This window comes from Tachypleus tridentatus, chromosome 13, assembly GCF_004210375.1.
Source record: "Tachypleus tridentatus isolate NWPU-2018 chromosome 13, ASM421037v1, whole genome shotgun sequence".
Classification (NCBI taxonomy): Eukaryota; Metazoa; Arthropoda; class Merostomata; order Xiphosura; family Limulidae; genus Tachypleus; species Tachypleus tridentatus.
Genome location: NC_134837.1, coordinates 239,865,013 through 240,153,370, shown reverse-complemented (window position 1 = coordinate 240,153,370; position 288,358 = coordinate 239,865,013). Strand labels below are relative to the sequence as shown.

General features: G+C 31.8%; 1 protein-coding gene across 1 annotated transcript; it reads right to left on the bottom strand.

The window, feature by feature from the left end:
- Positions 1 to 67,110: 67,110 nt before the first annotated feature.
- On the bottom strand, positions 67,111 to 226,594 carry LOC143239090 (nephrin-like). Its single transcript, XM_076479904.1, has 21 exons — positions 226,111 to 226,594; positions 159,473 to 159,610; positions 135,138 to 135,259; positions 134,271 to 134,328; positions 133,034 to 133,186; positions 131,709 to 131,876; positions 126,943 to 127,233; positions 111,607 to 111,818; positions 106,792 to 106,876; positions 94,283 to 94,419; positions 92,635 to 92,788; positions 92,138 to 92,196; positions 90,518 to 90,761; positions 88,216 to 88,515; positions 87,110 to 87,388; positions 84,020 to 84,328; positions 81,109 to 81,288; positions 80,442 to 80,581; positions 77,568 to 77,652; positions 76,336 to 76,430; positions 67,111 to 68,452 (listed from the first exon to the last, which is right to left on the bottom strand). The coding sequence occupies exons 1-21, from the start codon at positions 226,154 to 226,156 to the stop codon at positions 68,237 to 68,239; spliced, it is 3,471 nt and encodes a 1,156-aa protein (XP_076336019.1). The 5' UTR covers positions 226,157 to 226,594; the 3' UTR covers positions 67,111 to 68,236.
- Positions 226,595 to 288,358: the final 61,764 nt, after the last annotated feature.

Here is a 288,358-nt window from a genome sequence, read left to right as displayed (position 1 = left end):
TGATTTTGCGTGGATTCAAAACAAACATACAATTTAGCTTTTTAACACAATCTTATGATGAAGGACAACATATATTATTTTGATAAGCCCTTAAAAATAATGTCTTTGTTAAATTAATGTGTTAGTTTATTCTTGTTATATAACCAAAAACTCAAAATCGTGATGACCATTTAGCCTTCCTTATCGCAGGAAATGATAGTAGAAACTTTTGTGATAACTCCAAAATTCAAATATATAATTATCCGAAGTACGACCATTTTTTTGTATAAGTTTATATCATTCCACCAATATATATTTTAATTTAATCTTTCAGTAACGTTAGAGTGAGAATATGGAATTGTAAAGATGTGTCTAATTTCCCATAGCTTTATGAGTTTCAAATCGTGGGCCATTATCAGATACAATGATCTTAGGAATACCTTATCTATACAACTAATCATTTGTAAACAGTCACCATCACAGTTATTTGTTCAAGAGGATCTAATTCAACACATTTACTGAAATATTTTGTCACAACCAATAAAACTATTTCAAGTCCTAGTCTTAGGATAAGGTCCCATCCTATCTACTCTTATTATCTCACGAGTTTCCATTAATTTAGTATTTCGCAAAAATCCAGCTGGCCACTTCTAACTACATTTATGGATTTAGACAAACATGGCATGACAACTTTTAATGTCTTTTCTTGTACCAGACCAATAACCAAGCTTGGATACTTCCCTGTTGTTTTTCAGACACCCAAGTGTGCAGACGTAAGAGGACTGTGCAAGTTGAATAAAATTGCCAGTCTCACTGTTTTGGGAATAAATTGTCCTAAATTCGCCATTTCTAGCATCTTTTTTGAGTAATAAAAACATTTCTATTCATGACACTTGAAATATCACAAAATAAATATCCACCTTTTTGTGGAAGTTGCAAGACGAGGGATTTACACGAGATCTGCTTTATTAAGATGTCAACTGTAGTAATGTTTGGAATGAGATTATGATACTAGACACATATACCCAAAAATGTGCTTAAAATATTCACAGTTTCTTTGGAGGTGAGAAGTCTGTAATAGCTTTTATTATCATCATTTACGTGTATTCCCTCAAAATAGAGTTTAAATCTTAACTATGACACTTCTGATTGGCAATGTGTGGTTTTAGAAACTTTTACAGTGATATAACCTGCACGCACCTCGTAGGAAACTCATTACAAGTCTTTCAAGTGAGGGTGTAAGCACAATAATATTATCAATGTAATCATTGGAACATTCTCTTGCTTATTATAAAACCTTAACCATAAGTTTGTGAAAGCTGATAGGTCCACTTTCAAGACTAAAAAAGTATTATTTTAAATTAATAAAGTCGTTTATCCATTACGAAAGCAATTTTATGTAGATACTTCATCTTAACAGGTGTTTGTCAATAACCACTGGATATGTAGTGTATTTATACAGGTTGTCTTTAACTTTCACCTTCAATAACAATCTTGCGATTCTCTTTCTGTTTTCGGAAAATCATGATATTTATTCACAGCGTAAGTCACGAGAGTATAACGTCTTGTCATTATCAATTTATTTACTATTCTGCTACATTAATAGTATCCGTACGCCACAGCTAGCGAAACTGGTTTCAGTTTCATTATACACACACGTATTATCTCAAATTACAAATAATTATACGTGCAATGCAAAGTTCATAGACAAACTAAAAGACAGAAGGAAACCATTGAATGATAAACATAATCATAATAATAAAACAAAACAGAATTTGCTATCTCACAAATTAGCTCAAGAATTGTCGGCTTGTATTGTTGATTGTCAGTTCAAGGTTACAGACGGCTATAGCTGATAACACAAGTGTAGCTTTGCACGAATATCTGAAACAAACAACTTTGCGTCTATTTATTAACTTATTCAAACATTTTGAAAAGTATTGCTAGAAATATTCATTCAGAACAATATAACTGGAATGTATTGGATGCTAGCTTTATTTGCCCATGGAGTGTATCACTCTTGGAAAACTGAAGCGTTTAGCTCCTTTTCTGTAGCAGTCTTCAGACAACAGTCCTTCTTAAAGGACTCTATAACACACACGCATGTTTGCCTGTGAATAATTTCTCTCCTTGAGTGACTTAAACAGTAACTTATATGAAATCCAAAGAATAGAAACAGTATTTTGAGTACTTTATATTTTTATTCTTAAGTAGAGTTTATAGAACTATTGTTTGGTTGAGCTAGCGTATGTCTATCCTACACATTTTCATATTTCGAAAGAAACTCAAAAGAATAGCTAAACTCGACTTGAAATAAGTTTTTAAATTAAAACTGTTTCTTTTAATTAGTTGATTCCTTGGAAGTAAAGGTTCTTATTCTTAAACATGAAAACACAAGATTTTTAAAATTTAAGTTTTCCATATGTTTGATGTCCAAAATGTTCTGGTTGAAATTAGCAGGTTTATCAAAAGTAGAAAGATGGAATTAGCAGAAAATAAATAAGGTTATAATTTTAAACAAACCAATTCGCACAAAAAAAGACCTTTTTTGAATTTTCAGGATAAATTGAATTTCAACATTAAATACTTTCCTAATAAAACGTTGTTGATATTTTAAGTTTTATACAGTATTTATTTGTTTGTCTGTAGTTAAACACAAAGCTACACAACGGGTATCGAAACCCAGATTTTACCTTGATAAGCTTTCGGACTGTGTCATTGGGGACTCCAACAATGTTTGTAACTTATTTTAACGATTCTTAATTAATCAGCTTATAAATCATTTCATTTGAATTATGTAAAGTTTGCCTAGAACTTGCTTTAAAACAGTTTTATTATTTCTTAATTTATTGATTGTTAATCGTATATTACGACATTAATATATTTCTTTTATTATTTGTAGTTTCAAGATTAATGACCATGGTTGTAAATATTTGCAAGACATTGCAGTTTCTGTGTACCAGACTTTGCAGAGGATGGCAAGTCAGTCGTAGACGACAAACTTACTAATGGAGTTGTTACTTAGAAACTTATTTCAAGGCAACTTTTGCTCAGAACAAAAACATACAATTCTAACTGAAATATTTCGGGAGACTCGACAGTTTTGTTCATTTTTTTCATATTAGATGGCTGTGAGTTTTGTTCCTTCAGTCATATTTCTAATAAAAGAGTAATTAGTTAATTAATAAAAATGTGCAACTTGAAGTTTTTAAATTTTTCAATTACAAAAAAAAATGTTATTTTCATATTAATATTTTATTACAGCGCCAGTAGATATGACCTGTTTTACTGCATGTGCTTTTTAACTTAGAGGTTCCTTTTTCTTAACCACAATTTTAATTTTAAACACGCAGACTTTGCTCCAGGTGAGTTATTGGGTTGTTTTGGAATTTCTTACTATCCTAAATGTCCTGATGTTAGAGTGTTTAAGCTTTAATGTTAAACTCTGATAGCAGCTTTCGTCTAAATGTTTTGCAATTTATCTCTACGCCGATAAAATCTTTTTTAACGAACAAATATCTGTGGAAGGACATTTCTAAACCTCATCACTATAAAAATATCCGTTAAAGCCTTATAATTTAGAATGGTTGGGAATTATCTTTCAGTTAAATGTACATGTATAGGTATTTATCGTGCTGTTTTGTCATTACGGTTTATGTGTACTTCAACATGTCAGTACACGACACACAAGAATTGTTTTAACAAAGATATACTAACCTCATTTCTGTACTATTTCTCTTAGTATACATTTCTTGATAAACTAAATTATCGACCGATTCTTGGTATGACAATGGTATCTGATAATTAGCTAGATGCTCTTAAACAATCACAGTATGTTAAATAAGATTATTTACTATTTGTAATTAATAAAATAAGACCTAAATAACTGCTTCATTTCTATCGTTTTCAATACGTTTGTTAATCAAAATATATTAAACGTCGAAAGCCACATTTTGTTTCGTATTCCATTAACAATTAATTATTAATTAAGTGCTCAATCCATGTATGTACGTTCAAAATCATTATTCTATTTAAAAGTAAAAATAAGAGCAGCGAGTGACTATTTTTTGTAGTAACCAGGGAAATATATAATTCTGATATACGGTAATACGGTATGTAATTACTGAGAAAGTAATTGATAGCAGTAATGCTATTAATTTTCTATATAGAAAGAAATTTTGCAATCTGTGTTTGACAAACAAGTTTCTTTATAAATAAAAAACTTTAATACGAAAAGTATATTCTCTAATAAAATGAAGAAAGTGGATAAATTGAATTTTCTGTGAATAAATTCCTTATATACATATAGTGAAAATAATTACATTTTAATGAAGTTAAATAGTAAAATAAGTAAAACCATAGAGAAGGACTGCATTAAAAACAGCAAATCCAAACCTCTAACTAATTATATGATTTGTTATTTTAACTCAAAAATAAGCCGAAACAAAATAAAAGCTGCATCAACTGAAAAGATAGATCCCAGGGTAGAAGCTACAATATGTACGGCATGGCCAAGTGGTTAAGGACTCGTCTCCTAATATGAGGGTCCAGAGTTTGAACTCCCGTCTCACCAAACGTGCTAGTCATTTTAACCGAGGGGGGCGTTATTAGGTGACGGTCAATCCCACCATTCGTTAGTAAAAGAGTAGCACAAGAGTTGGCGGTGGGCAGAGATGAGTAGCTCCCCTCCTCCTAGTCTTACACTGCAAAATTAGGGATGGCTAGCACGAATAGCTCTCGTGTAGCTTTTCACAAAATTTAAAACAAACAAGCTACAATGTGGAAGTATAAAATAACCCTAGAATTTTGAGGTGACTTCGGTACTTAGCGGTAGGGATACACCACCTATCAGTCTTAACATCCCATTTGTCAGCGTCACTCTCCGAATTCTGTATCTATTGCTGCTCTTGATCTCCTTGTTAAAAGATATAGTAATAAGCATACACGTGTTACAACATTTAGATGTCCCTTAGAAAATATTTTATACTTTTGTAATGGATGAAAAGGTATTGGAACAGCACGTTCTAAGACCAAATAAATTTCATGAAATCAGACAAATAGAAATAAGGGGATTAATATGATCATAATTAGGAAACAATTTACTAAAACAATCCCAATTTACAAATTAAGGTAATAACAAGAAAATAACTTTTATTGTAAGATAAAATAAGTAGATAGTCCACGCTTTAGGGTCTTTAGAATCCAGACTTTTCTGTGTTACAAATTATTACTTCGATATCTACATATGTGCTTTCAGTCACAGATAAATTAAAGTTTTATAGATTATTAGCAATTGTTTGAGAAAACAGTGATAAGAAATAGGTTAACGTATATAACTAGTAATAAAGTATACTAACATGTAAAGAAAATTTAGATGAAATAAGACTATTCAGTTGTAAATTAACGTGTACTCAAAAAGATAAACTCACATTAATAATTTATCATTTCAGTTCAGTTTATTATTGTCAAAATTCTGAATAAGATATGTTTTATTTGGTAAATAATTTTAAGAGTCAGATTTTAGTAACATTATCATATAGTGTTAGCTTCAACACTAAACCAGCTATATTATCTTATGATTATGAGGAATTTCTGACACATTTTAGCACGAGAGCGTTTTCTCATTATTGCACACGTCCAAGTATCTTATCTATTTCTTCGTTTAAACTTATATTTGTTAAAACATGTCTACATTCTATATAAATGCTGAACATATGCAGTAAAACTATTCAAGCATGTGTTTTAAGCATTTTAGAGTTCCATTAGACAACTGATCTAGAATAAACAAAGAAACAGATTCGATACATAAACAGTGGACAGAAACAGCTTTTGTGGAATGTTTGCTACAGCAATCTCTTCAATATTATGGTTACACAATCTTTGAAATTCATCATATGCACGTTTATTTTAGTGGTATTAAACATAATAAAAAACGCTAATCCATTAATTCTGACTTTTATTATTTGTTCGATCATGCTTTAGAATCATGTTAGATCATGTTTCCCGTTATGAAAGTGACAGTCACTCTCATAATTTTATTAATTCGTTGACTGCCAAGTATTCCACTGCTACGGCAACTTCGAACCAAGTTCAAAATAAACTCTAATGCTTCTCCATTTTGTAACTTTTTTCGTGACGCCATTTTGGATCGAAAGTGAAACAATGTGTAAGTAGGTCAAATGCATGTATGGTGTTCACATCTAGCGTTGAAGTTAGGTATTATTGACAACGAATTAACGCGTTCGTGGCACTGTGTTACCGATCGGCTTGGACGAGTTATCTCGTCTACGACACTGAACAGGTTAAAAGAGCCATTCTAGCAGCAAGTGCTCCTGGTCAGGTGATCGAGGTTAGGGATGCTTGCACTGAAATACTAGAGGATTTTCAACTGGTCGTTCAGTTCACGTATTCATAACTTGCAAAGAAAGCACCTGTGCAAACTGAATAAAAATGTTAATGGTACACTACTAACTAATACGCTTTAACATTTACAATACTGAAAACTGTATTAATGGAGATTGAAAAGTTGGGAACAATGCAACATTACCATATGTTAATGTGAGATAACATGGATATCAGGTATAATACAATTCATAAAATGTTTTGTGTTCTAAAAGGTCAAGTAATATTTACATAGTACGTTAACTTACGGTTTTTTATGTAACAAATATTATCACATTGTAAAACAAGAAAGAATCCTCAATAACCGCAGCACTTGAAATTATTTTGGGTAGGATTACAGTGAATTAATTTGCGACACTTTCTTTTTTTCTGCTTTTTATTAGCTATACCAGGAGTGAAGCGCAGATACCTAATTTGAATTTATTGTTTGATTGTTTGTTTTTGAATTTCACACAAAGTTACTCGAGGGCTATCTGTGCTAGCCGTCCCTAATTTAGTAGTGTAAGACTAGAGGGAAAGCAGCTAGTCATCACCACCCACCGCCAACTCTTGGGCTACTCTTTTACCAACGAATAGTGGGGGCGTTATAATGTGACGGTCAAGGGCGAGCATGTTTGGCGTGACGGGGTGCGAACCCGCGACCTTCAGATCACGAGTCGCACGCCTTAACACGCTTGACCATACCGGGCCCAATTTGAATTTATTAGTCACAAGGTTCCTTTTCTACCAAGCTGCTCTCAAACTGAAACTATTTTTGGCGAGGTTAGGGTAAAATAATACATAAGACTTTGTGAGTGACCATCCACATCAATCGGAAAGGTTTAACCTACTGAGTCTAAAACAGTAATTAAGTATCAAATCTGTGAAAATATGACGGAGCTATGAGTTTAAAGTTTGTAGTTTTGTGAACCGCTTGCTGTAGTTAAAAATGTGAAATCTAGCAGAGTGAATGTAAAAGGCACATGTCATAACATGATGTGTGCACGTTAGAGTGTACCTTTACATATCAGCTTTGTATAAAATCACGTAGCTTGTATGTATCATCTTTCACAAAATTTGGTCGTAGTGTTAAATCAGTGTTGTGTAAAGATACCATCAATAGTTTTAACTATGGACAGCCAATATTTTCAAGAATGTTGATTTATAGAAATGTGTTCTCATCTTGGTAGAAAAGAAAGCAAAAATTTAGTGTGAAATATGTTATTTCGAAAGTACAGTACTAGTTTTATGTTTGTAGCTCAATAGACACACATTAATAAATAATAAATACAGTAATGTATTGAAGGCACATTGAATATTTGAGCAGTAGGTTGAATCTGAAGTAGCAATTTGAATAGCTACAAGTAACGGAACTTGTACAATTTCTAGATATTTAAAATAACTTGTATATATATATGTAGATTCGGGAAAAAACTGTGTATGTTTAAATATGAATTAGTACTTTTGCAAGCATTTAAATGAACATGGATTTCATAAGCATTGCAGCACATTCATTGTCTATTTATTATAAATAACTACAAAAGTTGTATAATATTTCTTTAAAGAAATCTCAAGTTAATCATTTTATTAATAAAGATAATTTCTGATGTTATTCTTTCAAATTACATGCGACCAAGTCCCAGTTATTCAATACACGTTTATCAGTTTTTAGCATACTAACAGAGTATGTAGCATCAGCTGAATCACAGACTTCAGTATTATATGTCGGATGCAATAGATGTCTTTGTCATGCAATAAACATATTAGATTAACTTTTCGTGTTGAATTTTTCGTTTGAAACTTTATTACATTTCCTTGACATAATTTTCGACTTTACTGTGCAAACCTAAGTTCCATATCAGCTAAAATAAGGCAATTTAAATATAGACTTCTCAGAAGCTTTTTACTGAGCTCAACAAATAAGGCAATGAGGATGAAACCACTACACAAGTAGTATGATATAATTATTTACAACCATACGGAGTTAAACCTGTAACTTAAAATAAATCAAAGTTACAAAGTTTAAGAGAAACATTATGTTTTATTCTGAAATATTACTTGTTTGCTTATTAAAACCAATGTATCAATAAAATAAGAATCGTTCGTTTACAATTTTTACTTCGCTCTAAGCAAAATGTTTTCCACACAAATCTTAGCCAGAGGAATGTGAAACTAAAATCCAAATTTTATCTAGGATATCAGAATACACGTCCTCGAGCTAATTGTATATTAAATGAGAAGTTTACTAACTGGTGATTGCATCCTCTTTAAATATTAAATGATAAATCCACAGTATTTACCCATGGTTCACCAGCACATGTCTCGTGTTCAAGGTACGCGAAGGGCAATACTAATTGCTATGCAGTAAACTTAATTACTGATTGTTTGATGCAACTAACACATGGTACAGAACTACAATGAAATGTGGCTAACAACTGAGACTACGCAAATTGTAACTCTTGTCCCTCCAAATTCTTATGGACTGGATTCACGTAACTGTGTTATGAAAACATTCCAAAGTTAATTCGAAAATTACTTTTCGATATATGTTAACGGATTTTTGTATCCAAATAGAGTTCAAAAAGAAAATAAGTCTATACATTTTTATCATAAACACCGGAAGAAATTAAACTTTAAGATTTCCAAAATGTTAGCTAGTATAAAAATTACATGTACTTTAAGCAGATCTGATATTCCAATTGGTAATTATGCTAACTAAAAATTATCAGTGCTGTATTGAAAACAGTAGAGTGTAAGGTACAGTGGAAGTTATGCAGTATTCAGACCACAATATAATGAACAGTTTTTCATTATGTGAAGAACAATTTTTTAAATTATCCCAAAAGTTGGTTTGCAGTTATGCTAAATATTTCGAAAGGAATGAAACTTCACATACTGATACACAGTTACCTGACACAAAATTTATATTATATGTCATCGATTTGTTGAACTGGTAAAATTTCTATATTCATTACGTAGTACTGACATTACACTACGAGCTACATCAATTTTTCTAACGACCATAAGCATGTTATGTATTACAAAATCTTTGTTCAATAACCTTGGTTTTAATACTGTTTACAAATAGAACCTAGATACAGATTTTTTTCTGAGGCATACTTTGCATTTAGTTTACAAACCTATGCTGTATTAAGCAATTCTAGTGAACAATAAATCAAAAAAATCTAACATTAGTGTTAATTATAAAAATCTTAGACATTAAAAGTACAAAATACAAACTGTATACGTCCTTGATGACGAGAAACCCACTTCTAATAAAAATGTATCTCAGAACGGCTAGTATGGGTATTAACACTTTTATTAGTAAGTGAGAAATAAATATAAACAAACGCAAAATCAGAGAAGCTCCACTTATACAACTAAATAAAATTAAACCAATATAAAGGAACAGTTTTATATCTATACTATTTAATAATCTAATATTCAACTGCAGCGCCTCCTACAATCCTGTACTTGTTTATATTCTCGTCCCTAAGATATGTGCCCGTCAACGGTCAGTTGCAAACTCTCTCTTTGTTAACCTGAAGGTGACCTATGAAGGAGGAAATGTTTTTCCCTGCTTATCAATAAAAGTAATAATACCCATACCAGACGTTCTAAGATGCAAACTATATACGTCATATCATCAACAGCCGTACTTTTTACATCGCTTGACTTATCTCGAGGATCTAACTGGTTGAGTTGTATTCTTGAAATTGACTAAATGTTTTCAAAAAAAAGGTAAAACAAACAATAGCGGTCCCATTCAGGGTATTTTTTTAATGGTTAAACATGATATCTCAAGCTGAAAGTTTGAAAAGCTGGAAAAGCTACTCGTATCTCACAAAACAAACTTCATAACTAAACTATCAATAGATGAACAGTTATTCATTTTATAATGTCTTGTTAAATGTTATTTTTATCTTTAATCCCTCTATCAAGCTGCACAAATCATATTTGGCGGTGGCTGGTGATGACTAGCTGCCTTCCCTCTGATCTAAATTAGCGACGGCTAACGCAGATAGCTCTCATGTAGCTTAGGGAGAAATTCCACAACAACCAAACAAACGCAGATCCTAAAGACAATACAAATGGTATAATATGCTTATACATACTTAAAACTGAGTTATATAATATTCAAGAATGCAGGCTGTTTTCATCTTCAGCTTACACAAGGCAAAAAATAATAATTTTCTGCTACGAGAAGAAATGTAACTGTCTCCGACCAAACAAATGATGCTGTTTTTAAAACTTATGTTGAAAATTACTGATCATCTATACTTTTCAAGTTATATAGTCTCGTATATCATGAAAATAACTTTTCTTTAATAACCAACAGTAATCTCTCTTCATCGCAGTATTCTCTCGACCTTAAAATCACTGTTTCATTGTTAGAATATCATAAGTAGAGACACTTACCATGCTCAATGTTCAGCCACGATCATTTGGAAATAAGTCTAACTGGGAGTGTAAGAAGTGTTTCTTTAGTGATATCGTAGACATATTTTCTGTAATTCCAGATAATATCATGAATCATCGCATAATAGTTTTCATCCCTGTGATTTCCTAATAATATTTTCACAACCACTTTGATTTTGAATGATTTCCAAACACCAAGTTCTATTTTATTGAGGACTGTTTCAAATTCACCATTCATCACCATTTCCTGGATCTGTGGCTCAAGAAAGATACTTCCTTTATTTTTACTTCGATATTTTGTCTGAAACATGCTACACACGTGTATGACATCATTATCATCTTTGCTTCTTCTTTTACAAAATGTTTTAGCAATCTTAGTTTAATATGAAGTGGGTTAAAATACATTTTGAAGATTGACTAAAGGATGTTACTCGATATTTCATTTCTCTGATATATAATTCACTGTCACTGGCCATTCCTTCTGTGAGGCCCGTCATATCCGGGTGGGTAAAACACTTGACTCGTAATCCGAGGGTCGAGAGTTGAAATCCCTGTCACACCAATGATACTCGCCCTTTCAGCCGTTGGGGCATTATAATGTGACGGTCAATCCTATTATTTTTTGAGAAAAGAATAGCCTAAGAGTTGGCAGTGAGTGGTGATGACTAACTGCCTTCCCTCTAGTCTGACACTGCTAAATTAGGGACGGCTAGCGCAGATAGCCCTCTCGTAACTTTGTGCGAAATTCAAAACAAATCAAACCAAACAGTTTTGAAATTATTTTTATTCGGTTGTCCCAAAGACACAAAAAACAACGATGTTCAGTAAAATCACTTTGCAAGCCTAGAAAGAGTGCAATAACTTTTAGTTTATTACACATTACATCTTTGGTAACCGCATTTAATGGCCTCAAGTATAATACGCATGGTTTGATCAGTTGTTTTTTTTCATGTTAATAGAATAGCATAGTATTCTCATTGTAAAATACTACAGTTTTTACGTTAGCTTTAGATAAGTCGATAAAAAGCCTGAATTCTTATAGATAGTGTTCAATACATAATTCTTCGATTAAGTAAATTGAAAATCTTGTTTGTGAAGCTAACAAATTCCATTGCTGTAAACCAGAACCAAGAAATTCCTATGCTACTTTGATACAGACAAGTAACGAATCAGATCATTTAGTTTTTCTTTTGTGATAAGGTGAGGCAGTTTATGTTGAGGTGTCACAAGAATAGAATTACTTGTTTAAGAGGATGAAATTTATTCTTTATCGACTTCGCAGGACTAATCGTCTGTTTTCCAGTTTGTTGGTAGATTTGGCACTAAAAGATCATCTACATGAGAAACTCGTTTTATTGCAGATGGAATATCTGAATATTTAATGTTTTGGTTAATTTTGCCTGAATATTCAGAAACATCAATCATACATAAACAACAGTCAGCTTGATTATCTTTGAGCTCACGATATGTCACTAAAACTGCAAATAGCATATTTGATCTTTTTTTATTCAACCACTGTGTCAACTCAGATGCGCAAACTGTACAACACACATGTAGAACTCAGTGTTATTTTTGACACCAACTTTAGATCTAAACCACTGGTAGTAAGTTATTTCTACCTTGTTTGTGATGCTTGTCCTTCATAAAACTGTACTACATTATGCACAAATGTTGCAAAAAACGTTTGATTTATTTTTTGCATTTTTAGGCTTGTTTGGTTTGTTCTTAACTTTGCGCAAATTTACACGAGAGCTACCTGTGCTAGCCGTCCCTAATTTAGCACTTAAAGACTACAATAAAAGCAGTTATTCATCATTACCCACTGACAACTTTTGGGATATGCTTTAATTAAAGAATAGCAGAGTTGATCATCACATGGTAATATCCTCATGGCAAAAAAGGGGCAAGCATGTTTGGAGGGTGATGATTTGAACCCACGACTCAAGGACCGCCAAGTTGAGTACTCAACCAACCTGGCCATGCTGAGCCATTTCGGTCATTGCGAACTAGAGGGAGCTAGCAATTTAAATTATTTTCTAAAATATAGAAGAATTTATTTTTACAGTTTTTACAGAACTATAATTCAAACGGTCTTAAAAGCAATGTTTGGCAGAATTTGATGAGAGAAATGAAATCGCACATTGTCTTGACTATAGCAGTGTGACCAATTGAATAAATGAAAGGCAACTGAGAGAGAGAGGTATCTGACTCAGCCCTTTTATGCTCAATTAAGGGGCATTTCGAACGTTCTCTTAAACTGAGTACATGAGAGTTTCGTTATTCTAGGATAGAGCAGGTGAGCGTGAGAATGAAACAAATGTGGTGCAATTTCCTGCAGTTACATCGAGGACAAATGACATATGCGAACAATATATTTGGAACTTTGCACTTATACAATACAGTCAATGTTTGAAGTTATCTAAAATGTGTGCTTTTTACCCATTAACTTGTCCATGTAAACTTAGGTTTACTGCATAAATATGTTGCACTGAGTTGATTACATGGTACTTTACATAGTGGTGATCAAAAATTAATACACCACGATAACACAAAATCTAGAGAAAAATGACAGATTCTAGCTGGTTGTTTTAAAAAAAAAAACAACACTATCAGACTTCTCCGAATTACTAGCAAAGTTTTGTTGAAAATGGTTATTCAAAAGTTACAATTAGACAATAAAAAGAGTTCCAGGTTACTTCCATCAGTCAAAATGCGACTTAAAAAAAAGATAAAGAAAAACTTTGATAAAATGTTATTAAATAGTCATTTATATTTGTATTCTAATACCTAATTTTTCTTACCTTTTTACAAAATTAGCTGAACTTTGTAGTAGTTTTTCGATGGATTGAGAGATGCATTTTGAAGGAATATCCAACAGTGAGCTGTTTTGAATTGTTAATTACTGTAAAACACAAAATTACTTTACCTTAAATTGTAATAATACAAATCTGGTAAGCTACATTAAAACGTATTTTATATATTTTCTTCTATAAGTACAGTAATTTATGATTAGGCATTAATCAATTTGTTTATTTCTTAAAATATTAAATGAAAACTGCGGGATAACAAATGATGGAAAATTCTCATAAAGGTAAATCTTTAATAAGCTATAAAACACTCCGCTTTGGATTTAGAATTAACTTTTTTGGAATAACAGCTTAGTACAAATTTTAACATACAATAGCAGTCTCAAGTATAAAACTTAATATTTGTATAATAATATTCTACTGAAATATCTGCGAGCTTTATTTCTACATTTGTTAAAGATGTGACATTGTGATTGGAGCATTGTGCACGTAATTATGAATAAAGGAAATGATCTTGAACTGCAGGTTTCTTGTTGAGTTTGGTAATTTATAATTATTTTAAAGTTTTATCTTTCACATAAATTTGTTAATTTATTTGTGAAATTTAATGTTGCCTTACATATTTCATCACTGTTCAATAATAACAAAATTATCTTATATTTTATATATTTCAATATGTTATCATCTATTTCTCATCTATCTTCCATTACTGCAATCCTAAAATTTAGTGCTTCATTAGCTGAAAAAGAAATGTTATCAGGTTTTCGTTATCTTATCTCTGTAATGTTTTTTTGGAAGAGAAAAACAAGAACACAAACTTGACTTAATACTGTAATACCCATTGCATTACCATTAGGATACACACAGCTTCCGTGTTCTTATTACATCTCTCGTAATGTTTGCTACATACTGGATTTTTTGAGCTTTTATATTGGACAAGACAACCTCGAGAAGCTGAAAGATCTTTTAGTATCCTTTAAATGCTAGTTTGTTTGCTTTGCATATTCTAAGCCTAATTTACGTCTCCAGTCATGTTAGATTATTAATAAATTAAACAAACATTTAGCTTTAGCTTTTGCGAATGATTCTTTTTTTCTGAAGTAAAGATTAATTTAGAGGATACACTTTTTATGTTATTTAATGTGGTAATCTTCTGTAGGAAGGTTTTTAGATACTTTTTGAAATATAAACATAAACAGTAACACAACATTTTTATCATAATGTCCGTTGTTTTCGTCGTTTGTTATGCTAAAAGTTGTATGGATTAAACTCTGATTGCAATAAAAACTCAGCAATATGAGAATTTATTGATGTTGCAGAATATAAACTTTGTGAGATCCAGCTTAAAAATTCATATATAGTAGAGAGTATAAGTAAACCTATCACAGTCTACAGTAAACAGACATTACAAGTTTTAACAACAGTTTTCCATGGTCAAAATGAATAATAGAAAACATGACACTCATCTGTAAATTGTACTCTATCTAAAACCAACATTTTCTCTCACTTATTGAATAGATTAATGTCTACTGACTCAACGTTTGGAATTTATATTCCTATTATGTGCGCAGAGAGCATGCTGTGTTTTTTGTTCTAAGAACAATTCTGCAGAATGGAATATCTGCGCTCTGCTCAGAACGAGTATCAAAACCCGGTTCTAGTGTTGTACTTCCGCAGGTATGCCGCTCTGCCACTGGAAGTGCACGATATCAAACTGAAAGTTCATGATCTTGACGGTGGCATTACTTTAGAGAAAAGCCACATTGGGCTATTTTCTGTATCCACATAGGGGAATTGAACCCCGTAGATTAGGCTTTTTAAGTTCTTAAGGTTTAAGCACTGTCTGGTTTTTTATTCCAATATGCATGTTAAAATAAAATGAAAGCCGAACACGCATTTAAACTATTATCTAAATCATGAAGTATAAATATTATGTTCATTTGAATAATCTAAGAAGACATATTGAAAAGCATTTTCATATTGCTCACATTAGTGCGTAACCATCGATGGCGTAATATAAATTACGTGAAAAACAGTTCATACAAGGGGTCACATGAAATGTTATCTTCAACACTGCAGAAATACAAATATGAAACAATTAAGATTTCTGCTACTGATAGTATTAGTAATAAGATAGTTTGTTTAAAAGTAAGTACAAAACTACACAATGGGCTATTTGTGCTCTGCCCACCACGGGTATTGAAACCCGAATTTTAGCGGTGTGTCCGCAGACGTGCTGCTGTGCCGCTTGGAGGCGGCAATAAGATTGATCAAGAAGAAATCTCATTTAGTTTAAAGAGCACTGGATAATGACGTCACTAAAAATTCCATAAATATTTCAATTGTTAGAAAGATTTGTTTCTTTGCTATTTAACTTCACGTAAAGCTACAGGAGAGCTATCTGCGCTAGCTGTCACTAATTTAGCAGTGTAAGATTATAAGAAAGGCAGCTAGTCATCACTACCCACTCTCCGCTCTTGGGCTACTCTTTTACTAACGCATAGTGGGATTGACCGAAACTTTATACGCCCCCACAGTTGAAAAGACGAGCACGTTTGGTGTAACCGGGATTTGAACCCGCGTTCCTAATATTACGAGTCGAGCATTTTAATTACCGGGCCATGTTGGGCTCATGTTAGTACGTACATTCCAAGGTTGTTGTTGTTTTCTCGGTATTTTCAAACTTTACATCACCTTTTAAAAGAAAAAAATTCAAACATTTAATGGAAAAAAAAACTTCGTCATGTACTGAGTTTTATCATTAGAATCCTTTAAACAGATGCATTTGGCGATGGAGTGAACATGTTAAACACAGTTTACTATAGACAAAAGTACAGTGCAGAAACATTAGCGATGGTAAAACTTTTACTCGTTTTTCATGATTAAAATAATAGCGAAAACTAATTTTCTGTTCATAGTGTTATAACATTAATTAAATTGTTAATCATGAGTATTTCTCAACTGTGTTAAGCATTTTGAGATAAGAACATGAAATAAAAATACTTATCTTTAGCAGATTGTTTAAGAAATGTCAATTTATAATATTAGAAACACTTTGGTTTTCGAGGAAAATGTTTTATGATAATTTTTAATTTTACAATCCTTTTGGTTAAGAAAAAAAATGAAAAATAAGTTTAAAAGTTTTATTTTTTATTGTTTAATACGTCTCAATTCGCTCTGTGAAATCATTGCACAACCTAAAGAAACTAGAATGAAGCATTAGTTTATATTTTAATGGTCAGGTGTATGACTCTCAATGGAATGTTGGTTTTATTGTTGTAAACATTCTTGGAAGTCATACTTTTTATGAGTTTTTTGCCCTTTACACTTCACTATTTGTAGCCGTGGTATGACAGCTGATAGAATGGCTTTGACTTTATTGTTTGTTTTTTTTTTAGTTCAACTACAAACGTTTAGCTTATTACAGTTGTGAAATCAGAAGGTCAAACCCGTTTACTTTAAGTACTGATCAAGCCAAAGATTTTATAAATTAGTTTACTCTAATCTTGTCAAAAATAATTTCAATTTGGGGTGGGCTGGTAAAAATTATGATGAGTAATCAAATCGAATCAGGTATCTGCTTAGTATTGCTCACAAAAATACAGCAAATAGAAAGGTGGGAAAAGGTCTCATAAATTAAATTACTTTAGTTCTTCGTAAAGGAGTTGGCCCGAGGGTCGCGGGTTCCAATCCCCCTCACATCTAAACAAGTTTGCCCTTTCAGCCGTGGGGGCTTTATAATGTGACGGCTGATATCCATATTTGTGGTTAAAAGAGTAGCCTAAGAGTTAGCGGTGGGTAGTAATGACTAGCTGCCCTCCCTCTAGTCTTACACTGCAAAATTAGGGACGGCTAGCGCAGATAACCCTCGAGTAGCTTTGCGCAAGATTCAAACAAACAAATAACTAAACATAATATACAACTCTTAGACCTTGCACAAAATTTAAAACAGAGAAACCTAAAAGAATTTCAAGTGCCGAGGCTATTGAAAATTTCTTCTTGCTTACGTATTACGTGGCAAAATCGTTAAATCTATTAATAGTTTTAATTATCTTCTACTTAGAACAGGAGAAGAACAAAATAAACAAAAACAGTTGGAAAGTCCAAAATAAACTTGAGAAAACAGACACGTCTTCAACTTAAATACTTAAAGGTATTTGTACACAACATCAGGGTTACCTTTTAATATACAGGATGATTTTTGGAAAGTATATCACGTTAGTAGTGGCCATTGTGTTAAAAAGTTTATATGCTGAGAATTTCACCTCGCTGTATATTAGCATCCAAATAATATTGCCTTTAATTTAAAGGGAATGAAAACAACTGACGCATTGCGATTTATCCAATCATGCACTTTTACAGAAATTAAGATGTGAGCCAGTACAATGTGGTGTTTAATCAATTTCTTTACGATTTTAGGAGATGTAATTTCTGAAGACAATATCTGCTGGAGTTACTTCTTCAGTTGCGTGAAATAATTGATTTAATTTTCTTTGCATATGTAGTTGACAATGTTGATATTTTATATCTCTAAGATTTTATTCAATATCACTTACAACATTTTAAGGACCTGTTTCCAGATACAACTATTTGAATCTACTACATTTATCTGAGTTCATACTTAGATTTGGCACTCTTATCAGGGCTTAATATAAGAAATTAAAGTAAAATATAACTTTTTAAAGAACATAAAATTCAATAAGAATAAAAAGCTATAAACATGTTAAACATTAAACACTTAATTTTTTTTTTTTTTTACCAAATGACATTCTTTGTACCAAACAAACACGTTCCAATAAAACTGATATGGCTATTTGTGAAAGGTATCTTTTGCGTTACAGCATTATATTATTTTTTTTTTACTTTTTATTAATGTAAAACTAGTCACATGATAAAAGAAACATTCTTGAGATAATCATTTTATTTAATATTGTTACTTTCTTTCGAGGGAGAATAATATGGAAGCTACTGTTGATCTTCTATTTATTTCTTTGTTTTTTTAATATAAAAGTAGATACGTGCTGAAAAAAATTTTCTTAGATAATCATTGTCCTTTTAATATTGTAGCTTTATTACAACGATGAGAACGATGGATAGGCAACTGTGGATCTTTGGAGAGTGGTATGACTCCTGACATTAAGTAGGTTGTGTTTTTTTTTCTCTTTCTGAGTGTATAGCATTACTTGTGAAATAGCTTTTGCCAAATTGTAACATTCTTGGAAAGAATAGTAAATCCAGTTTTATCAATGAGATAGAATACCAATCAAGATCTGTTGTTGTGAAAGACGCCTTATCGTTTCTATGTATCTGTGCTTGGTGTTATAATTAATATACATTGATCATTGTGCATTATTGATCTGAATTCGAAGTATCTAAAGAAATCTAACAAGTAATAAGTTTATTATTTAAGGAACTTTTGCACTCCTATCCTCTTACAATGTACAGTCAAAACAATAAACTGTTTGTTGTAGAGAAATATAAAATTAATTGCAGAAGTTTTCAGTTACTTTAATAAAATGTACCAAGTATTATATATACATTGTTCATGTGTGATATTTTACACAATACATTTTGTTAGCTTACACACTGTAATATGCAGTATTCGAAATTAAGTAGGTATTATGCTGATTTATTACCTATAAAGGCTCTTAAAACATTTCTGAATGGGCTCAGTATGAATGTATTAAACATTTAAGTTAATTTTTTTCAATTACTAAATATATTTGTGGAATATTATTGGGGTTAGATACTTCAAGTTAATATTTATTATACCGGTGTTATGTATACAGTAGAAATGATAATCAACAAGTAATTACATTATTTTTCAACTGTCCCAGCTTATCATGGAATGAAGGAGAAATCCTTTACTATATCTTAACTTTCCAAAACGTATTTTAACTATATATAAGTAATACGATTGTTCACGTATATTAACTCGGAACTTCTCAAAATAATGAATAAACTATCCACTCTTACTTTTTTGTAAAATTAAGACAGTTGTTTCACAATAGATGATAATAAAATATTTCAGTTGTATATTATGTTTAGTTTTTGTTTGTTTGTTTGAATTTTGCGCAAAGCTACTCGAGGGTTATCTGCGCTAGCCGTCCTTATATTTGCAGTGTAAGACTAGAGGGTAGGCAGCTAGTCATCACCACTACCGCAAACTCTTGGGCTACTCTTTTACTAACGAATGTGATTTACCGTCACATTATAATGCCACCACAGCTGAAAGGGCGAGCTTGTTCGATGCGACCGGGTTCAAACTCGCGACCCTTGAATTACGAATCAAACGCCTTAACCCACCTGACCATGCCAGGCCGTTTAGTTATTAAAATACCGCGTGATCTATAACCAACAAGTTATTTTACACTGTATTTTTGTGTAACATTGCACTTTAATTTATGCAGTTTTACAATCCACGCTCACACTACCCAACTTTCTGAAACAAAAATGTATAACTTCATTAATTTGCATACAATGTTTAGTAAGTTTACACAGCAAGGGAAGTCACGTATTATTTACACGTCTTTTAGTTACGTAAAACTACGCACCTTGTACGATGTAATAGCGGTGGTCTTGTTTTATTGGAGAACAGAATATTTAGAAAGATATTGTCATATAAAATCTAAGACATGCTACAAATGATATTTAAATTGAAATATCGTGAAATTAATGAAAACTAACGCAATATCTACAAGTTCTCCATCCAAATAACATGACTCAAGTAATTTCTATTAAAGTATAAATCAACACTGAAATTGTTAGGGCTTCTGATTATTTCATAATAAAATGTACTGGCTTTAGTCTCTCGTGTAAGTGCCCTCTAGTGGTACAGCGGTACATCTGCGGACTTGTAACGCTGGAAAACGAGTTTCGATACACATGGTGAGCAGAGCACAAATAGGCTTTTGTGTAGTTTTATGCTCAATTTTAAAACAAACAAACTTATCTAGGTATTAATTTATTCTTTGCAGTTTTATGTAAAGTCCAAGTATCACACTATTCTAAAAACATGTGTATGAAATACACAATAGATGAAATAAATAAGATATTTCTAAACACGAACCTGTTTCCACATGCATATTGTTTAGAGAAAACACAATAAAATCTTTCTTTGTCAAATACCATATAACAAGACGACATTATTATTAACATTAAAAGCTTAATATTCTAAGTAAACCATGTGATCCCGCTTACCATGAAATAAGTACGACTTTCACTATGAACTGTAAATCTTGTGGAATAATATATTTAATATGCTTAAGTATCATTTTTATAAATCATAACCATACAGACATTCAGAAATATTTCACATTCTTGACATGACGAGTAAATGCGAAATGATGAAAAAAACAGCAACTAACATTCTATTATTATCAGTATGGAGCCCGTCATGGCCACGTGGGCTAAAGTGTTCGACTCATAATCAGAGGGTAGCGGTTTCACATCCCCGTTGCACCAAACATGCTCGCCTTTCCAGCCGTGGGAGCGTTATAATGGCGCGGTCAATCCCACTATTCGTTGATAAAGGAGTAGCCCAAGAATTGGCGATGGTTGATAGCTGCTTTTCCTCTAGTCTTATACTGCTAAATTGAGAACGGCTAGCGCAGATAGTCCTTGGGTAGCTTTGCGCGAAATTAAAAAACAAACAAACATTATTATTATGGAAGCAAATGGAATGTTAAAGTTAATATGTAGAACAATGCATATGTTTTCATATGAATGTGTTCATCAACGATTTATTTTACAATCATTTCACATCAGTTTAGTTAAACGGTTGTTGTTTATTCTGTTTTATTTTATCAGAAATTACAGAATGGATTGATTGTGTTCTGACCACCGCAGAGAACCAAACCTTGTATTTTAACACTTTACGTCCGTATGTTTACTGCTGACCTACTTTTGTTTGCAATTATAAACAGACTTTATAACTTCTGAATCCTATTTTTGGAAACATGGATATTTAATACATTTCTCCCAGTTGCTCAAGGGTGATTAGATTCTGAAGGTAGAAGACCTAAAGTTATAAAATAACATTCTCTAGAGTTTGTTTAAACACTGCAGAGATAAAATAACATTCATATTTTAATACATTGAGCAAAATTAAATGGATTTTTTGAAGGTTATACTATTTAAAGTTTGATTGTTTGGTTTCGAGCAAATCCACTTTGAACTGTTTGCTGTGACCATCGTCGGGAAATCGAGCCCCATATTTTTGCATTGAAAGTCCGTAAACTCACTGCTGTCCCATCGGAGTAGAAATATTCTGTTTGTTTGTTTTTGAATTTCGCACAAAGCTACTCGAGGGCTATCTGTGCTAGCCGTCCCTAATTTAGCAGTGTAAGACTAGAGGGAAGGCAGCCAGTCATCACCACTTACCGCTAACTCTTGGGCTACTCTTTTACCAACAAATAGTGGGATTGACCGTAACATTATAACGCCCCTACGCCTGAAAGAGCGAGCATGTTTGGTGCGACCAGGATGCGAACCCGCGACCCTCAGATTACGAGTCGCACGCCTTAACACGCTTGGCCATGCCGGGCCCAGAAATATCTCATTGTAAGTATGTAGTAAAGACTAGAGTGAGTGTTTGTAAGATCAGAGATGGTAAAAGTGTGCGAAGTTTACCTTAAAATTGGCATCTGCAGCTATGCTTTTAATTTGTTTGTAAATGGTGTTTCTTGAAGGGGTATTAATATTAGAAATTCAATTCTTAACAATGTTTTTTTAAGGTATATCGTCGCAAAAAATACTAGTTTATAAATAGTTTATTTTTAAGCTGTATAAGTCTAAGAATTTATATTTCTAGGTTTTCGAGAATGACTATATTTTATGTTGTCTGTATTAAATAGCCACAAAATATTTTAGTTGTCTGTCTAGGTTTTAGTTTCAACCATTTTATCAAGACATCCAAAACTTTACTAAGTAAACTAGATGATGTATCTTGATTAAAGTGATTTATAAAGATATATCAAACCTAAATTTCAAACAAGATTTATTAAATTTCACATACCATATATAACGAAATATTAAATTATTGTTGAAGTTTTTAAGCATTGTCTTTGTTATAAAACACACACAAACAGTTTAACAACATATATTGCATTTACTTAAGCAGTTTTAAAGATATCACTACCAGCGATTTCCTGCGTTAAGTTTGAGGCAGATAATGTTTTTTTTTTTATTTTGGTAGTTAAGCACAAAGCTAGACAATGAGCTACTTGTGGTACGCCTAATACAAGTATCGAAACAATGTAGAGGCATCTAAAACGGTTACTTTATTCATAATGTCTGTAAACTGAATCATCATATGGTCAATTAAGATTTACCGTTTGAAAATTTACTAGTTCGTTTGTTTAGAATTAAGCACAAAGCTACACAATGGACTATCTGCGCTCTGCCCACCACCGGTATCGAAACCCGGTTTTTAGTGTGTAAGTCCGCAGACCTACCACTGTGCCACTAGGGGGCGAAAATTTGCTCCAGTACACGCAATAGCTAGAACAAAATTCTTAATGGCTGTATATTTTGATATATTAGTCAATAATAACCATTATTAATTTACAATTTATTTTGCATTTGTGATTTAAAGAGTAAGTTTTTTTATTTGATTTAGAGTTATTAATAACATCCTAAATGTAATTGTAAATGCCTGCTTGATATGTAATTTAATAGTTCATGTATTGAACGTAAGTTCTGTTCTAAATTTAAATTCGAATTTTGAAATATTTCCCAATTATAAATATTTTAATTTTAAGACATTGAGTTTTTCTGTTATAACACGCCGCTTATCAAGAATATTTTTATTTGGGTTTATGTTGATTACAAAAGTTTTATAAATACGGTGAATATTTTTAAACAGTGTTTAATTTATAAGAACACAGGTTATTTTGTGTACAGTTAAAACATTTCATTTCCAAAGTCTAAACATTTTATACTGCTCGATACTTTAATATTTAAACATTTGCCTTTTAAGCATTTTACTTACCTTGCTTAATATTTTAGTGTTTTTGTACAGAAATTGTTTCAATATCTTTATGTGATTGTTATTTTTACGGTTCATAGTGTAAAATGTTTCATCGTTATAGATGTTTCAGCGAGGAATGCACGACAATGAATACAAACAACAATGTTAAAGTGTGAGATATTTAGCCTATTAATTTTCAGAGAAGGAGTGATGCATCCAATCATAGAATATATTTTACATCGTTAAATTTTGTATATTAAAGTCATTTTGTTTGCACAAAATGAATAAGAAAGTTATTGGGGAAAACATACTAATCAACAAGTTGAAAAACACATAATAATATCAACACTTTACAAAGTAATAAGGCTAAAAACGGTTGAATCAGTTAAACTTGATTATAAAGTTATTTGGAAAAATATAAAATCCAAAGCACAAAAATGTTAATAGGTCTTATTAATTTAGGTAATATGAACGTTAGAACACATTCGTAAGTTGTGCGAACAATTATAGTTGAATAGAATTTGTATGAAAAAACAAAGAAGTTAAAAATACCATTTCAGAGCTTTTATTACTACAGAGTAATGTGAATAAATTATTGATAAGAGAGAAAACTAAAATCTAGAAGGCGAGGAGATAGATATATATAACTTTAAAGAAAACAAAGAAAAAATGAGATAATTGTATAACTTCCATTACTCGTAAAAATAGCTACCCAGTTTTTTTCATTTAAAAAGAACACGAAAAACCAGTCATTCATAAAATATTTAGGAAGAGTCAAGATGGACAAATGTATCAATAAAAGATCTTAAAAGAGATAGAAACGAGTGACTGTTTACACTGTCCTTTCATACATATAACTACAAGCTATTTAGTATTGATAATTTTAAGATGTTGTTTAGGATTTTTCCAATAAAATAGTTCACCTACTAAACGTTAATTAATTTTACAATAACGTTATCTAACGAACGCGTAATTTTATTCTCTGTTTGTCTCAACAATAAAAGAGTTCTAAATATTATTGAAAACTACGAAACAGATGCTATAATGAGCAATTAATTTCAAATAATTTCTAAACCTGAAAAGAAGAATGAAATAAATGGTAGTAAGAGATATAATATCCACAAAAGTAAATTTTGACTTATCAACTTATTATATATATATATATATATACGTACGTATTATAATTTAATACATTTATTATTCTTTCAAAAATTTTACGATAGTACTGATGCTACTTTGTAACTATTGGGCAGTTGCTGTGTAGTATTGTCGACTTTGGACAATAATGTTCGATTCTTAATTAAAACAAAGTAATACCCTTGATCCTGATATCATATAATATTCTCGATTCGTAGCATTTTATCATATACATTGGATTAATTTCCTTTTCAGTCTAACGCAACTCACAAGACAGGTCCATGAATAATATCAGATCTCGTTTGTACAGACATATTGCACTATTTTTAATGACTATACTTTAAATGACTGAGTACAGTATCTTAATGGGATCAAGAGGGTGACTTTATCTCTTTAGAAACATCCCAGTTAATAATAGACTGTGAATGAAATGACGATTTAATACTCTGAGATAATACAATTAACTTAACGCTCCCTAGTAGCACAGCTACATGTTTGGGGATTTACAACTCTAGAAACCGGATTTCTATAACCGTGGTGGGCAGAGCACATATAGCCCATTACAAAACTTTGTGCTTAATTCAAACAAACAAATCAATTATTTACTTTTTGTTTCTTATATCTTGTCAGGATGTTTAACCAACGTAGAGCATCATTTTGTAGGGTTGTATAGCACTATCGCACTGGTTAACAAAAAGGATGTTTTTGTATGTTCCAAAAATAGAAAGTACCACTTCTAATAAGGACCTATCTTCACTTACTAGAGTTAATTATGGTTCAGTTGTAGAGCATTTGTTTCTAACTACATTAAACTAATCTTTAGTAGGATTATTCTGGTTTTTATTGACCTTAATGCCAAAGAAGATTGGGGTAAAATGATGGTTGACGTTTTTATTTTACTATTTATAAGTTTGAATATTATAAACCAATAGAAAATCAGCCACAATAGGTTTATGCTACAGAATGCTAAATGGATGTTCTGTAACATTTCGAAATCTATTAAACACTTATTATTCTGTTTATTCCCATAATGTACATATATATAAATCTTACGGAACATACAAATCTCTTAAGTAGACGAATAACATTAAATCTTCCTAAGGATTTACATGTGACTGTAAAAAAAATCAGGTCTTAGGCATAAGAAGTGTGATATTTAAAAAAAAAATGTTGATTAACAAATTCTTAGTGTGAATAAAATAATTAATACGTAACAATAATTTTTGATATTTTTATATCGCAGATCGTTTTCAGTGATTCGCGAATTGAGACGTGGATTAGATGATCCAAGGTTATTGTCTCTGAATATGCTACGCTTGTTCAGAGGTGAACACGTTCAGTCTAACTATTCAGTTATGAGCAGCCTTGTAGCTGGCTACTGCTGGTGACATATTGCACTTCTTCTGGTCAGTATCACAAAATTAGTGACAAATATTTCTGAAATTTAGAATTTATGATCTGTTTGTCTAGTCCTTTTGTTATTATACATAACATAAGTTCAGGATGAAGATATCAAAGATGCATAGTAAGAAAAGAGTTTTAATACTTTTATTATTTTATTTCAGAACTGTTATTCACAGGAATAATTACTTTATCGTATAACTATTCTTTTGGCGCATTGTGTTATTCAGTTATATAAAAGTAGTAGTGTCCTTGATTTAAGATGATAAACATCTGTTATTTTTTATTGTAGTTTCAATTTCAAATGTCTTAAAATAAATAATAACCAAACTCTGAGAAGGCAGCGATATTTAAAAACCTTAAGAATAATAACGTTTAAAACCACATATAATTACTAATCAAATTATACAAACACACTGTGTAAGTTTAAAAATGTCAAAATTGTATCTGAAATAAAATGTATAGCTTTTATTTGTACTACTTTTACGTATGCATTGAATAGCAAACCACCTTTTAACTATTTTTTACATCTTCCATAATATAAGAAAACAAGTTATTGTTTAAACAAAATATGACTTTGTCTGTTTATAATTGTTCTGATATATTTATATCAGGTGATTGAAAGTATCCACAGTCAACTCTGAGAGTATTATTATATAAGTAAATAGTAGGTTTATGTGTTATTGTTAGCACACAACTACGTCTCCAGAGTGCGGAGTGCATGTCTGAATCCAAGGGTTACGAACCGTGAATCCTTGTTCAATTGTCCGGGTACGCTAACCACTAAGTTATATTTGCATCACAAATATTTTGATCAATACAAATTTCTAATTGCGCTTTTTATTGTATTTTACACGCTGTTCATAGTATTGTTCTAATTAAATTTCTAATGGGTTATATGCATATAAACCATAAAAAGGAAAGAAAAAATGATTAAGCACGTGGTTAAGCCTTTCTGTTAAAATTCACAGAAACTACATATACTTGTTTCAAAGTTCCTCTTCATTTGTCCATAGAATATTTCAAATAAGATATTTTATTAAAACAACATTTCAGATCTATCTTTTGTCTCCTACAAGTCAATGTCCAAAATGCTTTACTTGAAGTAAGAAAACTCCTCAGTTCAGTTGAATGATGAAAGTCAAAAGATTCTCCAAAACGGCATTTATATATTCAATATATTATTTTAAGCTAAGAAGTAAATAATGTATGTGTTGATTATGCTTAAAAGCATGTGCAATTTATAGGACAATAGAATTTTATTGTATCTTTAACATGATTGTAGAGAAGTACGTATGTATATTAGTTGTAATAAATAAAACTTGTGTTCACATATTAAATCCATTCAAGATATCCAATTGGTAGTATAAATTAAATAAATTGAATGAAATTATCCAATATTTTAAAGGGATCAAGTTCCGTCATGCTTCTACTGCATCATGATGGATTGCCCAGAAAATCTGTGAACATAGAACGCATATGGAGTAAGTAACCTAAGATACTACGGAAACGCTTACGCTGCTTGCTATTCTCTAGGTTGCGTTATGCAAATGTAGTGTAGAATTCGGCAGAATTGTGCATTTCTGATAACAACACGTATGCTATTTGAAATATGACTATTTTGAATGGAGTCCTATTATTTAAGAGGAGGATACTTCTCAGCCCAATGTAACACTGTAGAAACTCGGTGTTTATAGAGCCACATTGTAAAAAAAATAGTGTGAGGTAAGAATAGTGTTCATGATTCTATATGACTTACACTTTGTCATATTTATCCCAAACAAATATCTATCTTATTTTAGCCATTTCCATGGTAACAGTGGTCCATCAAAACACATCATAACAATGATGTAAGATATCATCATTCATGGACTGGAAACAGATACTAGTTTGAACTAGAGAACTTTCTTTCTGTAAAATGAAGACTGAATGTTAGAAAGTAATCTATGTTCTACCTCCTCTCAATATGTTTAGTCTGCAGGCTAGTAGGCTACCGCTTCTTATCACAGTAAGGTACATAATTAAATAAAATAATAAGGTGTAAATATTGAATATGCAAAAATAAAATAAATTTGCATCACTGAATTATAAATTACATTAAAATTAATTCAAATATTACAATAAAGATAAGAGCCCAGTATGTATTTGCAAAATACTTTCATAGTAAGCTTTAGCGAAATTTTTGTAACTGTGCCAATGTTGCATAGTGGAACATTTGAAATTTGTTGTACAGTAATATAGTACTACATATTACAAAGTACTCTTATAAGAAAATGTGTAAATTTATGGAGTAATTCTAATTATCATCCTTTGTTTGATAATACGAGGTACTAAAACAGACTGGATTCATTTTTAAGTATTATCTTATCACGTGTACTATCATTGCAGTGAAAATGTTAAACAAGGAATACGAATTGTATGATAGACCTAAATTTAATCCAAGTATGGTAAATCTCGTAAATTGATTTGTTCGTTTTGAATTTAATATAACGCTCACTCGGGCTATTTGCGTTGGCCGTCCCTAATTTAGCAGCGTAAATTAGAGGGAAGGCTACTAGTCATCACCACTCATTATCAATTCTTAAATTGGTCTTTCACCAATAAATAGTGGGATTGACCGTTACTTTATAACGTCTCCACAGATAAAAAAGCGAGCATGTTTGGTAGGACAGAAATCCGATCACTCAACCTTGAGATTCCGAGTCAGCTGCTCTAACCACCTGGCCATACGGAGCCCTGAAGATCGGCCTATAACAATATTTATGTCCATTCTTATTATTATTAAAAAACGAAAATGTTGTTTTAAATAGGTTTAAAGCAAACTCATTGATCTATTATAAATTGCTACTAATCAGTTACGTTATCATCCAAACTATCCAGATAATATTTAGTTGTTGTTGTACACATAATTTATTTCGGGATATTTCATATTATTATTATTATTTAAAATAAAACTACCCACAATGCATATTATGCATAAAGAATGTGACACCATTGTGATCATACATAATGCACAGGGGCGCAACTGTGTTTTTCAGAAACAGATGATCAGACAGGGCTTCAGCTTAAAAAAATAAACCAATGCAGTTGAAACGAACATCCGCTTAGCCCTACAAACAAGCATTCAGGTGCTTTATATTATATTTCCAACGGATGTTGACAGAAAATTTCGACACATTACAATTCATGAAGTTACAGGCAATTTGGGTCCTTTGAAATTCAAAGTTCTACTTTTTTGACATAATTTCATAACAGGTTGTTACACGATGTTTTGATATGGTGGTAAAGGTAAAAAAAAAAAAAAAAGGGTTAGAGTCATGGCAGACCTCTTTAGTAGTCGTGTAATCGTTTACAGAGCTCCCAAACAGACCAACAAATAAAACCTTTGCTGAAATACAAATATTAGGAATGTTCGTCATTGTGATGTATAAGCGAGGGTGTGAGAAAGCAACATCATATAATGAAGCAAGACAAGAACTCCTCAGAATTAACAATATCTACGCGCACTACAGTAAGCAAGCAGCATGGCAAAAAGCCATTGGCGCAGTCATTCACACCCCTCCATGACATATTTTATACAATGGTACGGAGATGGAAGTATCAGGAATAATGTGTTTGGCATCTTCTATAGCTAACCCTATCTCTGGTTGCAAAGTCATGCAGAGTACTGAAACGTTACACCTGTAAGGAAGAAAAACACACAAAAGATACTACTAGTTGCAAATACGCCAATTAAGCTTAAAATGCAGAAATTTATAGTTGAGCAAAGCCAGCTTTATTAAACCATAGAAATATTAATTCTTGATTGTGTATTCATGTAAATCTTATTTTAGTATTTTTTATTGTGATGTTGTATTAAAAAATTCCAAGATTAAAATTCTAACGGAGAACAGAACATATTTGTTAAAAGATAACATATCCGGTTTACGTTCAAAATATTTACGTATGACAAGATATTATTTTTAATTACCATAATAAATTATTTAGCATAATGGGTCCAGGGGTCATACATTGAAAATAAAGGCGTTAAAAATATATTTTTTTCGCTTATGCCTATTGATTTCTTTCCATAAGGTTGTTAGTAATTAAAATCTTATTTTTAGTTTATGTTATATTCGCATTAATACTAAAATAATGCCACGCAGTCTTTTCATCAACCATTGCGTTTCCACGGCAACACTTAACCAAGCCATCTAACACTATTTTACTTGATAACTTTCAATTGGACATGCCTGAAAACCATATATGTCAAATTAAAACTTTATCACATCACGCAAGTATTATTTTCTGATAATAGTATTTTTCATAATAGTTAGTATAATGTTCCAATAGCTAGCAAACGAATATAGTTTGTTTGTTTGTTTTGTTTGTTTTTTTAATTTCGCACAAAGCTACTCGAGGGCTATCTGTGCTAACCGTCCCTAATTTAACAGTGTAAGACCAGAAGGAAGGCAGCTAGTCATCACCACCCACCGCCAACTCTTGGGCTACTCTTTTACCAACGAATAGTGGGATTGACAGTCACATTGTAACGCCCCCACGGCTGAAAGGGCGAGCATGTTTGGCGCGACGGGGATGCGAACCCGCGACTCTCAGATTACGAGTCGTCCGCCTTAACACGCTTGGCCATGCCGAGCCCGCGAATATGGTCCTTCTAAATAAAAGAACAGCCTTCAAAATATTTACGCACTGAAGGGCATACTTAAAACATCAGGTTGTTATGTAACATTATTCAACGTACACTTATCACTAAAGAATATATATTATAACATTATTAAAGTTATGTGCATAATAAAACTGAATATTAAGTTAGATAATTAGGTCTAATAAAAGTCAATCATTGTAAATGTAATTATTTTTTCCGTACTCAGTGGAATTAAGTAAATGAGAGGCAAAGAATCTGAGTTATATGAACTTAATAAAGTTGTTTTTATTCCCTATATATTAGCTTAGGAAGTAAAACATTTCATCTAGACTATTTAGGTCTTTATTTAATAAAAAATAATTTGATGCATTTAATGCTTGAAACCCGAATATGTACGGTATATTGATGTGGTGATGAAGAAAATATAAAATTCGTATAAGCAAACATATTTTATTCTTGCATAACACTAAGTACAATAGTGAGCTATACTCACTAACAAATAAATATAACATCTGAAATACAAAATTGAAAAACACAACTTTGTGTAAGTTTTGTAAACTATACTCTTCAAAAAAAGAAACTCAAAAGGCAAAATATGAGACAAATTTTCAACAAGTTTATTCCGGGTAGTTCTGTATGACATGTGTGAAACCTTGCACATTCACTGCTGAACATCCAAAGTCTGCAAAGGCGAAGTCCACGCTCACTTGGTGAAGTTTAACGTCACTCAACGTCAATAACGAGTATGCCTCCCGTGAGCATCAATAACTGCTTGACATCTCCTGCCCATGGAAGCGATGACAAATCACATCCTGTGGAATGGCTGTCCACTCAGCCTGCAAAGCTGCTGCAAGCTGAGGTAGAGTCTGCGGTTGAGGTTGTCGCCGTCGCAGACGTCGGTCCAACTCGTCCCAAAGAAGTTCGTTGGGGTTTAAATCTGGTGATCTGGAGAGCCAGGGAAGAACGTTGATGTTGTGGTGTCTCAAGAGGACAGCGGTGAGTCGGGCTGTGTGAGGACGGGCGTTGTCATGTTAAAAAACGTCGTTGACGTTCACCATGATGGGTTGCACATGGGGCCTAAGAATCTCGTAGACGGTTGCGTACGGTCTGATCGGAAATCCTACGCAGCCCTGGTATGGTTGAGGCAGTAGATGTTGCAATGGTGGTCCTATCCCGAAGGTGACGTAACCGGATGTTGCGATCTTGTGCGGGCGTGGTCACACGAGGTCTGCCAGATCGTGGACGGTCACGAGTTGATCCATGTTGTTGGTGACGATTCCATAGCCTTGTGATGGTGCTTGGGTGAACATTCACAGCTCTGGCAACATCTGATCGAGATTTGCCTGCTTCCAAGCGACCAATGGCGTTGTTGCGTTGTGCTTCAGTCAGTCTTGGCGTAACTGTATTGCGTGTCGGTGGCTTAACACTGAGCTATGGAAACCGAGAACCCGTCACTTTTATAGGGATTTTGCACATGTTGCACTTGCATAACATACAGATCTCTCAAACAAATTTATTGGACACGCATGTGTTTTGGCGAAAAATCCGATGTTTTCCTCCGTTTTCAAAGTGCACAACTTTTATTGTCATTTTGGTCTGACAATCAGTGCCTTAACACGTGTAACATTACATACTCTAAGCTTGTAACGTTACTACATATATTTATCTTTAAAATAACAAAAATATCCCTTTTGCGTTTCTTGTTTTGAAGAGTATATAAATATAGCCTTTGAAACACTACTATCCTATATATTACCGACTAGCACTGACTAGTATGTTCTAGTAGAGTTAATATATATATAATACTATTTAATAAGGCCCGGCTATTAAGGCATTCATCTTGCAATCTGCTGGTAATGGGTTCGAAACCTATCATCGATCAGCCGTGGGAGCGTTATAATATAACAGTCATATTTACTATTCGATTAAAGAAACCCAAGAGTTGATGGTGAAAGTTATACTTAACTGTCTTTCTTCTGACTTATCACTTCCAAATAAGACGGTATCACATATATCTCTCGAGCAACTTTATTTGAAATTCAACAAACATATAAACTGGTTAACAAATTCCAACGATGTCTTACATCAACAACTCAGAACAAGTTTGCAAGCAAATATATCAAAACTAGACATTAAGGTGGAATTAAACAGTTTACACATAAACGATGTATAATTTACATCCAAACTATTTACATAAAACAACTAATGTTAACTTTTATTCGTGACGTATGACACTAATATGACACAAATGAAAAAAAAATTAAAATAGTTATTTTGAAATTGAGACTTCAATTGAACATTACGCTAAGAGCAAAGCCTGAAATATTCTTTATTAATCACTTACTCCTAAAGATGGTAACTGATCTGACTGAATTATTTTACAAACGTCTAACCGACAAAGTATCATGCTTGCTCATTGAATACCATACATTATTCCGTTCTTACGCAGAACACATTTTTCACGTTATTTTAGTATGCATTGTGGGTATTCTCGGATTCGCTTAAGATATGTTTGGTATACTCAGACAACCCACTGACGAATTATATTATGCTGGTTTTAATTATAACGCATAGTTAGGGATACAATCACTTGCGCATCTCAGGATATTATTAAAAATCGATCTAATTGTAAAACTATCAGAAATCCAATTATTCCTAAAGATTAATAATCCCTCATGGTATAAGTACTGAAATGATAATATGTGAGTTTCCTTTTGTTTTTTTGCAGGTAACGTAATCTAGAAGTTTTATATTTAAACATACATCTTACAAAAAAAAAAGATGTTGACATGACAACAGTTTCAGTCATTGCAATAAATAACAAACAGAGCGATCACTTGAGAAAAATTCAAGAATTTACGTTGTTTATGGAATTCGCTACATAAGGATGAATAAATCTTTCTCTGTGGAGGGAAGGCGTAAAATTTGTCATTTCGTACCTTGGTTGTGATACAAACGTACTGAATTAACCTGACAATTAGATATGTAATTTCCATTGAGATGAGAATAATTTTGTTATTTCTTGAATGTATCACACCAAACAACCTGCACAAATGTAAGAACGATTGACGTTAACAAATTTTGGTGCGAAATAAACTTGTAAATATGTGTTTGAGGTATTACAAGATTCAATGATAAATTCAATTATTTGTATATGGTTGGTTAACTTGAAAACTCCATTAACGAGTTTTGCTAATTGTGTGTGTGTGTTATATCAGCGAAGACACATTCTTATCTTACTAAATGTACAAAAAATCACAGTGAACTTTCCTGAATATACAATAAACAATCTGGTTATTTATTTCTGGTTTCAACAAAATTAAATTTTATAAGTACGCGTGAAAATTTTCAATTTGAGTTAAATAATTTATAACGACAATTATTTTTTAGGAGTTCTATTACGCTGTTCCATACATGATAAGGAATGATTTTTACTTCGGTTTGTCGGTTTTTTTGCATTAATTTCATTCACATCCAACGTTTCAGTAAATGTGTTTTTCAGAATTTCAAAGCCTATGAAAAAGACGATTGCTTAAAAGGTAAATTTAAGTAAAATATTAGTTACCTTTGTCATGAACTGCAGGATTTGTAAACGATAAACAAACCTGAAAATCCTAAATTTCTGTTTTGTTTTAGTGCAAAACTTCACAACGTGGCTACCCCATGTTGTGTTCGTCACGTGAATCAAACCACGAAAACCAGAGTTATGAGTCTTAACGATGAAACTCCTATGAAACAGAAGACCTCCGCCATATCCTTTGTGTGTCACAGCTTACAATATTCAACTATGAACTCAGAAAGGTTATTATTATTATATCAACCCAATAATACTCAACAAGTTAAATAAAACTATTGTTTATGGAATGTATACATTGAAATTGATAATAAATCAATATTACTCATAGTTTACCATAATCACTTATATTTGTTACTGCAGAATTTACACACAGTACATTTGTTTATACTTAAGATTATACATTTTAGCTATAGTTCAGTCTGGTTACGGTGACAATACACGTCTTAATATACAAAATCTAGAAATGTCGCACTATTGACTTCAGCGTTAGTGGTTTCCTTGTTAACGTCTCGTTTCCTAAATAACTGCACCCCATAGTGGCACGGTGGTATGTCTGTAGACTAACGACGCTAGAAACTAGGTTTCGATACCAGTGGTTGGCAGAGCACAGCTAGATCATTGTGTAGCTTTGTGTTTAACTTCAAACAAACCTAGATAACTATAGCTCTGCCAAGGAACCTTTACATGTAAGTGACAGTTATTTAAGTTTTCTTGCTCACTAATTTACAAATTAAGCTTTCTATCATTGTAGTGAACGTTGTTAGGAAATGAGATAGGTAAGTATAAGTTTTACAGTCATTTACATTGTCATATCTACGAAGTTTTTATTTAATATTATATATTCAATATTGCCGGGAAATTAACTGACGAGTTTCCAAAATAACGTAGTTCATGTCAAATCTCAGCTTTTATTCTTGTGGCTCTCTTAGGTAATCCATCATAGTGCAAACATGCATGAGAGCAACTCGAAACCATAAATTCATGCAATAACTGCATTTACTAGGTTTAATTTACACAAGCATTTGATCCCAAGTGTTGACGTCAACTGGTTTCACCTACCTAAATTAATTATAATTATAAAATAGACATTAATATCGCTTTGCAGTTACAAAAATGTAAATTTTGGAACCATGAACATTTATATATTATTTGGTAAGTATTAAGATGGATAATTTAACTCTAATGAAGCCACTAAACAAAAGCACGAATGTATTTGAAAGGAATCACACACAAAATACGGTACTGGATATAATTAAGAAAGAAATGAACAAACTAGCACGAAATTGCAAATATTGTGGAATTGCTCTTCATCTATTTGTGAAACAAATTACACCAGAATACAGTTGTGTTTTGATAGTTTACACAGTGGTTAGCTATTATCCAATTCACTAGATTTTAAAATTACGGCGTTTATACTATTACTTGTAGCAAAGTTATAATGTAGTTAATGCTCTAAGGAATGGAATAACAGACAAAAAACACATTAAAACTGTAACTAGTGAAAGAAATTCTATGTAACACATTGTAACGAAATTTTATGATCTGGTAGGAACTGTATAAAAATTCTGGAAAACGTGCGTGGAAGTAATATTTTTGATAATATAATTGGTCGAAATAGTAATTCCAAGCTGGTTAAAAGTGATGTTAAACTTCTCTAGACATGCGTTTCACGTGATACAGGGCACTCAAATAATGAACTTTCCAATGATTTCGCTGTAAATACGTGTATGAATCTTATAACTATAAGATACACATCAACAGTATGTGATCTCAGTGGATGTGTAATTGATCAAATACACTTTTTAAGAAATATATTGAAACAAAAATACTGGAGTAAATATTATAAATAGGAAGAGTAAAGTTAAGGGAAGATGATAATTACAAACAAGTTCAAACTGGCGTTTCTTAACAAAACTTAACGATAAATTGTTCGATTACAGAAACAAAAATGGTGTCACAGCCAACGTACACCTACAGCGTGGGCTGTGTTTCACTCAATGATTTGGGTATCACCCTCACTGTTTACAAGAACAAATGTCTCCTTGCTCATCAAGTTATTCCTTCAGTAACAAGACACACGTAGCAGAGCCCAACAAACCAGCAAGATTATTATCTTAAAAATGCATCACATGTTATGAAACGATACCCGCGAGTGAAATGAGGCCAATACATTACTATCAACTACAACTTTGGCTATTAAATAAACTGTAGACGTTAAACGGCAACTTAATAGTTTGGCTTAATTTTGGGAAGGGGACAATACAAGGCGTTTAGAGAAATATTTTTAAATTATATACTGGTTAAAGTATACTGGCACAAAAAATATATGTTCTTTTCGGTCCAGTATTTGGTTTCAATCCAAACAAACATTGGACTAAATAGGACGTGAAATGTCGAAACTCCGGTTGCACCAAACATACTCGCCCTTTCAGTCGTGGGGGCGTTATAATGTGACGGTGAATTCCACTATTCGTTGGTAAAAGAGTAGCTCAAGAGTTGGCGGTGGGTGGTGATGCTTAGCTGCCTTCTCTCTAGTCTTACACTGCTAAATTAGGGACGGCTAGCGCAGATAGCCCTCGAATAGCGTTGCGCGAAATTAAAAAACAAACAAACATTAAAAAGTACCAACTAGCTACACATGCACACAAAAGGCAGGTAATTCCTGCAGCCTCTTCTGGTTCTGTCTGACAGTCCTACAACTTTATATGCGTATTTGACGTTCAGTAATGTTCACTCTCTACGAAAAAAATAATTTTATTGAAATTTCAGTTTAAAAATGGACTCTCATTACTGTATTGCATCACAGAGTGGATTTTACACATATATTTCTTTGTATACGCAGGTCATATTCCTACACTCAGTTACACAACCCCCTTCAAACATGTGGTCAGCTATCGGTCAGTTACCTCTTTCTTTCTTTGTGAACCTGAAGATGACCGAAGTAGGACGAAACGTTGTTCGCTCCTCTGCATAAAAAATTTTCTCAACCCAAACGAGCCGTTTTTACATATATAATACTTTTTTTCTTCTTTTTTATTATCTATATTTTTCTGTTTTGGCAATACCAAGTGTGGGGCGCCGTATATACCCGATTCAACTTTATTACTGATCAAGATCTCTTGAAACTATTTTAAGCACAATTAGAGAAAATTAATCTTTGGGACTTGGGCAAAGTCAAGTATATCAATTGAAATTGTTTGATCTTCTGAGTCCAAAATTGCAAATGGATCTCAAGTCAATGAAGAGATGACGAAGCTGTGAGCTAAATATATGCATAGAACCATTCCTTGAGTTGCTTATACTGCGAATAAAAATCCTACAATTCACACAAAACGAAAAACTAATTTGTAATCGTACAAAAAATACGGTTTTAACGAGCAACATAGAGGCAAAACGTTCAGTGTTTTTTGCCAAAGTACAGAAACACTTTTGAGGATATATACAAAACATATTCCCAACCAAAACTACCTGAAGAAAACAAGTATATTATGTTTTTGTTCAATCTGACTAAAGAAGTAATTTTACTGTTTTTATCTTACAATGACTGATTCAGACAATCTATAAGCATTTCAGTTATCATAACTGAAATAATTGAAATATATAATTTAAAAAGACCAGTGAAAAATAATAAGTACAACATATTTATTCAATAAGGTGTAGCTTTTATAACAGCTCTGTGGTTTGCATTCAGTGAGAAATCACATGATTATGATTATACCAATATACATTCAGTGTACTTTCTTAACGATGTATTAAATGTGCCATGTCTTATAATTCATCGTGTTTATTAAGCTGACCTCTGTATTTTAACACCAAATACATCTTATCTAAATACTTCAAGCCACAGTCTTTTCTTACTCTAAAGAGCTACATTCTTATTCTTTTATTGGGTTGAGGAATAATTCGTGAGCGTTTTTTCAAGTTAAAAAAATATATTCATAAATGAAACGCTTTCACAAAATATTTCATATCATTTGGTAGATAAATTTTTGCTCTAATAGATGGTGTGTTTGATTTTTATATGTCTTTAATTTTTGCTTTCATTTTCAGCTCATTATATGGAATGTCAAGTGGACAAAATCGAGCATTTTCGACACCATCTGCTTTTCGCATTTAATTTCTTGCAATTTCGTTTACAACAATGCATACTATATACCTAGGTATTACATGAAATAAAGTATCATAATAAATGTTTTGGGTGTAATGTGTTCATGCATTGAAGTATTGTATAGTCTTGCATGTAATGCTTGAATGAAATTATTTAAAATCCTCACGAATTATTCCTCAACCTAATACAAATCACATTTCTGCACATAATTAGACGAAGACAAAGTTATTAAATATGAAAAAGACACAGTCATATCTATAATCTTTATAAATTCATTGTCGAATATTCAATGAATACTTACAGTACATAAGATAGCTCTTCACTATCGAATATGGTTCTATCGCTGCCAGTTAATACTTACACTAAATTAGATAGCTTTTCAGCATCTAATATAGTTTCCATGGCAACCAGTATTACAACCGTGTACTCTTTCTACATTACCAAAGCATGCAAGAATAATACTAAGTGCTACCTTAAGTAATTAGAATTACTCCAGCTTAAATCATGCTACGAAAATAAAAGTAATCATGGATAAGAAATAAGAAGAAATGGTCTATTCTGCTGTAAACATCCACCCAGGTTATATTTTCAGTGATACAGTACAAAATAAACACTTTTACGCAAAGCTCAGTATAGTAGGCTCACAAGGAATGTCGTAGAGCTCACATTTATTCATCATAATATAGAAATCAGAACTATATTCTACGTTTCACAGGGTGGTTAACTCCTCTAGGAACTATAAAATATTTACTATATGAGAAAAATAAAATTAATTTCGATAAAACTCAAGCAAAATAGTATACGCGAGCCTTATTTATACAAACACCTTAGTTTCTCGTGTGTGTTAAAATACGTATTTCTGACAGTATGTTAGGAAACTCATTTATACCAACTAGACTGCTCGTGTAGGAAGAGAACACAAAGTTTAAATAACTTACGCTCAGCATCACGAAATTGCTCAGCAAGTATAAACATCCACAAACAATCACCCAAAATGTAATTTCAGAGCTTAGAAAGCAAGGATTGCGAAACCTTATCAGTTCTCGATTTTTAAAACGAAAATTATTCTTGCTTTACAAAAATCAAAATTATCACATAATGTATTGCCTTACATCTCAGCGAAATGCGATCTAAGAGGTTGCCAAATAAGAATCATCTATCATTTATTTCTTAGTCAAATTATTGGATTCTGCTGGTAAAGCAGTTAGCCCAAGCTAAAATATTTAGAAGGTTGGAAATAGTATTTTGGCCAACTGTTAGCGTAATTACATTTTCCCTCTAATAGTTCTTCCCCATATGACTCCTTAACATCTTCCAATGTGTTCTCTCTTCCTGCTGAGGTGAGATCGTATAAAACAATACTGTTATAATAGCTAGATGTAGAGAGTTTTATCAGTGATGTAAAATTGTAACCTGATGCTCTGTTTCATGTGCAGACGCGGTGCACAATTACTCTAATTCATAACTTATATCATTGAGCTGTAAAATGGACAATATAGATCAATTCATTCATAAATGAGTTGTTTTTGTGCTGCATTCACCATAAAAATACCTTGACACGTGGATCACACATCGATTTCGACATATTGCTGCTTTATTTAAATGGTATCATGCAAATCCAAAACCATCAGCTATTCCAAAGCATAACCATCCAATATATTCCTGTTAACGTTGTATTACATTTGCTCTTAATGGGAAGCCATACGTTTGATCCACTGAAAGTTGTATGTATCCACTTGAAGCATTATGACATTTGAAGAATCACTAGTTGACTTGTTGCTTAGCTGTTGGTATGACATTAAGAAATATTGTTTAGCTATGGTTAAGAAACTAATAACATATAGCTCTCAATATCACTGGCAAAAACCTGTGTCTCTAGGATGGTTCCACTTGTAATCCTTTTTGCAATTTTTATTCTCGTCTGCACATATTTTGGGGGTATATTTCAATGCAGAACTCTCTACTTGATCCGAGAAAGAAACTTTCCATAACAATAAATTGCAAAACTCAATGCATCAGAGATTCAAATAGAAAAAGCAGTGTGTTCAGAATAAAATCCTCAATAACACGCCCATGGTCACAGAACCAAAACTTTTACCTCTAAGTAGTCCGTTATTCCCAGGTTCACTGACGTCATACAGGAATGTTTCAAAGTATCTGTGAAAGATTCATTCTGATTGGTTAAACAAAGAATAAATCAAACTCGGACAGCAAAGAATTGAAACACAAGTGAACAAATAAACAAACTTCTTTATCACAGATAATAATGCATCGTTCAATATGTCCCAATTACTTGCCACTCTCTGAGTCACTAATAAGTGGCTGCTGTAATTGAAAAGGAGTATTTCTTTAAAACGTCTGGAGCCAGACAAAGCGGAGGTGCTTTTACCACCAAAGTTGAACCAAGATATAAAAGTGTGGTGTATCAAACGCAAACGTTGTATACGCACCAACTAAACAGCATTTATAACGAAAAAAATGGTAATTCATACGAGTTTTTGCAAGTATCTGAAACTAGTCTTGAGATGGGCACATACCTTCCTCTCAGGGGTCACGAAGACAGGACCAAAGTGAACTTTACCTACCTATGAAGATTAGTAAATGCTTAGAATATTTCTATATCAGTTGGTTAACAAGTTTTTGATTAATTACATAAGTGAAATTACATAGAAATGTAAATAAATCTTAGTTGAATATATTCGAATAAACATGTATTCTACATTAATTACGGGAGAGTGAAATTCGTTCTTAATTCAACTATCATAACTATAATGGAGCATTGCTTCTACCAAAATATGCTAATTAATAAACTTTTTAATTAGGCAAAAATATTTCTCAGTCATGCTTTCGTAAATCTTGATTTATCACTTGCTTCTCTTAATTAAAGATGTTAGTTGTTATTTGCTTACTTCGAAACCAAAACAGATTTACATTTTAAAGTAATTATTTATCGAGTTTTTGACCTGTATTTCTGAGTTGAAAGTTGAGATATCTCTCAAGAGATTAAAATTTGAATAATAACGACATTTATTTAGCTAAACATCAGAAAAGGGAGATACTGGACTCTCAGATTATGCTAAAGACAGCAGTTACCTGCTTAGATGGCAGTAATTTTTAATAAATTTACAACTCAACAATCCTGGGTTCGATTCCCTGCTGTGGTTACAGTGGATAGCGCAGCATAGCTTCGCTGAGAAAAAGAGCAACAAATGATGAAAGACAGCAGAATACTTCAGTGCTTAAAAATGCTCTGTATATTTCCATTTTTACATTTACAATTTTCTCCTTTTATAATATATTCAAGGTAAAGAATGTTCATTATTTTAAATACTTTAATTTTACAATTGAATACTGTACATGGTTTTTATGTATCGTTATTTCATATACATATATATATATATTAGATGTAGTTATATGTATTAGATGTCCCAAAAATGCTTTCTTTCAAGAGAAAATAACCCAAATTAAGAGTAACAAGTCCTTTAATTTCTTGCCTTTGAAGGACATGTGGACATGTGTCATGCTGTATTATAGCCTACAGAGTGCATAATTTTAGTTCATAGTATTCGCACGTTTTATTGACGTCAAGACATTACCAATTACAACGTTAAGCGTACCTTATGCCAAATCATTTTAGCATTTACTAACTGGCAATTAACACACGATATTATAATATTTAGTATATTTGCTACAGTTTTATCATTTCTGTAATTAGCTATCATCGTACGTAGTTTTTCACCCACTCTATTAGAAAACCATTCGTGTAATGCCTTCAATACATTACAACTTGTAATGTTAAGCATCTTTTATGTGAAATAATTTTAGTGTTTACTGACTGTGACAGACAACACACTATCGTGTTGCATGTGGTTAAAAAAAGTTGACCCCTCCATGCGACTTTCGACCTCCCTTTCGGAGAAATGATGTATATCACAAATATAGCAAAAGAGGCATAATATATTTCAGTAAAATATTTTTACAGTTTTATATTATTTTAATTAATTTATTACCAGAAAAAATTATTTTGCACATTTTAATAAGTTGAACAATTTTAAACAAATTTGGCAATATCATGAGGTTTTCATGGTTGAGTTAATATAAAGAAAAAGACGTTAAATTTGTAGTCTTTTCTACATCATTCTTTTAAATTGTTAATACTGTGATACTGAGACATCACATAATTGATTCTCCTGTAATATATATTTCATATCGTACACTTCTTAGACTCAGCAGATAGCCCGATGTGGTTTTGCTATAAGAAAACACACACACACATATTATACACAATATTTTTAGGCAGAACATGGTACATTTGTTTGAAGTTATTCGCCAGTTTAACCCTAGTACGTGTTTTACTAATATTTGAAGGCCCGGCATGGCCAAGCGTGTTAAGGCGTGCGACTCGTAATCTGAGGGTCGCATGTTTGCATCTCTCTCGCACCAAACATGCTCGCCTTTTCAGCCGTGGGGGCGTTATAATGTGACGGTCAATCCCACTATTCGTTGGTAAAAGAGTAGCCCAAGAGTTTGCGGTGGGTGGTGATGACTAGCTGCCTTCCCTCTGGTCTTACACTGCTAAATTATGGACGGCTAGCACAGATAGCCCTCGAGTAGCTTTGTGCGAATTTCAAAAAAATAAAACAAACAAACTAATATTTGGATGCGCAAGCTATCTAGTGTTCATAGACAACCACTGTTGTATTCTACATTTCCGTGTGCATGTCGCACTACTTCACGACTATTACATGAAAAACCAGTGCTTTCGGATATGTGTGATCCAAATGTTTAGTCAGCAACAGAGAGGAAGTAAACCGTTTGGTTATAATCATCAACTATCAGTACAAAGAATAGCCTCCGTGTATTATATAATAAAGCTTACTCATTTTTTAATGTATTATCTTAATTTATTGCTCTTAAAATACAGATTACGTCTACATTTCATTTCAACCAGAACTAGGTTTGGTTTACACGTTGAAGCGTTTCACAGTAAATCAATACAATATTCTGAGAGTGGTGCTGCTGAATGCATTGCGCACTTTCAGCTATGGATGATTTTTAAACTGACAGTAATTCTCATTATTCGGTTGAGAAAACACGACGATACCTTTGTGGTAGTTTGTGATGGTGGTCGACTGTCCTCTCTCTCTCGTCAGTAAAGCAAAGTTAGGAAAATTATACATGAACCCTAGGGGTTTCAAAGCTGGCTGTTTAAATGACGTAAAAGTAAAATAAAATAAAATATTAAGTCCTAATTATTCTACCGCATCGATTGTAATTCCCACTAGACAGTCAACCACCATTGTAGCTGTTCTTCAGTTTCCTTTTCTAAACTTTGTTTCGTATTCATACCATGTATTGTTTCTTTGTTTTCACCTACAATTAACTTTATTCTTTCATAAGCCAGATCCTAAACTTCTCGTTCTTAGGAAGATCAGTGATTTGGGGATTTTGGAAACCTTAAATACCACAATGTCGTTTACGGAGTACCATCATAAAGAAACCTAAATTTATTTTTGGAAGAAAAGTTTGAAGAGTTAAAATGAACAATGGCTCTATATGAGCTTTAATGTTATTGATTTCACATAGTCCTGGAAATGTTATCCATAATTACACTAGGTTTGGCTCGAATTTCCACACAGCTACAAGAGGACTATTTACGTTAGCTGTCCCTACTTTAGCAGTTATTCATCACCTCTCACCGCCAACACGTGGCAGTATTGACCGAAACATCTTAACACTTCCCCGGTTGAAAGGAGAAGGATACTTGGTGAGACGTGGATTCGAACCTGCGCTCTTTAAATTACGATTCAAGTGTTATAACTATCTAACTCTGCCACTTCCACAGGATAACGACTTTTGAGTATATGCTTAATATATGTATTCTTATGAATAATATTTTTGATTGTTTTAGCATTAATATTACCGAAACTAATCATCACATTCCGTGAAGAAACAGATGTGCAGTTGAACAACTTTTGAATATAATCATTCGAATATTCCCTCTCGAAATATTGAACATACAACATCATTCTCTTTGACTGGTAAATGTAACGTTGCTGTAAAAAAAAGAAATATTTTATAAAAAAAATAATAATAATCAATCACACGTTCTCTTCTTTATCCAGCATTTAACTAAATGAATTACTCGGTATTAGGAAGCCCTTTGAGGTAGAAAAAAACACACAAGTTTTTGTTGTTGTTTTAAATAGATAATATCGTACCTTTTCGAAAGGATTAATAAATACTATGCTTTATTTTTATAATTGATAAACTTCATTGTGAATATTCAAAAACCAAGCACTGGTTAAAAAATGTAGATTCTCTAAAGTAAAAACCTATACAAAATTTCTCGAAACCCATAAACAGCTTTAAATAAATGTTTGTTTGTTTTTTTGTATTTTAATTAGTTATGGTAGAAAACAAAAAGAAGATAGTCATTTTACTATAGGAAAATTATTTTTAGTTTAACTACTATTATAATCGAAACAGTGCATTCATCATTAGTTCCATTATACTTTGATGGCTGTTTTTCAGATAATTAGTTTCATATTAATTATCTTCTACTATATTGACCAAATCTATTCAATGGAAGTAAGTTTATAACACTGAATACAAAGTGCATTTCAGATACGTTCATGACTGCTGTGAGTACAGTCAAGCTAATGAGTTATGGTATTGTATGAAAGACTTCAGTATCCTTTACCAAACGAATCATTACTCTGAGACACTATGTGAACACACCTATATTCTGAAGTCTGTAACGGGACGGCTGAGAAAATGGTGAGAAAATATGTATTTTTCTAACTCAGTATTTAATACTTTTTTCTAGTTTAATGACTGCAAATTAGTTATTGTTTTTGAATTTGCAAAATGTGATAAAACATACATCTACATTGACCTATTGTAGTGGTGGATTTCAGAAAATAAAATATATTAGAAACATTAAATATAAAAATTATTGGTACATTAAGGTTAAGTCCTTACTTACCTTTCATCAGTTGAATACTTTAAATGTGCGGAAAAGGTTTTAACATCCAAAGCATATACCCTGCTGGCCAAAATCTCAAGGCCAACGAGCATAAAGAAAAATATACATTTTGCGTTCTTAGACTCAACCACTTATTTGAGTAGAGCTTCGAAAGATGAAAATAAGGAAAGGTAAAATAAAAAACAAACTTTTTTTAGCATTTAATAGGAAAAATGTGAACACTATAAAATTAGCTGGTCAAAAGTTTAAAACCATACTGAAACGATGCGTTAATCGGTAAATACGTAACGAAATTTAGTCATTTGTGCTCAAGCACTAGCGTTGTCAACATCTTCCACTGCATCTCCTGTGTTACATTGGATAGAAACGTAGCAAAGGCTAAAAAGTTGACAGAGTTTGAACGTGGCAGAATTGTCGAGTTGCGAAAGTATGGTCTCCCTCAACGTGCCATCGTTAGTGAGATTGGGCGTAGTAAAACTGCTGTTGCAAATTTCTTAAAAGACCCTGAGGGATACGAAACGAGAATTTCAAGTAGTCAGCCCAAGAAAATGTCGCCAGCGTTAAGCAGGAGGATTCGACGGGTTGTCCGGCAAGACGCCAGCCCATCGTCGAACCAGATTAAAGCCCTTACGTATAATGTAGCTCAAGAGCAATCAGACGGAATCTACGAGAGAAAGGCTTTAAAAATACCAAAGCACCAAACATGGGACGTAGAAAGATGGAAGACGATTTTGTTTTCTGATGAGAAAAAATTTAAACTGGATGGTCCAGATGGCTTCCAACGTTACTGGCACGATAAGGATATCCCACCGAAGACATATTCAACATGACAAAGTGGAGGTGGTTCCATCATAATCTGGGGTGCTTTCTCCTTCCATGGAACAATGAAGCTTCAGGTTATACAGGAGTGTCAAACAGCAGCTGGCTACATTGGCTTGTTGGAGAGAGCATCCTTATTAATTGAAGACCCTCGCTTGTGTGGAAATGACTGGATCTTTTAGCAGGACAACGCTGCAATCCACAATGCTCGCAGGACAGTGGACTTTTTCATGGCGAATAACGTGATTCTTTTGGACCATCAATTCCAAACAGTGCATGATCTTCGCGAAGCCATCTTCACCACTTGGAATAAAATTCCAGCCAGCCTTCTGCAAACGCTTATATCGACCATGCCAAAGCTAATGTTTGCAGTTCTTCGCAATGACAGCCGTGCAACTCACTACTGAGACTTTTCGTTGGGGATTTCCTACCCTGGTTTAGGACTTCTTTTTGTATGGTCTTAAACTTTTGACCAGCTAGTATTTAGGCTAATTTCATAGTGTTCACATTTTCTCTATTAACTGCTAAAAAATATTTTTATTTTTACCTTTTCTTATTTTCATCTTTCGAAGCTCTACTCAAATAAGTGGTTGAGTCTATCATCACAAAATGCATATATTTTATTTATGCTTATTGGCCTTAAGATTTTGGCCAGCAGTGTATGATTATGTGAACTGAATTTGCTAAGAGTTTGGTTATTTAAAAAGTAATGGAAAAAACTACAAAAAAATACCAGCAAATTTACAACACAAGGGAATAGGCGTTAAAATATTATCGTTTATTATGTGATAAGGTATATTCAACTATACAGAATGAAATTTGAATTATCAAATTAAATGTACAAAATTAATGCATGCTTGCAATTACGAGAAAAATATGCAGATGGTGCATTTTAAGACTAGAAGTTAGTTAAAAGACATAGAATTAAATGTTCACAAAAATATCTATTGAATTATAAATCTGAATGCACGGGTAGTTGTGAATGTATGTCAGGCCTGTAAGGAAAATCACATCGTATAGACAATAAAGAAACATTCAACAGATTTGTATCACAGAAAATAAATGCATTCTGTTATACACTCATTTAACAGATAGTCTTCTGTATGATATTGAATAGTGAATTATGGGTGATGCCATAATATTTATTATTCACAGACTTAACTTAATTTAGGTTATTATATGGTGAGTTAAAAAGGATTCAAAAACGACATGAATATTGAACGTATTTGTTTAAGTTGCTGCTCAACAACCTTTTGGCTGAAATTCGCTAACAATTTAGTGTGTTTACACGTAAAAAGGAACAATAGAAATTAAGTTTTTCGAATGCATACTTTTTCATTATTGTTACTGGTATTAATTGTGAATATATATATATGTATTCATCCAGCGTATCTTAAGCGGAGTCTTGTATAAGCCTTATATGTATGTATATTACAAGTATAACGAAAGTGTACAAATCTTCTAGTCTAATTTAGGAATGAGCCGTGGTATTAAACGAATGATTTCATACTAAGTGACCGTTAACAAACGTAACTAAAACGCTATATCAACACACCTGTGCTCTGTAAAGGTTGAATAGCGCAAAGGTAAGAAAATGTATCTGTTTTCTAACTTAATATTTTATAAATTTATCTGAGATTAATTATTACAATTCTTATTAATCAGAATCATACTACTATAATAGAAAACAATATAATAAAATATATACATATATATTTGTGTTAGACGAAACCAATAGAAATTCTCAAGCAGAAGATTGTAGGTTATTTACAACAGCAGCCAAGAATATTAGAACGTATTGAAATAAAATAATATGATTATTTCATAGTGGCATATTATTATAACAAAAAGCATTGATCTAAGAAATAAGATGACTGGTAACCACCAAAATGCTCAACGATGTTACGAAAGTTTGTGGTAGATGCTAAAAAATTGCTCTGCACACCACGGGTATTGAAACCCGCTTTTGAGCGGGTGTAAGTCCGCAGACATACCGCTGTGCTACTGGGAGGCTAAATGCATCTACTCAAGTACAGCAAGCTGTAGATATTATCAACCAGGCTATGAGGACAAATCATCATATTCAGTAGTATTGCAAATAGTCGTGTTTTAATCTCTGTCTTTTCTTACAGTGTTTACTAATGACATAATAGCGCAGCAGCAGATTGAATCCTATAATTAACGAATATTAAAAACACTTTTTAATCTCGATTTCTAAATAGATTGTGTCAATAACAATTTGTATATTCGGTCATATAAAAATGTGTTGCAAAATTTCTATTTATACTTAAGAATTACTGGTAAAATCATAGAACTGAATTGCATAAGTTGTATTAGCAAAATCATTCAATAAATTCTATAATAATGTAGCTCGGTTCACGACATTATACATATGAAACATCACCTTGCCTTACAGAACGATAATTGTACATTTTTTTTATGCCAAAACTAGCTTACATTATACACTGTTGAGGTTTCTAGCATTCACTAATTTTTCTGTCATAATAAGACAGGAACTACAGAATAACAGAAGGTTCGTCAATAAAATATTTTGCTGGAGTAAAATCTAAGTCTTATTTACCTTGACTAGGTTTGAAGTAATGTTAAAGACTAAATAGAAGCCTTGTAAAAGAGCCATTATTTACCAACAAACAAATATAACGAAAGTTTAAAGACAGGTATATTTGGTGCCATCTTCATTGAAAGTTAATTATCTTGAGCCTTAAACAATTTTGAGTTTTTATGTTTTTTTAAGATCAATGTCATCATTTTCTCCGACTGAGAAAACCTGCCTATTTTATCAAATTCAATTGCGTCATTCTTCTCAGGTCTCAGGCGCTATTCACTTAAAGGTCAATCTCACATCAGAATGAGGGTTTTGTATATCTCGGGCGTCAACTGAATTGCCAGCGGAAAGGATCATATTTTTGTTTTGTTTTTCTATACAACAGACTATTCTTTTACAGACGATATAAGCACAGTGTTCGTGATAAAGAAACAGAGTTGAAACCTGTACCGACTGCCTACTTTAGAGTGACACGTGTAGAGGACGTCTTGGAAGACAAATACATTTTTCTGCTTGAGCTACTTTCGTATAGTAGTATTAGAAGACTAATTCGAGAGAACAGCAAAAAAACAACAACAAAATACTCTAAAAACACGTAACATATTTAAAGCGAAATAAATAAATAAACCTACGTTTCCAGAGTTATTTAGGCATTCAATGATTTTTTTACCCTTTAAATTATAGTATAAATTTGTTAATTTATTATTGTTTATTAAGCAAGTATTATTAATATATAAACTCGATATAGGAGCTGTAGTTCTGTAACTAGATAAGTCAGATAGGGTGTCTTACTTACTTACTGACATAATTCATAGTGATGAGGATCGCATCCACGTTTTAATTTCAGAAAAAAAAAACTTTAAACATGACATGTGGGGATTAATAAAGTCATTTTCATGTTGTACGTCGAGATTTCTGTTTCCAGATACTATGTATAAATTAATCTATGTAACCTTGGATAAGTGAAATATATAGCTGTTATATCAGCCACTATGCCGCGGCTAAAATTGCTACACGCTTACACTATGAAGGTTCCTGTTTAAGGACAAAGTCATATTTTCTGTCATATCTTATATTGTGAGAACTTCACTAAATGTATATTTTAGGTTGATATCTTATTACATATTAGTATCAGGTCAATTTATACCTAATTTAGACTTGAATGGATGTTTTTTTTTATCAATATCCAGTAGTATTAAAATTATAATGTGGAAAATAGTCTCAATAATTCATTATTTACCTGATATTGCTTTAAAAAAAAAAAAAAGCTCTTATACGAAAGTTTCACATCAAAGTTTGTCTTCTTCTCTTAAAATATTCCTGTTTGAATTGTGGTCAATAAAATCGTTTCTTAAAAAAATACGGTGGACTCAGAAAATAGCCCAATTTGGCTTTGCTATAAGAAAATACACAAATACACATTAAAATATTTAAACGTATGCATGAGGAAAATATTGAAAATACTTAAATATAAGAATTGTGTAGGATTTTTTGAAACAATAAAATAAGCTAAAATACGCCATTCTGTATTAGATAAATGGGGAGAAAAAGAGAACAGGCACAGACGTAACTTGAAAACATTATTTTTACGTAAAACATGTAAAATCATAATATCCTGAGATACTGTTATTTTTTATTAATATTCTACGACTCTGATTAGATGAGTCGTTCTTTTACATAAAAATACAGCGGCTATATAAACATTTCCTTCATAAGTGGCAGTTGAAATCACAAATCATCCACTCCATTTTTCCTAGACTATTTTTATAATATTTGCGGCCACAGAAAACAGCCTGGAAACCTCTTTAATAAAGTAATAAGTATATAAGGACGGTGTCGTGATACTGAAGCCTGCTAGACGCAAATCTTATACTTGCTGTGTATGTTGTTATAACGTTACAAGAAAACAGAAGGTCGTTTCCAGCAGTTACCACGAAAGTCTTACCATTTCAGAAGGCTGTCAACTGATGTTAGCGAAGTGATCGATCCGCATAGCAAGAATGTACTGTAAGACGTAGAGATTGTGTCCAGGATCCGTTCTATATACAAGCAGACATAAAAACTTTTCATCCATTATCCAAAAGAATTTACAGAAGTTATCATATCTTCTAGCTGTTCTTTTCTAGGCTTATTCCAACAATTCTAAATGTAATACATGCTAGTTTACTATCAAATGGAAACCTCAGTATACTTTCTATTTGATTTTTTCCTTCTATATAAAGAATATTTCTTGTTGGTTTTCCTTTTCTGAATATATATATATATTTTTTTAAATATCAAGCCACTGCTACATAATATTAGAATTGCATATTTTCTATTTATCTTTTCAAAGGACTGGGTAAATGCTATCAAATGTTATTTTTCTTTCTTGATTTAGTTTTCTGATTTTTTTAAAGATTTACTTACCTTTCTTACTTTTATACATATATTATTTGACCTTCTGTGCGTTTTTATTAAAATATAATGGCTTAATCTTAGTTTTTAAAACTAGTTTGAATACTATCTACTAACAACAAGTTAGTATAAATGTCCAAGCTTTCTTACCACATTCGTTTTTATTTTTATTTTCTTGGTATTTTAAGCCTAACTATATTGAAACCTAAGACACGTTTTCTGCTTATGCGGTTGCTAAGCAGATTGAGAAAAGTTTTATATTTTGTTAAAGTCTTGGCATTAGCCATAACAATTTACCCGAGTTAGCTTTTTGATAACGCCCTTGATCTCAGAGTTGCTAAACCAGGTTTGAATATACAAACTATTCCTTACACCTTAAGTTGTTTGTGCGTTTTAAGTATAAGAGTTATGGACTCGACAGATAGACCTGATAACTTTGGCATGAATACAAAATACAAAAATAACCTATAATAGCGCTATACATGCTTATATTTGACCACTTCCTTCCTCACATGACAAATGAAATCTTATTGTAAACAGTTATAAAATTGTTTGAGCAAATAATTGATGAGTAATTTTCATTTTAGTTGGCAGTAAAAGTGAACCAATCCAAAACTGAAATCAAAGCACTGAAATATTATCATTACTGTGGTATTACAGTCAAAAGTTATTATACAATAATTAAATTAATAGCAATACATAAACGAAAAGTGATTATCGTATGTAAAGGTATAAGAATAATGTGAATCACGTATTGTAAATTAATCTTAAGATTAATTTACAGAGCTTTTTTTTTTTCTCATGAAATGATTTGACGAAATGTGTTTTCATTTCAAAATAATATAATGATGCAACATCACAAAATCGGGGAAAAGTAGAATTGAAATTTATAATAATTTATCTACATTACAAATTCTCCAGCACTGAGCGGTAAGACTAAAGATTTATAGTACTAGAAATAGAATTTGATACTCGGTGTAAGCACATGAAAGATAGTTCCATTTGTAGTTTTGTGCTTTGAGAAAATTAAATGAATAAAATAGTGCCAGAGGCAGGATAAAAGTAACTGATAACAACTATAAATGTACAATATATTCCAGAGCACAATACTTAAATCTCTGTTTACTGAATATGTAGTTTTTACATGTGTTTAATAGTTCTTAAGCGGAATGAAAATGCTTTTTTCGGTTTGAAAAATATATATATGATACTTTTTTGTGATTTATTCTGTGCCATCACACCTCTGTACCGAAGATGTATGAAAAAATTATTTGTAATATGTTAAAAAGTTAAAACGTAATTCATTTCGCTAGAGCGTGCAAAGTAGTTTATTTTCGTATTCGTTAGTTGTTTAATAAGGTGTAGAAGTAATGGAATTATCATTATTTAAATTCTTCTTATTGTATAACTTTCAAATCTGATACATATGACAGTGGAAAGTAAATTAATTGTTTCTTTGGCTTACGCTGTAAAACTATTAACACACTGAAAATTACTGTCAGTATTTTACTTAGCCGAGAGTACACCTATATAAAAACAGTACTCAAAACACACTTTCTACAGGCATTATATTCATGGAGTTATGTATTGGTTTTCCTTCGTAAGGGGCCCGGCATGGCCAGGTGGGTTAAGGCGTTCGATTTGCAATCCGAGGGTAGCGGGTTTGAATCCTTGTCAAACCAAACATGTTCGACTTTTAAGCCGTGGGGGCGTTGTAATGTGATTGTCAATCACACTATTCACTGGTAAAAGAGTAGCCCAAGAGTTGGCGGTGGGTGGTGATGACTAGCTGCCTTCCCTCTAGTCTTACACTGCTAAATTAGGGACGGCTAGCGCAGATAGCCCTCGAGTAGCTTTGTGCGAAATTCCAAAACAAAACAAAACAAACAAATAAGTAGTTTATCAAAGGAGAACTACCTCTTCTAAAAGTTCTCATTCCAAAACGTCTTCCATAAATATGTGAAAAATACACTAAATTGAACTAAATTTATCCAAGAGACGTCATAAAATTAAACTTGTGTAACTTGGAAAGAACTACATTTCTATTTTTTCTTGATATATCTTTGTGAAATTGTCGTATTTTACATAAAATATACACATTTAAAAAGTATTCTTCAAAACGTAATATAATTTCAAGATTAAAGGTTAATAACGAGTTATTCAAAGAGCTTGAAAGTTTGTGATTAGGTAAGAAATCTAATTACAACACGACAAACCCTGATAAATTTGTGTATCTTTTTGAGATAATACGCGTACATCAGTGGACGTGAATCAAAATCTAGTGTGTTTAATCAGAATATTTTAGTAATTTAATCCGAGTGTTTTAGAAACACGAATTAACAGAGATTACCTCAAGAAAGTTATTCAAAGGCAGGAACATCAAAACTCTGTTGAAATTATTACTGTGATTCTATTGGACCGACAGAAGTAAGATGTATTATATATGTACTATTTTTTTAGCCCGACATGGATCCGGCAGGAGTGTTAACACCTTTAGCGTAAATGAATATCTTAATGAAATTTTCGGTTGTCTTGTGTGAACCAAATTTTTCTCTGGCCTCATAATTAATTTCAGTAAACATGTTTCATATATTTCCTGTATCTTTCCTACTTCAACGACATTTTTCAAAATTAATTACATCCGTACTGAATATCTAACTTAGTATTCATTTTATAAACTTGATTAAAATATAGAACAAATTCTGATATTAGAGAAATCTAGAAAATACAATATCTATGTATTTGTTTAGGAGAAATAAAATTGAAGCCTTCAAAATTAAATAAACCAATCTATATAACAATTAAATAACGTTGACACAAAAGAAATTTATTACTTTGATAAAGAACGTCTGGAATGTGTTAAGAACGGTACTTAACTGCAGTTTCTGTTGTGAGTATATGTGTCCTCATATAGAGATTGAATTCAGTAAAATATACCGTAAAGACAATTTATGGTGCACTCAATATTGTGAAGTTTCATAAAGTAAGTTCTGCCGAAAAATAAAACAACTATATAACTAAATACTAAATACTGCTCTCTTAGGACTAATGATATTGGGTTTCAAGCTGCAGATTATGTCTTCTGGGCTTATATAATCGTGTGACTATGATATTAAACGTTCTGCTATAGTAATACAATTTTTTTAAGAACACTTGAGAAGAAATGACTACATTTAGCTCAAAAGACATTTCTTCTTTTCCTAAGCAAGGCAATAAGAATAACGTACGATGCATAACATTGTAAACAGTGTTCAGTCTTATTCTACAAAATGAAAATCTTACGAGTACATTGAAATGTTGCTTTTAAAAAATAACAAATACAAACACGCACACACACACACACACATATATACCTCTATGATTTATTAAGAAATGGTAAACACTTTCTATAATCCTTAAAACAAATTACAACAATTAAGGACATATTGTCAAAGATATTGACAAGTTATCTAGATTGCAATATAGCTGAAAACATATCCTACATGCACTACCTTTGTGTTATTTTACGTTGCTTTGTAACTTGTTTCAGGACTTCCACTAGATCTAAACTTTTTGTCTCTTTTTATTTCTCAGCTAGTTAGTTACCAGTGTTTTGACTGTCAACTTAAGTAATTTTAAGACTTATTTTACAATTTAAGCTCCTTTCTAAAATGAAAATTTGCAAAGCAAATCTAACACTCTGTTATGAGAATAAGTTTATTAAATAGGTTCACAAACACACCACCAAACACTTTTCTTTAGCATAAGGAAGTTTTATGAAACAACAGTTCAGAATTTTTTATCTTTATTTTAATATTTTTAACAGATAATTTATTTAACAGATACAATAATATGCAAGTAATCTGAAAATAATCACTGATAGGAAAATTGGTATTTTCCCAGTTATATAACTTCTAGATTATGAATAAAGTATTTAGAGGTGTCTTTCTAGGTCCATTAGTTGGGTCGCTTTCGACCTAATAACAACGTTAGATACTCTAAATGATAACATATATTGAACTTCTAATTCGACTGATTTCTTTTTACTACTTGAGTTTCTGAGCCTGATAAAAGTTTGCTAGCACATATTGCTAATTTAATTTTTAAAATAAACTTTCCAGGCTTAGATATTTTTATTAGAAGGTAGTGAAATTTAACTATTAGAAATATAAGCTTAGCTTAGCTAAGAACTCGATAGTATTTTAGTGTAAAACCAGAGACAAAAACCTGTTACATACATATTTTATTCATTTTCTTCGTAAAAGAAGTTGAGAACAGACGTGTTAAAAATTAATAATTTTGAAAAGCAAAATTATGAATAGTTTCATTGAAAGTAAGTACAAAGCTTCACAATGATCTATCTGTGCTCTACCCACCACAGGTTTCGTAATCTGGTTTTAGCAACATACTCCAAAACAACAAAATAAAGAGCATACACGAAACGCCCACAAAGAATATTGCTTTCATAAACAATACAATTTCAAACGAGATTTGTAAAGCAACTAACCAATCTCAACTGGCAATCAACACAACGCAAAAACCATTTAAAACACTGATATAACTGTTAGATTAGTCTTCATTCTCTCAAACAAAATATATCAAAAACAATGTTACACCATAGAAAACAGAGCAGAACAAATGTGCTACTAAAAAACGTGGTCTACTAAATCATTTGTAATATATGTGGAGACGCATATATAGGAGAAACCGGAAGATCTTTTCACACGCACATCTCAGGACACATCAGTTCGTTATATACGAACGAGTAACACAAAACCGCTCCAGCGGAATACTTCCTATGGAAACAAAATACATATATTTAAAGTTTCTGTCTTACATACAAGTTTAAAAAAAAATACATAGAATCTATACTCGCTAATGAAAAAAATTCAAAAATTAGCAGAGGAAATGGGTGGTACGTGTAACTAAACCCTTTTCTTATAAAGAAAACAAAAACATACACACACACACACATTGTACCAATACACTTAATACTATTATTTTTAGTTCAACATTTGAATGCTCTGGAGTATCACATAGTCTTACAGTTTGTTTTTAAAACTGCAAATAAGTTGTATATTCTTTCCACTTATCGTTTCTCAGCGACTTCTATTTTCTGTTTGCGTGTTTTCAGTAAATCGTAAAACGTATTATGGTTCTCTTTGTTTTACAATTTCCATTTAAGTAATATATGTCATATGTTTTTATAGCTACGAAGTTAGTACTATAAATATACTAAAATATTAGAATAATATTGTGTAACACAAATTTTATTCCTGGATAGTATTGGTTATTTCTTAATTACTTATGTTGTAAAAGTACAGAAAATGGCCATTATACCTTCAAACTTTGCTTTCGTGACCTGGATAATGAAATTTAGAAATTAACCTATTTTCTATGTAAAAACGGTCAAATTTACACATTTTCTTTTACATAAGATCTGAATGAAACAACATGTGAATCAAGATTTACATGTATTTATATTAAAGTTATACAAAAATGTTCAGAAGTGAGTAGTTTTTCGAGACTTGCGACTGTAATGTAAATCACTTTCACGTAGCAGCCCCAAATTTAGTCTCCCATCATGCTTTCGTTATACGCTCCCACGTCACAAAAGCAAAGTTTGAAGAAAAAATATGTCTTTTCCATTTACTTTAGGCACAAGCAATTGGAAAATAACATTTTCTGCCTAGGAATAAGAAAAAGTAAAAATTTTGTTACATAGTGTAATAATGAAAGGATAATAACATTTTATACATTGTTAGAGGCACGTTACAGCAGATTAGAGAAATAGAACATAACATAGTGTTTATAACTCAGCATGTGTGTAAAATTTTAATGAGAAACAACGTCACCATTAAACAGAAGAAATATTGTTATATTAAAGCTATTTCGCACTCTTCATTCTAAATGTTGATACACCTATTTATCCGTACAATTTTTGAACTATGTCATACTTTCTGTCCTGAAATGCTTTATTCTTAACTGGATTTAGTGTTCTATATTATCTCTTGAGCCACAAAAACATATCCCCATGAGTGTTTATAGGAGATAATGAAGTGTTAAAAAGGAAAATATAAAAATATAAAAGTGATATTGTAAATACCTTTTATACGCATATAGAGGTATACACATACACTGCTGGCCAAAATTTTAAAGCCAGTGAACATTAAGAAAAAATATGCATTTTGTGTTGTTAGACTCAATCACTGATTTGAGTAGAGGTTCAAAAGATGAAAATAAGAAAATAGAAAATAAAAAATACCATTTAATAGAGAAAATGTGAACACTATGAAATTAGCCTAAATACTAGCTGGTCAAAAATTTAAGACCATACCAAAAAGAAGTCCTAAACAGGATAGGAAATGCCCAACAAAAAGTGTCAGTAGTGAGTTGCACGACCGTCATTGTGAATAACTGAAAACATTCGATTTGGCATAGTCGATATAAGCGTTTGAAGAAGGCTGGCTGGAATGTTATCCCAAGTAGTAAAGATGGCTTCACGAAGATCATGCACTGCTCGGAAATGACGTCCATTTCTAAAGACATCCCTTGCCATCCACCCCAAACATTTTCAATGGGGTTCAATTAGAGCGAACACGCTGGATGGTCCAAAAAATCACGTTATTTGCCAAGAAGTCGACCTTGTTTTAAGGGCATTGTGTATTGCAGCGATGTCCTGCTGAAAGATCGAGTTATTTCCACACAAGTGAAGACCTTCAGTCAAAAAGAATGCATTCTCCAACATGCCAATGTATCCAGCTGCTGTTTGACGCCCCTATATAACTTGAAGCTCCATTGTTCCATGGAAGGAGAAAGTACCCCAGATCATGATGAAATCTCCTCCACTGTGTCGTGTAGAAAATGTCTCCGGTGGGATATCCTTATCGTGCCAGTAACGTTGGAAGCCATCTGGACCATCCAGGTTAAATTTTTTTCTCGTCAGGGAATAAAACCTTCTTCCACTTTTCCACGTCCCATGTTTGGTGCTTCTCAGCAAAGTTTAACCGAGCTGTTTCGTGATGTGGAAGAAGGCGTGGCCTTTGAAGACGTTTATGGTTTTTAAAGCCTTTCTCAGGTAGATGCCGTCTGATTGTTCTTGAGCTGCATTCTGTGTCCATAAGGGCCTTAATCTGATTCGACGATCGGCTGATGTCTTGCCAGACAACCCGTCGAATCCTCCTGCTCAACGTCGGCGAAATGTTCTTGAACCGATCACTTGAAATTCTCGTTTCGTATCCCTCAGGGTGTTTTAAGAAATTTGTAACAGCAGTTTTACTACGCCCAATCTCACTAACGATGTCACGTTGAGAGAGACCATGCTTTTGCAGCTCGACAATTCTGCCACGTTCAAACTCTGTGAACTTTTTAGCCTTTGCCACGTTTTTATCCAATGTAACACAAGAGATGTCAGTGGGAGATGTTGATAACGCTAATGCTTGAACACAAATGACTTAATTTTGTTACGTGTTTACCGATTAACGCTTCGTTTCAGTATGGTCTTAAACTTTTGACCAGCTAGTATTTAGGCTATTTTCATAGTGTTCACGTTTTCCCTATTATATGCTTAAAAACTTTTTTATTTTTATTTTCCCTTTTCTTATTTTAATTTTTTGAAGCTCTACTCAAATAAATGGTTAAGTCTAACAACGCAAAATGCATATTTTTTCATGTTTATTGGCCTAAGATTTTCGCCAGCCGTGCATATATACGTTAGTGTAAATGGAGTCAAAATTATAAGAAAAAATACCTTATTTCGTATATAAACAGCAAGATGACTTAAAAACTTAAGAAGGTTCATAATATAATTTGCCCCTCATTGGCACAGTGGTATGACTGCGGGACTTACACTGCTATAAACCGGGTTTCAATACCCGTGGTGGGCAAAGCACAGATATCCCTTTGTGTACCTTTGTGCTTAACTATAAATGAACAACGTAATTTAGAAAAAAAAAAGCTAGATCGTAACTCGTTTTGTGATTACAAAACCAAAATTTTATTATTGCTGGAAGGGTAGCATTTCATTAATCGAGTAATAGAGAGAAATGTTGCTCAAGAAATGTTCAGTTTCAGCAGAAATACTTAGCTACTTAATAAAATAGAACTTTTTTTAAAAAAAAGAGTAATTCTACACTTTTCATTCAAATTCACGTAAAATAGTGATTATCTTGAAAATAGATTTTCATCGGTGATATGTTATAAAACCACCATCTTTGTTAGCAAGTTAGGTTTTCTTAAAGCAATGCTAAAATTAATTACTAAACGTTACAATAATCGCGTGATCTAAAAGTAACAAGAAGAAATGAATCTCTCTATTTAATAATTACTCAGTGCTTTACTAAGATTGCGTCTATAGACCAAAATTCGTTAAGAAATACCAAAACGTATTCAAAAACACTTATCAATAATAAAAAGAGGCAGCATACGTGAGATATACGTGCCTAATGTTCAGTTGAATATTTTAGAGATAAAGTTAAATATCTCTGTATATAGTCTTAATTTGCGTTTTTCAGATATTAGTGTACTATTTCCATTATCTATCTACTTCAACCAATAAACGAATAACAAATACAACTATATCAACTTAGAAAGTATTTGATAATTTTTATGAATTACGTAACCATAAAACTTGAATTACATAAAAATTCAAATACTATAATTCATTTATGACTATACATAGCTGAACCAATATGTACGAAAAGGTATAGTAGTTTGTTTGGAATTAAGCACAAAGTTACACAATGGGCTATCTGTGCTTTGCCAACCACAGGTATCGAAACCCGTTTTTTAGCGGTTTCAATCTGCAAACATACCGCTGTGCCACTGAAGGCAGCATGCATAGTAGAGATGACTGATAGCTTTTTATTAATCACAAAGCTACACCACGGTTATCGAAACCCGGTTTCTAGCACAGACATATCGTTGTGCCACTAGGTGACGTTATAAAAGAATAAGACAAGTGTTGGCACATGCTCTTCATTTGGAACCACCCCACTTCTTATACGCTGTTACACCGAAAACTGTTATTTTGTAGCTATACCATATTCCTTTAGTTAGTAGAAAATATTGTAATCAATAATGATTTTTCAAAGTCCAAACCATAACTAGAAATGAAGGCTTGGCATGGCCTAGCGCGTTAAGGCGTGCGCTTCGTAATCTGAGAGTCGCGCCAAACATGCTCGCCCTCCCAGCCGTGAGGGCGTTATAATGTGACGGTCAATCCCACTTTTAGTTGGTAAATGAGTAGCCCAAAAGTTGGCGGTGGGTGGTGATGACTAGCTGCCTTCCCTCTAGTCTTACACTGCTAAATTAGGGACGGCTAGCACAGATAGCCCTCGAGTAGCTTTGTGCGAAATTCCAAAACAAACAAACAAACTAGAAATGATGATGAAAAACATGGTCACAGCTTTTACTTATAATATTTCAGGGTAAAAGAAATCTGATCACCAGTAGAGTTGGACTTAATGTAGCATTAACGGTATTCAGTGAAACCTGACTTACAATATTTCAGTGTCTTAGAGTTATTGCCCGTCTGCTAAGGTTGGGTGTTTAAATTCAGTTTGTTCCGAAAGGCTAGAGCAGACCTCGTCTGTAAAACAAATTACCTCGTTTACTTGCAAACCTTTCTTCAGGATTTGAAGTGAAATGTGAAACAAAACCCACAACTTGAAGTCGGGTTGGCTGGGTAAACGTTCAATACATCATTCAAGTATTAGAAAGACATATACACGTTATTTGAAAGTGTAGTGCTTCGTTTTTGTTGTTTTGTTTGACAGAAAATTTATATCCTTCGTGTTTCTCCCTCTGATGTATATATTTTGTTGCCTGCACTAGCACAAAATTAAAGAAAAACAGGATGTGTTTATGCAGGATTACATTAGTTTACTAATCATGATAATTTATTTCTAGTAACATGGGCAACTAAACCAAAATTACAAATTATGTGTCCTTCTTCTGCAAAAGTTTAAAAGAATTACGTAATATTTATTTTGAGCTTATATACAACATCAAAGCTCCGACATTTATAATTAACTCATTAATAATGTCGTATCCCTGTCACACCAAACAGGCTCGTCTTTACAACTGTGAGAGCGTATAACGTGACAGTTAATCCCACTATTCGTTGGTAAAAGCGTAGCCCAAGAGTTGGCGGTGGGTGGTGATGAGTAGCTTCCTTCCCTTAAGTCTTACGGCAATAGACATTAGAATTTACTATTCATGTTACATGTACGTTTGTAGAATAAATAAATCTGGTGAAGATAAATAAACTTTTACAGTTGATTTATGGTCCACGTGACTGTTTTACTGATATGCTGAAAAGTTATATATATATATGCCTGTTACAGACATACGAAAAATAATTTTCAGACAATATATTTTGTTATGAATATAAATCACATAACAGCTCGATACCTCCAGCATTGTTAGAACGGGAGTTGTTCATCATTTGATGTCTACCAATGAATTTTGTGAGCCTCATATTCCTTGAGCTATCTGTTCGCTTTACAGATCTGCAACTTTCTGGTGAATTCTAGGCTTATCATTTTGTTTATTCCTTATCTTGATCACCACATGTTTTAAATAATAATATGTAGTCTTAAAGCTCATCAACTGTCATGCGCATTTTTATGTTTATATTTTTTTCAAAATTCTATGATCAATTTACTTTCAGTTTAATTTAATTATCAAATATTTAATTTTCATTGTAATAGTTGAAAATTTTAACTTTGTGTTTCATATGTAAAAAACTTATGTTTTTGTAGCATATCTGGATTATGTTTCTATTTTGTCTCAAAAGTCTTCCAGTTCTCTTTATTGATTAATTCCATGATCTTCATTTAACTTGTGGATTCTAACTATCTGTTGACTAATCTGTTTCTACTTAAAAAATTCAGGTTTCTATGCTTGAAAAAGTTTTCCCCAAATCGAGAAACAGAATCTAGTATATGAAGCTCAGTTTCTGTCTATTTATTCGCATTTATCATCCATCAGTTTCTTATACATTTCCATATTTCTTGATCAGTCAGCATCAGACTTGATACAGTGATATAAGGTGACATGAGGAATAATATCATGTGAGGGGTCGGACCTGCTATTTATTTCCATATCTAATTTCGCTAAAAACTATCAAATGTTAATGGAGTTCATAAGTGATAAAAAGTGCGTCTTTCATTTCAGTATTCATATATTTACGCATTTTTATTGCACTTTTAATGTTTATTATGCTAAAAAACAGAAGCACACCTTCATATACTTTGTTATAAACGAGGTTTCATTTCACCTATTTTATTACAGCTAATTTAGATTTGTTTGTTTGGAATTAAGCACAAAGCTACACAATGGGATATCTGTGCTCTGCTCACCACGGGTATCGAAACCCGGTTTCTAACGCTATGCGTCCGCAGAACACTGCTATGCCACTGAGGGGTTGCTAGTTTAGATATAAACACCTTTCTTTCCAATGGGTTGTTAATTGCGCATAGGATAATATGGATAAAAAATACCCTCTTACATTTTTGACATTTTTAGTATTTAATATGAAACTAATCATTTTCGTCCAATGAAAAATTTAATAAATAATGCATACCGCATAACAGACCAACTAATTAAAAAATGTAATAACGTAATACACAGTACCCTGCTAAAAGTAGACCAGTTCATCAAAATGTGAAAATAAACGATGTAAGGTGTTTTATGTGTAACAAAGCAGCTAATTGCTAAATATAATGATAATATTACGTATTGTTTCATGTACTATTAACTACAGAAGTAAAAATGTAATGATTTGTTGTACATTGCCTCAAGCAAAACTATCAAAATTATCGTTAACACTGAATCTAGTAGCCTAAAAAGAGAACAAAGAACAGCTTTTATAATAACTTTATCATAACTTGGATGTCATTAATACTTCACTCAAAATAAATATCCATTAACAATTTGGAGGTATCAATCATTACATGCCTTACAGCAATCAAGCAAACAAGACGAATTCCAGGATTTGAATTGTATGTTATGAAATACTCATAAACTGTGTAATAAAATAGGGATAAGAACAGTAAACACGTTTTCACATTATAGTACATTATAACACCGCCTTTTCCAAAAAGAAAAACATACCCTATTGCACACATAGCTGCTTCCTTACAGTTTTTATCAACAACTTTATCTTCCAAAAAGTAATCTTTGAAATAGGTTAGCAAACAGTATAATGAATAAATGCATATAGCTGATAACGTGTTGTACAGAGTATAAAAACAGTTTTAAACTTTCTATAAAAAACAAAGAAGATATAAGAAAAATGTATGCTATTAGAATAGCTAATAAATTAGATTTCACTTGAATGAGAATACTGATTTTGTGTCTCAAAAATTCACTATATATATTCACCATTTTAAGATCATAATTGCATTTTTAAATTAACAGCATTTGAGTTTTTTTTTCCTTTAAACTGGTATATAATACATCAGAATAGTTTACATTTTAATTTAAAGCCTTACTGTTGAAATTCATATGCATAGGAATCTAGAATACATTATAGTTGTTCTAATTAAAACAAAACAAATTGTTTTACAAAATTAATGTTTTATTGGTATGTTGGGTTATTTAGTGAAACCCAATGAATACTTGACGGTTACAGTTGAAGAGATATGATTATTTGAGTTATACAAGGATACCATAGTGTGCTCAATCTTAGATTTAGTTATTTATTAACGGAGTAATTGTATCTCAGAACGGCTGGTATGGGTGTTAACACTATTATTGATAAAGAGAGAACAATGTTTCAACTTTTCTGGGTCATCTTCAGGTTTCTTAACCTAGGAAGGTCGAAACGTTGTTCTCTCCTTATCAATGAAAGTGTTAATATCCATAACAGCCGTTCTGATATACATTTTTATTTCAAGTGGGTTTCTCGTCATCACGAATAACGGTGTAATCGCGAAGAGTTACAGAAAATATCAAGAAACTATGGATGGAAACTTAGCTGTTTGTTAAACAGTGTAATTATTGAGTTTACAAGAAATTACTGGGACTACTACAATATGGTTACATGAGAATTTATAAATTACTAATTGTATTAGAATGAATATGGGAATAATTTAAAAATATATTGCATGCCAATCTTTTTAGTGTAACCTGAAAGAAAACTATATATCGTAACGCCCTCGCTTGTAACACATAAATATTCGAAACCCCTATGTATAACGTTTGCCCTGCATAAGTGTTTTAGAAATAAACATAAGTAGGTAAATTAATATACATTATAATCTTCTTGTTTCAGTTTTGGTGGTTGACCAGGCTGTATACTCTATTGAGTACGAGTATTTCATAACATATAATTTATTCACGCCCTGTTTTCTGTTTGAAGTCCGTTTCAATCTGGCGTGGTGTAGTATCTGATCAATAATTTCCTTCAAAGCACATTCCCAGCCCACTCATCAGACAGAAACCTCATAATCAATCTTTCACTGTTCTTCGATTTACACCATATGAACTGATATTTCATGGCGCATGGCTCCATAAATTATTGTTCAGGTCTGAATCACTCTTTATGAGTAAGTGCAAAACAGTATTTTCAGTTGTGTATTTCTCCAAATTCTCGTTTACTTTTCAAATAACATGAAGGAAGATAATACAGTTATCATATCTACCATCAAACATTAACACTGATGAATATTTTTGATCAATAAATTATGAAATGCTTTTTGAAGGTAGTTTGTAATATTGATAATTATGTACTCTTTTTGCCTATTCTGTGTTTCACGAAACCCATGATATATATTATGTTTGTATATCAACTATTTTTGAAATGTTTAAGAAATGTCTTGATAATTTTATTGAAAATTCAAATTTAAAGAGTGTCAAAGCACTGGATCTTCATTTTTAAAGAAATATTTGCACAATCATTGTGTTATATTAAGTAATATGGTTCACATATATTTGTGTTTTGTATTTGAAAATAAATAAAAAGGAACATATAACTGTTTAATAGAATGTTGACAAATCGTATTTAGTGAGAAAAAAGTTTGGCATATCTTAATTTGTAACGTAATTACCAAAGTATATTTCAAATAGTTCTTTAGTAAATTGCAAAATGTTCCATTTACTCTAGTAGTCAGTATAAATCCTAGTAAAATATTAAAATGAAAATGAACGGAAGGTATAAATTGTGTAATGTTTTACAGCCTGGTCTAGTAGAAGTGTATGTGTATATATGTGTGTTTTCTTATAGCAAGGCCACAGCGGGCTATCTGCTGAGTCCACCGAGGCGAATCGAGTCCCTAATTTTAGGGTTGTAAATCCGTAGACTTACCGCTGTACCAGCGGGAGACTCTAGCAAAAAAAAATGGAGAAATATAATTACATATAGATTCATCAAAAACTTATGGATAAAACATTAATTAACCTGACAGACAGTAAAGTCTAGCTAAGAATAGTGAGGAATTAAATGGGAATGGCACAGTTTCTTGTATATTAAGGTTTTCTGTTGTAAGAAAAAAAGACATTATATACACCATTAAAAAGAGCAAAGCTCAATTTAAAGGTGAAACACGCGTGCTAAATATATTCTGTCCACTATTGTTTCTACTGTGTAATACTTTGTCAATGAGTTGTTACCAGACGAGAATATTAAGACCTGTTTTGTAATAAGAACACGATACACGAATACGAATTTTTAAACATCATCGTCTTATATATTTGATCAGTAATCTTTAGAATCAATTAAGATTGCACCTTCTTCAAAACATCTATTTTATCTTTTAAAGTCCTATCTAAATATTTAAATATTTTTGTATTATCCTTTTTTGAAACTTGAAAGGAAACTGAAAATAAAAGTTAAGTTTCAATGCTGCTTGTTTTCCTTCTTGTATGTTTTCTCGTTGGTTTAAAAGTTGTCAATACTTTAATGTCATGTTACTGTCAAACTGACATAGAACAATCAACGTACCTACGCTATCATTAGATAATACAAAATCGTGACACTAACATGTGTATATCTTTATGTTCTTACACTTGATTACAACGCTCGAACATTTAAGTATATTCAGTGCATTATTACATTATTTATTGTGTGTGTGTGTTTTCTTTTAGCAAAGCCACAAAGGCTATCTGATCAGCCCACCGAGGGGAATCGAACCGCTGATTTTAGCGTTGTAAATCCGGAGACATACCGCTGTACTAGCGGGGGGCCGTTATTTATTACGCGTAGACTTGTTAAACTGTTACAATAAAATAATTCAAGTAACTTTCTACAAATAAGCACTACTGGCTTGTTACTGTTTCGTATACGGGTTCATTTACAATTAATTCAACGGAGTAATATAGGTGTTCGGTAAAGAGAAGCAGGGTGTATTTAGTTTCCAAATTTAATATATTATGATGTCAACTTGAATTAGGTCGAAATAATATAATGCATTTTTGGATGAAAATATTTGAAAGAGTTATTATTTTGAAACTAGACGGATTTTGAATATGACGACATTTCCTGTTAGAAATGTGTGTCAATGCATACATCACAACGCAACCTCCTCCGAAATTTCCATACGCACCATTGAGAAAGTTATGAATTAGATATTAAAGCTTTGAACTTAGTGAAGATTAACTAACTATAAAATAACCTGATTGTATAAAGAACTGACCACTCAACATTTTCTGCCAAAGTTGTGTCTGTACATCATTAAAATTTATAAATAAAAGAGCAATCTTTTTTTTTTTTTCACTGAGTTGCTCATGCGTAATATAAAAGACATTTTTTTCTCCTTTTATCACTAGATATTCCTTGCGGAAGAGTAGAATCACCTATTTATAAGAAGGAAAATGTGAAAATGAATCCTAGAAAGTTGTTCTCAGATGTCGTATTTTTATACTTTTAGTTGTAACCTTCTAGACATTACAGTGCTGTGCATTTACAGGGTGAAAAGTGAAAACAATAGACATTACATAAAGTATATATATATATATATATCTTTATTCCTATAAATATATTGGTGACAAACAGTAAGCAAGAAAACACTCAACTTTTTCATGTGTTTTATTTGCGATGAAACAAACCGTTAACATGAATATACGTTAACCAAGCCTAGATAGTGAACTATAATAACTGGTTTCAAAGCTACTGTCGACGTTCCTGTGAAATAAATTTTTAAAAAGCGTTAAATGTTATGATCTTGGTTACATTAATGGAAGACTTTCTGTTAACTTAGTCGACAGAATCTACTAAAGTGAATACATTTTTATTTCAAATTACAAAAAAAAATCATTAAACGCTCTAATAAACAGAAAAAAAATCGAACAAAACAAAAGCTGTTGTCATAGAAACGACTGTTTTATTTTATCAATAGGACTGTCAGTATCGTATGAAAATAGACAATTCTTATATAACATATATCGAAATAATTCTAAACTGTATTTCTTAATAATCTGCAAAACAATATTTCTTTAAATATTTCTGTGTTTAAATTTGACAGGCATTCAAATAGTTTTGGTTTAGGATACATATTTAAATGTAGTGCCTATTTTTATTCAAATTAAACCACTTAGTATCACACCTTACACACATTGAACCACTTCAAGACTGTTATAAGCAATTGGTACATAATGAATTTTGATTATGTACTTTCTGTTATAATCCAAATATTACATGAATTAATTTTCTGAAATAATATAATTTACATTAATGCTGAGAATTAAAACATGAAACACTACCTGAAAGCTCACGAAACACAAGTGACTTTTATGAGAAGACTCTGTGACACGTTTATGAGACAGCTGGCATAAGAGAACACTGGCTGATATTATACTACAGTGAAGAATTATGACTTCAGGGAAACACACGTGCTTTGGTGAGTTTTTCTCAGATAATCAGCCATAATATCTTTATTATTTTACGAATTATTTGATCTTTAAATCAGCCATCACATCTTTATTATTTTACAAATTATTTGATCTTTAAATCAGCCATCAAATCTTTATTATTTTACGATTTATTTGATCTTTAATACAGGAAAACGCTATGCTATTTGATATTCCACCACTATTACGATACTCCTTTGGCGGTATTTTATCTCTCAGCTTGTGTTTATAACTTGTATTTCATTGATTTGGGTATGTAGAAGAGGTTCTTGGCCCTCTTCTGTGTACTTGGATAAACTATTGGCACCCTTTTTGTTAACTCGAGCATGAAATTCGTAAAGTAAACTTTTGGAAACTTCTTCTGAGCTATTAGTAAAACACGTTTCTTTTTCCGGTTTTTCGTCTGCGTGAAACACTCTTTCCATTGGATCCTGAAATTTCCAGTAAGCTGTTACAATTACATTTTATCATAAAAAAACACGACTATTTATTCATAGTATCAATTAGTATAAAGTTACAATCAAACAAATTAAAGGAAGAAGATCCTATTTAAAGCACAAAAATGTGATAAAAAATGTGATAAATAAAACGTTATTGATTATATGAGAAAGTTAGAATTTGGCAATTGTTTATTTTCAAATGTATTTGTATTACCGAAAAAAATTCTTGAAAAAGTTTAATGAAAATAGTTTTGTTTTTTTTAAAAGTCCTGATTGGCTGTATGACGTCAAGAATGCTACAGAATCCTTTTGCGGCAAACACATTTACTCCTTGTTTACTTTGTCATGAATGCATGGATTTTTACCTTTCTCAGAACGTTGGTAAAACATTCGTGTTTTTCTTATTGCAAGTATATTACCTAAAAACAAACACGCCTTTGTACGTTATGCTGTTTCATGTTTCTACTTCCCGCAAAACTAAAACTGATATTTTTTAAATTAACTTCGAAGTTAATATGAAAAAAAGTGGTTTTTATGCTACAAAATTGATATATGAATGAATTGGTAATTATAATTTTACAACACCCTTTTTTGAAAAACGTATAACTGTGCTCATATATGAATTGAAGCCATGCGTTACCCTGTGGTAACGAATTGTGGATTTGGGGCATATGGCTCACGTATCGTTATTGCAAAACATATCACGCTCAGCACTTTTGGGACTTCGATGATTTATCCTAATATACTGTTAAAGAAATCAAATAAATGATGGTAAATAGTAAAATTAATTCATTATAGTCTATCAGCTCAAAATTAGAAATGACTTGTGAAGATAGCTTTTATGCAGCTACGCTCACATTTATCCGAAATAAATCAAATTTACAAATTATCCACGAGTTTCAATGTGTTGTAAGTTTGATGAAAATATGTAATATTACCTTCAAACACGTTTAAAATGAGTAACTGATATTTACTAGAATTCCAAAGAATTACTACGTCATTTAGATTTTCTCAGTAAAATTCGAGTTAATAATTAAGGAATATGATAAACATTTATATAGAAAGAAGAAAAATATCGATTAACGCATAGACGCTACTGATTGTGACAAAACTGGATTTTCGATAAATCCCACAATCATGTGATAATATTATCTAACACCAATTAAACAAACAAAATTCCATAGAACAGGACAAATGAATTTCAGAGAACAGATAGGAAAGAACTTCGTTTTCTATATGCATGTATAAAACACAAAAATTTGTGTGTCCGTTATCTAACTAGTTCTGGGTAGGTAGGCCAGTCTCAACCAAACTTTATGAGGTCATAACTTGGAACAATAGGCATGTTAATGGGGGTTCAAAACTTCTACACTTCCATCATTGCTGTTATTGAATATTTGTTATCTTTGACATAAGTTAACTACATTTATAGATGGCGCTACGTCTTTACCCTAAAAACAAAACTTAATTTTTTTTTACACAACAACACAAGATATTATATGCTAGATTTAATTTGTCGGGCACCTTCTCGAAGTATTTTACCCCGGAAACAGTTTGCCCGCAGAAAGGAGTAGTTAGCCCTATTCTATTCATCGTGTATGTTCGTGTCTGAGCCGAATTTCTGGTTTTGTCCAGTGTCCGGATTATGTGACTGTCTGGAAGAGCTTCTACACTCCAACTATAATAGCGATAAATCCACAACTACGTTCAATTGAAATAAAAACTACTCCAATAAATAGAAAATCAAGATAAATGTCCCTAAAACACAAATTATATTATTCGCAATATGAAAAAATAAAAGCAAACAGCTTCCTAAATTATACCTTTACGGTACTCTTCACCAGCTAGCCACACCAGCCAAATTCATAGGTCTGACAATCTAATGTTCTAAATGAAATTTGACTAAACACATAAATGAAATTTGAGAATAAAATCTTTTAAAAAAGTGATTTATATACGACTTCAGACTGGCAACAATTGTTTGTAATTAAGCACAACGCTACGCAATGGACTATCCGTGTTCCGCACTCTACGAGCATCGAAACTTGGTTTCTAGCAAAGTATGTCTACAGACATATCGCTGTATCACTAGCCGACTGGGGGCTACGATAGAAAAACTACTCAAAAAAATATAAAATCTAAATACGCTTAATGATAGAGTGTGCCTGCCCACATTGTTAAATGTAAGCACACCAACCTACAAAAAAATCTACAAACAGTACAAAACTCATGAGTCGCCAAAGCATACAGAGTTCTTAGAAACACAAAAATAAATTCTTACATAATTGCTCAAACACCTCTATGTTGTTACACAAATTTCAAAACAGACCAACAGATTACTTCCGTAAAAATCTTTAAAAAATGAATTATTACGAACGCGGAAAAAGTTTATTATACATCATGACAACAGACCTAAGTACCCCTAACCATTAAAATCTAGTAAACAACGTATGTTATCTGTAGCCACCTATAACTCGGCAAAGCAATGATTAGAAATGTAGTGTTAATTTTACTTCAAAAGGGTCTATTTATGAGAAAATATAATGCGTGCTATATTTTCCCATTTGATGTTTATGAAACTATTTATTTGAACCAAACTATTTGTTGACAATGAACAAGAAAGATAAATTTATATCGCAAAGCTCAAAATATCGACGTTATACATTCATAAACATGGTCTGTAAATGGTCACTCCCGTTTGTAAATGAGCTATTACTACACGTATGCTCCATATTATACTGAAGAATTAATGTGGGCTTCACTTGAGAATCAAATCGATTGTCAATAGAGGCTCAGGGGTACCTAATCCTCTGGGGTCACATGACCAAACAGAAGACGGCACACAAACGTCTTACATACCACGGAGAGTGCACTCGCACTCTCGACGGAGGAATGCAAGGAAAAAACATGGCCGCCACTATTGTAATACTATATAAATTCAACTGGAGTTTCTACTCCAAAAGTCACCAAAAGGCTGATATAAAGAACCATTCCTTGAGTTATATTTACTTCCTACTTTGATCCGTGAATTTTCAGATTTGCCCAATAAGACACTTCTTTGGTCAATTACTGTCAGTTATTTAATCACGTGAAACAGAAACACTGTTGAGAGACATTAAGAGCTGGATATTAAAATCGGGGAACATAAAGCACCCCAACCGTCATTATCCTGGCCACTAACTTTTCCTACAAAGTCACCCTGACCATTGCTTATTGTATACCACGTTTTACGTATATATATATATATATATATATATACTGAGTTCTTTAGTCTCATACAAAACTTTTGGTGAGGTCATAATAAATACTATAATAATACGTTATGTTGTAAATAAATTATTTGGAAGTTAGGATTCTTGTCTTATTTATCATAGCATCTACCCAAACATTCTTTAAAAGTCATAACATGGAAAAGGACAGGTACCTCGACGTGTCATTCATAAGGCCTGCTTCAAAAATCAAGTTTATGAAGCTATCGTTTTAGAATGATAAAGTTGCAGGTAAAATTTTAAAGTAAAGTGAGTGTAAACTGAATAATGTACATTACAATGATTTTTTTATAAGGAATAATGTTTCTAACTTGTACATTAGTCCAGCAGGTCCAGGAGGTTAAAACACTCGACTCGTAATCTGATGTTTGCGGGTTCGAATCACCATCGCATCAAATATGTTCGCTTTTTCAGCCATGGGGGCGTTATAATATGACGGTCACTCCCACTATTCATTCTTAGAAAGTAGCACAAGATTTGGCGGGAGGTGGTGATGGCTAGTTGCTCCCATCTAGTTTTATTCTCCTAAATCAGGGACAACTAGCGCAGATAGCCTTCGAGTAACTTTGCTCGATATTAAAACCAAAACTTGTACATTAAAAAGGATCAAAATTAATAAAAAGCTGATAGAATACTGGGAAATTAGTCTTTAATAAAAACAGAGAAAGGACGATAACCGCCTGCTAAAGGAAAAAAATGTTCTTATTATATTCGGTAGAATAAACAAAACCTTATAATTACTGAAGATCAAGAAGGAAAATATCATGTTGAGAAAATAAACATGTTAAATAGAAGATTGTTTTTTTAAAATAAACGACAGGAGATTGAAGAAGAAAACATAAGGAAGATGGAGGTAACGTTACGATTATACAGAAAACAGTAAAGGCAAAAAATACAACTTGAGATATAAAAATATGAAGTGAAACAACTATATTAGAATACGGTTACATGCATTGTTAAACGGCAATAGCAGATAATTGATAAATGAGGCGATGAATCTATAAAAAAACATTATTAATGTCTTTATGTGATAATTAACTAAATTATGTAAAAAAATGTTAATATTTTAATCAGTATATTGAACTATAATAGATAAGTCGATAAAATATATAGATGGATAGTTCTAACATAAATATACATTGAACACGTCAAAAACTGTCCATAAACAATGTTATAATTATACACACAGAATTCATTACAGATGCATTATAATAAGCACTAATATTTGTACAACACGCCAATACATAATAATTACTTGCACAAAATACTCTTTGAGTGGTTGTTTTCTTATTTGAAGATCAGAAATGAATTTGAAAACATTTTATAGTTTATTTATAGTTGTTATTTACAAATATTTCAATCTATACATTCAATTACTTTCTGTTAGGAATTAAAAACTTGTATTTGTTTCGTAGTAGTCTTAGTGTATAATAATGCAGAAGTTTGAAATGATGTCCATTCAATACGTATTAATATCTAGAAGTAACGTAAGCAAGGCCAAGTTTTAAAGCAGTTAAAGACATTACAACTTCTTTAATATTTATAACATAACATTCAATTTAGAGACTACAAGAGATCTATCGATTTGTCTAGGCTGTCCATCCTCTTAAATAAAGTAAGATTTTTTAAATAAAAGGTAAAAAAACCTAAAAGCCAACCCTAATCATTAATGTAGTTATCAGGCTTTCTTTTAAGCCTACTTGAATTTACTGCCTCGCAACATCCGAAGCCAACCACTTCTAAGGACTAATTACCTTGTTAGAAAAATAAGATGACTCCTACCTCTTGAAAAAGCTATATTTGCGTCATATAGTCCAACATTAAGTATGAAATAATATGATGCATGAACGTTATCAGTTCTCTTTACAATCTTAAATACTTCAGCCACATAACTTCTAATTTGTTTTGTTTTTCAAGAGACAACTCGTATGATAAATCAATTCCCTCCTTAGTGTAAAGTTCAAGACTGAATACAGTACCTCAGATGTGGCCTAGTGATTGACCTATACAGTACAATTTTTATCTCTTTAGACTTGTATTAATTTTTTCTGTAGATACAACCTAAATCCTATTTAAACTACCACTAACAATAGCACACAGCTTGGATGGCTTAAGAGATTGATCAGCCACACATCCATATCTTTTATAGCACTGTTAAGGTTATTTCCACCTAATTATACTTATCATTGAAATTATGATAACTCACGTGCATTGCCTTGCATTTATTATAATCAAAACCCACCTGCCACTTATTCACTCAACTCTCTACGTGATCTAAATCCTTTAGTAAAGTAGCAGTAGCATCCACAACCAACAACACCAAACACCTTGATATAATGAGCAAATTTTACAAAACTGTATCAAATGTATTTATGATATTTTTATGCAAATAAAAATACAAGATATATAAAGAAACAATTACCAAGTTGATAACTCATATATTCAAAATTTATTTTTCACCTCGCCTATACTTTGTGGTAGCAAACATCCTAAATCTCTGGTTTTAATATCCTTTTTTATCGTTTAAATTGTTTATTAGCGAATCTGAACTGGTAGTTTAAGAACCAAGAATTCTATGAAAGAAATATGCAGCTATTGTGTTTTCTAGAGGTCCACAGAACTGTAGAAAATGACTCTAAATCAGGAGATAATGGAGAGAAATATGATTTTTACAGCAGCTTTCCAAGACATAAGAATGATTTTTGAGACTCATGAAACAACAACTTCAAAGAGTTAAAGATTTGCAGGAACAGAGTAATAAAAAAAGTAAGTTAAATTGACACCATAATCAATTCTGTTTCGAAATTTTTCATTTATTTATTGAATGTGAAGTTTCTTGAGAAACTTATGATAATTAGAAACAGAAAACATCATGAAAGCTGTTTTACAAGAAATTTTATCATGGCTGTAATTCTTTTATGTAACCATATCTCATTGTTAGAGGCGAAATGACACATTACACACACTTTCTTGCAGGAAAGATTGTTTTAAGGTCAGTAGTACTAAATAGGAATCAAAAGAAATTTTTTTCTTTGGTAAGTAAAGATATGTTCCACAGACACAACGCTCCTTATTTTGTACTGAGAATGGCCATTAGTCATGTGTGTACTGCCTTGAGCCTGAAAAGAAGGAAATTATCTTGCATATGTAATGCTATTTTTTCAATTATGTAAAATAATTATTTTAAAGAGAGAAAGAAGGAATTCAATACAACGTAAGATGAAAATTCTGATTGTAACTGTGTGTAATAAATAAAGATTGTTTAACGGTGCTCAACTTAGAAAATGCATACAACTCAGTCGTAATTAATTAAGATAATTCAGATTTTTTTTCTGCGCAATACGTTTCATTTTGAGAGTCTTTACATTCTACAGTTCCTATGCAATTACTTGATGAGAAAGCAGTGAATCTGAGAATACCTCAACATGGATCTATATATCGGTTGTAGATCAAAGTGTGATTAGAACACACAAGAGGAAGAAAGAAAATTATAAATACTTTGTTTGTCTTATATCAGCCCAAAGCTACTCAAGGTTTATCCTCAGTTATCAACTGAACGACTAGAAGGAAGGACACTATCCACAACGCTTGACGACAACTCTCACTGAAAAACAACTTTTCATGGTAGATTTACGACTGCTTTTCTTACCTTGTTCAATAATGCACGATATAGTTCTTAAGAGTGTTAGTAAACTATGTGTATAGTAATACGAAAAGGAAAAAAAATATTATATGTAAGACGTTTAAAAGGAATATACTGAAACATGGAATAATTTTGTTACAAAAAGGTAAACAAGTTTTTACTGCGTGTGATGTATCTCTATTGATTAATTGAGCAGCTAACATTAAAACATAAATTAATGCTTGCATTCACTTGAACAAATACCCAATTTTACGCATTTGTGAATTTCTAAATAGTTTACAATACAGAAAAATTTATTTTTAAATGTGCGGTTTGCCTTATCAAACTTTTAAATGTCATTTTAAGAACATATATAGAATTTTGTTTGCATAAAAAGTGAGGCATAATCAAATTTAATCTAAAATACTAATAGCCAGCAATTTTAGGTATTCAGAACAGATTTACAATAAAATACTCAAACAAATATTTAAATTCGTTAACTGATCAAACCTTCAGATGTAGAATGAATATGATCTTCAGGTCGAAAGTTGCCAAACATGTATTAATGAATCGGCTAGTAGGACAGGCTGCTATACATTAATGAAAAATTTATGATATGGTTAAAACGCTGAATGCCGGGGAAGTATCGAAATGAATATATTAGGAAGAAAGTACGAAATAACATCTGCGCTTTACGTGACTTTTATTATAAATTTGAGGCCCATTAGTTTTTGAAAGGTTATGGTACCTTATGAAAACAGAATTATAAACTCTGGCCAATTTGGATTCTTATTACGTGCAATGTGAAAGGTCAAAATGTTTTGTTTTTTGTTGTTATCCTGTTATCGGTATTTTTAATTTAAAAGATAACTACCAACTTTTCTCACTTAAGTAAATGTTTTAATTCAATACTACTAAGTTGCTTCTTTCCATCTGAAAAGACAGGTTTCAAAGTCTCAAATTTTACCATGATCAATACTTACTTTACAAGCGTATGTATATTGTTTCAATATGTCGGGACATCGATTGTTCTCATGCAAACTTTCGCAACTGCTCAGTTTCCTTATTTGATCGACACCTTTTAGAAAAAAAAATCATGTTTTTTGTATATTTGTTATATTAGAAACAACATCGGTACTACAAAATTAACAAGTTTACTGCCTGTTTGTCACATTAAAGCCATCATTACTACTGAAACTTTAATAATTCAACTTACGATTTAAAATCTAGGAAATATAAGACGTGTTTCTTTTTTTTTCCACTTTAATATTTGAAGCATATAAACTGCACGTTGACAAGCAGACTCACATGTAACATTTACTGTTACATATTTTAGTTTGTAACTTTCTTAACTTTCATAGGATTACTCAATGATGTTCACTTTGTTCAAGAAATAACAGGTTATTTAAATTCAGGTTAGAAATTTCACCTTTGACTAGTCTTACACAATGTATTTTTTGCACGATTTCTTAGAACTATAACACCTTCTTCAATTTGTGTTATGAAAAATATCTGCATGCTAATTCACTTAAGCCTCAAAATATATCACGTTATAGACAGTACTCAAATTATTCATTGAATATTGACATACTAAAACTTTCGGATTCTGTAAATTTCTTAAACAAAGTATTTTCCTCTATAATTTAGTTTAAGATTTTCTGTGATATATTATAGCTGTATTGCTGTTTACACTTCCAGATAAGTCATAGTTATAATATCTAAATACAAAGAGCTGTCACCAATTATATATCATTTAACGGAACACACAACATTCAGCAATGAACAACTTACAAAACATTGTGACTACAATGTATGTTCATAACAATATGCTTGATACTTTTCACTGTGATATAGATCCAGCTTATCTCTCTTTGGTTAACTTGTGTTCAGGGTTACTGATAAGGAATAGAATTACCCGAAACTAGTATAACCCAATAACACTCGTTGATCAAACTGTAGATTAAACTGGATCTCTCTTGAATTTAGACTTCGAGATTAAATATTTTTTGAGATAGTAAGTTTGTTTATAACTTATTAATAATGATAAATATTCTGCGTAGAAATAGTTAATGTTTTATAAAAAAAATCCTTCATAAAAATACAACACATAAAGAAATATTCACTTTTCTTGGGTTTTCTTTTTTTAAATAAAGAAGCTCGAAGATGATCTGTAATGCAACATAATGTGACCTTAAGTGATCCATTGATAACTCACCCCAATCTTCAAGGTGAGCAATGCGATGTACTTGAGGTTCTTCACTCTTGGAACAATTCCTCCACGAACCTTCATGGTCTAAAAACTATCAAATCATAGTACATGTTAGACAGTTCAAGTACCCACACTGTTTCATTAATTGTATTTAATAAGAGTGTGAAGAAAAGTTTGAACAATGTACGATGTAATCTTCAAAATTGTTCTGTTAAACGATTCATAGACGAGAGCAAACAAGTTAGAAGTACTGAGGCTAAATGGTAATATCCACACCAGATGAAAATAACATTGCTTTGACAAAGTTTCTCGTCGCTAAAATTGAAACTATATTGCTGGGCGACTAGAAAGAAATTGACCAATGAAAATTATCAGGACTATAATAATAATAACAAGGAAGGTTGATCACCTAGCAACAACGACATAATAACAATGATAAAAATGGTGAGTTACGTGGAGCTTAGAATTTTGTTTTGAATTTCGCGTAAAGCTACACTAGGGCTATCAGCACTAGCCGTCTCTAATTTTGCAGTGCAAGACAAGAGGGAAGGCAGCTAGTTATTACTACCCACCGCTAATTCTTGGGCTACTCTTTTACCAACGAATAGTGGGATTGACAGTCACATTATAAGGCTCCCATGGCTGAAAGGGCGAGCATGTTTGGTGCGACGGGGATTCGAACCTGCGACCCTCAGATTACGAGTCGAGTGCCTTAAGCCCCTGGCCATGCCGAGCTGAACGGTTAGTAATAGAACAATAATAATAATATTTATAATATTGCATTTCGGAAACGTTAATAAACGAAATGGAACAAGGAACGATACAGAAACATAGCTGAGAGTACAGTAACATATTTAAACGTATAGCAATTAAAATACTTAGTTTGTTATAAATACGAGTTAATTAAATTATAGGCTACTACGTGCGAACATTAGAGCTCTTGTTTTAAAAACACAACCTCTTTTGTATGGCAAAGTCCATCTCTAGTGCGTCAAATAAGAAGTCACGAGCAGGGTTATGTGTTTATTTACAGTATTTTACTGCGTTTCCAATTCGCATCTCGTGTGCACATTGATTTGACGCATTGCTCGCGTCCATTGTGTTTGAGGTTTAAAACACAGACGCGCGTTTTGAAAAATTTCTAAGGACAAAAACATCTAAAATATTCCACAACCATAGACGCGCGTTTTATAAACCTTTTGTCACCAAATTTAATTCATCAAATATATATAAAGAAATGTTTTAGCTGTTGTGTTTTAAACAAATATTAGCTGTGTTACGCTATATGTGTGGGTATCGAAAATCGTACTGAAATCATTGAGAAAGTTAAAAAGCGTAAATTTAAGTATTTTAACAAGTTTTATGTGAAATACTGATTACTTTCTTAATTTTTATGTGTTTCTTTTTGGAGTAATGAATGTTAAAATTTCGGAACGTAACAACAAATGTTTATCTGTTTAAATATTTCTGAAGATAGTACAATTTTCAGCACCTTTATTTATTTTACGTTTTATTTTTTTTTTCATAAACACTATTAATTAATGTAAATTTTAATAATGGATAAATGTTAATCCATCAATATATAAAAGTAGATAATTATTTTTACCATTAAAATGCAATTTACATTTACCTTAGCATATGTTTAGATTTTACGTCATTTGACCCTGATCTCGAAGACAGCCCAGAGCAAAATATAATCGAGTATGTTCAGAAACTTATGTTTCTCTTCACTCTGCTACAGGACCCGGCATAGCTTTTCACTCGTAAGCTGACTGTCACAGGTTCGAATCACCGTCACATCAAACATGCTTGCTTTTTCAGCCACTGGACCGTTACAATATGACGGTCAATCCCACTATTCGTTGGTAAAAGAGTAATCCAAGAATTGGTGGTGGGTGATGATGAGCAGTTTCTTTCCCTTTAGCCTCACACTTTTAAATTAAGGACGGCTAGCGAAGATTGCCCTCGTGAAGCTTAGCGCAAAATTGAAAACAAACAAACAATATCTAGAGGTATATTGATTAGCTATTTGTACTTAGAATACTTAATAAAGCAAATGTTACTTAATGATTGTATATTAACTCAGACCTCGATAAAGAAGAGAAAAGGTGACATAGAAAAGGCGAATCAAATCCGCGAGACAGCGAGATGAAGCCTTGAGGCAAAACATGATTTGTGATTTGTGGGAACTAACAGAAGTATGAGTGGAACCAACTGGTCCAAATACTCTCAATTTTGTTGTGGGAGGGAAAGAGGAGTACTCGGGAAAAAAAAAACTCACTTTCTCTATCCGGACTCCAAGTTATAAACTTATGAATATAAATAACCACAAGTCTTCTCCACACTTGGATCTGAAATGGAAATACCGCGTGGAAAAAATAACTTTATTTTGGAAGGGGAACGTAATCTTAAAACATTTTTCTAAACGTTTATTGCAGAAAAGCAAAATAAAGCAGAGTGTAAATCTACGTTTAAAATGAATGTAATTGCTCGTTTCTTGTCTTGAACTTGTATACGTATGAGCTTTATTTATTTTACATTAATTAAAAAGATGTGTTTCTGTTAATGTGTATATTAATCAGAGTATCCTCCAAAATAATTTGAATGGAATTGGGTGGTTTAACTTGTTACAAATTCGAGAGGAAATGTCTCGAAATAATGAAGTGACAGTATTATCTCCTGTAGTGGACTTGAGAACAGTTTTTTACCAACATGAGTTACAGGTAAAAGCAACCTCAATATTTTTTAGTTTCTCACGCAATACATTAAAAAAATGGCAGTTTAGTAGAATACGTAATGCAATTTACCCTCCTCGTTTTTTATGAAAAAGAATACAAACGCTGTTTGTTTTTGTTTAATTACTTAGAAGAAATAACATACTTGAATGTGATCCGTTGTTCTGTGTTCCTCTGCAATTCTCTCGCATGCTCTTCCTGATAAAAAGAAAGGCTGACCGTCTGTGTTGTTCACTGACTTGAAGCTTTCTTCGTTCTGGCTTATGCGTTGAAGCTGAAGAGCAACTAGAGCAGAAAGACGAAACGTACCTGATTCTAATAACAACGTTTTCGGTAATGTATTTCTGAAGAAAACCCGTCTTTTATTATCACTTAAAAGAAAGTATCCAGCGATCAGTAAAATGTTTCATTGAAAACAAACAAGCAACTGTAGGTTCATATGATATCTCATTTTGTTTCGAGTGTAGATAATAACGTTAATAACGTACTCTCACACTACAATTTGCAAATAGTAAATAAATCGAAAAATGCTTTTAAACTCTTTTTCATGGATACTAATTGACAAGCATAGAGTAAGCTTCCTAAAATATTATTTAAAATAATGAATCCTTTCAATTTTCCAAAATTTTCAATTTTTCTTAATAACATGGTTAGATATTGTAAAGTTATATCATTGTAATAAACTCTAATCTTAAAAAAACTTATGTTTTGAAGCTTCAAGTGGAAATTTGGGTGGGAAAATTATTTCCTTTTTTTTTCAAATTGCTAGATAGGTTTTAGAATCAAACATTTTTATAATGTTTATTACTTACCCACTGCTCGTCTCCGCGAGCGCTGTCTTCGTCGAATACAGCAGGCTATAATTAATATTATCAATACAAGCACCAAAGCTCCACAAACAGCACAACCCATCCACAACAGTCTTGAAGTGTTTGTATCTTTGTCTTGTCCGCCGTTAGTCACAGCCTTTGTGGAGTCCATTGAAGGAGTTGCTGCAAAGTGTAGAGCAGTCGATGTTACGGTACGATTTTCGTTTTACGCTTGTTTATGAAACTCATTATAAAACTAGATAATTAAATCGTATGATGGAAATTTGAAGTGCACCTAGATTATCCACTATATCATAAAAACTATAGATGCAACTGAGCCAGAATAACATTGGAGCTTAGCAGATTAGTTTCTCAATTTAATAGCTCTACGGATGTTTCATTTCTGTTTAACTGAGAAAAATACATTCAATAACATTTAAACATATTTCATTACATAAAAATTACTGTTGTTTTCCTACTTAATTGTTTCATGTTCACATGTCTTTCTAGTGAGATCATCTGCCTTTTATGTATTTTGCTCAAAATAACATATTTATTAGAATATCTATCTATCTATCCATAATACACAATATTATGCATAGTTTACTATTTACAAAGAGCTATTTAACCGTTATTTTAAAACAATTTCAGTCATTAGTTGTTTTTACAAAAATTATAGATAAAAAACAAAACAAAAGAGAATCAATAATTTCGCGCAGCTAGCCCTCGTGTAGCTTTGCGCGAAATTCAAAAACAAGCAAAACGAATAAACAACCATTTCACATGTCTTTATCTTTGCTGAAAAGAAACACACCTTTGCCTTCACGAAGGTATTTAATAGAATTATACAGAACTGGCATACTTTATTTGTACGTTATGGGTGACAATTTGTTCATAAAAATCAATTTTCAGCATAACATCTATTAATCCAGTAATGACTGATTTTCATAGTTATACTTGCTTGAAACAGAGATTTATATAAGCACACTATATTTCAAAGTATTTTAAGATAGATTTATCATACGAAATACTGGTAGGAGTTAGTAGCTTTTCTGTTATTTTAAACGCTTAAAAACTAGAAACTGTTTTCTAAAACCTAATATATATTATACACAACGTAAAAAATTAATGTAAACACGTTTCTAATCTAAAATAGTTTTTAATAATTTGGTATTATGTTATTGCAAGTACTTGTTGTTCATTTTAAAATACCCTTACGATTGCTTTATATGTTAAGTTGTTTTCTTTCTTTGAATGTATCATGTAACATATTATACCACCTAATGCCCTATTCCATAATATTTATAAGTATATATTTTTATTATGGGTCTATGAATCTAACAGAAAAAATAAACACATGTAGTAGCAATTACGTTAAATGAATCACCCATTTCATCTGACAGTAAATGACTTATTCTGTTGTGTTCAGGATCTTAAGGACACAATTGTTGGAAAGTGAAAAGTAATTTTCTGTGTAATAATGTATTTAAAGACTTTGAAACCGTGTAAGTAAAGTCATGGTCTAGTATTTCCAAATATCTTATAAAAGTTACCAAAAATGTTCTAACCACTGTATTTATTTGAAAATATGGGCATATTTTAACAAGATCATTTCACTGTAAATACAGAAGAATACGTTTACAATATAATATATATTAACAACTCGTTTTCTAATAAATTTCTTGTTTATGATAGAGTTATGCAAAGCATTGTAGTTCATTTGGAAAGTTTTTCTTGACACGATCTATCGTTGTTTGTTTCTTTTTAAGTTTCTCGTTTGACGACGGCAAAATGAAAACTTTAACCTTCCTAAAAGATTAAAATCATCGTTAACACATAAAGAAGTAATTTTCAAATTTGAGAAAATGTGAATAAATTCGACTAAAATACTTTGGAAGAATTTTAGTAAGTTTCGTTACACAAGGTAAACAACTGAAGGCTGTTTTTGAAATAGATAACTATAATTGCTATTAATGTTTAGTAATAATATAAAATTAATAATTTAATTTTTCAATATTTCTTTATCTGAACGAAGTTTTCTATATTGAATGTCTTCTATATATTTTGTAAATTACACATTATGCGATTTCCATATAGTAATTTTCCAAAGAAATAAACTGTACGAAATGAAGCTGTTGTTTCAATATGCTTTACATTATGTTACGTATAAATTGTTTTTCTTCCTCAAGATCATTGTTACGTTGCTTGTTTTAAACTTTTAGGTTCTAGATTACTTTTTTACTTATTTTGTGTTTATTAAAACCTGAACATAATAAGTTAATAATCCAATTCTAGAACTCATTCTTGAACACAATATCTAGTTTCTCCAGAGAACAGTGAATCTCTGTGTAAGGCCTGACTTCTAAGATATCACAGTTGAGCTTTGAGTGACATTGAAAACCTAAATATTCCTAAACATACTTTAAAGAAACACTAAAAGAAAAAAAAAAGACAACTATTTAAATAGCAAAGTATAAAATTTACTATTCTTGAAATGCTGAGATTACGGTGTAAAATAACTAAAAAATAGTTATTCACTTATACATTAGTAACATTAATTCTCCCTTTTATTATTTTTCAAGTTCAATCAGTAAAAACCTCTATAATCTAATAAGAGTAATATAAGTCTATTTTTTCATATTTTACACATTCTACCAAGTGTATCAATTTTTGGAAGGTATATAGAAAAATGTTACCTTTCTTACTGAATTTTCTACCAGAAAACAAAATTTTGCTTTTAAGTGAAGGATTTTCTAACGGAATATCCTGCTGGTTTTGTTATACAGCATTCATTTTGATAATTTATTTGCACTACTGAAAGCAATATTTTTATATATAATAGTGATCCATAAAATAAATTTTAATAAAATACAAAATATAAACGAATTACAGTTGAAAACTAAAGACCACTCACTGGACATTACAAGTTCCACAGTGGTTGAAGAATATCCTAAGTAATTCTCTGCCCGGCAAGTATAATTTTCAAAAGTCAAAGCTTGGAGATTTTTGATGTGAAGAACGCTTTTCCATAAGTTATGTCCATTCTTTCGAAAATCAATTTTGTAGTTTGAATTTGCTGGCATCCAGTTAATTATCTGAGCTCCCAGATACCATGAAATTGTAACGTTTGGTCTTGCGTCTACTATACAGTTAATAGTAACTTCTTCATCATTTATAAAGACAAATTTCTTCTGTTTCAGAGGTTGAAGAATTACTGGTCTGTCTATGGCAGTAACAAAAACAAAATAAAAGAACTTTTTATCACCAACCTTTAATATGTGGATTTTGTAACTGTTCATCTATACAATATTTTTAATTGGTCGATTAGATTAAACTTGATTTAGACGAGCGTAAATTTAAGTTAAAATTGACAGGTAAATGATTCATTTTAGTTTATTTAATATGAAGGTTTTGTAACTGTTCTTCTTTAAAATATTTTTAATTGGTCAACTGGATTAAACTTGAGTTATACATAGACAATTTTAAGCTAAAATTGACAGGCAAATGTTCACCTTAGAATATTTAACGACTTTTCATGTGTTTTTACTTAATATGCTCAATGGGTTATAACCTATTCGGACACCCGATTATTCTGTTTACGTTAACATGAAGAGCCAAACTTGGCATTACTTAATCGATGTAAGCTAAATATACTGCTCAAAAAATTAAAGTAACAAGTACATATTTCATTATATATTAGTCATAATTAAATTTATGTATGAAAAACATATCCATTCGTCTACAAATGTATTTTTAAGCTTGCGAGTGAAGTTTGATGCAACTCAAACGAAACTCACCTCACTCAAGGAGAATACAACTCAAGGTGCCCTATATAAGGCTGTTACGTGAAACTATGCACTCCTTATTAATTCCTGAAACAAGCACCAACATGGATATTTTGCGGTTTATTTTGTTAGTGTGTACCTTCATCTTGAGTACCCAAGCAGTCAGGCGCCACCTAACAAAAAAACAACTACCCAGACCCAAAGGAGGGTGGCACGGCGCGTCGGTGTGTCCCAAACCGTCATCAATCGACTTTGGCGACGCTACCAGGAGACCAGGTAAAGGCCGTCATTGTTTCACAAACAGCCAGAGAAGAATGCTACATCGTGACTATCGCTCTGCGGGACAGGTTAGCTACGCCTCGGTCATTGCGAAATGACCTTCAGTATTCCACTTGAGCCCGTGTATCAACCAAAACAGTTCGCAATCGTTTGCACGAATGACGCCTTAGGGTCAGACGGCCTGCAATAGCGTTATTCTGACAGCGCGACACCGTGCAGCCAGGTTGGAGTTTGCTCGTCAGCACCTGGACTGGGAATTTTGTTAATGGGCTACCGTGCTGAGGACAGACGACAGAAGGTTCACTGTGTTTGGTGACGACAAACGTGCGAGAGTGTGGAGATGCCAAGGAGAGCGGTTTTCCCCCTGTAACATTGTGCAAGTTGACGCTTATGAAGGAGGTTCTGTTTGGTCTGGGCAAACATATGCTTGGGTGGCCGCACGGATTTACTCATACTCGACAGGGGTGCTCTAAGCGCACGACAATATAGAGACGAAATACTGAAACCCATTGTGAAGCCTTTTACTAGTGCTGTCGGCGATGGGTTCAATCTCCTGCAGGTTAACGGGCGATCCCACGTCGCCAGACTGTGTTTGGACTTCCTTGAAGAGGAAGAAATAGAGACTTTTGAGTGGCCCGCCAGATATCTAGGTTTAAATCCAATTGAACATTGTTGGGATATGTTGTCGAGACGTGTTAGTGAATGCCACCACCCTCTTCAGAATGTACAGGAACTCCGACAAGCCCTAGTACACGAGCGGACTGCCATACCCCAGGATAACATTGATAAACTGATTCAAAGTGTCCCAAATCGGTGTCAGGAGTGTGTCACAGCCCATGGAGGTCACACTAGATATTGAATGTTTGAAACATTTCTTGAATAAACACATGTAAACTGTTTAAACTATTGTTTCATATGAGATATCAGTTTGGTTATATTGGTCATTTTTAAAAATTTTATTTCTCTATGTTTCACCATTCATCACACTTTAAAAAATGGATAAAGATGGAACTGAAATGAGGCAAGTTACCTAGAAAAATAAAAATATTATCACATTTGGAACACTGAGATAAATTATTATGTAAGGAAACGTACTTGTTCTTTTATTTATTTTTGAGCGGTATAATTTACTGAAATCGAGTATTTCATACGTTTTCGCAATAGCAGTACTTTTATTGAAAACAACGTTAGATAAACCGACTTTATAATTTTTAGCACTTTAGTAGGACCATAATAAGTATTCTTATTTATATATTATGATAGTAATAAATAAAATGTAATAATTGATTATTAAATTATAATTAACTAAAATTAATGTCCATGTTTTAGAGTTTTGAAATGCGAACAACATTGCAAGTGAAATTTCTCAAAATCTTTCAGAACCAAATAGTTTTCATAAAACACTGAATTCTAATAGCATATCTCTGAATTGGTTTATTTTGAATTTTACGCATAGCTACTTGATAAACACTCACTGCCAACTCTTGGGCTTCTTTTTTTACTGGCAAATTTGACCTTGCTTTATAACGCACCCACAGCTAAAAGCGCGAACATGTTCAATAACAAGGATTTGAAGTTGCGACCCTTTTTCGAGTACTCTAACTACCTGGCCGTAAACATCCAGCATGTGAATGTCAGTTGTCCTCATGTGGTTACGAAATTCATTTAATTCGATTTTCAAATTGAATTATCTTATTAACACTCATTTTTACCACAGTTATCACATTTTATCTGTAGTCGAATTAGGAGAGCAAAACAAAATGTTCCAATCTAATTGTAACTACGAAATGTTATGGATCAAAATAAATGTCCCTCGTACGGTTTGGAATAACGTACAGCATTTAATAGAAAATAATACAATAACTAATTGACTATCACACAAAAAGATGTGTATGACGATTATATAATTATTGTATATAACAACTGAACTTGCTACTCACACATCACAGCAACTTCCACAGTCATAACATCTCTTTGGCCGATTCCATTATAAGCATTACATTCATATACTCCCGCCATTTCTTTAGTAACTTTGAAAAGTTGCAGATGTGATCTACCCAACACAAAAGATTTGCTAAGGAGTTTGGTTTTTGTCCCTTGTTTTGTCCATTCAACCGTTTTAGAGGTTATGGGATTAGCTTCTATCCAACATTCCAGGGTCGTGTTTTCTCCTTCGTCAATCTTTCGATTATCAGTTAGGTTGAGAATAATAGCTGGGTCTGAAATATATGTTGATGTAAAACCTCTCCGAGATTGCACAAATATTCCAAATACTAATTTAATAACATTACTAAATACTCCTGTAGCACAAAAACAAGACATCGCTACAGGTTTCTTAATTGTCTCGTATTTTTGGCTATCGTGTATAATTTAATTTATTAAATTCACTTGGCTGTTATAGTTTGGTTGTCCCTTAGAATCAGTGAACCACTATGATATTTATTGTATGCCAATACGTGAAGGTTTTTTTAATAAACTTATAAGTAGGAATATGGAACGATGACACATGGTGTTCGCGAGATTTTTATCACAAAAGTTAGACCTATTGGTTTCCAATAATTCACCAGCCTTCGGCGTTTCAACTGTAAATATTAAAGTAAAAAAGCACACACATATAAAAATAACTTTTCATTGAATCATTCAAATCTCACCATCTAGTTCAACTGTCGAGTTTTGCTATTTGACGAAAGTTCTCTTTGTCAATGATGTATGGGAGACAAAAACACAGAACTAAAACGCTATTTTTACATGCTTCTGATTTGATATCCGGAATAGACAAATCAAGATAAATGTGAAAAAATGTGTAATTTGCATGAATTCTTATCATTTGATGCTTAAACCGTAATGATATAACGTATTTCTTCTTTTGGAAAGTCTCTATATGGAATCTTAATATCCAAGATCCAGTCAATGGCCTGAGAATACGTGAATGTGTATAAAAAAGCTATTTACCAACACAAAATACTTATTTAATAAAAACACATGTTACACTTCCACTAGTATTTTTTTAACTTAGGACTAATAATTGAACCATATTCATTCCTACACAAAACATTGAACTCTACTGTTGCATTCGCTGATCCTTGCGAGTTCTCTGCTATGCAATGATAGCTTCCCGAATGTTTCCGTGTTGCAGCTTCTAAGTAAAGCGCAGGTCCTTTCGCTTTCATCATGATATGATCATTTTCTGTAGTTATCATTTTCTCCTGGTCAGGAATTCGAACACCACCACGAATCCAGTAGTATTTTACTACGCTCGGATTACCTGTAGCTGACATGTTGACAGTTACTGACTCCCCTTCTAAGACAGTCACGTGCTTCAACGGCTCTGGAAATTCCGGTTTGTCTAAATGAAAAACAAGGGAATCCGTTAGACTACAAAACTTATTTTCCATATCTCACTCTCTCGAGCGTCAGTTTATACGTATATTAATATATTTCTTCTAAGTACTATACTTGTGGAACAGGAAAAGCCAGTTGACGTCTTAAATTATCGGATTTTACCATTTTTTCTAGATTAGCTACAAATGACTTTTAACTATTTTACTATTAACACGTAGACAAGTGTAATGAAAACACCTCAAAAAAGATAAAGTAAACATGGTGTATAACGTTAGTTACAATATAATATCCTATCTTGTTATTAGGGATAGCATAATGGTGCGTTTAGATATGTTGTACGTTGTTCCTTAATCAGCCATTATCCAATAGTATGTGTTACACTTACTTTACTCTTTCATTAATACGATACCTCGCGGTAAACATAAATTATGTGGTTTATAGTCTACTACACATAACACACAGCTATTGAGTGTACAACAAAGTACTTGGCGGTATGTGTGAATATTATAATTTATCACCTATTTTACGTACAACTACTGAGTAAGTTACATAACTCTTAGCATTATTCCAGAATGACGTAATTGGTCATGTGTTGCTGAAAACATCCAAAGTATGCTACAGTTAAAAATATTCCAACGAACAGCATTCAAAGAACTTGTCTAATGTTTTTCTAAATAAAAAAAAACTACACTATAAGGTATCTGTACTCTACCGATAGGGCAGGACCGAATTTCTATCACTGGTCACTGTGTTCGTGCTAATTGTTTCTATTATATTATATTATACTTGAAAAAAGTTACTAATAAGCATATTCAAAGACTCCAGTTTCATGCATTCTATGTAATAACGACCAACTTGAACATTGTAGCTGTAGATTTAACATTGTTTCTATGGATTTATGACTCGAGAACTTCGTGTCAAGGAATACAGTATTCTTCAAAAATGGTATACATTAATTTAATGCTACTTATCGTAGGACCTATTGATTTATTATTCTTTATTATCTTATCCATGGACTTAAAATTTTGGTTTACAATTATGTTTGGTGTATGATATGTAGTGATAGGCAATTTTTTCGCCTTGAAGTGAAAACATGTAAGAGAGGTCCACATTTATATCCTGTACAATAAACTCTGGAATTTTCTTGTTTATTTAACTATTGTGACACGTATTAAACTTTTGAGTTCGTTTATTCTCAGGTTTTACTTTTAAGCTTTATTTTGAATATATATATAATAAATACACATAACTTACACTCCCTGCTTGGTAGTCTACACAATCATAAGCCATATTAATCATTTTACGTACGTAAACTTAAGATGAATGTTTGAGAGGAAACGACATTTTGATTTTCAAACTACGGTTATGATTAAAGTGCAGCTCACTAATCATCTTATTAGCTCAGTATCTGTGCCACCAGAGAAGGTGGCGTTCAATACAATTGTAATGATGGTAACTGCAAGCGACAATTGGTAGAACGACGTACTTTAATCAACGATGGAGATGCATGCACTACACAATAACAACGAGAAATTTGTATACCTTTCAGCCTCTAATCATGGAAACATCAAAATGGAAGATTAACATGATAATACGAGAGATTGACATAAATACTTTCCTCATCACTCATATAGTTGTGCCCTAGAGGACTGTAATTGTAATCTTTATTAGTTATTCAAGGGTATTTCGTGCTAACAACACATTCACACATGATGACTGTGTTAAACCTGTTGTACATAATTTAATTTACAAGGCTTCTCCAGCATTTTACCGAAGTGTATTGTTAGAGACTACGGAACGATAGAGATCCATAATATGCAGTACTCAGCAATGAAGTACCTTAAGAAATGAATTGTGTTTGCAACAATTTCAACACTAGTAACGTACGTTTATCGGTTTTAAGATGATATGAAAGGGGGAAAACAAGAAATAAAATTATATTTCATTTTGAGCACCCATCGAAAATGGTATCAACTATTTGGCAAGGAAACAAGAGTTATACCAACACAAAACTGAAAGCCTATAGTCGTCTCGAGCAGCGCTGTCAGTGATACCATTGGACGCTATACATGTGAAAATTGCTCCATCATCAAGTGACGTAGACTGCTGTTTGATTGAACTGGTTGTAGAATAACCTCCAAAGTTAGCATCCACAATCTCGACGTGATTGCTTAGTACTTTGTGTCCCTTCTTCCACCAAATGATCTGTGCTGCTGGATTGCTGCTATCAGTGGAACATTTTAATGTCATCTGAAGAGAAAGAGAAACACTAGATTACTTTGTTTATATGTATATAATAAAATGTTTTGTTTGCTTTCAAACGTTAAACTTCTCTATTATAAACAATTAAACCAGAACGTGGGTAAAACAATAAGTTAAAATGTTGTTAAAATCAGTCGCTGTTCAATAAATAATGTACATATATACCAATATAATTACGATTGTAAAATATACATATGTTACATAACTTAAACATTTTAACTGTTACTTACAAATTATAATTCCTTTGATACGCATCGTATCAACAACAAACTATTAGTTACAAGAATCATTAATTACAAGTTATATTATTCTTATTTTTTATTTACTTGTCTTCTAGATTGTAATTGTAATTCTGGAGCTGTTAATCAGAATATTCATACTTCAAGCCTTGCGGTCATAAATGTATTGTAAGAGTGAGAGTTAATTCTACTTTACGAATAGAGTAGGTTAAAAGTTGGCTGTGATTAAGTGTGATAGCACAGATAACATTTAAGTAATTTTGCGGGAATATACGAAACACAGTTAAACCGAAGTTACCTGCTTTATAAAATTTACAATTCGATAAGGATTTTCAGTAACCAAAGGCCTATCAGTTCTCAATTCATAATCTGTGGATTGCGAGATCGAAAATTTTTGCAAAACACGTTTGACCTTTCAGCTTTGTAGGCTTTAATATGACAATCAGTTCTATTATTTTATTAAAGTAAATGATGTTACTTCTTGAAAACAAATCTAGTTTTACTGTTGTATTACTATTTAATATTTTATTTTCGCTCTCAAAAAAAACGTTTCCTTTTTTAATTTCTCCGTTATTTTACACTTTATATATACAAAGCAAAACCAAAATTTAGACAGAAATATTAGTTGAATTTTATAACATAGCTAATGTGAAATAATTTTATTATAAGAAATTAAAATCAATTTTTAGAGTTAAGAAAAAAGAAGATATTTCCTAAGCATAAGTAACCTCTATTTTCCAAGTGTGTATACAATTCAGTTTGGTAAATACTTTTTTCTAAAACTTTTTATGTATAAATATTTATCTTAATTATGGAATTATTTCATAAAAAACAGAATAGTTAGCTTTTATAACTTACAAAGATAGAACTTTAAACGACTTAAGTTTAGGATTATTTATCCTTATTTAAACGTTACACGGTGTAAATTGATTAGGCAATTACCAATAGCTAACGTCATGTATGAATATTGACGAAGATCTATTATGTCGCATATTGTTCATTTCATCAACATCAATTATTAATGAGTGAGGATGGTATTACAAATTATTGACGGGTTTAGTGATTTAAGTTTTATGAAGATATAAAGAGATTTTTCACGACAACGTGACAAGTTTACAAAATTACCTCTTCTCCAGCCCTTGGTTGTGTTGGTTGTACAGTGATGGTAGCATTTCCAGGAGGAACTACACACAAGTGAATCAGTTTTTTTAATCATGTAATATAATTATATATCATTGTAGTAAACACTTTAAATAACAATAAAACCAAAGTTACTAATTTTCATTTAGGAATGAAAACTAAATAATGCATAGTAAATAAATTATCTTTTAAAGTACTGTCGGAAGAATTGTGAAATGAATTATTTTTACATTATTCTGTTTAGACAATTATTAAGTATGTCTAGTGTCTAAATTACACATCAGGTTATTTATTTACACGAATGTCAGATTCGTTTAAAAGAAATCCAACAAAGTAAGAAAAAAATGAGGTTGTAGTACGATAAACAAGATAAATATCTTTAGTTTTCGTCATTTCTGAGATTTTATTAATTCGATTCAAATTAGAACAAAATTGGTAAATATTTGAAAATTTTCTCATTCTAAGAAATTTCGTGTACTTACACGTTACTGTGATGTTCATGGAGGCTTTAGTCGGTTCAGTAGTAGCGAGGTTGCTCGCTTCACAGCGATAGGTGGCGCCGTTATCTTCCCGTCTTGCTTTTATTACGAGTTCACTCGAAACACCACTTCCAGTAACACTGGAAACTGTGCTTATCTAATAATGTTTTAAAATCCTACGTATATCTACCCAATCCTCTTTATCGTTTCATAAAATGAAATCTGGTTTGTAAACAATTATACATCATAAAAACAAACAAACCAGAGGGATAGTGAGAAGAAATATTAAAATTAACAAATAAGTATACCTTGCATTCAAGTTACTTTGAGTCTTTTCTGCAAACTTGACATTCGACTCAGATATTTTAATAGCTAGTGATAATTAGTATTTTTGTATTACTAGTTTAATGCTGTCAAATTATTTTAGTCTGAGTCACTAATAAAAACAAATAAAACGAAACTAATTCAGAATTAAAAGTCTATTATAGTGTCCTATTCCATATCTGTGAATCAAATGTAAATATATATATTAAGAACAAACCAAATAAGCCAAAGTACTACTGAGATAAGAAATGTTATACAGGAATACTGTTAGAAAGGTCGGACGTACTCGCAAGCTCCCAAACCAAATACGCTAAAATTATAAATTAATGTGTCTTATTCATATTTTTTAAAAGCTTACCTCTTGGGTCACGCAGCGGTAAGCCCCATAGCTAACAACATTAAAAACTCGGTTTCGATTCTCGTTGTGGGTTTAGTAAATAGCAACTATAGCCCATTGTGTTTATCAACAAACAAACAAAACGAAAATTACTCATTTTGTAAACACGTATGTTAAATTATCCATATTTTTAGCAATTATTTCAATAGAGTTCAAGTTATAGTTCATAAGCATACATACCCACACAAGACCAAGAAAATAATACCTAGGAATTTTACTGAAAAGTTTTAAATTTAAATTTACAGTTTCAGCTGAGGTTCTTGTTGGTGTATTAACATGACAGTCAGTAACATAGAACAAAATTTTTGTAAACCAGATAATTAATTATTTAATTTCCTTTTCTGCATTTCAACTATTATATTTCAATCTATAAGTAAAATGCTGTAATAGTTATAAAAGTTTTCATACTGCATAGCTACATAATAGGCTATCTACTCTGTCTATTGCGAGAAATAGAATCTCGAATTTTAACATTCTATGTCGATAAATTTAATGCTGACTCACGAGAGTGTATGTGATAGCAAAAAAAGAAAAAAGATACGGATATACATATTTCCGCGCTGTTGATTTTTTCTCATTAGTCTCGTTACAACGTTTTACTGTTAAACGATTACAATTGAAACACGCTGTGGCACAGCGCAGACAGCCCATTGTGGAACTTTGCGCTTAAAAAGCAACAAAAAAGAAAAGAAACTCTTTGACAAAAGCAGCGGTATAAACGTTTTTTTTAATAATACATTTAAGAACATTCTTCAAATATCTGTTTTATATATATATCCACACGTAGAATCTTCTAGTTTTCGAATATGCGCTTAAGGATTTGAATAATGTATAAATCACATCCTGTACACTGAGTGACTCAAGCATTTGTCCGTTTAAACCGTCGTTACATTCTAATAATGTCTCATACAAGTTTAAAAACATTCACACCTGTTTTGTGCCTCGATACCACTGAAGTGAAGCGAGGGGATTGCCTCCGAGCGAAACACAGTCAAATCTCCTTATGCTGCCTGCTTGTATGGTTAATCCCTTTGAATAGCCAACTATTGTTGGTGTTCCAGGAGGATCTATAACACCAGATATATTGCTACTAAACAACAGTAACAAATTTAAAGTAATATGAACACTTCGCCAATATCAGAAAATATGTAAATGCACCCGACATTAGCCTAAAGTTAATTGGTTGTTTGAACCTGTATTAATCTAGAAATAGCACAAAATTGTTTTACAGAAGCAAAAAAGTAATTCTCATTTCTATCTTTCGATATTAGAATAGTTTCTAGAAATTAAATAGCTTCGTCTAAGTCTAAAACTGAAACAATTTTAATGTTATACATCACAATGATAAAACTTTTACTTCAAAGGTAGAAAAACGAATAAGAATTATTCCTACAACGGGCAGACATTGCTGATAGTTTTAATTATCTCTTGTGATTTAAGCGTTCTTAAAACTGCATCATTTAGTCTTAATGCGTGAAAATAACTTTTTTCTTTCCATATTTTTTTCTTATTTTTATAATCGTAGTGCAATAGCAGAGAAACATGTTTAGATTGTATTAAAACGACTTTGAATATTCAGATAACGTAACAACCAGAAATGATATAAAATCGATATGGAACGTGATATACTTAATAAACAGGTTAAGATTTCTTTGCATTTCAAAATCGGTAGTTGTTGGAGCGGGCATGTAATAGTCCTTTAAAACTAAGACATTTATATAACTCAGAGAGTAAAGACTTATTGAAATTGGGAGATATGGATGAACTTGGGACACCAAGACTATCTAGAATGAGACCTACAACTTGTCATACTACAGGCAATTTACTAAATAATTTTAAGATATGAAAATATACGAACACATTGATCAATGGAAGAATTATTTATTATATTCCAGACTAAAGAACTTGCTATAATATACGTAGGTCAACAATTTCATTCTTCTCAGGATATAAGTGCTACCCACGTGAATAATAGTCACTTTCATTGCAAATTTTAAGATTTTGTATCTTTGAGGAAGCACCTTACAGGCCAGAGTAAAATATCAGTGTCTTTGCAAAAATCTTTCTCATGAGAATGTACTTGTGATACCTTAGTTGAACGATCCTGTTCAATAGGTGGTGAAGACGAGAGACATTTAATCACTTCCTTTAGTAACATTATGTAGTAAGACTACAAGTACAGAAAGTTAGAAAATAATATTATTAGAAAATCAATATAAGAAGAAATAGTATGCCTGTGTAGCAGAGTTGTACATAGATTGCTGCTCGGACATATCCGTTCAAACATCACATACCTCAAACAACTGGAGAATGGAGCTAATAGTCGTGGTATTCCACTAAGTGCATACCAGTCAAGCCGCGAGTCACAGTGAGCATGGTTCTCTATGAGACTGAACTGTTGAACTGCGCACTGAAGAACCGTCTTTCTGTGGGACTCCTTAAGGAGGGTGATGGTGTACTTTGAGCATTATAGACCAAAGACGAAGCCTATAGCAAGGAAAATTTAATTGCAGGGATATTGTGAAGATGCATGTTCGTCAAGTGGAGCATGACTGGACGCTACTAGACGAACTCTCGTCCCATCGTGCTGGTTTAATATGACATACTCTACCAGAGTTATACATAAGTATAATAATTAAAAGGCAAATGAAGCATAAGACTAACTGTGGCATAAAATCAGCTACGTTAATATAAAACAACTTTGCTTGTTTGTATAAGATAGTCTAATTGTTTATTTAGGCACATTTTGCACTCGTCTAAAATTAAAGGCTTAACTAGTGCTCTGTATATTTTGAAGGATCATATAAGAATTTGTTTTTGATTTCGTGCTTCAGGTTGTAATGCTTATACATGTATTACAAGTATTTTACAGCGGTATGTCTCCGGATTTACAACGCCAAAATCAGGGGTTCGATTCCCCTCGGCGGGCTGAGCAGATAGCCTTTGTGGCTTTGCTAAAAGAAAAACACAAAAAGCAAATACAAGTATTTAAACTATCTATATATTTTAATTATTGTTTTTAACCATTCAGTTTATCCAAGCATATCAGCATTGCCAGATGCTTGCAATGTTACCAAGAAATGGCATTCAGTGTGTGTTGAAGCTATAGGCTAGGGCCCGGCATGGCCAAGCGCGTTAAGGCGTGCGACTCGTAATCTGAGGGTCGCGGGTTCGCATCCCCGTCGCGCCAAACATGCTTGCCCTTCCAGCGGTGGGGGCGTTATAATGTTACGGTCAATTCCACTATTCGTTGGTAAAAGAGTAGCCCAAGAGTTGGCGGTGGGTGGTGATGACTAGCTGCCTTCCCTCTAGTCTTACACTGCTAAATTAGAGACGGCTAGCACAGATAGCCCTCGAGTAGCTTTGTGTGAAATTCCAAAACAAACAAACAAACAAACAAGCTATAGGCTAATCGTTATAGTATCAAATAGCTGTATCTGTCTTTACGTTCTAAATAAGAATCAAGCTTACTGAAAATAATTTCATAAATAGAAGGGAGGTTTACCAGCACAGTTTGAATGAAATCTAAGTGTACTAGATAGGTCTAAAATGTGTAATGGAATTATGTTTGGCTCTCACACATAACAAGATTATTTTTTTAATTTTAGGCTTACTTATTTCTAAAGCTTCGACAGGTTTTGGCGTAACTGTAAGTTAGTTTCTCACAAAACAAACATAATATGATATAAATACTTTACCTTACACTTTAGAGAAATAAAAATCGTAATTATTATTACGGTGCTTTTGTGGCTAAAATATTACTGTAGGGCAAAGTATAAAGTCCTATTATTAAAGCCCTCTAGTGGCACAGGAGTATGTCTGCGAACTTACAACTTTACAAATCAGGTTCATATACCCGTGGTGGGCACCGTACAAATACATAAACCATTGTGTAGCTTTGTGCTTAATTTCGAAAAAAAAAACAACAAATCTATTAATAAGCCATGCTACGTGCTTTCACTCATAACTATAATGTAAACAACGAAGCCAAACGGTTGCTGCTTTTGCGTTTCGTTCCTTTTATCCAGCAACAAGAATTCTTCTCTTTCGTAAATATGTGACTTTGAAAGCAGTTTGGTATCTCAGTCCCCCGCTGGTACAGCGGTAAGTCTACGGATATACAACGGTAAAATCAGGGGGCTCGATTTTCCTCGCTGAACACAGCAGATAGCCCAATGTGGTTTTGCTCCAAGAAAATACACACAAGATAGCTAAAATAATGTTACAAAAATTTAACCATAGTTAGATAACGAAAACTAGTGTTAAGTAGCTAAGAAGTTCGAAACAAAACTAATACTAGTTTCAGACACTAAAGCAAAAACTAGTGTTGGATTTCACTGAAAGTTTTAAGCATTATTATATTGTTATATATTTCCCATATATTTTTAAATTTATAATATTTTGTTTTCAAGAGTACTAAACTGTTAACTACATCTCTTTTGTTAAGGGTATTTTAATTTTTTTATATTTTGTTGCATATTTGAAAAAACTTTTCTCTTTAAGTTTTTTTTTTTTTTAATATTTCGTTGTTCCATGACGTATCGTTCTCCGTTCAGTTTTTGAATTTTTAAGAACCGTAACGGACTTGCTGTATGGCAAAAGTGTTAGCGTAGAAGTGAAACATGTTTTTGTACATGTTTTTTGGATTTGAGGTTTTGTCATCATTTTATGTTTCGATTAATGTTCTTTGTACGTTTCTATCATAATATTATATGAATTAAGATCCATTGGATAGGTCTTACGTTTAACTAAAACTTTTATGATATTTTTTCTGTTTTACAACACAGTTATTAGACTTTTTTGATGACGAGAAATTCACTTGAAATAAAAATTTTTCTCAGAACGGTTGGTATGGGTATTAACACTTTTGAGCCCGGCATGGCCAAGCGTGTTAAGGCGCGCGACTCGTAATTTGAGGGTCGCGGGTTCGCATCCCCGTCGCGCCAAACATGCTCACCCTCCCAGCGGTGGGGGGCGTTATTATGTGATGGTCAATCCCACTATTCGTTGGTAAAAAAAGTAGTCCAAGAGTTGGCGGTGGGTGGTGATGATTAGCTGCTTTCTCTCTAGTCTTACACTGCTAAATGAGGGACGGCTAGCACAGATAACCCTCGAGTAGCTTTGTGCGAAATTCAAAAAACAAACAAAAAATTAACACTTTTATTGATAAGCAGAGAACAACGTTTCGACCTTCCTTGATTATCTTCAGGTTATTTATCAGGACGTAGAGATTAAGCAAATAAAGTTAAGAGTTTTCAGATGAAGAAGTGTATTTTTAATTTTAATAGGAAAATTATATTTCACTCGGAACAAATGTTACACGAATAAATTTTTAGTAAAATATTTAGTTAAAAAATCGGATTTTTCTTCATACTAAAGTCTTATAATATTTAATAAAAGTTTGTTACATATATGAAGATAAAAGTTATAGTATGGAAGCTTTGATACTTACTTTGCGGTTATAAACTCGGTCGAACTGACCAAGGATATAGAGAAAGGGTGAATTAATACAGTGAATTTTCCATGTTTACTTATTTTTAACTATTTTTAACTCCTTAGTTCATAAATATGTTCATATTCAGTCAAGACTTGTTGTATTAGTTACTTGGAAATATTGACCAATAAGAGGATAATAGTCGTAAAGTATTTCATTACTTTGAAACTACTGATACGTGATGTTACTTTGTTTTCCCTTATAGGTATAAAACTACAGTTTGAAAATTTACCTTTGATGAAGGAAAGCCTACATTGAAAACCGCTCAAGTTATTTGATTTCTTTCCTAAGGTTATACACTGAAAGAAATGTTGCTAATCATATGATCGATTATAAATTATAGTTTCCACTCAATTAAAATTTGTTTCACAATTATTATGATAACTTTTTACTTTTCTTTCTCGACTACTTAGTCACTTGAATACTTCCATGTATTATATGTCTTAAAATATACTTATATGCCCTTAATTTTGCACTACCAACCGTAACAAAGGCAACTGATCAACAGTACCATCACCATCTCTTGGTTACTCATTAAAAATGAAGAGTGAGATTGACTGATACATTGTAACACACCAACAGCTGAAAGACTGTGAGTGCAGAGTTTCGATCCTGGAACTTGTAGGTCACGAGTTGAGGGCCTTTACCACCAGCCCATACAATGCCAAACAATAAAATAGTAAAATTTAATTTATACAAATTATAAGAGAATGTAATGATAGATATTAATTTATGATAAAATCAAAGTTTTATAATTAATAAAATAATAAATTCATTGAAGCGATAAACATTTAAATATACATTAAATATCATAAGTCAGACAAATAAAAAGTTAATGTGACGTCTTAAATTAAAAAATCAATTAATATATAATATTAATTATTATAACTGTTGTCACAACACGAAACTAAACAAATAATTTTTTATTTCTAGTTTTAAGTCTTTCAAGAGTAATTAATTTATTTTTGTATTTTTATTAAATAACATTTTAGCTATGGAAACCATTTTAATGCTTATCATTGCAGGTAAAAACATTTTGAATACTGGTTGGGTTGGAATAAAGTAGTTTAGTTTTCTCAAACCATTTTCGAAATACAGTGGTACCTCGATTCTCGAAAGACTTCCTTCTCGAACAATTCGGTTTTCGAACATATTGTTTGAGAAAAAAATGTCTCGGTTGTCGAACATAAACTCGGTTCCCGAACCACGTTGTCGTAACCCGAAACACCGAAATAACCTGACTGATAACCCAAACGACACTTCGACCATTTTCGGCCCACGCCAAGCTTGCCCAAAACATTTTACCCACACCTGTGACTCAGTCCACACCCCCGCTAAAATCTGCTGTGAACGTTTTCGTTTTTCTTTTTGTTTTTTTTCTAAATATTCTGATTAAATAAGCCACCATGGGGTCAAAGAATGATAATGAAAGCAGCAAACCAAAAAGAAAAAGTTGATAGAGTCACAATAGAGGTGAGAAAAGATCTCATAGCGAAGTATGAGAGTGGTGTTCGCGTGTCTGACTTTGCTACACAGTTTGGTATGGCAACGTCTACAGTCTGTACCACACTGAAAAATAAAGAAATCATCAAAGCAGCCGATGTTGAAAAAGGAGTGACAGTGCTTACGAAACAAAGATCACAAACAATGGAAGAGATATATAAACTGTTGTTGATTTGGGTAAACGAAAAACAGTTAGCTGGTGATAGCATTTCTGAGACCATCATTTGTGAGAAAGCAAAGCAGTTGCATGCTGACCTCCTGAAAAACATCCCTAGAACGAGTGCTGATACAAGTGATGCCTTTAAGGCTAGTAGAGAGTGGTTTGAAAAATTTAGGAAGAGAAGTGACATACATAGTGTGGTGAGACATGGGGAGGGTGCCAGTTCTAACAAAGACGCTGCTGATAAATTTGTTAGGGAATTTAAGGACTATGTAGAAGCTGAGGGTTTTATTCCCCAACAAGTGTTCAACTGTAATGAGACAGGCCCCTTTTGGAAGAAAATGCCAAAGAGGACCTACATCACCAAGGATGAGAAGTCACTGCTAGGAAACAAGCCAATGAAAGACAGGCTAACTTTATTGTTATGCAGTAATGCAAGTGGGGACTTAAAACTTAAGCCTTTGCTTGTGTACCATTCTGAGAACCCGAGGGTTTTTAAGAAAATTAATGCCCTGAAAAGTAAACTAAATGTCATGTGGAGGGCTAATAGTAAAGCATGGGTAACCAGGCAATTTTTTATGAAGTGGGTCCATGAAGTGTTTGCCCCAAGTGTAAAGAATTACCTCACGGAAAAAAGTTGCCACTCAAGTCCCTTCTTGTGATGGACAATGCACCTGCTCACCCACCAGGCTTGGAGGACGGGTTGGTGGAGGAGTACACTTTCATTACGGTGAAGCTCTTCTTCCTAACACGACTCCTCTCATCCAGCTCATGGACCAGCAGGTCATATTGAACATTAAGAAATTCTACACCAAAGCATTGCTTCAAAGGTGCTTTGAAGTGACCTTTGAATTAATACAGAGTTAACCCTTAGAGAGTTCTGGAAAAATCACTTTAATATCCTCCATTGCTTGAGAATCATAGACAAAGCCTGGAGAGAAGTGTCTTTGAGGATCATGAACTCAGCCAGGAAGAAATTGTGGCCAGACTCAGTAGCAGATAGAGACTTTGAAGGCTTGGAGGCTGAGCCTGTTGCCGAGGATATTGTCTCACAAGGCAAGTGTATGGGCTTGAATGTGAGTGGTGATGATGTGGAGGAGTTGGTAAAAGACAACAACGCTGAGCTCACCATGGAATAACTACAAGACCTTCAGAAGAAGCAGCAACAGAAAGCAACTAAGGAAGTATCTTCAGATGAGGAGGAGGGAAGGGAGGATGTTTCTAGTTCACTAATCAAGAAGATGTGTGGAAAATGGGGAGAGTTACAAAGTTTTGTGGAAAAAGTTCACCTTGACAAAGCTGTAGCAAACGGTAGCAAAACCTTTTCAATGACAATGCCATGTCGTACTTCAGAAACATTTTAAAATGCAGGCAGGAACAAACCTCATTAGACAAGTTTTTAGTGAAAAATAGGTCCAGTGAGTCTCAAGAAGGTTGTAGTGGTGCAAAGAGACAGAAAAGAGAAAGAATCCCAGAAGGAGAGTTACTTGACGTTTTTATGGAAGGTGACTCCCCTTCCAAACAATAATAACCTTCCTACTCTCCACTTCCTCACCACCTTTCACTAACGCCATCGGCTCTCCTCAGCACAGGTAAAAGGCAGTGAAATTTTTATTTATTATTTTTATTGTGTTTATAGTTTTTGTGATTGACTTCATGCATGTATTATTATACAGGTATAAATAAGCAATATTTTTACTTAAAATGCTTTATAATGCGTACTTTTTGGAGGTCTGTAACGGATTAATTTTATTTATAGTATTTCTTATGGGAAGAACTGATTCGGTTTTCGAACAGCCTTCTGGAACGGATTAAGTTCGAGAACCGAGGTACCACTCTACTTAAACGTGCTCTCTCACTGGCTCAGCTGAAAGGTTGAGGATGTTTAGTGCTCAAAATCAGGTTTCGATACTGTTATGGTTGACGCATTGTAGAGCTTTGTGCTTATCGATAAAACAAACAATACCTAAAGAAGATTTAAAATATAATCTGAAATATTGGATAAAGGACAATATATACAGATATTCAGAAATATATATATATTATATATTTAGAAAATTGTTATATTGTTACAACTTCCTATATTAACATGCAATTTTTATGCATCTCTGTTTGTTTGTGTTTTTATTATGCACAAAGCTACATATATTTTATAAGTCCGCATACATACCACTGTGCCACTGATGGGCAAACATCTCTTATCCAGCCTTTTCTAACTAAATTACTTGCATGTCTTGCTAGTTTCATTTCCTCATGCGTATTGTATCAAGGTATTTATCTGTATGAACTGGTTTTATAATGTCGTTAAGATTTAACTGTAGCATAACTTAATTTACGAAAGATTTCTGATTTACATGCTTCATGAATATGACAATCTAAGTTTTCTATAATTAATGATAAAACTCCATATATTATACCATAATTTTCAATGAAACTACTCTTTGGGATACAGAAGATGAAATTAACATTATTAACATAAAATAACAATATATTTAAAATATTAAAATATATAGATAATTAAATTTATGAGCTTATAAGTTGAAAGGTAAGTTTCGCTGTTATTTGTTTTTGATATCATGGTGATGATGTGTAACTCCATATATATATGGAAAATAAATGGATTTAAAATATGCATTGAAATAATTTTCTGCCTGTGGTATATAACTTGAGAATACCATTGTGACAAAGTGCATGGTGTTTTACTGTAAACAGGTATTTTAAACATTTTAGACTAAATTTTAATTCAAAAATTAAAGTTGAAATAGTTATAATTAGTGTTAATATAATAAATGTTAATATCATTCATATTCACAATATTAAAACAATGATCTCTTAATATTTTCACTTCATTTACTAATATAATGCAACTATCTGTTGTTACGTTTTCCGCTGTCTTTATCATTACATAAAGTATACCGTGAAAATGGTAAAGAAATTAGTTTGTAGTATAAAGTATTATTTTTGTAGTATAGAGTATTATTAGAGCCCTATCACATTTTACAGGGTAGTATATATATATTTTTTTTTTAGAGTTGTAAAGGTTTTTTAAGTTTATAATTTTTCAACGATTCTTTGAACCTTTTTAATATCTCTAGATAGTTACAAGACATCAAACATTTAAGTCTAGATTATTAACTATATCTTAACATTTCTGTTTTTTAGTTGCTTTAAGTAGACTATGTCTTAATTTTAAAAATTCTAAGTATTATTTTATCCATAAGAGCATCAGTATTTCTTCAATAAAAATTAAATTGGTATTTGAAGACGTATTTGGAAATGGAAATTTCAGTAGTTCGTATTATCTAAATGAGAACGTTATGAATGTCTTTTGATCTTGATGTTCAGTTATAGCAAAATCATAATATACAAATTTTCTACAATTTCTCCAAAATATTCTAGTTTGGTAATTCAGTTTCAGTTGTTTATTAATTCTAATATTCCCATTAATATATTTATTAAAATAAATCAAGTCCCCCAATGGCACAACAGCATGTCTGTGTACTCACAATGCTAAACATCGGGTTTTGATATCCGTGATAGGCAGAGCACAAATAGCCCATTGGAGGGGGGAATAAAACAGAATAGTGACTACTACATATTGAGTACCAACATCATCACCTACTAAATTCACATAAAACTATGGTATATAATAACAATAGCAGTAAATATGTCTGAGTCTTTAGTAAAATTACACCTATGAGATGGTTTCTCGCCATTTAATAACATTTATATTATTTTACCATATTATAAATATGACCACTATTATGAATAGGCTTAACCCACACTGTTAAATTAATCAAGGATTATTAGGTTTGGATTGTAGTAAGTGAACATTCTTAATAACAAATAATAAAAATATTTTATGTCTTAAATACAAATATAGATAAAGCAAATTTAGTTGGTTTATCATAATAAAGACCAGTAACTAATATTTCACTTATTTTGAAACGTACATAAACACAAATGTCAGATTTTTATCATCTTTACTTAGAATTATGAAGTCCATAATCTGCGAGTTCTCGATAAATTTCTTCATCGTATATACCATAACTTTCAGTATTAATCATTTTACTTTTAGTCGACCTACTTTCAGAGATCGTATTACATTAGTATTTACACTATGAGCATACTCTGGTCATTTTTATATCACACTAACTTATATCTTAAGTTCAACATTGTACAGTATATTTTTTGGTATGGTGAGTTAAGTCTCCTTATCTGGATATGGTCCTTTAATATATGAGTTCAATTTCTAAAGGCACATCAAACTGAATTACAGTTGAGAAGCACGAATAGCTTCAGCAATATCATTATGTTTAATCCTGAACCTATTAACTGGAATATTGACCAAGTTACTGCAAGCCATTTAACATTGTGTGTATGATATTGCCTAATTTCAAATGTGTACAAAGTAATTTTTTTATTTTTGGACAATTTTTGCAAATATAGCATTTAATGTGGTACTTGTGAGTGTACTTTAATTTTTTGTTCGTCTTTATAACTGTATAGATTAAGAACTTGCTAACGAGTTAGGCTGAAGTTTTAAGACATGCACTTTGAGTACCTGCTAATTGGCAGTTTTTGTATAACATGAAATCAAACACATCTTACACGTTTGAAACAATTCTCACATTGATCAACTACATGAACGAATGCGTCACCTTAATAATTCTGTATAATCGTAGATGGTCTTAGATGCTATTCAGTTTCAAAATTGTAAAATTCAATGTTTAAGAAATTTTTATTAATATTGACGCAGTGATTGGCTTCAATAATCAGATGAACTTTAGTAAGTATTGTTGATTTTTGTATTCTACTTATCATATTTTCAAGTTAATTAATTTTAATTCATTGTTGATCTAATTATTCTACGACATCTTATTCACATTTTTTATATAGCTTCATTTTTATGTTATATGGTGCATGATATTTCGCTTTAAGTCTTTGATTATTAAATATTTATGGAGGCAATATTGATATAAAACTTGACAGGATCAGTGATATATATATATATATATTTAATGATTCCTTACACTCTTTTAATTTGTTGTCATTGATGTTAACAAAGTCAAAGACACATTTCATTAATTATTTCTGCATTTCCATGTAATTGAATTCAACTCGAAGACGTGTTAACGGTGTTTTCTGCCTTATTTTTCTTTTTAGATTTGCTTTACTTCAGTTTTTGTACATTGCTCTGTTGATTTAATGGCTTATAAGTGTCTTGTTTTTAGTGTTTGTAAAATCTATGTTTTATCGCTTTTTAAATGTGTATCATAATTTGTCTTGACCATTTTTTATAATCCTATTTTTTTGTTTTACTATTGATTATTTTAGTAATTTTTGTTTATTTTGAACTCCATGTTGATTGGAGTGTTTACTCGTATTAGATTAATTGTTTGTTTACTTGTATTACAAGTACCTTAAAGGTACTTGCTTCGAACGATTGAAGGCTTGTTGACCTTAGTTAATGCTGAATTACAGGCTCACTTTACATTGGCTATACCAAAGTTAAGGATGAGATATGGAGTTTAAAACACTTGATAAAATTAAACAAAAATTGTGATAGAAACTAATATTTCATGAACAAAATGGATTGTTATTGTGTAACTCAAGCTTTCACATTTTCCCACCTGAAAGACTAACATATGCTTGTCTGATATTAGAGAGGTAAGAAAACATACGATAATTTAAGCATTACCAAGTAAGGTAACGCTTTATCTCAATTTGTGGAGGAGTTGCTTAGCTTGCGAGAGGAACTATACTCTTACCTGATCCGGCATGGCCAGGAGGTTAAGGCACTCGACTCGTAATCTGAGAGTCGTGGGTTCGAATCTCTGTTACACCAAATATGCTCGCCCTTTCAATCTCATTATTCGTTGGTAAAAGAGTATTCCAAGAGTTGACGGTGAGTGGTGATGACTAGTTGAGTTCCCTCTAGTCTTACACTGCTAAATTAGGGACGCAGATAGCCCTTGTGTAGCTTTGCGCGAAATTTAAAACAAACCAAACCATTCTTTCACCTAATAAGTACTCGATGAAGATATTGAGATTATCACTGGATATAACATCTTACCTTTTACAGTGGTAAATATTTAGAAATAAGCCAATATTATTTTTGATAAATCTCTGTTGAAAGTTATTAACAACTCTCCCATTAAAATTATATTTTTCTTTTAAGCACTATGGTTCCAACTCAGTGTAAACACTGGAATTCCTCATTGTTGATTCATAACATTAAGACATTTCACGATAACATAATTCAATATAAACTTTACATACATGTCACTTTAATTTCCTTTTCGCCTTCTGTGAATCCAATCTGTGAATTTACAGCTCTGCATACAAAACGTTTCGTGTCAGGATCCTGAAAGAAGAAAAGGCTATTAGTAATAGTAACTGTATTTTTTATGGAACAATTACTTTCACATTCAGACAATCTCGATAGTTACATTAGTTTAATTACATGACAACTTTATGTGCCCGTTTTTGGGCATATAACATTCCACATTTCTGTGATATTTATTTTGAGATTTGTTTGTTTGTTATTCACGTTTCAGAAAGTAAACACCCTCGAGTCTTGCTGAAGCTGTTATACGAAAGTGAAGCCTTACCTGAAGCTGTTCAGGTGCAGTTAAAAGTGGGAGACAAACTGTGGGAAGTTTTATACCTAAAAATATTGAAGACGTAGAGTGTTTCGTATCTGAAAATATTGAGTATGTGGGAAGTTTTATATCAGCAAATATTGAATAAATTATTACAAAATGCTTGGAGAAACTTAGCAGAAGTGTAAGCACATTTTCTGCTACATTTAAGCCTTCAATCTCTTTTTTAGTGTTGTTTAATAGAGTATAAGAAGAGAAATAATGTTTTTACTTACATTCTTCATTTTTAATCTTTATTTGCGTATCTTTATTGAAATATGTCTTACTGTTTGGCTGTTTGCTTAGAAAAACAAATCGTGTTAAGTCAACCTAACATTTTATTTGATTCAAAGAGTGATTTGGTTTAACATTATACAACTAGTAGATACAAACTGATTTCTACTAAATATGAAAAAAATATTTTCGCTCCTGTATGTGTGTTTTATTTGTATGTTTGTCAGCAAGATTTCTTAGAAACGGCTGAAAGGAATTTGATTAAAATTAGTATAGATTTCAAGTATGATCCAGCTAACAAGTGTTTAGTATTTAAATAGTCAAGGTCACACAAAGAGGTGGTAAAACATCCCTATATATTAATATGCGGCTGTCTTTTATACTATTTTTGCTCTCTATATAAAACTGATATTGATAAAACTTGGTGGAATTATATAGAACAGTATTGCTGGTTGTCCTGTTAATGATTATCCGTATCCGTTAATAACAACGCACATATGGAAGAATTTTTTGTATTTTTTAGAACGACTATGATCAATGCTGCGTTCTACAAAGTTCCCCTCCAATTTATCTCTATTTTCAACCTTTTTTTTTTCCTAACTTATAAAGCACTTACTTGCTGCTGTTGATTTATTTATCAGTTACTTTAGTTATTCAGTTATTTTAGTAACAACAAAACTGATTTACTACTTTTCTTGGGGTTAGTTTCATTGTCCTAGTTAAAACATAGTCATGTAAATTACTAAGGCAATTTTTCTATTAATTGTGTCTATAACATAGCACAATTCTGAATTTCGCATAAATAAAAAGTTATTTAACGCTAGAGCAAAATAGGAGAAGTATACAGGAGGTGAATACGTGTAATACAGAGGTTTCGACTAGTATATAATTTGTATTAAAAAACAACTTTTAAGATCACTAAGCAGCTAAGAATACTGTTTTGTGTTTTCATTTGCGTTATTGAGTGTTTAACGGGCAATAATAACAAATCAATGTGATTGAATACACCATTCATAAGCCGTGTACATTTGTGGCCATTAGTCACCATGTTGTGGACAAAACTAAACAACTAGAGTCTCGGTTAACCAACCAATGATTTCTAGACCTTGTATGACACCAAGAAATTAACAATAACCTATTACTGAATGTTGTGAAATAAATCATATGGTAGTCTGAATAAACTGTTATGTTACTAGACTGACAAACTATTAGCCCAAATTATACACATCAATCTATAGTTATATGTTACCACATCTTATTAACAAAAAACATAGGCATAAACATTTCACGAAGTGGCAATACCTAATTCTAAAGTTCTATCAAATTAGTGAGTAGTACACACGATTATTTACATTGAACTTCTTGCCGTAGAAATAATAAAATGTGATATATATTTTAAACTTTTATATTATTATTTCGGAAAGTTTATGGAAGTATTTGGTTGAAATTAATTCTAAAATTATGCACTTAAAACACCATCTCTAATGAGTTCTGTATTACATTTTAGTATTTCTTAATGCAACAATTAATCACAGACGAATTACAGATCAGTTACATGAACACTGTACTTTTTATAATAAGAAGATGAGACGGTTATAATGCTTGCATGTTGCTTATATTTTTATTTAATATTCTGATAATTTTTTTACAAACCTTTTCATTCGCTGATCATCCTACCATGCAGTATGCTAAACCTAATTCTAAAATAACAAGGAACTGTCCTTACTCAACAAGCAACAGTCGTGTTCGAGAAAGATCTAACACGTGTTCCGTTACCTTAATTTTGTTATCATTAAATGTTGTACCTCGTGGGAGATGATCAATTTTGATAAATCAACAACAACAACAAAAGTAAAAGTAACATCCGTTCTTATTTTTACATCGCTGTTAACATTTTTTGATGCCGTTATTTCTCCAAGTGACAATGTATTAAAACAACAACGTAATATACTTTTTTGGAAATTAATTTTCACGTTTCTTCGAGTGAGATTTCTTTCGTGATTATCAGATGTATTGTAATAATTGTATCTTTGAAAGTGATTTTTTCTTTTGAAACACGTGGACCTTGTTTTCACTATTTCCGTTTAATAACACCATCTAATGTAAAGCGAATGGCTAAGGAATACTATCTCTTATAATTTTTTTTTATATTTCCATTGTGCTATAATAAGTAAAGTAAAAAATATAAAACGATATTTTTTTGGCAAATGAAACAAAGTTTTATAAATTGTTAAAAGCCAATTGGTTTCGACAACACTGTTATTTTCAAATGCGTTACATAAACTAGCCAGCTTAAGGAAACTAATAAAGTTTTATGTTTCATTGTGTGTTGTTCTCTTTATCGTTTATTTAACTACATATTTTTTCTACTTAAAAAACAACCTAAAATAACAAATAGCAGTTCGTAAATATAACAAGAAGAAAATATTGCCATTGATATCTGTAACGGATTTACTGTTATATATTTATTGTAAAATCGAAATTTGTTTTCGATAAATATATTTTAAAATACATGTTACTTAGTGTAAAATATGTGTTGCAAAATTACCGCCTATCTCTAAATTTGTAGAAGATTCTCGTGTGTAAGAATCAGCAATATATCTTTTATATTGTTGCCAAATAAAGTTTCTAAAACCGTGCCTTAACAATTATAAACCGACACGCGAAGAGATAGTAATTTATTGTTAGTTTACTACACTTAGTATACTATAAATCTTTGTAACTATAACTGTGATATACGTTTATTAACCTGGAAACTATGGATATTTGACGAGGTACGCTTATAGATTTCGCGACATTACAAACCCTTTGATTTCAGTGAATTAACTTTGGACTTTTCTAAGAGAATATTAAATATCTTCGTCGGAGAAAAGTCAGCTTGCAATCAGCGTGAGCCCAGTAGAAAAACAGAGTGTTAGCAGTTAGCCATTAAACAAGGGTAACAGTATTAACTCAGGATTAATTCGTCGATAAAATTTCAGTTCAAAACCAGATAGAAGACTTGGTATTGTCTGTAAAATTGTAAAACTTTTGTATATAAACCAGTATTTGTAATAATCGTTATTATAAACCGTACTGTTGATTTCATGTTAATATATGTTTGTGTTAAGAAGGTAAATTGTATGTATCAATCTCGTTGGAAAAATATCAAAAATTTGATACATATCGACAATTAATCAAATTTTTAAATTAAGCTTTCTGGCCTTTGAAATCGTAATAATTATAAATCAAATATAGTTAATAATATTTGTCAACAAACAGCATGAAGTACCTTACAATTTTTCTTGCATTATTTAAACGTAAACGAGACACGACGATAAATGTAAAGAACATACGTGTTTATACAAGAATGATAACGAGAAGTTACTTACTATAATTTATTACACATACGTGACCGAAGTAAGTTCTAGTACATATCAAAATTACCAAACCTATGGTGCACCGCAAAAAGGTAAAGCTTGACAATGAACTTTGTATCATTGAAAAAAAGAAAAACATTTAACTTCTACTAAGTCAGAAACGTTGGTCGTTTTGTCAAAATGGACTTATTATCCTTGGACATTTATACTTCTATGTTTCTTTCTGCTTTTATTTTTGGGATGGGGCTAGTATGGCCATGTGATTATGACACTCGATTTCCAATCTGCGGGTCCTGCGCTCGAATCTCTAATCCATTAAGCATGCTCGCCCTTTCAACTGTATATGCATTATAATGTAATAGTCAATGTCACCATACAGTGGTAAAAAGAGTAACATACGGACTGATGATGGGTAGTGATGATTAACTGCTTTCCTCTTATTGCTGTTCCCCGCTGGTACAACGGTAAGTCCAGGAATTTACTTTGCTAAAATCAGGCGTTCGTTTCCCCTCGGTGGACAGAGCAGATAGTCCGATGAGGCTTTGCTATATGAAAAACACTCATACACACCTTTTTATTACTAAAGTAGAGAAGGCTTGTGTAAGATAGCTCGCGTTTAGCTTTGCGCAAAATTCAAAACGTTTCTGTTTTTAATAATGAAGGTAAAGTGTCTTTCGGTTCTTTTCTTTCTAAACTTATTTATATAAAAATATTTAACCTGGTGCTTACTTTAAATTAAAACTATCATAGAGTATTTTATAAAATCTAAATGTATGCTAATAAACAAAGAGTAGGACCTCAAGAAAAGAATATTTTTTTTTTGCTTAGAGATATGCCTCTCATAAGACTGCAGAATTTACCTGCCTGGTGAGAGTGACGGTTAGGTTGGACGTGATTATCCATCCGTTGCTATCATTTTCGGTAACATAATCGCCACTGGTGACAGGTTTTCCATCCACTGTCCAAATCACTTCTACAGGTGGGTTACTAGGAGATGTTGTACATGCAACAGTAATAGTATCTCCTCTCCTGGCGTTTGAAGGCCCTTCTAAATAAATCTTTTCGGGAAGATCTAGTTCAGAATAAGATGAAACCTTCTGAGAATTTTTTGTTATAGAAAATTGAGCAATGTTTCTCCACAATAAGTTGAACTGCTTGAACCATACTCATCTTTTAGTTCTATAATTTATTATTATTTCAGTAATGATCATGTTTGTTCAAAAATTGAAACTTCACAAGGAAGTGAATGGAATCTTACGTAAATTTATATAATTTGATATCAAAAAGCAGTCATGGTCTCGAGATATCACTCCAATTATAAAGAACGTTTTGATTGTCTGATTAAAAGGCAGTTTTAATCTAATCATTTGCGAAAAGATACGTTAACACATCGTCACACATAGTGTGACCAGAGATTAAAAAAATTGTCGAGATTGAATATGTAGAATATTATAATATATACAAAATAAATATTTCAACTTCAGTAGCATTTAACAAGGGAAATAATTTTATCTGTAGTTTTGCAAAAATTTGCTGTCTAGTTCATATAACACTACGTAACAAAATTTTAACTTTTTCTTGATCCTGTGCAAGAAGTGTTATTTCTCAATTGCTTATGCTTAAATTAAATGGTAAAAAAAACTATTTTTGTCTTCAAACTTTGCTTTTGTGACATAGATAATGAAATTTTCAAATTTACCGATTTTCCAGAACATTCCAGGTAGATTCAGTGCTCAGTAGGTGATATAGAATTTTTCAAACTTACAAAAATTTTCAAGAACTTTCTAGAATGCTGTAAAGCTTACAATAATTTCTAGAATGTTGTAGAACTTCCGATAATTTTCAAGAACCTTTTAAATTTTTTTAGAACTTTCCATAGCAATATATATACAGTTGCTCACCACTCATCACTTCGGTTTTGTTTTAACTGTCTAAGTGAACACATAGATCTATCTGATTTCATCAGAGATGGCATCAAGTAGCTACATGCATTCTCCAGACGCATTCTGCTATGTATGTGGCCAATTTATAAGGACAAAAACGAAAAGTACTTTGTGACAGCATCTGCTAAAATGTGTGAAACCTACAAGGCATATTTCGGCATGCTATCGGGGATCAAGACAAACCCTGGGCACCTCATTTTACCTGTGAGCACTGCAAAAACCTTTAGAAGGTAAGACGGACAATTTTTGCTTGCTTTAATAGTAAGATTTTATATGATATCAATTTTGGACCTTTTAAAATTTAAATATATTTTAATATATTTTTTAATTTCCAATAGTATAGAAAAATATCACATTTAAAATATTTTCCATGAACGTCTTACTCATTACTTTTTGATGTAATAAATTTATTTTTCATAATAAAAATTTTATTTTACTCTTTTGCAGAATGGTAAAGAGGGGAAAAGAGAGCCACAAAGTTCGCTATTCCAAGAAGTTGATGTGAACCCACTGACCACTCAAGAAATTGCTACTTCTGCATGGTGGACCCTTCCAAACGTCGGGCTGGCAAGATTGCATCCGCTATCATGTATCCGGACCTTCCATCATCCATCGCTTGAATGCCACAATACCCTGAGCTCCTTGTTTTCACTCCGCCAGAGAGAAAGCAGCCAGCTTTCCTCAGAAGAGGGCAGCAGGTCAGAAGAGGAGGTAGACGTTGAAAATCCAGATTACAATTTCAGAGGTGCAGCTGATGAGATAAACCCGTACTACCCCAACCAAAAAAAGACACCTCAATGACTTGTTCAGAGATCTTGGTCTGACAGAGTCGAATGCCAAGCTTTTAACATCTAGGCTCAAGGAATTGGATTTTTTAGATGAAGGTGCGCAAGTCGCAAGTCAGAGGAAGCGTCACCGACATTTTTCAGGCTTCTTTACTCTTTAAGGCAGCCTCTGCTTCTGCCACAATGTATCCGGTCTGAGCCAGGCAATTGGAATTGCCTGTAACCCGAACGAGTCGCGCCTCTTCATTGACAGTTCATCCAGAAACCTCAAAGCTGTTCTGCTCCATAACGGGAAAAAGTATCCGTCTCTTTTCCTAGCTCATTCGGTGCATCTCAAAGAGGAATACAACAGCGTTAAGACCTTGCTAGAAGCCTTGAAGTATGATGCGTATGGCTGGAAGATTATTGGAGACTTCAAAATGGTGGAATTCCTGATGGGTCTCCAAGAAGGCTTTTCCAAGTTTCCTTGTTATCTTTACCTTTGAAACAGCAGGGACACCGCAGCGCACAACAGAAAGCACTGGCCCACAACATTGGGGAGGCACAATGTCAAGTGTGAGCCACTAGTGAACCTCTAGAAGGTGTTATTCCAACCATTGCACATAAAATTGGGTCTTATGAAACAGTTTGTCACAGCTCTTGATAAGGAGTTTGCAGCCTTCAAGTACCTTCGAGACTTCTTCCCTAAGCTGTCTGAGGCAAACGTCAAAGCTGGTATTTTTGTTGGACCACAAATAAAGAAGACCCTGGAGTGCACAGAATTCCCCAAGAAGCTCAATATGAAGAGAGAAAAAGCTTGGAGCCGCTTTGTCGCAGTGGTTCGGAGCTTCTTGGGCAATCACAAGGCCGAAAAGTATGTGGAACTGGCTGAGGCTCTTGTGAAAAACTACGGCAAAATGAACTGCAGGATGTCCCTGAAAATTCATATCCTTGACACTCATTTTGATAAATTCAAGGAGAACATGGGAGTATACTCAGAGGAGCAAGGCGAGCTCTTCCACCAAGATATACTGGACTTTGAACGGCGCTATAAAAGAGCGTATAAGGAAATCATGATGGGAGACTATATTTGGGACTTATACATGAAAGTGATTTACATTACAGTCGCAAATCTCCAAAAACTACTCACTTCTAAACATTTTGGTGTAACATTACTATAAATACATGTAAGTCTTGTTTCATACGTTGTTTTATTCAGACCTTATGTAAACGAAAACGTTCAAATTTGCCCGTTTTTACATATAAAATAGGTTAATTTCGAAATATCACTATTATGCAGGTTACAAAAGCAAAGTTTTAAGAGAATAATGGCCATTTCCTGTACTTTTACAACAGATAAGCAATTAATGAATAACACATACTAGACATGAACAAAATTTGTCTTGTATAGTTTAATTGTCGTTTTCACAAGAAAAACTCCAAATTCTTTGAATAAATTGTCACTTCAAGGAAAATATATCAACACAAAAATCCACATGTTTACACAATAATTTGTCCACTATTTTGCTTGAAAGTAGACTAAAAAGTGTAAGGTTGAAGTCCATGATAAACTTTTGGTGTTTGAACTGTACAAGTAACTTTCAGCTTTAGTTTTACTAAATCCATGTCAGGATTTTACGCAACTCCTATCACTGTTTAAAACACAAGTTCTGTATTCCCTGAAGATTCCTTATAAAGCGAACTAACTAAAATTTAATAAAACTATTAGAAAAAAATGTTTTTATTAAATTATTATTCTACTGGTTACATACCATAAATATCTTAGCATAAAATCGATACTAAGTTTCAGCTTCAAAAGAGGACACTAATCGATTGAATTTCACCAACGTCAACAAAGGCTTTTACGTTATTTAATACAGGGATAATCAGCTTTTCTTCAGAGCCTAGCCCTATTAGTGCTGCTTTCAGAGATGGCAGAAGTCATAGAACCTGAGAGATAAGCTGGGAATTGTTATATATTCTAATGTTACAAATATATTCGTAAATAATAATTCTTTTTTGAAGGTTTTGTGAACAGTAAGCAAAATTACTGAGACATCGGATTTTTTTTTGTTATTCGCGGTTTGCTTATCTTTTAATCGATTAACAGCCTATGTACAAGGTTTCACGTAAGCTCACTTCGAACGTCAATATGAGCGTTTATGTTAATATGAAACCTAATCAATGTTTGTCCATCACCATGAAAGAAAGGAATGTATTTTTTTCAAAATGAAAACACGTTCGTTATTACGATTCCTCCATTACGTAAACAATAATGTCTGGTTTCGTTGTTTATACATCTTACAGTACTTTGAAATTTTAGAAAGACATCAACAGCTATTTAAACTAAAATGGTATATACCTCTTTATGTTATAGTATATGAAGTGTGTTTAGTATGACAACTACTTTTATATGTGATTATTGTTACCAACTATGTATGACGTATAATAGCCAAAATGATAGGCTACCTAGTACAAGATCCAATGTTATTATGCTAAGAATATGGAAAAAAATTAAGAAGTACTTCTATTAACAAAATACGGTAGTGATTAAAATTTAACAATTCATATTTTATAGTACCGAATAAAGCTTAGATATTTTTTATTTAATATTCATTGAAGATTTAATTATTATATCATATATTATTGATTTTGGATCGAGCATTTTTACTGTCTAACACTAATTGAAACTTAAATATTTGTACCATGTGGTACTGACTTATAAAAATATATCAACATGTTTCAAAACCAAATAAGTTACGATACATATTCAGTTTAATTCCTATTAGAGTGAACATGCGTTTTTTTCTGATCACATTAAAATAATACAACATATTTTAGTATGCAGTAACCTTAAATATTTACTACTTAAATTATTTGATTTAAATCTTATACCATTAGATTGAGATCTGTCTCATACAAAATAATTTTTGAAGTAAATCTTAATCACAATGATTGTCAGCACAATACCAATTAAACGTGTTATTTTTCACTTTGATAAAACTTACTGGAACGAATAAATTAAATTCGAATACCAGTTCTTGCACAGTCGGCCTGTGTTCTTTATTTGACAGAAAACGTGACGCCTAACTAATACAGTTTTCATGTTCAACTTAACAATTTGTAAAATAAAAACATACATTATATTGTTGTTGTTAAAATTCATTAATTTGCACAAAATGAGAAAGAATAATTCATCACCGTATACAAAGCTGTGATTTAAAGCAGTTAAAGCATTAGTCTTCAGTTAATGTTTAGACGTATAACAGTACATAAGGCCCGGCATGGCCAGGTGGTTAGGATACTCGACTCATAATCCGAGAGACACGGGTTCGAATCTCTATTTCACTAAGCACGTTCTCCCTTTCAGCCGTGGGAACGTTATAAACTTACGGTCAATCCCACTATTCATTGGAAAAGAGTAGCCCACGAGTTGGCTGTAGATGGTAATGACTAGCTGATTTCCCTCTAATCTTACACTGCTCAATTATGGACGGCTAGAGGAGAGCCCTCGTGTAGCTTTGCGCGAAATTTAAACGAAACCAAAATGATTTCTCAATGGATTGATTTGATAGAACTATACCATGGTTTAATACGTCCACATGTCGTTTTAATTTTTTAAATCACATTTTAAGGGATCAAAGATAAAACAACCCCAAAATGTATATTTTGGATTCTTGTTAGGTCATATTTACGGTAATAAATTTTGTAATTATAGGAAGTGCTCAATATGCCACAAATAGCAAAATTTTAGTTTTAAAATAATTGTTCCGTTGTATTTCAGCCAGTTTACGATGGGTTTGTTATATGTTTCCACAGGTCAAATGCATATACATACAAAAGTGGGAGATACAATCATTTTTGGGCATTTCAAGTTAGGATCCTAAGGCTAAATAAACATAAATAATTCTCAGAGTTGGTCAGTGACTTTGCCTTGTTTCGACCAAACTGCGCGAAATTTGGTACAAAGGTATTTTTGTATAGACAATAAGCTATGACAAACAAAAATTGTTTATCTTACCAATTTTTAATAATTAAATGTGGATCAAGATGCCACAAAAGGTATACTTTTAGGGTTTTAACAGTTACTCCGCTGTATTTTGGTGAATTTACGTGGAATTTGGTAAAAATATACTATTCTTACAATTCCCAGCAGAAATGTAGACAATTTTGGAAAGTTTGTCTTTTGCTCAACTTTTAGCCAAGAAAGCACAATTTGGGTTTGGTGAAATATTCATATATATGTCAAATAATGTTCATGGCATTTGATACAAAGATACCTTCTTGCGGGTGTCAAGCAAGAATAAATAGACAATTTTTATTTTTATTTTTTTGATTACTTTTCTAGTGTTCAAATAGGCCATATTGGAATGGCGTAGCGGAGACATGCCGTATTCACTAATAAATATTGGCCTTTTTAGTTATACTATATCATTCCAAGAATTTTAATTTTTTAGATTTAATCTAGATCTTATATATACATATATATTAGCATATGTATTTACCTTAGAATAAGGAGTTTTATGGGGATTCATAAAAGATTAAATGTAGTGTTAATGATTAATTTTGGACAGCACACCATCTTTTATAGCATTTCATTAGAATCAAAATATAAGAAATGTTCTATGTTTCTGTTAATGGTTTATTTACTTCGTGAACCACTTTTCCAACCAAATAACTGAATTTTACAACAGTTTTCCCCACATCAAATCTACTTATTGATATGTGTGTTGTCTAATTGGGAGGATTTTCTTGTCATCGCAAAGTAAGAAAATGACATATCCAGACGCTGCTGAGTAGATGAATGTGTCTAATGAAAGAGCTGAATGTGAAATAAAATTAACGCTTTCTTTACTGAATAAATTCGAGCGACAACTTTGTAGCAACTAACGAGCATTATTCTCTTAATATTTTGTTTGAACAGAGTTTAGTTTTAATATTCATTTATGTTTGTAGGATTAAAGGCTTTACCAAAGAGACTTCTTCACGAATATAAAATAAAACTAAAATTCAATAAAGAACCAGAACGTTGTGAAGGAGGAAAACTAGTTCAGTTGGATTATTACGGAAGTGGCTATGTGATGTCGCTAAACCAGTCTTAAAGAGACTAATATGCAGTGACATAGAAATACCATTCATGTGTTAAGTGAGTTATTATTGTGTATTTCGTAACCCTTGATGAAATGTTTTTATCTGCTGTAATATTAAGAAAATGCCAACAAATCGTCCAATGTTGTAAAACCTAAGCAGTTCTAACATAAAACAAAACTACAGTGTATTAGGCTGTTTTACAGAAATTAGTATATCAACTCGATTGTTAAAAACAATATGTTTTCTTTATTACTTGTTTCAATTTTTCCATTTTAAATTCATTTCTCACAGATTTTATTACTTTGCATTTCAATAGTATTTTAATCTCGTTCCCTTCAATCATTTCCCAAGTTAGTTCGTTTTTCTTTGCATTTCAAAATTTTCATAAAAAACACTGAAATTAAGAAGTTAAACACCGAAAGAACTCTTCTTCCGTAAACAAAACCTCACGATTACAGCAACATATTTTATTTTTCATTGCTCCCCGCTAATGCAGCGGTAAGTATATGGATTTACAACGCTAAAATCAGGGGTTCAATTCCCCTCGGTGGGCTCAGCAGATAGCCCAATATGGCTTTGCTATAAGAAAACACTCATACAAACATACATTTTTGATTAATCTTGAAAATATTTTATTGTTACGGATTTCCAGTTTCTCCTTGTATCGTCGATAATGCAATTTGTCTGTGTTTTCATTTACTTTTAAAAATAATTTAACACAGTTAAGGTTCACTGAAGGAAGGTAAGCTATTAAACACATTTTTTCTTGTACTTGATCTAAGCACATTAGTGTTAATATCATACCAATAACGTAATAGCGATATCATATCACGTTCCAAATCTAATGTTGTCACGCGTTGAATATCCAAGCTTGACGAAGTCTAATATCACAATAAATTTGCTTTCAACATTGTCTGCGAAACACAAATTTAAGAAATGTAATCGAAAGGTAAAAGAAAGAACAAACAAATAAACAAAATATTTATTCACAATGATTGCAAAAGTCCAACCTGTTGGATGGCCTACAGTTTTCTATTGACTTTTACTGGCTGCTAAAATGAAAGATTTTTCTACACACGCCAACATCACGAAAACACAAATATATATATACATATATACAATCATGTGAAAAAGTTAGGACACCCTATGAAAGCCTGTGTATTTTTCTAACATTTTTCATTATATAGATATTTAATCTCAATTATAACAATACTGAGAAATTATAGAAATATAACTAAACAATTAAAACTGAAAACATACTTTTCAAGATCTTCTGTAAATGTAATTCTACAAAAATGCATATTCTAACTAAGGAAAAAGTTAGGACACCCTACCCCCTAATAGCTAGTGTTACCCCCGTTGGCTGAAATAACTTCAGTGAGACGCTTCTTGTAGCCATCTACTAGTCTCTGACATCGGTCTGAAGAAAGTTTGCCCCACTCCTCAATGCAGAATTCTTTCAGCTGTGAGATGTTTGAGAGGTTTATTGCATGTACATCCCGTTTCAAGTCATCCCACAGCATCTCAATGGGATTAAGATCTGGGCTTTGACTCGGCCATTCCAGGACTCTTCATTTCTTAGTTTTCAGCCAGTCCTTGGTGGATTTACTGGTATGTTTTGGGTCATTGTCGTGTTGCAGGGTCCAGTTTCGCTTCACCTTTAGATTTCGTACAGATGGCCTCAGATGATCCTCAAGCACCCTCTGATACACATTAGAATTCATGGCGGATTATATGATTGTGAGCTGTCCAAGTCCTACTGCAGCAAAGCAGCCCCAAACCATGACACTTCCACCTCCATGCTTTACAGTGGTATGAGGTCCTTTTCCTGGAATGCTGTATTTGGTTTATGCCAAACATGTCCTCTGTTCTGGTGTCCAAATAATTCAATGTTGGACTCATCTGTCCAAAGAACATTATTCCAGAAGTCCTGGTCTTTGTCTACATTCTCTCTGGCAAACTTCATTCTGGCCTTGATGTTTCTCTTAGAGAGCAAAGGTTTCCTCCTTGCACACCTCCCACGCAAGTTAAATTTGTGCAGTGTCTTTCTGATTGTAGAGGTATGCACTTTCACATCAACAATAGCCAAAGCCTGCTGTAGGTCCCGTGATGACATGTTAGGGTGTTTAGAGACCTCTTTGAGCATCTTGTGGTCTGCTCTCGGGGTGAACTTGCTTGAACGATCAGACCTGGGCATGTTGGCAGTTGTTTTGAAAGCCATTCATTTGTTGAATATTTCCGAACAGTGAAATGGCTGATTTAAAGATCTTTTGAGATCTTTTTAAATCCCTTACCAGACTCATAAGCTGTTACAATTTTCTTTCTGAAGGCTTCAGACTGCTCTTTTGTTATCACCATGGTGCTCACTCTCACTTCAACAGTCAGGAGTACACCAAACTAAATGTCTGTGGTTTTCATAAGGCAAGCCTCAATCAAAATGCTGAGTAACGCTCTTCTAAAATGTGCACCTGGTGTGATACACTTGTGTGTGAGTTGAGCCATTTTAAGTATAAATAAATGTGGGGGTGTGTTAAGTTTTCCTCAATTAGAATATGCATTTTTGTAGAATTACATTTGCAGAAGATCTTGAAAAGTCTTTTTTTAGTTTTAATTGTGTAGTTATATTTCTATAATTTCTCAGTATTGTTATAATTGAGATTAAATATCTATATATACAAATATCTTACAAAAATACACAGGCTTTCATAGGGTGTCCTAAATTTTTCACATGACTGTAGATGTGTTTACATTTGCATAGGATAAAGACAAATAGAATTTTGATTTATTGCGCAAATTCATATACATATTAATAGTGCGGTATATCAGAATCTAACTCTTCTTATGTCACTTACTGTTCTGTAAAACTTTTACAGGTTGGAAAGACCCCTGACTAAAAAAAGTGATGAGTTATATTCCTCTGATGACCTTAGACTTATAACCATCATTATATGAGTTTTAAGCTACTGAAGTTTGCAAGATATCCCTCAGTAAAATGATTAGTATTTGAATGTCATTCTACATGGAGCACCTGCATAAAAACTTAGAAAATAATTTACCTGGATAACGATATATACTAAACTAGTACTGAAAGAAAGAAAGTCATGATTATTTCAGTTATTAAAGAAAGTTCTATCATACTATATATAATAACATCCTTCTTTCTATTTCCATAAAAGACAATAAAACTTTTAAAGAAATGTTTATGTTCTCTAACAGTTCAATGGATTTTGGCCAGAGCTCTGTGCATCTCCAAATTTCTACTAACTGATGTAAGTATTATCACTTTACATGTTTTTTATTCAATTTTTGAAACAAAAAATAAGAACAAAAGGATTATTTGTTTATTTTTGATTTTTGCGCAAAGTTACACGAGGGCTATCTACGCGAGCCATCTCTAATTTAGCAGTGTAAGACTAGATGGAAGGCAACTAGTCATCACCACCCACCACCAACTCTTGGGCTACTCTTTTACCAGCGAATAGTGGGGTTGATTATTAAGCCACATTATAACGCCCCCAAGGCTGAAAAGGCAAGCATGTTTGGTCTGACGGGGATTCGAACCCGCGACCCTCAGATTACGAGTCTATCGCCTTAACCACCTGGCCATGCCGGGCCGTGACAAAAAGATATTCAAGTATTGTGGGCACTATAATATGTTCTAAAAAAAAAAGTCAACAAATTCATTTTACAGCTTTTAACATCCATAAAATAAGGAAAACAGTTGAACGACTTAAGAAGCAGTTGTTTTTATGGATAATGTTTGGTCAAAAATATTTTGATAGGATTACAATATTAGTTAACTAGAAGAACACAATCTAGTTAAAATGTATTTCTGAAATGTTTTTGCTGATAGGATTGTAGTCAAATAATCATTCTTATTGGTTTTTGGTGACCTTGTAATCCATAAATTAGAAATTTGGTTACGTTGTAATTCTTAAATGTTGTTCTTCACGAGATAATGCAAAAAGCTCTTTGTGAGAAATAACAACAAGTATTTAATAATAAAGAAGTTTATTATCACTTTTTTTAGTGCAGCATAAGATATAACTATTGCATAAAAGCACTTTGCTGTTATTCTTATCAAAATTATTATACACTATTCAATTACTTTATCCTAAGTATAATTTTGAAACAAGCTAATATTTTCTACAGTAAACATGTTTTATGCGGCTTATGTTTTAAATTAATTATAGGAAATTTATTACAATATTACATGTCATTATTTTATACGAATCTTTTGTTTCACTTCTTTCATTAGCATTTTCCTATGGCCCGGCATGGCCAAGCGCGTTAAGGCGTGCGACTCGTAATCTGAGGATCGCGGGTTCGCATCTCGGTCGCGCCAAACATGCTCGCCCTCCCAGCCATGGGGGCGTTATAATGTTACGGTCAATCCCACTATTCGTTGGTAAAAGACTAGCCCAAGAGTTGGCGGTGGGTGGTGATGACTAGCTGCCTTCCCTCTAGTCTTACACTGCTAAATTAGGGACGTCTAGCACAGATAGCCTTCGAGTAGCTTTGTGCGAAATTCAAAAACAAACAAACAAGCATTTTTCTATCATGAATGTATTACGTATAAGCGAGCCTCTTCGTAGCTATACACAAATGTACGTTAACTCATTGTGTGGCTCTGTGATAAACTTGAAAGAAACAAGCAAACAATTCTAAAATACTTACAAGTAGAATTAAATTGGACATTTTTAAAATTTTTAATTTCACATAATTTTCAAATTTTACATACAGTTTTTCACTGGACAACTAAAAATTGCTCACCGTCCCAGTAAAGATTAATCTGTATGGTACTTAAAGTAACTGTGGTTTTAAGTACTTAAATATTTGATTCACAAATGAAATGCTTAAGATACAGAAAAAAAAAACAAAACAATTTCCAGTTATATAGAACACGGCCAGAGAAAATGTATTTAAATTTCTAATTATGTTTTATGAAATTTAGCTTAAAAATCGATTGGGGCTGAAAGACGTGAGAAAATTATTGGAGTGATTGGCTGCCTTTCTTCTTGAGCAGTTATTGAATTCCTGAAACTCCCTATGACTATGTATGTTATAGGACTAATTATGTGGTTTTGAACAAAAAGTAATATAAAAGTCAGACGGTTAACAGCAGTAGACAGGGAGATGTTATAATATACGAACAAACAGAGAGGAAAGGAAGAATGATATATTTGCCATAAAGTAACAAAACTTAATCCAAATCTATATAACAATAAACATAGATCTTTGATGGTTAAATGTATATGATATTTTTGTGGTAGAAATATGCACATTTTTTTAAACAACTGAAGTGCAGCACTATCCACAACAACGTGATATTACAACAGTCTTAATAAATAGTGATAAGAAATAGATACACAACATTGGAAGCTTGGCAACTCGATCATAACTACCAAAAACAGTGTACAATATTCCAATAGTGCGACATTATGGTAGCTTACTGCAATGATAAACTGATCAGTAAAAACAACTACTGTCTGGAGAAGCTCCTTAAGTTTCATAATATTGTGGAACTCAATCTCACTGGTTTCAACTTCTAACCATATGTTGATCCAAAAGGATGGTTTTACACAATTTTCAGTGAAACCATCACCATTACAAGACATAAATTACCCAGATACTACGTCAACACTGTATACATGGAAGGTAACATATCCTGCTGAAATTAGAAGGTTTCTCCTAATACATCTTACAACACTCTTGCACATCTTTTGGTATAAAACATCAGTGTCAGGACTTTTATCCAGAATGTAGCTGGAAACAGTAATAAGTGATAAGATTTATATTCTGCTTTCCATACTATATCATCCAATTATATGCTGCGACATACGAGTGAGACAACAAGAACTACTGAGCACCAATGCAACAAAAGACTCTGCATAATTATTGATTTTCCTAATCTTACCTTGAGTCTCATAACAATTTGACGTAGGGTACATAATACTTACAGTTGTTATACAATATGCAAAATATTCTTAAACCCTTAAGCCAAGCCCACAGTGGTCTTAATAAAACCTAGAAGCTAATGATTTCCAGCTCTCTGGCAGTGAGCATAACCTTAAACGTCTTTTCATCACTGAATAAAATAAAAATAATATCTTATGACAAAGGAATATCCCAATACTGATGGTACAATGGTGCTGATAAGGCATTCAATCGAGCTCAGGCTAAGTCCATATGGATTATACATGATCCATTTCAGATAGAGAAAGAAATGAATATATTTTACACTACTTACAGGTAATCAGCATCAAAGGTATAAGGCATGAAACCCATTAAAATGTGAAGCAAGATCAATATTACAAGATCTTCATTCTAGCATTACAACAAACTTATAGTTGGTCCAAGAACCAAATTAGTACTACTATAATTTGTTTTATGAGTATGGTACCTTTATGTACACATATATTTATCACGATAAGAAGCAAGAAAAAAGACAGGCTCAATCTAAAATACTTTTGTTTGATCTACAGCTACATGTATAAGGAAGGCATTTCCACCGTGAGCTGATATGAACTGATGTTGTTGAGAAGACCTTGAAGTTTTAATATTGTATCAAATATCATTGAGTCATCATTATATAATATAAAATATAATTGTCAATATCCCAGAAAAGGCTGTATTTAAAAGGCTTGACTATCAAATTGAACGTACCTTACCCTCATCATTATGTGATTTTCATGTGGAACAGAAGTATTGGCCACTGCTGCTGAAATAATGAATGATAGATTGTAAAGTTTTGAAGATATTAAGAACCTCTCCTCAGTAGTTTCAGATCTAGAAGATGTGTACAATGGCGTTCTAGCACCCATTATTTCTGTCCCAATGGTCAGAAAAAGCATCAGTGTATCATGTGTTAGGTGTGTAACAGCTGCTCAAACTATCAAGATATTAACAATTAAGTATGTAAACTGGCAATCAAAATGTATCACGTCTAATGCTGATATTCTTTTAGAATCATCCTCCTCAACAGTCCTTTTCAGCATCTATTACATGGGTCTAACCAAAAGTGACAGTCTAACCAGTTGCTATGTGTTTACCTCTTCTAATGACATTATGGTACAATAGAGGCTGAACTAAAGCTGCCGTAAAAAGGAGAATGTAAACATTTCTTAGCAGGACAAACAAATTATTATGCAATTACACAGGAAATTCCATCAATCCTGCCAAAGTCAAAGCCATGCTGGACACACTCAGCAATAGGTACGATGATGAGGAAAGCCATTCCCTGAAAGAAACACTGAAGTAGTTAAGGGTAATCTTTGACAATCAACTCAATTATACCAGTAACATTAAAATTAAGACAACCAAATGTATCAATATACTTAAAGTAGGACCAGGACATAGAGCTGATGATCACCTGTTTATTCTCTTCTAAATTCTTACCCACGTCATTTTAAAATATGTATTACTATATGAGTGCTACCGAACTATAGAATATTTAAAATATACAACACATCTATTTAAGACTTTTTATTTTGAAATGCATCTCATATTCTTCCACTAAGGCCTTATTATGCCTCAAAAACCTTAGCAGTATTGCTGAACACCAGCAGTACCTGCAAGGAAGACTCTTTATTGAGGTATTACATTCAATTACTGTGACTCTGCTCTTTTCAGTTTGGACATTCCAGCTCCACATCTTCCACTTACAGAACAGCCAAGCGGGTACTGCCTAAAAGGTACATCACAAAACAACTATGGATGAATAGGTCCTAACTAGCAAGAGTTCAGATAATTCGTTACCGCCAGAACAAAGGTATCCCGAATAGCACCACCAGAATCTGTGAAAATTTAGTCTAAACAGAAAGTGGAAAGGGTGAAGCAACCCTGAGAAGAATTGGTTGGACATTCATCACCAGAGCTAACGACATTTTACTTACGGCTATCCAATCATTCCATCTTTCTGCAGGCAGCACACGAATGGAATTGAAAGTCTCAAAAGGCTCTCCCTCGAATTTCTTAGAGCAACGATCCGCAAATAAGTAGCTTCACCAAAATAACATTTGATACGTACTTGCAAATCATACTCCATAAATTTCAGGTTAGGTTCCCGTTTGAGTGATAGAAAGAAAAGTAATTGCATAGTAAAACCATGCCTGTGTAAATTTAAGCGTGAAAATTGATAATCTTTTTAAGAGAATCCTCTATATAAAATCTGACATAATTCAAATGGAAGAATACTGGTAAGGTAAAAATGCAAAAACTGAATATCTTCGTCGACATTTATAGACAATACGACTAATACGACTTTAGAGAGATTTTAAGCAGGTAGCCGACATATTGCTTTACTCGAATATCCGAAACGTCAGAGTATCAGAGACTGTTTATAGTGTGTGTGTAAACCTTAGTGTGAGGAAGATGATTAAGAATTATTAGAACTTACAATGGACGGAAAGCGTAAGAAGTGCTGACATGGGTTGATTGATAAGGCTGGTAGTTGCTTCACAGCGGTATACAGCTCTGTTGTCGGAAGCAGCGACTGTAAACCTTAGATTGTTGACAGTCTTACTTGAACGAGTGGTGTAGGTGGTGTCCAGCACACGATCAAATCTATACCAGATCAACTGAGGTGGAGGATTTCCACCCTTAGAAGTACAAGACAGGGAAAGAGTATCTCCTTTCATCAAAATATCACCTTCTCTGTATCCTCTTATGACTGGGTTCCCAGGAAGATCTAAGAGGAAGAATTACCAAAATAGATATTTATTGTGTCAAATTTTAATAAATTAAATGTATACCTGATGATTGTAATTCAGTTTAATTTCATCTGCTATTTTTTTCAAATAATACAAAATCACCAAAATGATGATACAGTTGGATTACCCATAAACAAACTAAATATTTATTATTTCAAATTTTAATATGTAAGTAGATATGAAATGTATAGCTGGTGAATATAAAACAGTTTTATTTTATCTTTAAATTTCTCAACTAACACAAAATCACCAAAGTGAGTTTAAATTATTTTTTTTATAATTACATTACCAGGGAGACCTTAGAGTAAGAATAACAAAAAAAATTATTAAGTTAAATTTTATAACTGAGTACATATGAATTGTACATCTAACAAATAGAATAAAGTTTTATTTTACTTGAAAATATCTCAAATAAGTAAAAAAGTCACAAAAATGAAACTAAATTAAGCTCTGTTCCAATATAAAATAACTATGGACAACAACGCGTATTTTTAGCATTTTTTTGGTTTTCATTATCTTGTCTTACATTTCTTAACTCTTTTTAGAATTGTTAAGTAAATATTTAAAATTTAATCTGTTGAGATTTATATAAAACTCTTTTATAAAAACATTTTTTTCTAATATTTCGAATTTTAAATAACAACATAATGCCGTTGTTTTATGATGTATTCAGTAAAACAAAATCTAATTTATATAATATGGTTTACGACTGAGAAAATTGTAACATAAATGAATGATGCGGTTGAACAACTTCATATTTATGTTATTTCCACTGGTTATGAACACTGGCTGGCTACTTTATTAGGAACTGCGTATCCATTTGAACCTGAGCTTGACCTTAGCTGCGTATGAAAATAGGTTGATCTATGAATGACTATGACAAGAACATTTCCACTCAGTCAAAATATATGAGGAAACACAAAGATATTACAGGTTTCAAAAAGCCATCATAGTATATGCATGTCTAACGGGTGCCAAAAAAGAATACCGTAAAACATTGGCCATTTTATCAGAAACTTGAATAAAATGCCTATTGCGAAACGTCTTGAGAGGATACGTTGGACTAAAACGGATTGGAAAAGAACGATGCAGTCCGATGAATCACGCTTTATTCTCTTCTTTTCCACAGTTGAAATAATACAGATTTGGAAAAATCCACAAAAATAACTCACTTTCTTGTTTGATTCCAACTGTCCAACGCTCTGATGGTGAAATCATGGTTTGGAGAATAATATTCTGGCATTCCTTAAGCCTATTGGTCCCTTTAGAAGACAGAATGAATGCCACAGCTTACATCACTATCAACATGTGTCATACGAACTCTGAAGGAGTACACTTCTAGAACAGCAATGTTTCCATCCTTCGTGCCGAAATTCAGCGTATTTAGCTCGACGGACATGACTAAGATTTTGACATATTTTATGGCTACCACATTGTCCTGATCTCAATCCAATTGAGAACCTGGGGAATGAGCTTGAAACGCACATTACCACTCTTCTTCTAGAAATTGCGTAAAATATTAATGACTAAATAAATAAAACCCCTTAGGATATCGTTTGATACATTGAGAATTGTATTCCCTGTCTTATAATGGCTGTTATATGACCAAAAGGTGGCTAAGCCCATTATTAACTATACTTCCTAATGAAATGGCCAGCACGTGTAAGTATCACAAATGATTCAACATATCGCACAACGTGATTAGTCAGTCTTGTTTGTTTGTTTTGGAATTTCGCACAAAGCTACTCGAGGGCTATCTGTGCTAGCCGTCCCTAATTTTGCAGTGTAAGACTAGAGGGAAGACAGTAGTCCTCACCACCCACCGCCAACTCTTGGGCTACTCTTTTACCAACGAATAGTGGGATTGACCGTCACATTATACGCCCCCACGGCTGGGAGGGCGATCATGTTTAGCGCGACGCGGGCGCGAACCCGCGACCCTCGGATTACGAGTCGCACGCCTTACGCGCTTGGCCATGCCGGGCCCGATTAGTCAGTCATTTAAGTATGAAGAAATTATATAACAAAAATATCTTACAATATTGATGCAAGTTAAACAAACCCTTAGGTATCAAGTCCAGCTATGAATACCCAACAGGTTTTATTTATACCCAAAGAATATTTATATACATAATGTATGAGAAGGTTTTGCCACATGGTAAAATTATTATCAAGTATTTTGATTAGCAGATTCTACAATTGTAAAACGTAAATAAATAATTTTTCTAGTAAATACAAAATTAATAGGCTCTACTGACATATATTGTCAGACAGAAGTGGCATGCAACTACAGAGATAAGTGTCAGAAAAGTGTTCAATCCTTTGATTATCAACATTATTCATAACTTAATTAAACCACTGCTGTTTTTCTTTAATGCATAACTAACTTTTACTATGAAGTCAGTAATATATTTATGTTAACTTTTTAAAGTGATATTTTATCTGATATGTACAAAAATTGTATAATGAATATTTCAATTAGTAATTAGTAGCCGATTACACGTGGGGTTAGTGCTTACTTGGGGTAAAAGCAATTGGTAGGAATAACAGTGCAAATCTCTGTTGAATTCTTTTTTGCCTTGTCCAAAGAGAAAAGACATTTATTTATTTAATTATTGGTGAGCAGTGTGCAAAGGTAACATGCTGCTTAATAGTAATGACGCTATTCAAGCTTTGTAACTCTTGAATTTGTGAAAAACAATTAGGTCAGCATATGACGTATTATGACGTCATATCTTCACCCTTCCTGTTTGTAAACAAAATAACACTGCTTTAAGAACATTTTCCCCAGTTTTTCTAAATTTCTGGCCGCAAATGACAGTTTTTAGCTTAAATACTCGGTAGATACTTGAAAAACTGATATACAAAACTGTTTCTGATGGTATTAATCGTTTTATAACTAAATACAGGTCGAATCTAAGTGTGACTTCTTCACCTTCGTTTTGCTCCACTACGCGCAGAAAATTCAGCTGCCTGAATGGAGAAAAATAAAGTTATCCGTGACGGGAAACGGAAGTAAAACGGGAAAAACGTCACCCCTATTACAAATACACATGCACACAGGATAAAATTTCGCTAAGTTGGGGGTTGCACATCGCGTGATGAAAAGTTTTTTTTTTTTGTATCATATGAGGAAGAATCCTGTTATAGTATGATAAGAATAAAGATCCAAGTTATTGCATTTTTTAAACATCTAAATAAATTGACTAAAAGCAAAATTCTATTTCTTCATGAAACAAATGATAATTAGTACCCTAAATAAGCTGCTCCATAACAATGTGTCGCTTGTCCTCCTGGTGGTATATCCAGAAATGTACCAGATGGGTTCGTAAAATAGCACGTAATACAGATAACTCACAATGAAAAATTGGTTGGACGCTTTGATTGGTTTATCTTTTGTATGATTCTATACTTGATATTTTACTGAGAAGAGGTCCACAAATATTAGTTAGTTTAATGCAGTTGGTCAGTATATTTTATATGTTTTTTATCTCAGTGTTTCAGTAAACTTGTTACTTGAAAAGGTATAAAGTAGAGTCGGTTTCATCACAATGTGTCCCTAATGTAGTCCCTAAAGTAGCAAGATAACAGTACATTGCTATATCTTATGTTAAAATGTAAACAGTTCTAGTTATTCAATGAGAAAGGTTACATGAAGATGTAAAAGACAAATGACTATCTACAATTACAATGGAAACGAGAACAATTATGTTATATGATAATACACCCATTAATTCAGTTTCTTTGAAAGTAATGAAACAATTGCGTAACCCATTTTAAGCAATGGTGTCATACTTACAGTTCACTTGGACTTCAAAATTAAAGCTGAACATATTGTAACTCGAAAAATAAACAAAAACACAAATTATAGTATTTAAAGTAAAAGAATATGGCTCAACATGTTCTTCAATAATAAATGTTCGAAACTAATATAAAATATATATTTTTTCATTCGTTTTCACAATATTATTTATTACAAATATAGTTATTATTCCTTTGAATTGTTTATCTATTGTTACATTACTTATGATATTATGATAAACATTGAAGATATTTAAAGGTTGGCCATGGACATTAGCTAATTTCTCTTCTTAAGTTTATAAGATATAATATCGCACTATGATTATATATATATATATATATATATATATAATGTTTGAACTTTGGGTCACTGTTTTAAAGCTAATATGCAGTAGTTCACTTATGTCTGCATTACATAAATTGTGCTTTCTAAAAGGAAAATATATGAAAACTTTGAACTCTTAAAAATATTTGTTCATTATTTCATCCGTTAAAAGTCAATATTATTTCACTGAATTATTTCAAAATTAAACTAAGCATATATAATGTTAAAGTACTTCACGGTACTCTCATCTAGAAATCAATTTATCAAATACTTAATTTCGCATTTTCTGTAGTTTTAAATGAGTACTGAGCAAGTAGAGAAACTTACAAAGGACACTTATGGTAACAGATGACGTCAAAGGACTAGGCAGTGCTGGGTGGTCAGCTTCACATATATAAGTTGCTTCATCATCGTCCATTTTGGGATACAATACCAAAGTGCTCAGCACCGTTTGTAGTTTTTCTGTTCTTTCACGTGTAAACGTTTTAGCAGCTTCTATGCAATGTAGAAGATACAGTATTTAGATTTAAGTTAAGTAACTTTGCATGTTGTGAAAATAAATTCATTGAATAAGTTATATTATTTGTCCATAACACTTTCAAAACTGACATTTTAACCGATGTTTCGCCTTTGCGGCTTTTTCAGAGTAAGGGCGAAACGTCGATTAAAATAAGGTTTTTTGGTGCTTTATGGTTCATCGATTATCTGCGCCCGACAAAAATCAGTTCTATTATAATTATCTGGAGCAAAAGGGTTAGTTTTTTCTAAATTTTTTGTCGAAATGCGTAGACCTCTCCAATATGTACTACAAATTCTTAAAGACAACAAAGTTTCTTTATTTCGTATTAATCATATGTTAGACATACACAATACCTTGAACCAAATTACTATTTATTCTTTTTTCTAAATCATATTTATAACAAATCTGAAATATAAACATAAAAAAATAAATATTCTTATTAAAATAGTCTGTCGTTACAACTCTGTGAAAGGTTATGGAAGAAACAGTTTCAATAGAAACTACACTTTATAGTTTACTGCATATTATTTTTAATGTTCTGAAAAAAATTTTACGTTATAGCTTCACAAGTTTATTTTTATATTTTTTCCGCTGCGACAAGAAAGTTTCAGTTATGTGTCACCCAAACTTACACAACATTTTATGTTATCACGCACTAACTGTACAAAGAGGGCTAAAACTTTCAGGTTTGCGGAATTTATCAATTTGTATACTTAGATAATTGATCTAATTAATCAAACAGACAAACAAGCTAACAGTGAAGTTCGTTATCTTTCTTATCTTACATGTTAATAAATATAAGTGCATAATCTTATATAACGTCTCTTATGGCAATTTTCTATAATGATACTGTCAAAAAAAAAGTCTACAGAGAATTGTGAACAATGCTTACCTTTAATGTTTTATGGACCAGATAAAGCCATATCAAGATACAGTACATGCTCCCATCAATAACATCTGAGTTAACTCAAACTCATTACCTTAATTGAACCTGGGAATGAAGACTGTAGACGTGTTATATCAGTCTTTCCAATCGCAATTCAAACAAGATAAAGTTCACACCCAAACAAGATAAGGTTCACACCCAATGTAGGAGAGAGCACGTAGATGGAAAAGATAACAAGATACTCACCAGGAATCAGTTCTACCCTGTTACGATACCACTTTAGCCGCGATGATGGCTTGCTACGCCGGGCACTGCAAGTTAAATTGGCACGTTCCCCTTCCTTTATTCGAAGGACTGCATGACCTGGTCTACCGTTAACAGTTAACTCATTCGGAGGAACTACAACGTAAAGAACGAGAAATGGGAAATAAATCTTCTTAAAAATTGAGGCAAGCGGAACGGTACAATTTTAATGCATCAATCAGTTTGATCCCGGCCATTGTAAATATTAAACTATCAATTATAATCTTTATGTATATATATATAAATAATTTAAACTTTCTTTTTACATTAATTACTAATGCCTCACCCGAAATTTGCAAAACAATTTAAAATATAGCTAGTGTTCATCAATAACAATAAATCTGGAGTAGATGAGTTGTTTTAGAAATTTCACGCAAAGCTGTAATAAATATATGTATACAGTTTTCTCCAGTTTTAAACTGAAGGACCAGATAATTTTGCTTAGTTTAGAATTTGCGCACAAGATCTATCTATTGGCATATAGTCGCTCCTAATGTTAGTTGTAGACAAGAGAAAAGGTAACTAGTCCATAGCACCCTCCGCTATCTCTTGGGCTACTTTTGTGTGACTGAATTTTGAGACATCATTGTTACTCTTATATTGTAGCAATAAAAAAAACGTGCGAAAAACAACAGATATGAACCGTGATACTTCAAATACACATTCGTTAACCACTTGGATTACAACAGATGGACATTTACTTTTCTTAAGCTTTTTTTTTTTATCTAACAAGTTTACTATATTATCTTTGTTGTAGTTAAACATAAACTTACACAAAGGGCTACATGCTTTTTATACATTGTTTATTTTATATTGTTTTTTTTATTGTCACAACTACACAATCTTAAGCCTGAACCCCATAGGGCTATCATTACTAAACTGTTAGATAATTACTATACTATTTTCAATAAGTTAAATAACTGTTATTGTATAATAAAAGCCTAGCCCCTAAGCATCATTATTCATTAAGTATATTTAAAAATATCAAAGTGATGTAGAAACGCCTTTCTTTTATTATTATTGTTAATTAAATGTGACAGTTATAGGTCGAACACTATACAACAAATACTACCCAATTTTGGAAGACATTTCAATTTCAGATCAATGCTAGATGCAGCCGTTGTTTCACTCTTGTAGCTGAAAACTTTTAACGACACAAACCAGAAAACATTGGTCATACCTAGTACAGTAAGTTGTGCTCCAGCTCTTATCGGCCCTTCGTCAGGAGCTGGTCCGACCTGAAATATAAATGTATAAATACAGACATATATATATATATCCGTGTGTGTGTGTCACTTGAAAAATATTTCGATTTAGAAGTTTACCTAATATATTTAGTATTTCGACAATATCACATATTTTTAAAATATGATTATTTTATACACGTATTGCTTGGAATTAATCATTATTTTAAACATCATTTACTTGTTATTGTACAACACGTCTGTAGTCGTAATGGTACGTTTTCACAAACATCACTTTCATAAAAGTAAATATATTTTTGTGATTAAGTGCAAAGATTTACAAAGGGTTCTCTATGATGTGCCCATGGCAGGTATCGAAACCCATTTTTAGCTTTATAAGCTCCTAAACTTAAAATTAAGCCAACAGATAAACAAACATAATGAAAAATTAAGAATTGTAATATTCGTTTATATTTTAGAATAAAATGTAACAAAAATATAATATCTCCATCACTAATATGTTAATGTTATTGTCGTATTTGCTAACTGGTGAATGAATACATTAAACACAGTTAATTTTATTAACAAGATATGTTGTGAACTAGATGATCTGTATAATTATCAAAACGTTTTTTCAAATTAACTATTTATATATTACTTCGAAATACATATCCTAGTGAAAGCGCGACTTCAAACGTATTTCATAGATACGTGTAAACCTTTGTACTTGATATTTCATGAAGATATAAATAAATAAATATAAATAAATACTGCAGCTACGCTTACACAATTTTTTAGTTTCTTATCGTCTGTCATAGAAGTTACCTGTGTCTAAGTTTTTTTTCCTTTTCAACAGTTATTACCTGGCACTGATATTTCCCTTCGTCTTCTATCATTGTGTTTGATATTCTAAGGTTATAAATTCCTTCTTTTTTGTCTATCATCATCGAATACCGTCTAAATCCTGGAATAGCTGGATCAAAACCTATAAAAATAGAATTACTTCAAGTACATATTACATATTGCTTGAGAAATCATATATTCAAAATTTGACGTATCCTATCCGTTTTTAAGCTTATAAACCCTTTTTCATTTATACCTGATCAATTTTTTTTCACTGATGCATTTTAATAATACTTGAGACGAAAAAGTAAAAGACATAAATCCCTCAAAAGAAGTATTAACCGAGCAGGTGTCTCCATATCGTGATATCAGAATCGATGCTGGTACCCGCTGATGCAAGGAGAGTTAACGTGCAGTGTTTAGTGAAACAAACCTTCTTCTGTTTCTACTGATTTTGAGCTTTTTGTGAGGTCTCGAGTGCAAAGTTGCCCTTAAATGTCGAACGTTATGACTTCCGTGTCATAAGCCTAATCTATCTGTTTCTTTTTTTTTTTTTAATTTGTGTTTAACTATCATGTTTTGAAAATATAAGTTGTCACTTATCCTATTCCAGGGTTATACGATATTGTAAGTGTATTTTGGAAACAACCAAATTATTATTTTTGTGGTTTATTTTAGCTGGATGTGATTAACTCTAACACAATAAAGAGAAATTTTCAATATTTATGAATATATTAGTTTGTTTGTTTGGAAATTTCGCACAAAGCTACTCGAGGGCTATCTGTGCTAGCCGTCCCTAATTTAGCAGTGTAAGACTAGAGGGAAGGCACCTAGTCATCACCACCCACCGCCAACTCTTGGGCTACTCTTTACCAACGAATAGTGGGATTGACCGTCACATTATACACCCCCATGGCTGGGAGGGCGAGCATGTTTAGCGCGACGCGGGCGCGAACCCGCGACCCTCGGATTACGAGTCGCACGCCTTACGCGCTAGGCCATGCCGGGCCAAATATATTAGTAAAATTAGAATGAAATAATAATCTTAGAATACAAATTAAGTAAAACATTAAGGTTTTATTTTGTTTTCATGTTAAAATATTTTCCTAAACACATAACGTATCAGTGTACAAAAAGTTACTAATCTTTAATAGTTAAGGGCCCGGCATGGCCAAGCGTGTTAAGGCTTGCGACTCGTAATCAGAGGGTCACGGGTTCGCATCTCCATCGCGCCAAACATGCTCTCCCTTTCAGCCGTAGTAGCGTTGTAAAGTTACGATCAATCCCACTGTTTGCTGGTGAGAGTAGCCTCAGAGTTGGCTGTGGGTGGTGATGACTAACTGCCTTCTCTCTAGTCTTACACTGCTAAATTAGGGACGGCTAGCACAGATATCCCTCGAGTAGCTTTGTGCGAAATAAAACAAAAACAAAAACTCTAATAGTTAATCGATTTCTTCAATGGGTTAGGCCTAATGTATAAATGTGCGGTATATTGGCGTGATTTCAAAACTACAATAATTTGCGTTTCACTCCAAATAACATACATTAAAAAATCCAGTTGGTTTTATAATTTTATTTTTGAGAAAAATTTCAAAGTTTATCAAGAATATTTTTTTAAAGAAAAGCTATAAAACTTCAAATACTTAAGTATTTTGTAACACACATATGTATGTGCGTGGTCGTTTTCAATATTTTTGCAAAGTTCGTATAAAAATAAAATTCTTTATTATCCGCTAACAATTTTGTTATATTCTTAACAAATAATAATTCATTTGATGTAAGTTATCGCTTAACGTATAAAACATCTTCACTTAATAAAACAGCTTCAATATCGTTTTTTAGGAATAAAAATACATTTGTTTATTCGAAACTAAAATTATTGTAAAATGTACGTTGACTTTTAAGCGCATATTTACTTATTTAGATGGTTTACTTAAATACTTTGGGTTTACACTATCAATAATATTATACAAATGACTAGAACAAACTATAATAAAAATGTTAATTAATAAAATACTTAAATACTTACCTACCATTTGAAGTAAATAAAACAGAAATGTTAATGAACCTTTTTTCACGCAAAACTCAAACGAATTAGATAGTACTATTTATTTAGTTTACATTTATCTCGTGATATCATGTTATAGTATATTAATCAGAGTTTTTAATGACGGATTAACTGTTCCTTTATGTTTATAGGTAACAACTTAATTTCACAATACATCGATACTTATGTGTGTGTGTTTTTTTATAGCAAAGTAAGTTCACAATATATCGATACTTGTGTGTGTGTGTTTTCTTATAGCAAAGTAATTTCACAATATATCGATACTTGTGTGTGTGTGTTTTCTTATAGCAAAGCCACATCTGGCTATCTGCTGAGCCCACCGAGAGGAATCGAACCCCTGGTTTGAGCGTTGTAAATCCATAGACATACCGCTATACTAGCTGGGGGGTATATTGGTACTTGCGTCTTTGGAAAACCATTTATAAGTGCATAATGGAACTATCTATTAAGTAACTTTTTTACGTTCTCCTAGATGAAATTTTCATAAGAATATGTTATACTAAAACTACTTACAAAATAATCTCTACTAAACGTTTTTCTGATTGAAAACCATATTTCTTGTGATAACATTTCCTGAATACACACTCCCCTATAGTGGTATTATTTCTTTCAGACTTTTGAGACATTAAGCTTTCAAAATATTAAATTACTTCAATTCACTTATGAAAAAGTCTTTGTCTGAGTAGATTCTGCAGGAAATGAAACCACCATTTTATTGAGTGTTGACATAAACCGATTCTCGTACCAGGGAAAAACATTCAAACTAAAATTCCCATTTCTGAAATTTCCTTTCGGAAGTAAGGCATGCTTTTCACAATCAGGCTAGAAGCTTTGTGGAGATTTTGAAGCAGTCGAACCGAATGAACGTCTGTCTTAAATATAATTAATCTAAAAATTGACGAAAGTTAGAGAAGTAAACTAGCAAGCAACTTAAAACTGATCAAAGTTGAGAATCTAATAGTTTGGTATCATCTATTACCCTAGTTAGAAAATGTCTTCTTGTTGTTTATTTAGTAATTTTATACTGGAAAGATATCAACGTTCTGAATTACAAGGAACGTTATGCACATACAAGTACATAAGTATATATATCTAATACAATGATTAAAAAAGAAAATACGGAAAGGGATGATATCTTCCAAAAGCATTGGAAAAAAATACGCTTGATTTTATCCTACATATACATACATATATATATACCCCAGTAACACAGCAATACATCTGTGGACTTATACTGAGTTTCTATACCAGTGGTGGGCAGAGCTCAGATACCCTTTTGTGTAGTTTTTTACTTAATTATAAACATTTACATATTTAAATATACTATGCACTGTTTCGTTTTTATAATTAGGATAAAATAATTCTATATGACAATAACTTTGAAAACAAAGAGTAAGTTACTCTTCAGCCAATATTATTTTTATTACGTACAACATTACACGTTTCATTTATTTGGATGTACGTAACATGAGTTTGAAGAAGGAAGAGTTGGGAACGTCTTGTATTATTAAAATGTAAAAAAAAATGTGGGATTATTTCAACAAAATTATTATTGTTCTAGTTTCATGCAACGCTATTAGAAGTATATCTGTGCTAGCAGTCCCTAATTTTGATATACTAAAGGGAATGCGGCTCTGCAACGTCATCTATTTCCAATTCGTGAGGTGCTATAATCGAATAATAAATTTCACCATCACTCTTCAATGCGCACACGGATGTAAAATAGGAAGCACTGTTCTATGTTTATTTCTTACGGTAATAGGACACTAGCCACAAATTATTAGATTAAATTTTATTTGCTATTACAATAACATCGGATTTGCTAACTCAGGATAGTCTCATAATTCATTTCAGTCTTATCCTGACTGATAATTTTGTAGTGTGCATTAAAAGTGTGTGATGAAGTCCGCTATGGGAAAGTGTAAACATTCATTGCAGCTGTTAATGTTTGATACTTCTTTTCAAATATTTAGTAACTAAACAGTTTCTTTTAAGCAAAATATTTTTAACCTGTATAAAATAAAGTGTTCGGTTCTGCTTAGAAAGAATAATTTTTTTTAATGCACTTGTATGTTCTAAGATATTTATGAAACAAGTATGGTTAAGTAGGCAGCATAAGAGTCTTAACAACAGTGTTCTTTTAAAACTTCAAGAATTTTCTAAGAAAAAATAAGCATCTCTATTTAGGAATAATTTATATGGAATGTTGAACTAGAACAGTACTATGAAAAGTGCTCATTTTTTTACGAAGTGTTAGTGTACCGTATAGTGGTTCTTGAAAAATGTATGTGTCTTGAGGACATAGATTGTTCTATACGCGATTATGCTTTCCTTCAAGCACTTATTTTTAGGCATCACAGCGGAGATAACATCTATCTATGTGTTGGAAGCATCACATTTGTCAATGTCATAAACAGATAAAGTTTCGATTTCAATTTAAAATCAGACATCTTCACTTCAAAGATAAAGTATTCTCAACTAATGTTAAGTTAAAAAATATGCCCATAAGATTTAGTTATATAAACTACGTCGTATTGGATCTATTTTCGACCTCTCCTTTCCTTCAGTTTTTATTACGTTTATAGTAGTACTATTATCTGATCAGGTTCTTTTGTCATGTTTGCTGATATATTCCTGTTAGTTTCCTGTGATGTGTATATGAGTCATTAGTCGTAAAAGTTGATTTTTTTATTGCTTGGACCAGCTTTGCAACATATTTGGCTTCTAGGGAGTTTTGTGTTCCTTATCATTAAATATCCAAACTAGTGTATCACAACAGGACATGATTGGTGTCTTGTGATAAGTTTGTCACTTCGAACACTAACTTTGATTTCTTCTAACTGAATAATATCTGAGAGAAGTAGGTTTTCTAGAGTCATGTGAGTTAACATACTATGCTCATATCACGTCTGATTGACTGTGATGCTATTGTCAGTAAGATGGCTGATATTTTTGTTAATAACTTGTATTCTAATGTTGATAAGTTGCCAGATTTATTGTAATACATATAGAATCTTTTAAATGATCCGTAGTTATATGTTTATTGAAGTATCAACATAAAAGAAAAAAAAACAGACAAAACATAACAAATTAAATAGAATTACAGTAATGTGAAAAGTTAGGACACCCTATGAAAGCATGTGTATTTTTGTAACATTTTTGGGTATATAGATATTTAATCTCAACTTTAACAATACTGAGAGATTATAGGAATATAACTAAACAATTAAGACTGAAGAAAAGATTTTTCTTTATAGAAATAAAAAGGAAAACTGTTAAAACTGATTTCTAAAACAAAAACAAATAGAAATTGAGCATATAAAAGAGCAAATTAATTAAGATGGTTATAGATGCAGGAAAAAACAAATTCCCTTTTAAATATATGGGTTGAGAAAGTATAGCTCAATGCTGGTCGGGTACTATTTAGAGTAGATAGATATTGTTTAATATCCATTTTAATCAGAAACTCCATATATCAGCGACCAGCTGAAATTAGCGCTTGAAATGTTACGTAAGTAGTCTGTGTACGTGGACAACATAAGTATAAAAAGATGATAGACAAATGGATGCTTCTGGGAGAATTCTTTACGTATCCATGAATATATTCAGTTAAATAGATATATTCGTCAACGAAGCATGCTTAGTTATTTCACGTATGTTATCCTTGAATAACGTGAGGTTGGTATACGATATTTCAAACAGTTTACACGGGAAATTTAGAGATAATAATACCTTTAGTATACTCGTAAGATGAGTTAGATTTTTTATTTAAAGAAAATAATTGATGATTGCTTGGAAAAAAAACAAAATAGGCATCATTGAAAATAACGTAGAACTTAAGTTCGTTGTATAAAAATAAATAAGAACAACCAGTTTTATACACCCCATAAAATAAGCACACAATGACCATGTTAAATTAAGTGTAGGGGAGAAACTGCCAAAAGGCACCAGAGGACAAACGATGATTTTTTGTGACGTGTAGACAAGTAGGAGCTACAATTTAATTTACACTGGTAAATTCAAATGTGAGTTAATTGTTTGTTTATATAAACATATGGAATTTACTTTATGGCTGGCCATGGCCACTTTCTCTCTTTCCCATCAAGTTCTCCTGCAACATTCATAATCCAACTACTAACTTGTGGGAATATCATTCCAAAAATAAACTTCCATTTACCGTTCGCTCCCACTGACGAGTGTATTTCAGAACTGGTTCATGAACTGGCTTGCTTTATGTTTATGTGTGATTGATATCTGTGAATGACATAATTTTTTGCAACTTGCATTTCAATTGTGATAACAGCAGTATATCTGCGGACTCACGCTGCTAGAAACAGGGTTTTTATACATGTCATATACAGAACACAGATAGCCCATTGTGTCGTTTAGTGCTTGATTTCAAACAAAAACTTGTGACATCGCATATAGTTCTTCCATATGTTAAAGTATAGATATCTTATTTGTTTTACCGCATATCATGATTTTCCTTATGTGTCATGAATATTAGATACTAATATCTGATTTGATTTACCATGATAATAATTCTAATAATTGTAGTTGATTATTACCATGCTTATACCAGATTTGATACACCATGATAATAATTCTAATAATCATAGTTAATCTAGTTTATTATTATAAATTTGATACTAATAAAATTGGATTTTGTTTGTTAAGGCATATATTGTAATACTGTTAACTGATATAGATTTGTATGATGTGATGTGCTGATATTAAATCTAATTTCCTGTAAAGTATATCTTAGAAAAATCATGTGATACTTTTTTTTCCGTAATTGAGCGTTTAGTCGCTTTCCTTATTTTATTCCAAACAAAGTACTTATTACCGACATGAAAACTAAATCATATTGTCACCCAATTTTCTCACTTATATCGAAATTCTCATTTTGTTTTTTTAAAGTACCAATTTTCTTAGGAAATAGAGAATATTTCTTACCAAACTTGATGTTTCACACATTAACTGATTACAGGAGGTGGATAAATAAAAGTGATCTTCCTTGAAAATGTTGTTAATTTGTTATATATTTCATTGGATAGCAGGAAAATATGTAAAATGTCATATGTTTATAAAAGGTACTCGAATCGCTTAACACACCAAGATGATTAATATTGTACACTGAAAATTCGCAACTATTAACTGAGTATATGCATAATTGGAATGCATGTCTTTACCTACTATCAGATATGATAAGGTATTTCAGTGGTTTTTAGCAAAATTCACTGTATGTATTTTTTTCCATGCGTCAGGAATATAACGAGCTAAAATTTTAAGAAGAAATATAAGGGTTGTAATAAACTGACAGCAGACAACAAAAATAACCCTAATTCGAATCAAATTCATGTTCCGCAGAAACTAAAAGTGACACAGCCATTTAAAAAAAAATGTTGGCTATGTACTATATAAAAATGTTTTTGATAGACATATAAAATAATTATACCATGTGATAAATTAAAAAGCATATTATTTTCAGACTTATAACAGGATTTTATTATTCAAGTAATATATACTCTTGTCATTTCATTTTTTACTGTGATTTTTTTTCCACAACACTGAGTGTGTTATGGAATATTACTCGTGTTTAATATTTTACAATATAAGATTTAGTTGATTGATTAACCAATGAAATGACTCCATGCATCTTGACAAGATAAAGAAAAGAAAATCTCACACTCTGAAGCATGCATCACTTAGTATAATTTGTTTTGTTTTCTTGTTTTTACATTTTTGTAACCCTTGAATAATGTACGTTTCATATCGATGGAAATTTTATTACGTCTGCTAATGTGCCTATACAGAATCGTTTGTGAAAAACGCTAAGTTATTACCGAACGCATTTAATTATAAAAATTAACCATATAAAACATATATCTGCTATATTTTGTACGTTAAAGCTTTTATCTAAGTATCGTATTTATAATAGGCGAAAAAGAAGACATTTACAATTCTTCTGCGTTCGATGCATGTTTCGGATAACGCGGTTCTGTTTATATAAATCGTTTTAAGCTTTGAGGTGAAACTTTTCCTTCGCTCTTTTATGCAACAGAAATCTACATGGTTTCAGCTAAGAGAATTTTGCAAATGTTTTGAGATCTCGATCGCCATGAGGTTTGGTTAAATTAATGCCTAGCCTAAACTATATATTTAAGTTTATGTGCATGGGAAATGTTTTATAAAGTAGTATTCATAAAATGCCTAGGATCAAGAAAATATATAGTTAGGGAACATATGTTTAAAATGCATCACGTAATACGCTTACTTTCTCTCTTTATTATTGTAGTTGGTTTGTGTTCTGTTTACTCATAGTATTGATCTTGTAACGCCGTGAGACGTGCTTAAAAGGACCCTATAACTGTATCATCGACCAACAAGTAAATGTGTTTACTTAAGTCTTATAAGGAGTATCAGAACCTTCACACCGTCATTTTATATCGCCATTATGACACATTGGGGCAGCAGTGTACAGATATTGTTCGAACAAAAACAATGACACTGTCATATCTTAATCACCTATTGCGTGTTGATCTTTATAATCAGAAATATGGAGTTATGGAATTCTTCAGCGTCTCATAAGGTATTTTAGGTTATATAAACTATACAATGAGACTGAAATATGAGGATTTTCTACTTTATCAGAACCATTCCTCACATATTTGTGGCAACACAATTTATTTGCCTGATTCTGTGATATTTCAATTGAGTGAGCGAGTCATGTAACGCAGAAATGTGTTCATGTGTTGGTTACTATATAGAATAATATGTAATATCAGTGATTTATTTTACTTTAAATAATGTGTGGTTGTAAGGTACCCGCCTAGGAGGAGATTTTACTGTCAAATATCATTTATCTGATTGGATTTTCGAAGATAATAAATTAGTTTCTTAAGGAAATCTGCGGGAATCAACTGTTATTGACCTAAAGTGGTGGGGTGATGGTGATGGAAGTCGGTGTAATTTCTCAGGTGTAACAACTATGTGATTTCTTTTATCGTTTCCTTCAGCAGTGGTCAGGATTCGACTAAAGTAGGAACATGCAAAAAAACATTTTCACAACGGTTTTATGGGAGTTGTCACCCAATCAGAAAAACATTTATATCTGACGAAAACATGAATGTTTGAGCTAATCTGACAGTGCAAACTGCTGAAGGTGGTACAATATAATATGAATACCTTAGGGCAAAATTCATTGCAGAATTGTTTAAGCTAGGACATAGTGTCATATCTAACTGTTACACCAAAACAAATAACAATTAATTTGGTTTTAATAGCCTTCGCAATATTTTATTTACTACCAAAGTTATAATACCAATTACACCAACTGTATCAACAGGATGCCACTAGCTGTAACAACCATATAGTAATTTCTTTACTCCATTCTATGTATCATATTGGCTTGTGTTTGACTTTCCATCTTATGTAACTTGTGCAGAAAAATATAGTGTTTGTGGATAAATAGATATACATCTTAGAGTAAGGAATATATTAAGCTAATTAAAAAACTTGACACGTAATCTCAGGGTCGTTGGTCCGAATTCCAATCTCACCAAACATGCTCGCCCTTTCAGCCATGGGGTCGTTATAATGTGACGGTCAATTGTACCACTATTTGTTGGTAAAGATAGTAGCCCAAAAGTTGGCGGTGGTGGTGATGATTAGTTGCCTTCCCTCCAGTCTTACACTGCAAAATTAAGAACGGATAGCGCAGATAGCTCTCGTGTAGCTTTGCGCAAAATTCAAAAGACATCAAGCATAATTATAGAAACACTGCATTAATTTTCTGCGTCTTATTTAGGCAGAATTCTTCCTTAGCAAATGTTTAAAATTATCAAGCAAAAAACAGTCGCGTAAGATTTTATGTTTCTCTCTGATTCTTATGTACAAATTATTAGTAGATAGTTGCACAAATATTAATGAAGTTCGTTTCATATATATATATATATATATATATATATACAGTGAAAATGATAACGAATATATCTTTAAATATAATACATTTTTCTTTACGTTGTTATTATGGATACAAATGTGTACTATGAAGTAAATATATGTGAAATAATTTTGGAAACACGCAAGATATACATATACAGAAGTCTCAATGGGTACCGAAACCCGGTTTCAAGCGTATTAAGTCCGCAAACTTACAATTTCGCTATTAAGGGAGTATAGAAATTAAATGGTAAATTTATGAGTGGCAGAAAACATTATCGCACAAAATACAAAATAAAAGCAGATTCGTCGTACAGCACAATATTATTTTTTTATGAGCGCTCTTTGTTCTACCCAAGGCATTACGCCTTGTTTCCATGCTGACACAGAGTTTGTCAATAGATTAATGAGGAAAGTTATTACATTATGATTCATCTCTAAATCACTTTCTGTAATTTAGCAGAGTAGTTTGGTCAGCGTTCCCCTAGATGAAAAACTGTCGTTGGTTTTTTTTACAGAACAATTAGAACTTAGTTACACCTTAAAAACACGGACTTTGATTTTATCACTTTATTGTTTTTGGTCTAATTTTTATTTTGACGTTTTGGTTTGGTTCAGTTTTCTCATTTAGTGGATTTTTAATTACTAAAGGACCTTTAATATCCTTTCGTGTGGTGTGCCTTACTGTTATCGTGGTAGCATCCACACTTGTATCTATAGCAATGTCCTCGTCATCTTCTACACTTGATTGGCGTTTATCTCAAAAAGAATATGCAATGAGAGATTTAAAATCATTCCCTCGACCACCTCTGTTATTATTATAATTTTTTCATCTTCAATGTCTTGTGTTCATCTCCTCCTGAAACAAGAAGTCGTTCTGCAATTTGTTGTGTTGGTAGCCAGCGAAAAGACAATATTTTCTTCCTTGAACTCAAGTGTGTAGCAACTGTACTACTACTATGCTTATCTGTCTGTACTTTATATAAGCTTCGTACTGGTCCAGCACTTTCTAAATGGATAGAGGAAAACCAATCACATTGTAAACTATCAATATGTAATTTTGATACGCACAGTTAGTTTTACATAAAACTGAAGAGCGTTTAGCAGCGTTTATCTTTTATTCCTTTATTTCTTATCATTTTTCAAAGTTATTTGCAGTTCTTCATGTGTTACACAACACAACGAACTATAACAAAGAAGATATGACAGGGTTACATAACATGAAATGTTTAAAATAATGTCGTGAATCATAATAAAAATACCATTGTTTCCATCTTTACTCATGCTTATTTTTCAAACTATTTACCTTTTTAAAGTGTTTCTTGTTATTATTAATTATTAAATCTTTCTAAATAAGGTTAAATTCATATTAGTGATTATGTACACATTATAAAATACATTTAAATTGATAAACAGTACAAAATAAAAAACAAATATGTCTCGATATAACAAGGCTCATTCCTTACAGGATAACAGCGATAAGAGTTGAAATCATCACACGTTTTCAATACATAAAACTAGGGTTTTTCTAACAATCACTTCTCTACACACGAAAGCTGTCCCTCATGTGAACAGAAAGCCGTTACTCTCTATTCGGTTAGATCACTAAATATTTTCAGCATTAGTAACCAAAGTAACGAGTTAATCAATGCGTTGAAAAAAAGTTTATCTTACTTTTATTTTTGTTGATAGCTGTATAGTTTTAAATAAATAAGAAATTAACTTATTTCTTTTTTCCTATTAGTTTGTACAACTTCTATATTTCACAATTACAAAAAGAAAAAAATATTACATTAAAATCCAATATTTTAAAAACTAAAATTGAGTGTTAGACATGTCATATTCCTTGCGAAACTGATACAGACAACATACAGTATCAGATTAAATATTTTGTTAATACTTGAAAGGCTGTAAGTATGCATTTATTATTACTTATTTCTTTTATATTTATCAGATTTTTAAAAAAAATCAGTAAAAGCTTATGGTGACCAGCGATCCAAATCCTCTTGTTTAACAATACTTCGTAACACTTAATTTCAACTGAATTTTATAATTTTTGTTATATATATATAACATATAAAAGAAAGTAAATTCCATTAAGGGTTTATAGTGAAAGGTTTGTTCTGGGATTATTTTTCTTAGTTTCAAAATAAATATTTGAAACATTTTGAAACAAAAACGCAATATCTTGGAATTTTCATTTCCAAAACCTGATCACATAAAAGTATTTCATGTCAACATAGTTTTATGTTATATACTTTATCCCTTATAATAAACGTTTAAACAACTCAATAGAATGCCTTTATTCAACAAATGACATAAGATATTACGTTTTAAACGACTAAGTAAAATGCTTTTGTTCAAGACATGACGAAAGATATTACGTATTCCAGTTTTAGCAAGGTAGTTAAATAAAAACAATATTATTAGAATTGTCTATAAAAGACAGTCTTATAAACAGGGTTGATTCGTAATGTTATAAAGCAATAAAAGTTTTATATGTGTATATATATATATATATATATAGATATATGATAGTTTCAACTATAAACTTTGTTGAACAAATTATTTATTAAAATTATATGTTTATGATTCTTAAGAAGGATTGTTATCAGGTGAAACCCATAATATTGATAGATATAGTACTATGCAAAAGTATTAAGACAAGAAAATATATTATGGGCCTAATTCTTCCATGCCATCATAGAATGTAAATTTCAACACCATGATAATACATCACCCATCCGTGTTGACAACTGAATGAGCCAAGGTGAGAACACTTATCATTCTTTAGTTTTCCATATACCTGTACCAAGTGAATGTCTTAAAAGTTCTGTTTCAATGAACATACTGATCAAATTTAGGATCTGAAATCATCATCGTGATACGTTATGCAGCGTTTTAACTATACAGAAAGAAGCTAACAAGGAGTTATCATATAGTACAAGTATGTGTTACAAGAAATCAATTTAACAGCACCCCACAAATAAACGTTGATAAAAACAGTGTTTAAAACTACATATTAAGTTTGTTGTCGTGGCACAGCCAAAAAATCGTAGAGATTTGTAAGTAGAGCAGAGTGTTTGCATATGAGTTTTACGTGATGCTGGTTGTAGCTCTGAAACAATTTGCAAAATATTTAAAATGATCCCCAAAACTATCAAGTACACGTTTGTATTGTAAGATCGATACAAAAAAGTTTGAATATATGAAAGGAAGATGAAACACACCAAAACTCAATTATACTGATGTTAAGTATCGTCATATGTGCAGCCTTTCGGACAGAAGGAAGACTGCCACTGATCTCAACCATGAGATAAACAACCATGTTCCAAATGACTAAAAAGTATCCAGATCTACAGTATCAAGAAGACTCAAAGAAATTGAATATTTATTTGTCTGACAGTTTTAAAATGTTTACTTTGTACTCGAAATATTATCAAAAAACTAGTATTTGCTTAAAGGTATAAAACTGGACTGTTGATAATTGTAAAAGGGCGTTATGGATGGATGAGTCCAAATTTAAAGTATCTGGCTCAAAGTGTAGGTTCTACATTTGACGGAAACAAGGTGGAAGATATTTACCTCAATGCATAGCACCTACCATGTAGTATGTAAATAACTGTGTGATGGTTTGGGGGTGTTTCTCTTCTGAGGCAAAAGGAGATATTTGCAGAATAGATGAAATAATGAGCCATCGCAAGTACTATCAGATATTGATCTGTTAAAGTATACCTAGTTGTTTATATATTTTTGGTAAAAAACTATTACCAAGAAAATAATGATTCTAAACGCTCATTCAACCTCTACAAAAATTTCTTAGTTCAAAAAGAAGTTACTGGTATCAATCAAATGATTTAATGATTCTCTAAGTCCCGATCTCAGCCGAGGTGAACAGATCTGGAATTTTATAGATCAAAAAACAACTTCATAAATCAAAGGTATTTATAAAGAAGCTTTGTGGACTTTGTTAGAGACATTTAAAGTAAAATACAAATGATAATTTGAATAAATATGTTGCAATAATACATGAACAACTGTGTGCAGCTATTAAAGTAATGGAGGAACATAAAACATTAACTGTTTACTGAACTCAAGCACTTCTACTGAGTTTCTAAAATATGTAGTACTAATTATGAAGATTAATACAATTTTAATGTTTCACCTTTGATGAGCATTCCATTGGTCTTTGAAAGTAGTCTGAATTCTATTCAGTACTATATATTTATAAAATTTTTAATCCACGAATTTCATTCTCGGGGATTTAGGTTTGTAAAGGTATCAGTTTTATGATATACAATTCTACAAAAGTTTTGTGCTTTTTAACTAAACGTTTGGGCTGAAAACAGACCATTTCTTTACGTATGTTTTAAAAACTCGACGCAATAAGGAGATTCTGAGTTACATGTTTCAAAGGAGTTAAACTTTTTTTCAAGTCATGTATATTCTTGATAACTACATTGTGACTGACAATTTCATTAAGAACCCATTTTATAAACAGGAAATAAAATGAAAGAATATTGAACATGTAAGCTATCAACAAATCTTTAGTAAGACTAAATGTGCTATTGAGATAAAACGGATTAACTCTTATTTTACCGCAATTGTTTTCTATACGTTCTTTTTTCCTTGTCCTTTTTTCCTTTAAAATAACTCTTCTCATGCTTCGATGTTTAATAATTTCATTTACTACCACTATTTTTTTCAATGTTCCAGAGAGAGAACGTATTTTTTTAATTTTATGATAGCCAAAAAATGAGATCAGTTTAATGGTGCAGTAAAAGACCAAAAACATGATCCAGCGTACACTACACTGGTGCATGTGAAGTGACAGCAGAGAATTTTTGAAATTCTAATCTATTATAATTATCCTATCACTTTTGCTTGAAAATATCAACGTGATGAAATTCTAAAACTTTGCTTAAATCAGACTTTTACATTAATACTGACTAACTATTATAACGTTCATATTATTTAGGTCATAAATTGCATTATACTTCACGATTCCGTTTATGAAAAAGAAAATCGAGTTCTTGTGTAAACCCAACGAAATAGCTGGTTCATCAAAATACATAACATCTCATTTAGACTTATTATAGACATTTAAGTCAATGTTAATATATAAATTCACTCTTAGCATAATTATGCTTCAGTATTGTGGAACCCTGCATAACCATTTCACCTGTTTAACAAAAGGAGTTGGTCCACGCAGTCCGAAAAATATGACAACTGATGTCTGTCATTCAAATAGGCTGCCTTTATAAAAAGCCTCCAAATATTCATATATGTAACACGCTCGGTATTTATATGAATAAAAGCAATCAAACTTAGTTACTTTATTCCTAATTTTGTTAATGAGTTTAATAAGCATAATAATTATCGATTGTAATAGGTTTCTCCATTTTAAATCATGAACATTATTAGATTTTTTAATATTTCTCACTCACTTTGCTTCCCAGCGGCTTACCACACTAATGGCAATTGTTTATCACATTATTTCACAATAACTCAATTTTATGATAGCAAAATTCACTGTAAAAATAGCTACAAGGAATTTAACATTTTCCAGTATCATTCAGTGGTATTATATGGGGCTGAGTCCTTAATACTAAAATGCTATGAAATATTCAAATCAATATGTCTGTCACATAAGAATCAAAACTGCTATAAAGTTGTGGTAAAGCGAAATAAAATAGTACTACATTTTAGCGTTTCGTAAATAATGTATTGCCCCCCAAAATTTATTACTTTTGGGTAGAATATGTAGCAGCCTTTTTCCAAATCAAAATAATTATACACTTAAATCATAAATATTTGTCCAGATCGGAGATTTAGAAATTCTAAGACGAAGATATTCCTTGTAAATAATGCAATGGAAAACAAAGGAACATAAATAGCATTTCGTTGATATGCAGTCAATCGAACCATCTTCTACAAGAAGGAAACTTCATGATTAAATTATGAAGTTAAAGTAGTTGTTAAGTGTTTTATTCGCAATAATTATCAGCTTTGTATAATATTAAATGTTTAGCTGTGCAGTTAATCCTATGAATGGAAAAAAATTTCCACTGAATCACTTAATATTCATAAGTGTTATTGTAATATTTCATGACTGACATACATGCACAAACATATTTATTTGAACTAATATACATTAAAACATGAACTGTACACAGATGTTAAATTATTTCACCTGATGGCATGACAAACTATAAAAACGAAATAAAAAATAACAATTAATATGATCTATGAATTCCTGAACGTTTCATGAAACGAAGCTAAATAGGCTGCTTGGTAATAGCTATGAAACAAACAGTAGTTAACGTTTCATTGCATTTAAAAAACAAAAGGAGAAGTGAGCAGTCGTGGCGACATAAGATTCTTAAATTTTCTAGGTGTAGTTTGGATTTATCGATCTATTCAGATAAAACGTTATCTAAAAATATCTGTGTATGAGCGCGCTCGTGTCTAGAGATCTTTTTTTCTATTTCTAATAACCTATACACCAATCCAAATAACGTGATCTTTTGAAAATAAAAATAATATAATCTTAAGTAAATTTTTTTCACAGGTAAAATGCTGAATAAATTTTGAGGTAAATTGTTGAATGATGTAATTTCCATGGGAAAAGTTTTAATTTCCACTCACTACCAACTCTTGGGCTACTCTTTTTAATCAACGAATAGTAGGATTGATTATCACATATAACGTTCCTACTCCTGAAAGATCGAGAATGTATGGTAGGACTGGGGTTCGATTCTTTCAGTCTTAGATTGGGATTCAAGCTGTTTAACCACCTGTGAGTGAACATACACACAAACGGAAACAAAATAACTTCATTTTGAGCATATATTCATTACAATATTAGAAAGGCTAATTATAAAAGTGATTTATTTCATAATGATATAATATTCGATTTTTCTAAGCTGTACCGTTGCACGCTTTTGTCCCTCGCTGATACAGCGGTAAGTCTACAGATTTACAACCCTAAAAACAGGGGTTCGATTCCCCTTGGTGGACTCAGCAGATAACCTGAAGTGGCTTTGCTATAAGAAACACACACACTTTACGCTTTTATTTAATTTTCAATATTCAAATATTAAATATTATTATTATAATAATACACGTGAATGTTCTATAGATGTTAAAATAACACTTTCATAAATGAATTCTATCCTTAAGTAGATCTTACTTATCTTACTGCAACGTTTATGGAACTTTATGAATATTTGTGAATATAATGTTTAAAATCACCAGTCATGGAAAATGAAATAAATAATATCAGCAAAAAAATCAGAGTGAAATATATAACTAACCTCGTGCTTTCATGAACTTTCAAGCAATTAAACTAAAGAAGTTTCGACTCGTTTGTTTTTAGTCTTGGAAAATACAAAGTCAGTTATCTTGTCCGCCGCGTGTTACAATCTGTTGTCACCTTAGAGTATTTTTTCTTGTGAATCATTACTTGGAGAGACAAGCATTCATATCAGTCTTTTGTTACAGCTCACCAATTAGTTTATGTTTCGATCTTTTACTTGAGTAACGAGTTTTATCAAGTCTTCTTAATTATAGCAGCACTGATATTGTTTCGAGTTTTGGCTTAGGGCTCTACCGTTACGATGAGCTGGTATCTCTTGAAGTTTTAACGAGGCTGTAAACTGTGGCAATGAAAAGCTTTACATGTTCTAGAAAACACATTTTTATGCATAAGAGAAGTATTTAATGCAAAGTGTAGATTTTTTGTCAAATGAAATTAAATTTCATATTACTAACAAGCTACTTCCTGAATTATTTCTGCTTAATTAGGTTTTGGAATTTAATTGGGCTTGTTATAAATACTATTTATTACTAAGAGATTTAAAATGACAATAGTTAATTTTTTTAAATGTCTAATCTTTATAAATTATAACAATTCCTCATTAGCTTTTATAAGATAAAGGGCTAAACATGCGTAATATCTGAGTAGTTTTGTAGGCATACAATTGACATAAGGTAAATACAATGTGAAACTGAACTATATTCTGCTCAGCCATTTATTATGAAAAAATTTTTAAGGTTTTTAAGAAAATACAAAACATAATCTGTAATTTTATCTTTGCCTTATAACGACAGTCGCAATCTATCATTTCATGTTAATGTCATTACAATGATCCCTAATTTATTTCTTCATATCTTGGACGGACTGCCTTGAATCTCAGTAGAATTATTCTTTGATCCACTACGCTTTTGAATCTTTATTTTGTTTATTTAGGTTTATCTTAAGGTTTTATGGGATCAGTCATAAAAAAGAAATTCAAAGAAGTATATTTTGGGTTCCTCTGCAATCATACGTACAAGAATCAAAATGAAAATTGTCAAAAAATGATTTTTTCAAAAGCTCAAAATATTGACATACAAAATCGTTGGATTTGTTAATTTTGAGTCACTTTAAGGTAGACCAGAGCTCAAGAAAATTATAATTTTGAGAGTTTTGGTCAAGTATTGGGCCGTATTTGGACCAGTTCTCATAGAGTCTGGCGTAAAAGATACTTTTCTACATGTCTTATTCATATACGTATAGAAACATGTGGAATACACCCACATTTTTGGCTTATGTCTCGTGAGATTTTGCACAAAGATACCTTTTCCAGAATTATAGACAATTTGGCACTTTTTTTTATCAAACTCTTGAGCAATGATAGCACAATTTGGGGTTTTCATAAAAAGTTCATGTATAAGTCAACCAACGTCCAGGATATTTGGTACAAGAATACTGTTTTTGCAGATACCAAGCAACAATACAGATAGATTTCGATATTTTGTGCTTTTTGCGATTTTTATGATGTTGAAACTGATCACGTTGGGAATGTGTGGCAGAGACGGTTTGCCTTCGTTGCGAATGTTGACTTTTTTCATTAAAAGATACAACTTAAATATATCACGAGCCAGACGTAGCTTAGCAGTTTGTATGCAGGACATGGATGAGAGGGTCAATTTGTTTAGCACAATACTGCACAAATTGCGTTTCATAAATCCCACTAATTGATTAGAGTAATCCAAAGTTAACGATGGGTAGTTTTGAAACAAACCAGACCAAAACGTTTCATTGAATTTCAGCTCTCTTTTGCATTTGAATAAAAAAAAGTACCTCATTCAACTCTGACTGGTCAGGTTTAATACCAAAAGTATTATTTGAATTTTACTTCATTTACAATATCAAACCTTTATCTGAGAGCTATATTTGTTATCAACAAACGACCACTTTACACTGTTATTTTAGAAAAAAAAATAAGGGAAGCATATGCGAATAGCCTTAAGTGAGAAAAAGTTTGTAGCAAATTATGTAATTATTTATACCATTATCTAGAGACTTCAACATACTGCTATGCCTGTTTAAAATAAGCGAAAGATCATGAAGACCAAAAAATTAATCATTAGTTTGAAAAAAAAAGAAATACAAGGAAACCTTTCATTTCTTATGTGATTGTCAAATACAAATAAATCTTTAATTTTGTGATGATTATAAAAATAGTTTACTATTGTGATGATTATGAAAGTAAATGGTTTACTAAAAGATAACTGTAGAGTATAAAGAATACATAAAATTACAATTGTTTTACTTTGTACCAGCTCACAATATTTCATGTTGAGAGTTTTGTCTCGATTTTTCAGTAATTATTTCCATAGGGTAATTACATTATGGATCATTTATTTTGTGGTTTTAAGTGCTTATGTAGTGAAGAGGCTTATGAATATATGATAAATATACCTGACTGTTTGATTTATTACTCTTACAGAAATATATGTATAATTATTATATACAGGGATAAATAGTAATTATAATATCCACACTTTGTATTATATTATTAACTTCAAAAACAATCTTACATTTATAAACAGAATATATTTTAAGTTTTGTGCAGCAATTCGAGATATACGATTTTGATTAAAGTACAAATTTTATTGGTATATAATATAACACACAAATACGACATATATTTACCAAAAACCGTAAAAATAGGGCAGTCTACCATCTAAGCATACAAGAAACAACATAACTGTGTTTTTGTATCCTTTATAAGTTAGTAAGTGTGGTGTTTTCAGAGATATTTCGTAACCGATTTTTCTTGACTTAATTACTTACCTTCAACTCTCAATAATTTGGTTAACGAGAAAAGTTTGGAAGAAAAAAAAAGATACTGAATTTTTATCTTTAACTAAATTATTAAACAAAATTATGGTAAATTTTTGCGAAAGTACATCAATGTTAACAAATCATTCGTAATTGTAATTTAAGTGATTAAAATTTAAACATAGCTATATTTTTAACAATACGTATTTTTGGAAACTACTGTCTCGCGGCAAGTTTATATTGGCTTACAATGCTAATATATTCCTCCCACTATAAAGCTTTTCATGTTTAATAATATGTCATGAAATCTATATGTAATGCATTAAAGCGCATTAGAAATAAAGATAATATATAATACTACGTTATAAACTACAAAACGTCATGCCACCACAGATTATCATTGTCTGAATAACTTATATATAGTTAAAAGTCTACCGATTTTTATAACATGTACTAACAGAAATGAGTTACTACTTAAAAATAGAGCGTCTAATTTACAGAAAATCTAGACAAAGCTGTATTAAAGTAATTCGTTTGAAGAAACGGATATTAAAATTCCGAAAATATTAAAGGTAAAAAGTCGTCTACAGACGTCATTCATTTTATTTGTTGTATAGTTTTGTGGTGCAGCAACGAAATGAATGTTAGCTTTTAGCTCCCGCATAGATCATACTGTCGGTGAATAATATTTTGTCGTAGCGTGTGTTATAAATTACTCGCAAATTGCGTATCTAACTCTGTAAATTATTGCTGGTCATTTCTTTCACCAACAAAATATAATACAACTGTTGTTGTAGGACATGCTGTAAAAAGTATATTACCTGTTACTCGACATGTCTTTTTTTTTATGAAATAGTTTAATTTGGAACCAGATACTAGAAAGGCTACAAAAAGGTATACGAGGGTTATCTGCGCTAGCCGTCATTAATTTAGCTGACTAGAGAGAAGGCGGCTAGTCATCACCACTCACCGCTAACTCTTGAACTACTCTTTTACCAGCGAAAAATAACGCCCAACACGCCCCCAGTGGCTCAGCGGTATGTCTGCGGACTTGCACGCTAAAATCCGGGTTTCGATACCCGTGGTGGGCAGAGCACAGATAGCCCATTGTGTAGCTTTGTGCTTAATTCTAAACAACAACAACAACGCCCAACACGGCGGAAAGAGCGAGCGTGTTTGATGTGATGGGGTTTCAAACCACTATACGACTATAGTGCCCTGACCATCTGGAAAATACAGATTATTAACTGTATTGTGGTAGCATAATTAAAATTCTGTACAGTCTCATAAGCCGGATTATTAATCACTACTTTTCTTGTTATACCGAAGAATTCATAATTTAATTGAATAGAGGGTATATAGATATTCAGCAACACAGTTTACAAGAGAAATAGGAAAAAAAAGATAAAAATTCCATTTCCTGGAGGTAATGTTTATCAATACACATAACTTATGTACCTGAAGAGTTTACAAGTAATACACAAGTAATAATACATTATTCGGCTATACATCAGTAGACCGAAGAAAGAGGAAGAACACCATTTACAGTATTCATTGTGAATGTGGATTCCGACACATTATATAAACAGAAAGGCCGACAGAAGTACGAATTCCGAAAGATAATAAACATACAAGAATCTGCAATAGCAATCTATCAGCAATAGCCCTTCTTGTCTGAAGACCGTATGATAAATGGTCAAATAAGATAATAATGAAATATCAAATACGCGCCATAGAACAAAAATAAAGGAGTGTGCGTTTGTTAAAAGCAACGCCACATCGCGCTATCTGCTGTGTCTACCGAGAGGAATAGAACCCCTGACTTTCGCAGTGTAAATCCAAAGACATATTGATGTCTCATCGTGGAACCTCATAAAATAAACCTTATAAATACAACACACTGATAAAACACTCAATCATATATTTTTAAAACTTTTCAAATAGTTAATGACATAAACATAGAACTATATTTTATTCGGTTATCTTGTCGCGCAACTTTCCCGTAAACGTTTGTGACATTTAGGATTCAAAAATTGTCAACTGTTTTAGAAAAAGTTACGATAGAATTACTTCCAATCTATGCGAAGAAAGAAAAGATTGAAACATAAGTTTAAGAATGGAAGTAAAAACCTTATATTAGTTCAAGTAAAAGTATATTCAACACGTTTGCTCGCGTGAATATTTTTGGTTTAAAATTCTCTCCACAATTTATTGATAATCAGCGGTAATTCTGTAACTTAGTTTATAAATATATTTTTTATTTTACTGTTTTATTACTATCGTATTATAATAAAAAAATTATTTATTTTGGTTTTTAGAAAATAAATTTAAAACAGGAAATGATAGTTTCGTTTCTTCTTTTGGAAAATATACTATCATTTTTGTCAAATGAAAAAAAATTTTTTTTTTGTTTTTATTAATTTCGCACAAAATGATGCAAAGCTGTATACGCTATCCGTTCGTAATTTAGTAGTGTTAGACTAGAGGGAAGATAGCTAGTCATTATCACCCACCGCCAACTCTGGGGTTACTCTTTTACCAACGAATAGTGGGATTGATCGTAACACTATAACACCTCCACGACTGAAAGGGCAAGCATGTTTGGTGCGACGGGTATTCGAATCTGCGACTCTCAGAATACGACTCGAACGCCTTAACCCATCTGGCCATGCCGGGCCAGTAATTTAACTCTTTTCTTAAACTTTATACTCTCTTTTGGCCTCATAAAATTAGAATAAAGACCAGTGAAAAATAAATGATTGTAATTTTATTAGCTAAACAAAGTGAATATCTTATCCATAAATATGGGTAATATAGAGTTGGTGTAATATGTATCAGTAAATAATCTATAAGATAGCTCTGCAATGTTTTACATGATAAACAAACATCCATTAACGTGTTCGTATTATCTAATTTAGCAAGTAATGATCAAATTTGGGTCTTAATGCAGAAGACAGAACATCTCAGTCGTGACCTCCCTATATCAGTGATAAAGAATACTTTGGAGAGGTAACAGTAAAGATCTTATTATCATCTGTTTACATGCCAAGTTCTACAAGATTACTTTTTTTATTTTCACAACTGTTAACCTTGAGAGTAGTATCAATGTTGATATTTTATAAAAAAGAAAACCTTATATTTAAATATCGTTCATTATTATTTTGCAAGTTCTGCACTTAGCTGAACAGTGTAAGCAAAGTTTCCAATGTACAGCTTATCCTCGTCCATAACCGAAAACGTAGTCTACTGAGTAATATAATTCCAAAGATTTTATTTCCTTTAGCATAATGCTACATAATAAATTATCTGTGCTTGGGAGAATCGAACCCCATTTTAGCGTTGTAGTACAGTAAATTTATGGCTTTCGTTTCTGTTCTTTAATGTATCTTATACTGTTTTATCTTACCATTATCTGAATTGCTCAAATGTATTTTTAACGTTGTACATTAAGAATAGGATCTGTTTGTTTTCTCGTTCAATAGAAAAGCGTAGTGTAGCAGCAGAATAACGATCGTTGGTTCACAATCAGTTCCAAAGAAGAAGTACAAACGTATGAAACCGCCTCTCCAGAACCAAAAGTGCAAAATGTAAACTGTCTAAAGAGATTTATGAATTTTCTACAGACTTTCAGTTATCTTAACAAATCTAACGTAACGTTTCAACCAATACTGATGACAAAATGCAAACATACAGGTGTCAAAGTCTATCTAAAACCATATCTTACAGTATATAAACAATGATTTTGCGTTTGGTCTTTCCTATCCAGTATTAGGATAGATATCACTGGATTCGATTCCCCTCGGTGGATATAGGAGATAGCCCAATGTGGATTTTCTGTAAGAAAACACAAAACGCAATCTTTGCTTACATGTCCAATGACATCTGTTAAGAAGTTCATAAGGTTCTCTCTTGATTAAAGTATTAAGAAAGAACAAAGGTCGACTATTATTTTGAATCGATCAAAATCCTCTGCGTACTTGTTAGTAAGGACAGCTGTTTACACATTGAAAAAAAAATTGAAATTACCTTTCAAAACAGACGTTTATCATTGCTAAAGCAGTTGTATTGATTGTGTGTTTTCACCAGTATCCAGGTATTTTTATTAAATCGTAGAAGATGAATTGATATTATAAAAATAACACTTTTATTACATTTTGCTTCAATAGAATATTTATAATAAAATGTAAAAATTGCTTGTTGCTTTGATAAATTTATTTACAAAATACACTTACCTAAAAGAAAACCATCCTTACTCCATTGCACTGCTCCTGCCAGATTTTTTATCCGACACTGAAGCATGGCAGTAAGACCTTCAATAACTTCTGTATCAGATGGCTTTACTAAAAAATACTGTTGCTTTGGTTCAACTTCTGAAAACAAAAAGGATTAGAGTGAATGAAGAATGAGTTACAATTTCTTTTGGTAAAAATGATAGAATATCGTGTATAGCATAGCATTACTGAAAAAACCAAAAACACAGTAAACGAAAGTTCAGAAGTCTGATATTAGAAAAGCTAGTTTTGACACATCCGTGGAATGCCTAATTTCATCATCAGTTTTTTTCCATCCGAGAAGAAAACGAAAGAATGAAGAAGACGCACGAATGTATTGAAACTAGTTTTTCTAACATAAGACTTCTGATAGTTTGTTTGTTTACTGTAGTTTTTATATGGTAAAATTTTTATCGTGTAGTTATTATGAATTATAACCTATGCACCTACAATGCAAGCTGAAATCAAATACGTTTATGCATACAATATTTAAAGAACCCGAATATAAGTCGCCAAGTTTTAATTGTCTGTTCATTTTTTCTCCTCGAAAAACATTAGTTATACAGTTTGTTGAAACAGAACTTTTCCTTAACTTGTTATTTCTTGTCTTTGTACTTACTAATCATTATTGTTATTATCATCTCAAGGTATCTTTTATGGTTACAGCTGTTCAAAATATTGCAGTTATATGAACGCAAACTAATTAATTTGCGATATTCAAAAAATTTTACATCTGAAAGCTTAGTATTTATGCAGCTTCCATAATAAACTAAACTCCATTGGCTGTTCTTCCAGTGGTATAGCGATATGTTTGCTCACCTAAAACACTAAAAACTTAGTTTCGATATCCGTGGTGGGCAGAGCATTGATAAACTTATTTTGTAGTTTTTTTGTTTAACATTAATCAAACTTGGCTATTTCGATATCATGCAAATTATTTCTTGGTACTTTCAAAAATGTTCTAAATGGTCACATTTGCTGAGATGTAAACTGTTTTTATATACACAGTAATTGTCTTTAAAATAATCTGACTTTTTTTACTGTGCACATAGCTTTCTTATTATATTACTTCTCGGAATATTATAAATTTTTCTCAATTTTTGATCAGATGACTTTTAGAAATATCACTAACTTGTAGTAACTTTTCATATTGTCTTATGGAAGTAAGTGTTAAACATACACATTTTTTCGATCACGTCATGTACAGTAGTAATAATTGACTCACAGAATTCTTTGATTACGCAAATTACACAAATAAACTTAACACTTTGATTATGCATGCCACAGGAATAACAATACAGATACACAGTGTACAATGACAAGACTATATAAGTGTGACTCTTTGCTTGCATAGCGCACAGTAATAACACTGAATAGTCCCAATTCTACTAATATTAGGTATTAACGAATGTGCAGTTTTAAGACATCTATTTGACAAACTTCGTCTGATGTGCTGACAGAAAAGTGTCTTACGTGGATGTAAGTATTATTTGAAAGAAAGTTTTGCATTTACTTGTTAGCCAATCTTTAAGCAGAGTTTGTGTGTTTTTTTCGCTTTACATTTTAATGAAATAAATACTCTTACATTTTCCTAAAATAAACCAAAAAAACATTGAATGGCTCAAAAATTTCCATAAATGAGACCTTTAGCAAATTCTTAAATATGTTAACGCAAAGAAATCCAAAATGAGTACTCATTCTGGATTTATCGTGTATTATGTTGTACAAATAGCCTTTGAAGCAAATGTTTGATAACCATTCTGCTGACTGTGGTTTAAATGTCTAATTGTGTCGTCGCTGATTAGCTCGGCATGACCAGGTAGTTAAGGCAGTCGACTCCATTTGAGAGTCGTGAGTTCGAATCGATATCAAACATGCTCGCTCTTTCAGCAGTAAATACGTTATGATGTGTCTATCAATCTCACTATTCATTAGTGAAATAATATCTCAAGGGTTGGCAATAGGTGGCGATGAGTAGTTTTCTTCCCTCTAGCCTTACATTTTTAAATTAGTGACGGCTAGCTTTGCACGAAATGAAAAAAAAACACAACAAAATGTCGGTGATCATTTTCAAAAATATTGTTTTTACTAACCAGTAAAAATTTGTGAGTGCTTGCATACGTATGTATATATATATAATATATTAATCAATATAAGTAAATTGTTTAATCTTTTTATTAATAAGAGAGTTTTTCAAAGTTTTTCATTTAATATTCAATATTGTATTCCTTTTAATAATCCACAAAATACCTTATTTCGTAATCAACAGAAAAACTGACTTTATAGTCAATAGAAAATAAGTAGTTTTCACGAGTTAAAGAAATTAAAACGAACAAAAAAGATAAAATTTAATATTCAAGCTAGGACTCGATTCATTGTGACTCTTAAATGGCATTCACTCTTAACTGACATAATATTTTTTCTTATCACTCACTAGACCGTTTGAGATATACATAGGCAAACAACTTTTATATGGTTTGAAGATATCAAATTTCCCTCTAGTCTTACACTGCTAAATTAGGGACGGCTAGGCAGATTCTCCTCGTGTAGCTTTGCGCGAAATTTAAAACAAACCAAACCATTTACGTAACAGTAAGCATGAATCTGAATACGTAGAAAAGGTAATTGGTACTTTGAATAAAATATTTACACTTAGACCAGTTATATAATTTTTTTGTAATATTTTTCAAAGCGTCTAATAGGTCACTGAATTAGTTCAAAATACTTTGAAGCTCAAGAGAAAGTTAAGATGAGTCCTTAAGTAATCAATTTGATCTAAGCATTTAAAGTTCAAAACTTATGCGTTTCTGAGGAATATATTTTGTTATTCTCTGCTTTCACCTGTAATAACTAATAAACATCTTTTGCATCCAAGACGAGATGATTCGAAGCACATGGAGTTTACGAATTTTATTTTATGCATCATTTTTGTTCTTTAGTTACGAATTCTAAAAGTTTCTGAGGCTATTCTACAAAAGCAACATAATTTTCCCCATTGTGATTTAAAGTTGATACATTAATCATCTATAAAACTATCAGAAATAAATAAATAATAGTATACTTATTCATATACACATCAAGAAACTACTCACAGAGCCATGAATAGTTAAAATGTAACATCTTAAGCAATTTGTGTTAAAGTAGTTCACAAGAAGCTGTAATGCATTGTAAACCATAAAATGCTTAAAATCTGCCTGCAAATTATAATATGTACTTCATAATCTATGTAGCCACTAATGCTGATGGAGCTTTACTGTAGATTGAAAATTGGTAATTTATAATCTGAATTTAGAAACTTTGAAATGTAAGTAAGAATTATCATGCTGCGTATAATGTTTTGAGTTTTGGCTGCAACATGAACGTTTGAATATCGTTATATTTAATTAAGCTGTCTAAATAGCATTTGGATTAACAGAATTTATGGAACTATAAAAATCCAAAATCAAAGGTGAAGGAATAGTGATTTTCATAGCTAGGATAAGATTGAATTGCGATACCGTTTGGCATAAGTGTTTGAACACTCTCACACCTTCAACTAAACTTCAAAATATACTTAACGTATCTGACTTGCTACTATTACTAGAGGTACAATACAGTCAAATACGGAGGTTTAAAGGACTTTAGAAGTTTAAAGCAATTTCCACTTGCTATGTAGTGGTGTATCGAGCAGATGTAAGATGTTGTCTCTTTCTAACGCCAATATACATGTTTTACAGCGATTTTCCAACTGTTTAACAGTTTAATCTCACTAAAGACGGACTTATGGCTAGAGGAATGTGTACGGTAGACCATTCAGAAGTATATTTAAATATCAAAATAGCAAAGGGAGCGTAACACAGGACGTTTTGGTTTCAAAGGCAGTTGTCCATAACATTGGCAAGATAACTTAATCATATCTTTGTGGTAATCTTCGTGCACAGATATGCAAACTGCTGGTCCACAACCTTTTCTGACCCCCTGCTTATATTGATCTCGTAAGGAAGTATGGCGTAGGAATGCACACGTAACTTGAAATGTATTTGAAATACTGCGACGAGAAACGGAATGATTTGTCACCACCGATCAAAGAGTGTTAAAACATTGCATAATGGTACAGGAAATACAAGGGAAGTTTATCGTAATGCATTACTGTCGCTGTAAGTTTCTAGAGGAACGAGATATGATAATTTTCAAAATGCAAAAAAATGAAAGTTAAAATTAAAAGTTTGTATTGCCACAGACAATATGATATGAAAATACTGTGTTGTAGGAAAGTATGGATAGATCTGTTTAAAAACATCAAGTTAAACCCTGCAAAGTAAGCAGTGCTCATGTTGTATTTCCTTCTTGGATATAACTGTGTAATCACTTCACTGCACAAAAACAGAAAAACAGGCTTATGTGGATTTGTTTTACTTAAGCATGGTCTTTGGAACGAATTTTCACGTACAAGATGGAGTTGTGAAAAGCCTAGCAAGATGTTTGGTCTAAATATCGCCCGTCTTGTCGCTCGTAGAAGCTAATTACTGTCTCTAGCAGTATTGAATATAACTCTGACCACCAAATTAAGTTCGACTGATTATATAGAAAGAACTTTTAGGGGAGGATTTAGTCTGGATTATGGTTATTATAACGTGATATTTTTCCTCTCAATTCTCCTTTCAAAACATCCAAATCTTTATGAAACGTTCTACAACAAATCTTAAGAACTCTATAATATTGACAACCATAAACATAAAATGTGACCTCGAAAGAATGAGCACAGTAGGTAATAAGTTCGAATATATCACTAGATCCATGCCTGAAAAATAATGTACATAAAGTGAACACGATTAATTTTTCATTTCATTATTAAACATAATAATTAAAAAGACAAGCCTAACGTTTGATGCTTCAGAGATCAACAATGTAAATATTAATGTTTCTATTCATTATATATACACGCAATGGAATGTAATAAGTTACAGAGTAAGTAAATTAAAGATAACGAAATATGTTAAATATACCGAAACAACTGTGATTTCTCTATCATTAATTCTTTACTTCCTAGAAATTTATCCACTATTCCTTATTTCTAATAATAAGAACAAATATATATAATATTTAGCTTTTTGCCAAGCATGGCCAGGCGGCTGAGGCAATCAACTCATAATCAGAGGGTCGCGAGTTCGAATCCCCGTCACAACAAACATGCTCGCCCTTTCAACCATAAGGGCGTTATAATGTGAAGGTCAATCCCACTATTCGTTGGTAAAAGAGTAGCTCAAGCGTTGGCTGTGGGTGTTGATGACTAACTGACTACTCTCTAGTCTTACACTGCTAAATTAGGGACTGCTAGCGTAGTTTTGCGTGGAATTCAAACAAACAATTTAGCTTTTTAACACAATCTTATAATGAAGGACAACAAAAATTATTTTGATAAGCCCTTAAAAATAATGTCTCCGTTAAATTAATGTGTTAGTTTATTCTTGTTATATAACCAAAAACTCAAAATCGTGATGACCATTTGGCCTTCCTTATCACAAGAAATGATAATAGAAACTTTTGTAATAGCTCCAAACGTGCTTCCTGATAACTTTAACAAAGTGTGGTCAAACTTTACAAGACTTGTTCTTTCTGAACAACAGAAAATATTGATAAATATTTAGCCAAAAACAGTTATACACACTTAATGATTAGTATTAATGTTTACTACAAAGTCTACTGCAGAGGTCAAAACAGAAAACTATAAAATTCATAAAGATTGTAATCAACGTTTAATAGATTTATGAAACAGAATAAGTAATCAACTGCCTCATTGGAACTACAAAGAATAAAGTCGTAAAATTCAGATAATGAGAGCAATAAAGTTCATTGATTAGTACCGTGAGATAAACATATAAATTATGTCGTCATTAAATTCATGTTAAAGACTACAAGAATCATTAGGTAAAGAATAAATGTTTATTTATTCTCATCCACTGTTATCATTCTTTGTTTATTTGAGTTTACATAATTTCTTTATTGATATTTCGCTGCTTAAGAGATTTATCTCTTTCTATGCTTAAACTGGAGGACCAACTTGTTTTTCCTTTAATAGAGAGTTGTAGTTCTTTATTTATATTTCATTTTCAAATAATGCATTATTTAAATATCACGAACAGATTTGTTCTAAATCTATGTTTTTCTAGCTTTAAAAATACATTATTATGAATGTATTTTTATTTGTCTGTACGTTAGCTCTCAGTACCAGGTTCTCTTCTAAAATTCCATTTTAAATGTCCTGTCCTATATTATTTGAATTAGATTTTTGTCATTTTAGTACATTGAACCATCAAGGAGTAATTCTAAAACCATAAAGCTTAAAACCAAACATTCAGCAGTGCTCGATTTTATAATTTTTTGTTTTGTTTAAAGTTAAGCACAATGTTACACAATGGGCGATCTGCGCTTTCTGGCGTTGTATGCCCACAGACACATCAATATGTCACTAGTGGTGGACTATGTTTTTTTAATTATAATTTAAAGAGAAAGGAAATGTTTTATATTGTTACCCTCATTCTTGAGCCGTGAAAATGGTAGAAATTAGTTTCCTAGAAAAATGCAGATTTTAACTTCCCCTTAAGGTGTTACAACAAAAAACTACAAATCTTATAATGCTAGAATTTCTGTAGCTCGATTTCTGTAGTGGAAATAATGCATATTACCTATACAACTTTGTGCTAAACCAAACATAAACAGTTGTAGCATATCTTCTGATATACACATAAGGATAAGCGATTTTATATGTGCAACATAACTCCAAAAATCCGCAATTCGGTACAACACCTAATAATGTTTTTGTTATGTTCGGATTATCGGGAATGATGATACGATGTATATATTTATCTGTGAACTGCGATTTTAAAATAGGGTTATCATTTAATGTCATTTTATACTCAAAAGCTAGCACAATGTGAAATAATATAAATATTTTGCATTCGCTTATATTAATTTTTCTCGTAGTTTTAAATGTTAGTAACTTTATCACATCATAACATCTTCTCAATAAATGGTTAAAAAGACTGTTTTGAAACTTGATAGTCACTTATCAAACACACAAAAAAGTTGATTATTCTACTTTCAAAATGCTCTGAACTGCAGCAACAAAAATATTTTAAAAAGATTTTAGTTCAAAATGGAAAATAATGAATTTTCTGAACTCGCGATAAAAAATAAATATATATATGTATATTCAGATATTTAAGATCTCCACTTTCATTCATAACCGTCAAACATGAATTCATAATTGTAAAGTATTTTTCCAGTTGAGAAACATTGCAAAGGATGTTGTCCAAAACGTTACATGAACTTCATGGTAAGAGTGATAATAATTTCAAAATCTAAACACATGATCAACCTAGGACCCGGTTCACCAAGTAGTTAAAGCACTCGACTCGTAAATTGAGGGTCGCAGGTTCGACACACCAAACATGCTCGCTCTTTCAGCCATGGGAGCGTTATTATCTGATGATCAATCCCACTATTCGTTGGAAAAAGAAGTGGCCCGAGATGGCCAGGTGGTTAAGGCATTTGACTCGTAATCCGCCCTTTCAGCCGTGGGGACGTTATAATATGACTGCCAATCCCACTATTCGTTGGTAAAAGAGTAGCCCAAGAGTTGGCGGTGAGTGGTGATGATTAGCTGCCTTCCCTCTAGTCTTACAGTGTAAAATTAGTGACGGTTAGCGCAGATATCTCTTGTGTTGCTTTGGGAAAATTTAAAGAAAACAAACAAACAATTAATCAACCTTATTCACCGAATATAACATCAGCTTACATCACAGTTAAGCATTACAAAATTTTTGTGTTAATTTTTTTTCAAAATTTATCAAATTTCTCTCTTACATACAGACACACACTTACGCACACATATATAAAAAGAAGTACACGCGTATACAGACACAACTGTGTGCTGTAAAAGGCAAATGTGTTTGTCACATTCTGTATCCTTGATATATAACATTTGCTGGTATTTGTGTTTGTAGTCCGTAGACAAAGAGTGGTTGTTGTAGCTAAAGCTTAATAAACTTACCATGCGTTGTAAGGTTAAGGGAGACATAAAATTTTTCTTATTTATATATATTTTTAGAAAGTTTATTTCAGGCTTCATATAGTAAAACAACTGAAATAGTCTTGTTAGACCAAGTATACCTTTACTGATTTACCTAATTTCATTTACTTTCATTTCTCTAATTTTCTAAGAGCGAAAAACTCTTTTGGGTATTATGAACCATGATACAGGTTCTTAATAGATTTTTCCTAGGAATTTCACAAAAATTATAATAGAGCACATAGACAAAAGCCATCTTAAAAGTCAGACTTGTTATTAAAACAGCACTCAAAACTGCTGTATCAAATATTGACAACAGCAAAATATTGTAAAATGAAAATCAAAATTCAACTATTTGTTTTTATATCATTATTATTGATATTATTATAATTGTTTCACAAGCCTACAGAAAAATAGCCATGAATATTTTCTTTCAAACCTAGGCAAACCTATTTAAAAGCTGTCCGGTGAAGGTCATAGGACTAAACCTACGTTAATTTCTGAAAGAAAGAAAAATAAAAGGAGATTTTATGAGTTTTTTTTATTCATGTTACTTAATACTAAGCACCAAAACCTACAGGAAAAAAGCTATATATACTCGCCAAAATGTGTACATAGCTCCTAAACAAACTCCTCTGAAAGTTGTAGGACTGTTTTTTAGTTGATTCTTGATAGTCGAAATTGCCATCTTTTAAAATGTTTTATGTTCATCTTCGCTATCAACAAGAGCTTCTCAAAACCACTCAAGTGGTTTTCGCAGAAATGTAGAAGTCACTTGTGTACAGTTATACTAGTCAGAAACATTTCGGTTCATTAGAGCAAAAATGTGTAAATATTGTCGCAAGTCTTAATTTAAGTGATTATTATATTAAAATCTACTACAGAAAAAATGGCTCAGGTTTTTTTTTTTTTTTTTTTAATTTTGCGCAAAGCTACTCGATGACTATCTGCTGTAGCCGTCCTTAATTTAGCAGTGTAAGACTAGAGGGAAGGTAGCTAGTCTTCACAACCCACCGCCAACTCTTGGGCTACTCTTTTATCAACGAATAGTGGGATTGACCGTCATGTTATAACAACTGAAAGGGTAAGCATCTTTAAATTGATGGGTATTCGAACTCGCAACCTTCAGATTACCAGTCCAACTCCTTAACTCCCCTGGACATACCGGCCCGCTAAAATGGCTACGAATATTTTACTTAAACTTGAATAATAGTAGAAATTATAATATGGTCATGTCACATGGTAGATTAGAAATTAATTGAAATGTCTTCGTTTCTTAACTATGAATAATTTCTCTAAATTTTTCACTCCGCCATTAAAAATATCCGGAAAGAAAATTCAATTATTCGAAATAGCTGTTCTTTATTTTTTCTCGGGTTTGTTGTCCTATTTTATCTCTAGTGATGACTCATTCCACTGATTTTTGTTTTTCCGTTCTTAAAAGTGTTTTTACACGAAACATCAGCCAGAGTACCAACTAGCTCAGTAAATGATTGTTAGGATTTAAAAAACCAGTGCAGGAGTAAACTCTTCATAAACATGAAACTTTCAAATGAATGCATTTTCATGTATGCAGTATAAAAGTTACTCTTCATAAGCGGACAAAGAAACGTAAAAACTATAACATTAAAAAAGAAGAATAGAGGTCGTCAACAAACTATTGAAACAATTTGAATCAGAATGCAACAGTTATATTTTGAAGCTTACAAATAGGGACTTTTAAAAGTAAACAAACTAGGCTGAAAATAGTTTATTTTCTCAAGCTACAAATCCCTATTTCGTCTCTATTAAAATTGATAAGTATTGTTTCCATGGATCAACATAGATATTTGTAGTTTGGTAAAATAATGTAGACTATTTGCAGTCTAGTTTTTTTTTTTTTTGTAAGTTTATAGTTATAGTCTTGAAAATATAATTGTTAGGTTATCATTCAAATTGATTCGGTACTTTATTGACGGTCCCTATTTACCTTTTCAAATTCAATAATTTTTGTTATCGAATTTATCTATACAAACATTATTAACTGGTCTTCACTTCTATTTCTAGTAACAAGGAAAATGGTAAATGTCAACACACGCATGCATTTTTTTGCTCACTGCACAGAATAATTATAGCAATAATTATCAGTGCTACAGGTTAAAAATCACTCCTAGAGGACTTCCATCTATTTCTGTGTTTATGTAACATAGCACCAATTTAACAAATTGCACAAAATGGGAAGGTATTTTCTTGGTACAGTTTAAGGTCAAAACTATCATGTCGTTACTAAATTTTCGTTGAAACTCTAAAATCACTGAACACCATCGAATTTTTACAGTTTGCTTTTAGAGCCTCTTTATATCACATTGTTTATATTGGTTGTTTGTTTTATATAAGAAGATATTTTATTTTTCATACATATCTTTGAGACCTGCAGACTATTAATTCATTTGGATTTTGACGATGTGGTTTCCAGTATCTTTATCTAACCAAGGGTTATCTGATCTAAATATCTCTACTTTTTAATTGATAAACGAGAGGAAAAAAAGCTAGTTAGAAACACTCACCGCCAACTCTTTGACTACTTTAATCAAATAATGAGATCAATCCACGACCCCTAAACGCTAAAGCCTTTTTTGCGGTAATACAATAAGAAACATCAACTATTAGGTCCACAGCCCAGGCCACAAAGACTTGGCCGTGTTCAACCTCTCAAGCTATAAACTGTGCCGTATTTTTATCATACTTGACGAGTAAAGCATGGGCCAGTGATAACATGCCGTGCTGATAGCGGTCCAAGGTTCGATACATTTGATACTGCTGAATTCTCTATTTTTTTAGCTGTGGGTAAGCTTTATGAAAGTTTTGGCTAATTTTGTTATTTGCATGAAAGAATTGGACAAGCTCTGTGGAGGAGAATGCGAAGCTGGCTGTTCTCTAAGCACGTTAAGACATTAGGAACAACTATATCTGAACCATAGCAATCTATAAAATAAGCAAGAATTTCAACGTTCAGAAGTGCAGAATAATTTGTGTAAAGTTAAAAGCAAAATATACAATTAAAACTCACCATATTTTGGTGGAACAAAAATGCACTATCTTCAGAAGTCAAGACGAAACAGATTGAAGTTCCTATTTATGGAATCAAGTATTATGAATAATTTTAACTTGTAGAATGCGCTCTACAGAATAGACATCCAAATATTCACTTCTGTACTTCTGTGACATTCAGGCCAAGTTCTCTATTGCAAATCATTTTATGTTTAACAGTATCTAGTTTGTTTTTGTTTGTTTGTTTGTTTTGAATTTCGCGCAAAGCTACTCGAGGGCTATCTGTGCTAGCTGTTACTAATTTAGCAGTGTAAGACTAGAGGGAAGGCAGCTAGTCATTACCACCCACCGCCAACTCTTGGGCTACTCTTTTAACAAGAAATAGTGGGATTGACCCTCACATTATAACACCCTAACTGCTGAAAATAGTTTGGGTATGACGGGGATTCGAGCCCGCAATTTTCAGAGTATGACTGATTGCCTTGAACATCTGGCCATGCCGGATCCCGAAACTCTGCATCAAACTTATGAAAACTTTTGAATTTGTTGGCAATATTGCTTTATTGCTACTTTAATGTTTTAAAAATGTTACAGAAATCAATAAGCAGCTATTAATCCCACTTCATTTTACGTTATCTACTTTAATATTTCTTACGGACGTAAATTTTTTAATTACTGTAAAAAAAGGACGGTTATTTTGCTCTTTTGTTTATTCGCGCAAAGATGAAAAACTATTTGTGTTAGTAGTCTTCAACTTCCAACTGACCAATTTGATAGAAATCAAGTAATCAAGATGCACTAGACATTGATGAATCATAATCATAATGTAAACCAATTATATAATTGAGGGAATATGTTCCACACTAAGGTTCACTAAAGTTACGGATTTGAAATTCATTTATACAGATGTTAACTCATTTTTTCTGAAGTACACTTTTTTGAATTTATAATGTCCACCGTAAAAAAAAAATATTGAAAAATATGGGGTTTTATGAAATATATCATCATACAACGAAGCCAGATTATTGTTTGTTACGGGTTTTATGGTTAATAAACCGTACATACGTGACAGCCAATAACCTGAAACGTCTATCCGTGTGTGCGTCCTCATGTATGCTATGCAAGTACTAAATACATACCTGATATATTATTAAATTTGTCTGTCGTACAACGTTTCATTCGTTCTTGAGCTTTTTAAATTCATATATATATAATAAGCTAATGAACTTTTTAATGAAGGTTATGAATGAAGACAGCAGAATTATTTATGTTAAATATAGAGCTTAATGGAAAGGAAACAAAATGAATCAACACCTTTATACTTTCAACGATTTATAATCTGAACCAATTAGGTCAAAGTAACTGGCGTTACATATATAGAAGAGAAAAATAAACTAAAATACATTTCACACGTTGGGAACATCATATCATTGTACCAAATATATACGTATGAAGTAGTGTTAAGTAAATTAACATGATAAACGAGCAGCCTTTGTTTTAGTCGATAAAGAATTATGATTCCCTTAAGAATAAGCACTGTTGTAAATCGTGTAATTTATGGCACAAGGATTTAACTCTTTGAAAAAAGTCTAAAGGAGAATACTTAGATCTGTTTATTTAGCAACAGTATATAAAGATTGTATTGAATCTATTCAGAAATTAAATATTAAATAACAGACACGAATTTTTGTTAGGTTTTTATTACAAATATTTTGAATAATTAACTAAAATTTATTAGTTTCGATCGTATTACATTTATATATATAACGCATGGCGAAAACAATTTAGTTCCTTTGATGTTTAGATTTTTCACAATACAGTTGCTGTAATATTTTTATCGTTTTTTAAAAACGCATGAGCGGAAGCGTGTATGTGTTTTCTTATAGCAAAGCCATAAAGAGCTATCTGCTGAGCCCATCGAGGGGTATCTAACCCCTACTTTTAGCGTTGTAAATATGGAGACATACCTCTGTACTAGCGGGGGGCAAGAGTGGAAGTACGGACGAATATGTTGTAATATATCATCCATACTATATCTCGTACAACATAGTAGTGGTACAGACAATAACTTCTATACTAAACGACAACATTTGTCAGGAAAGTGTTTTAAGTTTATATTCTAGTAGACATAGGTTTTCATTACTCTCAAAGCTCTATTACGCCATTTTTATTTTGAAAAATATTCGAATGAAATATTTACATGCCGTAAAACATTAAGTGAATGCTGAATTAAAAAAAAAAAGAATTCATTTCGTAATAAATGAATCTATCAAGAACAATGACACGGGTGACTAGAAAAGAGAGTGTGTATGAAAAATAAAAACGAAAATAAATTATTTTATATCAATGTTAATTCTCGTAGTTTCTCGCATGATATTAATTGCAAAGCAAGAACTGTGTCTCATTTTAATAATATGAACCTTTATCTATTAAATGAAAACAAATTACACGCATTTGCTGTCTTTGTTTTCACTAGACTACCGATTACTTCTTTATTTCCCAGATAGTAATGATTGATGTTGCATATATACAGTAAGGTAAAAGCAATAAAGACGGTGTAAGATATGTCGGTAGAAAAATGCCAAAATTGACGGAAGAAGAGAAAAAGAAAACATAAATAGGCATAGATATAGAAAAATAACTAAAGTGAGTGAGTACAAAAGAAACTGACAGATGTTTGGAGACAGAGATGTAAGTATCTAGATACCTACAATAAGAAACGAATAAAATATGTGTATGAATAATATACTGACTATCAGTATAGAAAAGAAAGTAAAAATTCTTGGTTTCTCTGTGCAAACACAGACAATGGACTATCAGATATTGTCCACTGTGGATCGATCCATAGATTATAGCGTTGTATGTTTGTGAACTTACACTTGACCCCTTGGGGGAAAAAAAGGTAATTTTATAGGCTCAGCAGTAAGTGTGAGGGCTTATAAATTAAAAATCGTATTTTGTTTGGAATCAAATATATAGCCTATTGAGTAGTTAACTGTCTAACAAACAAATAGAGGAATAACACATATTCAGATAAATAGTAAGCACCAAAACAGTATAACTATTTGGTAAATAAGAGAAGAAATATTATTTTATATTAATAGACAAATAATAAACAAAGATGTAAATAAATCAAAAGACAAATAGATAAACAATTGAATAGCTAATTTGATGACGGGATATAAAATATTAGGTAAAATTCATAATTAGATAAAGATTTTTAAATGTATTTATTACTAGTTTTGTTAAAATAAACTTTAAGATTTAATTTTTAGATTTAAACTTGGAAGTAGATTTTTTAAAATTCTGCTTGATTATTGAGCTAAGTGTCTCTATGTCAATACTATTTTGAATGCTATTTGGTTAAATTTAGAACTAAGTCTTTTGATGGTTTTCAAGCTTACAACTCTAATATCCGAGACTCGATTTCGTGGTGAAGAGTGAGCAGGTAGCTAACTATGAATGTTTAAGCCAAATGACACAAAAGTAACACTCAGAAACATATTTGGTCACGTTTGAATGCTAGCTTAGCTATGAAGAAACCCAAATAAGTTATATTAAATAATATATATTTAGTCTTAATAGGCCTGGCATGGCCAGATGGTTAGGGTGTTTGAGTAGGAATATAAGAACTAGAGGTTCGAATTCCTGTTCCACCAAACATGCTCACCTATGAGTCGTGGGGACATTGTAATGTAACAGTCAATTTCACTAGTCTTTAGTAACAAAATAAATCAATAGTTACCGGTGGATGAAAATGACAAGCTGCCTAACGTCTATTCTTTCTCTGCTAAATTAGAGAGGGCTAGAGCACGTAGCCTTCGTGTAGCTTTGCGTGAAATTCACAATAAATTTTCCTCTTAAAGTAAGTTCATCAAATCCAATTAAATATAATATTTTAATTGAAGTGCCCCTAATACGTTATACAGTACGTCTTATAAGTTTTGATTTTTAGTATTCCAACGAAACATATTCTTTATAAAAAATACTGCTTAATATAACAGTGTTAATTATTAAAACAACAATATGTCCATTTAACATCCCAAAATCGTCACAAGTATTTCTTGCATATTGTTTTACTTACTTTTAAAAGACAGTATTTAGCAACGTTTACACAACACAAGCAGTATATGGTGTATATACAAAAATACGACCCACGTAATGGTTTGAGCTTATTGGCCTAAAAAAGTTTAAATGCCACTACAAGACTGAGTTTTCTTTAAGGTGATCTGGGACTGACAAACTCTGATTTTTCAGGTTCTACACAGGATATTGCTAGAAAAGTTTCTGGTATTACATTGATGTTTGTGAGCCCAATAACAAAAGTTTTTCTCAAGACAAAGTTGAAAGTATCTGTCATGGCCATTCTTTGCGACTTCAAACTCGACAGAATGAACCAAAACATTCTGACTTCTCAACTGTGAAAGTGAATGAAACGCGTTCCCGAAGGAATTCAACAAGAAGTCACTGGATGCTGTTTGGAAGTATACGTGAGAAGATGAAGAGAAGTTCACCATGTCAATATTATTTCAGTTTGTCAAAGTTATTGGTTGCATTAACGATATTGTTTAGATTCCTTTCCGTTACGTCTTAGTTTATACACTAAAAAGCATAAAATGTAATAAAAGGTCATGAGGTATCATTACCCCTAGTTTGAAGCTGGCACGAAATAGGTTGTGACAAACATTTTTTTTTTTTTCACTGACGTTTAATAAACAAAGCGTTATAATGTGCGCCTAAGTTTGTTGTCGTTTTTCACTCGTTCACAGGTGAAACCTTAATACAAAAGTTAATGAGGCAGAAACCTAGCTATTTGGTAAAGAAATACACTTTAAATTTAAACTTTTGTGAAGCATTGTTCGTAACTTTTTTGGTTATTTTATTACTGTAAGTGCGAATGCATTTCAGAATGTATCGTAATTAACAAAACATAAATTAGAATTTTAACGTGCATATACTTATGTCCATCTGATCTGGGGCCCGGCATGGCCAAGCATGTTAAGGCGTGCGACTCGCAATCTGAGGGTGACGGGTTCGCATACCTGTCGCCCCAAACATGCTCGCCCTCCCAGCCGTGGAAGAGTTATAATGTGACGGTCAATCCCACTATTCGTTGGTAAAAGAGTAGCCCAATAGTTGGCGGTGGGTGGTAATGACTAGCTGCCTTCTCTCTAGTCTTACACTGTTAAATTAAGAACGGCTATCGAAGATAGCTCTGCGTGTAGCTTTGCGCAAAATTCAAAAAAATAAACAAAATTTCTGGCGTCATTTAATCTAATAAAAACAGTTACAAACAGAATTCACTCTATTTAATGGGCACAAAGTCAATTCGCGGGAAACAGAAAAGTAGATCATTCGTTTTTGTTTTCTCTTTATTTCTATTGTAATCATCTGCACCTGGAAGACATAACTTTTGTTAGTAATCACATCTTAAGATGAAATATTCAATCATTGAAGAAATAAAATAAATGTCATTTCAATGAACATTTCTTAATGTAACCATGGAAGAAATATACATGGAAGGAAGGTTTCCAGACGTGGTTGTTTGAAGTACCAAAAGGAATAACTAGCTATATTTATTTTTTTACTGTTTCTTACTTAAAACAATTAATTTTTTTCAATTTTCACCGAGTGTCTTCAAGTAATACATATTTAGTATTTTTATGGATGAAAAATTAAAAATTCAGTAATAGTTAATACTAAACATACCACTATAATATTCATAATTAAAAAATAAGAATGAATTCTGCCATACATTTTTTTAAAAGTTAACATATCAGTATCTGACTTTTAACGTCTGAACAAGATTCGCGATCATCGCAACTGAAACAAAAAAGTGTTTGGTTTACTTGTTGTTTAGCGCAAAGTTACGCAATAGGCTATCTGTACTCTACCCACAACAGGTATTCAAACCCTAGAATTTGCAGACTTGCCGCTGAGCCCCTGTGTGTGGAGATGCAAAATCACAACAAGATTTACCACAAGTACTTCAAAGTGATTAGTATCATGATAGATATCTCTCTGACGTTCACCCAGGTCGATGTACCTCGGTTCAAAAACAAATTATATAATTTTTATACGTATAGTAGTTCACGCACACATTTAGACGCCAAAATAAATAGAAATTTGAAGTTTAATTTCAGCACTTTACGAGCACACTGTTGTGGTCCTGCTTCTTATGAGTGTAATACGGCACTCGCAGCTGCCTAGATGAAACGTGACAATAGTTCTGAATAAAACAGTGCTAACGTGAACCTTGAAACTCTAATACAAGTGTAGTTTCATCGATTTTATCCAATCACACTGTTTCTCAACCTCAGTTGTCATGGTGTGATGTAATTGCCTATATATTAGCTTTGAGAACTAATAGGCTACTGATCTAAAGACGTCACGAAAGCTCTATTTTTTTTGTTCCTTTCAACCGTATAAGCCAAAGTGACTTTTATTTAAGCGGAGATTCGAGAAGAGGTCATAAAATAGTTACAAAAGTTTAGTTTAGTGAAATATTGCTAGAGAAAAGATAAATATTAACACCTTACATTTCTAATTCTTTAAGGCCGAGAAGATATTCCTCTGTCATTTTATACTTTATTTGAATTGTTTGTTCTTACATTACAATAAGAAGATAAATGTTTTTTTTGTAGAAAAGATGAGTAAGGCTTAATATCATGTTTCATTTCACCGACACTTTCACTGCTGTTTGTCAAGCTATGTTGACATAAGACATTGTAGGCCTAAGTAATGTGAAACAGTATATATAAGTTGTTATAAAATAAGTTTGAAACTTATTACATCAATTAAATGAAGCCTTGTGATAATAATTTAAAATCATATCCATTTATGTATGATTTTATTGTGATAAAAAGTTAGTTTTATTGTACGACAGTGACCATCTTATGGTGTAGTGGATAGAGCACTCGACTTCCTTTGTAGATCAAAGTCTGGAATTCCATTACCAAATCTGTTCCCCCTGTCAGCAGTAAGGGCGTTATAATGTTACGATGAACTCCATTATTTGTTGATAAAAAGGGTACCTTTCAGCTAACATTTGAAATTTAACATATACGGAAAGGTATCGCCGATAGCCCTCATGTGGCTTTGTACGTAATTCAATTAAAAGAAAACGTAACACACTAGAATTTCAAACATTCGAAATTAAGTGTTAATAAACTCAGTAAACATAAATTTCCAAATATCCGGCGTAATATGTTGTTATCTAAGAAAATAAAATATTTCACTTCGAAAACATTAATAATTAAGTTAATATTACACATACTTGCTATTTCTACGTATCCAAATATGTAGGTTGTATGAAGTCAGTCCTTACATTCACTGTATTACCAAACTGATTCATAATTGATTATTTCGCTTGTAATGGAATGTTTGTCCATCTTCAACAACAGTAGCTGCTTGAACTTAATCACCAAAAATATATACTACTTTTTAATAAACATAAGTTGTAGTATTGTCCATTTCTACTTCAGAGTAATAATGCTATAAATAGGGTTTTGACACTCGAAGCAGACAGAGAAACGATAGCCTATTGTGTGGTATGCAGATGACAACATACAAACAAGCAGTCATTAAAATTAAATGCTGATGAATTGTGTGTTGTAATCTATATAATGTGTCCTTCAAAACGTCCTAGGGTGGTTTCTTTGTATTTAAATCGATTCATCTGGGAGGAACCCTCTTAATTTTTAATCCTGTTGTTCTCGAAACAATTCTGAAACAGAGCAGTATGGTAAGGTATACTATCACGCAGGTTGACATCAGACCCTGGCTGTGCTATTGCATCAAACGTGATAGCACAGCATTGTCCAAAAATGTCAATACAACATTAAACATTATGTTTCTCTTTTCGTTTACCATAATCAGAGACTAGTCCATTCGACAGAACATGTTCCAAACGATTATACTTCCTCCAACATATGTTACTATTATAACAACAGAGCAACGTGTGCAATGCTTAACTATTCGATGTCAAATCCAGAGAACGTGTACTCTGCTTCATCTCTCTTCATGATTACATGTCAATGTTTTAATATGTCAATGTTGTAGGTATCACTTTAGTCGCTGTATGGCAATGAAGCTTTTCCATGTAAACCTTGATGCTGTAGTTTCTGTTGGATTGTGTATGTATTGGCTACAGTTCTAGTATATCTGTTGACTTCTTTAAAGACGTATCTAATATCAGGCATACGGTTACTTTTTACCCACTCAACTAGTCAAAGTTGAGTTGGAGAAACCCAATGTGACACAAACATTTATGCTATCCAATTGACACGAAATAACACATCCACATTAATGGTAAGTTAGTTTTTTTACTTTGTGGCATCTTGATTATAGCTTAGATTCTGTAACTGATGTACACTTTTAAAGCTCACAATACTTTATAATATGGTAAAATATATAGAAATTAGGTTAGGAGGTCTGATTTCAGGTTTGAGTATGCTGTTCCAATACTTTTGATAATAGAATGTAGGTCATGACAAAGGTTTTTGTGGTACTTATAGTTCACAATTAATATCGTGTAATGATAGTATTTTTTAACAAACGTGACTCATTTTAGTCTCAAGTACCTGTGTTAAAAAGTTGGACTAAATAACAGAATGAATGAATCAAAAAATGCGTAGATTTTTTTGTGGCTTTAACCACGGTCATAAGTTCGATGAAAAACTACAGAAAACATTGACATAACTTCTCTTAGTTTCAAAGACCTCTTAAGAAAAAACAAACAAGTCTGAATTGTGTGAGGAGAATAGTCAGTCAGTCATTACTATTGGTATTGTAATATCCCTGATGAGGTACAGGTCATTATACCTTTAGTACACAAACGACGGCATACTTAAAACTGAATACCAATTCACTACAGGAAGATCCTTAATATAGTGTAGTGAGTTATCATAAAGTTTTAGTTATTAAAAGAATAAAAGTACTACGTGAATGAATGTTAGATATAAAAAGGAATCATTTTCTATTTATTTAGTTATATCGTACATAAAGAACGTTTCTAAGGAAGACTCGTTACAAATTTTTCCATAGGCAGATTATGTTTGTAAAATTTGAAATCAAACACTTTCAAACAAGCAGCTATTGTCACTCACAATAGTTAGACCACAGTGCTCAAAATAATAGAGGAATGGCTATAATTTTCTAAATGTTAATTATGATAAGACACAAATAATGCTATTAAATAATGTTAGCATCATCCTTGAGTTTAATTGTGTGCAAAATAAGTGTTAAACAATCAGTTATGTTATTTCACTTACTGATGAGTTCTGTGGCCAAAATATTTCATTTGGTAATAAAGGTTTTTGAATTTGTACATCGATGTGACAAACAATAAACTTATGCTTCTCAACTTTTTCTAATGTCATTCATTTCTATAAGATTTTCTAACAGCTCCCTCACCACAGTTGAAAATAGACAAAAAAAGTTGTTTTTCAGAATTTATTATTGTTTGTTTTTTCTTATAGCAAAATCACATCACGCTATCTGCTGTGTCAATCGAGGGGAATCGAGCTCCTGTTTTTAGTATTCTAAATCTGAAGATATATCTTTATCCCAGCGGGGGGGGGGAACTCGTTGATCTGGATGTGAGCGTATAGTTTTTTTTTAACGATTTTTAAAGGAAATTTGTTAATGTTGATTTATTTTGTGGCTGTGTTTATTTGGTTTCTCAATATGTTGAGTTTTTGTTTTGTTTCTTGTGCTGAGCTCCAGGGGATGTATAGTTCACTGTGGTTGATGTTTCTGTCGATTTCTTTGATGAATTGTGTACAAGTTCTTGTGAGCTTGAGATCAAGAAATGCTATTTGTTTAGTTGTTTTCTGTTCACACGTGAATTTTGTGTTGGGGTGTTTGGAATTAACGTGGTTGAAAAAAAAAAACAACTAAGTGCGTGTTCTGTAGATATGAATCAAGCAACTGTTTCGTCAACATATCTGTACCAGTATAATGGTGGGTATAAGGCTACATTGATAGCTTGAGATTCAATCTGTGTCATGAAACGTTAGCACGAACTGGTGACACGGTACTGCCCATACTTAGGCAATTTATCTGTAGGTAGCTTTGGTCATTGAACATAAAGTTAGGTTTAGTGGAAGTGAATTGTATAAGGGTTGCTAATTGGTAGCTGGCGATGTGTATCAATGTTTGGAGTCTTAGATATAAATTTCTAAAGCTATTTTACAGGCTTCGGTAGTTGGGACTTTTATGAAGAGGGAGATTACATCAAAACTAGCCATTAAGGCTTTATGATTTAGTTGAATAAGAATATATTTAAAGTTGAAAGAGTCTTTAGAAAAGCAGCCTGCTGATGTTACATATTTATAAAATGCCCACGGTATGTATTTACCGCTATGTATATATTTAATGATTATTGAATTAGTTAATGAAGTAAGTGGGTTGATTAATTATTGCGTTAGTGAGTTTGTAATCAGTTTTATTTGTTACTATCATAAATTTTGTTAGTTTAGTTAGTTTTGTTAAAACTGAGTTGTTACGTCGAAGAAAAAGTACATAGAAGAGAAAGTATAAATACGAGAGAATGTAAGGATCTACTGTTAACTTCGCCCTATCAATGAACAGTAGTTAAACTAATCTTTAGCTGAAGAAATTAAATGCTTTAGCTAACGTTATACATAAGATTTTTCGATCTATTTTACGGGATTATCCGAAAGAACTTTTCTAACTTATTTAGGTGATGTTTCTTGTTTATTTCTTAATTTTTTGTTACATTTCGAAATTTATTTCCACATTTCTATCATTTCTTCGAATAATGAATGATGATTAATAGGACATTTTGAGTTCTTATACAATTCTGTTGAAACTCGTAGAGTAAAATATCCGTGGTAAACAATGGCATGTAAAGAGTGCAGAGATATCAGTGTATTTGTCTTTGTTAATTAAATACAATGCTTTGAAACATTACAAGAATACTCCTTACATAACGCTTGTCACGTAAACATCATTTTCACAACCTGATTCTGATCCTTTTCTTCACCCTATACACGAGAGTTTGTTTATTCGGAGCTAATTTTTGTTGTTGTTTTGTAAAATACAAAGAACTTTATATCACTAGAGAGTTTTGTGCGATATAAGTGAAACATGTTTATTTCATTTGTTTTATTTCTTGCATCTATATTTTCTTTTATGTTTCATTCTCACATTCGTCATACGAATTCATCTTTTTCGTTGTTCATTTGTAATTATTAAGCTTTCTTGTATTAAATAAATTTACATTATAAGCTAAACTTTTTTTTAAATAGATGCGCCATTGTAAATATATTTCAGTCTTTATTTAAAACTAGATACGGAGAGACTAGTAGCAAATACATAATGTCGCAGAGACGTAAAGTATACATTTAACTTGATTATAAAGGAGTTAAAACGTAAGTTGTTTTTCCAAATATGTTGACAGATATTGATAAAGCAGAAGACAAAAATATAAACAGAACGAGTTGCTGACATTTATTTAAACGGTACAATCTATCTAAATTTAAGTACTATTAAATTATAAGAAATATTGTTTTCTAGGTGTATTATCTAGGCTATATCTAATGCTTTCGCACACATAATCTGAAGTGTGTGAGAAACTTCTGTAACTCGGTTATAGTAAATTGAATCTTTTTCTTAGTTTTCCCTATAAATGATTAGGCCAATTTCTTTTAATATTTGCAATTTGGTTTAATGTATTAGAAAAAAGTGTGTAGAAAGTAAAATAATTAAAACAACTTTAAACAAAAATCCTATTATTTTAGGAGAGAGAGAAAAACAGGTGCTCAGATATTGATATGTATTGCTATTATCAACAGCGTTTTGGAAACTACCGATTTACAACGATAAAATCAGGGGTTCAATTCTCCTTGGTGGACTCAGCAGATAGCCCGATGTGGCTTTGCTATGAGAAAACACACACACGCTTAGAAACAAATTCAGTAATCAAAATATTCTATGATACGATATTTATTATTCTATCGTTACTGCTTAAAAAATTCAGACATTCATTTCCTGTGTTAAAAAGGTTTACTATTTGCTTTACACATTTTTTGAAGATTTTTACATGTTATTTAAAAAAAAATTAGGTTCTTTAGAAATAACGTAATGGAAAGAAATAGAGCGTGACTTTGTTGAATATGTTTTATTTTCAAATTAGGAAAAATAAGAAAATAGCAGGTTGGTCACAAAAAAAGCACATCTGTGTCTTCGAATATTTTTTTAAACTTCTGTCTTTATTGGAAAACGATGTTTATTACGTTTTGTCTAAAACACTTATTTTCCACACAGTTGCTTGACAGTTAGCTTCCTTCAATAGCATTTATCAGTATTTTTAGATAGATTAAAATTTATTCTATAAGTGTTGTCATCATTCCGATGCAAGTGAATCTGAGAGATGTTGAAATAAAATGTTGAAGATGCGAATTTATTCAATCTGTGAATAAGCTTTTAACCTTTTGTTGAATAGGTGTAGTAGAATAGGATAAAAAATAAATAATCTTTATTGTATTAATACAGGTTTGAGTTCAGTTTATGAAAAAGGAACTGCATTTGCAATTTTGGGAAAAGTTGAACCTAAGAAATCATACATTAAAAACACGTTATTTGTCTTTAAAATTGATACTAAAAACAAACAATTTTAATTCATCTGTCCTCTGCAATACAGCAACAAATCTTTACAATAAAAGACCCCGTACGTCCCATTACGATAAAATAATTAAACGTTTAATTACTGTAAATGGAATTTAAATTTAAATGTACGCAAGAGCAAAAAAGATTTTCTCAATTAACAAGTGAGTAATATTTTTATTTATATTGAATGTCACATACACAGTTGAATGACTAAAGCTAAATTCAACTGAATATTTCAACTTAATATTTTACCGTACAAGTTGGGAATAATATTTTATATAGTAAAACATGTAAGAATGATATTTATAAAATCTGAATATTAAATGATTATTTATTTTTATATGTTGTTTATATTGAATATATAGTATCTTTCGAATAACAGTAGTTCATTTTTCTGCATTGAATTCTAAACGTTAATATGATATGATGTCAAAGCATTTTATTACTATTTTTCTAATTATATACATCGTTCGATTTTTCCACTGAATTAATGTTTGTACCGTACATCCATAATTTAGCCAAGTACTGTGATGCATGGCTGTGTTATATTTGTTCAAACCGTTATATCTGCTGACGTTTCTCCTATTTCAATTAGAATCCAAGTGTTTACTTTACTAAGACGTGTCGTTGTACTCTTCTTATATGACAGACACGATGTGAACTGACTTAATTAAATCTTCCTATCAGAAATAGTACTGTCATAAATTGTTTTTTGCAGATATATAGTTCAAATATTTAGTTCAAAGTTTGTAGTTTTCAAACTGTGATAGTGCAACTATATTAGCGTAATTAAGGCGAATTAGCAATCACATTCTCTTCAATAAATATTTAAAAGTACGACCATATGCAAAATGCTTCAAGCAAATCAATGGAATTGGTTGGAATTATCAGACTTTTATTATTATTACTATTTGGAACGGGTAAATAGTTTTGGTTATTAGCAAGTAAAATACACTAAAGACTTCAGCGGTAAAACAAAATTCGGCATGATTAATACGATGCATAACATATATTGCCAGAAATTGTACTTAAACTATCATCCGAAACCTTGGTGCCAATAAATCTTATCCATTACATCATTGTCTTGACATCTGTTCCGAGTCACTCGCAACGTGTCAAATATTTCAGCTCTTACAAAAACTGATCTTAAATGACTGTCGTTTTACTGAAACTGTGATTATTTGTTTAGCAAAGAAAATAATTACTTATTAAAAAAAATACTGCCAAGCAATGGAAAGAGTTCATAGAAAGAATAATGCGTTTCTTTTGATTTTTATTTCATTTCAGATGTGCAATTTATTTCAAAAATTAAAATAGCTGTAAGTCTTCGAATTTACAATGCTAAAATCATGGGCTAGATCCCCCTCCTAGGACACAGCAGATAGCCCCATGGGACTCTGCTATTACAAAACATCTGCACCCACTCACCCGTTTCATAAATGTTGCCCGAGATATAATCCTTAACATAAAATTTGATATAGTTTAATTTGAAATACTCTATTATTTCTGACTTTATATATATATATATATATATATAAAGAAAGAGAGATTTACTATTTTTAAAAAATATTAAAATTTCAAAATTACATAAGGCGAAGAAAGTTGTTTTTTTATATGCCGAAAAATCTCCACAACTCCAGCATTATTTATAATACAGTTCAACAATTGCCATGACTTTTATATTGTAGAAACAAGTAAATAAATATTAAACAGGTTCAATGCACCCACATTAAAACGCCTTCTTACGTTTTTGAGCTCTGCAAATTACATGAGCACAGTATAACTACAGAAAACACCAATATGTTAAGTGGAGAAACAAAACCAAAAAAGTCCTGCTTATACTAGTACTCGTATTAAAATAGAACCAACATAAATAAACACCTTTATACATATAATACGTAATTACTTAATATTAACTGCTACGCCTCCTAATATCTCGTAATCTTCATATATCGTCGCTAAAATATGTACCCAGCAATGGTCAGTTTAAACCTAAAGATGACCTAAGAAGGTTTAAACGCTGCTCATGTACTTTATCTTAGAGTTTTAAAACACATACCACATCTCTATGCCATGATTTTCACACATTATCACATCATTTCTAGCAGTATAAAATGTCAAAGCAACACAAGTAAGTTAGATGTCATGTTGTTTTCTTTTTTATATTGCTGACAACACATAAAAAGAGGAAGCGAAGCTCAAACATTACATTACATACTTTCATTCGCGGATTGTCGAAAACTTCTGTTCTGAGAACCACTGAAGCCTTTCCTTTTGCATATGAAACAAGCTGTTTTCTGATTGGCTGCTAGTTGCCAAATAACAGTTAATTTACTGTCGAATATTAATCACTGTTAAATTAATCATTTCAGAAACGTAGTATGTCGCCTATTGCACTTGTCTTCATGATTTCGTATTTTCCTTTCATGATTTCAATAGCTGCTGAAGATCTTAATTTCTATTAGCAACATAAGTATGCTTGTTATATTTCTACCATTTATTGAAACAGGTAACAGTATATATCTAAACTGCGGAAAAGAGAAAGACCTCAATGAAGCTTTTTACTATTATGATATTCTGGAACACACCTTTTTGAAAGTCAAAGGAATAATCGACTTTCTCATTTGGCTTCCCTATAAGAATAATCAAGGTATAACCACATGTCTCATTTGTATGGCTCATTTAATCACCTGATAAATTCAAATAAATGAGATATCCTACACACGTTTTTACGTTCCATTAAAGTCGCCAATTATTGTAGTAAAGTAGACGATAAACACACAAGTTTTGGATCGTCGGTGGATGCAAGAAAACTATTTTCCAACTGTTTACGCTGACAATTTTAGTTTAGATGTTAATATGTTTACAATCTTTAGTTTTGGTGTGGAATTACTGTGTCGCTTCTCAACTAGTAATTATATTGTTCATTTAGTATGTAAACAGAAAAATGAAAGTTTTGAGCTACATGTTATCATAATCAATTCATAATTGATAAATTATAACATACTTTTCAAGAACCAGTGTTGTTAATGGATTCAGACGTACAGACACAGGCAACTAAATTATGGTAACTGTCAGTTGAAACGTCTTTATTCTCGGTTTTTTTATGGAATATATATAATAAAAGGCAGACGTGGATGTAATTAAGCTCACATTTTCGAGATATGTGAATTGCCATAGAGGATACTTTACCCTTACAAATGTTTAACAGTACGAAAAGAAAGCTTAAACACTGCAGCTCATAGTTGATTTAATTGGGATTTTGCGCAAATCTACACTAGGACTATTTGTGATAGCCGTTCCTAATTTAGCAATGTAAGACTATAAAGGGAATGCAGCTGGTCATCACCACCCACTGTTAACTCTTGGGCTACTCTTTTACCAACGAATAGTGGGATTGACCTTAACATTAAGATGCACTCACGGCTGAAATGGCAAGCATGTTTGGTGTGACGGGGATTCGTACTCACTGCCCGCATATTGTAAGTCGAATGTTCCCTCGCAACTGGTCGTGCCGGGCAGCTCATAGTTATTTTGTTCACACAATAAATCCAACGTAAGTGAACAAGCTTTCCAATTTATTTAATCGTTTTTATATTTGCCTTTAGCCAAAACTTTATCAATGATTTACAAAGAGTTAAAACATTCCCATCGAAATATTTTCATTTCTCACATTTCTATGAGCTCAAACTTCTCATAATGTTATCTGACCTGCGTATGTTTTGTAGTCTACAATAGCACACATTTCCTGAGCCTTTCTGTGACTGCTCTTTTTTTCGTTACAAAACTTTAGTAAAATCCTAGGGCACTTAGGGCACTAAATCTGGAGAGTGGAGTGAATGTTAAACAAGATATAAAATGAAAACACGGGACTGACGTTTCTTAACATTTACCTCACGTGTTCGTGTATTGAGCTCAAAAATGACAAATAAAGAAACACGCATTTCTGTTCGATACAGCAGAATTCACTTGCTTCTTAAGAATGATCATTTCCTAAGAAGAATGAAAGAGTAAAAGAACATTATAGACATTGAAAAATACTGTTATATTATTACATATTCTTCGTGAAAGAGTACCAACATTTTATCATCTCAAAGGCTTAAGGAATCGACATCCTAACAGCTTTTGATAAATCATAAGCCATAGTAATGGTTCATAATAGAGATCGCCAAGTTGTTTTCCTTTATTTGTATTTAATATTGCTTTACCAACCTAGAGCAAATGTGGCTGCAATTACTGCAATAAAACCTATGTAATACTACCAAATGTATCATTGCCTATTGTGGAGAGCTGTTTAAATTTATTTGACCACCTAGTAAATAACAGTGGATGCGTACCTGTTGACACACATTTTATTTAATGTAGTCTGTAGTTTCAAAGACCCTCATAATCTACTACTTGTATACGTGTATAGCTACATGCAGACCGTTGGTATAATTTAATGTTTATATGCCAGACACTCCTCATGTGCCATGGCACTCATTAAATTATCGTTGAAGCTGTATTAACATCATGGATGAGACAGACAAACGGTTATAAGAAATTTTAAAAATAGCTTTACGTGTACTATTAAACGATTCCAGTGAAAATAAATACATTTTAATGAAGTTGAGAGAAATCATAAATAAGGAGTGTGTTAAAAGCAGCAAATCCTAACCTCTGACTAATTATATTAGTTTGTTATAACTGATAAAAATAAGTTGAAACAATCATAAATTAGACAAAAAAAAACGCTACACTAATTGATAAGATCCTAAAGTACAAACTCTAATGTGGGATTATAAGATGTACCCTAGGTATTGGAGGTGAATGAGGAAATAAGACCCACATTGCAATGGGGATACACCGTCTATCAGTCTTAACTTCCGTTTGCCAATCTTACATAAAAATAAAAGAGTAGCAATAGATATAGAAATTAGGAGAAGGAGATGCGAGTGCCCAAGTCCACAACGTCCCACATCTTTATCACCCTTTACTGCCTGCAGACGGTTGTGGGAAGGTGACTGCTTTCCCAAGTAAAGAAGAAAGTTAATTGAAATAAAAAATAAGAAAATGACCTTATTCATAACTAAAAATAGTTTTTAGAAATTCCAAGTAAAAATTTATATAATTTTCATTTCTGTATATTTATTCAATACATTTTTATATTTCTTACTGAATATTTTAATAATTTTATTTAAAGTTTCTTTATTAAATCCATTAACTATTAATTTTTGTATCAGTATTTCTGCATTACTGACAAAATATTGTAATTTATTACAAATTTTACAATATTTGAATAACTGCGAAGTTATAATGCTCATAAGAGTAGGGTGTGGTACATCACTATTAAAAGAGGGTAAACTATACATTGAAAAAGCAAAATATTCCCTTTTATGAAAAGTATATTCATATGGATATCCTTATCAATCATTTTAAATTCTAAATTTAAATAATGTACTTCTGCATTATATATTGCAGTATTTTCAATTTCTAATTCTGCTGGATAAATAATGTTAAATTATTTCAGGATTATTTATACTGATTAAATGATTTATATATATGTAAGTCAAGGCAAAGATATCTGGATTTGTGTAGTTTTCAATAAATATATTCTCATAATAGTAAATATATAAATTTGCTATACAAGTAGAATAGTTACCTCCCATTGGACCTCCTATTACTTGTTTAAAAACCTGTTTATTGAAAAATATATAATTATTATAAATACAGAAACTTAATACATCTTTTATGCTTTTGAAGCTAAATTTTCTTTTTCCAGTTCTGTAAAAGGATAACAGAACTGTTTTATTAATTAATTTAAAAAAAAAGATTAAATCTTAAATCTTTTAATGGAATAGTGGTCTACAATGTGGTAAAATTAAATGCTTGAATATTATTTATTTGTTGACATTTGTTTAGATATTTTAAAATAGTTTGATTATTTTATTTATTATTAACACTCACCTTTTTTTAACTTTATCAAGTAAAATATTGAGTAATTTATTTAATAATTTGGTCGGTCGTTTGAAAATTATTCTTATTGAATTGGAAATAAATCTTAATTTAATTGGAGATTTATGTAGTTTGGGAACACCAGAAAGAAACGGTAAATCTACATAAGAATTTTTTTATAATAAAATTTATTATAAGCTTTAAAGAAATTATTAATTACTGTATCTTTGGATTGGTTAGCAAGTTTAAATGTTTGCGTACTATTGATTGCATTATTATTGCACAAAACTTTTTACAAACAATAACAATGTTACAATTAAACTTATCAATGAAAACTATAGCATATTTTTCGTGCAGTTCTTGAATCGTATTTTTCAACTGATGAAACGATAAATCTGTATGATATAGTTTTTAACTTTTATATGGTATAATTTTATTTTAATGTTTTAAGTAGATACAACTTCTATTCCAGAAACCATCGAGGAAGATAAGATGCGATATAGTTAAGTTTTAAAATATATTCATCAGTGTTGTTTTCAATAGATTTTACAATATTATTCATATTCAATTTTGTGACTATTCTGTATTTAGATCATTTCTTGAGTATTTTACGTAATATTTTTACTTTTAGAATATTCAAACTACCAGTAACTATATTTTAATGAAAAGTATCAATAAATAAACTAGTTTTCCACTCACAAGGTAAGTTACTAACTTCATTTATATTTATATTTATATTAGTTAAAAATGCTTTATAATTATGTAGTAACGGACCAATTGGAACTTCGTATTTATAACTGACAGTAGACTTTAAAAAATTCCCTTGTAAAAAACTATTTTATAGAGTGGTGAATAATTTTAGAAATCTGCAAATCATTGAATATTTTATGTCTAAAATTAATTACGAAATATGAAGGTTTGAAATTTCGTTTCCCTTTTTCAAAACTTAATAAAACATTGACTTTTAATCGATATTTTATAAAGTCTACAAGTAAGTGTTTTACATGATCATTTCGAAAATCGTTTCTTCATTAAATTAATTAATACTTTCAGTTGGGGAAGATAAAACTGATAAATCTGTGAAATGAATAATTTACGTACACTAGTACTTATACAGAAATTATTATTCAAACAACTACAAACATCTGAAAAATTAATCCTTTTAAATTTATTATTTCCTTTACCTCCAGTTTTCTTCTTATTATTAAAGATATTTATAAAGAAAATAATGAGCAATACAATAATCATTATTAAAATTCAAAGGAGTAGAATTATCAAAATATTGGTTTCATTCATAAGGATTATTGGTTTGGTTTATTTTGAATTTCGCGCAAAGCTACTAGAGGACTATTTGTGCTAGCCGTCCCTAATTTAGCAGTGTAAAACTAGAGGGAAGGTAGCTAGTCATCACCACCCACAGCCAACTCTGAGGCTACTCTTACCAACAAACAGTGGGATTGATTCTAACTTTATAACGCTACCACGGCTGAAACGGCGAACATGTTTGGTGTGACGAGGATTCGAACCCACACCTAGTAGATTAGGAGTCGAGTGCCTTAACCACCTGGCCATGCCTGGTGCAGTTAATAAGGCTATAATGTTTTAAGTTTCAAATGGTAAAAGTTTTCTCGTTGAAATCTATTGGTGTCTTCATTAAAAATTTCTAATATAGTTATCTTAACAGAGGTAAAAGGATGAATCCTGAAATGTTTTACTTCTGTAAAATTCATTGAATTGTTTTCATCTTAAGATATATGTAAATTTATACGTATATTTAATGGGTTTGAAGTTTGACCCATATATTCCATATTACATTTAGTACATGATAAATGGATAAATTACATTTTTTATTTTACAAAATGAATTTGTGTTACTAATAGAGTGGAAAGTATTTAGAGCAGGACATGTGAGACATCTTATCTTATTACATTTTATAACATTTTTAGCAATATAATTACCATAATCAGCTCGCTTACTTAAATTATAGTTTCACAATATGTCATTAGTTAAGGCTATTACACTTAACTTTATAAAGATTGAACAATGTAATAAAAAGTGCGACATAGTCAGCGACAATTCACATACATTGAATATATTTTAGCGAAAATAAATACATTTTCATAAAGTGAAATAAGGAAGATATTTTTCTTATTTTTATTTCAATTAATTTTCTTAATTACTTGGCAGAGTAGTCACCTTCCCACAACCATCTGCAGGGAGTGAAGTGCGATATAGATGTGGGACGTTCTGAACTTGAGCACCCACATCTCCATCTCTTAATTTCTATTGCTACACTTTTGTTTCTTATGTAAGACTGGCGAACGGAAGTTAAGACTGTTAGTCAATGTATCCCCATTGCAATGCGTGTCCTATTTCCTCAGTCACCTCCAAACTTTTTAGTTATGAATAAGGTCATTTAACAACTTGGAACTACTTTATGCAGATAAAGTATACACCTTTATACACATTGCCACATATAAAGGCTTGTTTAGAACATGTAAGTCAGAGTAGACTTAATGAGTAGTGGTTGGGAGCTAAACTTGTTTCTTTTGAATGCCTCATGCTGATATAGTTCGTTCGCTGTGCTGTCAATTAATGTCCTTGTAACATACTGAGGGCTGGAATGCTAACTTCAAGAGGTATGTTTTCAACTTATTTACCTGAAATGGTGGTACATTATTTCCTTTTTTTTTGTTTCAGTTAATTTTCTTCTTTACTTGGGAGAGCAGTCACTTTCCCACGACCGCCTGCAGGAGTAAAGGGTAATGTAGATGTGGGACGTTGTGGGCTTGGGCATTCGCATCTCGTTCATCTAATTTCTATATCTATTGTTACTCTTTTATTTCTTAAGTAAGACTGACGAATGGAGGCTAACACTGATAGACAGTGTATCCCACTGCCATGTGGGTCCTTCTTCTGCAGTTACCTCTAAAACCTAAGGTTCATCTTATAATCCCACATTATAGCTTGTACTCTGGGATTTTTTCGATTACTGCAGCGTTTATTGTTTAATTCATTTTTGTTTCGGTTTGTTTTTAAGCTATAACAAACTGCTATTAAATTATGATGCACTGTCTTACATTTGTCTTTAATATATGTGCATGTATATACTGAACTTGAAATATTCTTAAACGTGAACAGACGATAAATTCTACACACACACATACATATATATGCAAGTACTATCTAAAATTCATTACATGTGCATGCACGTATAAACTTCGTGTTGTTAAAAACATCCATACCATATACCATTCTAGTATAACTCAGTAGTCCCTCCAATCCAGTGTTAACAAACTCTCAATGCAGTTACAGGCTATAAATGTAGTAGCTACATATATTTAACGCGTGGTATATTGATCTCCATGCTTCATATTCATCATACATGAAGTACCACTATCAACGATAACATTATGGTAATATCAGGAGCAATTGTCATCAAATCTACATTAAACCACTCCAAAGGTTATTATTGTTTTTCGAGAGAACGTCGTATACAAACTACGTATTTCATTAAAATATACTATTACAAATACGCTATTGTTGTTCTTATGCATAAAATACGTCCGTAATGAAAGAAACAAGATTACAAAATCCGTTGATTTGAAAGTGGGGAATATCAATCTGAAATAGTCAGAAAGAAGGCAGGTAGGTAGCCTAAAGTGAAAATGCATTCGTCAAAACTAAGCAAACAAGCTTAAGGTTTAAAACATAGTATTGAGATTATTTCAAGTTACGAATTACTATTTTGACTAAACTTAAACTTAAAAGATTTAATGTTTAGGACAGTCAAAACAAGGATTTTTAACTTGAGAAAATATTATCAATACTACGTATTTTAAAATTTATTTTTTTTTTACTTTTTACTTGCAATTGCATTTTCAGTTTAAGCTTGTTACTGCATGTTTTGAAAAACCCTATTCTCCGTTTTTAAGTTAATTTTTAATGATCATGTACAGTTTTAACGTATAAGTATTGCACAGTGCAATTTGTTATACTTACATCCGAATTAATAATATATAAAAAACATGCAAAGCAAAAAATTATTAGGTATTTTCTGCAGATATCCAGATTTTATTAGTCGCCGCAGGGACAGCAGTAAGTCTTCGAAGTTACAACGCTAAAATCAGCGGTTCGATTCCTCTCGGTGGAACCAGCAGATAGCCCTATATGGCTTTGCTATAAGAAAACATACATATTTTCTTTGTTTCTTTTCTGTTAAAGAAAAAGCACACAACGGACTATCTGTTGTATTTTTTCCGCTAATTTAAAAATCAGGTTTTATCGTTATAAGCCTTCAGACTCATCACTCAGGCATTTGAAGGGTTATTCAATCACAATGCATTAAAAATTGCGCTTAAAAAGACTTTTATTAAATTGAAGCTCGTGCATCCTAAAATAAACCTGAGGTTTCAATTACGGTGTTTTTCTCCATAAAATAATATATCATAACTTAGGTGTGTGTGTTTTTCGTATAGCAAAGCCACAAAGGGCTACCTGCTCAGCCCACCGAGGGGAATCGAACATAACTTAGGTAAAACAAACATTTTGTTCTTTCATGGTATAGATTTGCTTTTTTTTTGTTTTTAATCTATAAGATACATATACTTGTCTATATTTTAGTATGATTCTTGTGTATTTGTAATGAATAATTGGAAAAGGACCTACCCAATGTATTCCTTAAATCGTGACTTACGAACCCCTATTCTTAACATTGCAAACTCAAGCCACTATATTTTTTATCCGCGAGGTGTTGGATGTTATCATTGCATGAATAGAAAGAGAAGGGTGTAATTCATTGTCTATGGATACAGCCAAAAGTGAAATGTTAAAATGCATCACTAAACGTGATATCAGGCGTATTCTGAAAGCGATATAAAAATACAATACACTCAAATCGTTCATAAACCTGATAAAAAGTATGACTACATCTACTTCACTATATATATTTTTTACCTTCTCGTTTTTTTTTAATCTGTATTCCTGTATGGCTAGGAGCGTCTGGGCACACATAATTTCCAATATTCCATCATTGTGGAAGGAGTTTTCTTATCTTATTTGAAATCTATTTTAACACTTTCTTTCATCTAGTAATATTATTGTGCGTTTTTCACAGTGTAAAAAGTTATGGCTTCTCTCGTGAACGTGATGTGAAAAACAGCACCACCAATAGCTGCAAATTATAAATTATCTCTTTCTTTAACCACGTGACAAGCACATAGGAAGCTGTTTCTCTTTCCTGAGAAGTTAACTTTAATAACTTTTAACAAGCTTTTCAACACAGTTAGATTCTACCTAACAACTGCATACGTAATAGAGTAAGATATAGCCACCACATTGCCCTTTTTGTCTTCTCACCCTTTATTTATTCAACGTTATAGTTCAGTTTTCACGATACCTATCACGTATCTTGGATTAGCGTTGCGATAAGAATAATTAGTTCATTTCTCATGAAATAGAGAACCTAGCATATTGCACCCAGATATGCAAGCAGCTGAACTATCAGTCTCGCAACAAGGAAAGTTTCACTAACTATAATATATTTCTTTCCTTTCTGTCTATGATACATTAAAATATATATTTCCAAAAGTTAAATCAAATCGTAGATGAGAAATATTAAGTTACTTCCTGTGAACTTGTAAACGTAAGTTAGGTAAACGATTTCATGAATTAAAATTGCACAAACTAAATAGATTGTTCATTGTTTCCCACATATACAGTAATATTTGCCAAACCACCTATAATGAAAATTATTTTATGTTGTTTCCTTTTCTATTAAGTACAGCGACATTTTGATACTCTCTAGCGATACTTATGACAATTTTAATTACGTTTCGAGCTTTATCATTTCGCCAATTAACCTTTCTCAAAATTAAAGAGAATATAAAGCTATAAATGAGTAATTTTTATTTCAGTAAATTTCCAGAATAGAATATCATGCCTTTTTAGTACATGTTTAGATCAAACAATCTTCGATTATCTTCTGCAATGAATCACTTTCCGTTTATTATAAAATATGACGTAATTTCTCCAGCTATGCCATTGCTAAGGAAATTTCTAAATTATGTAAATAATTGTTTTTTTAAAATTAATAATAATCTACTACTAAAACTTTAAAACTAAACTTGAGAATACAAACATAAGAAGTTTCGAAATTAAAGGTAAATTTTCCAAAACAAAGAATGATAAAGATGTATAATAAAAAAATAATGAAATATTTTAAAAAATACTAGTAAAATATGAAGTTACTTGCAGAAACAAGACATAGAGCAGCGAAAGTTAAGTTGAACTGCTATGGAGATAAATATCCAATCATAACGGGAAATGTAAGTGAGGTAACGAGAAATAATGGATTAGCTTTAATACATTCCTTTCTAATTTCAGATGGTGGGAAAGATTACAATATCATGAAATTACTGTGCCTTTGGCTTCTTGGTAAAATATACCCCTACAACCATAGTGTATTTATTTCCACTGTTACACTGTGGCAAAAAATCCAGCTCATAAACAGCAACTGTCTTAAGTGGTGCTTCAACGCAATCCTCCACGCAATAGTTAACGAATTCACTCTGCAGATACTGGTATCTAACCTAAGTGTCCAGCCATTGAAAGGTTGTGGAGATGAAAAGGTCCTTTAGAATGTAAAGAAAGTAGAAATTGAGACTGTGATCTTTGTTCCTGTTCTCGATACTTTCCTACTTTTAACTTAAGCCCGGTTGCAGGGATTATGAATCCTATTATGTTCACCAACATTTTGCTTCCACGACGATTCGTTTTCACTGTTGTTGGTCCACTAATATTTGGATTGAAACCGTATCTATTGTCCTAGTATGTCTCTCATGTGAGATTAAACCATATTAATCCTTCATCATTGCTAATGAATGTCCTTGTTTTAGACTATACTCTGTTGTACTTTAGATTGGTCACGTTGCTATTTTTAAGTTCTGGTTTGTTAGAATAGTTTACAATCTTTCATTAATATAAAATCTTTGGTAATTCACTGCACAACAAAGGTTTTGCTTCTTGAACACTATTGGGTGTTCCTTATAGATTTTTGGCTGCTGATCACGAAAATCACATCCAAATTTGCCCATCACGTACCGTTTCATCGAACTCTTCAGTTTTGTCATGCTTTTTCTTATATTTGTATCCAAAAACTTTCGTTTCTGTAAGAGGCCTATGAACAATGTTTTGTGCAGTCTGGGCATGTCTAGACATGAAATCAGGCCAGGTTGGAAGCAGTTTTGTGGAAGTATGCAGCTCTGTCATGCCTGGTAAAGCCGAAGCCACCTTGACACTGTCTAAGCAGGCTATAAAATTGGCTTGCATACACAGATGCTGCTCATTGAATTAATATAGACCTTATAGTGTGTACGTATTGTTTCAGAACATAGCATTGCCTCAGTAACACTGTAAAAAGTAACTTAGATGTTATAGATGTTTTACAAGACGAATAGTGTCGGTCAATATGTCTCGGTCTCGTCAATGTCGTAACAGCCGCGATGTATTATACTATACTTGTGGCGAATATACGCTTGTTCATCAGAGACGATCAATGATTGCTCTGGTGAAGAAAGTATATCATCTGTACTTCGGCTGTAAAAGTGGTGATCAAGACCAGGAATGGACGCCTCACGTTTGTTGTGCGACATGTGCTGTCTGTGAGAGCTTGGCTCAGAGGCTCTCAAAAGACAATGCCGTTTGCTGTCCCGATGATATGGCGAGAACAGAAAGACTATGTGACGGACTGTTACTTCTGTTTGACTAATGTGTATGGTTTCTTTGCCAAGAACAAGAAGTCAATTGAATACTCTAATCTGCCTTCAGCAATGAAACCCGTGCCACGTGACGACAGTCTTTCAATTCCGAAACCACCAGAGGTATGGAACTTAGACGAACCAGATGAAGAAACTGCAATGCAGGGAACTGGCAGTGACATTGATCCGGATTTTGAACCGTGCTCCTCAGGCGATCCACATCTCATAACACAGTCAGAATTAAACGATCTGGTCAGAGATTTGAGTCTGTCAAAAGCAAAAACCGAATTGCTGGGTTCGAGACTGCAGGAATGGTGTTTGCTGTCACCAGGTACGAAAATTTGTTTTTTGAAGCCGCCAAGATGATATAACCAAATTTTTTGCACAATCTCTGACAGTCTCTGTTTCTGTGTTGACATCGAAGGATTGTTCTCTGCCTTGGGCTGTGACCATGACCCCTAAGAGTGGCGTCTCTCTATTGATTCAATGTTAAGCCTCAAAGCTGTTCTGTTACACAATGACAACGTTCACCCTTCAATACCTGTTGGCTGTGCAGCACATATGAAAGAAACCTACAAGAACATGGAAATGTTGCTGAAGCATATCCAGTACAGCAGTTACAACTGGAATATTTGTGGAGATCAGAAAGTCCGCTGATCTGTTACTGGGACCGCAGCTCGGCTGTACAAAGTACTGTTGTTTCATCTGTGAATGGGATAGTCCTGCCAAAGAGTCACATTATTGCAGGCAGAGCTAACCACTCCGTAAAAAGTTAGTTCCAGGACAGAAAAACCGCATGGACCGCTTGTCGATCCGGCAAAGATTTTTTTTGCCTCCTCTTCACATAAAATTGGGACATATAAAAAATGTCGTCAAAGCAATGAACAAAGAAGACAAAGGTTTTCGTTATTTAAGACAGATGTTCCCAAGAATAACTGAGGCCAAGATCAAAAAGGGAATTTTTGTTGACCCTCAGAAAAGACATGTTATGAGTGACAAGCGGTTCAAATGATCTGTGAGTTGGGTCGGAAAAGATTGCCTGGAAAGCCTTCAAAGACGTTGTTGACAATTTTCTTGGCAATTACAGAGCCCCACATTACATTCAGCTGGTAGACAAACTTCTCAAAGCATACAAAACAATGAAGTGCAACATGTCACTCGAGATTCATTTCCTCCACACACACTTGGACCTCTTCCCCGCAAATCTCTGTGCTGCCAGTGACAAACACAGTGAAAGGTTTCACTCGGACATTGCTACAATGGAAAAACGATATTAGGGCAACTGGAAACCGTCAATGCTTGCTGAATATTGTTGGACACTGCAACGTGATGCACCGGACATTGAATGCAAACGAAAATCAGGAGCAAAACACTTTTAATTATGTTGAACTTAATAGCGTATTGGAAATAAACGCAATTGAATACGTTATTGCCGGTAAACAGTTAACTGTCTATTTCTCAGAGTTCCTACGTGCTGAAGCAAAACCAAAACTATATTTGTGCATACCCATCAGGTACCTGTCACAATCAGCAAAAACTTTTCAGGAAGCAAAACATTTCAAAAAATTGTTGTGCATTGTAATTAGGATCAGTATTCCTTTGGCGGTTATGTCCAGAGCTATGCCCGATTTTAACACTATTCTACTAATGTTCCTGAAACTATCTTGATATTTTGCCTTCTGATTTACAAAATTATCAAACCACTTTACAGCTGCATGATTTTTTGAGGCTGTAATTATAATGACCAAACTTAATTAGAACTTCAGTTAAACTTGGTACCATCTTTCCAAATTGTAAAAGATCTCTTATCTGGTATTCATTGCTTTGCTGCAGTATACAATGACAACTTGATTTCCACGTTGTACTTGTGTTAACAATATTCCTACTTCAATATCTAAAATTAGTGAATTACAGTTTGCTCCATAGACTTGCACTTTCCAGTATCCATTCTTCAATACCATGCTCAAAATCAGTTTGGTCCAAATGAGACGCCTAAAGTTGTGGCGATGGGTAGACAACTTTTGTTATTTTGGTTCAAGTTTCCTCATTCCATGCAGAAATTTGTGGATCCACTATTCTTCATAAGTAGAATAGGATAGTTTATTTCTATGGACTATTACTTGGTTATACTACTTGTTTCTTCATGGCTTATATCGCTCTGAAAGCCTCAGCCTGTTATACTAGTGAGAGTCATGTAGCTAATTGACATATTAAGGTTGCTTATCCAGTATTAGTGTTATCAAATATTTTGTTTGCTTGTCCTAAGACATATGATTCAGTGGAGAAAATATTGATATTCTGTGATTAAGTCATGTAGTCTATGGCATTGATCAACAGTCAAACATCCATACCTCTAGTCGTTCAGTTTTTGAAAGAGAAGTGATAAACTATTCTTATTAGAGAATTTGACTTTAAACGTGATACATATTGTCTCAATATTAACTACTCATAGTATTTGCATTGCATGTGCAGATTTATCTAACAATGCCCTCTCCAGACTTAACAAAACATTTTATAATTTGTCGGGTTTATAGTCTTAATGATGAAATATTTACTTTTTAAATACACAATAGTGCTTCTCACCAAAATACCTCAGGACATGATGGAACGTTTTTCACTACTACGATCCAGTTACTAACTGTAAATTGCTTCCTAATATGTTCTAAAATGGGTATATCATTTCTATGAGCAACAATAACCATTCTCTTTGTTTTCAATGAAGTTTCAACTTCCAGTGTCGTAACTGTCTTGTAGTGCACAGGGTTTTCTGGTAATAGACTGAGAAAATATTTGAAGCTAGCTTAACCTCACATTCATGTCTTTAAAAGAAGCACGCTCTCAATATGCACTCTTCCTTGATGCTGCCCCCGAGTGGCTCAGCGGTACATCTACTGACTTACAACGCTAAAAACCGTGTTTCGATACCCGTGGTGGGCAGAACATAAATAGCCCATTGTGTTGCTTTGAGCTTAATTCAAAACAACAACAATCCTTGATGTTATTTACCCATAAGTCAAGAGATGCAGAGAAACTTCCAAAACTAAATGTAACGTCTTACTTAGCTTTTGCTGAAGTTTTATTTCCATTTTCTTTTTGCATAATTCAATTTTCTTTCTTAATCTCTAGAGCTATCTCCAATCTTTCATTATCAAATTGTGTTTAGCAATTGTAGGTGTAAATACATTGTTAATAAATATACTATCCATAAATAATCCCATGAACTCGCGAACTGGTTTATTCAAATAACGAGCACCTTCCTTTGTTGTTTCTTTGACCTGACTGGACTCTGAGACTCATTCTCTATGTATTGTCTCTTTTGTATATTAACAGCTGTCCATTCTTTACAGTCTTCACTGAAATATCCATGTCTCCCACACTAATAAAAGTTCCTTTACCCAATATCCTATAAGAGGAGATTTTACAATCTAGAGGATTTTATTTGCAGTTCTGGGCAGTATGTACTGATGTGTTGCACTTGAAACAATTACTCAGTGATGACGGGAAACCCACTTGTAGAGAAAAATATACGTAAAAACGGCTCGTTTGGGTTGAGAAAATTTTATAAATGTTATAAAATTATATATTCAAACATTTGAACACGCCCTCTACATTTCTATTTTCAGTTACACAACCCCTTCAAACATGTGGTCAGCTACCGGCCAGTTACCTCTTTCCTTCTTTGTGAACCGGATGATGACCGAAAAAGGTCGAAACGTTGTTCGCTCCTCTTCGTAAAAAAAAGTTTCTCAACCCAAACAAGCCGTTTTTACATATATATGAAACAATTACTGTTTTGTGGTTTATTTTTCCATTTTATGTGAGTAATTGTGAATATTGTGAGGGTAGGCTGAGGTACGAGTACTATTTAATAGAGTGATTCTATAGCTTTTAGATGGTGTCATTAATCGTCTTGTGTGCAGCTTTAAGGGATACAAGTTTTAACCTAATTCTAACATCCTCTCATGATACAAAAATTGGTCAAGTGCTTATGAATCAATCATTATGCATGGATCATCTGAGTAATATTGTTGGTAGAGTCTTCCTAAATCTTCTGTAATTTAATTTATCTTCTTTCTATGATACTTTGTTTTGAATACTTCTTTCTGATGTGTTATTTTGAACCTGTTGAATAAGGTAACACAATGCATTATAATTCTAACAGCTCTCAGCTGGTATAACCCTCAGCGGCATACCGTTATGTCTGCAAATTCACACGGCTGGTAACCAAGTTTCGACACCCACGATAAGCAGAGCACAGATAGTCCATTGAGTAGCTTTGTGCTTCATTCCAGTTAATCAATCAACGTAGCTAGAAAGTTGATAAATTTTATTAAGTTTAGTCATTTTAAATAAACAGCTTATTGTTCAGAATTATACCCATTCATTGTGGAAATTATTTCAAACCGAGTATGATATGCCAATTATGGTACCTTTTAACCATAGCGCATTGGTTTCTTGGTTGAGTGATATAGTTTAACTACAAGGTAAATCTGACTAGAATCGATTGTGACCAAGGTTGAAAGATTTGTTTATTTGATTTGTGCTTAAATTCAACATGCAAAAAAAAAAAATTATTGTATTGTCAAACATGCTGTAATCTTTGTTTATAATTTGCACTTCTAAACATTTTCTGTAATATTGTAAAACTGAATAACTATATATTGATACATTTACAGATATGGCAAAAATGTCCTATTGTTTCATATTCACGTAAAATTCATTCCGCATTTTTGGTCAATATAGAAAGTGGCAACAAAATCCCAGTATTAGGTCAAACAACATTACTCAGAGAGTTGTCGGTTAGTCTAAGAGCTAACCGACTTTTAATCGGTCAGTTAAAATTTAGGGACTATTATGGGTAGATAATTCTTTTAGTTTAGTGCTAAAACTGAAATAAACCAGACTCAGAAACTTACTAATTTGTTTGTCCATTAATTTTGTCTGGCGTTGTATCAAATAATTATAGCTCCTGATATTCTATTATAGTCGTAATCTAATACATTTTAAATACCATTAACATTATTTTGCCTTTTATTCCATTTTTGATAGATATTTCACAAATTTATTATCTGAAATTCCAGAAAACACACAAAATAACTCCCAATTAAAGAAATATAAAAATGGAAATGGTTATAAAATGACAACATCGTTCGCTAAAAAAAATAAGAATTTCTAGTTCACTCAAAATGAGAAATAGATTACGGTGTTTGTTCAGTTAATAATTTTCGCACTTTATTAATAATATTTTTAAACATCCAACAAGTGAAAAACATGTTTTGTTTGATAGTGGAGTAAAATTTCCTTACATTTAAAAAAAAAGGTTGTGTGTGTAAAAATTCTCTGCTGTACATTTATTTTAATGTTTACATTTGTTTCAGTTTAATGCATGTAACGTATATTGTTAAATTTATATTGCAAATATTCCACCTGTTCCCTAATGTTGTAGAAGATTCTCGAGCGTAAGAATCAATAATATACTATGTATATAAAATAGTAACAATTGTCTGTATTTTCGCCAGTTGAACTTTCTAGAAGGCCCGGCATGGCCAGATGGTTAAGACACTCGACTCTTAACCTTAGGGTCGCGGGGTCGAATCCCTGTCACACCAAATGTACTCACTTTTTCAGCCGTGAGGTGTTATAATGTCACCGTTATTCCAACTGTTCGTTGGTAAATGAATGCCCCAAGTGTTGGTGGTGATGACTAGCTGCCTTTTCTCTAGTCACACATTACAAAATTAGGCACGGCAAGCGCAGATAGCCCTCGTGTAGCTTTGCATATTTCTAGAACTTAGTCTAATTAATGTGAAAATACTGTCATTCAAGTTTAAATAAACACAAAATGAAAATTGTACGAGGCATATTTTCTTAATATTCTTTCATTGTGGCGTTCATAGATAAACATGTCTTTCAGTACAATGTATATTCTTACATACACAATAAATAATAAAAACACTTTTTCACGTTTCATTGCTCTTCAAGTTGAATGTGGCAAACTTTGAGCAGCTTGAAAAAGAATGCTCTTTCTTTGTAGTGTTAAAAATCTTTTGAACACACTACTTATAGTATGTCTCATAACCCTGATTATGTCAGTGCTTTAAAGGGAAAGATATACGTGTCCTCATGGCAGTGAAACTTTTAATTTTTTCTGTAAAAAAACTAAAACCAGAAGCTCAGATTTAAAATATTTTATATTAATTCTTTGATTACTACATCGTGTCTTTTAAACTAAGCTCTAAATATTTTAGCACATATATTTCTCACTTTCACTTGGCTCTGAGAGAGTGATATCTGTTATACTTTCTAATTCTAAGCTTCTGACAGCGTATACTGTATTAAATACAGTTTAACCTACATACGTGAGTAGTACTGACGGATGAAAGAGAAATGACATTGAACTGTCATTTTAATTACATTACCAATTTGACTCAATACAGACATTTTCTGTGAAATTGGATATTTTGGAATATTTGAAGCACAGGTATAATAAAAGTTTAAATTTCACAAAAAAATAGATATAGTCTGTGTACTTAGTTTCACAGAATTTGCAGCAAAACGGGCGTGTACGTGGTAACGTACTGTAAAATGACGATTAGTTCTTTTCTTTGTACGATCGATATGTCTCGCTGGATTTTTATGCAGAGCAACATTTTAAAAATCATGTGAAAGTAGCATTATGTATGATGTATCTGTGAATGTGGCATGTAGTTATGCATTTTTATTTATTTGACTCAACTTCAAAGTTATAGAACACAGAAAAACAATGTACGATGCTCTTGAATTTCTAGGTATTTATAACGTCTGATCATCAGTAGTTTATAATAAAAATTGTATTAAATGACGAGATCTTCTGTTTCTATTTCATTATTATGATTATTATCTATACTTTTATAATATGATTAATCACTAATTACATTACAATAGAATTTACTACAAACTTATATATTATTATTAATATTACTATCTTTAAATTATTTATACCTTTAGCTTAATATATGTCTTACCAATAAAGTGTCTTCTTATAGCAAAACCGCATCGGGCTCTCTACTTTGTTCATCAAGAGGAATCGAACCCCTGATTTTAGCGTTATAAATCCGAATACTTACCGCTGTCCCAGCGGGGAACCTTACCAATAGAGTAACTCAATCCGAACATAAAATATTAATTCTTAGAAAGAAACAACTCTTCTAAGTGTTTCTGTTAATTTTGTGTTAACGATAGATATCGCTGAAATAACGCTTTAATATAAAATTCATGGACTACTACGTAGTAAAAAAAAAACATGTACACATTTTTTGAAGTATTGCAATTAGAATACTCTTAAAATGTGGAAGTATTTTCTCCACTGAGTTTGATTTTTTTTTATTGAAGAATGAACAATAAACTGGCAACATACGTAAAGCACGTTGTTAATGAAACGGTGGAATAAGAAACTGGTCTTATGTGATAAGACAGTCAGAAACTTAGGGTATAATGTAAAAATACAGCTGGATCAGTTTAATCCTTTAAATTTTAATGATAACGTTTAATGTCATAATAAAATTAGAAAAAAAATTGTACATAAACATTCTACAAAACCCTACAATTCTATGTATAATGTAAAGAGTGATTCTATAAGATTATGTATAATTAAAATAGTAATGTGCGTGTATGCTTACGTGGGAAACTTTTTTAAAACATCATTAAACATTGCACAAATAAAATTAGAAGTGGGAAAGTGATGGAGTATGCGTTGTAAAGGGAAATATATTAGGAGAAGGGGCTGTAATCCTTCAATGCCCTATCTAAACTAGTAGCTTTTATGTAGGCGGATATCTTCTGTTGTTTAGACTCTTCCGTTATGGCACCGTCATTCTGTTGAGTTTTAATACTTACCTAGGTTTCTAAGAATTTCTCGGTTTTGAAAGCATCACTGGATCTGGTTTCTCTTAGTAGATAACTTGATTAGTTTAACACTTTTTATCACACCATCTGCTCAACGTATTTGTGTCCTATAGGTATTTGGTGGGTCTATCTGGTTGTGAAATAGGTTTACCTCACTTAAGTGTTAAAATGATAGTCATTTCCTTCGAAACGCTAGGTACGTATCCTCATAAGTATGTAGTCTAGGTAGATCACTTAAAAGTTTTATTACTTTTAGTTCGTAGCACTGACTTTAAAATTTTATAAATTCTGTACATTCAATTACAAGATACCATACAGTTTTCTCACTAGTTGGCATTACAGTAGCATTTACCAAAGACTAAATATACTCTTCAAAAAAAGAAACACAAAAAGCAAAATATGAGACAAATTGTTAACAAGTTTATTCCGGGTAGTTCTGTATGACATGTGTGAAACTTTGCACATTCACTGCTGAACATCCAAAGTCTGCAAAGGCGAAGTCCACGCACACTAGGTGAAGTTTAACGTCACTCAAAATCAATAACGAGTATGCCCCCCGTGAGCATCAATAACTGCTTGGCATCTCCTGCCCATGAAAGCGATGATATGATGAATCACATCCTGTGGAATGGCGTCCACTCAGCCTGCAAAGCTGCTGCAAGCTGAGGTAGAGCCTGCGGTTGAGGTTGTCGCCGTCGCAGACGTCGGTCCAACTCGTCCCAAAGATGTTCGATGGGGTTTAAATCTGGTGATCTGGAGGGCCAGGGAAAAACGTTGATGTTGTGGCGTCTCAAGAAGACAGTGGGGAGTCGGGCTGTCTGAGGACGGGCGTTGTCATGTTGAAAAAACGTCGTTGACGTTCACCATGATGGGTTGCACATGGGGCCTAAGTATCTCGTCGACGGTTGCGTACGGTCTGATCGGAAATCCTACGCAGCCCTGGTATGGTTGAGGCAGTAGACGTCGCAGTGGTGGTCCTATCCCGAAGGTGACGTAACCGGATGTTGCGATCTTGTGCGGGCGTGGTCACACGAGGTCTGACAGATCGTGGACGGTCACGAGTTGATTCATGTTCTTGGTGACGATTCCATAGCCTTGTGATGGTGGACATTCACAGCTCTGGCAACATCTGATCGAGATTCGCCTGCTTCCAAGCAACCATGGCGTTGTTGCGTTGTGCTTCAGTCAGTCTTGGCGTAACTGTATTGCGTGTCGTTGGCTTAACACTGAGCTATGGAAACCGAGAACCCGTCACTTTTATAGGGATTTTGCACATGTTGCACTTGCAGAACATGCAGATCTCTCAAACAAATTTATTCGACACGCATGCGTTTTGGCGAAAAATCCGATGTTTTCCTTCGTTTTCAAAGTGCACAAGTTTTATTGTCATTTTGGTCTGACAATCAGTGCCTTAACACGTGTAACATCACATACTCCGAGCTTGTGACGTTATCACATATATTTCTCTTTAAAATAACAAAAATATCCCTTTTGCGTTTCTTGTTTTGGAGAGTATAGTAATGGATGATCAAGAAATCTAGATGTATGTGCGACTTAGTTTGTAAAATATGTTCGTGATTATGGTCCAATTGGAGTTTATCTTTCACAAAATAAAAAACTGAAAGAAGTTATTGCAGTTGTTTTCAGTTTTTGAATAATTTATCTTATAAAAGTTATAGTTTTGATGAATAAACTATTGCATATATGTTTGGAACATAATAATTAACCGATGATAAATGTTTATAATGTGTAACAAAACTAAAATGTAGCTGAAACATGCCAGTTATCTGTTAAGAAGTATTTGCATGTCTAATGCACCTATCCTATTTTTATACCGTGTATGTTATAATTGAGTTACTACTTTTATAATTGTTTAGCAGAAATATGTTTTGCATACATTAATGTTGACTTTTAATGTACTATTAAAAATGTCCTCGTTATTCAACACATTAGTTGTGTATTGAAACAATCTAGTAATACACATTTGTACTCTATTTCCACGATTGAATTATTCACATTAACACACATTCAGGGATGTTATCACTTTGTCCTCAAAGTTAAATGCTATTACCATAAATGACACTACACATTGCATTATGCTCTTAATCTATTTGTTATAAACACATAAGTTAATTTCTTGTGCTTAAGTTATGCCAATATACTTATGATTAAAATTGTTTTGTTTGTTTGTTTTGGAATTTCGCACAAAGCTACTCGAGGGCTATCTGTGCTAGCCGTCCCTAATTTAGCAGTGTAAGACTAGAGGGAAGGCAGCTAGTCATCACCACCCACCGCCAACTCTTGGGCTACTCTTTTACTAACGAATAGTGGGATTGACCGTAACATTATAACGCCCCCACGGCTGGGAGGGCTAGCATGTTTAGCGCTATGATTAAAAATAAAACAAAACATTATCATAAATAGCGTGAAGCATATTACTGTTAATTATCTACAAAAACATACAAAAAATATTGGATTTTCAGACTCCCTCTTGTTTAAGATACAATAGGTTTTGATAAATATTCACCCTAAGGAATTTGCATAACATAACCTCGTATTTAAGTGTCGAAATACAGTAATAACAAAGATCTAAAACAAAATATGCGGTGTTTGTGTATGGGAGATGATAATGCCATATGAAGTGCTGTTGAAGTGTTCTTTTTATAGGATCGTGACTGAAGAGCAAAATTAGAATGTATAATAATATTATTCCTTAAGAATATTTAATATTTTGAAAGTCCAAGTTGTCTTTTATAAGAACCACTTTGTTATTTTTGCCAAAAAAGTGGACTTGCATGCAAAAAAACACAATAAAAACAAAACAAAACTGTAATTTTGCAGTAAGAGTCTCACAAACTAATTAGTTTTCCTGTAGTTCCTTTTCACAAAACGGACGAAGAAGCATGTATTTTCCACCTGAATTTTGAAGTATATGTGACTACCAAAGTTGGTGTTAATGAGCTCTACCGTGAAAATGATACTTTGTCGTATTTTCAAACTAATGTTTAAAAACTTAAAATGATGCAGTGGTTCAGATACTAGAAAATATGATTTTGTGGCATAACATTTTATAGACAGATACAGCGTTCGTTATTTTGCATTTCTGAACAGAAGAGAAAAATTCACAAAATATTTTGTTGAATAAAAAATACTGGTGACTTGCATAGCAGTAGGTACCACCACTGGATGGGTAAGTGCGAATTGTTTTTTAAACAAAAAAACAAGCATGCATTCAAGTTAAATGGTTGTTTGTTAGTTTTGTCAACCGCAAATCTACATAGCAGCTATATGTGCTCTACACACCGCGAGTAATTGAGACCCCAGTTTTAGTAATATAAGTCTGTAAAATTATTGTTTGTTCTCTTTGTATATGCAACATTTCTATTTTGAGAATAGTTTAGTGATACCTTTTGAGTGACAACTAACCAACACTAAAATTATAGTGCTTTTAAGACATTTTTCACTTTGCATCTAATAAACACAAGCCTTTTAAGAATAAAACTATCCAGCAAAATAAAACTTTATTGCAATGTATAATTATTGTTAGCTCTTAGACAACTGTAAATAGTTAATTAAGTATATTACGTTGTACATAACGAGAAGCAGATGAAATATTAAGAATTAGTGACTAGAATTATATTACGTTTTCTGAATTATTTTCTATTTGTTTTAAGACCACTTAAGTAAATATTTTTGAAGTTCTGTAAATACTTTTCTGCAAATACCTGAAAAGATAATTGCAAATTCTAAGCATTGAATAATTAAGTACACTCTAAAACGCAGAATATAATGTACTATTAAGCGTGTCTCATATAAAAACTATTATTGGTTTAGCCGTAGTTTTTACTAAATTCATAATAATCTTAAACCGAGATGGATTTTTTTTTTCAATTATTCACTCAGTTACTGCCTTGAGTAAAGTTGCAAATTGTATACATTTCGACACGAATTAAATATATTCAAATATATTAACATCATTAAAAACTAAAAAAATTAGTTCAGAAAAAAAAATTAAAATGCTACAATATAGATCGATTTTTCCTGATAACTACCTCAAAAAGCTTTGTGAAGTCGAAGTCCTTAAGCTAACGGAAACCTGAGTAAGACTAGTATGAAAAGCTGTTATAAGATTTATTATTTAGTTCAATATTCTGTTGATGTGTTGCTTGTTTGTTTGCTTTTAAACATAAGTTTGCACGATGGGCTACTTCTGATGTGCTCTCTGCATATATTAAAACACTATTTGCAGTATTTTAAGGCCTCAGACTTATAGCTAAGGTTGAGTGGGTGGTTATGGGGTGTACTACAACATCATCAGTTTAAAAGGATAAATGTTATTCGTAGCCTAATTAGTTTATGTGTAAATAATTTGCATGCTTTCTCAGAAAATGTTAACCAATAGCAAAATATCCCTTTCATAAGCAATCACGAAAACTAAATCATAAGTAGGCTTACTAATGAAACGTTGAATTGAAGTTATAAAATACACCTTAATCTTTCAAATAATATACATTAAAATAAAATAAATAACGTGTTTGTAATACAATGTTGTTATAATGTGAATAGTAAAATTAACTCAAATGTATTATTTAATTGTCAACCAATGATATAAAAGGCATTCCTGACGTCAAACGTAGCTACAAGATTGGGAATTTGTCTGCTTGAAAATATAAAATGAAAGCTGCAACTATCGTTAATTCAATTTATTGTAAAGATTATTCATTCAGAGTTGAAGTTTTCCTTCGACTACATTGATTCATTTAGTGTTGTTTCATTTTACGTAAATTGTAATATCTAGTTAAATTATGTACTTTAATTTATTAGCGCAAAATCTATCTCCACTAACATTTTTTAATTGTGAAATGATAGGTTAAAGAAAGAGCAGCTAATCAATACCACTTACTGTCAATTGTTTAGCTACTCTTTTAACTTATTAACAGTTGAATTGCCCGCCACAACTTCTGAAAGGGCAAACATATTCAGTGAGAGGTTTTGATCCCGCGACATGCAAATTGCGTGTCAAGGGCTCTGACCACAAGGCTTGCCTACTCAATTCTTAATAACAATGTTAAATTAAGACTAAAAGGAGTCATAAATTGATAGATCGAAAAAAATTTACCAATTAACCGACATGGAATGTCCTGTAATTTGAGAGTATATTAAACTTGAGTGATTTCACAATTTAGAAACAAAAATTCAGAAGTTTAACGCAAAAGAAAGAAAAATATTTAAAACTAAAAAATTTATTTTAGAAGAATTCACTTGGAAGATAATTAGTCACCGTGAGAAATGCATATTTAAGTTAAAATATAGCCTAACGTGTGCACTTTGTATGTGCTGTTGTATAATCAAAAGCAAACAAAATTAATTAGATAATACGACTAAAACAAAACAAAAAACATTGAATCAGTTTGTTTACAGAGCCAATAAAGAAGATATGAGGATTATCTTTGACATCGTTGCTTGATGGAAAGTTAAATTTTTAGTTGCTGAAAAAATATTTACGGTATAACCAAATTAATTTTACCTTTCAATACGGTCAGCATACGAAATTTTTTTTTTTTTTGACACGCTCACACTGTGAGGCAAGATAAGACAGTTGATATTAAAGTAGTCCATTTTGTGCTATGCTTGTATGCGAAGATGATAAATATTTAAGGGTAGGTTAAGTTGCGGAATTTTAGTTGTATATTTGGTGATTGTGGTTTTTGATTTTATTATATACAATTTCAAATAAGACCGCAGACAAAACAGCAGTTATTTTTATCACCGAGTTCGAACATGGACATAAGCAGATTGTTACAAGTTTGCAAACTTACAAGTTACAAACTATCGAACAAACTAAAACTGTTTGTTGCAACGTGTAATCATTGGTAGCTCTTAGATAACTGTAATTGGTTAATCAAGTATATTACGTTGCACAAGACGAGAAACAGATGACTTATCAATAATAAGTGACAAGAATTCTGTTAAGTTTTTTCAATTATTTTCTTTATTTTAAGGCCTCTTAAGTATTTTTGAACTTTTGTAAACACTTTTCTGTAAATATCTAAGATAATTACAATTTCTAAGCATTTATTAATCCAGTACGCTCTCATATGCAGAATATTATGTGTGACTCATAAACTTTTTTTCAGCGAAATTACCTTTGGTTCTACAGTAATTCTAATAAATTTATAATATAAAATTTAGATGGATATATTTAAGAGTCACACAATTAGTTATTGCCTTAAGCAAAGTTGCAAATTATATACATATTTCAGGCTGAATTTATATATCATTGAATATATCAATATTCAATGGCTTACCTAGCTCATCTCCGATTGCAAAAAGAATTTCTTCTAATTATTCTTAAAAGTTTTATGTTGTTGAAGTTAAAATGTTTTTAACTTATTTTTGTTACAAGTTGTAAAGTTTTGCAATTAAAATTAAAAGCAAGAAATGTAACTAAATATCTGTTAAATTTTATGTTACTGTTTAAGAAAGTAAATCAATTGCCGAAACGTCATTTAACAACCTTCATTTTAACGTATAAAATATGATATATTTAAAAGTGAACAAAATCTGTTAGTATATTGCGATTTCGGTAGTTTTTAATTTCGTAAACATGAAAATTATATACATCTGTAAACTTTACAAGAATGGCAGACATAAATATAAAACATTGAAGAAATAGTAAATTGTGTGTGTGTGTGTGCGCGCGCGCATATATTGCTACATTTAACCAGCTTTGGTGTTTTTAATAATTAAATACACTTTTTTTCCTAAATATCTCCTCCAATGGAAATTTCTCAAACATTGCAGAGTCTATAAAAACATAACATAAACAGATGCCATGTAAAGTACGAATACAACCGTAACAAAAGTAAACGAACCTATCACACTACGACGTCATCCAGCACTTTATTTTCACAAACCTCAGTTAACAGTTAAAATCCAATAAGAACAACAATGACAGACTTGAAGGGCGAGTGATCTTAACAGCTAAACTACTGATCAGTGAATTAATAAACTATAATACTCACAGTTTTATATTTTTGTAATATTTTATTTCAGCCTAAAATATCTAAACGTTTTTAAAATATGAATGATTGATAATTCTATGCAGTCTCGTCATATTAATATTTCCGAGTTGATACGACGCAGTGATCTATAATATGTGAAGATCGGTAAATGTGCTTCTATCCCCAACTACAGTATAGTGCTGAAACGAGATAAGAAAATCGTTTATCATAGAGGTTTTGTTCTACAATCACTCATATGTCTGCAGAATCAGTAAACACTACTGCATTTGACAGCAATAAAAATGTTATAAAATAATACGAAAATTTGACAGGTATTTTTTCCCTCTCTCGCCCCTGTTTTGTTTATCTTTGAAGTGATTCGAGGACGAGAGGTATCGCAAGTATTCATGCAATTTTAGTAACGATTGCAGTTATAATATATTATATAATATTCCTTAAGCATTTCACATTATTTATGAAATTACAATTTAAAAATGTCAATACACTGTGTGTGTGCTGTGTTTTAGAAAATTTAAGTTTTTATACGACTAATATTGGTAGAGAAAGCACTATATAGAGGATCAAAGTTTAAGAAGTTTTTATTTTTGGTTTAAAGATGTGGTGCCATTAACAAGTGTGGTTCAAGTTAATTTACGTTAAAGCACCAAAAATAAGAATGTAGGGGTATTAAAACCCCTTTAACAAACCATTTGTTCCAAACTATGATCTTACGAAGTTTGATTGAGATTTTTGCAGCGACCTAGATAACGGGCAAACAAAGAAACGCAATTTTTTCTGTTATATATAAGATTCAATTTTATTTAACTGTTTTATTGCTATGAGCAAATTTACGTCACCTTCTAATTCACTATTGTGGAAACTTTCATGGAAACACAATATATAACACTTACTTTACTTGAAAGATGTGGAATTAACAGCATCTCAGCTTTGAATTATGTATCACTATTAAAAATATTAATTCCCATATTTTTTATCAGTTCATAAAGGGTGTTTTTCTGAATATTATTGTGTTTATATAAATAGACATAAAAAGAAACCTAAAATTGAAAGTTGGTTACATATAACTGTAGCAATAAAAGACTAACAGTCTATAATTTTGACGGTTTCTTCGTGTTTGATTCACTAGATAGTTTAACAGTTAAAAAGGTTGTTATTTTCTTATATGGAATAAGCAAATTGAAATTGGTTTAATGACCACTTGCTGATCTTACATGAGAAGACAAATATTTTTCGGAGTGAGTATAGAATATGAGAAAAATATTTTTGTTTCTTAAACGACGAATGAAAGTGCCCCTAATTTCGCGACCTGTTGCATTAATGCCAACTAACTATGATGCAACTGCATTCACATTAGTGATTATGTCTTCTACTATGAACCAGGAATTATTGAGTAAGTCTAGTGTAATTCTTACGTTACAGTTAATCCTTGAACCAACATAAATGCTGACTCGCACCTCTCAAATAATCCGTATCTTAGTAGGTAGATAGACGCCTACTTGACGGTGAAAATTTGGCCATAGTCCAGAGAAAAGACTGAAACTTTAGCAGATAATATAAAAAAAAATATGTATCCATATATGTCATAAATGTTGAATATACATATAAAACATCTTGTAAGTTAGCAAACAAAATACGTAAGAATCGTCTGAACAATATCGTGAAAACACGTATAAAATAGGATTCATATCAGCATTTTAGTTTAGGTTTTAATGAACAGTTTTGATGTCACATTTACATGATATTACAAACAGATTCTACCTTTATCTACTAATGAAGAAAATAAAGTTATAATTGTGGATATTTGAAGATGTGCTCTGAAAGAGTCAAGTGTTAAGTTTGGTCTCAAAATAACTTCAAGTGCAAATACACAAACAGTAATGATCAAAATTTATATGCACCCGAGAGTCCGTGTCAACACCTTAATGATTAATTCTATGGTTTTATGAAATTACTTATCATATTATACATTGGCTAGCAAAGAAATTGTATCTATTACGTTTAATTTTTTTTTTCAAATTCACTTTACTTGTAGAATTCTCGAAAGTTCGACAAGTTTGAACTTCTGCCCCATAGATATATTACTTAATTGTAAATGAAATAGTTAAGAAAAGAAGGCTGAGCTTTCTGTTCAACAGATACACTTCTTCACCATAGGTAGGAGAAAATGGAAAGCAAGAATTTTCTTACCTAATTATACTTTAATGAACAATTATTTTATTATTATTTCACAAGGTAAAAATGTAATAATTTTGCACGTGAAAATTTTAAGTAATAAGCATGTATGTAACTGCTGGTTGAGCTTATCAGTTACACTTTTGTACTATAAATGCCTAAATAAATATACAACCTAAATTTCAACTTAAATATCTCGTATAGTTTTACTGTTTAAATACTCTTATAACCATTTCTAATCTATGTTTGAGAGCATTAGATTCCTAATAGATTAACTTTTATGTATTGAATTCAATACTTACGTTCTCTTCAGTTTAATGCATATTAGGTGTATTGTTGGATGTGTATTGCGCAAACCCCGTCTTTGTATAAATTCGTAGCAGATTTTCTGCTAAAAAGGCTGTTTATAAGTGTGGTGAGACCAGCCAAGCTCGCTAGCTTAAACAAAGTGTAAAAACATCAATTTTTACACGAGGGCTATCTGTGCTAACTATCCCTAGTTTAACGGCTGAAAGGGCGAGCGTGTTTGGTGTGACAGGGATTCGAACCCGCGACCCTCGGATTATAAGTCGAACGCCTTAACCAACCTGGTCATGCTAGGCCCAATTTAAGTACATAGAACACTTGTATATAAACCAAATATTTTAAATACTTATTTGTAATAACCATTATTATATGTTGAATTGTTGTTTGTATATTAAAATATATTTGTGGTAGGAAAAAAATTACGTATTTCAATTTTGTTGGCAAACATAATAAAGTTAATACATATTGACATTTAATTAACTTCTAAATCAAAATTAAAATTGCCAGCTATTTTAAGTCTTTGTACTTACTCTACCTAATAAAAATTCGGAGAGTAGTTCGAGATAAATTATAATACGTAACAAACTTCACTGTTATACAAATACTCTCAAACAAGAGCAATCTACGCTTGGACATTTTGAAACATGCTAGTTTGGATTATGGTTGTTTATAAAACAATAATCTGCAACAATATACATTAATGTATTTAACCATGCCATTGGAATTCTTTATGATATTCATGTGTGAAAATAATTCATTCAAAATTTAGGATTATTTTATTCAACATAATGTATTTTTGTAATTATATAATTATAAAAGATGTATTTACTTATTTAAAATACCTGCACTTTTCTCACAGTATATGTAGAGAATTGGCAATCTATAAATCGTGGCTGTAAAGAAAGTATTTTTATAAAAAAAATATTAGCTTCTGATTAGAGCAAGCATTCTATTTAGAGCGAAACTAAGGCTCAACAAAGAAATCGATACGTTAATAATGATCAAGTTTATAATACATTGTTTCATTAGTTGGGTAACCTTGCTGTTAACGCTATTCATTCGTACTATATTCAGCCAGCTAAGGAGATTTACGTCAATCCTAAATACATATATCAAACTAATAATGGATAACAATTGCTATAATAAAAGTAATTTCAAAGTGGTGATATTCAGTATAATAAATTAATTATAATATTAATTAAACAGTGTAACCAATACTTTCAATGAGAGTAACAATAAATAGAAAACAGAGAAACACTGGCTGTTGAAATAATCTATAGTCGATGAACCGATAGCATTTATATATTTACAACAGATTGATTTCTTTGAGACATGTGTTTCTATAGTTAACCCATAGATGTTTGTACAGTATATTGTTTTTAATGCCACATGTGAACATTTAAAGGAAATATTTCCCATTATGCAATAAAAAAATATGAAACATTCACTTGTATTACACATCTCGTATTGATAAGTTACATTTTTATCATTTTATGATTTGAATAAACATTTAAAAGTAAATATTATTTTCTCATAAACATTGTTAGCATTTCCACGATGAAAAGATAGGAAACTTACAGTTTTTCAGTGATCTTTAAAATTATACTTTTCATAATGATTATGCCATCGTTGATCAAGTCATGAATAATTCAAAACATTGTAAAGTTTACCGAGATGTTTCTTTAATTATTCAAAGCAGAAAATATATTTTTCTCTAAATTTCAACTTGTCTAATTGATGTTTCCTAGTTTTCAATTTTTTATTAAAGAATCATAAAATTATTGAGAAGAGAATTTGCATCATGTCAGTCTATAATTTAAAACAGTATTTTAACCATTGATATTAGGAAGTATTACTGGTTCTCAAGCGATAAAACAAAGAAACTGTTTTGATTGGAATAATGCACAGCTTGGACTTAAATTATACATCAATCCACAGAAAATTTGCATGGCATAAAAGTTTGTTAACCTCTCTAAAATAGAGCATATTAGTTTCTAAAAGTTACACACTTCTGTCACATTTTACTTAAGGTATGAAAGACAAAAATTAAGTCAGTGATGAAGGTACATTTCTGTGTGCTCGTTTCTTTCACTTTATAAGATACAAAACGCAACGATATAAGATCGCTTAAATCTGCAAAAATATGTTTTTTTTCCCATTTTACTAGCTGTTCACTGTATCTCAGATAAAAAGGGGTCTTCTTGAAAAGCTCATAAAAAATCAAGAATTTTGCTGCGATTATATTTCGTTTTCAGTGAAACCCCATTCTGTGAGATATCTTGGAAGTACCGCTATGACAAAATCATAACTACTATTGGGATTATAAATTGTTCCCATGAAAACCCCTCTTCGCATAAAGTCACATACAGTGATTGATGCTTAAGGAAAATTTGATAGGCCGAGTATCTTGATTATGTTAGATGGTACTGTTCTTAAAATCAGCCTGGAGATTGTGAATAAAAAGATAACATTTTAAACTGAATAAAACTAATTCGCGTATTTTGTTCTTTTTAATTTAACTTTATAGACTAAAGTATATATAAGTTTTAGTTAGATGAAATCGTAGAACGACAAACTTTGAAAAATTTCGTTTCAAAAACGTTTTCTTGCTTAATTAGCACTATAATTTTTAAAACTTTTTTTCAATAGGCAGCTATTTTCATTTTCATATTTCCAAGGAAGATTTACTTAACTATAAGTAGCTATACTATGATTATACGTCAAAGAAAGATTACTTCACTCACAGGACAATTATGTGAATTTTGAAAAATCTCAAAGTGTTTAGTTATTTCATTTAAAAAAAAATATTTCGAAGAAACTTTGCAGAAGTGTTAAATAGTTAACACTCAATATGTTATATTCCTTTTTTGCCTTTTTTAAGAATTAATTTACTTTAAATAAATATCAAAGCACTGTTGGCTTTTCTTAAGTTGTACAACTTTTAGAATACCCAAAAGAAAATTTGTTCAAATGACAGCTAATGAATTATGTAATTATTACACAATAGATGGTTTCCTTTATTAATAATTGACACTAAGAACATTCAGTTAAAGTCTAATATTTGTTTGACATCGAAAACATAAAGCGAAATTTATTTGTTTCTTTTTTTAGATAAAACCAACGCAATAGTTTATATGCCCTGTTGTAGGTAACTAACACATAAACACTAAATTTTAGTGTTACGAGTACTCAAAATTTATCTCAAGACACTGGAAGTCAAACATTTCTTTTACTTCCCTTAAAATTTAATGAACTTATAGACTTATTGTATATTCAATAGTGTTTAATTAATTGAAGTTTATTGGATGTTGAGAACATTCTAGGAAACTGTTTACTTATTCATCAACCAATATACGTTTGAATAAAAAACATCGTTTAAACTTTTGCGATAGAACAGACTTTTTACGTTTTAAGTTCTTTCCAGGTGAACTTAATAAGACGAACACATAATTGTTTATTTTTATTATTAAAACTACTTGTGCACTTAATAAATAATATATGGATGTATAGGTTACAAGATACTGGACCCATGTAAAGTAGCACATGTCAAATATACATTTCATTAAACTCTGGGAAAGATATTTTTCATCACCAGACAAAAATCGTCTCTGAACATTATTAGCCAGGTGTTTAGGGAGCTTTACTCCTAATCAGAGGATTATTCTCCCTTTCACCATGGATCATTTTAATTGACAAAAGAGTAGCCCATAAGTTGGCGGTATGTACTGATGTACCATTACTCTTAGTCTTCCACTGCCAAATTAGAAACAAATACTGCAGATAGTTTACATGTAACTGTGAATTTCTAAACAACGAGATAACTGTGATCTACCCATTGTAAGTACCGAAACCTCAGTTTTCATCGTAATAAGAACAGTGAATTACCACTGAGCCACAGGGGACATTTTTGCAAGAATATATTTTAAATTATTTTAGAAGTAGAATACACACACGCGCATAGACACACACACATATATATACATATATACACAGATGTCGTGTACGTAATATTAAACGATTACCGAACCTCACGACATGGTTGTCCATGTAGCCATGTCCCGTCATGTTCAGTCTGACAACCATTCATCTTGACCATAGTTAAGCGGCATATTTTCCCTAGCAACGCTCACTCGTAGAGCTATTATGATCAAAGCGCACCACTCCTCCATACTCATTTTCTATATTTCGTCATCATCTAACTTACGAGGATGACAACAATTGAATTGCACAGGAATGCACAAGTTTTGCGTCCCTCGACGCGACTTATACGTTTACGTATGGAATAACATGCAAACCCTTTTAAATCTCCATCTGACTGAGGAATGAGATGAACGAACTGATATTTTATGAAAGTCATTTATGTATAAATAATCTTTTTTTATTAAATTTCCTACTATCGTCTAAGACGTGTAGACAGTTTTTCCGCTAACGTTTCTGGTTGTCAAGTCCCATCTGTTAGGAGACTCCGCCTTTTGCTTACCACGGTTTTATGTCTCTTTCATGATGGTTCTGGTGGCCTACGTTGATCCATCTTCCTTTGTTTTTTAAATGATGTTACGTATAATAGATATTCTGGTTCTGTAAAATTTAAGTCATCTGTCTCAATACATCTTTAGATAAGAAAAATTGTTACAAACCCTTCCCACAAATGATCGATCTTTAGTGGTATCACACTGTTTGAATAACACCAAGCTATAACAAAATGTGGCTTTGGTACCACGACTTTATATCAACTGAAGCTGGACAATAAACTGATGATTTGAGTATTAGAAATCGGTCAAAAAAAGGTACTCCACCCTCTCTTCTTACTAAATATTTCCTTCTTAATGGTTAAATATATAGCTATAATGACATCATTTAGTTGATAAATACACATAAAAATATATTTTACAGGAATAAAAAAGAATACGGGCATTTTATATTTACCAAAACATCAGCATATTTATCAAGAAATTTCCAGGTTTGTATGCGGCTAGATAATTATAACACTAAATTTGTCATCTATAATTAGCTTTGATGATGATGTTTGTAGGTTAAGTTCGCATTATTACTAATTAAATACGACTAATATGACCAATAACCAGCTCAGCTGCACTATTAAATCGTCTGAGGAACTATTCGTATACTTTTTTTAATAGATTACGTTTCCAAAATTCTACTTATGAGGCGTTATTTAGTTATATTATTCGACTGAATATTGCGGAGTAATGCGAGAAGTAATAACTTTATAAAATTAATTTGTCACAAAACGATAAATACAGTCTTAATATGTTGTTGATGTTATATCTTAAAACAGTTTATCCGATATATTACGATAAACATACCTTTACGATCATGTACCAAAGAAAAGAGCATATCTAAATGTCATTTTCACTGGTACCTTTTCAAGGTGTTCAGATATAAAATATTAATTATCAAACAACAGAAAGCAGTATGTTTGTCTGATAGATGTATGTTTGTAAATTTCAATTATCTTATGACTAAAGTGTACAATTACATAACAAACTCATTATATTCATGGTAATGTGGAAAAAATAGCATATTATTATAAATAATTAATTATAAAGATTCCTTTAAAATAACTTACATCATTGAGAAAAAATTGATTTTCTGTGTCAACGAACCACAAAAATACTATTCTTTTTTTTTCAAATAAATACATAATTGAGCTTAATCCAGATACTCAAAACTTATTATTTGTAGTTAGCTAAATTTTAATGACAGCAAACATAAACTAATTAGTGCCAGAAAATGAATGCATCCGTAGTCTGTGACGTCTAACAAGTTCCTTGATGACGTAGTCATAAATAGCCATTTGAAACTGATAAATAGGAGCTATGAAGTAAACTTTCAACTATCTGGCTTACAGGTGTTTTATTTATAATTTGGAATGTGCAAGTTCGAGAAATATTTGAATTCCCCAAAGTATTAAAGGTTTTACAATGCAATTCAAAACTCAATTAAGTTACAATTTTTGCGCGGTTTTAAATACCTTTTCGCTCTGATCGTGTTGTCACATCAGATTCACACGGTGATTTTGATTAATATAGGATTACTTAAGTCAAATTAATGTAAAAGCTCAGATAAGCAAATGTTTTTAAGTAATTAAATTTAGTTATATATATTAGCAGTTATATACTGGCGTGTAAGATTTAATTTTAATAAATGCCTAAATCTTTGCTATTAAGAGTATAGATAGAGTCCCCTTGCGACACAAAGGTATTTCAACAGACTTACAAAACTAGAAACCTGGTTTTGATAGCTATGGTTGGTAGACTACAAATAGGATATTGTGTAGTTTTGTGCTTACTTAGAAACAAACAAGTTAAGACACTCGACTCGTAATCCGAGGGTCGCGAGTTCGAATCCCCGTTACAAACATACTCGCCCTTGCAGCCGTGGAGGCGTATAATATGATAGTTAATCCCACTATTCGTTGGCAAAACAGTAGCTCAAGGATTGGCGGTGGGTGGTGATGACTAACTGCCTTCCCTCTAGTCTTACACTGCTAAATTAGGAACGGCGAGCGCAAATAGCCCTTGTGTAGCTTTGCACGAAATTCAAAACAAAAAAAAAGGAACAAAGTACGAGTTGAACAAAATGAAGAATTAATCCATCATTTAAAAATCATGTATAATAAACATACAATGATTATTTAGAGCAATACAAATCATACTGGGGAAAGTTCCTTTAGGCAGTTGTAAGGTATCTTTAAATGTGGAGGTTAAGTTATATCATGGTTTGTTTGCAAGACAATGAATATTCGTAAGGTTGTAGTAGTTTGTGTAGTAAATGAAGAAGCGTTATAAAAAAACAACAACGTTATTTTTCAAAGAAGATATCTGTTACTGGTGTCTATAAACACATACACAAAATAGATCGAAAGAAAAAAAATCTGTAATTAAGAAAGTCTAATGTCTAACCACTGTTAACAGCCTGGGGAGAAAGAAAAACTGCTAACTTGTAAAATAAAACGAGCACTAGATCTTACAAATCGACCAATTCGTTCAATGACTTGCGATTTTTACTATTTGTACCAGTAGCATTAAAAAGAAATGTTACACGACAACAGAGAACAAGTATGAAACATGCTACCTTTCTGAGAAGCTACATGAAAAGCATAATTCTAATGATGATTAAAGTTTGAGCTATTCAAAATTAAAGGGAATCTAATGTATATAAATGCATAAAATATTCTTTTGAGTCTCATTTCATTCTTTCCAGAATTGTTGGTGGGTGAGCATTTAGAAACAAATCACAAGAGAAACTTCTTCGTGGTTGTGTTGTTCCTAGTAGAAGTTGCTAGCGGTGAAATAGTGTAGTGAGAAGCTGTTGTGGGGCAGGAATCAAGCCTTTTAATATATAGCGAATAATTTCTAAGATGTCCCTAGATGTCGTTTCAAATCTATCCTGATGATCAAAGGTTTTTCAATACAACAATCAACCACCTTTACATTGTACGAAAACGGACTTAAATAACATTTCAATTCCCAATATCTTTATCAGAACTCAGTCTGATTGAGCATCGCAAAAAAAAATCTTGAAAATTACTTTTACTACCACTGTTGCCGCCTAATGTCTCGTATTAACATATGTAAAATAGAATACAAAACAAAACACTTTCTAGCAAGTAGTAGAAGCTGTGCCATCCCGTCTAGGAGCCATTATGGAAGTTAAAGATACTCCAGTCTGGCCGTAAATGAGAACCACAATAACGTGGTAACTCATGAATAACCTTCGATATACTACCGTTGCCTTGCTGTTGTAAGCATCTAGAAAATTAAACTTACATATTTTTAAATTACATTATGACGTCGGTAATCCACCATTGAGACATAAGTTGTCGTTACTGTTGGTAAACAAATAAATTATTAAATTAAAAATAGAATGTTAGGCTGGCGTTTTATTTTTACCATCAGTACATCAATGTAAGGAAAATGTTCAAGAAATTAATGTTTCAACTTCATATTTTTTATTTTCAATTACTGTCAAGTAGGTAAGATACACTATTGTTTTATTAAGAAGATTTTTGAACGTTTAATATACCTAATTATATTATTTTTAAAATATATTTTTAATTAGTACTCTTTCATTATAAAAAAATCGTTTTGCATATTTTAGGTTAATATAATATATTTAAGACTAACCTAAATCTTTGAGTTGGTCGGACATTGCGAGATATTATTGTGTTTACGCTATAAATATTATTAATAGTGAAGGTGCTAATGAACTAATGAAACAGTGCCTCCTATCTCTCAAGTAAAATCAAAGAAAAGTATATTAAATCAACTAACGTCATTACTGATATCAGAATGAATTTTAGTTTTGCTTTGGGTAGCTTTTGTGCTTAACTACAAAAACACAAACCAAATGTTGAACCTAGAAACGTTATCAATGTCGTCGAACAGCATCTCTCTAAAATAAAAACAATTTTAATATTTAATGCAAGCAAATAAAATACATGATTGTCTTATAAAGTGCAACTTAATGTGCATTTGTTCACTTTGCCTGAGCGACATTAAATAATAATGCAAAATAGATTGCTACTTAACTTCTAAAAACAAATGTCTAAGTTTCTACTTATTAAGTGTACATATACAGTATAATTTTAAATTGTATTGTTTCACGAAATTCAGGAAAAGAGAGAGGTCATACAATAGACTAGAAACAATTTTGCTAGTCTCAGCATTCTGTGGCTTAGAAAGCTCGATTGTTCTATTGAGCTCAGTAATTAACGAACAACAAGCATTCGATTAATTGAAAGTACACGAGGGAAGAAAAACAACAATTTTGATACTTCTCAGCATGGTTGACGCAACAACTATTGTTGTTATTGTTACCAACTGAAGAAATTTGAATGATCCAGATATATACATACACACACATATACTCGTGTATCAAGGTTACATTTTCCTAGCCATTTCGTTGTATATATTTTCACCAATCTTCTGTTTGCGTTTTTATTACATTTGTAATATCACTTCATTTTTAATAAATTAATTCCTTCAACTCTTTACAAATACTCTTAAAAATGCAATTCGATAAAAGATAAATAAATTTACCAGGTCAAACAAACTCTTCAGTAGGAAAAAGAGAAAATGAAATACAAGCACTCCATATTCATAAACATTAAGTAGGAAATTAATTAAACAAATGCACATCGGATATGACAAATGACTGAGGCCAAATGCGCGGATGACAAAGTCATTATTCTGCTTCACAACAAAAATGAAATTGTGAATAAAATTCCATATTCATAAAAAATAATTGCATCTATCTTAATACTAAGAAAGATTACCTTCTGTCATTGCACTATATTTTGCCATTTATGTGCATATACATATGTATATAGATATGTATATGATAACTAATTAGCAAACCGATTGTGAAAGATTTCTATCATCCATAGATTCTTGTTCATAAACTGACACACATACACATTAAAAACCTGACATTGACGAGATATCTACTAACAGTATTTGTGTGATGCAAAGAACTACATCAGCATGAGGGTAATTTTAAAAAGCGCAAGATTGAAAACTTCAAACTGCGAAGTTAAAGCTACTGAAGTTAAATACACTACTAAACTCTACTGCATAGAATACTAACAGTGCAAAACGCCAATTCCCTGCTACAAGCTATATCTGCATTAGTTAGGATACTTTTTTCATCTATATTTACATACATCTGTTAGCAAGTTTATTATAGTATAATGATATAGGTACTTTTTTATGCTTATCTGTGAAAGAGTTATTCTGCTAATATATACTTTACTTTTATATACAGAAATGTTAAAAGATAAAACGACTTACACTGATTGTAAAGCTGTGGCAGATGTAGTTTCTTCAAGTTGATAAATGTTTCATTTAACCATGTGGTTTAAGTATTAAACTTTTATAACAAGTACCAACTGGTGACAATACTCTTGAAATACAAGTTGTTTTATATATATATATATATATACACACACACGTTGTGTCTAAAATTCTATGACCCATAATCTTGAGAAAATGAATTCTGATACAGAAGACTTCTCATTATGATTTGCCATTTTTACATTTAACTTCTAATGCAATGACGAAATACAACATTATTCCCGATTTCGTTACTTATGCTTTTGTATCAAAACAAATGGCCCAGTAATACTTGCTGTCATTAAAAAAGAATCGCAAGATTGTTATGGTATGTCACATACATTAATCAATAATGATTAAAGTACTCAACGCCAAGGATGTCGACTAAACAAATTGTGTTAATATTTTTGTAACATAATATTTTGCGATGTAAGGTTCTAACGAAATTTTTCTAACTTTTTTATATCTTAAATCAATAAAATGATTACAATGTAATGTGGGAAATTTAATAAATTTGAAAGATCAAGGACAGCTAATAGTATTTACAAACACAATTATCGTATATTCAGTTATCATAAAATAAAAAGAGTCGACATCAGTATTGTTTCACTTTTTCTGCTGACCCGTTTATTGCCTTTATCAATATCGCCTTACAAGTATGGAAATATATTTCAATGAGAACAATAGACTTACACATTTGTTAAATAATGAATCTTTACAGTCATGTAATACTCGTTATTTTAGATGTTTATTGTTCTGCTCCTCATATTATGAAAATGTACCGTTTATTTAAAGCTGATTTCGGGTTAGTATTATAATATGAATGTTGAAGATTATACATGTTACTCCACATTATCTGAAATATTAAGAATATGAAATGTCTCTTAATATAAACTATGCCAGAAGGGAAAGAATAGTTTTGAATAATTTATGATGTAAATGCCCTTAAGCCAATCAGAATTAATTGTAAAATAAAATTTACTGTCGTACGTTAGGCTTTTGTAGCTCTTCAAGTAAGGGCAGCTACAAGTATGTTGAAATTGTTGTTTTTATTATGAATATGATATAAATATTTGAATGAAAAGATGAAATGTGACAGATTGGCGTAACTAAATAATATTTAAATTTAACGATAACCCTAAAGGACGTTGCATATAATACATTTTTAGGATATATTACTTGTTATTTAATTCTGTGGTTTTGGCCAGAATTTGTTTTAGATGGAATTTTTTGCATATTTAAGTCTAAGTAGCACATTAAAATATTTATTAAGTTATTTCTGAATATAGAATATATATCTATTCAAAAAGTTTTCAAATTCGCGATTCAGGTGATAAAATATCATAAAGTTTTGTTCTCTTAAAAATATTACCTACATTTTTTATTTTAATAAAATATTCGCAACAAAATATCGCTTTTTAACTTAATCGTGTTTCACACAAAGATTGCAACATAAAAATGATATAATAAATAAATCAATATAAATTATATTCATCTTTTTCATATTGAAGATATCAATAATAATGCTTTGAAAGATCAAGAACCTGAAAAATTTTATTACATAAATTATATGATAATTTTAAAAATAATACTTACAAACTAATATCATTAGCCAATTACTTTTAAGTAATACTTGCCTATATTATAACTTGTGGTAGTAGAAAGACATCGTAAAATAGTTTTATCATGTATATAAAAAACATATTTCTTGTATTCATACAAAACAAAATTTTACAAAACTGTATAAAACTGGTAAATAAGTGTAAAAAGTTATACTAAATAGAATTGTTCCTTGCAGACACCAATTACTAAATTCTCTTTACCACAAAATAAAATATTTCTACCATTATATTAAACTATGTTTTCTACAAATATATATAAGTAATGTTGAAGAAAAAAAAGTGGCTTTGGACTTCATGCAATATGATATATTCACAAGTGGACTTGTTCTTACCTAAAAGAAGAGCAAATGCAGTTAGAATTCCTCCTATTAGCGACATATTTGGTTACATCATTTCACCTTCTGGGTTATGCTTTGTTTCAGGCTTAATGTTATTTTTTTTTCCTCTGGAAAAAGAATATGAACTGGTCTTCCGGTTACGTCCAGTCTTTTTTTTTTTTTTTTTTACAGTCTTCTCAGAGATATTTTCCTAGAAAGAAAGGCTTAACCTACGAGAACCTTCTGGGAATATCCACTTAATGGTTTAAACTACGACAGGTAAAAATATTGAGACATGGGATTTCATGTAATATATATACATATATATCGCTTATTCTGTTGAAATTAAACGAAACATTTATTTACTTTTAATCCGACGTAGAATCTAGTTTCGTATTATTTATTGTAGTTTTACTGTTCAATAACTATATTTATATTCACTCTTAAGAATTAACTAGATTCGTCTACCAAGCTAGAAATTTATATTCCATTAAGAGACTCTCCAGACGTGCCGCTGTTGTCTCGATATCTGTGGCCCGTCAGACTACTAAACCGCCTGGACCAACTGCTACTATTATTGCGCCGTTAACTATCGATCAATTCGTTTGCACTCTGAACGAATACGCAGACGCAAAGAGACACACAACGGTTGTTTCTCCTATGTAGAGGGGTGGTACTCATGCGCTCTTAAATAACTGGTTCACAGAATAACTCTCCTTATATCACTGTTTGTTATTCATTCGTGATAGAAGTAAAATTTTAATTGGGGTGTTTTAGAGGCATTAGGATCCAGATAAAAATGAAAGCTGGTATGTATAAAAGTCTAACCTATATTTTCAACATTTCGCTTCTCACTACATTTATTTCGTTAGTATTCTTACAACTTATATGGAAAAACCTGAATTAAATTTAAAAATTAATTGAAGAATCAATTCGAACATATACGGCAATCTATCTCAGTGGTCTTATCCAGAGAAGTAAATTTAGTTAATGTGTGTTTCCATTAATTGACTTACTCAAACACAACTCGTGATGATTTAATTAACATACAAATAATTACAATAAAATTCACCTCCTGTATTTTTTTAGCACTGTACAAAGGTTTTTTTAATGAACTTATTTATTCATAAATGATAATTCTATTTGTCGACTGGGGTGTAAGAAAGAAGTTTCTTTATAGTAATTTATTATATTATTACATAAGCTATGAAAGTATACAATCCACACCTACAAGAAACCCTTTAAACATTTATTCACGGTGAAGTAACAATACTAGAAATATCGCTTTTGGAAATTAGCTGTTCTGTACGTCTGACGCACTAAAAGCAAGTTCTATGAGAAAAACTTAGAACTTGCTTAGTCCTCTAACAAAACGAACATCCATTTGATTTTTAAGAAAAACATGTTTAATAATGTGCAGGCCAACTTAGTTGTTATTGTCTTGACAACTGCATTTATGGAGTACGTCGAAAATTACGAGAAAATAAAATAATAGGTATTTTACAAGTGAATGACTTGTGAAGTAACAAACATTCACCTTTAAATCCAATGATCTTTGTTCAATTTTATATTATTCCGCAGATTCTTAACTTTATTTGTTGCTAGATAACTATGTATTAAGCACATTGTTTGAAAGATTTTAAGAATTCCAATCTACGTGTTTCATGTTACTGAAAGTTAAATAACCACTACAATCATAAAGTTCATAGTATTAATAGAACACAGGCAAAGCAGGTATGGGTTTTACAGAAAATGTTCAATTTCCTATATCACTATAGTCTGTTTTCTGTTCATTCAGCCTTTCATCATAAGAGGCATAAACTTATAATGAATACTTTTCTAATTATGATTATATCTGATTAGAGTTCAATCTTACAAGTGTTTTCTTTTATTTATTTATATGATTGCCTGATTGCAATATTTGATATTTCCCAAATGGACGCATCGATTTTGTACAATAATCTATTTAACCTACTATATCATGTACTCCACGACATAGACAATGAGTAAGTCTTGTTCAAATTTCGTTTGGTAAAGTTTGATGCACTGAAAACAATTGATTACTGTTATGAGTGTTTTAGAAATAGTGCTATTAGAGATATATAAGACTGTATAACGTTAACTAATTGATTCAGGAATATATATATGTATCTAAACTCTTATGATGATAGTGTTTTACTTTTCAGGTATCGTAGAAAGTTGCCAATCACATTAATGTATATGACTATTTTTAAAGTAGTTTGTTATTATTATATAATTATATAATAATAAATAATATGCTTTATGAACTTAAATAATGCTAAAAATTGTCTCAACCGTCTTAGGTTATTTATTTGTTAACTGTAAAGCACGTATTTTCATATCCATATATTCGCCTTGTATGATCATTGTCTCAAAGGACACACGCCCTCTTTCTTAAACTATTTTGAAATATTTTAAAGCAATATTGGTGTATATCCCATAACCTCTCTTTGTCTTTAGAGAAGATTTTATACATTATTTATCGCCCAGTTAATTCCAATTCAATGAGGTGCTGTACATAAAAATTACTTGTAGACATGTATATTATAATGTTACCAGAAACTACCTTGTAAGGTAAGTATGTATTAAAATGAGCTTATATATATCCTGAATATTTTGATTTCGTTGGGTTTTAGGAGAAAATGTAATATAGGATCTTTCAATTCATTTTACTTATAACAACAGTCCTTAAACAATGTGTCCGATGTGAAATAAAATATTTTTTTATTTAGTAAATGTTATGATCAATATAATACATATTGGGAAAATACCATACAACACCAATGACTAAACACCTCTAGACAAGTAAATTAAAAAAAAGACAAACTTGTAACCGACCTTTAACCAGAGGTTAAATCCGAAACTTACGTAACATTACTATACGGTGAATGAGTAGCACGCATGAAACCTCTAATGTTGTATAGTTTCATATATAATTCTTTGTTTATAGCTAGTTTCTTTTTTTAGAGTACCACTAATATACTACATCTATGAAACCTAATAAAATGAATGTATGAGCATAATTTAGCAGCTACGTATTGAAGAAAAAAAGTATTGGTCACACTTAGGCCTCTCTAAATGTTAAAACGAATATCAGCGCAACCTCAAAATTTCGTAAATGTGGTTTGTATAAAATCAGTTTTAGAATACATTCACTCTTAGCAAAATGATTTCTTCTTCAATTTTAAAGTGATTTTTTTAATGTTGCATTTGGCTGTATTGTGCATCAAATATGAATTCAATAGGCTGTGCAAATATAGGTTCGATTCACTAATCGTACAATATTAACGGGCTTATACACACAATTCTTTTAGTATCGGCTAATGATGTAAACGTTTATCTCGAGTCTCTACTGATATTCATGTGTTATCTGTAAGTTTTTTTTTATATTTTCATAAATTATTACGCAACCTCAAAGTGTCCCAGAATTTCAGAAATTCCACTTATAACATTGTTAATACGTTTACAAACACGGTTAAATAGACCACCTAATTATCACTGGGAATAATTAGATATAACAATGGTTACACAGAACGTTTTATTTGACAGTTTAAAGAGAGTGATTTTATTCACAGTGTTATTTTTTATGCTCATTATATCTAATAGTTTCATGGTTTATAATTTCAATTTATATATAAATATTCAAAGCATGATATTTATTTCATCAGAATTGCCTTTTTTTTTTTTAGCCATAAGCAGCTTATTACCATAAAACAACCTTTTCTGAATGCAATGATGAAGTGTTAAGGGTGATGAGCTTCACTACAATACTAAATTATATCATTGAAATGCACTAACCGAAAAAAAAAAGATAAACAATTCAACATAAGCTTTGGATAAAACTTAATTCATAATAGAAAATGAAGAGTGTGTTTTTTAATACTTTGGTGCTTGTGCAAAAATAATATGATATTTAATCAATTTTATAGGTAGATTTAGATTTTAACAACAGAAGCAAATCATAAATTGTAGTATTTATATCCTCTATATTAAGGGAAAGACGAAATTTTATTACAAGTGTGCTAAAGGGCGAAAATATTTTAAACAGATAATGTTTAGGTATGCATACTGCTTTACTAGAAACGTTGGTGACATATAACTGCATTCAGTATGCCTTCTGACACAGCGGTATGTCTGCGGACTCCCACAGCTAGAAACCTGGTTTCGATACCCTTGGTGGGTAGAGCACATACAGCCTATTTTATAGGTTTGTACTTAATTCCAAACAAACAAGCAAGCATCCTGCAAAAAATTATAAAGAACAAGATAAAATATTCGTCAGATTATAAATTTAGCTCTTGTTGATTATTGATTAAAATGGTTGTCTTAGTTCATAGAACTGTAATTAGTATTTTCTTGCCTCTCCTTATGCTCACAAGGACTAAAAGACAAGTGGAAATACTATAGGATTCAGTTACAACTGTTACTAATTTTGAATTACTGACGATAGGAATAGGAGCTAATCAGCTACACAAAGTTTTGTTTGACTCCTTAAAGCAGTCATCTCTAGAAAGCATCCACACCTAGAAATATGGAACATGTTTTGTGGCGAATTTAAGCCATTCAATCCTGTAACCCAAAGGTTAACATAAGTGCATTACGTTATTGAAATGCATACATTCATATTTCTCGAAAAATAAAAAATTCGGCACAAGCGCAGATAGCCTATTGTTCTGTTTTGTGCTTCGAAACAAACAAACGAAACAATATACTGTGTCATCGGATTGTGCACATATAACCCGATTGATATTGGTATTATATGCTGTTCCTTTTTCTTTTTTCTTCGCTTTAGATTAATTACAAATTGTTGGCATTTTTTTCTCTTTTTCTAAGAGGTTATATTTATCATTAACTTTTTTCAATATTCATCCGTATTTAGAAGGCGTTTTCATACATTCACCATAAAATTAGCTTTTTCACACTAATAAAACTATTATTTTTAGGAGTACGAACTATTTAAGCGTTTCCACTATCGGAGGTAACATGATTGAACTTTGTCGGTACTTTCCCCAGTTTAGTGTCATTTTGGATGTTTCTAAAACATTAGTCTGCATTGTGAAATATCACGTATCTTCAGCTAAAATAAATATTTGTTTATAACTTTTCATAACTTATGTTTCAAATGTATATTTATTCAAAGTGGAATTATGGCCACAGTTATTTTGCATTTAGTATTGTATTCACCCATATTTGCTATCGTATTGCCCTGCTTTGATGTCATAATTAATCCTTCTGTTTCATTAAATTTCCTAAACTTTCGAAAAGGGTTATTTTAACTTATTTCTATGCTTAAAAGAAGTATTACTTTTTTGTGGTTTTTTATAACTCATAATATTAAGAACATTCAACAAACTTACTTAAGAACCATGCACGACCTGAACATGGTCTGGTGGTTAGGACACTCAACTCGATATCTGCAAGTGGCAGCTTTGATCCCCATCACCAAACATGACTTCTAGTTCAGCCATGAGAAGTTATAATGTGACGGTCAGTTTGTTGATAAAAGAGTACCGCACCAATCTGAGCTCTGTTTGTTTTGACTAGTTTCATTTGTTCTTGGTTTCACTTCTAAATTAGCGACGGCTAGAGCAGACAGCCCTCGAGTAGTTTTGCTTGAAATACACCTAAACAAACAAAAGTAAATATAATTCTTATGTAATTCAGAATTATTTAGCATTACACATTTCTATGATGCAATAAACATTTTTAATTTATTAGTTTTCCAGTGATTTGTATGTATTACCATAAAGATAATAAATATTACTATAGAAATAATTTATTACATTTTAGTATTAAAATAAGGATTGAAAGAATACAATCACTGCTTAAAATGTGAAGATTATTCTGCAATGAGAACATTAAAGCTCTGCCGTTTTCTTTATATGATTAACTACATTAGCAGAATAGCTGTTATTGAAATATGACTTAGATTTATGTTAATATGTTTTTTCCGTTTTCAAAATATGAAGTAAATGTTGCTATTTGTCAATGAAAAGAAAGTCAACTAAAACATTTTTTTTGCAACAGCGAAAATATACTTCTTTTGTTTTCATAATATAGATTGGTTGATAGAGTTTTTACATTTCCAACTATTCTTTTTATTTTGTTTGTTGGTAGCTATGGATGTTTAACAAGAAAAATCGAGTTTTGATACACGTTAAACACTTCATATATTACCCATTCTGTAGCTTTGAGCTTAACAACAAACAATACAGATCTTTACAAATAAATACCTGATATTTTAATATTGTAGAACTGTAAAAGTATTACTTCTTAGCCTAAAAACGTAAAATTACAAATTAATATGCAAAAAGAACTATTTGTCTTCCACTTTTGTTCAGTTTTTTATCTTGTATTTTTAACATTTCAGACATTGTATATCTTTGAAAGTTAATGGGAGAACATAAGGAATTCATATTAATTAATGTTTTAGTCATTTTGGATACCATTTACGTCAGTGATAAATATATTGAAGTTTTAAAACAAGAATAACTTGTAACGAACCAATAGGTAAACCCAAATATAAGTTAATTTAAAATAGGAATTAAAAGTATCGTTTATAAACAGATTAGGTATTTCAATTGTCTGGGAGTCAATATTCATCATAAAGTAAATTGGAAACACCATATAAAGAGGATTAGTATTAAATATTATACGAATATCGAGGCATTAAAATAAATATGAAATTTACAGATGGTTTATTATACACTTGTATATCTTTATATTAACTATACAATCATGAATTGGTGGCACTTAATATTACAAAGCTAAATTTAATCAGTATTGTTCATAATAAAGTTATAAAACATATAAACATTGTATCAAAAATGGATTACATAACAACATTCCATTTAGCCGGAGATGTCTAAAAATAAGTAATTTTTGTATATAGTTAGAAATATTCATATAGAAATATAGCAGTGAAATGTTACTTCTGATTTTACAAAACTGTTTTACTGAAATAAGTGACTTTCGTACTTTTGATATCTGCTTGTTAACAGCTTTCTATGAGTTTTATATATTTAATGTCTCACATCTTTAAGTCAAACATCAGTTAAACTAACAGAAGTAAATTATTGTCTGAGATAATTAGTAATTTCAAAGCATTTATTTTTCTATAATTTAGAACTGATTTTCTTATCTTACTTCACAAACATTACGAAGTAAGAATACATTGATATATGTTAATAAAGCTATTTTTATGTCTTTTGTGTGTCCAGGTCCTTGTTGAGTTTAGTCAAAATTAAATATCAAAAGGGTGGTTGACAAGATGTAATCTTAACTGTTGTGAATTTAAAATAATGACTGGTAATTACTACGTTCATCTTATGTTTGTTTGTTTTTATTTTGCGCAAAGCTACACGATAGCTATCTGCGCTAGCTGTTCCTAATTTAGCAATGTAAGACTAGAGGGAAGGCAGCTAGTCATCACCACCCACAATCAGTTCTTGGATTACTCTTTTGCCAGCGAATAGTGGGATTGATTGTCAAATTATATCGCTCCCTTGGCTGAAAAGGCGAACACTGTTGATGTAATGAGGATTGGAACCCACGACCCTCAGATTATAAATCTCGCGCCCTGATCACCTGGCTGTTCATTGTACAACGTTCTTTTGAATGCAAATAACAAATGTCGTTGCTCAAGATGATGAGAAATCCTCTTGAAGTGAAAATGTATTCTAAAGACAGCTGGTATCTTTCATTAAAACTTTAATTAAAATGAAGTACATAACAATGTTTCGACTGTCTTAGATCATCTTCAGGTCCTAATACTTTTTGTTAACTTGATGATGACCTTAGAAAGTCGAAATGTTGTTTTGTACTTTATTTTAATTAAGGTTTTAATATCCATACTATAGAATACAAATGTCGTTGCTAAAGACATGTCGTGGAATTTATCCTTGTCTAATTTAAAGGGGTAACAAATAACCCCCAAATAGCTCAGCGGTAAGTCTGAGGGTTTATAACGCAAAAAATTCAGATTACAATACCACAACAAACAAAGCATAAATATTCTACTGTTGTGTTTAACAGCGAACATGCAAAAAATAGCTTTTCTTAAAAATAATCTACACTTCCGGCTGTTAAAACATATTTATATTTGCCTACTAATTTATCTTTTCTTTCTTCATGGAAAAAAAAAGCAATTTTAGCATTTTGTTTTTCCTAACCTGCTGTCAGTGGACTTGAATGATCTGTTTCTTCTAAACTCTTCGATTAAAATAACTTAAAATAAATGTCTTATTTGTTGAAAAAGTTCTCAAATGTGCTTTTCTTGTTCTATTTCTTAGCTGTTTCTCACAAAGTAAACTGAAGTAATAATACCACAAGCTAAGATTTTTAATAAATATTATGAAATTAACAAATTTTCCAAGTGGCAAAGTTCGTTTCCCAAAAGATGTTTATTAATAAATGTAGTAATTTTGCTCTTTTACCGTTTTAATTATGTAACATTGCGCATTCCGTTGCTCTTTTTTGTATCTGAAAAGAGTTTGACTATGAAAGCCTTCGTGAAATTGGAAGAAAGTGCAAAGAGGGGGTAAGTTATAACTTCTTGCTCTTGTAAGTCATTGATTATATTAGGGCAGTTGTTTGCACACTTGTAGAACTTATTTATGAAGAAAAGTGTCGTGTTTATGTTAAAAATAATATATAATTATGATGATGTAATCTAAACATTCAACGAACTGATTTATTTAACATCCATTCCTACTGCGTGGATAAGAATACACTGTAGCAGTATATTTTTACACTAAATGAAACTTGTGTTAATAAATCCATTTTCAGTTTAGTAACTTTCAACTGGTATGCATACATTAACATTAATAATAACAATATTGCTTTGCAAAAATTGGATTTAATGTTCAATATTTTATAATTGAAATGAGGATTAAAATATGAAAATTGCTGTAATGAAAACATAAAAGTTTTGCTAATTTTTTTATATTATTAAGCAATCTAGATCAGCTGAACAGCTGTTACTGAAATATACTCAAAAGTTCATGAAACCATGTGCTTTATACTTTGTTTTATGAAGTGATGATTTTTTTAAATTTTATTACATATAATTGAACAGAATCTAAGTGGCTAAGCCAAATATTTCATTATTTATTCACTTTGTTCACAAATTGATCTCATCAAGTTACCAGTCAACCGAGATGGATCCATAGGTCCTATATTGTTTCAAAACGTTGTGTTATATATTATATCAAATACTTCGATCATATCTCTTCTAATTCCTTTTTCTTTTAGAACAATTTCAGTAATCTTAACCTTTCTTCATATGACAACCATTACATCTCTGGCACCATTCTAATAACCCTCCTCTAAACGCTTTCCAACAGTACAATATTCTTCCTAAGGTGACAAACCTAATACTGAACGCAATACTCCAAATGTGGCCTAGCCTAAGCAGTGATCCATACAATAAAATAATAACCTTTTCAGATTTTTATTCAATATTTCTGTAGATTTAACTCAAAATCATATTTTTCATACCACTAGCAACAGCTATTATCTTGTACTTATTATAACTAAAACCCATCTGCTGTTTATTCACTCAACTCAATGAATTGTATAAATTCTCTTATAAGAAAACAGCATCCTTTTCATAGCTGGCAAACTCAAGACCTTCATATAATCAGGAAATTTAAACAATTTATTGACTATTCTTTCATCTATGAAACTCTAAAAAAGCAAAAGTTTCAAGAGTGAGCCGTAAGGCCTCTTATTTGTGATATTGATCTAGTTATACTGAACCCTTTACAACAACTTTCTTTTTTTTTCCTTTCAGCCACTTTTCTTTCCAATTAACTAATGTTTACTCCACACTCATAATAATGCTTTTTCCATCTTTTATGTGGCACCTTGTCAAATACTTTCTGAAAGTTCAAATCCATCAAACCTACATCCTCATCTACATAAGCCGTAACTTAAAAAAAAAAAATTCAAACGTTTGTAAGGCATGAATTTTTCTCAATGAAACCATGTTGACTATTCATTAAAATTTCAAACTTTGTTAAATAACTTTACAAAGCATCTTTTATCATATTTTCCAAGAGATGTCTCGCAACTGATACGAGAGTAATAATCTATAATTACTGAGATACTTTTTATTACCTTCGTTGGAACGAGGAATGACATTGGCTAATTTCCAATTCTTTAGGTCCTACCCACTATACAAACACTTACCACAAATAGCAGCAACTGGTCAAATATTCAATCCTTACCCACCATCGAAACCTATGTTATCTCACCCAGGAGCTTATTGCTCTTCAAACTTCCCATTTTGTTCTTAACAAGCTCAGAATTAACGCAATTATCTTGTTCATCCTTGTTTTCAACTATCAACTGTTCAAGATGAGAAATATGAATTTTTCTCAATGAAACCATGTTGACTATTCATTAAAATTTCAAACTTTGTTAAATAACTTTACAAAGCATCTTTTATCATATTTTCCAAGAGATGTCTCTGCAACTGATACGAGAGTAATAATCTATAATTACTGAGATACTTTTTATTACCTTCGTTGGAACGAGGAATGACATTGGCTAATTTCCAATTCTTTAGGTCCTACCCACTATACAAACACTTACCACAAATAGCAGCAACTGGTCAAATATTCAATCCTTACCCACCATCGAAACCTATGTTATCTCACCCAGGAGCTTATTGCTCTTCAAACTTCCCATTTTGTTCTTACAAGCTCAGAATTAACGCAATTATCTTGTTCATCCTTGTTTTCAACTATCAACTGTTCAAGATGAGAAATATGAATTTTTCTCAATGAAACCATGTTGACTATTCATTAAAATTTCAAACTTTGTTAAATAACTTTACAAAGCATCTTTTATCATATTTTCCAAGAGATGTCTCGCAACTGATACGAGAGTAATAATCTATAATTACTGAGATACTTTTTATTACCTTCGTTGGAACGAGGAATGACATTGGCTAATTTCCAATTCTTTAGGTCCTACCCACTATACAAACACTTACCACAAATAGCAGCAACTGGTCAAATATTCAATCCTTACCCACCATCGAAACCTATGTTATCTCACCCAGGAGCTTATTGCTCTTCAAACTTCCCATTTTGTTCTTAACAAGCTCAGAATTAACGCAATTATCTTGTTCATCCTTGTTTTCAACTATCAACTGTTCAAGATGAGAAATATTACTTAAACATTCATTCATAAAAACCAATGGAAAAGTAAAAGTTAAAAATGAATTATATTTTTAACATCACATGATTTATTCTTGAAGAGAAGTTAATACTATAACAGTTGTTATCGCACAGATTTTACCTGAATCTTATTTTTTTAAAAGTGAATTTTATGTATATATAGATATATATATACAGATATGTATACACACACATACATATCACATTTATTCTGTATATAAACGACAACTTATTGTAGCCAAATGTACTGGATCGTAAAATCTAGTGGCTTCACACATTATAAAATAAACCGAGACTTAACTCTGCTATTTATCATGGTGTGATTCAGAAGTACAACTATGTGAAACATTGTTAAAGATTATTGAATTATATTAATTTATTACAGCACGTAAAAAACTGTACTGATATACATCATTTATTTGTACGGTGTATTCTATTCATCTAATACATGTCTACACACGTACAAATAATTTCTGTATTCATACAGTTAGCTACCTTTTCTGTTTGCAACTCACGAGATCGCCATGTTTAAAAGAATTCGGTTAAACCAATGAATCATGTTAACATACGATGTAAACATCAGTTAATTTACATGTTCGTGAAACTATACTGTATAACTACAATGTAGATGGCATATGAATAGATGAAAACGTATATAAACATAATGCACTTATAACTTTCTTATGCTTTTGTCAAATTGGTTAGAAAAGTTAGATTGTCTCGTAAAACATCAATAAGAAAAAGATAAGTGAGACTGCGAAAGTTCAGTAATACACATGAGACCTACATACCGTGGTTAACTACATTTCGAATGAGAAATAAACAACAATTTTATTACTGAAAGAAAGTAAAAAGATGGAAAATAGAAGCTGCTCATAATAATAAATTATATTAGTTGGCGCTAACCTGAAAGCTAGATCCAATATTTGTTTTTCATAACAAATAGCTGCAAGATTAATTTAAAAAGTAAAATTCATTAGTGATTGATTTTTTTTTCCTCTTTAGAACATCAAGATGAAATCCTGAATATTACAGAATACCAAAACTTCACTTTGATCATTAAGTGCTAATATTTCACTGATAACTCTTCCGCAATGATGCTTTTTGAAAGAAAAGAACGAGTAAAGTGAAAAAAAAATGAAAGTATTCGACGTTTTTAATTTTTCGTTGCTCTAAGTTTCACTTTATTATTACAGGAACTATATTTTCACCATCTGCTAATCTGCAAAGAAGAAACTAGAAACTGAAGTGTAGGTTATGCCTTCTGAGATTAATTTTACATTATACTATAAAAAGTAAGAAAAAGAAAATGTTAACATATTTACAAAATACGAATAAGCTTGTAATGAAGCTGTGTAAAATTGCACATAAACTCTTTTATAAATAACTTGAAACTGTTAGTTTTTTTTTAAATTTCGCCAAAGCTACACGAGAGCTATCCATACTAACCGTCCCTAATTTAGCAATGTAATACTAAATGGAAGGCAGCAAATTATCATCACCCACCGCCAACTATTAGGCTATTTTTTATCAACGAATAGTGGAATTTTTCGTCACATAATAGCGCCCCTACAGCTGAAAGAACGTGCACGTTTGGTGTGATGGGGATTCGAATGCGAGATCCTCAGATTATGAGTTGAGCTCCCTAGTTATCTGGTCCTGCCGAGCACTGTAACTTGAAACCAATACATAATTGTTTATCATTTTATTAGCGCTGTAAATTATTTCATTTTTCATTATGCCAATGATATTTCATTGTAAGCAAAAAAAAATGTGCAGAAGATATAGAGAACTGAGTAATCAGATACATCTTGTATTGTTAAAAACACATTTCTTTAAAAAATATCACACAACCTGAACTTCATTATTGAAACTACTCACTTATATTTGTAAAGAGTTATTTGTGAGAATTCTAAATTTCAGTCTCTGTCGTCATATTTGTGCCTAATGTCTTCATGAATTAAATCAAGAATTAACGCACCTTATAAGAACGGCATTCAAGGTTCCATACTTTTCCAAAACATACTTTGTCAACCACCGGCCATAATTACGATCTTTTGTCCAACACCATAATTTCTAACAAGACTCTGTTAAAGATAGTGATGTTATTCTTAGACCTCACATCTGAATAAATAGTCTGCAGATACTCGTTTGTGCCAAGGTTTCTATATCATTTTTAAACTAATAATTTATTTTAGTTTAATTTGAATTTCGCGCAAAGCTACACGAGGGCTATCTGCGCTAGCCGTTCCCAATTTAGCAGCGTAAGACGAGAGGGAAAGCAACTAGACATCACTACCCACCGCCACTTTTATACCAACGAATAGTGGGATTGACCGTCATATTATAACGCCCCCACGGCTGAAAGGGCGAGCATGTTTAATGCGACGGGGATTTGAACCCGCGACCCTCGGATTACGAGTCGAAAACCTTAACCCACCTAACCATGCCGGGTCTGAAACTAATAGTACAAATAGATATTGGAGCTACAATTAGATGAAATTTCCCGGGTATGTCATGTAATGAAACTGCTGTGACGATTTTGTCCTAATGTGCGAGTTTTATGTTTTGAAATACTGTGTGATTTTGCTGTATGTTGTTTAAAAATTAAACCACATACTCGACTGATATATCTTCGCATTGAATAATTTGAATGTAAGTTTCATCTTCCATTTGCTCGAAATACGTAACGGTTGAATGGATATTTTATAGAAACAAGTTGTGTATATGAATTATGTTAATTGTCCACATGCAAATCCTTTTTGGCTGTATTTGTACTAGTTACTAGGGCACGTAGGTGGCTTTTGCCAACGAACATTGTGATCATGAATGTTCACCAGTGTTTAATGTTATTAACTACAAAGGAGACACTCGTCTTGAAAATTCTAAATTCCCAACTTAAACATATTTTTATTGTCTGAGTATATGAATATCTTGTATCGGAAAAGACTGCTACATATACTGTGCAAAATTGATCTATTTCTTTCATTGATATCATCAGACTCATAACGAAAACCACAACTCTCAAAAATATAGTCCTTATTCGTTCAGTTCCACCGCATCTTTATATCGATCTTGGTTGTTACATGACTTTCATATTCAAAATTGTTTTGTTGTTCATGTTCATCAGTGCATATGAAAAATTTTCAAAAATAATATTTTGGTATATATAGTTAACAATTATAACATACGCATATTGAACGTATATTATTATCTTAGAATGTACATGTTTGTAAAGTTAGTTGTATCACTTCTTCTAGCACAATGAAAACTGTGCACAATAATGTTTATTATTTTCACGTTAGTCCTTCATTTCTTTCCTTTATTGAAAGAATATAAAAGATAATTTCAAAACGAGGTGAACGAAATTTAAAATACTCTGTACGTAGTAAATAATATCCAGAAAATTATTTTACTTATTTTGACAATTTCATAATCCTTATTGATTAGTTTTAGTTATAATAACAGATAATACTAAACCTAAAACATTTCTGCTTATTTTTTTCATGCCAAGTATTCATGACTATGTTTTTAAAACCTTTTTCGCCTGTTCAGCTTTCTCACAATATGAGCACAGAGTCCATTATGTAGCTTTGTGCTAAGTTCCAAAGAAACCAAACCAAAGTCTTACGATATTAACGTAGGATATACAACCGTGAATAAAGTAAATGTTCAAAAGTCTAGCTTGCTTATACTTTTATCAGCATAAATACGTTGACCAAAATCGCTTCTCAACTATTTCAAATTCATTTTTACAACCATGCTTATTAGAAATATATTAAGTAACCTAAATATATATTCAGAAACAAAATATATTGTTCGGTTAAATTATGCATAACTTCAATTGTCTTTTCCTTGAATTTTCAATATATTTCTGATTTACAATGAGCGTAACTTTAAATATCGTGCCTACTATACCTGATGTTTTTCGTTACTTCGGATGATTATGGTGTTTCCTGCCACAACATAAAAACAAAATTACTATATTTAATTTACACCTTTTATATTGTTTCAAAAGAAAATGAAGGTGAGTATAATCATTGCAGATTTTATGAAAAAAAAACAATAGTGAGACTATAAATGCTACAAAATGAATTATTTTTTATCGTTTATTAACGTATTTTAATTCAATAGAATAGAAATTAAAAAAGGATAACTTTACGGCAATTGTATATTGTGTCTGTCGTTAATTTCAACATCGGAAAGTATAACTGAAATAAGAGACAATGACGTATATTGATAATCGACTCCGTTAGTTTTCTTCTTCTGTTTTCGAAACAAGCAAACTCAAATTAAACGAAGTCTGAAAAGCTACAAAACAGTAATAATAATTTGATTTTGCCTAAACCTTTTCCTTCACCGTTGTACGCTTAGAAATCTTTACACTGCACCAAGCAAATGAGATTTCATTGTGCAATGAAACCGTCGTCTTAAAGGTAGATTCCTCTCTTACAATCTTTCGTTGTCTTTTTTGTCATGGTTGAAAGATGTTATGTTATCCTATTCCGTAAGAAAGAGAAAAAAGACTCGAAGCTTGAGCATTTGCCCATTTAGTTTGTTCTTCACTGCATGGAAAACGACATCAGTATCACCAGAATGCCTAGCTGGAAATGTTAATGAATACCTAGGTACCTTACTTGTTTGACTTGGAAATTTCCTGTGACTTCAGTATTACACTTATTAATATCAATGATAAATTTTCTCCCAAAACCTTACTGATTTTCAAAAATGAAAATAATTAAAAATTAATACAGATTGTTCTGTTTTTTTATGTATTTTGTTTCTTCTCCCGGCTTTAATGTTTAGTTGTGATTCATGAAAATAAACGCGTATAAAATATATACCACAGCTATTGCATTTGTATGAATCAGTTGATTAATTGCTTAGAATTAAGAACAAAGCTACACAATAAGCTATCTGTGCTCTGCCCATTTCAGGTATCGTGACACAGTTTTTTGCGGTGTGAGTTGTAGACATCCGCTGTCCCACTGGGGAACTGAATAATTTAATGATTATTATTTACATTTTATTGCAATATAAATTTCTAGATGGCGCTTGTTTTATAATGCATTCTGGATGCATTCTAGAATACGAATGTATTATAATTTACTTGAAAACAATAATATTTCGAACCACGTTTTGAAAGATACAAAACTGAGAATTTATGAACACATAAAAGCCAAATACATTAGAAAACTTAGCACACTGGAATAGTTTTCCATGATGAAAAGGAAATAGATTTGTTTATAAAATTAACCAACTTTGTTTGACAGATCATTCAATAAATTATTCAAAAATTGAAGAGAATTTTTTTAAATATTGGAATGGTGTTTAAGGAACAATACCATCACATTGAAAAATCTTTATAATATTTATTCAATTTACTACAATGCTTAAATGTTTAATATTTTCCTTGTTAGCTTCTCATTTTAAAATACAATGCTGTTAACGTGCGTGAAATAGTAAGATATGAATCTTTCTATTGTTTTCACTTTTATAAATGAAAGAAATTTAAGCATGAAAAGTTTTATCTCGTCAATAAATGTCATCCTAAACATTTTCCCTTAAAGAAGTGATAAGATTATTACTGTGAATAGTTCATTTGGACAGAAAAGAATCTCAAATAATTAAATATATTGAAATAATTCAAACATATCACATGCAAACTACTACAACCTACGTAATATATAATATTCTTAAAGAACCGAAACATATCGAAAAATAGATAAAATATTTCTCTGCAGAGAATATTGTCGAGCAGCCAAGATCGTCGAAATAGCTTGTTTACATAATCTTATAACAGACTAGTTTTCTATGAGAGTTCATTCTTTACACATAGGTTTCACGCATAGATTTAGCTTTCAAAATAGTGGTGTCATGAAAATATAAAGAACGTAGATTTTCTAAATAAAATTAAAAAGTAGTATTTAAATCAAGAAGTAGTGATAATAATTTATAATCATAATCGTCCTAAGATAGAAAAAAGAAAATAACATTTTTAAGTCGACATAATTTGGAAATTAAATGAATCAGATAAAAAATTATTTAAGTAAAATAGACAATTAAATTAAAAATACAACACCACTATAAGATTCCTATGATCCTATGTTTTCCTTCTGAATCGAAGTTATAACATTCATTGAAACGTGTCCTTCTTTGAAGAAACTGTTCTTTAATCACGAGTAACATTTTTCATAGAAGTTTAAGCACACAAAAACTAAACAAGTAAATTAGTGATTTGAATTAATAAGTCTAAACATGACGAAAATTATAGCACTTCTATTAGTTAATATTGAACTTTGTCCAAAAATAGTTTTAATAAATAGGTCTGTTACTTATTAATCCCAATATTATTCACATATTAATGCGCCAAGTTTCCATTAGTCAAGGTTTTTTTTTTACTTTCTTGGTTTGAGTTTTACTCAGACATCAAACGAACATGACTCGTTTAGAATCAACATACTATATAACTATTATCATATTTAATAACCTGTACATGGCCGGGTGGTTAAGGCACTCGACTCGTAATCTGAAGGTCGCGGATTCGAATTCCTATCACACTAAATATGCTCGCCCTTTCAGCCGTGGGGGCGTTATAATGTACGGTCAATCCCACTATTCGTTGGTAAAAGAGTAGCCCAAGAGTTCGCGGTGGGTGTTGACAACTAGCTGCTTTCCTTCTAGTCTTACACTGCTAAATTAGTGACGGCTAGCGCAGATAGCTCTTGTGTAGCTTTGCGCGAAATTAAAAAAAAACTTAGGCTAAAAAGTAGTTTCTGATCATTAAAAAGTTAATACTTAAGAATTACATTTTGGAAATTATACAATCACTAATCATATCAATGAGTGACATACGCTCACAATAACCTTCCTTAAATTATTAGTTTAAACGACATTATTATAAAACATACAGTAAACAGCAACCTATCAAACATGGTCAACTTAATAAAAAGATCCAACACATATTGTGTGATAGAGTCGCTACGCTCCCAACTCAAACTGAGTTCATTAAAAAATCAGCACATTCGACTTACCAAAAAAAATATTTATTAATAAAACAGATATAAACACAGTATAGAACAAATACAAGAATTTGTAGACGGTGTTGGACGGCGAGAAGAGAAAACACAAATATGAAAATAAACTTTTTATGTGTTCTTTCTCACTGGCTTATGTGATCTCATTCCCTGTAAGTTTAAAGAAAAAGAAAATGAACTACAAAAATGAAACCCCGTATGTCGATGTAAAACAAGTAGCTAAACACATTTTTTTTAGTCAGAATGTCCATTAAAATTCACTAAAACATAATAATTTCTAAAATTATTTTAAACATGCATTTAACAATAGAGAGCCTGGTTTTAAATATCAGAATACAACAGCAGTGACAAAGCCAGGCTGCTCACTGACACTCCTCTTATCAAAACGATAGATGAAGAAAACATTACACGATTAAATAACACAAAATACGGCTATTTCAAGACAACAGAGAAAACTTTCTTACATGGAAATATTTATAATGACCGATTAGTGGATCCATTCCTGTGCACAACTGAAATAAAGAAAAGTTAGGTTATTTTTTTTGAGAGGCTTTCTTCATCTAGCTTGAAATGAAAAAAAAAAGATTAATTATTAACTAAAGAGGTATTAATTAAGTGGTTCCGTCTTTTACCACATAAGTCAGATATTATAACTATTTACTCCTTAGGGAATGGGTTGGTTCTCTGATAAAGCTCCTGATTTTATAGCTGGAGGTATGAGTTCTAATCTGAGTGATGACATTAAATATTCCGGTGCTTTAAACGCAAATACATTATAACAGTGACACTAAATATCTTTGTATAATATATGACAGAGGGTTGCCTTTCCTCTTATAAGTTGCTAAAATTTATGGATGGCAGCAAATAAGTTTTGTAGCTTAGCCGTATATCCCAAATGTAAATACCAAATTACTTATGACATTGAGTTTCAAGAGCTACGAAAGACTCAAAAAACATGTTCGTTTCCCATGACAATCTTTTCCCCAGTGGACAGAAACTACAGAAAGAAAGGTGTTTTAAAAATCTTTTAGAAATTGCGACAAGTGTCTTAAAAAATAAAATAAGTTTCAACACTAGTGTATCAAACACGCCTGGTTATTTAGTTCAAATAATTTAAGTCTCTCTGGTTACAGCAAAAATTCCTTGAATTGTGATGTGATAATGATATTAAATAATATATATTTTATAATAATAAAATAGTCTGTATGTACCTGTGTGTGACTGGCACAGCTCCAAGAAAGAAGAACCTAGAGACCTAGAACGTTTCACGCATACTAAGGGGCTTTAGAAGGTGTGATCCGGGTATTAATTTTTTAGTTTTGAATCGAAAAATCTTAGGCAATTTTTTTCTTATAGTTATGTCCTACACGCCTTAAGCCCCATATTTCTGTTTCCTGAAGCTTTGTAGAAAAGCATCATATACATACATATATATATTTTACATTCTCACTGTCTTATAAAATATTTTAATTCTGTTATCATACTTTATTTTCACTATCTTTTTTAATATATTTATACTCCTACCATATCTTAACATCAAATATTCTTAGTTTGTTTTCTATACATTCGTTTATACACACACTTACAAAAAGAGTCAAGAACAATTTCACTTATAAGTCTATTATGTTATAAGTGAATAAAGAGAAAAATACTAGAAAATTACACTTACCTTTGGAAAATAGATGAAAACGTGCTAATAAATTTATTGTAAAAATAACCAGACAACGAAAATTTAGAAACAGTTATTTTGAAATCAATGCTCCATACAGCTATAAACCTAGAAGAAATTATGAATCTTTAAGAAAATATTGATGGAAAAACATACAATTAGGACGGCTGGTATGGGTATTAACACGTTTACAAATAAAGCAGAGAACAATGTTTTGACCTTATCAGGTCATCTTCGTGTTTCTTGTCTCACGGAATATATCACCAAGATATAATCATATGTTCAGTGGAATTATTCAAATTTTGGAATTAATCGGTTATATAAAAGTAATTTGTTTTGAGAGTTGTTTTTTTTAAAATAACACGCCGTTTCCTTTATGAGCTCCCAATGGCACAACAATATGTCTGCTTACTTACAACGCTAGAATGTTGATGTTGGCGATGGGTAGAGCCTAGATAGCCCATTTTGTAATTTTATGCTACTCTACAAACAAGGAAAACAATACTGTATATTGTATTATACATTGTTTTGCAATTAATTTTGTCTTTTAATACACAATATTTATTATGAATTCACCAAGCATTGTGGTATATACTTTTCAAATGGGGTTTCTGAATTTATTTTCAAAAATAGCGTGTTTGTAGTTTGAACTTCGACTAGATTTCGATTAAGCTTTTGATGTGAAAAGACAACTTCTCACTATTCAATTTTTAAACGAGAGCAAGATTTACGAGTATTAAATCAAGGTCAAAATATTTTAATGCTTTATTTTATCGTACCGTGCTATAGCTAAGAAGATCTGTGGTTTGTGTCCCGTTACTGAAATAAAGGCTATGCTCCGCTTTACAGACTCATTATAACAATGGCTTACAAGTCTGTTAAAGCAGACAAACAATTAGATACAGATGTTAATGTTCTGTTTGTTGTTGTTTTTTTCCCTCTAGTATAACGTTTTAAAATTAGGAGCGATGATTGCAGGTGACGTTTCTTTGGGCAACCTTTCCACTGTAGCTCCCTATCAGCCGTGGAGGCGTTATAATTTATCCGTCAATCTCCACTATCTTTGGTAAAAGAGTAACAAAAGAGTTCGCGATGGGTGGTGATGACTAGCGGCCTTCCCTCTAGTCTTAAACTGCAAAATTAGGGACCGAGAGCGCAGATAGCCTTCGAGTAGCTTTGAGCGAAATTCAAAAACATACAAACAGACTTCTACACATTTGAAAACGGCTGGTTAAGGTTGAGAAAACTTTTATGTAGAAGAGCGAACAACGTTTCGACCTTCTTCGGTCATCGTCAGTTCACAAAAGAGAAAGTGGTAACTGACCAATAGCTGACCACATGTTTGAAGGGGGTTGTATGACTGAGTGTAGGAATGTAGAGAGCGTGCTTAGATGTTTGATTATATTTATTAAAATAGTTATAAAGGTGTTCTTTTGTAATGGTTTATTTTGGGCTTGAGTTGTTGTATAAGTGAGGCTTTAATTTTACGTTTGTTTATGTTTCTTTCTTTCTTTAGTATTTGGGTGTTTTTTATGGTTATGTTGTATTTAGTTGACTTGAGCGTTCGACAAAGTGTGAAGGGGATTTTTTTGTTCTTTGAATTTGGTTTCCATTTTTCTGCTTGTTGCTCTAATACAGGAGTCGTGGCAGTTATAACATTGTATTTTATAAATAATGTTGGTGTGGTGTTTGTCAATGTAGTTCTTTACATAGTATAGACCTTAGTTTTGTGCCTGATTTTAGAATAAATTTGGTATTAACCGAATGTTATATTTTTATACTAGTTTTTGCCAAATGTTGGTTTTTTTTTTTTCTGCTGATGTCGAAAATATATGGTATGCAGCAGTATATGGTTTCGTGATTTTTTTAATTTGTGGGATATATAAATAAACCAATACACAGGAACACCTTTACACCCATATTAATAAATATAATCAAATATCTAAGCACGTCCTCTACATTCCTACACTCAGTTACACAACCCCCTTCAAACATGTGGTCAGCTATCGGTCAGTTATCTTTTTTTCTTCTTGAACCTGACAATGACCAAAGAAGGTCGAAACGTTGTTCGCTCACCTACATAAAAAAGTCTCTCAACCCAAACCAGTCCTTTTTTACATGGATATTTCTCTACAAGTAGATTTTCTCGTCATCACTGAAAACTTTCATCCACTTTTCTACGTTCCGTGTTTGGTACTTCTCAGCAAAGTTTAACCGATCTGTTTCGTGGTGTGGAAGGAGGCGTGGTCTTTGAATACGTTTACGGTTGTTAAAGCTTTTCTCTTGTAGATTCCGTCTTATTGTTCTTGAGCTGCATTCTGCGTCCGTAAGGGCCTTAATCTGGTTCAACGATCGGCTGGCATCTTGCCGAACAACCCGTCGAATCCTTCTGCTCAACGCCATGAAATTTCGACCGACCACTTGCAATTCTCGTTCCGTATCCATCACGGTCTTTTAAGAAATTTGCAACAGCAGTTTTACAACGCCCAATCTCACCAGCGATGGCACGTTGAGAGAGACTTTGCTTTTGCAGCTCGGCAATTCTGCCACGCACGTTCGAACTCTGTCAACTTTTTAGCTTTTGCCATGATTTTACCAAATGTAACATAGAGGGTGTCAGTGGGAGATGCTAACAACACTAATGCTTGAACACAAATGACTAAATTTCGTTACGTATTTACCGATTAACGCTTCGTTTCAAAATGGTCTTAAACTTTTTTAACCAGCAATTATTTAGATTAATTTCATAGTGTTCACATTTTCGCTATGAAATGCTAAAAACGTTTTGTATTTTATTTTCCATTTTTCTTATTTTCGATCTTTCTAAGCTCCACTCAAATATGTGGTTGAGTCTAACAACGCAAAATGCATATTTTTTTTCTTTATTTTCATTGACCTTAAGATTTTGGCCAAGAGTGTATGAAGAAATAATGACTAGTTAAACCTTGTAAACACGAACTGATTGATGTTTGTCCATATCAATGAAAGTTCTTGTATAAGTGAGATAAAAAATGTGATATATATGTAGTGCACCTGAAGTAATTTCAAATTTAGTTAAACTAGTATGTATATACATATTTCTGTTTAAAAATTTGTAGTTTCTGAAAAAAAATTAATAGAAATGTAATATGAACACTTTTTTAATGAACCTGTACATTCTTTATAAAGATACTGTAAAAAAGTATTCATACCCGTTTTCCTGCTATCCAAAACTTCAAACTTATTTCTTCATATTAATATGGTTTATGACTGTTTACTGATATACAGAGATTTCACAATGATATTGGCTATTATATTTTTTAATTTACTTCTCTGCCAGTTAGCTTTATAAGCAATATTATTCTCATGATAAAGATACTCTTCAAAAAAAGAAACGCGAAAGGCAAAATATGAGACAAATTGTTAACAAGTTTATTCCGGGTAGTTCTGTATGACATGTGTGAAACTTTCCACATTCACTGCTGAACATCCAAAGTCTGCAAAGGCGAAGTCCACGCTTACTAGTTGAAGTTTAACGTCACTCAACGTCAATAACGATTATGCCCCCAGTGAGCATCAATAACTGCTTGGCATCTCCTACCCATGGAAGCGATGAGATGACGAATCACATACTGTGGAATGGCTGTCCACTCAGCCTGCAAATCTGCTGCAAGCTGAGGTAGAGTCTGCGGTTGAGGTTGTCGCCGTCGCAGTCGTCGGTCCAACTCGTCCCAAAGATGTTCGATTGGGTTTAAATCTAGTGATCTGGAGGGCCAGGGAAGAACGTTGATGTTGTGGTGTCTCAAGAAGACAGTGGTGAGTCGGGCTGTATGAGGACGGGCGTTGTCATGTTGAAAAACGTCGTTGTCGTTCACCATGATGGGTTGCACATGGGGCCTAAGAATCTCGTCGACGGTTGCGTACGGTCTGATCGGAAATCCTACGCAGCCCTGGTATGGTTGAGGCAGTAGACGTCGCAGTGGTGGTCCTATCCCGAAGGTGACGTAACCGGATGTTGCGATCTTGTGCGGGCGTGGTCACACGAGGTCTGCCAGATCGTGGACGATCACGAGTTGATCCATGTAGTTGATGACGATTCCATAGCCTTGTGATGGTGCTTGGGTGGACATTCACAGCTCTGGCAACACCTGATCGAGATTCGCCTGCTTCCAAGCAACCATGGCGTTGTTGCGTTGTGCTTCAGTCAGTCTTGGCGTAACTGTATTGCGTGTCGTTGGCTTAACACTGAGCTATGGAAACCGAGAACCCGTCACTTTTATAGGGATATTGCGCATGTTGCACTTGCATAACATGCAGATCTCTCAAATAAATTTATTGAACGCGCATGCGTTTTGGCAAAAAATCCGATGTTTTCCTCCGTTTTCAAAGTGCACAACTTTTATTGTCATTTTGGTCTAACAATCAGTGCCTTAACACGTGTAACATCACATACTCTGAGCTTGTAACGTTATCACATATATTTCTTTTTAAAATAACAAAAATATCCTTTTTGCGTTTCATGTTTTTACAATGCCAGATAGAGTAATGCTTTCAAGTTAAAACTTTACGTAAATACCTCGTGCGTTAGTTTTTGAATTTCGCACAAAGCTATACGAGGACTATCTGCGCTAGCCGTCCCTAATTTAGTTGTGTAAGACTAAAGGGAAAGAAGCTAGTCATCACCACCTACCGCCAACTCTTGGGCCACTCTTTTACCAACAAATAGTGGGATTTACCATAACGTTATAATACTTCACGGCTGAAAAGGCGAGCATGATTGGTGTGGCGGGGATTCGAACGCTTAAACCACATGCTGTGTTGGGCCATAATTCAGCAGATGTATCACAAAATATATTAGTTTAAGACATGTCGATTGTTGTTCATTTTGATCTTTATCATCGGATATGATGACATTCTATTTACGTAATGAGTGTCTTCCGTCAATAAAAGAAAACTATTCTGAATAACTTCACAAATAAGATATTTACTTTTTAAAGTTGCTATCAGTAAATATAAGTAAAAATACCTTTTTATCGGCAACAACTTAACTTAAGAAACAAATAATGATAAAGAATTTCCAGATCCTTAAATATCCATTCTTAGTAATGTGATATCCAGAACCAAATGCTCCCATTGGCGTATTTATATTGTACATCATTTGGATTACTTTAATATAATTTTGCCTTACTAACAGAAAATAAGTCAATCTAACAGCTGTTATAAATTATTTTTTCCAAAATTTACTTTTCATATAAAGATGTAATTAAAGAAAATTTAAGACCTTCATTTATTCTTAAGTGGGGCCCTTCAGTTTTAAGTAAGTTTTGTCCCTTATTCCTTTTCCTCGTGCTTAATGGTAAGCGTAAGGAAGCACATATTGATGAAATATTGGGTCTGATTTCTGCAGTAGGAACAGTGCTTTTGGGCTTAAGTAAAACAAACAAGTGGTTTTTGTGATAACCTGAGTTAAGTTTATATAAGTAAACTTTAATACAATAATTAACATTTACTTTGGAATATATCCTTGTCTGCCGTATACATATTATGTCTTTGAATTCAATAAAAACTATAGAGAATATACTATTGTTCTATGATAAAAGAGAAAATATATCATTGAGCCTACGCATATACAATGAGATAGCATTGTTCATAATAAGGTGTTTTTTTCTTTCAAGACAGGAAGGAAAAAAGCGTTAGCGTTTACTTAGTGTCAGCATTGTCTACATTCTCTTTTGGCCTCACTGTATAAAGATATCTCTTAAAATGAAAAAAAGTTCGCAAGTGTAGCGCAAAAAACGAGATGTTCCAAGGACTGCGTCATTATTTACTATTATTAAATCTAGCTGGTGATTAAGGTGATAGAAAACATAATAACTTCATTTAAACATCGTTTCTACAATAAGAAAATTTGAATATCATAGCATCTATCCTAACGTTTCAAGTATGAATAATAGATCCTGCTAATTATTGGTATATATGTTTTCAGAGATTTCAGATTTGTATAATCTATAAAAACACTTTGTATGTGAGGTATAAAAATAAATCGTAAAATTAGTTTGATATTTTAACAGTCACATAGTTTAAAATACTTCTTGTAAGATAAGAGTTTTATAACATGCAATATCAAGACTCTCAGAAATAGCGGAAATCCATATTAGAATATGTTATGCATCGAATCAAAAACGGAAAAGACTTGTATGGCCTTAAAAGTGATTCTGAGCGGATATAGAAAAGTACATGCAACCCCAAGGCTTACATAGCCTCTAAAAATAGCCTGTAAGGATGAAAAAAGGGGTTATTCAACCTCACAAAAAAGTACTTAATACTCAAAAAAATGCTTGTTAAGGCTTAAAGAGCAGACGACAGAATGAAGAAAATGGCTTCACAACTAAACAGAATAGTAAAACTTTATTAATCTAGATAAAAGAAAAGGATATGGAGAGAGACTTGGAAATGTAGAGAAGCAAAAATAAGACTCTTGTGCTTTTAAGATCGTTACCTTGAAGAAATGGCACAAAACATGTTTACATGCTATTGTATTCACATATATATTAGTAATTTCATCTGCTACGAATCGTATTACATAATGATTTTACAGTAAGCTTACTTCGAGAGAGTAAACGAGTAAAAATACATTTTGAATGTGTTAGCAGTTTCTCATTATTCTGACTTAAGGTTAAAAGAAAACTCGTTATATTTTAAAGCATTCTTTTCCCCCTGACTCTAGTAGAAATTCTTTCAAAACAGTTGAAATATAATACTTGTTGACATAAGCTTTAAGCTGTTATATTTCAGTCTGTTTCCGCGATGAAAAAAAAGCATTCGTATTAAGTGTTTCATAAGTCAATCTAATATCATAAGCGTAATAGATATAGTCCACGACGAGCATCATGCCAGTAACTTTATCTCTTCTATTATTCTGAGTAATCCGTTGTGATAAAGCTGTCATGTTGATGATTCTATAGAGCTGCGAGGTTAATAATTCAGTATTATGCATTCAAAATGAATAAAATACGTCTTTAGGTTAGTACACCACCCGAATACCGTACAACCATCTCTTCTTGGAATAAAATTACTTAAACCTTTAAAAAAAGTGTTAAAGTTTCTCTTTAATGCGTCTATTTAAATAAAGTATTTTTCCTCTTTTGTTTTTTTCTAGGAGAATTACCCTTTTTTTTCTGTCCTCAGTAATATGTCAACACGAGGCCTGGCCTTGTGGACGTTACAATATAACGATCATCCCACTATTCTTTGGTAAAAGAGTAACCTGAATAGTTGGCGGTGGGTGGTGACAACTAGCTGCCTTCCCTCTTGTCTTACACTGCTGAATTAGAGACGGCTAGCGCAGATAGCGCTCGAGTAGCTTTGCGCGAAATTCAAAACAAACCAAACCACAATTCTATATTTTGTTAATGATGGAGAATGTAGCGCAAGTAAGATATACTTGTGTTTACAACTAGTTTCAATAAAATGATGTGGATTGCACACATGAATGTGTTTATAACGCGATTCTAATATTTTTTTGTTGCAATTGGCGTGTTATGTTTGATTATATAGCAATATTTTACCTCATTTCGCCTACTTACTCGATATTCCGATCATGCTAATTATTTGTTGTTGTTTTTGTTGTTTTGAATTAAGCACAAAGCTACACAATGGGCTATCTGTGCTCTGCCAACAACGGGTATCGAAACCCGGTTTTTAGCGTTGTAAGTCCGTAGACATACCGCTGTGCCAGTAGGGGCTTAAACAATACCGAAGCGTACATATATATACACACATATATTTGATTATATCATTGTAATATACATGTTCAACATGTGTTTAATTATACCCTTTTTATTTATATATGTTTTTATATGTTTCTCTTATATGGTATATAATGTTGTTTAAAAAAACGTGAAATTTATTTAATTCTAACCTAAACAGTTGAACAAATACAGTTTTTTGAAGTATGTGGCTGCTCATTTAATTTATTTCTTCTAATACCTGTAACTCATAGACACATAATTTATGAAATGCTGTCCTTTAGGTAAAACATCCAGCCTAAATGAAGAATTTCATGTTGGAGCAGAAGGTGACAAGACAAAAGAGTGGATGGAAGGCTTCGAATAAAGGCTATAAACCTACCGAAGCAATAAAGTCTGAGAAAAATTAGGGAAACAGGTACTTAGTCAGGGCAGTAGAAAGTTTGAAAATATTTATGCCTAATGCAGATAATTAAGATGGACAAGTTATGCGTGGCTTCTTAAATGGTATAAAATTTATTAAAGTTTCTAAATCATATATATTATAATAAAGTATAAAGTTACGGTGAGTTGAGTACCAGGTAACAATATTGGGGATTTGTGCTTTCATGTGGAGACAGGTTGCCTCCGTGGAGTAGAATGGAGTTCTACTGAAACAAATGTCCTTAGTGTATCCTTTAAGTCTATATATTTTAACGTTTTCGAACGGTTTATAAAAAGCCTCCAATAATCTAATCATCAGATATGGATGTCAATAGCTGATTCAAGACTTCTTGCGAATGCTTGAAAGCGGTAAAATATCAAAGCTCAAAATGTACCTCAAAGACAGCAGTAGTATAAATAATAAAGTAATATATTTAATCCTACCCATAAAGATAAGACTGTCTCTGTATGAGACAAACTAAAAACATCATCACAGTTGTTTTAATTGAAATTACAGATTTGTGAAATCAAAAATTAATAGCAAGTGCAATAATAATCAGGTGTGTACCTGTGTTTTCTTTGATCTGCTGATTCAGTTTCTAATTTACTTTGTGTTATATTAAATTGAAACCAAAAGTTTCTATCATTCAATTTAGCGATCTTGATTTATGAAGGACAAATATTGTTTTCCTCTTAGCGAAAATAAAGAGGTAACAGAAACTATTATTGCTTTAGTTCATTCATTTTAAACATTTACCTGAAATAATAAGACTGAAAGTAACTAAACGTATTTATAAATCAAAATATTTTACCAGAATAAATCTACTGTCAAATCTTTGATGCTCGAATTGATATGATGGTCAATACTTCCTACAAATAGAGGTATCGTACTAGTATTCATTTATATTTGTGTCCGAGATTTTAGGACAACGACTTCTGAATACAAAAATGCACACTACATCCTGGTATTGACTTTCCAGAATGGATCATTTTGTTTAAAGTTTTGTTTTAATACTGTTGTTCAGTTTAGTGATCTAAAGAGAGCTGACCTAAAACAAAAATATATTTTCATTTTCAAGTTTTGACTAGTGACATTTGTTTCTCAGGATAACAAATTCTTTCATAGCCGTCCGTATTACCACAAAGTATTAAAATTTAACAACTCATTCTATCTGGAAAGATACATAGCCTCAAACATTCTTTTGGTTTGAAATAGTAGAAAGAAACGTTTAGTAAGATCTGAAACAATTACATTAAATGATTGTCAAACGAGCTAACGATGCTTTTTTTTTGCTCTTTACGTGATATGACTGTTTGCTATATTAGTCCCGGCTCGACTCGTAATCTGAGGATCGCGGGTTCGAATACCCGTTACACCAAATATGTTTGCCCTGTCAGTTGTGGAGGCGTCATAATATAACCGTCAATCCCACTATTCGTTGATAAAAAAATAGTCCAAGATTTGGTGGTGGGTGGTGATGAACAGCAACTTTCTCTTTAGTTTTTCACTACTAAATTAGGAATGGTTAGTGCAGATAGTCCTGGAGTAGTATTGCGCAGCTCTAACCACCTGACGAGTTTGGACCAGTTTCACATAAAATAGTTGTTTTCAAAAATAGTGTTTATTTGTTTAGAATTAAGGACAAAGCTATACAATGGGCTACCTGTGCTCTACCCACCATAAGTATCGAAATCTGGTTTTTAACGTTGTGTGTCCGCAAACATACCACTGTGCCAGTGGGGGGCTTAAACAATACCGAAGCATATATATATATATATATATTTGGTTATATCATTATAAAATACATGTTCAACATGTGTTTAATTATACCATTATTAAGTTGATTTTCATGCATTTATTACTACTGTTAACTAAACCACTGTGGAACAAAAATTGTATTTTATGTTGGTTATGTTACCATGAAGTCCAATTTTCATGCAATTTTACTCAAAACTTTAAGAAGCACTTAGTTTATAAACTATTTCTACATCATTTTTACATATGTTTCATCGAATCATTTAACGAAAGAAACACCTAATGGAAAGAAATTGTTATCTTTATTTAGACATACCATCGTGAATTACTTATTTCATCTACAGTACATTTTATTACGATAGAAGAAATAATTTTATTTACCCTTCGCAAGCCCTTGTTTTATATTACGTTGGTTATGTAACTGTCAAGACCATTTTCGATTTATTTATAATTATACCAGAATGAAATATAATTTATCTATTGTTAGTTACACTTTTGTAAAGAACATGACTATTGCTTATAATATTGTGGTGGCCCGGCATGGCCAAGTGTGTTAAGGCATGCGACTCGTAATCTGAGGGTCGTGGGTTCGCATCCCCGTCGCGCCAAACATGTTCGCTCTTTCAGCCGTGGAGGCGTTATAATGTGACGGTCAATCCCACTATTCGTTGGTAAAAGAGTAGCCCAAGAGTTGGCAGTGGGTGGTGATGACTAGCTGCCTTCCCTCTAGTCTTACACTACTAAATTAGGGACGGCTAACACAGATAGTCCCTCGAGTAGCTTTGTGCGAAATTTAAAAACAATAATATTGTGGAAACACTCATTTTATCTACTGCTTGTGATTCAGTTGTGAGACACATTTTAATTACAGTTAGTTATATACAGTTTTGTACAATAATTTACACTATTGTTTGAACTGTTATTGGTTATACAACAGCGATTTATTCATGCTGTTAGGAAAACACGGATTAGTAAAAGCCAAAAACATAAAACCTTACAACCCGAGCGTTTTCGAAAGGTGGACCTTTCTTAACAATGTATAAACCAGGTATAAAAGATAATAGTGAGAAAAGGTGGAGTGACTTCACGGTAGACTACTCAGAAGTGTCTTGATTAACAATAAATAGATTGTTGCATATATATCTCATTTCCGATGTACAATACGACGTAAAACTAGTATGTCAGATATAAAAAAATTAAACAGTTTTTTAAAAGGAAAAAGAAGTCGAAGAAAACATAATTTAAATAGACAGCTCTAAAAAGATAAAAGAACGTAGAAAATGATCTTAAATGTATAATATTAAGGAAAAGTAAGAAATAAAATAACGAATTTACACCAAGTAAGATAAAGATAAAGATAAGTAAGATAAAAGGAATTTGTTTCTTGAAGCGAATTAATGAACGGTCAAAGGTCACTGATTCCAGAGTTTACCTTTATTCTATAAGATTGAACAGTGTTTAAAATGGTCGTCCAATATACTTATTTTATTTTTATAAGAGATTTCGTTGTGCAACTGAGTCAAGTGCCCATGAGAATAACATCCTAATAGAATGATCGGATTAATTGGAATGCTGGGCAACAGGGAGATCTTTTTAGGATTTAATAGAAGAGTTATTGTTATTGAACCTCTCTTTACGATTCTTTTGGATCTGTCCTATATATTGACGATTAAAGTGTTGTGTGTTTTATACAAGTAATTTGAAAGTGTTTTAGCTGTATTTGTTGGAAAAGCCATTAGTGTTTTTATGAATTTACAGATCTGACAACGTATTTTATTACATGGATGACAACCACGTTGCGCTGGTATGTAAGTCAAATTTGCATAAACAAGGATATCTTTCAAACTTCTTTACCTATGGGAGGAAAAACATAAACAGCAACTGCAGGAAAAAAATAGTTCAAGTAATTATCATTCAGCTGTAGGAGGTGGAAATGTTTAATTCTTTTTTAGAATATGCGAAACGTTCCTGAGTTTAATATTAGTTTTATTAGTTTCCGTGTTTTAAAGAAGGTCCTTAAGTTGATCACTGATGGTTTTAATAAACTTAGTTTTAGGTTCCCATATTTTTTGTTTGTAGAAATTAGTGTCTTAAAGTTGCGGTTATCTTTGACTGGACTCATTACTGTGGTTTGAAACTATAATTACATTTCGTTTAATACCTTATAATCATTTATTGCCTTTAAATACGAGTATAAGTCATACAATTTTATAGTAATAAAACACCAAAGTACAAATGATAAGATAGTTATGTGAAAATAAAAAAAAAGTTAATTTGGGTAAAAAGATAATTACAGTTAAATTTGGTTGTTTTATGAAAAGTATTACTATAAGAAATAAAGCATTTAAGCGACTCAAAACCGTTTGAACAAACAAAAAGATATATCATCTATATGACTGAGGTTTTTGACGGCTCTATTATAAGAGCTGACTCTCAGTATTATTCATAAATATGTTGGCATAATAAGGAGCCATTTTAGTACCAATTTCAGTACCATTAATTCGAATACATTGTTCTTTAATGAATTCTAAAATGTTTAAAAATAAGAAAAGACTGATAAGGTCGACTGCTTTTGGGATTCTGGCGGCTTAAAAGACTTAAGTCATATTTCATAATTTCAAGTCGTTCATATTCATTATCAGTGTGAATGAACGAAACACACATTGTACGTACAATGGAATATAAATGCCAGTTGGCATTGACTTCCTATATTGTATTTATAAAGTGAGTCGTGTCCTTTAGGCAAGAAGGTTGTGTAAAAGTTGTTTTTTTTTTTTAATTTCCCGCAAAGCTACACGAGGAATATCTGCGCTAGGCACCCCTAATTTATCAGTGTGAGACTAGAAGGAAAGCAGATGGTCATCACCACCCACCGCTTACTCTTGGGATACTTTTTTTATCAATGTAACTTTATAACGCTGAAAAGGCCAGCATGTTTGGTGTCACGGGTATTAGAAGCCACTACCCTCAGATTAAGGGTCGAGCGTCCTAACCACCTGGTTAAGTTGAATAAATTGAAATGCTCTTTGTGGTAGTCTACTAAAGCAGTAAACTTCTCAGTAGCTATGTTTATGTTAGAAATTATGGGTCAGTTGGGATTACTAGGTTTGTTTGTTCTGAATAAGAGATAAAATATATCTGAACAAGTCTGTTTTAGATTGAAGTAGTGGGTGATCTCTTTGTTAGTTTTTTTTTTTTTTTTGAGAAAGTCCTTAAATTAATAACTGATGGTTTTAATAAACTGTGCGAATTTCTTACAGAAATCTGTTTCTTCAAGTTGCGATTAGCTTCGCCTGGTAATAACTTTTTTTCACATTAGCGATGGCAATACTCTCTTCTGCTTGCTCTATTATAAAACTATTGTTAAATTTACGTACCTTTAGAACAACTCTTTCTTGTCGGTTTAGGTTATTTTGACACTTTTAGAAGAAATTAATGTTTGTATTAGATCATTTTATACAACATTAATATAACTCTGTATACGCGGTTTTTGAAAATTATATTATGTGGGTTGTCAGTATGGAAAAATCGCTGAGTCCGAGTTTTCCAGAGAATTCGTGGTGGGTCACAAAAAATATCACATTCATTACATAGTTACTGTTCAGACAGTAACTGAACATTTTACCAAGGAGACCAAGTACAATCCAAAAAAATGTTTGAAATATTAATTTTATCGGAAATAGAAGAGAATTTACCAAGTCACTTTCTTCTTTGCATAAATATTATTTTGAGAGGGCTCATGTCCACTAGAAGATAAAATGCTTTCAGGCTACCCTCGGAATACGAATCGAACGCCTTAACACGCTTGGTCATGCCGGGCCAAGTGGATAACACTTCATCAAAACATGGTTTTGCAATAAAACCCGTTGTTTAACCTGTTATTTATTTCATTACAAATAACATTATGTCTACCGATAGTGATACTAATGCGATTAAAATGTTTTATCTACTGTTAATTACACTTCTATCAAGCACATATTTTAACAATTCTTTGTTGTAATAGTGTTAATCATATATATATATCATCTACTCTCACATATGTAATTACGATTCAAATATTTTATCTACTGTTGATTTTATGAATGCACCTCACATATTTCAAGACATTTTATTATATCACGGTGAAGCATAGATTTTTGCTACTTTTGGCTATACCAGTGTGAAGTACATGCTTCGTCTATTCTTTTTAATACCTTCTGTTCATTTATGTTATTGTAAAACACATTCTTTATCTATACTTATTTATAGTATATTGAAACTAATTTTACGAATTGTTTTCCATACTCCTGTGAAACGTACTTTTACTACTGCTAATTATGCTACTCTAATTCCTCATTGGGATAGCGGTAAGTCAGATAACGCTAAAGTCAGGGGTTAGATCCCTCGGTGAACACAGTAGATAACCCAATGTGGCTTTGCTATAAAAAGAACACCCTTCTACTACTGTAAAACAAATATTTCCTTTACTGTAAATTGTTTTACTGTTAAAAACATATTTTATTAACCGTTCATTATACCGTCCGGAAGAACACATTTCGAGTAATGTTAGTTACAGTATTTTAATAATCACATGTTTCATCGTTTGTTAGTTATATTATAATGAGGCACTGAGTATTGGTATATCCAATTGAAGCATTTATTTCTATAAAGGTGAAGCTCCTGCTTCACCCTTTGTAATTATGTCATTACAAATTATATGCTTTATTTATTATCGATTATAATAATGTGTATTATCTGAAACATGTATTATATATAGTGTTAGTTGTAGCATTATAGAGCATATTATTCATGAACATTTGGTTATACCATTATGAAGCGCGTATTTCATCAACTGTTATTTATACAATAAATCATTGCGAAAATCGTATTTTACCTTGGGTTAAATATATCAGTATGTTTTTTTTTTACAAGGATATAATTAATAGTAAATGAAAACATTTTATTTACCGATGGCATTGTGAAGGATATATTTCATCTATTTGTAGTTATAATACGATGAAATACACATGAGTTCTATTGATATGAATCATATAGTGTGTAAAAAGTATTCCCTATACCGCTCGTCATGGAAACGAATATTTTTACTGCTGTTGTCTAAAGTGTTATGGAACAGATATTTTATCTGTTGTAACTAAACCATGGTGAAATACATATTTTATTTATTTTTATGAATGCACCCACTTTGTCTATTGTTGATTACAGAATTTTGTTGACCCCCAGTGGCTCAGCGGTATGTCTGCGGACTTACAACGCTAAAAACCGGGTTTCGATACCCGTGGTTGGTAGAGTACAGATAGCTCATTGTGTTTAATTCAAAACAACAATAATGATTTTTTTAAATCGCCATTTCAGCCGTGGAGGGTTATAATGTGACTGTCAATTCCACTGTTCGTTGGCAAAAGAGTAGCCCAAGAGTTGGCGGTGGGTGGTGATAACTAGCTGCCTTCTATCTAGTCTTACACTGCTAAATTTGGGACGGCTATCACAAATAGCCCTCGAGTAGCTTTAAGCGAAATTCAAAAACAAACAAACGGTATTTTGTGGCTGTGTTTGACCTACTGCCTTATGTTTACGAAGAAACGATTATTTTTCCATTGTTAGCTATACGTTTATGCTAAAATTATTTTAATTGAATATTGAAATATGTATATATTTGATATCATTTTCAGAAAGTCAACAATGTATTTTAAAGGTAAGATAGTTTGCTTCTAGGGTCCCTAAATTAATTGGTATCTATCTTTAATCGAGAAGCACACGTTTAATCTATTATTGTTTGTTTGTTTGTGTTTTAATTTCGCGCAAAGCTGCACGAGGGTTATCTGAACTAGTCGTCCCTAATTTAGCAGTGTAAGATCAGAGAAAAGGCAGCTAGCCATCACCACCCACCGCCAACTCTTGGGCTACTCTTTTAGCAATGAATAATGAGATTGACCGTCATATTATTATGCCCCCACGGCTGAAATTGCGAGAATGTTTGGTGTGACGGGATTCGAATCTGTGGCCCTCGGATTAAAAGCGGAGTGCCTTAACCACCTAGCCATACCGGGCTATTATTTGGTGTTCAGAAACACATCTATACCTAACATTAGAACTGAGCTTCTGTAATTGTAAATCTTATTTTAAACGTGGATGTAATAGACAGAAAGTATTTTGTCTCAACCTTAAACATTTACCAGTAGTTTCTTTTCGATACCAGATAAATGTCTTTTCTGACTACAACGGAATGCTGCAAAGCATAACTAACATCCATGAAAAATGCAAGAATATGATATCTAAAATAAATATCAAGGTTTGTGTATGATATTTATTAAATATTTCATGATTTTATAGTTTAGCTAATTGAAATGTATATGTTATTTAAATTTCTAATGTGTGTGAATTTAATTCTATTCTTTCTCACCTTTACTTTCTTAACAGTGTTCACTAGAACAGGAAAATTCGTTTTTGTTAATTAACGTTACATGACTTTCACACTGAGTGGCTGCTTAGCTGTTTGGAATCGTTACATGCGGGATAATGCCGATAGAGGGACGAGAAGACACATATAGTTTAACTGTGCCGTCTACGTTTTATTTCACCATCATATCACGGGTAGAGGCGAGATGTTGGTAGCATTTTGAAGACTGTCTTGAATTACGTGGACAGAAACAGAAAAGATTCCAAAGTTTTCTAGCTAAATATTTTTTTTTGAAGAAATAATTTACTTTTCTAAATACCTCATGTTCTTCAAAGTCTCCAAAGACCTCACTTAGTTGCTTCCAGGGACCTTCTAAGCTCTTAACTGGAGCCTGTTTTGTCAAGACATACATTTTTGATTAACGCTTACAAGGTAAAACTCTAATTAACACATTTCAAACGAATTACTTACCAAAGTTTCCTCAGTATGTATGGTCCTTATTTGTGTTTAGCAATGCGAAATTAATTATGAGAACTTTTCTATAAAGGTAAAGAAAATACAACATACCTCCAGAAAATTACTTTTTTAGTTCAAGATTTCGCTAGTACAGATTCGTCAGGAGATATCGATATCCTACAAAATCACTGATCCAATTAAGATTTAACTGGATCAGTGAATTTATTCATGTAGTATGTAAATTTTGAGAAATTAAAAATCATACATTTATCTGTGAAAAACCTAATGTTGCGAATATAAAATGAATTCTTAGAGATACCATCTTTGGATTTTATTCATTACAAAACCAGTATTTGTTTTTTAAATTCACGCAAAGCTTCACGAGGGCTATCTGCACTAGCTCTCCTTAATTTAGCAGTGTAAGACTATAGGGAAAGCAGTTAACCTCTACAAAATCAGTAACCAAATGATAGATGTTTAAATTGTGAAGCAAGAGGAATGAAAATATTGATTTTAAAGAATTACATAATTATAAATATTGAGAATGTATCAATAATTCTATAAGAAGTTGTTAGTAATACAAACATTACACAATCGATAAATGTCTATCCATGTTTCAAAAGTTACTGAGATAAATCTAAATGCTTGCATTAGCCTAGCGGTAAATAACAAGATTAAATTCCTGAGGATTAGGTTTCAATAACCGTGGTAGGCAGAGCGTAAATAATCCATTACGTGGCTATGCGTTTAAAATCAATCAAACCTATAAAATTAAACCAATTAAAATTAATCAACAACAAATAGATAAAACATGTTCAGAGCCGAATTTATCACCCTTTGGTTATATTTTGATATAATCTTATGAAGTATATGAAAACCACATGAAACTTTGTTATTTATTTCAAAATTCTAAACTACGTACGTTTTTAAAGCGTTATATTCTTAATTGATCAATGCCTGCACTAAAATTTAGAATTAATGATATTTTCTTTTATAGTGGTTAACACGCTGGTTTCTTTTCAATTTATTTGTTTTTCTTAGAAATTTCTCCTAAATTTACCCTATTGTAGTTAATTTTGATGTTCACGGTATACAACTAACTGACTGTTATTCATTTTAAGATTAAGATTTTCATGATGTATCCATGTTTGCTAGTAATGTAATTATAATTTTATTACAATTGTTTAACAGTGTAATGTATTTTGTATGTTAGATATACGGAAAGAGTAACTTATCAAATATTTGAAATAATTTGTCACCATATTTTAAAATTTTCACAATATTGACTTGTTTAATTTGTATATATAGATGTATGATGAATACAATAATTTACGTAATTTATTCTGCAAAAGACCCACTGTCACTCTTTGTCAGTACTTTGAGTGATCAAATAATGGGATATCTGGGCCTCACGTAAGCTTTGTTTAGTTTGGAAACAAACTGTGTTTTTGTCTTATAATTTTGCATGGCTTGTTTGTTTTAATACAAAGTTACACAGTAGGCTATCTGTGATCTGTTCAGCACAGGGTGAATCCTGAATTTTAGCTTTGTTAGTCCGTAAATTAGTCATCTTTATCTACTCTTTTACCAACGTAATTGACTTTCACATTATAACGCCCTCAAGGTTGAAATGGCAAGTATATATGGTATGACGGGGATTCGAACCTGTGACCTTCAAATTATGAATCATACCACGCAGTTGAAAATAAAAAAAAATATTAATTAGTAGGTTAAGTTAACAGTAAACATGATTAAGTAAAAAATATATAATAAATCCACTACTGTTCATAGTTCCATTTCTACTGTTTTCGCAGATAAGCTGCTTTAAGGTGTAATATTAAATATGAATGCTAATCAACCATTCTCATATGGAAAGATGACACATTTTACATACACATAACTTATGCCTTTGTTTAGTGGAAATGAAAGAGTGTGTTCATAACGGTTCAATGAAGCAAGTTATTCATAAGAGAAATATTGTTATCATCCTGCTGATTCTGAGCTAGATGTTTGAAAACAATATTTAATTATGTTCTCCTTCATGAAAAATAAATCTAGTTAAAGTAGTATATTCCTGTAAGTATTCTGAGGTCGTATTATGAACTGCCGTGTAAATATTTAAAGGTTCAAAAGCAGTTCCAATTCCCTCTTTATAAATAATGAATAGCTTATTTGTTTGTGAATGAAAAAACAACGATGAAATTTAAAGAAAAAGATGACTTGTCTTTGTTCACGGCGATTTACGTTTGAGTATAAACAATCAATATTTCTGCCTTTATCTTGCTGAATGGTGTTACAGTTCCTCTAAAGTAGTACCCATATTAAGTTTTGTGAAGGAAATTAATTTTTTTAACAACAAAATAATGTAAGTATTTTTTTGGCTTCCGTTATCATAATAACAATACCGAACTATAAAGAAAACAGTGTAATATGTATCGCATAAATTGCAATGGGTTATGAAAATTATTTGCAACTGCCCATTGATTTATTGGTTTAGAAAGAAAATGTGTTAGTTTATGGCATAACAGACACCATAAAAAGCCTGGTAGTTGGGCACTCATTTCACAATTTCGGATGGTGGGATCTAAACCTGTCACCACAGATATTTGCTCTATCATTTAAGAGAAAATATAATGTAGCGATCCATCTTACTATTCGTTAGTAAACAGTAGCCAAGAGCAAGCAGTGGGTGGTATTGACTTGCTGCTTCTCCTATAGTCTATCCCTTCAAAATTAGGAATATTTAGTGAACAAAGTCCACGAATAGTTTCGCGAAAAGTACTAGAAACCAAATACACAATTATTAAAGGCTTAACAAAATTAAATATATCAATATTAGTAAACAAGAGATTTTTCGATAGGCGTACAGATAATTACAATCAAAATTCACTTTTGATTTAAAACATGTATTACGTTGGTAATAATTTATTTTGTACATAATCAGCACGTTATATTGTTGTATTTTTTTTTATTGTATAATCCACACAATTTATGCTTCAGATACTATATATCAGTACCCTATTCCGTAATCATTTCCAGAATAACCTTATAAACAATATTGTAAATAGTTAATGATGATGTTTGTAGTTATTATAAATTAAGTGACCAATACTTTCATTGAATTGTGTTTCGTTACTTTGTTTGTTGGATGGTAAGCTCAAAGCTACCACAACACAAAGGGCTATTTGTGTTTTACCTTCCACGGGATATTAAAACCCGATTTCTTTTGCGTCTTAAGCCTTTGGAATGAACCACGGCGGAGCCTGAAAGGTGTTTTGATATATATAGAATTTAAAATACTTATTTTTATTAGGCATGTGGATGAAACCAGGCAAACTGTATCTTAATTCATGTAACTGTATGGCTGTTCAGCTATTTACAGTCCATTTACACTTTTAGATATTGTCAATAAAGTTTGCATGATATTAAATAAATTAGTGGTTTTTTGTCTCCTACATTAGACAAATATGATCCATTAGATGTTATCTCAGATTGCCAACCTAAATGCGTTCATGATTAAAAATACTCTATTTTGAATTAAATAAATTAGCACTAAAAAGTTATTTTAAATCATTACTCATAGAATTCACAAATGTCTAACAATTTAAAAATAAAAATAAATAGCTTCAAACTCATTTATTATATTATGAACAAATAAAGTAGAATGCACTTGTGATTTACAGTGGAAGTAAATATTAGCTCATAATCAAACAAATGAGCTGAATTATATTTAAATGTTTCAAGTTACCACAACAAGCATAATCTACGGGTGTTCAGCAGCAAATGTTTTGGCTTCTACTGCAAAAAATTGGGTTTTTATACGAGCTGTAAGCACAACACCGATATCCCATTTTGTAACTTTGAGCTAAAAACAAGCAAACAAAAAACAAAAGAACAAATGTACTGAATAAAGTGCGATTATTATTAATTAAAGTTTTAAAAATAATAATTTCTGAATTTCTCGCATTTTTCAAAACTCGTTTTTACATGCAATTCTTAAATTAAAACTTTTCACGCAATTCTGTTTTAAAGTTCACTTTAATCTTGCGGTGTTACCGAAGCCTAATCTTAACCACACAACCAAAGTTAGTTATAATGTTGACTAGACGTGCAATATATAACTAGTAACAACGTATTTAAACAATATAGTTTTTATTTTTTAAAGTTTCACATCCACTGTGCCTATGTGAGAGTATACTTTCTTTTGTATAAAAATACTTTATAATCAGATATCTGTTTCGTAGGTTTCTTTTGATATTCATGTATTGTTGGAATTATAATCGTTATTGCTTCCTTATCATTTGTATTAGAAATATTTGTTTACTCTAAATTATATCACGTTTCAGGTAAAATTATCGCATAAGGTGAACAGCAGTAAGAGTAAATGTAATACTACTTTCAAGTAAAAACAGCATGACAATTGATAATAGATTTGGTTTTCACTAATAAGCATACTGAATCTTTGTCACAGAATCGTTATAAGTACAGTTAGCAAATTATGCTGACACTTTGCAAAAAAAAAAAAGATTTTGGTACGTTTAAGGCACTTTGAAATTACACAAGAAAATCGCTTTGTTTCTTTTTTTCGCCCATTAATCCTAAATTGCAATGTTACGAACTAAAGAAAGAAACAAGTTTATTATTACAGAGGAGCTTCAAGTTATCACGACAGTTAATTGCACATTTCATGTTTATACTGGTAAATTGTAATTTAATATAATAATAGCCTTGCTCATATTCAACATACTAATATATCTTCAGCACGAATTTTAAGAGAGGTTTTCGATTAATGAAAAAAAAACTAGCTAAGTATACTATACACTATAATGAAAATAGGGCATGATTGTATTTTTCTTATGAATGTTGTAAGTAGAGATAAATTAATTCGGTATATTTAGTTGTGGAAGTTTATTGAAAGAATATTAACCAGTAAAAATTGTGTGACAGTTGGACACGTGTACCAAATATGAGATGTTCTTTATAGATTGCAAAATATAAAAACATTATTAATATAATTGGAATCAACTCATTCTATTATATAGCGGCTAAGATGCAATATCCATAAGTACACAATGATATATAATTTCAGTTGCATTAATAAAAAATATGTAAATAAAATTAATTAAATGTGACGTTAATACAAAAGAATAACAATTTAAAAACAAAAAATAAAATTGAAATTGTTTTTAGTACAAATTGGACAGAGCATGCGCGAGTTAATATTACTGAATGTTTATATTACAAACAAAGTAAAATTGCCTTAAAACCTGTGAATTACAGGAAAACAATCATATTGTTACGTCACAATAATTTGTTTCTGGTGGGATTTCGTTAATATGTAAAATAAAACGAAGGAAGTTGTTTATAACTCACCTGAAAACTGATTTTAGAAATCAACTAAAACCGATAGTAGATAATATGTTTCAGGTTACAAAAATACATTATCAACAAAGAATACTTGTTGATGAAGAACCAGCTTTTTAGGAAACAATGTTTGGAGACAGCTTGAACTGATGGTGAAAGGTTTGTTTGTTTTTGAACTTCGCACAAAACTTCTCGAGGGCTGTCTGTGCTAGCCATCCCTAATTTAGCAGTGTAAGACTAGAGGGAAAACAGCTAGTCATCACCACCCACCGCCAACTCTTGGGCTACTCTTTTACCAACGAATAGTGAGATTGACCGTCACATTATAACGCCCCCACGGCTAAAAGGGGCGAGCATGTTTGGCGCGACGGGGATGCGAACTCGCGACCCTCAGATTACAAGTTGCCCGCCTTAACACGCTTGGCCACGCCGGGCCCGGTGGTAAAAGGAAGTTTATTACAAATGTACAACGTTTCTACAAGCCGTTTTCTAACTTTAGTCTCAGAATATTTTTTTACAAATAAAGAGTTTACGAAAACAATTAAAAGTAGTTTTTGCTTCAACTTCTTCGATAAGGAATATTATAAGTGAAGATTAATCAAAGTGAAAGCTACCGAATTTCAAAAAGAACTGGGATCTGTTCCCGATAAAGAAAAAAAAACGCATGTAAAAATTCAAGATGAGAATACACGTGTAGTATGTGTATTGTAAATTAGATGCATTGTGTATACCATAAAGTTGACGGTGTATATGTTAGATGTATGTATTTCGGTGGAAGGTATATATAGTGTATACAAAAGAAACCTTTAACTAGTATGTCGGAACAAAATCTTACTCGTTACAGATATTCATTTATTTTTATAGTCAGTATGTGGAAAATTTACATTTCAGACGCTATTTTTCGCATTACAAAGATCGGTTCATTGCAGCATGCATGACATCTCATATGAAAAGCAGGCCAATATAAAACAACTCTTTGAAGGATTGACAAAGTATATAATGTGTAATAAACCTAATTTTATATACTCTGTTATATGTGCCGTTTGAAAATATAAACAGATTAGAATTTCTAAACTAATCAAAGTCAGAAAGAGCCGATTTGTTTAAATGCTACTGACTAGCTACCGTCCCGTGATGAATACATGAGGATTAGATATGTATCGAATTGATCTCTTAGATTACTATTAACTTATCATTTAACCATGTCAGTCGTGATAAAAATAGCAATACTAAATATGTTGCACATATAATTGTTTGGTTACAATAAGTTTAAAGACCATAACATGTAAATGTAAAATTAAAACTATTCTTGTCACTAATCGTAATGACACGCTTTGACCAGATATTCATTATCACACTACTATCAAGATTCGTGGAAAACTGTTTATTTTTACAATATGTTTGGTTATCTGCTTTTATAAGTATTTTTATTCAGTAGTACAAAGAAACAGTTTCATTGTTGTATGTCTATAACACAAAATAGGTGTAAACTGGTACAAAATGAAATAGCTAAAAATGTTGATAATTTAGAATCGGTTTATGGTGAGTTCTTAGAACACTTATATATTCTCAGTTGTACATTTTGAGTTATACGTACAATTTCAAAGATGGCTTCGGTATTACAAACCAGTTACAGGAACTTTCAATAATGAATATGTTCTCACATTCTGATGGCAAATGTTCTTTTGTAGAGAAACATCTAACAGTGTAACCTTATAAACTCTAAAGAAAAGAAAGGACATGCAAGGTTATAAAAGTCAGTAAACGTTTACGTTTTAATGTAACGCGTTAGAATTGAACCACGTGTTTGATGCTAATACTTGTGTTGGAAATTAATTTTAACTGTACAAGTATATGAATACGTAGATTTAAGTAGTTTAATTGAAATTTAATTTAAAATACACTCTCTAATATAGAGTATTGCGACAACAATCAACTTTTTCTGCAAAAGAATGATCTGTAAGGTTAGAAGAGTTGTAGGTATTTTAAAGAATGATCCGTGAAGTTAAAAGGTTGTAGTTTTTTTTTCAAATGTTTTTCTGTTTTTTGAATTTCGCGCAAAGCTACTAGAGGGCTACCAGCGCTAGTCGTCCCTAATTTAGCAGTGTGAGACCAGAAGTAAGGCAGCTAGTGATCACCATTCACCGCCAACTTTTGGGTTACTCTTTTACCAACGAATAGTGGTATTATCCGTCACATTATAATGCTTCCACGGCTGAAAGGGTAAGCATGTTTGGTGCGACGGGGATTCGAACCCGTGACCCTCAGATCACGATTCGAGTGCCTCAATTACCTGGCAATGCTGGGCCTTTAAAAAATGAGACATAAAGTTGGTAGGCTTAAAAATAAAGGTTAGAATGATCCATATAGTTGAAGAGGTGTCGCTTATTTAAAAAAAAAAATGATTTTAAGCCCTCCTGTAAATATATCGAAAAGAAAAGCTCATTTTTTCCAAACATTATTCGATTTTATTTGTGTGAAATAATTTATAACTAATTGCAATTATTTTGATCCGATTTAGAATATTTTATAAAAGAACTTTAGCTATAAAACTGTTACAAAACACAGGATCATCCATGTAAAAGTAGATTTTCTATAAATTCCAATATTAAGCCTTTTGTTGTTATTCAAAGATAAAGTTAACTACATTAACATTCTTGCTCTACTGTCAACTGTTACTAACATGTTTATTATACAATGAAGACTATTACATTTATTTAAAAAATAATTTACTGCTTATAGTAATTTTTAATAGAAATGTTAATAATAAAAATTACCATAAGCGCATTTTTATAGAATTGTACTCTCACGCATAATGATTTTTTTTTTTACTTGAAGTTCATCAGGAAATGTTTCAAGCAAACATACATAATAATTAGTAGTTATGAATTTTTAATTATCTGGTAAATTATCTTTTCTTTTTCAACTAAACGTGTCACTGGATTTGTAACTCAAAAATATATATGAGAAAAATTTCGCAATAACATATGATTCTTATCTTCAAATTCCTAATTATCAGTGATGACGAGAAAACTCACTTGTAGAGAAAAAATATATATGTAAAAACGGCTGGTATGAGTTGAGAAAATTTTTATGTAGAGGAGCGAACAACGTTTCGACCTTCTTCAGTCATCGTCAGGTTCACAAAGAAATAAAGAGGTAACTGACAGATAGCTGACCACATGTTTGAAGAGGGTTGTGTAATTGAGGGTGGGTATGTAGAGGGCGCGCTTAGATGTTGGCTTATATTTATTAATATAGGTATAAAGGTGTTCTCTGTATGGTTTATTTTGGGCTTGAGTTGTTGTATAAGTAACAAACTATATATAAACAAATAGCCTGAGAATGGGTAATCCAGTATCACCAGTTCTAGCCAATATTTTATGACACAAGTTGAAACACAAGCAATTAACACAGCATTACATCCACCATTATATTGGTAAAAATATGTGGACGACACCATTGCGGAATTCACATCTCCAGAACACACACTTAATTTTTTCAATCATTAACATTAACTTCAAATGTAAACAGGAAGAAAGTAATCAAATATCATTTCTTAACCTCAAGATTACAAGAACCGATACACAATTTAAAACAGAAATCCACCGAAAAATCACCCATACTGGACTATACATTCCTTGGGACTCAGCACATCAAACAAAACAAAAACTCAACATACTAAGAAACCAAATAAACATAGCCATAAAACTATGCTCACCAAATAAAATAAGCGATGAATTAAACAAAATAAAAAAAAAATACTTCATTAATATCAATAAGTTTTCTCCACACACTGTAGAAAACATTATACGCACACACTTAGACCAAAAGCAAAATCAACCAACAAAAGTAAATACCATATATTTCCGACATCAGTAGAAAAATAACCAACATTTGGTAAAAACTAGCAACACAATATGACATTCCAGTTAATACCAAATTTATTCAAAAACCAGGCACCAAACTAAGGTCTATACGATGTAAAAACTACACTGACAAACACAACACCAACATTATTTATAAAATACAATGTGATAACTGCCAGGACATCTATATGGAGAAAGAAGTAGAAAAATGGAAGCCGATTCAAAGAGCACAAAAAGTCACTTTCACACGTTTTCGAACACTGCAAATCAAATAAACACAACATAACCACAGAAAACACCCAAATAGTAAATAAAGAAACAAACATAAACAAACGCAAAATTAAAGAAGCCTTACTTATACAGCAACTCAAGCCCAAAATAAACCAATGTAAAGGAACACCTTTATACCTATATTAATAAATATAATCCAACATCTAAACACGCCTTCTATATTTCTTCACTCAATTACACAACCCCCTTCAAACATGTGGTCAGCTATCGGTGAGTTACCACTTTCTTTCTTTGTGAACCTGATGATGACTGAAGAAGTTCGAAACGTTGTTAGCTCCTATACATAAAAATTTTCTCAACCCAGACCAGCCGTTTTTACATGTATATAATTCCTAATTTGCATTTCAAGAAGTAAACTGTATTTGTGGTGCACTATATTTAGAAGATACTGTAAATTTAGAAATAAGTAATAATGGTGTGTTCTGTGTGTTTTCTTATAGCAAAGCCACATTGGGCTATCTGCCGAGCCCACCGAGGATAATCGAACGTCTGATTTTAGCGTTGTAAATCCGTAGATATGCCGCTTTAATAACGGGAGACATAAATAATAAGACATATAATGCAGATAAGTTGTAAATCCGTAGACACACCGCTATACAAGCAGGAGACATAAATAATAAGACATATAATACAGATAGGTTGTCCCTTACTGGTACAGCGGTAAGTCTACGGATTTACAATACTAAAATCAGAGGTTCGATTCCCCTCGGTAGACTCAGCAGATAGCCCAATGTGGCTTTGCTGTAAGAAAAACACATATACAACCAGATAAGTTGTATTTTCAGTGCAGTTAACTGAATTAAGCATTTTTGAAATTCAAAGTATTACACCAAAGTATAAGAATTAATATACAATTTACTAATTGGCCATTTTATTTTGTAGCATGAAAAATATGAAGTCCGCCACTAAGGAACTGAAAATATACCCTTAATCTTACATTTACTACAATAGTCTATTTCTCCTGATACAAACTCTTGTCAGTTTAAAGTTGTAGATGTAGTTCAAACATGAACAATGTCTGAAATATCATAATGGCTAATCTAAAACCTACGTCTGAATCATCAACGTTCAGGTGTGTCTCAACTTGTACAATGTCACCGTTGATGATAATTCAGGATGTTTAAGCCTAGTTGCAGTTGTATAAATAGGACGCTTTAAATACAAATGTTGGATACAGAGAAAGGCTTAATGCTTTACAAAATAAAATTATATGTGTAAACTGGTGTATAAAGTTCAAATGTTGTATACATACATACATATATGTATAACGTGTAGAGGTTAGTAGATATAATGTACTAACCTCTATACATTTTGTATAAATAGCACAAGAAAAATACGCGTACGATAAATATGTGTGTACGCACTTTCTAATTACCATTTAGAACATATAACAATTTATACAGTTTCCTTTTAAATTCCTTGAACTGTAACCCTTAATTCTGATAATGAGCTTTAGTATCACTGAGAGATTATATCTCATACATACAGTATATGTAACTGTAACCCTTAATTCTGATAATGAGCTTTAGTATCACTGAGAGATTATATCTCATACATACAGTATATGTAACTGTAACCCTTAATTCTGATAATGAGCTTTAGTATCACTGAGAGATTATATCTCATACATACAGTATATAAGAAGTCCCTTAGTGTTTTCGTTTTTTATATCTCGAAGGATATTGAGCTTGAAGGTCATGTAGATAAGAAAATCTCCGTATTCTGTTGTTGCCAAAACAAAACAAAATTGCTATAGAGAAAGATAAACCTTTTACTAAGTATGCACTTACATATAGGTCCCTTTCACTGTTCCTTCTAGGTTGTTGTTATGTACTCAGTGTATGAACATTTTACGCTTACAGAGAAAACAACAGTTTATGACATATAAAAGCCAAACCGATTTGTTTCCATTAAAAATCTCACTATATTATGAAAAGCTTACTTTTTTATACACTGTTATGCTGAAAGTAGCTAGAAAGATCTTGTGAAATTTAAAAGCTTGCCAATAGGCTTTATGTACATCTTCAATAAATAAAAAGATGAGAGACAGAGTAGCACAGATAAAAATACTTTAAAAATACAACACTGTTTATGTCATTGTCGTATCAAAATCAAGTTAAGACAGGATTACACCAAATACTGAAAGAACCAGATATCTTATAACTTAGTGCACTCTATCCAAACTATCTTTACATCGACTTCCAACGTTATAACTTATATTCAAAGGATTTTTGAAAAGTGTTCATTCTTTCTAAGAAAAAAATATCATAAAATAACTATATGTGAAGGTTCGGTAAAGTACATTGCTGATTTAGTATATTAACAGATCGCTTCAAAACAGCTTAAGAAAGAACTTGTAAACACTTTTATTACCACATATCCTAAAATTGGTACGTGCCTCATAGATAGCAAAAATAAGCTTTGTACGAAAAAAAAAACGAAGTTAAAATTAAAACCCCAACGAGAAATGTGTTTGTCACCAAAAATACTGTATATCCTTATTGTTAGTTATGCCCTACAATTGTTTTCATAAATAAATTTCTTATTTAAAGTAATTCATTATCACTTTATCAATGCATACTAAAAAAATAAATAATTTAAATATTATACTTCATATATTACTTTGTCTCATGTTTATAGAATTAATTCCTACCGAAGTCGATATTAATAAAGACAATAATATTGTATTTAAATAGTTTTAACAACCGTAACAACCAGTTATGAAGCATACTTTGTTACACACAGTCTATCTATCGATTCCTTGCTAGTACAGCGGTAAGTCTACGGATTTAAAATGCTAAAATCAAGGGTTTGATAGATTCAGTCGATAGCCTCATGTTGCTTTTCTATAAGGGAAAAAAAACAAACACACTCACACAGAATCTATCGTATCTTTAAGGATACCGATTTCCTAATATACAAAACATTTTACGTGACACTGGGATTTGAAAACGTCTTTGAAAAATAATAGGTGTTCAACAGTGAATCAATAAACATATTAATACGTATTTTAATGATATCATCCAATAATAGAGTTGTGTTAAAGAACTGATTTTCTGGAAAATAAAGAGTAAGTGATCTTCAAGTTTTGAAAGCTTCTAAACAACCACAAGACGTAAATATTTTTTTTTATATTAGAATAAAAGCTTAAGAGGTCAAGCAGTTACATATACAATGACATAAGATATTTATGTAACTAGATTTCTGTATGAAACGAAAATGAGATTCATAATGATGCTATATATATTACCTTCCAAAAAAATCCAAAATTCGATAGTAATTTAAGAAATTGTGTTAATACGTTCATTTTCTGTTTAAAAAATATTTATATTGTTTGAACAGAAACTTAACATTAAAAACGACTCAACACGAATTACATGTAAGATTATAGATATTTTTATACTCTCGTTTTCTTTACTTTTTTATTTTTTTATTTTGAGATTTTGTTTGCGCGAAATTTAAAACAGACAAAGAAACAAACAACCATCCATTTAGATAGACTCTTAATATATGTCAAACTCTGTTTTCCAATTGCAAAGAGACTTTCGATTCTTTCTTTCCTCATAAAGTTTCTGAGGAAGTTGAGCTGTCTCTTGCTTATCTTATTCAATATTATCCTTGATAAAATATTTTTATTTGGTATGTTACTTGTCCAATATACCTTTATAATGTATCTTAAGAACCTCAGTTCATTACCGCAATTCCCTTTTTCCTCACTTAGCGATACTGTCCAACATTGTGATGCACACGTGAGAATTGGCACAACATAAAAATCCAGAATTCTTATTTCGTCTCTATAAAAATTCAAACTATCTGTCAATATCTATTTCATTTTCTGAAATGCGTCCTTTTTTATTTGTTTTAACCGTTGTATTGCATTCACCATCTGATATTATCCGGTGTTCCCAGTAGTGGAATTTATTGATTTACCTTATTTAGTTTAACATTGCATACAAACAGGTACGACCTTCTTATAATTACTGTACCATGTATTATATTTTCCGTCAGTTGATATTCAAGTCATGCTTCTCACTTTCATTAACAACATCATTTAAAATTTGTGTAGCTTCTCTTCTGAATCGGATATTGAAACTGTATTATCAGCATAAAGTAATTGAAATTCGTTTTGAAAGTTTACAATTCACTCACAAAAAACAATATTTTTTTACGAATCAGCTGTTTAAGGTACTCAGTGTTATCTCATATGCATTTACCAGATTTTTTTTCATATTTTGGCACACGATAATAAATAATCTCAAATTCAACAATGGAGTAACACGGTTAAAACTTTATATAAAGAAACAAATATGAGGTATTTCCCCAACTATTCCAAATTTTTGGAATGCAGCTATTCTGAATAGATTTAAACACTATTGTTTCACTTCACAGAGGCATTATTTCAGTAGACCCGGCATGGCCTGGTGGGTTAAGGCGTTCGACTTGTAAGCTAAGGGTCGCGGGTTTGAATCCCCATCCCACCAAACATACTCGCTTTTTCAGCCGTGCGGTGTTATAATGTGACGGTCAATCCCACTATCAGTTGGGAAAAGAATAGCCCAAGAGTTGGCGGTGGGTAGTAATGAGTAGCTGTCTTCCCTCTAGTCTTACACTGATAAATTAGGGACGGCTAGCACAGATAGCCCTCGTGTAGCTTTGTGCGAAATTCAAAAACAAACAAACAATATTTATGATGAATTATTCTTCATAGTAATTTGGCTAAAATGATGATTTAACGGTATAGACAGATGAAATGCTTGAAAAGATAGGGTGTTAATACCATTTCTTTTGGGTTCCTGTTTATTAAATGATATTAATATGATACATGACAGTAAAATGTACTGTATCTTTTAAAAATGAAACGAAGTAAGGATTCAGAGAGTAATAAGTAACTATTTTTCTCTTTTCTTTGGTTCTCTTGCTCCTTTCAATCATTAAAGTCAGACTTTAAATGTCCTGATTCAACGTGTTAAAGCTTTACTCAAGATAAAAACCACAACATTTATCTATGTACAAAAATCTATGCTAATGTTTGTCTGTTTGTTATCTAACTACTCCTAGATCTATGGGCTAATCTCAACCAAACTTTGTGCTATGATAATTTGTAACAACGGAAATGTTACTGTTTGCCTTACCTCTCATTCACTCTCCATTATTGTTGTTATTCAGCATTTATTTTATATAATGTAAGTTATTGTTAACTAGTACATTAGTAGACGGCTTTACATGTTTCCTTATACCATAAAGCAATAGTTTAATTTTCCATAACATCACACACACAGATTGCGGGTGGAGGGGACACAAACGTCTTTTACTTTTCAGAAAGTCTGCTAACACTCTCTATGGAGTAATAAAATAAAATAAAACGTAATGACCATCGCTATTATAATAATACATAAACTTTGATGAAGTGTCTACTTTAACAGCTACTATAACTATAAAGCTGATATGAGAAGCCATTTCTTGAGCTATACTCACTTCCTACTTTCACCCATGACTTTTCAATTTCATTCCAGTAAGACACATCTCAGCCAATCACAGTGCATTAATTAATAATATGAAAAATTGTGACGGACATTAAGTTTAAATATCTGCAATTTGATATAATTGGAAGTAGAAACATTTGTTAAAATTTAAACTTTTTATGTCAAGATTATTGTCATCATTCTTCTATCTGAACCTTCTTTTACTAATCACTTACCTAAGCTTAGGTAAGTAGTTATGAAAAAGGAATATTTCTAGAAGTGGCAGAGTGTAATAAAACTATACTGAGAAATATCTTCTCTCTCTGTCATATAACAATTATTTTTTGCAGTTAGTACATCTTGTAAAAACGTCATATGAAGAAGTTCTGGCTAACGAAACATTAAGAAAGAACAATTCCAAAATAAAAAGTTGCCACAAGTTAACCTGTTTTTGAAACATAATATTACTACAAATCTTCAACGTTCACTAAACTTCGTTCACAATCACTAGTCTTATTTTAAACTACTTTCACTGCTCTTCTTTCAAACTCAACTTTCGCAGAAAGATGTATCATTCTTAAAGGTTTTTATAGTTGAAACATTTAAAAAGTGAATTCTAGAAGAAACAAAAAGGCAATAAGAGGACTCTGAAGTTCATAAGTTGATTGAGAAACTTCGAAAGTTCGCCCAACTTTTTATTAGTGCAGAAAATGCTGGTTATAATAGCAGCGGTCTCCAGTTTTGCTTCATCTCAATCTTCACTTCTTCAGAAAAATTGGGATTTCACAGGACTGTCGGTGGCACTTCAACTTTACGTAGTTTATATAAATAATATTGTACAAATACTGGTGTTATTTTTCTTTGAGAAAAGCTACATAATGGTTTACCTAATTCTCTTCTCTGCGGGGTGTTAGAGCGGACGGTAGGTAGGGAGTGCACCTGACCGTTTTTCTTCCCTTCTGTTAGTTGCTTAAGATTAGATACGATGGCAAATAACCTTAGTAGTTTTGTATTTATACAAATACTTATGAAACTATAATATATATATATACTATATTTTGGTTAGTATTGTCTCAATTTTGCGTCCATATTTGATTTCTGTCGTTTAAAAAGTAAGTTAAATGGCTTTTTTTCAATGACTAACCTCAGGCGTTCGCAACAGATACTCAATTATTTTATGAAGTAGTTAGTAAAATACCAAAATATATTTGTGATAGATTCGTTTGGACGATTAATTGTGCTAAGAAATAACTCATATGAGGGACCTCTTCTTTTTTCTGTCATGAACACAACACACCTTATTTATTATGTAGATTTGCGCTAAATCTAATCAAGGGCTACATACACTAACTGTATAGTTTAAAAGTGATAGATTATAATGAAATAAGCTAGTCCGAACCACCTACTATCATGTTTGGGTTACTCTAATTGAATATATAATGGAATTGACTAGTACTTTATAACGCCTTCATGGCTAAAAAGTCGAGCATGATTGGAGATGAAATTAGATCTCGCCGCATACACAGGTAGAAAGTAAGGTACCCTAACTCACCAGCCCGTTTATACCTTGCACTAAAAATTCAAATAAATTTTGAAATCTTTTAATACTACAACATCACATAAAAATTCGAATGCCAGAATCTTATGATAGGCATTTTAAGCAAATTTTATGATACAAGAAATAGTTTACAAATAGCTTAGCTATTCAGGAATTTATGTTATTTTCAGAATTCCTATTTGCATATTGGACGCTAATCGTACTTTACAAGAATGTTTTCCATGTTATGTGCTACTTGTAGCGATTTCGTTCTTTCTGACGGCGATGATTAGGTAATATTGTTCAATATTGTAATGTCTATTGTAACATGCTTTTTGACAAATTTGCGCAAATTTTCTCATATATTTGGATGTCTGTTTCATATACTTTCAAGAAATTTTTATTTTTCAGCCATTTCTCTCAGAACAAAAACAGCCTTCGATTTCGAGGTGTGGTTAGATACTTGTAAGCTTTTATCAAATTAACATTTTAATTAATGTCTTGTTTAAGATATCATAAAACATTATTGCTTTCAAAGTAGTACAATTTTGGGTTGAGAGAGACCTTTTAACTGTCATAAGTTTTACTGGTTGACCTGAAGATGATCTAAAAAGACGAAACGTTGTTGTATACTTTATTTTATTAAAAGTTTTGATACCATACCAGCCGTCTTGAGATACATTTTTTGTATATAGTGTTTTCTGTTGTGTTAGAAATGTTGCGTTCTTTGGCTTTGAGCTGAAAGTCTAGTTAACGTGTATGAATGCGAATCCGAGACTTCCTGCCTTTTGTCTCGTTTCGGCCGAAAAAAAAAAAGTTGCGCTTCGCACACTCTGAGTGCGTTATAAGAGTGACCGTGAATTCCAACTATTTCATTAGCGTAGCCCACGAATTTAGAATGGGTAGTAATGACTATTGACACTGAATATAGTTTTACTTCTTCTAACACATCCCTCAGGAGGTAAAGGGAGACTTTACACTAAACTGTATTGAATATTAAAAGTAAGTTTAATCCAGAAACTTCCAAAGATTGTGGTTTTGAACGTATCTTTACGAATCAGCTTCAAGACAAGTTTTTGTTTGTTAAATGATGATTTTAAGTGAAATACAGTATCATTAATTCTCCATACTAGTTAGTGCTACTTCAGTGTATATGAATTAAGCCACAACATCAATTAAGCAGTTGCCAATTATTTATGCTTCTCATACCGCTTCATGTTTAGCTTTCAAGATAAAAACAATTTCACCTGTGATTCGGTATGGAAGGTCGAATCATCACGATAGTCAGCAGTAGGATGAGCAGACAGGAACACTTTGAAAGCAGCTATAAGCATAATATTATACTCGGCTTATTGTACAATATCTACTAAGGTGGTTGTACACAGTTCCGAAGTACGTCTGCGTGTCACTTGGAGACTTCCATGCTTTTTGTACTTGGCCATGAAGATTGTGATGCGCTTACAGATTTCAGTCACTTTACCTCTTCAAATCACTTTCCAAAATCCCAACGCTAAAAGAGTAGGAGAATTCCTTTTTTTAGCCAATAAATATGCCCAAGGAATGTATGTTTATATTTAAAAAACGGATTGGGTAGTTTTTTGTTGTTGCTTTTCGACAAAAATGTCCTCCACTGGCTTCTGGTAGCTCGCTGTAAAACAATAAATTGATTATAAGTATACTTATTGTTCAGTGTGGTTAATAAAAACCCATTATAACATCCAAATTTATAGATAATCCAGAAAATTAGTTTTCCCCTTTAAAATTAAAAAACGTAAAAAACAAATACCCATCTGTTTACAGTATCCGACTTATACGTAGTCGTAATCTTAGCAAATTGACCGTTACTACTGAAACTGTATAATAACCATTAACGACAGCACCAATGTGTATTTGTTTTGCAAAGATCAATGACGTTAAGAATAGGGTTTCCCAATAATATGTGTCAAAATCTTTATGTCTTATACCAAAAATAAAATAAATGTTCACGCAACTTGTTGCATCAAGTACTGTGGGTAATAAATTCTTTATAATAGCAAACGTATTTCAGAACTCTGACGATATAGTCGAGGAAACACCTGAGAAGAAAACGTAAGAAATACCTTGATTAGAAGTGCAGGTGAAACATCATATAATTTGGGTAAATATTTTTCATTCATATAAGTACAAGTAATCAAATGTGCTTAAGGTGAGATAAATAAGTTGTTAATTTAGACCAAAGAGTATTTGTTTTCAAACAGACGCATTTTGTTGATGTTCATTATTATTTTACCCTTTCTTCTTTCTTCTTGACTTTAGACATTCATTTGCTAATGCATCAAAGCAGTTTATTACACTTGTTTCTTCTCAGATTAATATTTTGTTAGTTTCTGCAAAATTAAGACGGTGAGAAACATAAAAGGTAATTAAAATTAATGAACCAAAAGAACGATTTCATGATAATGATAAAAACTATTGTTTATAGAAGGAAATCGCTATTTTTAATGTTATTTATCAACGTTAATGGCTCCCTGTGTGCGATGTATTTGTGGATAATAGTCTCCACTGTCAACTAACATGAATTTCAACTCAGCTAAATGAAGGTCTTCTGTATCATGCTTGGTGAGCAACTTTTGGGTTGGTCACGAAGTGACGTGCTATAGCAAGAAGTGTCAATTATCAGAAGTATAGAACTGTTTGTTATCTCCAAAGGTAAGGCAGTGAAACCATTTAGAACAGGTACGACATCTAAAAGCCATTAACTGTTTGACAATGTCTTAGTATTGTTGATTTCAATATATTTCGATTAATTATCAGAACTTCTTGGTGCGACGACATTCATTTGGCCTGCAAAAAAACACTAATTTTTTAATATCTCATTCAGTGACGAGAAAAACTAAATAAAGCATTTTATTAGTCACTAAAAAAACTCAATCAGAAGAACTGACTTTTTGTTTAGCTGTTCATCTACATTAGATGTTTTTCATCAACTTGGGAATCGCCAGAATAAGGGGCTTACAGTTAAACTTATGAAATAAGTTTACCTACTTACCAAGTAAATTTATATTTTGTAGGTTTTTTAATGTAAGAATAAATACTTACGAGTAACAGTAATTGTTTTCTTCTTTAAGTCTTATTATTAAGTGACTTTTGCAGTTACTTACTATTGTTTTATTTAGAAAATGTCACTCTGCTAAAAACCTTTAAAACTATATATAACAAAGGTGCATAATTGGACGTAAAGTTCAGTACTACATCTTCATGTCTCAAAGGAAACATTTAAAATTCTAAAATTTCTCAACTGTTCTAAGACAGGTGAAATCACTTAAAGAATTTATAAGCTAACAGCAATGATTTGTTGAGGAATCGATACGTTTAAAATATAAAACTATATATTAAAATTTTTAATAATGGCATATAAATTTCAATAGTTACATCTGGCTCTGCTTTAACAAAAGATAAGAAAACATGTTTGTGATGTTTCAGTTAATGTTTGCTAACATATCCCTCACACCCTCCCTAAAAAGCCTCGCCAATTATTACCAGTATCAGTTATTCTTATAACAACAGGTAATATTTGAATTCGGTTACAATTAAAGATTGCAGTGATACCATACAGTTTCGACCTTTCTTACTTTTGTTTCACTTCTGAGAAGTGAAGATTTATTTTTCCTCAGACACACACACAAATATTTGAAATAAAACAACAATAATTATGAATCTGAACATCTTTATTGTTATTTTCTATCATAGAAGGAAAAGTATTGTAAATACTTTAGTACGTATTTCACAATCAGAAAAAGAACTACTTAGAACAGTTATCCTATACTTATAAAGAATTATAATAATATATTCATTATTCTTTTAACTTACTCAACAGTCTGGGATTAGTGAAAGACGATAATTGTAATATATAGCCTACCATATAAGAAACCAGTTATTGTTTTATTCGCTCTTGTCATGGATTGCTGATTAAAGTGGAACTTCATGAGACCAATATAATTTAGTGACAAGTAATAAATGGAGTTGTAGTTTGTATTTCATGTTTATTTTTAGTTTCTTAAACAGCTTTTCTGTTGTGTGATATAGAATAACAAATTAATAGTATCAGTGTTCCATATTTTTCTTATCTTATATAAATATAGGTTCATTATGGTTGTGAGAAATAACTGAAAATATCGTTAATGTAATCATTTGAATCAGTTTTCTAACAACTTGATAATAATTCATAGATCACTTATAACCGAATAATAATTTTAAGCTTGAAATACTTTGCCAAATATTTTGTTAAAATAAATAATTCATTCAGCTGTGATTAGTTGAACATAAAATACCTTAGTTCTCGTTAATAGTTGCATAGTAATCCTTTTAAACTAAGTATTCAAAGTGGTGTTCGCAAAATGTAGATAAGAAACATCATTTGGAGTAGCGGTTAATTAATTAATAATTAAGTTCTATTCTAGAGGTTCTTTTGAAAGAGAAGTGTCGAAGTGAACAGAAAACGAAACATGCTAATCTATTATAACACATAACCACAAGAAACTAGTAAAAGACTTCTGATGGTAACAGTTTTAAATATTTTACTTTACAAATTCTCTTATAATACTTTAAATCCAGCTTTATACTTTTCTCGGATTGCTACAAAGGATTTCTATCAGAATATAAAACTAACACTGTAGAACTCCAATGCATAGAAGTTTTAACATTTAATGTCAGCCAAAGAAACTGGGCTTTTCCCACATACATTACTATAACAAGGTCATCATTATCATCAGTCATTTCCACAGTGAGCTCCTCAAATATCAAATTTAATGTTTTTCATTAACATTCCATGTTTGTAAAGCTTATGACTGATAATGTCTGTGGCCATAACACCCAAACACGTTGAAGATATTCTATTTATTTGTTACAACCCAGCTGCCGATATTGTATTAGCCAGCAAGTAAAGAAAATCAGTTAAGGATTATGATTTGAGTGCTTTAACCCATAATGTCTCAGCTTCTACCCTCAACTCCTATAAATAGTTTTCTTTCATTAATTCCATATAAAACTGGTTTACAATTTTAAACTTGGCTAAATATAAAATAATGGTTTCTTTTAATGTCCTTAAAACTTAAATAAGATAAATTCATAACCACTGTTTAAATAAGGATGATGAAAAATAATATTCCGATTTTGAAGTGCTTAATTTGAATTATTTTAAAGCAGACAACTTTGTTACTACTTACGATTTTACAACGTTATATACTAAAATAGATCCGAATGGTTTTACAGAATTTTAATCATTTACTTGAAAAATACTGTAGATACAGAATCCGTTACTCCAAACTTTAAATGTACTAAGCATCAGAAAAAATATACTTTATTTTTGTATCTATAACTGTTATATTACTTTCAGTGAACAAGAATATAAGCAAATATAAGATATTCCAATGGATTCCGTTTTTTTTAAATATGGTTATTTGATAATTCATTTTCCAAACAGGTATCCAATCATAATTTATATATCTATAGTTTTCTTTACATGGATGAATTAATCTCTATCAACAATTTGAATTTTAATCCAAATATAATATACTCAAAGGAACTTACAATAGAAATTGTAATGACAGTGAGTTTAAGAACAAATTAAGTAAACATTAATTTTGTATATGGGTTGAATTGAATTTAAATTTCGCACAAAGATACTCCAGGGCTATCTGTGCTAGCCGGCCCTAGTTTAGCAGTGTAAGACTAGACGGAAAGCAGCTAGTCATCACCACTCACCGCCAACTCTTGGGCTACTCTTTTGCCAACGAATAGCAGGATTGACCGTCACATAATACGCCCCCACGACTGAAAGGACGAACATGTTTAGTGGGACCGGGATTCGAACTCGCGACCCTCAAATTACGAGTCGAACTCCTCAACACACTTGGCCATGCCGGGCCCTTTTGTAGAAGGCAAAGTACTGTAGATTATTTTTGACATAAGAAGGGAATTTGTTTTTCTCATTATTGGTTTACCCACCTCTAAACGTGTTGTTCTCTCTATAGTGCTAAAATAAATTATTACCTATCAATTAAAGAGAGTTTAAAACTTTGTAACAGTAGCAACTATTTTTAGATAATGTTGAAATATTCATAAATAAATTGAAAATTATTTGTTAAAATGCTATAATATCAAAGATATTCATACAATTTCATAATAAATATGAAATTATGATAAAAATAAACTCGGCTACTGAAACTACTTTGTGGAAAACTGAAATATCGTTAGTTTTTCAAGGTTATTCTTGGCTTCTAAGTAACTAACTTTAGAATGTTTAACTATTTTGTTCAGTACACCGAAGAGGAAAGACCAACTTTGGCTTACCACAGTTCACCTTGTTGTCACTTGAACAAATTTGTAAGAATAAGAAGAAGTGATGTGCAATTTAGAACTATTACAAAAAGAGTTTTAATTTTGTTTAACATCATCTTATAGTTATTAAGTAAAAAGATGGAGGATGGGAGTTTTATAGAAGTGTGGATGGTATATTTATATTAAAAAATATATTTGCCATTTTGTACGTCCAATAAAAAGTGGAAGTTGAATGTTATACACTGTAGAAATTAAGAGTAGTTTATTTTTACTTTAATATTTTATCTAAATATTACGTGTAACTGCTTTTTCACAACTGGTCACAAACAATGAATGGCAGAAGTTTAGACAATGAGCTCAAATAAATTTCTAACTGTAACTTTTCTTAGTTGTTGGTTAGTTTTACATCCGCCTCTGGATCTTTTCCAATAGATGGATTATTCCCAACATGTTTGAGTGGTATGGCCACAGACATTATCCGTTAGGAGTTTTAATGATGACACTATCATCTGGTAATAAAATAAATTAATTTTTATTTTTGAATCTCTCTGCAATGTTTTTGTTTTATGTATATAAGAAAAAGACGGTTATTTCTATTCTTAATTCAAGACACTGCGCCGAAAATAAAACTATTCGCTATCATGAGAGAGAATAATAGAGCTAGAGCACAAATTATGCAGATAGAATATAACTTTTATCCCTTTAGTGTTCTAAAATTTCTAACATTGCTTCTAACAAGATAGTTTATACCATCCATATCATTCTTTGCATTCTGTTTGCTTCTATTTATTTAACAAATCTTTACAGCCTTACTTTTTGAAACAAATTTATATACAGATAACAAGACAGAACGAAAAAGGAAGGTAAAAACATTTCTTCTAATCGACACAAGCACTTATTAAGTTTCTACACGCATTCATATATCTCAACGTAATCATCTTTCCTGAAATTGCTCCTATGAACTATGTCTAATATATACATTTTTTTTGTACAAATAAGGGTTTCCTGACAAACAACTTTATTTTTCTAACTTCTTTGATGATTTCAAGTAACTTATTAAGAATATGCAAATTAAAAAAAGAATGCCTACCTTATTTTTTCCTTTTCAAGTCGACAGAATCAGTGACATTTCAGGCTTTGCTTTTCACTACTGCCTCATTATGATATTGCTGTTGTGTTTTAAAATGTAATAAAGTTTGTGAAGAGAAATAAAAGATACGCTGATTTTCATATATTGATTTCAGACACGTTTTACTCATCACGAATTCCTTTTAAAAAATGTTACCACACAATACCTCAGAAATTTACCTTTACGTTATTATAATTGCTGTCGATCCGAAATAGAATAAAAATCAAATATTACGTTTGATGTAAAAACTTTAATGAATATTGTATGACAGAAAATAGTTGGGATAAACGACTACAGCGTATAAATGTTCTATAGTATATGATTACCATGAATTCTAGTTTTTATCTTTACACAGAATGAAAATTAAGATTGACGATTGTGTGAAATGTGTACTGATCACGAATAGATTACATTCGATTCTGAATGAATAACTTGCATTATTTAAAAGAAAACCTACTTTAAAATAAGGAAACATATCATACATGTGAAGTAAAATCAAACACTTAACTGAAACACTTGAGTAAAAGTTTGAATTTCGCGCAAAAATATACGAAGGCGTTTTTAATTTAGTAGTGAAAGGCACCTTATCATCACTCCTCTCAGTTCTTGGCTATTTTCTACTAGCGAATAGTGAGACGGCCGCCACATTATAACGCTAATACGGCTGAAAGCGCGAACATATTTGGTGGGATGGGACGTGGATTCGAAACCCCAACACTTAGATTGTGAGGTAAACACCCCTAACCACTTGGATACGCCAGGCCTTGAAATAAAAGAAAACAAAAGCTATATTAGACGGAAAATACTAGCTAAATATGAAATAAAATAAAAATTATCTATTAATGATAACTAATAAATCAGTTAAAAGGTTGAATTATAAGTTCACTGTTGATAATGTAAAAGTAGGGAGTGTTGGTCTAAAAGAAAAAGAAATTACATTCCTCGTTAAAACTGACAAAATTAATACTTAGTGTGTATACAGCAAAATAATATTCACATGTTAAAAATAATATCCTACATTTGGTAATTTGAGTGCCAAACGTTTTATTTATTTGTTTGTTTGTATAGTTTCTCAAACTTACAATAGATTAAATGGTTTATGACAAAGGGTATGTGAACAATTTTAGTAGTTTTAGGTTTTAGTAGACATAAAAAAAGATTTCGTTTTTAGTAAGCTATTTGGTCATTATAAATGGAAAACATTTCACTAGTACTTAACGTTCCAGCTCTGCTCAGTTTTCTTTCCTGTGAAAATGATAAACACATGTCTGTTTGGTTCTGAGATTCTCATGATACTAAATAATGTGTATGAGAAACTTTACGCTTTAACTGTGTAAAAAATGCTGATATAAAAGGAAAATTGGAGGCCATCCTTACTAAAGTTGAGGAAATAAATAATAACGATAGAATTTCAAGAATAGCTTATGTTAAGCTTTTACATGCAAATAAGGCATCGGCTAAGATTAACTATGACAAATAATAAATTTAAAAAGAGAAATATTGGGATTAAAAGTGGTGAACTTAATACGAGTGCTTAATATAATTGAAAAGACCCTTTTATATTGAACAATGTATTTCAACCCTTAGCTTGTGTAGACGAGGAACTATTGGAAAGAGGAAA

Bases quoted from the DNA above. Each gene is read 5' to 3' on its own strand.
- LOC143239090 (XM_076479904.1), bottom strand. From the start codon at position 226,156: ATGTCGCTAATAGGAGGAATTCTAACTGCATTTGCTCTTCTTTTAG. The intron at 131,877-133,033 runs GTGAGTATCTTG...TACATTGCATAG, and splicing joins CAGGGTAGAACTGATTCCTG to AAGCTGCTAAAACGTTTACA. The intron at 92,197-92,634 runs GTAAGTACACGA...ACTTGTGTGTAG, and splicing joins CATGAACATCACAGTAACGT to TTCCTCCTGGAAATGCTACC.